Here is a 288358-nt window from a genome sequence, read left to right as displayed (position 1 = left end):
CTCTGAACCTCTTTAACGAAAATATGATCACAGCTTCCCGGTAAGTGGCCTTGAGCTTGCTACTTGGCATAAACTGAACTTCTAGGTTGTTTCTAGTTGAGAACAGAATTGGTGATGGTTCAGTTTTTCCCGAATTACTGCTTGAGTTTGTTTGGCTTATAAATCGCCTATGGATGCTTGAAAGCATCAGTTCTTTCCTAAATAACTGTTTGTTACTACAAAACCTAGTGTCCCGGTCTTTACTGTATCCAGTACAAAAACTCAAATCTCTCTTAGAACATTCTCTATCAAAAGTTTTTATTATTGTCATGAACATTGAACTTGATGGCTCTTTAAAATACTACCTCATTTTTTTTTTTTTTCCACTCTGGAGATAGAACTCAGGGAAATCAATGCCCTCTTCATCTCACAAATCCATTATTTTATGTGACTTTTAAAAATGCAGGATGGCAATTTAAGAGTCTAAGTAATGAGGTAGCCTTTACAGACCCTTCTGATACTTTTACTGTGAGCAGGTATAAAACACAAGAGTTACGCCTTTTATAACACAAGTTCACTGAAATGTCTAAGGCTGCCTCGTGTTTGATGCTACATCAATTTTTCATAGAAATATGATTTGCCTTGGACTCCTTTACAATAGTTTTGAGACTTCTCCCTGCACTTTGGTAGAAGCTTACTGCAATGATCAGGTGTTATTTCTGTTTCCTAGACACTTTTGAACATTACTTCCAAGCACACCTGTTTTGGGTAATGTCAGTGTGAAATGGAAAATTTGCTACCATGATTAGCTTTTGTTAAATTTATGTTCTTGCTGTCTGTCAGAAGCAAAGGGGTTATTGCAAGAAAAACATATCTTTCAAAAAATGGAAGGAGCCAAACTGAGAGTGTGGATCACTTCTAAACCGGCAGACAATGAATTTTGCCACGGAATGTAACAGAGCCTCCAAAACTGGAAGGAGGAGTTCTTAAGAATATATCAGAGGGATAAATTGATTAGAGATTAGATAGGAAGTATTGATTATGACACAAAAGGTAAACTCAGTGGTGCAAAGGAGATAGTGGACCAATAGAATTCATCTTCCTAGGCCTATTTTTAAAAGAGAATGTTAGAAAGATTACTACTCCCAAATGCCTCCCCGAAAGAAATGAGCTGAAATCACTGTAGCAAATATTGGATAACACCCACAATATTCTAGGCCAAACGGACAAAAAAGTAAATGCAGATAAATCACTGTGTTTGCAATAGCATGAAAGACATTCAAAGACCTAAATGATGATATTTGGAACTGGAGGCTATAATGTAGATCCTAGCATTAAAAAAGGCTGCTGGTCTGGCAGATTAGCAAAATACAAAAGTACCTTATTCAAAACAAGGGCTCAAAATGTTTGGCAGGAGATCATAGGCCTTATATCTCCCTTTTATGCCAAGTAAGCAAATGGAGTCTAAAATAAAGGATTGGTTCATTGAACACTGGTCAGCTGGGGCTCTGCTGACCTAAGCTGGGTTGTGCTGTACTGGGCAGCTCTGCTTCTCACTATAGGTGCGTGGGTTGGCTGGTAAACCTCTCTTCTATGTCCATTCATTCTGGTGCCTATGCTGCAAGGCAAGAGCTCTACACGGGGAGGACTTCTGGCGGCAAAAATGGTGAAGTCAGAAGAGGGCAATAGGAAATCTGTGAGGTGTCTTAAGGCCTAGTCTCAGAACTGGCTCAGTGTCCCATTTCTGGCCCATTCCACTGGCCAAAACAAATTTCATGGACAAGCCCAAAGTTTAGGTACAGGATACAAGACTCTACTCATAAACAGACTGTGGCAAGGGTGTGAATGAAGAGAAGAGGGAACACTTTCATAGTTCATACACTGGCACATTTTATCAGTGTCCATGTTTGCCATTGTGTCTTTCTTCCCATCCTTCCGTCTGGATTCAGATTTCTTCTTGCTGATAAAAGTATTCAAGAATACAAGAATTGATTGAGGCTTTAACATAATAAAATATATATGCCTTAGACCTAAAATCTATTATCTTATTTAATGGGGACACTCTAGAGGCATTCCTACTATGCCACTAAATAAAACAGGATATTTATGTAGCCTCAAAATATCTCCCCAGATAGCTGATAATAGGTATCAGTAAGGATACCTACTATCTCTACTACTATCCAACACTGTACTAGAGATGTTAGCTAATGCAATTCAACCAGAGAAGTCTATTAAAAGAAAGAAAAACTAGCAAAGAAGGAAGAATAGTCTCTATTTACCAATATAGAAATTTATATAGGCGTGTGAGTGTGGGCACATACAGATATGTCCTTGCTCTGCCTCCTAAGGATGCAGAGCATAGAAGCAATAAAAGCCCATTACCAATGAGCATATGTAGAATGAAAGCCTGGTTTCTAAGTACCATTCTTCAATAGACAGAATCAAATATCCTTAGAAAATGCCTGATTCTGGGGCTGAGAAGGGGAGAGTACAAGATGTGCCTGGAACATTTTGGGGCCAGTAAGTGAGAAAATGATGGTAACATGTCAGAAGGCTGCAGGACCCAGCTGGAGGAAGCTCTCAGGAGCCAAACCTGGGACAATTTGAACAACAAACCAAATAATGGTATGAATGAATTAAAACACATACAATACAGTAATAATTTAGGGGTTTGTACTAATATAAAAAAATAAATAAACGGGGGAGAGGAACAACTTCTCTTTACAAAAGAGTTCCAGCTAATAAATGAAGAAAGGACGATGGAAATGGAAACCAAGATGATGAGAAGCAGGAGATTTAGGTAGCCTCAAAGTATCTCCCCAGAAGATATGTATTAATTAAGTAGGGGGAGATAATATCTCTACAGTGGAGAGACCAAAAGATGCCACCTGACCTAGTGACTCCAGTTTACATCATCAGTAATTACACAAATGATACCACGTGCCTCCTATCGGGATGTACTGGGAACACAGCATCACTTCCGTGAGATCCTTGCCAAAAATGCATAACTGACGTTCATCATGAGGATGCATCAGGCAAAACCAAATAGAGGAATAGTCTACAAACAAACTGGCTAGTACTTTTCAAAAGTGTCAAGGTGGTGAAAGACAGACTGAGGCATGATTACCCATTAGAGGAGAAGGAGATAGGACCATGAATGCAACAGGTGATCATAGATTTGATCTTGGACCAGAGAAAGGATGTTAATGGGAAAATTGGTGAAATTTATATGAAGTTCAAAGATTAGATAATGATGTTGTATCAGTGTTAAGTTTCTGATTCTGATCATTGTAGGTATGTGAAATATTAGTATTAGAGGAAGCTGGATAAAGAGTATACAGAAATTCTTTGTACTCTTTTTACAACATTTTTGTAAATCTGGAATTATTTTAATATGAAGAGATAAATTTTTTTAAAGGGAAAAAGATAATGTACGAATGGAAAGTTAATATCAGATTTGTGCCAGGAGACCTATATTCACGTCTTTTGCCTCTTTAGCCTGAAAAGGGTCACGTGGACAGTCAGATTCTTCATTTGTAAAATGAGGAAGATAATTGGTTTGATCATTTTGAACATCAAATGGGGTAAAGTTAACAAAACACCCTATAATCTGTAAATTGCACAGATTGTTATTATTAATAAAATGATGATGTGGCCTTGTTCTGGATAAGATCAGAGTGAGTATGCAGGAATCAGATTGTTTTAGTAATATTTACAACTGCTCTGGAGAAGAAGTGCATAGCAAATTTTCAAGTTTTCTAGTGACACCCAACCGTGCTGGCTTGTAAATCTATGTGGATGTGAAGCCGATGGCAGCCAGGCCTTGAGGGCGGGCAATGCAAGATGCTGCAGCTGGAGAGAAACCAAACTCCTGCCACGTGCAGAAGGGAAAGGCTCAGTGTGCCCTGCAAACAATCCAGGAAAAGGGCCTGGGTCTTTTTAGAGAGGGACCCCATATTGGGGTCTTAATGTGGGAAACGATGGCAGATTACCACCTGGGAAAGCGTGTATAGGTGATCCACATCAGGATGGAGGGGGCCCGAGTGGTGGTAGTTATGCTGTGGGAAGGTAGCCCCAGGAATTCCCATCAGCAGTACAATGAAGAGAGCTTGAGTCTGAGATAGGGCAGGGCGGCCATGAAAGCGACGGCGGGAGAAATGATAGAAGAAAAGATCCATTGGTTTAAAAGACAAATGACCAAGTGGGAGAAGATATCTGTAAGAACTATGACAAATGGTTAATATGTGTAAAATATAAAAATACTTAACATCAATAAGAAAGCTTCAAAAGAACCACCAAATGGACAAAGAGGCCAATGACATGAACAAATACACACACACACACACACACACACACACACACACAATAAATGGGCAATAAGCATGTGCAGAAAACCCCATTTAACCCATCTGGACATTCAATAAATACAAATTAAAGTGATACTGGAAAAAAAAAGTGATACTGAAACACCATTCTCAGCCTGTCAGCTTGGCACAGATTCGTTACATATTCGGCATCAGGATGGGGAAGACCAGCATTCCGGTGTACGGCTGACAGCAAGCAGTAGAAATCGGTACAACCAAATTTGTTGTACCAATTTCAGAAAACAATTTGGCAAGCTGTTCCATGAGATGAAAAACTTTGTAATCTTCAACCAGTAATTCCCCTCCTGAAGAGAAAATGAGAGACGTGTTCATTGTATCTAGGTACCAGGCAAGTAAACAGCCTAATTTTTGCTGCTTCCCTGAGCTGAAGGTCGCCTAGCAAAGAACTCGGCTCTCGCTGGGGTTTGGGTGGGGGCACGGGCAGGGCCTTTCCAGCGCTCTTGGCAAAGAGCACATCCTTGATTCAGTACCATCCAGCATCCTCCCGGGTGTTCACTAAGGTCCTGGATTGTGCCCCAATACCTTGTTTGGTATTGGCCCAGGAGCCCAGTGGAAAACATTTGAACTCCTAATGCTATGTATTATGTATTATTTGAGAAGCTTTGCCTTTCTATGCCTCTGGTCTTAGGAAACGTTGATAAGATAATAACTATAAGATTAGTCATATTTAGTGAGCATTTACTCTGTACCAGGTAGAGTTCTAAGCATTTTGCATATATGAATTCGGTTAGTCTTCAAGCCACCCCAGTGAGTAGCAATCATTTTAGAAATGAGAAAACGTAGGGAGAGAGAGAGAGAGAGTGACAGGCCCAGGGCCACATAGCCAGGGAAATGGGGTCCCGGTTAAACCCAAGCAGCCTCTCCCCTGACCGTGCTATTTCTACATACATTGCTATGAGGATCAGGAGAGAAAAAAAAAAAAAAATAGCTAAAAGAGATTGTTTAAAATCATAAAGCAGGACTTATATGTAAGGCCTATTTATTGCTTAAAAAGTAATAATAAAGGACATAATTTGGAGCACTTTCCCTGGCAGGATTTGCTGATAATTCCACATTTAAAATTCAAATAAAGAAATCCTGACTAGATCTAAAAATGAGTATTGAAAATCTTTTTATTTTTTAAACCATAAGCCAGTTGAAAAGGGATACTTGCTAACTGAGAAAAACGGGGGAAGGTATGGTTTGGAGGAGCTTATTTTTCCAATTTTCTGAATGCACAATTTAATGCAGCCTGGAGAGTCTGTTTTTCAGCAAAGGCAGGTTTTCTGTGGCCTGGTTTGTCTGGCTCTGTTTCCAGCCTGCTTTTAGGTTGAAGAAGCTTAATTCAATTTGCTAGTAAGAAAAATGTTTTGCTTTCCCATGTTTTGTGATATATTAATGTATAAAAAGATTAATTACAAAGCACTTGAACTAAATAAACACTAATTATGATGAAAGCTGAACATAACCACTTCATTAGCAGAACAGGGAAAATGAAGATGGCAAGATGAAGAGATCATGAAGTTCCCAACCACGTGACAGGGGAGCCACGCGCAGAAGCCTGGGGGGCATATCCAGCTCGTGGACTGAGCCACGGGGCCACAACAGTCTTCCAGAGTCCAGGGTGGGTGCACTTGACCACCAAGATTCCCTGAGTTAGCAAAACTGTGTTTAGAGATGCTCCCAGGTATTTTGAAACACTGAGTTAGTGTCACTGCTGGACTTGGTCGGTGTTAGGGTGTTGATTTACCTCTTTCTTTCTGACAATTTCTTCTCACCCTCCTTGGAGGGCACCTCTTCTGTCCATTCCTGCAACATGACTTTCCTTCAGACGTCTAGCCCCAGCCTCATCTCTCTTGGCTCATGTGCCCATCTTTGTTTGTTGTATCCACTTCCATAGATTTAAGTACAAAATATATGCTGAATTCTTTCAAATCCTTATTTCTGGACTCTCTCTCATGAGTTCCCCTAGCTATGGTTCATCACCATCTTGATACTTAACAGGCACCTCAAACCAAAATGTCCGGAAAGGAGCTTGTCATCCTCCTGAATTTCCTGCCCTGATCTGCGGTGGCCCCATCTACCCAGCTCTGCAGGACAGAATCAGAGAATTTTTACCACTTGCTCTCATTCTAGCCTCATTGTTTTTCTTAAAAAAATATTTAAAAAAATTTTTTATTGAGGTGTAATTCATGTATCATAAATTCTCCCTTTTAAAGTGTACAATCCAATGGCTTTAGTATATCCACAGAGTTGTGCATTGATTACCACAATCAATTCTAGAACATTTTCATCATCCCACTTCACAAAGAGCACCCCCTAGCCATTCTCCCATTCTCTCCTCCTCCCAACCCCTGGCAACAACTAATCTACTTTCTACCTCTATATATTTGCCAATTCTGGACATTGCATATGAATGGCGTTATAGAGGATGTGGCCTGTTGTGATTGGCACCTGTCATTTAGCATAATGTTTTTAAGGTTCATCCATGTCGTAGCATTTGCCAGTATTTTGTTTCTTTTTATGACTAAATACGATTCCATTGTGCTCGTTATTTCTTCTCCGGACAATTGTATAAATTCCTAACTTGTTCCTTTGCCTCCAGTCTTATTCATGCCCCCATTCTCTGTATTGTTGCCCGAGGAATCTGTACGCATAAATCGGATTACAACTTGCTTAAAATCTTTTGGTGGCTCCCCACTCCTTGAGGGGGTCCAACCTCCTGGGCATGGCGTGTGAGTTCTAGGATGCTTCCATTGACCCCCCCAGCTCCTTTGCCACCCCTCTCCTCCTGTACCCTGAGCTCAGCCAGACGGGACCACCTGCCCCATCTGTTCTGTGTGGGATGACCCCTTCCTGTGTCTGTAGGTGCAGCTCTTCCGTCAGGAATGTCTCTCCTGCAGATGCTGCCTGGCATACTCCCGCGCATCCTACCCTATTTCTGTTTTTAAAATTATTTTATTTTATACATACATATATTTGAGAGAGAGCATGTGTGTGAGCGGGGGTGGGGGGGGCAAGAGGAGAGGGAGAGAGAGAATCTTAAGCAAGCTCCACAACCAGCACGGAGACTGACATGGGGCTTGATTTTCATGACCCCAAGATCATGACCTGAGCTGAAATCAAGAGTCCAATGCTTAACCGACTCATCCACCCAGGCGCCCTTCCTACTCTATTTCTATATCATCCCCTCTTCAATTTCCATAGGTCCTAGAAGGCAATTCTATTCCAGTATGTGTCACTTGCTATAATTATTTGTGAATATCATGAACTTGAATTCAGAAACTAATTTTTGCTCTCTCTCTCTATTCTCCAGGCCTGGCACAGAGCCTGGGATATAGGCAGAAATTGATAAATGTTTGTCAAATAAATAAATGCTTGGAGATAGAAATATATTTTTGATATTCCTGTCCATAGCTTACAAAATAATGAACAATGTGAATGTTTTTGTCTGGGCACATGTGTAATAACTGGAGTTACTAGATAACAGACTATTCTGTGAAAAAAGAAGCAAAGTTACTATTAAGAAGAGTAGAAATTTTATTGCCTGGGAATGGCTTAATTTATTTATCGAAGATTCTCTAGACATTTGCTGACCACTCTATTTTACTCTGACACTAATAGCACAAGGATCTCAGTAAATAGCTAGTTTGTAAAAGAGTCTATTTTTGGATTTGAATGTGCAAAGGGCCTTTCACCCATACACCATAAATTTTGATCGTGAAATTCTCGTAGAAATCTTGTAGGCATGATCACGAGGCGCCTGGGTGGCTCAGTCGTTAAAGCGTCTGCCTTCAGCTCAGGTCATGATCCCAGGGTCCTGGGATCAAGCCCCTAGTCGGGTTCGCTCCTCAGTGGACAGTCTGCTTCTCCCTCTCCCTCTGTTGCTCCCCCTGCTTGTGTGCTCTCTCTCTCTCTCTCTCTCAAATGAGGGATAGCTTGTGCTCTCGCGAGTTCTCTCTGTCAAATAAATAAATAAAATAAAATAAATAAAGGCATGATCACCATATGTAGGTATTTGTTTCCACACACTAAGTCTAAGAAGCCAAAATAGAATTTCTTCTTTTTAGGAAGTGAGTGACTGACTCATTGAACTGATCAGCAGTCTACATGGTGTTCTGCTACCAAAGCTAATTCCATGGTTTGTGTTTGATATTTTTGAGGAATTCAAAAAGATTTCAGTTTTATAGAGTTCTTGCTCTCTTTACTTCATAGCAACAGTAGGAGAATGTACTTTTAGAATTCTCAGTTGATGATGGAATTGTAAAAAGTTAATCGACTTGGCAAACAGATTCACAGGTATGTAACATTCAAAGGCAGATTACAGCCTTTGCGTGCCAGAGCCTAAGAAGTCTAGGTGAAGCAGTATTCTCAAACATCAGATATGTAAAAATTAAGATAGGTAAGCTACCCAAATATTTTTTCTTCTTTCCCTGTGCCTTTCTCCTTCTCTTGGTGGAAAATTACTTGAATTAGCTAGTTGTACTCTTGGAATTCAAATTCTGATTAGTAAAACACTACAAATTTCCCTCAATCCCTCTCCCCAGGGCAATCCTCAATTCTCCTAAATGTTTTTCTGGGTGAATCTATGGAATTTGAAGGCTCAGAGGCATAAAGAAGGATAATGCGTTTCTATGAAGGACTTAGTTTTCAGTCCTAGCCAGGGATGCTCTCATGTGCATTATCGAGATGATCGTTGCCTGACAATGTCCATCTCAAAATCCCAGTCCTCTGGCACCTGAACAATAGCAACGACACTCAGCTTCTGAAAAATCTGACCTTGTGCATGCTTGAAGCTAAACAGAATTTTCAAGGAAAGGATTTGGGGATGGCACACGACCTTAAATAAAAATATGTTTGATTAAATTCTTTTCTTCCCTGAACTGTTAAAGCATTGGTTGGTTTTATTACCCAGGTATAACTAAGCCATATGTTGCCCTTTTTATTTTCTAGTTGTCTCACGAGTGAATCTTTTCTTTCCAACTGGATTTTAAGAATACCGAGAGCAGAGTCTGGGATTTAGACTTTTCATTTTCTGGCAGTCTGGCAAATACAGTCAGTACTGGGCAAGACTGGGACTTGTTTTGGACTGACATTCCTACTGATTAAAATTATAAACTCAAAAAATGTCAAAAACAACTCCTGGTCTCAACCCAAATCCCAGCAAGTTATTTTGTGGGTATTGATAAAGTGATTCAAAGTTTATATGGAGAAGGAAAAGACCCAGAATAACCAACACAATATTGAAGGAGAAGAACAAAGTTGGAGGACCAACTACACGACTTCAAGACTTAGTATAAAGTGGGGTGCCTGGGTGGCTCAGTCAGTTAAGTGTCCAACTTTTGATTTTGGTTCAAGTCATGATCTCAGGGTTGGGCTCTGTGTTGGGTGTGGAACCTGCTTAAGATTCTCTCTCCCTCTCCCACTGCCCCTCCCCACTCTCTCCCTCTCTTAAAAAAAAAAAAAAAAGAAGACAGTGTAAAGCTATAGTAATCAAAACAGTGCAGTATTGGCAAAAGAATACACAAAGAGATCAGTGGAAGAGAATAGAGAGCCCTGAAATAGACCCACACAAAGATAGCCAACTTTGATCTTTGAGAAAGGAGCAAGGGCAATACCATGGAGAAAAGTCTTTTCAACAAATGGTGCTACAACTGGACATCCACATGCAAAAAAAAAAAAAAAAAAAAAAAAGAATCTAAACACAGACTTTACACTTTTCACAAAAATTAACTCAAAAGGAATAATAGATCTAAACATAAAATGCAAAACTGTAAAATTCCTAGGATATAACATAGGAGAAAATCTGGATGACCTTGGGTATGGCAGCGACTTTGAAATACAACCCAAGGCATGACTCATGGAAGAAAGACTTGATGGGCTGGCCTTCATTAAAATTGATAACTTCTACTCTCAAAAGACACTGTTGAGAAAATGAGAAGATTAGCTACAGACTAGGAGACTATATTTGCAGAAGACATACCTGATAAAGGACTATTACACTAAATATACAAAGAATACTTGAAACTTAACAACAAGAAAATGAACAACCTGATTAAAAAATGGCAAAAGACCTCAACAGACATTTCACCAAATAAGATATATGGATGTCATATAAGCATATGAAAAGATGTTCCATATCCTATGTCATAAGGGCATCGTACATTAAATCAATGATTAGATACTACCGTGCACCTCTCAGAATGGCTAAAATCCAAAACACTGACAACTACAAATGCTGGTGAAGATATGAAGCAACAGGAACTCTCATACATTGTTGGTGGAAATGAAAAATGGTACAGTCACTTTAGTAGATAATTTGATAGTTTCTTATAAAATCAAACATACTTTTATCATAAAATTCAGCAGTTGCATTTTTTGGTATTTACTTGAGTTGAAAAGTTATCTCCACACAAAAATCTACACATAGAGACTTATGGAAATTTATTTATAAATATCAATACTTGAAAGCAACCAAGATGTCCTATTGTAGGTAAATGGATAAACTGTGGTACATCCAGATAATGGAATATTATTCAGTGCTAAAAGGAGAAGAGAAAGTCTACATACTGTATAATTCCAACAATATGACATTCTGGAGGAGGCAAAGTTATGGAGACAGTAAAAAGTCAGGAGTCAGGGGAGAAGGAGGATGAGTAGGCGGAACACAGAAGAGTTTTAGGGCAGTGAAACTATTCTGTATGATACTCTTTGTCTTATAATATCAATTTCTCCTTTTCTGGAGCATTCTCATCAGCATACTAACATGCTCTAAAATCTTCTATCTTAAAAAATAGACAAAAAGTCATCTTTCTTCCATGGCTCAGTATTCCCATCTAGTTACTGCCTCAAAGTTTTGCTCTACTTCACATGCAAACTTCTTGAAAGTTGTCCATATTTACACTGCCCACTTTCTTATTCTCCACCCCCCCCCCACCTTTTCTAATGGGACTTTGGTCCTCACTACTCTTCTGAAACTGCTCCTGCCAAGGTCACCCGTTACCTCCACAAGGTCAAGTACAATGACCACTTTCTTGTTCACTCTTACTTGACCTTTCAGTGCATTTGACATGTCCTCTTTCTTGAAACACTCCTCTTCTTGCAGCTACCCTGAGAGCATGATGACACCCTTTCTGCTTTTGTCCCCACCTCATTACTACACCTCGCTACTGTCCCGCCTGACTACTCCTTCTCCATCTCCTTTGCTGGCATTTCCTTCTTCGCTTTCCCTCTACTTGTTGGTGTCCCCAGGGCTCAGTCCTAGGCCCTTTCCTCTATTTTATTCTCCTCCCAGGTGAATCATTGATTCTCATGGTTTTCTCTTCTCCCATATGCCAATAACCTCTTTTCTGCATGTGACGGTCTCTGACTCCAAGCTCTAGACTTCTGATATCAGCATCAGGGCAGGTGGTAGATGTAGAGTGTGTCTCTTCTCCTTTACCACAACAATGGCTATCCTGCCTGGTCAGCAAATTAAGAATCTGTCTTGAGACAAAAAAAAAATAATAAAGTAAAATTTATGATTTGGAAAGACTATTACTTATCATTAAAGAAGATTTCTTATGATAAATTGTTTTATGATTTCAGCATAAGAGAGTTCATTTCTTACCACAATAGCCAAATGCATTGCAGTTTGTTTTAGTTTCAGGCTTCCCGGCTCTAAACATAAAAGTGAACTCAAGTCAACCAGTGTGTGGCCCGCCTTCCCTCTTCCCCTAATTTTGTAGTTGGAAACACCTTAAAAGGAAAAATAACTACACTTCGGGCAAAGTGAAGCAAAAATGTAAACCACATCTTATGCTATCTTGAACAAATGTATGTTTCCCATCATTACATTTCGTGGTTGGGAGTAGGCTCTTGAGAGAAAATGGGGAAAAGCAATAGAAAAATATCAAAGCACATGCATAAAATCATAAAAATAGAAGAGATGGCTGTGTGAGAGCTTTAAAAAAAAGAAAGTAAACTGATCTATTTAGTTCTCATGCCAGCTGAATTTTTAGCATCTCTAAGAATAGGTTGGTAAGAATAAAAGATGGGCTTTCTCCATCAAGCTTCCCAGTCTCTGCTGAAAAGACTCTCTGTCTTTTCAGACAATTGATCCAAACCCTAATTCGGTCCTCCTGCCCAGAGGACTTATTCCTTCAGCAAAATTTCCCTTCATTCATCACAGTACAATCACCACTCTGCCTTCCCAAGCAAAGGAGATATTCTCTCTCCCTCCCCCCCCCCCCCCCCCGATCTGCCCAAATGCCTAGTTAATACCCTGGAAATTCCTGCAGAAGTGCCCACACATAGAAACTACAAACTTTAGTTTGTAGTAGAGCTGTAATTGTGAATCAATGTGGGGTTGCTAGTAGTTTTAGGAAGGAGAAGTAAAGGATATTGCTGTGGAAGTTAATACTGGGGACAAGTGGCTGTTTTCATGCTATCTTCTGGAAAATGTCTCCATTATGCCTTGTTCGCAATTGCAGAGGTAGGCTTGGAGGTGAAGAAGTGAAAGAGAGGGTGTTTTTAAAGTAAGATCCTACAATATGCATTTCATTGTCTCTGAAACAACTGTCCCTATCAGTTTATTGACAAATTTTGTATTTTACAGCCATAATCTGTGAGGTTATAACCTCTAAGCTATATGCAAAGGCACAAGAACACTCATGGAAAGATACAAACCTCCCTATCCTTGCTCTCAAAGACTTGTGCAAAGAGGCAGGTAGCATAAAGAAAAAGGTTGTTAAACAATGAAAGTCTAAGGAGCATGTAGTAAATTCTTCCACAGAGCAAATAGTCCATGATCAGAAAATAAGGTAGTGAATATGATTGAGACTGGGCAAATCAATGCTGAAGTCAACAGCAGGAAGAACAAAAAGAAGTTGGGGGAAAAGTTAGAGGGCACCGCACTCTTCATAAGCTCTGGGAATTGGGGGGAAAGTGTCAAACTCTTATTGAGCCAGAGAGAAATTTGGCTATGCCTAAGAATGGTAGTTACTGGAAGGTGGAGTTTAACAAGAAGAATGAGGCAAATAAGTTGGAGTTCAGATCACTTTTCCTTTCTCCTTTATTTTGAACAGCTTTATTGAGATGTAATTTATATACCATAAAGTTCACTTGCTTAACATGTATAATGGTTTTTACAGAGTTGTGCAATCACCAAAATCTAATTTTAGAACATTTTTATCATCCCCCAAAGAAACCCCAGTACCATTTAGCAGTCACTCCTGCTCCCCCCTCCCCCCAGCACCTGTCTCCATGGATTTGCCTATTCTGGCCATCTCACATAAATGGAATCATACAATATATTGTCTTTTGTGACTGGCTTCTTTCACTAGGAATCAGTCACATTTACAATGTTCATTCATGTAGTAACATATATAAATTCTTCATTTCTTTTGTGGACAAATAATAATCCATTGTATGGGTGGATATACCACATCTTGTTTATAATGTCATCAGTTGATAGATATTTGGATTGTTTCCACTTTGGGGCTATTATGAATAATGCTACTGTGAACATTCATGTACAAGTTTTTATGTGGACATTTTTTTTTTCATTTCCCCTGGGTAGATATCCAACAACAAAATTGCTGGGTCATTGGTAACTCTATGTTTAACATTTTGGGGAACTACCAAACTATTTTCCCAACTGAGTGCACTATTTTACATTTCCACCAGCAATGCATCAGAGTTTCAATTTCTCCACATCCTTGGCAACACTTGTTATTGTCTGTCTTTTGATGTTAGCCATCTGAGTGGGTGTGAGGTTTATCTTATTGTAGTTTTGATCGGCATTTCTATGATGACTAATGAAACTGAGCATTTTCTAACGTACTCATTGGCCATTTTCCTGTCTCTCTTGTCACTACACATTCATTCATTATTCCTCAATCTTCCATCCTCTCCTTTCTCTGGAGATCTGGCACAAAACCCGGCTACGCAGGACCTATATTTTCTGTGCTGGAGGTATCTTCCAAGGAAACTCAAGGACAAGTTCATTACTATTGATTCTGGACAATTGAAATTTCTAAATTTGGTTCAATTCAAGCCGACAGACTTTTATTAAGTGCTTTGGTGGCACTTGTGTTCAAACTACTGGAATATTAAACACTTACTGACTATAAGGCTTGAAATTTACTAGAAACGATGTTAAATCCATCAATAAGTATAAAATAAGGAAGAATTAAGTAAATATCACAAGAAAAGGACAAAAGTATGCTATCTATGAGTGAAGTGAAAACCTTCAAAATATACTTACCTTTGGTTCAACAATCCACTACTAAAAATCTACCCTAGGGAAACGATTGCATATTTCCGTAAATGGTTAGGTGTAGCGATGTTTGCTCGAGTGTAATTTCTAATTGTACAAAATCAAACAGTTTGATAGGTAGGTAAATAAATTATGATACATCCACAGAGTAATTACACATTTTTTTGAAATAATTTACAAATACGTTTATTCAAGAACATGCAGAAAGTAAGGGAAATCTCCAGTGGCCAGAAAAAAAGAAATGAAAACCAGAGCAGTAAACAGGAAAGCTGGTGCTGCGGCTGGCCTGGGGAGAAGGGGTGGGGGAGGGGCTGTTAGTTCGTTTTCTAGGGATTTGGGTTTTGTCACTCACATAGGGGCAGGAGACGAGAGCTAGGGTACCTGACTGCACAGCGTCTAGCCGACTCCTTGAAGGACTACAACCACAGGAGGGGGGGAAATCTGGGAAAACTCTGCTCAGCAGAAGTGACATGGAACTGTCTGGCTTGCTTAGTCTCTGGGTGGAAACAATAAATATATTTTGAAAATTTGTAATCATGGACCTGTGACTCCTGTAGGATTGGGGCCCAAATTATACTGCCTAAGTTCAAGAGGACCCCAAGGTAGGAAATTAAAAAAAAAAAAATGTCTTCTACACAGAGGCCCCAGGGCACCTGAAAGAAGACAAGAGACATGTGCTCTGAGGACACATGTCTGCAATGCAGAATGCACCAGGTCACCAGCCGATCAAGTTCAAGGAAGAAAAGCACATAATCTGCAATTCAAGGTCAGTTTCTTCTACTTCATAGATTTTTTTTTCTTACCAAATTCTTCATTTTTCAGAAGTCTGAAAAGAAGAACCAAACTCATTCTTATCACTTTCAACTTTAAATGTTCCTTCTTGTTTCTTTCTTTTTTTTTTTTTAAGATTTTATTTGACAGAGAGAGAGAGAGACAGCGAGAGAGGGAACACAAGCAGGGGGAGTGGGAGAGGGAGAAGCGGGCTTCCCACGGAGCAGGAGCCCGATGTGGGGCTCAATCTCAGGATCCTGGGATCATGACCTGAGCGGAAGGCAGCCACTTAACCGACTGAGCCAGCCAGGCGCCCCTGTTCCTTCTTGTTTCTTTCTGGCAGCCTGGAAACCCTGCCTTCATTAAAGTGTGAAATCATGACATGTCTGTGTCAGTGAGGATGATTTCGGAGTGGAACCAAATGGGCTCTTTAATTGGCTGAATAATAGCCTGCCAGAATTATCCATCAGATCGGGAACCAGTTTTCTGTTTTGTTTTTTAAATGTCCTTGCTTATGCTTTCTTATTTGTTGGCATTTTGTGATTACCCATTTGCGGTGGTAGGTGCTTCTATTTTGTATCCGCTTCTTTGAACCGTTGTCATCTATTTGATTCATTGCACTGCAATTTGGTTTTGCAGATCCCCGCCACTGTTTCTGCAATGCCTTGCTTTGCAACATCCACTCAGCTTTGTCCTGGCTGCCCCCCTGCTCTCAGTTTCTCCTTGGTGTTTACAACGAGTACACATTCTTCAGCTATCAGTACACATCCTGCTTCAGCCATCAGTATTCTTTTAGAGGAGTTAGTGAGATTTAATTCATGACTTGTAAAAAATATTATTATTCTTGTTCCACTACTTTGGAACATTCTGCTCTATGTTTCTGCTGACTTGGACTTCTTCAGCGATGGTGTAACATATTTGAACAGAAACTCCAGTTTTTTGAAGACTTGTTTGTTGCTTGAGAAATGCACCTGGTGTTTTAATTCCCGTTTTATGTTCTTGCAGATGATTTTACCTTTAAGATTTAGTTTAAGCTTCTCCCCACCTGTGCCCCCCTGGATTACAATGTGGACAGGGAGAAGCGGGGAAATGATGTCTTGTGAGGGTCTGCTTAAGGTCACGGAGATAATTCACCTGAAGAACAGAACACCCAGGGAAGTCACAGAGACTGTCCCCAAATATTGGGATAATGGGGGAGAGGGAGGAGTAATTAAGGAAGAAATTGTAGCTTTAATATGCAGAGGAAAATGGGAACCAGAACTGTACAACAACCACATGGATGACTTTGCGGATGAGAGTTTTTAACTAACAGTGGGGTTTGAAGGATCAGGCACAAGCTTCGAGCCCAGATGCGGGGCTTCACGCCCTTTTCCACCTGCACAATACACATTCCATAGTAGGAAGAAAAAAATAAGTGTGTGAATTATATACGCAGTTCTCTTAAAATTTAATTGATTTAATTATGAGATGAAGCTTGGAAATAGGGTGCCATTATATTTTATGCTTTTTTTTGTCTCTTACCTTTAGGGGAAGAGAATTTTGTGATGGCTCCAATATTCTTTTTATGATTTAAATGTCCTTAACCTTGGGGGATCATGTGGAAAAATAAGACAGCACTTTGGACAAGTAGCTTTTATTTTCTCTTTACTCTTTGGAATAATCATTAAAGTATACAAGTTAAGAAATATGAAGGGTATTTTGTTTCTAAGAAATATAAAGTCATCTAAACTATGTATATTAATGCACTCATGCATATGATCGGCTCCTTGCTTTTTCAACTCTCCAAGAAATCGAGATACAGTTTCTAAACTAGAGAAAGTTTCTCATATAAAGAGTAGCCCTTCCAAGAAAACAACACAAAACAAAGCAAAAAGAAAACTAGCCAAACTCTGAGTAGAAGTCATTTGTGTCATTGTTCCACAATGGGGCACTCTTGAGTTTTGCAAGTTGCCCTTTTAATTGGCAGAAAGGGAACCTTGATACAAGTGATTGATTAAAAGGTAATGCTTTAGTTTCCTACAATGAGTTATGTAATATGTATTTTTCTTAAGTGAGGATGAGAAGTCCTCACTAAAGAACTGAGTATATATTTGTATAATTTCCCTTCAAAACTGCTACAATCTCCTGTTGAATGGAACCAGTTGGGTCTGAATTCTCTGGAGATGCGAACAAGCATACAGAAATTGTTAAATTTGCAAGTGATGTGCTAGGTTAAAATTTTTCCTCTAGGCTTTGCATTTGTGAATATGGAAAGAGTTATTCAGTCATTAGACTATTAAGTATCCCAAAGGCCCTAAAGTCCCATTGACTTCTGGTCTTTTCAAAAATAATACTGTGGGGGCGCCTGGGTGGCTCAGTTGGTTAGGTGGCTGCCTTCTGCTCAGGTCATGATCCCAGGGTCCTGGGATCGAGCCCCACGTCCGGCTCCCTGCTCTTTGGAGAGCCTGCTTCTCCCTCTCTCTCTGCCTGCTGCTCTGCCTACTTGTGCTTTCTCTCTCTGTGTCAAATAAATAAATAAAATCTTTAAAAAAAAAACCAAAAATAATGCTGTGTACCAATATTAGGTTGAGGTGGTGTGACATAGAAATAACCTGTGAGTTCGAGTAATTCAGTGAAGTAGCAAACAGGTTGTTGGGCATTGTAGATGCAGACCGAATGATTAACTTATTGGTTCTATTTTCTTTAAAATGTTTTCTTTTGTCATCATTAATGAATATATGTAGGTATGTATTTTTTTTTACTAATGTTTTCGTTTCCTTTTGGATAAAATAGCTCTTGCATAAAAGAGCAATTTTGAAAAGAAAGGAGAAAAATGAATGTGTAATGGGAAACAAGTTTTTGTACCTATGTATTACTTCAGAGAGAGGAGACATGTACTCTGGGGGCATCTCGCTCTAGCCATCTTAGCCTGTTGGTCAAATCACTGACTCAGTGATGAACTCATTGGAGAAATACATGGTGCATTGAGGTAGGAGGAGAGAACAAATCGAAATCTACACTGAAACTTTCATAAGTTTCACTTGCTCTCAGTTGCCTCTTGTGAGTCTCCCAGTCCTTGCTGATCTCATAGAAGGATGGTATTTAGAGATGGGAGAAGTTTCAGAGGATACTCCATCCACATTTTCATCCAATGGGATCTTAAGTATCCCAGAAAGAAAGACATGTGGCTTTGGCTTACCTACACCAGGGAAAGATAACATTTTGCCTGCCAGGGCAATCTGTTCCAATGGTGAATCTGTAAAGATCTTATTCCTCTGGCCTTGGAAGGGTATGTCATTGTTATGTTATTTCAGATTTGCTAGCCTCTAAGTGACCTCATAGTTGCAATAGTTCTTACCATCTATCTCCCTTCCGTTATGTGACCTCCTGTAAGAGAGGACAGCTCCTTAGTCATTGTCATGTCCCTATCATGATGCCTGCAAAATTATAGCCATCGAAGAAATGTTGGTTGCTGTATTACAATTTCTGGGGACCGGAATGGTTTACGACTCCAGACTCTACATCACTGTTCTGTTACTATTCTCACCTGAGCATAATGGAACCAGTCCTTAAAGAATATCACACACATACAAGGGCACCTGGGTGGCTCAGTTGGTTAAGCATCTGCCTTCGGCTCAGGTCATGAGTCTGTAGTCCTGGGATCAAGTCTTGCATCGGGCTCCCTGCTCAGTGGGGACTCTGCTTCTCCCTCTGCCTCTGCCCCGCCCCCCAACTAGTACTTGCTCTTGCTCTCAAATAAATAAATAAAATCTTAAAAAAAAAAGAGTATCACATGCATGTACCAACTAGAGCTAATTTAATGGGTAGAAGGAGAGCCAGCAGTCTTCTTACATTTGCTACTTAATTTTTTTTCTGATCATAAGTAAAATTGGATCATTAGCAAGTATTTGTAAAATACAGAAGAGTACTGAGAACAAAATGAAACAATTTGTATTCCATCCCTCAGAGGATTCCACTTGGCATGCACGTGTATGTACACATGTGTGTGTCAGTTTGTGCGTGAGTGTGTGTATTTGCGTGTATAAGTCCTGAGAATATGCCTTGCATCTTTTCTTGCATGTGTGAACCTTTATCTTTGTCTTTGGGAGTCACAGAATGTGAGGCAACATAAAAGTCCCACTTAATATTTTATTTTCATAAAAATATGTTATAATCTATATTTAATATAATGGAATGATAATTTGAAATAGTAATTGATTTATTTTTTTCTCTCCATACTTCCTGCTACCCCTGTAATCTTTCCTCAGATTGGTCAGGAGACAGGAAGCCTCCTTTCAAGGGAAGCTTTTTAATTTCAAAAGCTATAATCCAGGCGTGACACCAATGGATCAGGGAAAAAATATATGATCAACTCTATTCTCCCCAGTACTTTTTCCCCTTTCCACTACAAATGTGAGGAAATATGACAAAAGTTATGTTAGGAAGGATAACAAAAGAAAGATCTCAATCCAACTGTAAAAATAACAAAAATATAAAAATTAGCTACGAAAGAAATGTACAAGACTAACATACAGAAAATTATTATAAAAATAAGTCTACTGAAGGTCTGGGAAGAAGACAGGAGTAAATGTAGAGACCTGTCTCATTTTTGATAGGAAGACTTAATATTACAAAAATATTAATCCTCCCAAAATTAATTTGTAAAGTTCATGCAATCCCAAAGATCAAGTGGAAGAATGAACATGCAGGAATATTTGGGAAATTCTGAGTTGGGAGGGATGGGAAAATGTGCTCCACCACAAATTAAAACGTAGTATGGAGCTGTAGAAATGTGTTCCTCCTGCGCCTGGTGTGGGGATGAGAAGTCAGATCAATGGAGCAGAATGGAGATCTGAAATAGAGCCCAAGGTATATGGGAGTTTTGCTTCCCCAAATGTATGGCAGTCATTTCCCAATTTTTTAAAAAAGATTTTATTTATTTGAGAGAGAAAGAGAGAGAAGGAGAGGGAGAAGCAGGCTTCCTGCTGAGCAGAGAGCCCCACGCAGGACTCGATCCCAGAACCCTGAGATCATGACCTGAGCGGAAGGCAGGTGCTCAACCGACTGAGCCACCTAGGTGCCCTTCCTAATTTTTCTTTATTGTGGTCCTCCTACTTCCTCTATTAGCCTTCTTCTATCCTTTCTCCTCCAAACATCTGGAGTCATTGCCTAAAAACATAATTGAGTTTATGTTTTTAGGCTCCTTCCACATGGGGTGCTTGTACCCTGGTTCTTTGCAAGGGGGACCCGATCTCATTCGTTGAACTCTGGCTTCAAGTCAACGGAACTTCCTTCAAGCAGTCTGTAGGAGGAAGCTGCCCTGCACTTGCACCCCATGTCCTCTCTCTGCACTGTATTTCTTCCTTTCTCAGCCCTTTGCAAGTCGCACTTGCTTGTCTGACCCTGCTTACTGTCTCCCCTCCACACCGTATGCTGCTCGGTCTGGCACTGTGTGGCCGGGACTGTGCTTGGCTTAGCACTGCGCTTCCAGCAGCTGCCCAGTACCTGGTGCGGTAGGCTTGCCATTGATATTTGTTGAGTGACAAAAGGAATGCATGCATAAAGGAATAATGAAGGTAGATCTTCAAATCAGTGGGCTATTGAAGAAATGGAGTTTGGGCCACAGGATAGCTCTTTGGAACCAAAAAATAGCAGGAACTCTTTATTTTCTTATAATTTCTTAAAAAGAAATTTAAGGTTGGTCAGATTTTTACATTTAAATTGTAAAACCATGACATCTTGTAAAGAAAATAGAATTGAATGTTTTCATGTATTTTGTGAGATAATACATGAGTATGATTCTTGGTGAAGACATGAATATGAGATATCCCAGTGAGGTCTAAGAAATTGCTTTTATCTTACATTAAAAAAAATTTTTTTTAAGATTTTATTCATTTGACAGAGACAGAGATAGCAAGAGCAGGAACACAAGCAGGGGGAGGGGCAGAGGGAGAAGCAGGCTTCCCGTGGAGCAGGGAGCCCGATGCGGGGCTCGATCCCAGGACCCTGGGATCATGACCTGAGCCGAAGGCAGATGCTTAACGACTGAGCCACCCAGGCGCCCCTTACATTAAAATTTTAACATTATTCTCTCTTATGTTAAAATATATGTTTTGCATTTATGTATATAAACCTATAAGCAACACCATTGTGTTGTAAGTTGTTGTGTAAGTTGCTGTAACAGAGACGACCCCAAAGGCGGTGGCTTAATCAAGAGAGGAGCTTATTTTGCTCTTAAAGAAGTTCCCAAGCTGGGCAGTTCAAGGTTGTGGGGTGACTCTGCAGTCTCAACCTGCACCTCCATCTCCTGGCCAATGGCAAGAAGGAAGGGTAAAGGGAAACACAGGTCATTTCATTCTATGGTCAACCTGGAAGTTAGTCACATGGACATGATGTGCATCTTTTTGGTGCATATCCCACTTACTGGAACCTGGTCGTGCCTAGCTGCAGTGGAGGCTGGGAAATGTAGTTTTTAGTTGGACAGCCTTCTTTCAAGCTCAAATTCAGAAGTATCAGGACCAAAAGACAGGGAGGATGATCACTGATGAATATCTTGGAGTTCTTGCCACAAGGAGGCACTTGACCACAATATCACCAAGCTTATTTTTCCCTTCTCACTCGTGTTTTGCCTTATATTAGTTTTTAAAATTAGTTTTATCTGGATTTTCCCCTTTCTGAAACTCAAAATTCAAAGTTTATGGGGAGGGTGATGTTCTTCTTGCCAGTTTCATTTCCCCCGGTCTTTGTAAAAGTTTTTCACTCCATCTTCTATTAAGAAACCCATTGCCCTTGTACTATGGACAGACTCAGAAAGCCAAATCAGATGTTTCAGCACATCCACGCTCAGCTCTGTGTTTTCAAGATTCTTTTCCTTCTCCCCAAATCATGTCCATTAACCTGATTTTGTAGAGCGGGGTCAGCAAATGTTTCCTGTAAAGGACCAGATAGCAAATGTTTTAGGCTTTGTGGGTAACATATGGTCTCTGGGGCATAGTTTTTTGTTTGTTTTGTAACTGTTTAAAATGTACAATTATTGTTAGCTTTCAGACTGTAAAAAAAAACAGACTGTTGGGCTGCTTTTGGTGCACATGCCAGAGTTTGCTGAGCCCTCTTCTAGAGCAATGAGTGGTAATGTGTGTCTGTATAGCTCTCTTGACCAGTGGGGGAGTGGCGCTTACAGTGTTGCTGCACCAGATGATACGTACCAAAGAACTACAAGGAACATCTTGCTACATCTGAGCAGTTACTGTATTGATATAGGTATGCTTGCTGCTGAACACTGAGTCTGGTGGCCAAAAATTATGATATAGTCAATATCATAAAGCTTTATGGTTTTTTTGAAGATTTTATTTATTTATTTTAGAGAGAGAGAGAGCATGAGCAGGGAGAGGGGGAGAGGGAGAAGGAGAGAGAAAATCCCAAGCTGACGGCAGACACTGTGTGGAGCCTGACACGGGGCCGGATCTCAGGACCCTGAGATCATGACCTGAGCCAAAATCAAGAGTTGGACGCTTAACTGACTGAGCCACCCAGGCCCCCCATAAACCTTGTGTTCTATTTATAGCATACTACCAGATGAAAGTCAGTTTTTCACATATATCCCAGTGCAGGTGTTATAAACATCAACCTTTCTGTACATATCTTTGTTAGAAATATGCTGATGATACCCTAATAGCTGACAACATATAGCTTAGAAATGATTTTCTAATTCCTAACTTAAGATACCTACAGACTGCGTTCTCTCTGAGTATACATTAAGCCATTCATTATTTGATTAATCCACAAGTGTTTATTGAACAGCTACAATATGGCAGGCACTATACTAGACCCTGGGACTGCAACAGCGAACAAATAAAGTCCCTACTCTCCAGTAGGGGGAGCTCACATTCTATAGAAGACACAGACAGTAAACATAAGCACATTCATTAAACATGTAGGATGCTGACAAGTGCTATGGAGAAAAATAAAATATGGAGGTAAGGATATGGGTACTGTTTGAAGGAGCTATCTTAGAGTGGTCAGGAATCTCTAAAATGAGGTGAGAGTTGAACTAATTTCAGAATGCAATCAGGGAGCAAGCTATCCAGGCTCCGAGGGACCATGCGCAAAAGCACTCAGGAGTGCTCAGGACCAGGAAGGGGCCAGCTTTCTGGAGTGGACAGAGTGAAAGGGAGGGTGTCATAAAGAAGGTCAGAGGGCTAATGAAGCCGGATAGCATAGGGCCTTGTAATATGGATTTTATTTTGAGTGAGATGGGAAGACTTTGGAGGGTTTTGAGCAAAGAAGGGTTTTGATCAGACTTAGGTTTTAAAAGGACCACTCCAGTTGTGTGGAGAGAGCAAAGGGCAAGAGAAGGAGCAGGGACAGTGGGTGGGAGGTTATTATAACTGTGCAGGTGAGAGATGACAGTGCTTGGGCTGGCTGGTGGGAGGAAATGTAACTGTTTTCAGGCAGCTCAGCACACATGAGGTAGGTTTATCTTTAATTGTGTATATTTCTAATCCTGGAGGAATCCAGTACCACGTAATTGTCTATCTCAGAATAGACGTTGGTAACCAAGGTCTCTTTCAATGGAAAACAGGCTAATTAAACTAGGATTTATTATGGTTTACTTATATCTCAAAATCTAGACAGTGCCATATTATTATTACTAATAAAGAATCCTGGCTATAAATTAGGATGACTTCATGAGGCAGTGCTTCCTTTAATATGGAAAGAGTTGATGGAACGCTATTTAGAGCTGAGTTATGTAGAACACTAATCTTTCAGCAATGGCTTGATTTTCAATCCTCTATTTACATCATTGCATTGCTTCGCAGCAATAAGGAACGAACACAAACAAATGTAACTCGATGCCTAACAATGCAAGGCAACAACTGCCTATAAACAAAGCTAAGCTCACCGTGGATCTTCAATTAATTGTTGTGAATGACAACCGAGTGATGAATTTTAGCATTTAAAAATTAACACATTCAAGGGCTGAGGACATCATAGTAAATTAGAGGACTCTGAATACCCTCCAAGTTAACATATTTTTCTTATTTACTGCCAGGAAGTAGTAGGTGCAGAGTAAATGGGAACTCCCATTCTCTGCCATTTTTTGGAGTTCACTTCAGTGATGAGTTTGGAATTTTTTTTTCCTGTCCAGCATTCCCCAAACTCACTTACTAGTTGATTTTTGGGTAAGTAGCCTCTCTTAAAAAACAAAAAGAGAGTATCCTTTTGTTAAGACTAATCTTTTATTTCTTGGACAGTTGCAGCTTCTATAAAGGCAAGTGTACAGATTTAAATATACTCTACAGCTTAATTAATTTTCATATATGTATACACTCAGATCTAGGTATAACATGTTTACAGCATCCCCAATAACACTGCATTTCCTACCAGTCAGTACTCCACCAGTGGAAATCGTATTCTGACCTCTAGCTCCATAGTTGTGCCTTTTTTTGAACTTTGTACAAATAAAATTATATAGTATGTATTCTTTTGTATCTGATTTCCTTTACTCAATACTATGTATGTAAAATTCATCCATGCTGTCACATTTAGCAGTTCTTTTTTTTACCACTCTTTTGTATTCCATTACGTAAATACACTACAATTTACTTATCCATTGTAGTGTTGATGGACTCTGGTAGTCTCCAGCTTGGGGCTAATATGAATAAAGCTGCTATGAATACTCTCATACATGTCTGATAAGGAATATACTTACTTATATATGTTGGCTCTCTACCTGGGGTAGAATGCTCTGTCAGAGGGTCTCTGCATTGCTGACTTGCATCAAACAATGTTTTATATTATTGGACAAAGAACAAATTATTGCCAGAGAGACAATAGTGTTCGGTGATTGTATGAAAAGAATTTGATAGAATGTTTAATTGGATTACTTGTAATTATTTACTTGGTTATTATTTTTCTTTTTACAAAAATAAAAAGTGAGGAAACACACTGAGATATCACCCCACAACCATTAGGATGGTCACGATCAAAAAAACAATAAATACTGCTGCAAGCAATTCTCATTCAACGTTATCTACATAGAGGACAGAAATTGGGATGTCTGATTAAAATCATAATAAGGGGCACCTGGGTGGCTCAGTCGGTTAAGTGTCCAACTCTTGACTTCATCTCAGGTCATGATCTCAGGGTTGTGAGATCAAGCCCCACGTCGGGCTCTGCGCTGCGGGTTCTCTTTCTCCCTCTGCCTCTCCCCTCCCCACCTCAAAAAATCATAACAAGGTTTATTTCTAATTGTTTTTTAAAAAACAGTAAATAACAAGTGTTGGCAAGGATATGGAGAAACTGGAACCCTTGTGCCCTGTTGGTAGGAATATAAAATGGTGCAGTTGCTATGAAAAACGATATGGAGGTTCATCAAAAAATTAAAAATAGAATTACCACGTGATCTAGCAATTCCACTTCTGGTTATAGTCCCCAAAGAATTGAAAATAGGATTTCAAAGAAATATTTACACACCATGTCATTGCAGCATCATTCACAATAGCCAAGAGGTGGAAGCAAATAAAATGTCCACTGAAAAATGCATGGATAAAGAAAATGTGGTATATATCTATACAATGGAATATTATTCAGCCTTTAAAAAGAAAGAAATTCTATGCCATGGATAGACCTTGAGGATATTATGCTAAGTGAAACAAGCCGGTTACAAAAAAACAAAGTATGATTCCACTGATATGAAGTAGTTGTGTATAGTCAAAATCACAGACACAGAAAGCAGAACAGTAGTTGCCAGGGGCTGGGGAGAGGGGAGAAAATGAACTATTGTTCGGTGGCTGTAGAGTTTCAGTTTTACGAGGTGAAAAAGTTCTAGAGACTTGTTGAACGACATGTATATAGTTCACATGACTACACTGGACACTTAAAAATGGTTCAGAGGGTGAACAAAAAAGCTAGATGTTAGAGTAACCTTATAGCTTGGATTGAAAAATATTCCTCCCTGCTTTCAAGCAAGCATGTCTTCAAAAAATGAGATGCAGACCCGTGTCTACTAGATTTCCATGGTTCATAAGCTATTGTGGATCATCAATGTATTTGCTCACATAGGGTTCTCTGCTCCCTTGTTACCGCATGGATAGCTTGGGGGGAAATAAGGTGCTCAATATTGAACAAAATTCAAAAAATAATTTTTTAGAAGGTAGCGAGGAGTTATGGCTCATTTCTAGAGATTAATAATTTACAAGTACAGAATAATTATTTTCGAGTTCTCTCTGATTAAATGAATCTATTTTTGTACTTCTGATCTTTGCCTGAAACAAAAAACTCTGAAGTTACAGCGACTCATAAATAACCTTAGTGAAGCATTCAGCCCATGACCTAGCAGGTTGCGGGTTGTCAGGAGACGTGATGGAGTGTGAAGGCCTCTGGACAACAGCTGTGCTGGTGCAAAGGCCCGGCCGAGGAGAAGAGACACGCCTCCACAGGGGGGCCTCTGTCTGCAACTCCGCTGGGTACCAGAGCCGTAGAGCAAAGCTGAGGCTTTAACGAGACATCATAGCTTTCCCAAAAGGGTCATGAATTTAGGTAAGCCAGAGAGCATCGTAGGCATGCAATTGTTGATGAGGGCAGGCTTTCCAGTCAAGAATATTATTGGCCCTTAATTGTCCTAGACTCAGCTTTCCGAGTTGATCTTACTTGAAAATAGAATGGGCTATTCAGATGCTCAGGAAAAGTCGCCACTTAGTGTTACGGAATTTGTGAGTCTGTTTTTGTCTCTCTTGGGGCATGAGCCTTTGGGTTTGTCTTGGTGCCCTCTTTGACCTTGGGCCACATGCTGCCTGCCTTACCGTTGCCATAGGGCCCAGGATCTAATTTCAGAGTTAAAGATTGGAATGCTGCCTCCATTTTACCACTTCCTAAATAGACCCAGATAATAACATTGTAATGGCTAAAATAAGCAGCATTATTTTTCTCATCGGTGCTGTAATTTTCCATAAAGCAGATAATCTACATTGTAAGATTATAATATTATACATTTTCAATGGGATGAAATAAAGTTATTTTTATTTAGAATTTTAAAAATATCATAAGCATTTTGCATTTTTTTCCCGAATTTATTTTTTTCCTTTCCTTTTCCTTCTTTCCTTCCTCTCTGTCTCTGTCTCTCTCTCTCTGTCTTTCCCTCCTCCCCCAACTTAGATACCAATCGGGTCAGTTTGGAACACAATTTGAGCCCCAGAATCAGACAATCCCAATGGGGCTTCTCCCTAGTTGTGTAAATCTTACCCCTCAAGCCAACTGTTTCTCCTCTTATATGATAAAGATGATAACAGTGTATCATTTAGAGTCACTCTGATGATCATGATGATCACATAGACATTTTGTGCCTGGCTTACAGTAAGAACTTGATCAATGTTAGCTACTGTATATTATTAACATGCTGGGACCATATAGTATATGCAACATCAAGAACATTGATCTGGAGTAAGAAAACAAAAAGGGAAAGCTCATAAGCTAAAAGCAAAGCTAAATGAAAAAGCTAAAATGATGGCAAAACTGTGGAGAGAGATCTTGAAACTGCAAATTAGATACACGGGAAACAAGTGAGAAGTAGGAAAAATACGTACTTTTAGTCAATGAAATAATAATAAGATCGTTGCGTTAAATGAACAAAAATTAGTTCAGGCCATAAGCTAAGCAAGAGGATTTTCCTAATCACGATCAGCATTTATATTGGTAAGAGTGGTTTAGGGGATGATATTTCTTTGAATTATATGGGACATGAAAAAAACTGAGCTTACAGATCTCTTGGTCCAACTCAATCTTTTCACAGGTCAAGAGACTAGGGTTCCAAGAGATTAAGCAGCTTGTCTAAGGTGACACATCTCCTGATGGCAGAGCTAGACCAGAACTTGGGTCCCCTGAATGGAGCCCAGGGGGATATCCTACTGGGGCACACAGGTTTCAAATTGTGACAATATCAAAAAACCCAGAGAACTTTCATGCTGGAATGAGGACAACTTTGCCTTCACATCAGGGATCATTTTTCACCCATGGAATTCGAAGCATTTTTTCATTATGTCATTATACCCATTTTCCATAGAATAGAAACAGAGATAGGCTCTTGGTTGACTGGCTCTGCAACCCAGCCTGAGGCACCATAAATAGACCCATCATGCCCATGGAAGCTGCTGTGTTAACCTGGGGTAAGTTCCTGTCCTGACTCTGGGCCATCTTACAGCTTGCTTTCTATTGTCTATAGTCCTTTGCCATTGTCTCCTTTCTACCAAATATAAGACTCCCAAAGGAGTACTTTTTGTTGTTCATAGATCTCCAACTTCTTGAACAGTGCCCAGCATGTATTAGACTATCAATGAGAGTCATGCCATTTCTCAAATGAATGAACAAAAAAATTGATGGTCTGGGTTCCTCTGTCTAGCCACTTGAATTGGAAGGTGAATTTTGGGCCATATGTGTAGGCTCTGATTTGGAGACCTCTACTATATATTGTCCAATTCCACGTTCTGCAACCCTGGGTCAAAGGTGCCTGCCCTTGGGTCATACCCTGGATTCCAGGATACAACATACTGAGCACATTCCATGCTCCACTCAAGACTGACAGGAAAGAAGATACGACAGGTATACTCTAGAAGACTGGACTTCTTTATTTCAGAGCTATAAAAGGGAATCCTCCAATTCTTGTGCATGGTGAGAACTTTGTTGACGCTTCCTTAGTGAGGTCAGTGAAGTCGCCCCTCTGAGACAAGGAATAAAACCCAACGCCCATGGGCACAAACCCAGTGAATCCAAACAGGGCTTCCCTCCAGTGGAATCAGCCAACCACCATTACCAAGGGTAACTCTGCCTTCAGACTGGGCGTACAAGGTTTCCTTTAGCCTAAAGTTGTACTTGATTTTCATTTGAAGCCTACCTCACCAGCATAAACAATCTGTTTAACCACTGACGTCAGAGTTGGACAACAAAGTAACTTCAGGCTTTTGCTTTGTTTCTTTAAGCAAAATAGCTTCAGTCTCCCTGGTGAAACAGTCCTCCATCAACATCTTCCAGTGTAAACAGAAAACCCTCCACACAGGCTGCCTTTATTGCAGAATCGTTACAATTCCTGAGTGCCAGATGTTGTCTATAGGATTCCCCAACAGGGTCTGAGGGTTCACACTACCTTAACTGAGGTGGTTGCTTTATTAGATGGCATATTTGCCCTCCAAGGCCCCTGAGGCTCACTCCTTTGGGAATTTCACGTCATGTCAAAGGTTGGCTGAGTATGACCTTCTCGCAACATAAGCCACAAGAAGATGATCCGATGATATGGTTCCTTGGGTGTTAGCAAACACACTGCTCATCATGAAAGCACCTCAGAGCAGATACTGTATTTTCCTATTTCTCACCCAGCAAAAGCAACCTTATCATCATCAACCACAGCTGAAATGGGCCGATCAGGATCTAAGAATTGACCATCTTCAGGCTGAGACAAACCACATGGGTCACATGCAGGTAACTGGTGGCAACATGCTGCTTCTGGAGAAAAGAAGAGACAAGCCATCCAATGGATCTTCAAGCTGGGCAAGCACTTCTAGGCTTTGGGGACATTTTCAATGTGCTCTGCTTCAGCTCTGATTGCTCCTGTTTTTATACTGTCCTGTGATCACCAATAAGATACAAGGTTTAGAAGGAAAGATGCTGATAAGTGAGTTGGAATGAGAAAAAACAGCATCTGCAACACAAGCTATTCCATGCACATACCTGACCAGGTCTTCTGACGGTCAGATTCTTGCTATCCAGGCCACTGGCAATACCTAGTGGGCAGACCCATCAAAATACCTTGTCAAATCCCTGGGAAAAAAGGACCTTAATTTCTGACCCCAAGACAAGATAATTATAAGGTTGAGAGAAGCCTTCTCCTAAAGCAATCCTGGACCCCTCTGCAGCTCTAAAGACGGTTGGAATAAGTGCACACAGCATTGAGTTACTATAATACCTATTGTCGAAGAAAACCATTTTATGGCCTCAGAGTATATATTTGTCCCTCATAAATATTGTCCTTCCAAAAAAGGAAGTAAAAAAAAAAAAAAAAGGAAGTAGAGGTGGTTTTTGTGGCTTTGATGAGGTTTCATCTCATATTCTATACCTGTTTCCCTGGTGAACCATTCTGCCATACACTTATTCTTACACTTGCTGGGAAGCCAGTGAGTGGGTCATTGATGGGTCTTTAAAGAAAAGACCAATATGAGTCTCCCTTCTTCTGCCTGGCCCCCTAGACTAACGTGGCAAAAATTCAGATTATTCTACAGGTCATTAGGCTGTAGGCTTAAGACAGGAAGTCTCAAGAATTGTTTTTGCAAATGGCTTATTATCAGAGGAAATGTCAGCTGAGTCAGGAACATTATTCTTCAAATGGACCTGGGTGTTGAGGGATTTAATTGGGGTGAATAGTTGAACGAGACAAAGATGGTTTTTCCTTGGGGACCCATGTACTCTATAAAAGGGTCAAAATAGAAATGCTTACGCAATGACTTTCTTCCTAAAAATTCAGAGCACTTCAGAAATGTCCATTAATTGTATTCTCAGCTCAACTCTGAAGGTTAGTAAACTTATGATGCAAATAGGCTTTCTGGGAAGTTACATATATGACCATAACTCCTTGTATGGCAATGTATAGTTGTTAAAGAAACCGACAATTTATCGAGTACCGTCACCAAATACCATCAAGGGCTGCAAATATAAACCTTGTGAGAGGAGAGTTTTGAGATATTTGGAGGGCTTCAAGAATAATCAGCCCACCAAATCTTCCTACAACTTCTATTTTTCAATTTCAATGTTTAAGCACTGGGTATTTTCACTTGTTTTGTCTTGTATGGAGAAATTTGATGTTAAAGTCTGTTATTATAGCGGGTTTGCATCTTTCCATCTTTTCTGCTTTAGGAAAGTAGATGCTGTATTATTTGGTGTGTAGATGTTTATGATGGTCACATCTTGGAATCTTTAACATTATAAAGCAGCACAACCCAAAGCACATTCTGTGACATCCAGTCACTTTCTGTGGTATCCAATAGAACTTTTGTGATGATGGACAGGGTTTCTGCACTATTTAAATTAATTAATTAAATAAAATAAAAAAATTCAGGTTTTCGGTCACATTACCCACGCTTCGAACGCTCGGTAACTATTATTATCAGCTACTACTAATTGGACAGCATGGTTATATAGTACCTTCTTTGTCTTGCCTGAAACTTTTTAGCTTGAATTTTATCTTGCCTGTTATCAAAGCCTCGACCCCTGCTTTCTTTTTGTTTGGTTTTGACTGGCACGATTTGGCTAACATTTCATTTTTAACCTTTCTGGATTGCTTTGTTTTAGGCAAGTCTCTTGTACAGAGCACAGAGTTGAATTCTGTTTTTAATCTCAGGTTGAGTCCATTTGCATTTATTGATATAACCTCTGTGGTTGATCTGATTTCTTTCATTGTATACATATTATAAATACTAGTAATGCCATCTCTTTTTAGTTAATGTGTACTGGCTTCATGCTCTGAGCTAACTAAAATTAGCTTGCATCCTCTTTCTTCTCTCATCTCTCATCCGCTTTCCAATTTTAGTCAATAATATTATCTTTCTTAGTGTTTACCTTTATAGTCTTAGGCTTCTACAATTCAGTTTGTCAGCATTAAATGATATTCTATGACTTCCTCCAACTGCTCAAGATGCAATGAACATTCTACTTACCACATTCTCTGTCCTCTTTTTTCCTCCAACATTTTATTATGAAAATTTCCAAACTGACAGTGAAGTTGAAAGAATTTTTACAGTGAACACCGATATACCCACTGGCCAGATGCTATCATTAACGTTTTACTATATTTACTTTATCAGTATGTGTCCATCCATCCATCCTTCTGTCCATCGGTCAATCCATCTCATTCTTTTATGCACTTCAAAGTAAATTAGTACATTGACCCTTAAATAACTCAGCCTACATATCACTAACTGGAGTTTAAATATTTATTTAAGGTATTTTCCTTTTGGTGTAAAATGTGCATGTTTTACAGCACCTAAATCTTATGTATATCTTTGCTAGTTTTAAAAATTGCATACATCTGTGTAACCTGACCCCCTAACAAGATATAGAACATTGCCATTGTCCCCAGAACATTCCCTAGTGCTCCTTTCAAGTTAATCCCCACTCATCAATCAGAGGCAAACTTCTGATTTTTTTTCTACCATAAATTAGTTTTACCTGTTTTAGAACGTCACAGAAATAGAATCAGACAGTATGTACTCTTTTGGGTAAGGCTTCTTTCACTCAGCATAATGCCTTTGAGATTTGCTCAAGTGATTGAGTCCTATTTATTGCTCAGAAGTATTTTATTGTAAGAACATATGGTGTTTTGTATGTTCTCTTAATGCACACTTTGTTTCCATTTTGGGGCTATTATGAGGAAAGCTTCTATGAACATTTTTTTAAATGATTTTATTTATTTATTTGAGAGAGAGAGAGAGAGCAGGAGAAGGGGGGGGGCAGAGAGAGAGTGAGGAGAGGGAGAAGTAGACTCTCCACTGAGCAGGGAGCCCAATGTAGGGCTCGATTCCAGGACCTTGGCATCACGACCTGAGCCAAAGGCAGCTACTTAACCAACTGAGCTACCCAGGCGCCCCAAGCTTCTATGAACATTTTTGTACAAGTGTTTTTGTTAGCTTTTTAAATTTCTCTTTGGTTGATAGCTACAAGTAGAATTACTGGGTCATATAGTATGACATAGGTGTACGTTACTTTATTAGAAACTTGGGAATATTTCCCAACCAGTTTATATCCACACCAAGCATGCTGTTTTCCTCATATCTTCACCAGTATTTGCTGTTGTTAATCTTTTTAAATTTAACCATTCTGGTGAGTATATACTGGTATCTTATTGTGGTTTTAATTTTCATTTCCTTGATGACTAATAACATCAAGCACTTCATTTGTTTACAGACCATTTGTATATTTTGTTTTATGAACATGTATTAAAATATTTTGCCCATCTTACAATTGGGTTGTTTGCCTTTTTGTTATTGAATTGTAGGTTTATTTGTTCTAACATGCCGGATACCTGTTATTTGTCAGATATATATTTTGTGAATATTTTCTTCTATCTGTGGCTTGCTTATTCATTTTCATAACAGTATCTTTTGATAAGGACATGTTTTTGGTTTAATGACATTTAACTTTTTATTTCAAGAATTGTATAGTTACTGCTCCCAGCGACCTGTCTAGGAAGCTTTTGTCTACTCCAAGTTACTGAGACATTTTCTTATGCTGTCTTCTAAATGCTCTATTGTTTTAGCTTTTACACCTTGGTCTCTGATCTGTTTTCTCTCCCTTTTCCTCCCATATTTTGTTAAATGTGCTAGTGCTATAATATCAGAATGCATAACATTTGCATATTATTTTTCCACCCTTATTTTCAAATTTATTTTAGTCCTATTTCTAACGATTTTTATGCCCCCCCCCCACCTGACCCTTTGCCAGTATTTCTCCAGTCATCCTGCAGTTGGGTGAAGCTTGTCCTCTAGTAAGTCTCTAAAGAAGTGTGCATGGGTACAATATTCTCTGATTCTTAGCCTCCATACTCAAGGGAGAGTTGGGATTGATAAAACATCTTTGGTTCATACTTTCTTGCTTTGATCAGTATTTTAAATATGAGTTATTTTCCATTGTTTATTATTCTTCCAAAGGAATTTCAAGTATATAGACACTGGATGAGAAATCCATTTATTTTAGACTATTTTCTGAAGATCTATATATAGCCATTTCACCTCAACCTTGTCTTCTGGGCCATGTAGAGGGCTGCCTTGTGAATTTCCTTGGTACTGATGGTCAGTATGGATTTCTCCTTTGTAACATTGGGTTTCTGTGAGTTTTGAATTTGTGTGTACCTATGAAAGCATATAGTAAATGTAAGGTTTTAAGTAAATATATGCAACAATAATAATAATACCACTCCACTATTTTTATAGCGAGAGGTTTATATCTAAGAAAGTAGAGGTTTCCCTTAAACAAGACTAGAATTTTAAGCCTAGAAATACTAAAAATAATTTATGAGGTTGATAACCCAAAGTCTAGATAATTTAGTTTCTTATATAAACTTGGGACTCAGATGTCAATTAAATCCCAATTACTGACTCTCAGGAAAATTTTGAGTCATTACAAGTTGGGTAAAAAAGCTGAATTCATGAGGTATGCATTTTTTTCCCCAATTAAATTTTTCTAAAATTGTTCCTTCCTTACTTAGCAAGTCCATATAGGAGTATATGAGGAATGAGGAATCCATTATCTCAAAATACAAGAAAGATTTTAAAAAATCTCTCAGAAATAAGCAAGCACCAAACACTAGCATCTGATCTAAATGTGTCAATGTGAGATAATCCATAGAATTCAATATCTTTCTCTATTTATGTAATATAAATATCACAATATGGTTTTCAAACACACATCATTCTGTTTAACAAGATTATGTAATAAGACAGAAGAAAGTAAAAAATGATTAGGTAATTTATAATATGCTGGAATTATTATTTACTTGTATAAAAAAGATTAAATTCATATAGCACCATGTTGGCAACAGACAAGCAAAGACTAATAATAAGGGATTTTTGCACCTTTCATACAAGGACAAGGCTTTTCATGAAGACAGTAAATCTCTGTTCACTAAGGTAAAAAATAATTAAATCAAATCTTTGCCTTCCATGGAAATTTTAATTTCAAAATGGAAGTGTTTTTTCTTATAAAGGTTATGCATGCTTCTAAAATGTAAAAAATACAATTGCATATAAAATAGAAAGTGAAAGCATTCTATCACTTCTATGGCTGCTGCCATTACTGATCTTATGCCACAGAAAAATCACTAATATTGGTAACTTAGCATTTCAGACATTATATAAATATATGTTATGTATTATAAACTTACAAATTGTGTAATTTATAAATATACTTTTTTTGCCTGAATGGAATCTGTAATCTTATCTTCTTTCATTCAACACTATATCTTGGACACGTTTCATGTTAGTTCATATAGATCTACCTTCTCCTTTTAAATAGATTTATCATATATATATTATATGAAGGTGCCTTAATTGAGTTAATGAATCTCCTGCTGATGGATGAATAGTCAAATTGTCCCCAGCTTTTCGATACTATAAACTGCATTGTGGTGAACATTCTTATACACGTTTATCTACTAGGGGGATTTATTATATTTTTTAGAAGTGAAATTTTGAGATGAAAAGGAATGGCCATTTTCAATGTTCATACATGATGCTAGATTATACTTTTGGGTTATTATAGACCTCGGGACTTTGCTTGGCTTGGAAGATGACCAGTAATAGAATAATAGAAATGTAAGATATTGAGACCACATTATAATTAATACCTATTATTTTTGTTATGAAAAAGATAAGAGGATTGATAAGAGGATTCAAGGTATTGGTCCATGATTGTACTACATGCAGGGGTAACGCAATGGAAGGGATACGCTTACCATTTTATAAAATGGCAATAAGGGTAACGAACCTTATAGGTTTATTGTGATGATTTAAGGAGATAATGGTTGTAAAACTCCTACCCTAGTACTGGCACAAAGTAGGTGTTCAGTAAAAGAGTATTGATATTTCTATAAAGAGAATTTATTCTCATGACAGAGCCCTCTTTTAGCTTTCATGATCACATTTTAAATAACTCTTGTTGGCTTCTGGTTTCATCAAGTATGAGACATTGGTAAATACTTAGTACAATTTAGTGTGAACAAGAAAAAGTTGTGGAGTTTTTAAAAATGAGTGATCAACGTTTATGATACAAGACATGGGATGTTAGGGGTTACTAGTCAAGGCCAAAACTTAGGGCCAAGAATATCTGCCATATGCCAAAGGTCAGTGCCTGCAGGGTGAGGGGTACCAACATAAGCTCAGATGTCAGGAAGTGAAAGCAGGCTGAGAGTCAACAAGCAAGATGATTCACAGGTAATAGGACACCCAAATGTCGGGAGTCATAAGAAGCCAGGAGCCTGGCTCTTCAACCACAGAAAGGCTCAAGCTCATAGCAGACTCAGGCCAATGCACAATCTGACGTTTTAAAGTTCAAGGTAGGCAGCCAGGGGCCCAAGGGGACCAAAGCATACTTCTGTGCCAAAGAGACTTGGCTGATAGCTGTTTCTAGGTTCTTCCAGACTTGTATGGGTCAGAAGTCAATCACAGAAGTCCTGGTCTAGGTCCTCCAGGATAAGTAGGTGAATCGGACAACAGAAAGTTAGATCACATATAGGAAGAAAGAAGAAAAAAATTTTCTATGATAGTTGCAACACACTGTGCTAAAACCCTCTCATAGCAAAGCATTGGAAAAGCTATACATGCTTACGTTAGCAAGCCATACATCTGCTATCATCTCTTGGGAAATGGAGTGTTGCTGTGTTCTTTCCTTTGTGTTTCTCAAACAATTAAGTATCTAACATTCTTATAGCTCTGCCAAGATTGAAGCTACTATGGCACTAAAACTAAATTGTAGGTTCCGTCTCTGTGTTACGCTCACCTGTTTCTTCCTGGAAGAGGTCAAGTGTGATGTTGGAGGGACACATTACTATGTGCTGCTAAGAGGTAGATGGAGCCAGGCACAAGTCAACTATCGTAGAAGCCTCATTCTTAGACTCGAACCACAAGATATCTAGGCATGTGTAAATAACTGTCTTAGGCCAATTTTCTAGAAATCAGTACCTGAGGCTAAACCTTAAAATGCTTTATTGGGAAGTGCAATCCCATGAAGCAGGAGGCAAAGGAGGAAGCAGAGTAACTAGGAAAGAGCTAGTTATGAAGCTGGTGACGGCTTGATTATAAGTGCCATCGATTTCTTGTTCTTGCAGGATGTCTGCGGAGAGATGGTATGAAGCTATTACATCTTGGTGCTGGGGGCGGCGGAGGGGGGGAATTATCCTCTGGCTTCCATTTCCAGTGGATCAAAGTTTGCTCTGCGGGGCGTTACCCCCCACGCTTCCAGGTTGTACCCCCTTGTCCCTCCATCAGGGCTGGGGAGGGTAGATCCAAGAGAGCAATTGTGGCATCTGCAGCATGAGCCACTTTCCTCTGTGCAAGCCACGGTGTAGGCGCGAGTCACTGGCATGTCCCACACCACTGCCTGGAGAAGGCAACCTCACAGGTTCCACTGGGTGGGTGCTCAGTGGGTTCTGAAGCATCATTTAACTCAAAGCCCAAGAGCAAGAGGGAAGTCCAGGGGAGGCACTGGCTGGTCATGCCCCCAAGTGATGCCCTGGCCACAGGAACAACACAAGCCTCTGATCAAAATGCAAAACGTGTGTCCAGATCAGGGGTGACTCATCAACCGAGCCCAGTACTATGACACTGACATGTTTCTGATCACACAATAACTATCACCATGGAGCGCTTGCGGTCCAAAGCACTTAATATATAATCAAATGTATGAATCCCATTTAATAGATATTGTTTTATGTCCTATTTTTTCCATTTAATTTTCTGTGGTGAAGATTTCCTCATCTCATTCGATATTCTTCAAAAACATTTTTCATTGGCAACAGCATATTCCATAATATGGATATATAGTAATGTATTTCACTTTCCCGTATCATTGAACACATCCGTTGTTTGTAATTCTCTGCTTTCGTAAGTCATTCAATGTGTGCAAGCCAGATTTGTCCAGCCTATGTTGTTAAAACAAACAACTCTTAAATCTTGGTGGCTTAAAATAACAGAGATTTATTTTTTACTCACGTATGGGGTTAGCAAGGGATCTTTGCACATCATAGTCACGTAGACAACAAGGCTAACAGAAAAGCATCATCTCGAATGTCGTTGGTCACTGTGCCAGAAGGAAAAGATAATTCTGGAGAGATTCATGTTGGCAATTAAATGCATCCTGAAAGTGACACATGCCACTTCTGAACTCATAGGTCAAATCTATTTGCAAGGCCGCACCCAATCACAAAGGAGCCGGAGGGGAAAAAGAACAAGACATGGCAAGTATTACTCAGTGTGACATCATTACAGATGTCCTTGTACCTAAATCTTTTTGTGTTTTGCTACTTATTGTTGCTACTTATTGTGTTTTGCTACAAATTGTTGTAAGAGACAGTGTAAACATTTTTATGTTATTGATGCATGCCCTGGAGTTTTGTGTTTTATACTCTCCTCTGTACAGGGGTGTAGGGGCCTGCAAACTACATTTCCCAGATTCCTTTGCCTGCTGGGTAGAAGCCTTTTTTTTTTTGCGTTTGCCTCCATCAGCAGTCATGAGAGCCAACTACAAGTGATTGCAGTCTCCAGGAGCAAGCCCAGAAACACCAACAGGATGTCAGCTTTCTGCTTGGGGTTGTTGGTGGTCTTGTGGACTCTGGGTAATACTCACCCTCTCCCTTTTGCTTCTCCAGGCCATGAAGGAGAGTTAGCTTCCTGCAATTATGTATTACCTCTAGGTACCATCATCTTCCCCCTTTGGTTCTTCCAGTTCTGCTAACAATTTTCTAACCAACTCCTGTGTTAGATTTCCTCCACCTAAGATGCCTGACTGGACACCTACTGATATACCATATGTGCCAAATTGCCCCCAGAGAGTTTGTGTCGATTTATACCCAGTGCCTAAGCATCTGAAAATACCTATTCCCTTTAACCTTCACCATAAAAAAATGTTTTATATTTTCAATTAAAAATTACCTTCTGATTTTATAGGCCCTGAATATTTTGTTGTTTTAATTTGTATTTCCTTGTTAGCTGTTGAGACTGAATTTTTAACTTGTTTGTTAACCATTTGTCTTTTCACAAATTGATCACTCATGATCTTTATCTCTTTCAGGGCTATCTCTACTTTCCATTGCTTTGCAAAAGACCTTTATATGTTAAGGACTTTCATCTTTTCTCTCTTATTTATGTTTCAAATATAATCCCAGTTTGTCATTTGCTTTTTAATTCTGTTTATGGTGTTTTATAACGTGAAGAAATTAATTTAAAAAATTAAATCAGTTCTACTAATTTTACTATATGATTGCTGCCTCAAGATTGGGTTTTGAAGACCTAATTAAGGTTTTAAAATTTCCTTCATAAAATATAGTTTTAACTGATTATCTGTTAGAGTTTAACAGATAATAAAATTAGAGATGCATGGCTTCTTAAACTGGTTTGATTTTTCCTTCTTCCTACCTCTTCTTATCCAAATCACAGAGGGCTGCACAAAGGGTAGAGAGGATGGTTCAGAGCCACAGTGAAGTGAGATTCTCTGCACGGAATCAGAGTAGCTATGCTCTCACTGGCCAATGAGCCCTACCCACAATTCCAATGGAAAGTGGTCCATGAAATGGCTCTCCTGTGGGTGTCGCTGTGATGTGACAAGTAATGGCCAGAAGCCCAGACCTCCAGTCCCAGCTGTCTTCCTCCTCCTTCACCAGGGCAGCCACTTCCCTCATCTCGATATTCTGGGCTCCTGTCTTGAAAAGTGGTTTTTGATTAGTATACAGAGACTCCTCTGGGAACTACCTCAGACCCAAATCATGCTCAACATTTTTATCTAATACCTTCTCTGTTGTCCTTGCAGGTGGTTTAAGGAGCTGAAATTATGTGTTGGATGGATATGTATCAATAATTTATAAAAATTTCTACTCAGTATTTCACTGAAGGATGTCATTTTTTTTCTCTATTGGTTTTTGCCTTTGGTTTTATGCTTAGAAAACATTTTTCCATCTCCAGATCAGAAAACCATTGATCTTTCTTTTCTGTTTGTTTGGAGATAGTAGAGTAATTTACCCTGAACAGTAAACAGCGGTTGGGCCCTAGAAAAATCTTACAGCAAAGAGCACTAGCTGGTATGCAAAAGTTAGTATTTGCCTTTTCTTTTTTTTCTAAAGAATTTTTTTCCATTATGAAAAGCATAATTTTCCAATAGTCTGTTTCACTTCATTTCTTTCCTAGAGATTGTTCTATAGTCTCAGGAAGAAAAAGGAGTGCTGGACAGGATGCCCATGATTTCACACTTCTCAGTAGCAAATTCTGCCCCTTCCTCATTAGGGTAGTAGCCTCACAGCCCAATCCCTCTAGTCTAGGGGTTGGCATACTTCACCTGTAAAAGGCAGATAGTAAATCTTTGAGGCTTTGCCAGTCTGTGGAAACTACTCCATTCTGCTTTGTGGTGTGAAGCAGTCTTAGGCAATGTGTAAACTAATGAGCGTGTTCCAGTAAAACCTCACAGGAACTAAAAGCTGTCGACTCCTTGCCTCCATGCTATGGAAGAGGGGTAACCTGGTAGGTGTGATTAATGGACCTTCAACTTTTGTTACTTTTGTGTTAGTCAGGAATGCCCACCAATTTCAATCTCACAAGTTTGTTTAGTTTGGATGTTAGTTAATGCCATTAGGTGAGACTGTTGTGACCGGTGTGGTTTCTGTGGCTGTGAATTAACTGCAGTACCATTTTGTCTTGGAGGTGAAGTGGGGAGCAATCATGAGGTAGGTCAAAGGTCTGGCCTGAGAAGTGGCTGATGGCTTCAGCCCCCAAAAGTCTGTTCATTAGCACAGGTTGAAGCTGTTAGGCTTCGATGACTCGTCAATGTATCTGTTCTCCCTGATGTCCCTGATCTTTGGGAAAGCACCAGCGAAATCCTGACAGGCTGCTGCAGCCTGCCCCCCTTCTAAGTACTGTACACTCACCATCTCGGTTTTCACAAAAGAAAGAAATTGCTTAATTTTGCCTTTTGTATCCATTGTTCAGAGCAAATTCTAGGAGTCTGTATTCTTCTATACTTTTGAGCAGCTTCAGTCTTCACATTTTTAATACACATATACTTGAGAGGAAGAATACATAGGATATAAGAAAGCAAAGTTTTTTTAAAAAAAATCATTTTAAAGCACCAGAATGGGCCTCAGATCTATGTCACATAAATTAAGCTTAAATCTTGTATTTATGGGTTTGGATATAGGCTAGCGGTATCTGTTACAGATATCTTCTTATATGCCTTTAATAAAATCTCCCTCCAAGACACATGTATAGACTGAAGGACAGCCCAGCCACTTGCAGTTTTAACTAACGCTTTAAAAATTATGTATTCATGCATATTTAGCTGCTTGCAAATAATGGTAGGCGTCAGGCCATACCTGTCTCATTCAACCCAGCTCATTAGCAGAGGCCGCTTGATTAAGGGCTGATCCAGATTTTGTGCACTCTGAAGCTTACATAACTCTATAACTAAAAAAAAAGACAAAATTAGCTATCAAAGTAAATATTTAGAATGAAGAAAATTTAAAACAAATAGTTTATTTTCTAAAAAGGTGACAAATAACACAAACATTATAAAATCCAGAAAAATAACAACATTTTAATATAATTAACTTTCTAACATGTCTCTATAATACCTGTCCCTTACATTTTGGCTGTTACACCATGAGATTGCAATTTTGTAACATCGTTTTTCATAAACAATAGAAATAAAAGTTAGTCACTTCTCTAACATAGTTCTTCAAAATACTCTTCTTTATTATTGATAGTTTAGAGAAGTTTCAGGTTCATGACTTGTAAGTAATACCGTCAGGTAAATGTGTCAGATTATAGTCAAATTTAGAAAAACTTTTCTCAAGTTTCTTATATGAGTTCTAAGATTTCAGGGCAATGCAAATGTTTTGTGCAGTGAGTCATCTTTAATACTGCGTGAACTGACAGCATTCTTTGCTTTGTTAGGGCCTCTCCCAGGGTCTTGGAAGGGTCTTGTGCAGGTGGAAGGAGGGTCCTGAAGCTCAAGGTTCCTTAGCCTCATGGTAAATTCATTCCTGAACCAGATCCTACAGGAAGGTTCAATATTTCTTCATTTTTTTTTAGACCAGTCATGACTTGGAGAGGCTGGCTAGTTGCCAGAGGACTACCCTAAAACTAACCTTTTTTCTGCCCACCTGAGTCTCTAGATATTGCCTATTCCTGGATCCCTCACCACTGTGCTTTGCTCAGTTGGGAGGAGAGAGGGCCCGGTGAACCTGATCTAGGTTGTTATAGAATCCATCACTGTTTTGTGAACACTTTGCCCTGCTAATAACCTGGATGTAACCCCTGCCCAGGCTAACCCAGTTCCAGTGGCTGGCGTAGCTGCAGGCTGGCCACCCTCCCAGCGTGCCCTTCCTGTTAGTGTCCAGCCTGATCATTGGATATGACCATGAGAGGACAGTAGGGGGATAACAGGTGGTTTATTCATCCGGTAGGAGTAGGCTGGGGTTAGCCAGAAAAAGCTACGTGGATAGGAGTTATAGATGTCTTTCTGAATGACAAGGAAAATACTGGAGTAGCTGGAGAATATATTCACATGTTCTTAACATATGAGTGGCTTGAGTCCAAGTCTCATGAAAAAGATTTGCAGGAGAGAGAAAGTCAGTGGGGACAAATGAAGAGAATGAAAGGATGGAAGAATAAATGGGAAATTAAAAAGTGATTAAAACAATTGGAGATAGGGAAGGAGACAAATGGAGTAGAAAAATGTGAAGGAATAGAAAAATGTGAAGGAATGGGGATGAAATAAGGTATGTATGTAGGGGGTTTGGGTAAAAATGATATTTGAAGGCAGTGGTTGAGCTGAATGAATGAGTACATGGATTTAAAAATCATGTAACAGCATCTGGTGGCATGTCTTACCCACCATTTATTTTATTTTATTTATTTATTTATAAAAGATTATTTACTTATTTATAGAAGATTTATTTATTTATTTGCGAGAGAGAGAGAAAAGAGAGAGAGAGGAAAGGGAGCAGAGAGAGAGGGAGAAGCAGACTCCCTGCTTAGCAGGGCTTGATCCCATGACCCTGAGATCATGACGTTTAACTGACTGAGCCACCCAGGTGCCCATATTTATTTTTTTTTTAGAGAGAGAGAGAGTGAGAGAGAGAATGAGAGCCAGGGGATGGGGGCAGAGGGAGAGGGAGAGAGAGAATCTTAAGCAGGCGCCATGCCCAGGGCAGAGCCTGATGCGGAGCTCTGTCTCACAACGCTGAGATCATGACCTGAGCCAAAATCAAGAGTAGGATGCTTAGGGGCACCTGAGTGGCTCAGTCATTGAGCATCTGTCTTTGGCTCAGGTCATGGTCCTAGGGTCCTGGGATCGAGCCCCACATCGGGCTCCCTGCTCGGCGGGAAGCCTGCTTCTCCCTCTCCCACTCCCCCTGCTTGTGTTCCTTCTCTCGCTGTGTTTCTCCCTGTCAAATAAATAAACAAAATCTTAAAAATAAAAAGAGTTGGACGCTTAACTGGCTGAGCCACCCTGGTGCCCCATATTTTAAAACCAGGTATTTCCAAATTATTAAAATGAGCAATATGATAACACAATTATAAAGCATGAGAAAGAACTTTCTGGATTCAAAGAACTTCAAAGCCTAATTAAAAGTTCCAAGGATAACTTTTTTCAAAGAAATGGAACAAATAATCCTAAAATTTGTTTGGAACCAGAAAAGATCCCGAATAGCCAGAGGAATGTTGAAAAAGAAAAGCAAAGCTGGCGGCATCACAATTCCGGACTTCCAGCTCTGTTACAAAGCTGTCATCATCAAGACAGTATGGTACTGGCACAAAAACAGACACATAGATCAATGGAACAGAATAGAGAGCCCAGAAATGGACCCTCAACTCTATGGTCAACTAATCTTTGACAAAGCAGGAAAGAATGTCCAATGGAAAAAAGACAGTCTCTTCAACAAATGGTGTTGGGAAAATTGGACAGCCACATGCAGAAGAATGAAACCGGACCATTTCCTTACACCACACACAAAAATAGACTCAAAATGGTTGAAAGACCTAAATGTGAGACAGGAGTCTATCAAAATCCTAGAGGAGAACACAGGCAGCAACCTCTTCGACCTCAGCCGCAGCAACTTCTTCCTAGAAACATTGCCAAAGGCAAGGGAAGCAAGGGCAAAAATGAACTATTGGGAGTTCATCAAGATAAAAAGCTTTTGCACAGCAAAGGAAACAGTCAACAAAACCAAAAGACAACCGACAGAATGGGAGAAGATATTTGCAAATGACATATCAGATAAAGGGCTAGTATCCAAAAATCTATAAAGAACTTATCAAACTCAACACCCAAAGAACAAAGAATCCAATCAAGAAATGGGCAGAAGACATGAACAGACATTTTCCCAAAGAAGACATCCAAGTGGCCAACAGACACATGAAAAAGTGCTCAACATCGCTCGGCATCAGGGAAATCCAAATCAAAACCTCAATGAGATACCACCTCACACCAGTCAGAATGGCTAAAATTAACAAGTCAGGAAATGACAAATGTTGGCGGGGATGCGGAGAAAGGGGAACCCTCCTACATTGTTGGTGGGAATGCAAGCTGGTGCAGCCACTCTGGAAAACAGTATGGAGGTTCCTCAAAAAGTTGAAAATAGAGCTACCATACGATCCAGCAATTGCACTACTGGGTATTTACCCCAAAGATACAAATGTAGGGATCCGAAGGGGTATGTGCACCCCGATGTTTATAGCAGCAATGTCCACAATAGCCAAACTGTGGAAAGAGCCAAGATGTCCATCGACAGATGAATGGATAAAGAAGAAGTGGTATATATATACAATGGAATATTATGCAGCCATCAAAAGGAATGAGATCTTGCCATTTGCAATGACGTGGATGGAACTGGAGGATATTATGCTAAGCGAAATAAGTCAAACAGAGAAAGACATGTATCATATGACCTCACTGATATGAGGAATTCTTAATCTCAGGAAACAAACTGAGGGTTGCTGGAGTGGGGGGTGGGGTGGGAGGGATGGGGTGACTGGGTGATAGACACTGGGGAGGGTATGTGCTCTGGTAAGCGCTGTGAATTGTGCAAGACTGTTGAATCTCAGATCTGTACCTCTGAAACAAATAATACAATATATGTTAAGAAAAAAAAAGAGGAAGATAGCAGGAGGGGAAGAATGAAGGGGGGGAAATCGGAGGGGGAGACGAACCATGAGAGACGATGGACTCAAAAACAAACTGAGGGTTCTAGAGGGGAGGGGGGTGGGAGGATGGGTTAGCCTGGTGATGGGTATTAAAGAGGGCACGTTCTGCATGGAGCACTGGGTGTTATGCACAAACAATAAATCATGGAACACTACATCTAAAACTAATGATGTAATGTATGGTGATTAACGTAACAATAAAAAATTAAAAAAAAAAAGTTCCGAGGATATAAATGAAAATACTACTATTCTATGAAACCAATTACAAGTGTTTTATTTTTCAAAAATAGTTTGATGCACGTATAAACATCATTATTTGCAAACAAAATATGTAGAAGAAGCTAGTAATTTGGTGATCCTTCTTTACCCTTCTGACATTTTTGGGATATGTTAAGTGCCATATTTCCTTATAAGAGATCTTCAATTAAAGAATTTAATTTCAAAGAACTAAATATTGTTTATTTTATTAGACGCTGGAAATGAATCCCTGCTCCAGGGTCATTTAACATTGATTATTAAACACAGATCAAATCAATGCCTGCTTCAGGGAGTATTAAAAACAAAGTCTTTAGCTTGTGTCACCCTTTGCCTATGGGAAACTTTATTTTAATATTGCTTTGAGATATAGAACAAACTTAGAAACAAATCAATCTTCAAAACAATTCATAGAACTTCCACTTTATAAATTATTCATAGGTAGGACACTGCCCATAATAAGAGAGGCTTATCAGTCTCTCCTTTGTTCTCTGAATCTATGCTATTGTCTTTCTATGAATTTTACTAGGAACATGGGAGGGATATTTTTCAGTTCTCTGTAACCTAAAATATTTCTTGGGTGCTAATGACAGAGGAGATGGTGTTTGCTGCCTCTTAAATTTTGGCTGTTTTTATTCCATTAGTGCAAGACTATTGAACAAAGGAATGAAATCCTATCAGGAGTGAGAGGCTTTAGAATCTTCTGACCTGTTGTTTTTTCCTTTTTATCAGTATGTTCCGTGAAAGTGCACAGAGGCATCCCTGTCTGGAGGGCTGGGAAGTTGAGGCTTGTGACAAAGCAAACTTGAATAACAAAGGAGAAAAAAATGAATCACGCTTAAAATTTTGACAAATAAAAAATGAGGATGTATTAACATTAAGCTGGCTAGTTGGCAAAGGAGAAAGGGCCTTTATGGGTCAAATACCAAAGCCCTAAGTTTTAAGTTAGGGATGTCTGCTGCCTGTGCTGACCCATATCAAAGCATCTCACAGCGAAAGGTGACATTGTCACTTTGACCTGAACTGTACTTTCTTTCAAATTCCTTTATTCCATACAGCTGGCGTCTTTGGTCCCCTGTGATTTCCAGTAGTTAATACCCTCCATCTATCCCTCTTTCATGATCTTGTATGGACCAGAGATTTGGTGGGTTTTCCCCTTGATCTGTGACCTACTGAGGCAACTGCACTGCATCCTTCTTGCAGCCTGGACTTTGGGAGAACTATTCATTAGAGGGTCCTCAGCTGTACTTTCATCTTCTAGTACCTATTTCTCCTTGGTATTGTCTTTATTTGGTGGTTTGAATATAGAGTAATTACTGCTATAGGGGTGACAGGTGATCTCAGTCAAGGTCGAGTCTGATTGCATTGGGGTAGCAAAGTCCTTAAGCATTTATATTTGCATGAGTTGATATCTATTGGGGTGTTGTTTGTTGTTGTTAAAAGAAAATGAGAGGGCTTTGTGCAATTGGAAAGGCAGGGAGTGGGAACCGGCAGGAGAGAGGAGAATAGAGGGCTGGCATGGTGTCTGTCTAAGGTGCTTAGAGCTACAGTGGGTGAGCCGCCATATTGAATCGGTTGAATTCGGGTAAGTACAACATGGAAAATATTTCCTTACCCCTCCACCCCCCGGCCCCATCTCAGCCTGCAAACATGTTCTGTCCAGTTTCCCATCACCTCTTCTGGCTGGCATGTTGGCCAGATTCCTTAGCTTTTCAGTCACTTTCACAAATCAGAACAGTCTGATTTTCAGGTACAAAGAAGTCTGACTCAATGTAAATAACAACTTCCATGTCATACTCACGTCAAAACTTCTCCCCTCCCCTGCACAAGCTGAGATGGGAGGTAGCAGAGGAGGGGCTTTCGCTTGCCCGTTCACACCTCCATCAAAACCCCTGTTGCTCTGTGTCCCCTCCTCCTCCTAGGCTGAGGTGGTCTCCTGCTAGGGCTCCTCAACCCTGCTCACATTTTTTGGTGGGACCCTTTCAAGATGACTGGAGTCTAGCTTCCCTCTGGCAGGCCCCTTGTTCCCAGGGCAAAATCATAACCCTTGCCCCAGCAAACCGTGGGGTGCCCCCTCCGCTGCCTTCTCTCTTGGCCCTGACATCACAGGCAGATCCTCTATCCTCCTCCCTTCAGAATTCTCTAGGTAAGAGGAAGCCCTAGTTCTTAAGTTCACATATACCCCTGAGCTCCAGGGGACATACATCAGGTTCTCCTAAGAACTTGCTCATGGTGCCCAACCCTGGGCCCATGGGGTTCTGGGGTCTAAGTCCTGCATCTCAGTAACCATCTTGCTGGAGGGAAAGACACTTGTCACCTTTTGTGCAAGCTCTGGCCACTCTCTGGTTCTTGGGAAGCCCTCTCTCTTGGCTTGAGTCAGGGTACCCCAGCCCCTATGGATCTGGCTGGCAGCTCTTTGTCTCCATGACTGCTAAGCCATCTTTATAATTTCTAGTCTCGTCTCCTGTAGCTGGTTAATAGGGTCCAGGGAAAGTCCTGGTTTTGTTCTCAATTAGTGAGTCACCCATTTAACATCTTGTTATTGTTATTTCTAGGAAAGACCAATACTCAAGGGTGACAAGGAAGCCAGAAAAAGGAACAGAATTGTGTCAGTCCTGAGCTCAAGTGAGGTGCCCTGTGGGGACTCCCAGAAACCACTGAGGTGACTTTGGGAGACATGTTAGTTTATGAGGACTGCCATAACAAAATACCATAGCCCAGGTGACTTCAAACAACAGAACTTTATTTCCTCACAGTTCTGAAGGCTGGAAGGCAAAGGTCAAAGGGTCAGCAGGGTTGGTTTCTTTTGAGGCCTCTCTCCTTGGCTTGCAGATGGCTGCCCTCTTGCTGTGTCCTCACATGGTCTTTATGTTGTGTGGACATGCCCCAGGATCTCCTTCTCTTCTTATAAGGATACCATCAGATTGGATTAGGGCTGCACCCTAATGGCCTCATTTTAATTTAATCACCTCTTTAAACACCTTATCTCTAAATATAGTCAGATTCTGAGGTACTGGGGGTTAGGACATCAACATAGGAATGTTGAGGGAACCCTATTCAGTCCATAACAGGAGGAGAAGCCTGAGGCTGGGGTTTTCTGGCCCCTAGATGCAACCCTGCGGGTGCTGGCCCCCTCCAGCACACCCTCACCCAGTGACCTTTGGTGTGGCAGTGCCTAGAGTCTGGCAGGCAGACCACAGGGGGTGACCGAGCTCCTGACATTTAGGCACTGATGCTAATTCAGTCCATTGGAATTCTCAGTCTTCCAAAGGGCAAATCAGTCCTTCAGAGTTAACGATTACTTTCTACAACATTTAATTAAAGTAACATTTCTTTCTTTAAAAAATAACAAAGAATTCCCAAGACAACTAGTCTTAACCATCTAATATCAGATTAGAAATAATTCACTTCTGTGTCTACCCTAGTCAAGTGGAAAATTGAGCAATTAAGTGTGTGTTTGCTTAAATTATGCAAACAATTATCTTAATAGGCCACATTGTTTTGTTTTTGTAGATCCAACCTTTATTTGACTTAAGTGGTTTATTTATTTAGATCCATAGCTTTTTAAAAAATTTTTATTGTTTTTAATTTTAATTCCAGTATAGTTAACATAGTGTTATACTAGTTTCAGGTCTACGATATAGTGATTCAACAGTTCTATACATTACTCAGTGCTCATCATGATAAATGTACTCTTAATCCCCTTCACCTATTTCACCTATTCCCCCCCGCCCCCCCTCTGATAACCATCAGTTTGTTCTCTGTAATTAAGAGTCTGCTTCTTGGTTTGTCTCTCTTTTTCCTTTTTTCGTTTGTTTTGTTTTTTAAATTGCACATATGAGTGAAATCATATGGTATTTGTCTTTCTCTGATGGATCTATTTCACTTAGCATTATACTCTCTAGTTACATCCATGTTGTTGCAAATGGTAAGATTTCATTCTTTTTTATTATGGAATAATATTCCATTGTATATATACCACATCTTCTTTATCCATTCATCTATCAATGGATACTTGGGCTGCTTCCATAATTTGCTTATTGTAAATAATACTGCAATAAACATAGGGGTGCATATATCCTTTTGAATTAGTGTTTTTGTATTTTGGGGGTAAATACCCAGTAGTGTCATTACTGGATCATAGGGTAGTTCTATTTTTAATTTTTTGCGGAGCCTCCACACTGTTTTCCACAGTGGCTGTATCCATTTGCATTCCCACCAACAGTGCATGAAGTTTCCTTTTTCTCCACATCCTTGCCCACACTTGTTATTTCTTGTGTTTTTGATTTTAGCCATTCTGACAGGTGTGAAGTGATATTAGATCCGTAACTTTTTGATGAGGCTATTTTGATGCAGCAATTTTGGTGCAGCTCTTTTGATGACAAGAAATTTTGACTGCTCTTAAAAAAACAAAGAAAGAAAATCCTGTTATACTTACAGCTTTCAAAATATAATACTACGTGTAGAACAGGCATCCCCACTCCTAGTCTCAGCCATCACAACCCCACTCACAAAATTTTCCTTCTCCAAAGATAGCAAAAGAAATTTTAAAGATTTTATTTATTTGAGAGAGAGAGAGCACACAAGCAGGGGGAAGGGCTTTTTTTTTTTTTTTTTTTTAAGATTTTATTTATTTATAGCAAAGAAATTTTAACATCTCTGGAAATAAAACCTTGGAGGGAGAAGAACAAAAAAAAGAAGGACCTGAGAAAATACAACTCCAAAGAAGTAGGGCACTTCAATTTTAATGCTCATTCTTGTAGCACCCTCATCTTTGCAAATTTTGGGGGACTCTGGTTGATTTTGTGGAATATTTCTGGATGCTATGTTTCCCTTGTCCTAACACTCTCGAGACTATGGAAAATTTGGGACCAATACCTTTATAAGAAATTTATATTAATAAGTATACCGGAACATAGAATGTAATGCATATGGGCAACATTAAATATGTAACAGGTGGATCCAGGAATCAGACAAAAAGTAAAATCACTTACAGAACCAGTTTATCTCATCCAAATGTGACCCAAGCCACCTGGTTTCTCTTTGCAAACTCCCCTGAATTGTCTGCGTCTATTCCTTTCTATAGACTGGTGGAACCTCTTGACGCCATCTGGTCTCCTGAATGCACGCTGTCGGTCTTCCCTGGTGTCACCTTCTGACAGTGTGTCATTGTGCTCAACAGAGCTTTCTTAACTTTTATTTTTTCATTCATTTTCCTCCCAATTCAATAGGAAGTGGACTTAGTGTTCTTGAAGGTTGGCACCTTTTTCTCTTTCCTTCACATTTTTTCCTGTATGGGCCAGAGAGATTTCCCATCTCCACTGAATTTCTTCTCCTCAGAATGAGTCCCTCCGACTTAAGTGTTCAAATTAACAGTCTATTTTATTAATCTTGGATTACTTTGAAGTGAAGTTAATTGACATAATTGCATAAAATCCAGTTTCAATCAAACGGTAAAGTGGAAGAGATGATCAATAAGTTAGCAATTATTCAATAATTACCGTGGACAATGCATGAACTAATTTTAAATGTCTGATTTGGATCCACTTTTAAGGAGATGAGATGTTAAATAAACAAGGCACATCTGTACAGGGCAGTTCTAACAAGTGATTTAATAAAGCCACGCCTTTTTAGAAAAAAATTGTGGTTAAATACACATAGCATAAAAATGAGCATTTTAACAGATTTTAAGTATACTGTGGCATTAAGTACATTCATGTGCAACTATCACCACCATCCAAGTCCAGAATTTTTTACCATCCCAAAATGAAACTCTGTACCCATGAAACACTAACTCCTCATTTCCCCCTCCCCCAGCCCCTGGCAACTCCATTCTACTTTCTGTCTCTGATTTTGACTACCTCATACAAGTGGAATTATACTGCATCTGTCCTTTGGTCTCTGGCTTCACTTAGCATAATGTTTACAAAGTTCATCCCAGTTTGTTGGTTTGCAACACTCTTGGGAGCTTCCCTGATGTAATCTGAAATCAGCCTCCTTAAGGGGAGGGCAGGGAAAGAGCTAAGAAAGAGGGGGCCACTCCAAGTTGGTAGACAGCAGTTTTAATAAGCAAAGGGAACTTACATACATAGGAGGCTTGCCTTTGGTGACAGCAAGACAAATAGATCCCCACACCCACCTGCCAAATCTTAAAAGTTTATTAAGAGGCCCTAACTGGGTTCATTCATGGTATACTCTGCCAGTGTTCTCAACATACCATCTGAAGGCTATGTCCTTGGAGCAGCCTCTGGGAGAAGGAAAGGCAAGTGGAACTCCCATTCCAAGGAGAGGGGCGGGGGTGAAGAGACTTCCAGTGCCTGGGTCGAGCTCAGGGGTCAACTGGCAGTTACATCTTTTCAGTTACCTTCCCCAACGCTGTTCCAAGTGCTTTGCAAATATTAATTTACATAATTATTCATCTTTGTATGTTCCCGAGGGTCTAGAAGGTGCTTTGCGTGTTTTAGATATAAAATATTTGTGGAACGAATTTCGGTAGGACTTAAGCATTTCCAAGTGATTCTGCTTGCTCTTCTGGTTGCAAAGTTACAAAAGGATCCGGTTTCTCCCGGGGGGCATAATTTGACACTAGGTTGCAAGTTTAAAGAAGCCCTTTATTTTAGACACATTTAGGCCAGTTTCCCACTAAGGGAAGCCATTCCTGAGTGACAAACTGTAGAAAGTGCCTCAACGTAAATAAAGTTTTTCATTCTAAGGAGACCGCAATCACCTGTGAGAAGACTCAGGAAAAGGGAAGACCCCGAGGCTGCGCGGCTGGGGCAGATCCACGTGGTAGGTGGACGGAGGAGGCGGGGCCCGAGGCGGGGCGGGGCCTGAGGGGCCTGCGGGGCGGGGCCTCTGGCGGGGCGGGGCGCGCTACTGCGCCGGGCGGCGATGGCGGCGGACGGGGACTGGCAGGATTTCTATGAGTTCCAGGAACCGGCCCGGAGCCTCCAGGACGAGGAGAACTGTAACGCGAGCCCCGAGGCCGGCGCAGGGCCGGGCGGGGGAGGCGACGGCTTCCCGGCGCTGGCCTGCAGCTTGGAGGAGAAGCTGAGCCTGTGTTTCCGCCCCTCGGGTCCGGGCGCCGAGCCCCCGAGGGCGGCCGTGCGGCCCATCACCGAGTGCAGCCTCCTGCAGGGGGACGAGTGAGTGCGGGCCCGGCCGGGAGCGGGCGGGAGCCTCCCCTGCCCTCGCGCGGCCCTCGTCCTGCCCTCTGGCCCTCTGTCTGCAGCCTCGGCGGGACTCCGGCCCCAGGCTCCTCCCCGCGCCCTCCTTCCGCCTCCTCCGACTGGCGAGTCCCCGCCCTCTCTGCGCCCCCGCGGCGCTCCCTGGGGTTTTCGGCCTCTGGGCGCTCAGCGATTTAAATCCCCCAGCTCCCCTGCGCTCCACGCTCCCTCACCCTCCGCCACTGCCCTCCTCCTCCTGCTCCCTAGAAACCGACCCAGGTTGGGTTCAGAGGGGAACCTCCTTCCACGGACCAGGTAGTTAGATATTGAACCTCCTCGGGCACGTGTGTAGCCACTCATTCATTCAACTAGCATTTATTTAAGCGCTAAGTGCCGGAGGCTGCTTCGCGTTGGGAATACCACGGTGACTGAACACACCCCTCTCACGTAGGGCACAACTTAGGAGGGGGGCTGGATTTGTAAACAAATAATTTGTATGGGTGTAACAAATGCTCTCCTGGACATACGTGCGAAATATAGGAGATTTAAAAGGGTGTGTGGGAGAGCCAGCAAAGGCTTCACAGGGAAAGAAATGTGCAAACTGGATCCTGATGGATGAGTGGGAGTTTGCCTGGCAGATGAAGAAAGGTCTAGCATTGCAGCTCGCCGATGTAGCACGTGCAAAGGTACCAACGCTGAAGCAGCATTTATGCCACAGGAATTTATTGGCTCCATCTGAGAGCCCAGGTGGAGTGCATATCCCCACAGAGGCCAAAAACAAAACAAAACAAAACAGAAAAACCACAAAAAAACGAAAGAAAGGCTGTGGTTATTAATAGCAAGTATTTCCTAGTCTGGTGGGACAACGCATGTACGAACAGGTAGTTATTACAGAATCATCTAAGTGCAGTGATAGGACATTCATACGGAATTGTGCGAGCTGGGTAAGGGAGAGGCAGAGTTCCGGGGGGGGGGCACTTTATTTGACTATCATGAACCCCAGTTATAATTTGGCTAAATAAGGGTTGTAATTATGTACCAGGGTGTCACCCCCAAAGGATAGTAAAAGGAATGGTGAAAGTGAGGGAGCCGAGCATATTGTATAGGTCTGGGGAAAGGAGCCGTGGAGAAGCTGCGGGTACAAGGAGCGAAACACTGTGGCCGTGGGTAGGGGATGGGTTTTTAGAGCCCTGATGGAATGCAGAGGTTAGAGGTTAGGAAAGGATTCTTGCGAGATAGAGAAGGATCCATAGGCATAGAAAGGGCTTTCCAGCCTGATGGTCTCCTTTCCTCTGTGAACAAGGTAGGAAGCTTGAGAAGAGGGATTTGTGAATGAGGGCCATGGCTTAGCAGTGGTTCAGACCTAGCTATTTTGGGGACCATATTGTCTCATTGGCACCCGTCTGCAGTGTTCTGCCCAGTGTGGAGGAAGAGTTTATGATTGGATTTTGTATACCCATGTATGTAGCTGGTAGCAAAAGATGACATTTTTGAACATCTATTCCTAGAGAAGATAGTCATATATATATATATATACATATATATATATATATATATTCAGAGATTTATATACTCTGAATCATTGGGACTCAGGACAAATTCTGGATTAAAAAATGATCATTACAATGCATTTGGGTTTGGCAAGAGTAACTTCTCAGACTAGATTAGTGGTTTGTACACTAATGTTAAGGTTTTCCCTATTTTTGCTTTGCCTGTACTATCTAGAAAGTAGTTTATTTTAGTCTTCGCCTAAGTCCTAGGTTGATGTAAAACTTAAAAAAATATTTTGTTACTCTTGATAATGGTTTTTAGTAGATGATATGTTGGTAGTAATGCATGATTCTTGATTTGGGAATGCATAACAAATCTCTTTCTCTCTTTTCAGGGGCCAGGGCTGGTCACTGCTCACTGTCCCTTTTCTGTTGCATACATCTCTCCATTGCTTGGTAGAGTCCATCCCTGCTCCTCTCAGTAGAGAGAGTTGAGAATTCTTTCACTCAGATATTGCATTGGCTTAGGGCACTTTATTTAACTTCTGTGAGCCCCACTTTTAGTTTTGGTTAAATATGGATTGCACTTATTTGCTATGGTTTTGCTTTAGAAGGGTATCACATGGGATTCAATGTCACAGGACTTTGGCCTCTTTGGAAATAAGCTTTCCTGCTGGTTGTTTATGACTGCTTGTAATACTTTATGATAAAGATAAAGGCAATTCATGTATTGACTGGAGAATTCTAGAAATCTTTCACTTAATTCAGCCCTGTGTCCTTCCAACTATAATTGTTCTGACCTTGGTGGAGCTAGAGAACTGTTAATTGTCCTTCACTTTTTTGGAAGATCAAATTCACCCACAGTCTCTCCTACTGGGTGAAGTATGCCACTCGTCTTCTTCTTCCAGCCTCATTTAAGAAGAAGCAAACAAGCAGTCCCTAAAACCCTGTACTGTCTTCACCTACTAGAATATCCTACTCAAGTTCCTAACCAGGGTTAGGTATATAGTCAGTTATTCAGTATCTGAAAGTCTTTTACCCAGGAAGGCGTGGGTCAGAAACTCAGCAAGCTTAGCAGTCAGAGTTGTTGCCTCCATTTGGAGTGTTTTGGCATTGGAGAAGGTTGTGATTCTAACAGAGAGGAGAATAGGAATGAACTATGCATATGGGAGATGTGCTGGGTAAACGAGCCAGTTTCCTAGAGCTTTTTGGGTTCACATTTTCATTGAGGCTAATGTGCATTCCAAAGCCAAACATCATTTTGGGATTTTATGTTTTTGGCAGTTATGGTCCCATTGCTTCTTCTCTTTAGCACCAAATCCCAAATTCATTAAATCAAGTATATTGCTTCTTTATTTTTAAGTTTGCAATCTTATTTTTTTTTACCTCCAGTGGTCTTGTTTTTGTCTCTTAGTGGCTTACACATTTGGAAAAAAAAAAATCCACTCAGTTATTTAATGGCTTATTCATGATTAGATATCTGCCATATATTTTAGTTTTTTTTTTCTTATGACATCTGTGTATCTCTGCCCATTTAGTAGCTTATATATGTAGTGTTTAACTTACCCCAATTAAATTTCATCTCATTTATATCTCTGAAGTCATTTTTTAATACAATGTCATGTTTTATTATGCTCTTATTACTTGGGTACTAAATCTGAATTTTGGTCATGAAGTTGGAGTTTGCTGTCCTTATCCAGTGTGGCTTGGGACTTTTCTCAAAACAGCTCATTTGAAATAATGCTTAAGAGTAATAGAGCTGGAAGGAATGTCTGTTACTCAAGCCTCGCATTTTATAGAAGGGCAGCTCTTACCTAGAGTGGTTAAGGAACATGGCCAAAGACTCAGTGTTTGAAGAAGAAAGGAAACGAGAGTCTGTGTTTCCTGAATTTAGTCAAGCACCCTTTCATTTTACTCTGTTGCTTCCCCAAAATGCTGTTTGACAATAAGGAAGGGTGATTGCATTGGCTATAACCTTTGTGCATTTTATTGTGAACTCCCCTTTCTTTCCTCCTTCATTTTATCTGTCTTAGTGCTTAGCCTATTATATTACAAAATAGATATTAAACCCCAGTCTCATATTGAGACTGAATTCTTTCTCCAGGAAGGATAACACATTTTGGGTTAGAGAAAGATTATTCACCCTATGAAATGATCAATAAATAAGTGTAAAACGCAGCATATGTACTACCCACGTGGCTCTGGAAACATTACAGAAGCTCCTTGTATTTTAGTTTCCTCCTCTGTGAAATGGGGATAATAATGGCTCTTCATAATAATTGTTTTTGAGGATTAAATGAGTTAATGTATGTAAATTGCTTAGGACAGTGCCTGGCACCTAGTATTGTGGAAATGTGAGCTGTTGACTTTGAGAGAGTTTTTTATACCACTGCATTTTCCTCAGCACTTCTTGTCAGCCCAATGATCTGATTGTTGTTCAGTCTTCTTCAGGGGGCTCTTCTTTGTTGGTATTTTTCTGGAAAACAGGAGGCCTTCCATTGTTTTGCTTTGACATTTTTTGTTCTTTCACAATAGTTTTGGTATTTGTTTAACAAAAGACATGTGGGATGTTAACTTTCATTGATTGTAGTTTTCTTCTTTTCAAGGATTTGGAATGCCCTGACAGATAATTATGGAAATGTAATGCCTGTGGACTGGAAATCATCCCATACCAGGACCTTGCATTTGCTTACACTGAACCTCTCAGAAAAAGGGGTAAGTTAGGAATTGAGCGAATAGTTTCCGAATAACTGATTCTGATAATAGGACTAAAAAATAACCTTTCTATTTAACACAGATTCATTGGGTTGCCTTTTCTTTCCAAGTTTATAGCCATTGGTGTGGCCCTCTCTTGCCATCTTGGCCCTACTGCCGTCAACTTGCTAGAACTTTCCTCCAGTTCTCCCCAAGCACACACTTGCTTGTGTATGTTTAACCAAATCTTCATCACCTGTATATGAACACCAAGGATCAGCTTTTTTTTTTTTTTTTTGAGCTTAACTAGCACAATTTTGGTGTGCTGAGAAAACTGGGTAATATATTGAGCGTCTGGAAAAACAGCATCGAGTTAACTTTCTGATGAATTTAAGGACGTGCTGGACATGACATGTTTTCTGAAGACTGTGTGTTCCTGTGAGTATTGGAGAACCTTTAAAAGACCTTAGAGTTCTTGGCTACCTGTTCGAGGCTGCTGGGGATTCCTTGGGATTGTAAAATGAAGGTGCCTTGGGTTAGAAGTGTGAGCACAGGTGATGGGACAGCCGGGGTGGGGGTGGGGAGGAAATAGAAGAGGGAAGGTCATTGTTTTAAGTGGAAAAGCAGTGTTAGGTTTATCTAAAGGTGACAAGAAACAGCCAAGTTATGTAAGTTTCAGGGGCTGTTTAAGTTCTTTATCATATAACAATGTAAACTCATGCCAGACCTTTTGGCATGCTCCCTGTTTCATTAAGTGTATTTGTGTAATTGAGAGTATAATGCATTGGGGCTGTCAGTATGTTAAATAGTATTGTTAATGTTTTATGAAAACGATTTTCTCAAATATATGACTCAGGACAGCCTGCTGCCTATTTCTAGTAAAATACAGAGTTCTGTCTGTATTTCCTAGTATTCGAGTAGACAGAGAAATCTTACTGTATATAATTATTATTACAGTATTATTAACCCCACTAAGCTATTCTGCTGACTGACCTGGCATACGTTTCGTGAAAAGGAATAAAACAACATATGTTATGCTCTGTCTTCTGTTTATTTAGACCCTAGCTATCATTTTGGGCTTGGTTCAAGTTTCCCTTCCTCTCTGAAGCTTCCTATTACCGTTTTAGCCTTTGCTGATCTCATGGAATTATACAATTTTAGAGTTGGAAGCGACTTTAAAGGACACTTAATCCAGCCTCTCACTTGGGGGGAATCCCCATCTGCAGCCTCTCTGACAGATGGCCATGTAGCCATGGCCTCAATCCCTGTGTGGCAGGAAAATGCAGCTCTCTTTGTGGGAGTCGGTTACACTGGTGGAGGTGTGAAAATCTTCAAGGACTTATCTGTCCCACAGAATTTAGTCCTGTTGTCTCCGGGGTACTGGTCCCCACAGCACTTTGTCCATGTCTCAAACCATTACTTTGTTCTCTTACTAATCCTATGTTTCAGGGTCTGTCATTAGATTGTAGTTGGCTGGTAGCAACTCTTTTTAGTCTTTTTAGTAACTGCCACTGTGCCTGGCACGTAGTGAGTACTAAGACAAATGTTTGTTGAGTGAATGAATGAATAATCTTGTCATTGAGACCCTAAGGTTAGAGAATATGATGGAAAGTTCTTTTTTAAAAAATAGTATTTTCTGTATTATTTAACATAGTGCTAAATCCATGATAGCCAGTCAGTGAGTATGTTTTTTGTCTGACATATTAAAAAATAGCATAGAAGAGATCCTTTCATGGTTTCAAATTGAAGTGCATTAGCAACATGAATGGGACACTGTAATTTAGTTTCATTGAATAAAATGTATATCTTTTATTGTTCTTAGATTGCATCTTGGGAAGTCCCTCCCTTTTTCTGCCTTCTGATTGTTGTTTTCAATGCTAGAGTAATGGTATAGCCAAGGGTAGTGATTAGTAATGACTTGGAGTTTAGTACTAGTAACTGATCTTAATTATAAAAGCCTTATCTGGAAAACTCAGCAGATTAAAGTGGACAAGTGATCATCCATCTGTCATCTACCTATCGTGACACAACTACCCAGGTGATGAGTAAGAACTGAAATTAGAACTCTATTCCTCAGGAAGGAGTAACTGCACATTAAGTTCCTGAAGAACAAGGAACTGTGTAAGAAGTGACCTTCTCATTCTACTAGCATATTATTACATTTTTTTAAACCTGAGTTATTTTATTTAGCATTGCCTATTCTGTGCTCTATGCTTTCCATAACTGAATTATGTTGAATTTGCCTTTGAAAGCATCCTTTAGGTTATTCCATCTGTAAAATAAGATCTATAGGAACTTTTTTCTTTTTTTTTTTAAGATTTTATTTATTTTTTGACAGAGAGAGCACAAGCAGGGGGAGTGGCAGGGAGAGGGAGAAGCAGGCTCCCCACTGAGCAGGGAGCCTGATGCGGGGCTCGATCCCAGGACTCCGGGATCATGACCTGAGTTGAAGGCAGCTGCTTAACCGACTGAGCCACCCAGGCGCCCTTGGAAATTTTTTTCTTGATGAAGGGAGAAAACATTTCTTTTGCATTAGGATGAGAAAAACATTCAGGAAAACCACCATTTGCCACATTTCAGCTTTTAATTTTTCTTTCATTGAGGTTCAAGATGGCACACTTCTAAATTTGATGAGTCTTTCTACAGTAAGGCAACTAGTACATTCCAGATTCTTACATAGGCACATTTTTTCCATTTGAAGCAGCTTCAGTTTCAGACAGGTCAATAGAACCACCGGCTCTTTATCTAACCTGGCACAGGAAGGAGTGATGGGAATGCTTGGTAAAGAGAAGACACATTGGTGCCGAAATGGGAGAGTGAATGATGATACCCATGACAGCCAAGGTTAGTTTTCAAAGCCGAAAGGGATTCCAGCCCTTAACATATGCCATCTCTGTGGGGAATGGACTTGGCTCAGTCCCTGGAAAGATGATCTGGGGTCATTATTTTTGTTGTTATGGAAATTTATTCTAATGGTTTACTGGTATCACTCATGTGTTTTGGCCATAGCTATAAAAACTATTCTAAATCCAGTGCCATTTTTGAATATGCTCATATAGTAGAAGCCTTGTAAATCATATTGTCTTAGGAACATCTCCTGTGCCGACTCCTTCCTCCTACCATGAGCGTTTTTTCAAGGACAGGGACTTTGTTTTATGCACCTTTTTATCTTTTAAGAGCAGAGGCAGGAAGAAGATAATATCTTCCTTAGGAGTCATTTTAAAATGAAAACTTTGATTTGTCTGTAAGGGGGAAAATAAATCTATGGTCCTCAATTATAATGAAGATAGATTTTAGGAAGTGTTAAAATTTAAGGATCTGTGAAGATAATTGCTAGGTCTATCCCCATCATCTATACACCCTTATAACTAGATTTTGGCACTTTTCATCTCCACTTCTATAATCTTGAAGTCAAACATTCTCTCTCACCAAGAGCCTAAGCTCTTGATCTTTCACATTCCTTATTAAAAGGATAACTGCATTGGTTTAAAAAGTACTAGGACTAGTATAGGACTTAGCATGAAAAAGCAGCCTCTGCCCTCCTTACCCCATTCTTTCCACTGCTTTCCATTTACCAGAGGCAGCCACTTTCAACTCCTTGAACTGTTTCTTCTGACAGGTAACATGCTCTCATCATTTTACTTAATTTTTTTTTCAACTTTAGACTTTATCCATTTGCTTTCCACCCAGAGGGTGAGGTTTAGGTCTCTCTCAGTCCTCCTTCCAACCCTCAACAGCATAACCCTCACGAAAACTTTCCCTTCCCTTGTCTTCCCAAAATAATTATATAAAAATATTTGTTTAAATTAATTTTCATCATTTATATTGACTGTTTAAATGTTCACAGTTGACCCATTTCGGTACATCATGAGTAAATTTCCTCTTGTAATTTTTTTTTTTTTCTTAGGGTAATAATCATTGCCTTTTTGTGGTTCATTTAAGCTATCACTAACTCATAAATTCAGCCTCCACAGAGCCATAAAACTCATTTTAGTAAGTGACATGTACCAGAGAATCTGTTAGTGTCTCTGCCTCTGTTTCTCGGGTGCTTTTCTCGAAAAGTTTAATACTTTTCGTGCAGTAACAGTGGTCATCTGAACTGTTTACTCTCCAGGTGAGCTTCACAGCCATCATTGTGGGATCTTTACTTCACCATCGTTATAAGAATTCCCCCACTTCTTTCCTGTATTAGATCCCAGGCCTGCTTCCTTTCTGGTTTTCCTCCTGGTTTTAATGGAACTTATTCTGCAGTAGCTTTCTGAGAAAGGGTTTGTGAGGTTAAGTACTTTGAGATAGGATTCTAGGCTGAAATTTATTGAAACATGGAAAAACATTGATTTTTCTTCTCACCTCTTTTGTTGCTGTAGAGAGTTCAAAAGACATTTTGATTCTTGATCCTTTTAATGTGATGGTTTTTTTCTCTCTGGAAGCTTTTAGATTGTTTTTTTCACACAGTGTTCTGAAAGTTCAGAATGATACACTAAGGCCATGTCCAGGCCTTTCCTAGGCTGATGGCGCGGTGAAGACTAGACTGAGGAGGTGTGTCATCCCTGAGTTACAACATGGATGCATGTTGTGGTAGGAGCCCTGATGTGGCTCCCCTCCCAGCCTGACATTCTGAAAGGCATCACGCCAGTGGTCCCTTGCCCTTCTCACTCTGTGGGTTGTATTCACCGTTACACTTCAGGTGCTCCTGCATGAGGAACTAGGGAGGCAGTAGGGACCTACATCCCCTCAATTGTGTCTTCAATTTTACGTATATCCTCTGCACTGGCAAGTAAAATAATTTTTTCAGGTAAAATATTATTCTTTAGATTATATACTACCTCAGAGAAATGCATGGTTGCCCTTTACCTAGCTCCTTGTTGCCCATTTATTCTTCAGGAACTCCGTGAGTGGTACTCCTTTCTGAAGACAAGAGCTTTAGTTTTAGTTCTGTTCATCATCTGAATCGTCATGTCATGGTAGATAGATGATAGGTAGATGATCACTTGTCCATTTTCATCTGCTGTGTTTTTCAGATACGGCTTTGCAATTAGGACGAGTACTAAATTCTTGGTCATGATTATCGGTGTGGGCAGGTTAAGGGACACCAGCTAGGTAGGCATGGTGTGATAACCCAGGGCTGGCAACAAGCAAGCAATAGCACCCCTGGGCACGAAGAGGTAAGGAGAGGAAGAAGTTACCAGAACCTAGACAGAGTAGCTGTGGGGGAGAGGTCTGCTTGACAAGATCTGCTGCTTTTTGGTAGTCTGGCCGGGAGGGAGACAGTGGAATGACTGTCCGGCTCTCACCCTCCCACCTTCCAGTGTCCTGCTAGTGTCTGCCAGTGGTTTTTAACCCAACTGGAAGCCAGAAGTCAAGGGCATCCTTTGATTTAGTCCATAAAGTTCAGCCTCCTGAGGCCCAGAGCAGGGTGGAAAATGGCAGTGAGGCAAATGGAAACCTCCAGCACAGTTAGGTTGAAAGATGTTCTTGGAACCTGCAGAGATTTTATTTTTGGAAGAAGAGATGTTCTCCCGTAAGGCAAAGTATTACTGTCGTGGACAGTGCCAGGGAGTCGACTCCTAAGCTTTTATCCTGAATATTAGAAGTTAGTTTGGAAGTAACTAACTTTATGTTATCTGTGGAATTTAACATATACCAATCTTACTATTAGATTGTGAACTAAATAACATTTGCTGCTAAACCCGCCCATTACCTCCCTCCCCCATCTCCTATAATTCCTTATGACTTCCTAACCAATACTATATATATGACACTCTTCCCCAGGGAAAAGCAGCTAAGTGTGTGTCGGTATTGGGCATTAGGGGATGCGTGCGGCACCTCAGCAATTTCCTATTTATTTTCCATTCCCCCCCCCCCCCCCCCCCCCGCCTCACCCTCAGACCTATCACGCCCTCCCCACCCCCCCCGCCCCGGAGTGATCGTAATCACTTCTCCCTTCCGAGGGAAGACCTTTCTTTACCCAGACACTGTGACTTCGTTGTGATCAGAATGTCCTGCTTTTAACAGTGGGTTATTTTGCTTTTAGATAAGTGACAGTTTGCTCTTTGATACATCAGACGATGAGGAGCTGAGAGAACAGCTGGATATGCATTCAATCATCGTCTCCTGCGTTAATGAAGAGCCCCTCTTCACTGCGGATCAGGTATAGAGGAGACATTGGTCCAGGAAAGAAAAAGGGAACCTCGAGCTGAAACACAGTTTCTTACTGCAGCAATAAGTGACGGGTTATTGGAATTTACTTATTTTTCCTGCATTTTCTGTTTATGTAGGCTTATCAGTTAACTCCTCCACTGAGAAAAAAAGAAGGTATATGTAATCTGAAGCAGACGGGATTATGTTAGTTGGGAAGATTTTTCAATATAGGCACTTTCCCAGTATAGGCCTTGTTAAAACAGTAACAGCAAGTTACTAAGGGAGGGTTACTGCTTCAACTGAAATCATAAAAAATACTGTGAATTTTGTACGTCTTTTTAGAGTTAGCAAGACATGTCAAACTATACTGTATCTGTGCGGGAATTACCTACTCTCTCTAAAAGCTTGTGTAAAAATTATTAGCACTTATTAGAAGTACATATTATGCGCCCAGAAAGAAGTGAGCTTTATTCCTGTGGAATGCTCTAATAATGTCAGCCCTGTATCCATTTAAACCACTTGAATCAGCTTTCTCATTGTCTGAATACTCTTCCCACTTGTGTTGTGTTGTCAAAATGCGGTGCAAGAACTTCTTCCTGAAATAACATGCTCCGTGGCTACTCTGACTGTGAACATTCCCACATTAAATTTTTAGGCTGGAAGGATGAGGTCAGTAAAGAGATAAGTTATGGCAAGGTTGGGAGGAGTCTATTAAACATGTGCCATGTTGATGCTCCTTCGTCATATTTGTGGTTGGATTATTCCAGGCCTGGAAAGAGTGCAGTGCTTAAAATGCCAGATAATGGGGTAGAGGGCTGTGGGAGGTAGAGCATGATATCCCAGGGAAATACGTGACCCTGAGATCCGTTGTCTCCTTAGTGATCTATCTGCCTGAATGCCGTAAGCCGTTCCTGCTCCCAAGACTTAGTGAAGTAGACTCTGCTTCTTCTCCAGTGTTTCATTGTGCTTTTTTACAATGCCCATTTGAGAAAATCTGCTTACTAATTAACATAATCCCCGCCTCCCTCAGATTTACTCTTCTTTTTCCTCAGTACAAGTATTACATCTTAAGCTTGCTGATTCATCCTGTATTTTTTCTAATAGTTTTTTTTTTTTAACTCTTAGATCTCTTTTTTCTAACTGTTGAGTAATTTTTCTAGTTTTAAGTTCTCACTGACTTCTGTATCCTTCTCAACTTTTTAATGTGGAGCAGGACAAGATACTATCATAAGATTCGAGCAGTGTTGCACACGACAGTAGATCATTGGTTGAAAGACAGAGACTTCTGAAATTTTCCTGCTTCTGTGCAGCTTTTTTTTTTTCTCTTTTAAGCTTCTACACGTCAAGTAATTTTTGAGTATTTCTTAATCTTCCATTGATTAATATGTGAAATTCTTTTTCTGCTGTTAAAGGAAAATTTTGCTGCCGTAGAGGTAATTTTTTGCTTTACGTACCAATTTTTTATACTGTTCTGTTTTTTAAATTTTATGTCAGTTTGATGAAGTGCTTTAGATTGAGCCCTGGCATGTGGCATATGGTATATTTTCTGTCATTTGCTTTCTTTTGACTATATGATCTGGTTCTAACACTCTGAAGTAAATTATATGTGTGTTTTTGTACCGTTTCTCAGACATTGCAAGATCTGATAGGGCTTACTGAATCATGATGGACATTAAATCATACTCTGTTTAATTTTGTGCTTAGCATATTGTAAATTTTTTTTTTTTAATAAACCATGTTCACTCTTGCAAGCAAAATTTTGATTATTCGGAACACCAGCTCCTCCTGCACACCGCTGGTTAGTGGAGAATTTAGTGCATTTCTACTCTGGTTGCTTCAGGGGAGCACCGTGCGCAGATAGATTGTTTTCCCAAGTGCCTCTGAGTAACAGTGGTATGTACATTTTGGAAGGTTATCGAAGAAATTGAAGAAATGATGCAGGAATCTCCAGACCCAGAAGATGATGAAACGCCCACCCAGTCAGATCGGCTGTCAATGCTGTCCCAGGAAATCCAGACTCTTCAGAGGTCCAGCACAAGCCGTTATGAAGAGAGTAAGACACGCTCCTTAAATCCATGCTCTTCATACTTCCTGTGTATCTCAGACCATCTCCAGAAAGCTCTGACTCTCATAGGCTGTGATACACACCCTTCTTCAGCCCTCCAACAATGCTCGGGCGTGTTTTTATCATTGCTCAGGGACTTTGTCACTTTCACCTTTGAATCCTGTATTAGATGGCTTGGGCTGCTCTAACAAAGTCCCACATGTCCAGGGCTTAAACAACAGGAATTTATTGTCTCAGGGGTCTGGAGGCTAGAAGTTCAAGATCAAGGTGTGGGCAGGTTTGGTTTCCTCTGGGGCCTCTCTCCTTAGCTTGTAGATGGGGGGCTTCTCTGTCGTCACATGGCCTTTGCTCTGTGTGTGTCTCTGCCCTAATCTTGTCATTTTGTAAGACACCACTCATACTGGGGGAGGGCTTCAGTGATGTCCTAGCCTCACTCACGTGAGAAGTGCTGAGAAAACACTGAAAGCAGGTTTCAGGGAATAGTCTTTCCTTTCATCTTCCCAGTCTTCAAAAAAAATTCACACATCGGGGCACATGTGATCAAGTATGTATTTAATTTTTTCAATTCAACTTCTATCTTCTGAAGTGTGCTAGAACCCTGCTAAATTGCGTGCAGTTTCTTGTCAGCAGGTAGTTTCTGTACTCTCCCTTGGCTTTTGTGTTTGTTCTTTTCCTTGTACGAGCTTTTTTCTGTCTTGACTGGAGTGCTGTTCGTGGGATGATTGAGTTAGACAAGTAAAGAATGTTGTTACACTCCTCAGCCTTTTGAGAAGTAAGTTGCCCACCTACCTCTGCTCAGACCTGCCCACCAGAAGTTTTAGGATTACAAGAAGATCTCCCACAGTTTAATTGTTTAGAATATGATCTTCGCTCTTTTGGCGTAAAACACCACTCTCTTGAAACACTTTTCATCTTAGTATCTGCTGTGCTTTGCTTTTGGTCACAGGAGTAAAAAGGCTCTCAGTCTCTGAATTAAATGAGCTACTGGAAGAAATTGAGACCGCCATCAAGGAATTCTCTGAAGAGCTGGTGCAGCAGTTGGCCCTGCGAGACGAACTGGAGTTTGAAAAGGAAGTGAAAAATAGCTTTATTTCTGTTCTCATTGAAGTGCAAAACAAACAGAAAGAGCACAAAGAAACAGCCAAGAAGAAAAAGAAACTCAAGAACGGCAGCTCTCAGAATGGGAAGAATGAGAGAAGTCACATGCCCGGCACAGTAAGTGGTGTTTGCGGGAGTCCTGGAGTGCCTGGAGCCGCTCCCGTGGTGGTCCCAGGGCCCCAGGCCAGCGGCAGGCCCCAGCTCCCAGCGCCTGCGTGTGCGGGCGGGCTTCTCGTGCTTCTCCCGGGAGCACACATGGGGCTCTGCTCAAGGAGAGCCCTGTGCTCAGCTCTTGCAGAAAGGTGTTTTCTTGGTGAGCATATAATGGTTTTCCAAGTAATTCGATACTGAGATGTTTAGGAGGGAAGTCAGTGGAAGGAAGGCCGGGGAATAAAGAAGGAGGGTATCTTAAAGGTGACGGTTTCAATACAGCAAAGTGTTAATAGTGGTTATTTATGTTTGGTTGGTGGGCTTACGAATGGTATTATTTTCTTGTTTTTGCTTCTCTTGTATAATAAAAAATTAAAAGGGGGTGCATTTAAAGGTAGCCGAACTGTGCTGAGCCTACAGTCACAGACTGATTTGTAATCACCTTCCTCCTGATTTATCAACCAAGTTGGAATATGAAGGCGTTCGAGGCCGTTATGTGATATCAGCCATTTGCCCTTGTATTTGGCAGATTAGAATATTTCTAACTGGTGAAAAAAAGTTTAGAATATGTGAATCTTTGACTCTTCACATGAGATTTCTTGTTTTCTACCTTTTCATTTTTCTTAAGTGGCCCTATTTCGTGTGATTAAACTCTATCATAAACATTAACTAATTATACGAGATGTATTTATTTATGGGTTTTAGAGCCATTTCATTTTTCTTTGATCAGTTGAGACCTTCTATATTGCCACCTTCATTTTGTTTGTATGTGAAGAAATGTTGATTTTATTTTTTTGGAGTATAATCATTGGGCAAAGGGATCCATTTTTCTAAAAGGAATGTCCCTTTTTCATTCATGATTTTGATAACATGGTAATACAAATTACCACAAACTAGCTATTATGGTTTGTAATAATGTAAGTTCTGTCTTTGATTAAGTCTCAATTTATTTTTTCTAAGGAATACTTATCAGAGAAATGGTTCTTATTAACCAGACTCTGCTGGAACCCAGGGAAGAGAATGCAGTTCTAGGTTGCTGGGTCACCAATGAGCAGTTGATACAAACAAAAAGAATCTCCCCATTTAGCCTATACATTGTCTGCTTTGGCCTGTGAGTAAATGGACATTTTCTTAGTATAAAGTCCATTTGTTTGTTGAAAGGACATAGTTCATAAACTGATTTTGAGAAAGTTCTCAGATATGTGGTACAAAATATTTTTGAGAAATGGCAGTATTGATTGAAGAGGTGTTAATTAGTCGCTTCTAGTGACTACTCTGGAAAAGCAAAAAAAAAAACCCCAAACATCCAAAAACATTTGTTTGAATATACAGTGCTAGAAAGTTTGCTTTAAATTTCTGGAGCAAAATTTGTATGTTGTATTTTTTTTAAAAATTGCACCTTTTAAATTGCCCTGTTATTCAAGGGTGATTAAACAAAATGCCTAGTTAAAAAGTCATAGCATGGTTGGTAATTTCTATCTGTCCGCTTTTAAGAATTACATGTAAACCCTCCATTTATTAGTGTTAACACTTGGCTGAGGGAAATGAATTTATCCCGAGAGGGGTATAAAGCCTCCTTTTTGTAACTCCCATATAAAAAGTGTTAGAGTGGATTTGTGGTGAAATGGTACATGGCATTTATATTGAGAAATGGATTTGGCAAGGCAACATTTAGATCTTACTCAAACCTTTATGAGTCTTGAAATAGATTCATAGTCAATTTTTTCACAGTATATGGACCTGTGAAGTTGCTTCTTGAGTCCTGATCTACTATTAGTAACAAAACCTTTACTCAGGTTACTAATGGCATCGCTAAGCACGTGGTACTTGTTCCCTCTATAAGCTGGAAAAGGACCATCCCATCTGTGACACAAGGAGTCTGAAATCTGTGATTCTGAAAAGGGTGGTAGGTGGCTCAAAAGAACCCTAAAGGGAAACGGCCAATTGGATAAACAGCTTGCAAAAGATAATACCTTGTTAGACATTTTATGTAACTTGCGGTTTGGGCAAGTCCTGTCTCTCTGAGTTAGCTATCATCAGTGATACAAATGTCTAAAAATTGGTGACCTTCTTACAGAGATCATGCTTTATCTGTTTTCTAATAACATTAGTCACTTTTTTCTTTTTACCTTGGATATTTTTGTTTTACTAGCAGGACTTGGTTTTCTTTCCTTAAGCATGGAATAGCTTCCTTCCATTTTTCCTTAAACATGTTTCATTGAAACAAAACATCCATTTGTAGTTGGTGTAACACTTTATCCATATTTGCTAGCTCTTCTCTTTGGTCCAAAGACACTAAAGAAATACCTGGGTGGGAATAGAACAGAGTTAAACTCTTTAGGTGTTAAATTTGGAGACTTTTTGTTTCAAACATTTTCTGTAGTGAAAAAAAGAATTGGGGGCTTAGGGATGCTATTTAGAGCATTAGATGGTTTTGGGGGGCATGGAAATACTATTAAATATTAAAGAAAGTATTGAGTATCTTATACAAGTGAAATGTTACCTTGATTTGTTTTAATTTTTAAAATCTGCTACACGTTGGCTAAGATAAAGCAATACACATTCATTCCGCAGATATTGCAGGGTGTGTCTTCTTGTGCCGGGCACTGTTGAAGATACAGTGGCAAATAAAGCAGACAAGGCCCAGGGCCTCTTGGGGTTTATATTATAATGAGGGAGACAGGCAATAAACAAAGAAAGAATGACTGGACAGTGTCATTTTTGATAGTAATAAATGCCACCAAGACAATAAAAGCCTGGGTAAGGCGGTTGATAGCCATGCTGTTGGGGAGCTGTTTTTGTTGGAGTGGTCACTATGTCACTGCTCCTTCTGATGAGCAAGGTAGTCTGTCCTGTCTTTTTCCAGTTCTCTGGAGGGGAGGTTAGAGGAGTAGATCTTCTCTTTGGGAAATGAGACTCAAGAGAGCAGAAAACTTTTTATCTCTTCTGTCCTGTTGTGCAGCATCAGGAGAAAGAGGGGTGGGAGTGGAGTTTGGAATGGCTGACGGGTACTGTCTGTTAATCACTGTGGGGATCTGCGTGCATTTTTTTGAACTGACCATGCTGTTCTGGGCCTTGGTGCTTTTATATATGCCACTCCCTTTTCTGGGGTGGCCCTCTGTTCCTATTTTTCCCAGTGCACTTGGGAGATTTTTTTCATTTTTTAATTTGACCTTTGAAATCCTGGACAGGCATTGTCTTCCTTCCTCGATGATTCTTCTTCCAATGCAGAACTGACTACTCTCTCCTTCTTTTGGGGTTAGTATTATTCCTCTTGACTATTTCTGTTGGCACTGTCACACTGTATTGTAGTTTTTTGTTTTCATGTCTGTCTGTCATGGGTCTCTAAGGATAGGAAATGTCACTTTATCTTTATATCCTTAGGTGTAACATTAGGTACTAACAAATTTCTACTAATAAATGTGTGAAAGAAATAAACTTGCAAATCTGTATTTCTACCTAGGGTCTTTCTGTCAGGTGCCAGGCCCTTGGAGACCGAGGAGCCTATTGATTAAGAATTTTGGGTTAAGGGGCGCCTGGGTGGCTCAGTCGTTAAGCGTCTGCCTTCGGCTCAGGTCATGATCCCAGGGTCCTGGGATCGAGCCCCACATCGGGCTCTCTGCTCAGCGGGGAGCCTGCTTCTCCCTCTCCCCCTCCCCATGCTTGTGTTCCCTCTCTTGCTGTGTTTCTCTCTGTCAAATAAATAAATAAAAAAAAAAAAAAAGAATTTTGGGTTAAGAGCTGTATTTGAGTCCTGCGCCTGCCTCTGGGTACATCTCCCTTTGAGTTTTGGGAGGATTAAATGAAATAATGTATGGAAGACTAGTATATATCCTGAGTAAATGCTAGTTATATATCCAACTGCCTACTAGTTATTTCTCTCTGAAATTTATCAAACTAAAGTTACCGTTTTCCTAAAGTTGAATTTATTTCTTACATATTTTTCTTTTGGTTAGTTGAACAGTCTACTCATTCACTGAAATCAGTGCAATTTCTAAGTCAGAGGATATGCAGTTTTGGAGGGTTTTAAACAACCATCTTTTCATGTGGTTCTACAGAAATGAAACCCAGTAATTGCATAAGTGAGCGACCATTTCCCCACACCTCCAACCAACAATGGGTATTGTTAGCCTTTTGATATATACTGACCTGAAAGGCAAATAATGGTTTGATCTGTTGACTTCTGTATTCTTTTGTGAGTTGCCTATTAAGTCACATTTTAGATGTTTTTTGTATTTATTTATGAGGGTACACATACTTCTAATCTCATAGTATCGTACTCTGTCATCATTGGATTAAATCTCACCTGGGAAGGAGTGCAACCTTCCCAAAAGCTCATTCACATTGTTTTGTTGTTTAGCATCTCACCTAATTTTTGTTTTTTTTTACACATCACTTAATGCCTGTTTGTTGAATTGAAACTTCACTATAAAGGAGATAGAATCCCAAAGGATTTGGTTTGTCCTATTTGAATTGTTGTTCTATCAGGGATTTTTGTTGTTGTTGCCAGTCTTCTATTTATGTTGTATAGAGTCACAGACCGTTGGACTTCAGTGGCAGTTCACATGAGTACAAGAACAAGTCAGAGTATACCAGGTGTGTTTTAATTTAGCAGTGGTTGTCACCTAGAATTATCTGAAGTTGTAAAGACATGAGTGTTTACTTGCTTGGCATCATACCTCAGTATATGGATGAAATGGACATACTTCTTCCTTTAGGATCCAGTAATGTTTTCAAATTAAAAGTCGCATGTAAGGTTGTGTTTTCTAAGTCTAGGGTTGAGAAGATAGGAATCTGTAGTGTCTTTTCTGTTTGCCGTAATCACTTGGAGCTTTCAAGAGAGAGTTCTCATGTGTGGGACTTAACACCAGCAATAATGAACAGTTGCCTCAGTCTAACCTGAAGAAGTTAATTTTGAAACTTTTGGGGTATTAGGAATCAGTAACTCTGTTTTAAAAAGAATTGTATTGCCCTGTTGCTTTTGGGGGTTGGGGAGATAACTGCCTAATGATGGGGACAGGTAGGCCTTGGCTGATACTCTTTCTTATATATTTCTTTCACAGATGCACTGCTCTGTATTTATGACTCACTTAGCTCATATTATGACGAATAGTCAAATCTATTTTCTCTTTTACATGCAAAAATGCCCCAGTAATAGTTTTTCATTTAATCTTCACCAAAGCTGACTTTAAGAGAAATTTATTTTCATTTAGATAGCTCTAATGATTAGATTGTTCTGAAGTTATTCCAGTTTGTTCCAGCTCCTAGCTTAGAAGGATCTGTTTTGACACAACTACTTGAATTTGGAGCTTTTGTTTAAAATAAGATGGACCTAGTTTTTTTCTTCCCTTCTTTTTAATTTGGAATTTTCAAATTTCACATTTGTTAAGATGATTTAGACTGAGGATTGACAAGGCAAACTACTGCCTGAGGGCCAAATTGGCCCTCTGCCTATTTTATAAATAAAGTTTTATTGGAACATAGCCATGTCCATTTATTTCCATATGGTCTATGGCTGCTTTGGTGTTACAAGGACAGAATTGAATAATTGTGACAAACTGTGTGGACTGCAATCTAAAATATTAACTCTCTGGCCCTTTATAGGAAAAGTTTTCCAACCCCTGATTTAGACTAAAATTTAATAAAATTAAAAAAATTTGAAGAAAAAAAAAAGATTCAAACTCCATTTAAAGTGAATTTGTATAAAAAGATCACTATATTGTGACTAAAATTTATTATAAAATGTAGCCTTGTTTTATCTAAGAGTGTATTGAATTGTTCTTTTCTTCAGGGCCCCATCCAGCAGCCTGAATTATGCCTATAGGTGGTGATACCTTGGCCAGTCCATCTCCAGGCCACTTGCCTAAGGCACTCTGCCTAGCAATAGACCTTTGTGCTCTGTGTGTCAGATTCCCAGTAGCTAAGTGAAGACAGCCAGCAGGTAGACCAGTTGTCTCTAGATTTGGGGCCAAATGAAAAACTTAAAAATGTTGGCAGTCCTCTGGGTACACTGTATTTATAGACAGTAATAAAAAGTAGTTTAAAGAAGGTAGAGGAGAAGTAGAAAAGGAGCTGATCCCCCTCCACCACTTTTTCTAAGTAGTGGTACTCAAGAGGATAAAGTCTGCCTATATATGTGAATAAATATTAATACATTTTCAACAGTAATTTGTTGGCTATATTTGATAGCATTTCTCTGTTTTCTCTCTTTTTTTTCCTTATAGTTGACACACAATGTTACATTAGTTTCAGGTGTATAGCATAGTGATTTGGCAACTTTACGTTATACTATACTCACCACAGGTGTAGCTACCATCACCATACAACGCTATTACGGTAACATGCTGCACCTTTCATCCAGTGACTTATTCCATAACTGGAAGCCTGTGCCTCCCATTCACCTTCACCCATTTGTACCTCCCTTCCTCCGGCAACCACCAGCTTGTTCTCTATATTTATGGGTCTGTTTCTGGTGTTTGTTTATTTGTTCATTTATTTTTTAGATTCCACACATAAGTGAAATCCTGTGGTATATGTATGACTTATTCACTTAGCATAATACCCTCTAGGCCCATTCATGTTGTTGCAAATGGGAAGAATTCATTCTTTTTTATGGCTGAGTAATATTCCACCACATTTTCTTTATCCATTTATCTATCGATGGGCGTATTTTGACTATTGTAAATAATGCTGCAGTAAATACAGGCAGTGAATATATCTTTTCGAATTGGTGTTTTTGTTTTCCTTGGGTAAATATCCAGTAGTGGACCATATGGTATTTCTATTTTTCATTTTTTGAGGAGTCTTCATGTTGTTTTCCACAGTGGTTCAATTTACATTCCCACTAACAGTACATGAGGATTCCCTTTTCTCCACATCCTCACCAACACTTGTTACTTCTTGGTTTTTTGATACTAGCCACTCTGACAAGTAAGAGATGATATCTCATTGGGGTTTTGATTTGTTATTTCCCTGATGGTTAGTGATGTTGAACATCTTTTCATATTTCTGTTGGCCTTTTATGTGTCTTCTTTGGAAAAATGTTTCTTCAGGTCCTCTGCCCATTTTTACTTGGATTATTTGTTATTTTGGTGTTGAGTTGTATAACTTATATATTTTTCATATTAACCCCTTATCAGATATATCATTTGCAAATATCTTCTTCCATTCAGTGGGTTGCCTTTTTGTTTTGTTGATGGCTTCTTTTGCTGTGCAGAAGTTGTGTGTGTGTGTGTGTGTGTGTGTGTGTGTGTGTGTGTGTAGTCCCAGTAGTTTATTTTTGCTTTTGTTTCCCTTGCCCAAGGCCACATATATAGAAAAATGTTGCTAAGGCTGATGTCCAAGAGATTACTGCCTTTGTTTTCTTTAAGGAATTTTATGGTTTCTGGTCTCACATTTAGGTCTTTCTTTTTTTAAGATTTTATTTATTTGAGAGAGAGAGAGAGATAGAGAGAGCATGAGCAGGGGGTGGGGAGAGGGAGAGGGAGAAGCAGGCTTCCCGCTGAGCAGGGAGCCCGATGTGGGGCTCGATCACAGGACGCTGAGATCATGACCTGAGCCGAAGGCAGATACTTAACCAACTGAGCCACCCAGGCGCCCCTCACATTTACGTCTTTAATCCATTTTGAATTTATTTTTGTATATGGTATCAGAAAGTGGTCTAGTTTCATTCTTTTGCATGTAGCTGTCCAGTTTTTTCAGCACCATTTATTGAAGAGACTGTATATTGTATATTTTTTGTATATTCTTGTCTCTTTCCCCATTGTATATTCTTATCTCTTTTGTTGTAGATTAATTCACTGTATAAGCTTAGGTTTATTTCTGGGCTTTCTATCCTGTTCTGTTGATCTGTATGACTATTTTTGTGCCAGTACCATACTATTTTATTGCTACAGTTTTGTAGTATATCTTGCAATCTGGGATTGTGATACCTCCAGCTTTTTTCTTCTTTCTCAAGATTGCTTTGACTATTCGGGTCTTTTGTGATTCCATACAAATTTTAGGATTACTTGTTCTAGTTCTAAGAAAAATACTATTGGTATTTTGATAGGGATTGTGTTGAGTCTGTAGATTGCTTTGGGTAGTATGGACATTTTAGCAATATTTGTTCTTCCAGTCCATGAGCATGGTATATCTTTCCATTTGTGTTGTCTTCAATTTCTTTCATCAGGGTTTTATAAAAGTTCTCAGAGTACAGGTCTTTTACCTCCTTGGTTAAGTTTACTACTTTGTTATTAGTGTATAGAAACACAACAGGTTTCTGTATATTAATTTTGTATCCTGCAATGTTACTGCACTCATTTATTAGTTCTAGTATTCTGTAGAGTCTTTAGAGTTTTCTATTTTTAGTAACATGTCATCTGCAAATAGTGACAGTTTAACTTTTTTCTTATCTATGTGGACGCCTTTTATTTCTTGTCTGATTGCTGTGGTGAGGATTTCCAGTACTGTGTTGAATAAAAGTGGGAGAGAGGACCTTGTCATGTTCCTAAAAGCTTTTCCTCATTGAATGTTGTGTTAGCTGTCAGTTTGTCATATATGGCCTTTATTATCTTAAGGTATATTCCTTCTAAACCCACTTTATTGAGAGTTCTTATCATGAACAGATGTTGAGTTTTGTCAAATGCTTTTTCCTGCATCTATTGAGATGATCATATGGTTTTTATCTTTCATTTTGTTAATGTGATATATCACATTGATTGATTTGTGGATATTGAACCATCCTTGCGTCCGAGGAATAAATCCCACTTAATTGAGGTGAATGATTCTTTTAGTGTATTGTTGAATTCGGTCTGCTAATATTGTATTGAGAATTTTTGTAGATATACTCATTAGGGATATTGCCTGTAGTTTTTTTGTAATGTCTTTGTCTGGCTTTGGTTTTGGAGTAATAATGCTGGCCTCATAGTATGAATTTGGAAGCTTTCCTTCCTCTTCCAGTTTTTGGAATTATTTGGAGAGAATAGGTATCAACTCTTAATATTTGGCACAATTCGCCTGTAAATCCATTTGGTCATGGACTTTTGTTTGTTTAGAATTTTTTTTTTTTTAATTTTTATTTATTTGACAGAGACAGCAAGAGAGGGAACACAAGCAGGGGGAGTGGGAGAGGGAGAAGCAGGCTTCCCGCGGAGCAGGGAGCCTGATGCGGGGCTCGATCCCAGGACCTTGGGATCATGACCTGAGCCGAAGGCAGACGCTTAACCACTGAGCCACCCAGGCGCCCCTGTTTAGAATTTTTGATTACCGATTCAGTTTTGTTGCTAGTAATCAGTCTGTTCAGATTTTCTGTTTCTTCATGATTCAGTTTTGGAAGATAGTATGTTTCTAGGAATGTATCCATCTCTTCTAGATTTTCCAGTGTGTTGGCATATAATTTTTTATAGTGGTCTCTTACAATCCTTCATATTTTTCTTTATTGTAATGGGCATTCCTAAAAGTTAGTGTTAGGGCCATAGAATGGAAGGTCATTGTAGGGCAGAGAGAAACTTGGATGTGTAATATTTATTTTAATAATTCACACCTATGAATTATGAATTAGTTTAGACGTAGAACAGTTTTATTTTATGAAAGATAGTATTGCCTAGAGAAATATATGTCACCGCCAGTTTTTGTTTACCATTATCTACTGTTTGTTTTCTGCAATTGTCTTTTGGTAACAGACTGGTAATAGTGAGCTTTCATGACCCAATAGTTAAAAATCAGGAGTCTGTTCTTGACTCTTTATGCTTTGGAGAGGTTTGTTAATTGTTTGTTAATATAACACAAATTCACATAAAAGCCACAATATGCCAGGAAATTGTATTCTTATTATATACTGAGAGTATTCATAAGTATCAGGAAATAATTCATAAAATTACCAGGGTTAATTATTTTACTCTAATTTTAATAGCTTTGAAAATGTTTGCCAACACTAATTTAATTACATTAATATTAAATTACATAAAGATTTTAAAAAATGTTCAAATACAAAAAAAATTAAATTGATAATATTCCATTTAACTCCTAACCTTGAAAATCTTCATACCACATCTTCCTGTTCTGAGAGCAAAATTCCAAAATAGTTTAATATTCAAGACATATTCAAATATTTATCTACTTTGGTATAATTCATACTTGGATCTGGTTATTTTTTTCTGCAGAAACTATTTTTCAGTAGAATTTGCATTTATAACTGCTTTATAATTCACATTAAAAGTATTTGATTTGAAGAAGTGTCAAACAGACTCAAATTTTACATCTTAGGTAATACTTACTTGAATATTTTTGCTTTGTAATTTTTTTACATTTATTGCTTTCAATTCTGTTTTTCTTGTATTTTGTGTTTCGATTATTTTAAGAATTTAAAAATTAAAAGTACTGTTCTGTCAGTATTTGAAAATCATGTCATTCAAACTATTGCAAATGATGTGATTTATGAGGAACCATAATTATGTTTGAATTTCACTTTCTTTTGAATCTCTTGAGTGTAAAGAATATTTATGGAGTCAAAGCATAAATTAGGATACGAGTCAGAAATAGATGAAAAGCATTTCTTAATTGCTTTTCCTAACCTTTTTTCTGACACTGAGCTTTGAATTTGGGATTTTTAAAAGATTTCCTGGCTTGTTAGAGATCTGTGCCCGTGGGTCTCAGATAAGGCTAAGAGAAAAGTCTGGTAGCAGGAATAGTCTGAATTTCCTGACCTCCTGGTTAGTTTGGCCTTCCCTGTGCTGGATCCTTCTTTCTGTGAAATTAGTTAAGCTGGTGAATGTTCTGTGCAGAGAATGATTTGATATGTTTAGGACTCCAGAAAAGAATTAACAGATCACATCGCTGTATCTGATTCTTGTTGCTTTTCACTTTACACAGTGTTTGTGTTTACTAGCTCTTTTCTTTCTCTTGTTCAGAAAGACCTTGAATTAGCTGCAAGTGTTAACTTGTTTTCAGTTTAAGCTTTTTGGCTGAGTTGTGTATGTAGTCACGGACAGTAGTTTCTTTTCTTCATGTTGTCTTCAGCTCCTTAGGCTAGAGACTATCTGTAGTCAGGAGTGTATTATTTCTCAGTTTTTGTTTTATTTATATGAGAACTAAAACTACTCATTACTTGTTCTGGAGAAAAGTAGAAAGATGTGGTTACTTCTTTTTGGGAGCTATGTCCCCCCAAATGTTTTTCTAGCCTTTCTAGAGAAATGTTTTGAATATTTTTGGATATCAGTATTTGCTGAACGCTTTGCTAAGTGATTCCCATGGACTACTTCATTTCATCCTCACAGCAACCCTACAGATTTTATTAATATTCCTGCCATTTCATAAATGGGTAGACAGAAGCTCAGCAGAGGCCTTAGCTCACAGAACCTGTACACACTGGCACGAGGATGTAACACAGAGGTGTGTGCAAGGGACCCTTGGCTCTGCGTTTCTCCTGGTAAGCTGTGCAGGTGTTTTGTCTGTGGCCTTGGAGATCTTGGCTCCTTTCCCTCTTCTTTCAGATTTTTCTAATTTTTGTTTTTAATCTCCTGTATCTTGTTTATACTTTGCTCCTGGTTTTGTATGGGAAAAGATTCTAGAGAATGGCTGATTTTGAGACTTAAATACCTACTCACGCCAGGGAAGGAAATGGTCCTGAGGTAGCTGTGAGTATTCTCATCGTAAATCATGCGACTGGAGCCCCGGATTGACTAAACTTCTTCCCCCATCCTCACTGTTACTTTGGCACTTTGTCAGCAGTGGGGGAAACAATAAAGTAAATACTGTAATGCTTAATCATTTTCCTGCTTATAAATGGGCTCATATCAAAAATTCCATTCTGAGAAGGGCATTTTACAGAGCTATTAACTCCTTTGTAAAGATACGGTGGAAAACAGACGGATAGATTACAAAATAATTTTAGACCCCCAGAATCTTTACTAGCTCTTCACTTTGCATTTGAACATTTGGATCCTTCAAATTTAGAAATGGTAGATTAAATGGAGGCAGGATTAGGTTTTCTGACGTACTTAATATTGCAGTTGTTTATTTTAATTAAGCTAAATTAAAGTAAGAAATCCTTAATATCCTTTATTTCATCGAGCATTCCTAACCGCGAGACTTCTGAAAGTGCTTTGACAGGTCTGTAGTATTTTTACCGTGAGAAATGTTCAACAAAGAAATGCTTCTCTTCTTCTCTTCCTCCTCCCTCTGCCCCCTGAATAAAATTTAAGCATAGACAACATCTTCCCTCTGGCCCAGTTCAGTACCAGAAGCACCTAATCACACCATGTCTGCTCTCAAGGTCATAAATGTAGTGTTTCTAAATGAGCTGACGTTTACTGAAAAGTAAATTTAATCTGTCTCTGAGGTTTTATCTTTTTAAAGTTCATTTTGCCTTCCAGAAGGGGTATTGTTTTATGGAATTTATAGGGGCGTTGTGAAACCACCTATTGTGTGCTCTTGGAGCTCTTTTCCTATTTCTTCCTTGTCCTGCCTGGTCTTTCCTTTCCTTGATCCTTCTAGTTCATTGATCTTCTGCGTGCTACTCTTTTGTTATCCTAGAGGTTTTGTATTTCTTAGTCACTCCATTGTTTTACAAACATTGTCAACAAGATTATTTATCTTACTTTATTAATTTCACACTGACTTCCTAGACCGGGTTCTTCAGCGGTCTTTTTCAGAACTTCATCATTGACTTCTTTGACAAATAACTTTGTATCTTGTCATGTCATCTGTCTTCTGTTCACCTTCAGATTATTTTTGCTTTTTAGCTCTTTAAAAAAAAAAATTTCTTTCCTAAACAAGTCAGAGAAAAAATTTGTCTCTTCTCAATATGGTTACCCCAGGTGCTAACACTCTTGGGCTCTGGTCTTATAAGTGTTAAACTGTGGCTTAGCAGACATCTATAAATGCCATTGGGGTAGATAACTCTGAATGTGTCATTTGGCTGTGCAGTTTTGTCCTTCTAGAGCACTTACATTATAACCTTATGTGACCTCGCAGTCCCATACTGGTGTGTGTGTGTGTGTGTGTGTGTGTTTTGATTTGCCTTCTTAAAGAAACCATGGATAATATCGGTTGAGATAGTTCATAGATTCATACGCTTTACTAATAAGAGACCTTTACAAATGATATCACTTCATCCCCTGTTTCACTGGTGTGGAAACAGGCATGTGTGGGTTTAGTGACTGCTCCCTAGTCAGACGTTGGTGGCAAGGCTGGGAGAGAGCTCGGAGCCCTGCTTTCTATTTCAGTATTTTTCTATCCCAGTTGACTCTTGGAAAATTTTCTGATTCCAAATACTTCTGACTAAGGTGTGATTCCTAGTTCCATCGCCAAATCTGAAAGTATTTCACTGGTATGGGTAATAATTGCTACAGAATTTTCTAATTTCAGCCAGCGACTATCCATCGAATGCCTCCTGCGTGCTGAGGATGGGTTTGTGCTTTGTTGGCACACGAAAGAAGTGTCTGACATTATTTCTTCCCTTAACGATTGTGAGAACTTAGTTAAATTTATTAAAAAATTAACCCAAACTGGGGCACCTGGGTGGCTCAGTTGGTTAAGTGTCCTACTCTTGATTTTGGCTTAGGTCATGATCTCAGGGTTGTGAGATCGAGCCTCTTGTCATGCTCTGTGCTGGGTGTGGAACCTGCTTGAGATTCTCTCTTTCCCTCTTACTTTGCTCCCCCTACCCACCGCCCCAGCTCTCTCTCTCCCTAAAAAAAAAAAATTTAACCCAAACTTTCTTTTTTCTTTCTCTGCTGTTTTTCTTTAGATATTGTGCCTCATCCCCACTTTTAAAAAAATCTGGATTATCTTTTTTTTTTTTTACTATTATGAGATAGACATATGTTGATCTCTAATTACGTGTCAGGCATGAGTATTAAGGATGCAGAGTAAATCCCAGCGTGCGGGGTGTGCTACGTGGGGGTCCAGCTGACAAACCATGCAGTGTACTTTATGCAGTGATTCTCAGCCAGGCCAGTTTTGCCCCCCCGTATGATTTTAGGCAATGTCCAAACACATTTGTCCTTGTCACAAGTGGATGAGGTGTTGGGCAGGGCTAGCGGCATTCCCAGGAGAGGCCAGTGATGCCGTTCAGCACACCACACGGCACGGGCCTGCCCCCACAACAAACAGCCGTCTGACTGCACATGGCAGTACTGTCGAGGTCGAGAAAACTAGGTGCACAGTGATAATTGCTGTATTCAAAGCAGCTCCCATGTGCTTGGTGTGTTCTGTGCCTGGCTCCGTCTCGTGATGGAGGTGTGGATAAGTTGCTATTGCCCCTAGTTTGGTTTAGGGGTCTGGGAAGGCTGAGTTGAATCTGGAGGACAAGAAGAAGAAGGGACAGGCCTACCAAGCAGAGGGCATGGTGGGGGCAGCCATCTGGAGGTGACAGGCGCATCTGGGGCCCTGTAGGTGGTTCACTATGCCTAGAAGTTGAGAGACAAGCTGAAGGCGAGAGAGAAAGTCACTCAAGAAGAGGGTGAGGAAGTAGCAGAGTAGAAGCTGGGAAGTGGGTAGCTTTGTATGCCATGCTAAGGCGTTTGGTCGTTACGTAAAGGCTGTAGGAAACCAAAAAAGAGGTTTTAAGTGGATCATTACCTGGGCAGATTTGTCTTTTGGGAGGATAAATTCAGTGTTTCAAGGAGAACTAATTGGAAGGGGGCAACTAGAGAGACGTTGACTCAGAGGCACTCATTCAGGTAAGAAATGAGCCACAAAGTTACAGTAGGGCCGGGAAAATGGTTGAATTTCAGAGTTATGAAAGAGGTGGAATCTCTTGGTAGGGCAGCAGGGAAGAGAAGATGAAGGGTCCGGTCACTGATTCCTGACTTGGGCAAGCATAGGTAGAACACATGTGCCCCCTCCCCAAAGGGAGATGCACAGGTCTTGTTAACAGCAACCGCGTGGAGCCTCCAGCCCGGCATCTTTGGGGGGTTACCTGCTTTTCCCGTCCGCTCTGGATGTAGCCTCTATGATGCCAAGGTTAAGCCTGCCATGTTAGCACATCCGCCCACCAGGGTGGAGCAAGAACATCCTTGCTCCGCCGCAGTAAAAACTGCTTATGGGAAGGAGGGGAGAGTGGGACTGCTCGGCAGCTCCTGTTTCACCACCGCCGGGGAGGCCAACAGGACCCCTGCGCACTGGCTGCGGACGGAACTCCTGGGTTGGCCGGTTTGGCTGCTTTTGGTTTTGCTCTCTGAGGGGATCTCTCTTGTCCATGGTCCTTTGTAGCTCATCGGGGAGGGTGTTTACTTCGTGTTGCAGCTCAGATGTCACCTCCTCAGAGAGCTTTTCTCTGACCTCCCGATACAAAATAGGCGTCCCGATTTTTATTGCCGTGTTGCAGCTATCAGCTGGGGCGTTACTTGTTTGACTCTTGGCCCCGCTTCTGCTGGAATGTCAGGGCATCAGGGGAGGAGGGGCTTGGCTGGTGTGCTCGCTCGGAGTCGCTAAGACCTGTGATATCTGGCTCCTGTTTTTTGAAAGAGTGGATACATGCATGAGAAAGGTAGAGAGTGCTCAAGAGGAATAGGATTAAAAAAGAAACAAAACTTTTATTTCTGCTGGGAGAGAGGAAGATGAGTTCAGGTTTGGATATGATGAGTTTTAGCAATATTCAGGTGCAGATGGCCGAGAGGCCATTGAACACGCAAGTGACACTCAGGGGGTCGGTGCAGTAAAGCTGGCTGACGTGTCCTGGGCCCTTCCTCAGTGCCAGGCTCGGTTCTCAGCCCTTTCCTGATCTTAGCAAAGTGGAGCTGTACATTGGTGGCAGCAGAAGAGAAAGACGGCGGGGTGGGACCGTTCAGAGAGCGTGCATGAGAAAAACAGTAGGGACAGACCCCCCCGGGGGACACCGGTATATGAGAGGCGAGCAGAGAAAGGGGCACCTCTGGGAAGGGGCAGCCCGAGGGGCAGGCGGAAGCCAGGGCCAGGGGCACAGGTGGAGCGCTTACCGGGGGTCTCAGCGGGATCTGAAAAGTGTCCCTGGACCTCAGCATCAGAGAAGTGACCCGGGAAGAGCTGTTTGAGGAAACCCTGGGGAAAGGAACTTGGTTGAGGGCTGGAGAATTTAAAGTTGCCCCTGAGACAGAGCGGGCCGGAGGAAGACTTTGAAAATGCAGCGAGGGCAGGACAGGGCGGCGCTGTGATTCCTGGCTGGCGGTGGGGATTGATGGCCGCCGGGGCGCTGGGGGAGGGATGGGCTCCGACGTCTCTCTGTGAACCTTGAGATTTTGCTGTGCTGTCCTTTTCCCGCTGGGGCGGGAGGCAGTAGCACGGTGCCAGCCACCTTGCTTCCCTGCCCAGGCCGCCGCGGGGGCCACCGGCCCCCGCTCCGGGCTCAGCCCCTCTCAGCCCCCCTCAGCCCCCCTCAGCCCCCCTCAGCCCCGGGGCACGGCTCTAGGGAGAGTTCCTTTACTTGTCTCGCTGGGATCAGCTCCTAGCCGTGTGCTTTGTGCTTTTCCGGGTTGCTGTGGCTTCACCTGGCCGTGCTTCCACCTCCTTCCAGCCCGCCTGGCGCTGTGGTTGCGGGACAGCCATCTTTCAGGAGTCGTCGGGCGACCAGCGCTGTGGCGGCTCAGCAGAGCCACGGCTGCACGTTTCATAACGAGCCCTAGGTTACAGCCGGACCCAGGAGTTTAAGAATGTGCATCTGTCTTCTTCTTTATGTTTTTGCCGTGACAGACATTAGGTTTCGAACTGGGGAGGTACAGCTAGTGTTTTTAAGAACGTGCTGCCCAGATGTAAAGGATCCCTCAGTCTCCTGATGCATGGATGCTAAAACTCTTCACCTTGTTTGACAGTGTCTAGCTTCAATGTGCCTGGAGATAATGGAGTCAGGTGACATAGAGAATGAAGTGTTTTTCTCTTTGTTGCTTTTGAGAGGAAGTACGTTTGGTAGAGTTTAAAAAATGGCTCTAGCCTCTGGTGCCTAAGTTCATCTCTTGATAGTCTGCTTAGAAATGTGAACAAATTATGTGATAGCATATGAAAAAGCCACAAAGTACAAAAATCTACAGAATACTTATGTGTAGGTTTTCCTTTAAAACTAGCCTGCTCCATCAAAGGGAATATGGTTATGCTGTCAGCCCAAGTGAAGCATATTCAGTCAAGGTGACCAGACCAGACATTTCATTCTTGCCAGAACAAAATGGCATGCAGTCTGGGAAGGGCTCTGTGGGGAGGGACCATTTAGGAGGAGAGGCGTGGTTGTATATGTTCTCCAAAGATGGTAACATTTGGTACTCAGATTTTCGATAATACCACTGAGTACATGACTGATAAAGAGGCATTTAGCTCCTTCAAAGATGAAACTTCTTGGTGTTTCTCAGCTTTTTGTTGTTAGGACTTCTTTACACTCTTAAAATTCATTGAAGACCCCAAAGAACTTTTGTTTACATAAGTCATATTGATGGATAATTACTCCATTATAGGATAAAATTTTTAAAAATTTACTAATTCATTTAAAAATACCAATAAGAAATTCATTAATGTTTACACAAATAGCATATTTTTACGAAAAATAACTCTAATTTCAAAAATTCAGTGAGAAACAGTGGCATTCCTGTGCATTTTTGTTAATCTTGTTAATACCTGGCTTAATTCAAGAGAGCTAGAGTCTCAAATCTGCTTCTACATTCAGCCTGGCATTTGGAATATTTCACTATAAGTCATGAAAGAATGAAAGTGAAAAAGACAAATCATGCCTTCGTATTTCTGAGAAAATAATTTTGAGCTCATGAACCCTAAGAGTGTCTCAGGGACCTCCTGGCGGGGGGTTCCTGGGCCACACTTTGAGAACCACTGGGCTAAACCATACGTTCTTGAAAGCAGAGACCATTGCCTTGCTTTCCTCTTCTGTTCCATGGGGCCTGGTAAATACTCGTTATATTGACTCCTCAGATGTGTTTACTGTTTCAACTTTCCTCTGTAAAATCCAGAGAGAGGACCCATCTGGTCAATGGGGACTGAACTCCCGTTCCGGGATGCCTTCCTCCTTAATTAGTCACGCCCTAAGAATCCATCTCCGGCCTTTGACTCAGCAGCCAGAGGGGTGCCGCTGGCCTCTTTTCCCCAGTCTGACGGCATTGCAGACTGGGTACAAATCAAGATAAGTAGTTGAGGGAAAAACTATTCCCTTTAGAGTACAGTGAGTTCTCGGAAGCCTTAGAGGTTGCTGGGGGAAGAAGCTAGAATTGTTTCCTAGAAACAGCGGGAAAGTCTCTGCAGAAGTGTGCGGGGCCTGCTGGCACATGGGATCCACTGTGCTCTCCAGGAAGCATATGTGCTCTTGCAGTTCGAGTTTTCTGCACCAAGGCACGTGGCAGGTGGCCCGCAGAGCGAGTGGGAAGCCGTCCTCAGCTCTCCAAGGAACAGCATTCGCATTTGCCAAATGTTATGTTCATGTTTCTCCAAACTTGCGGTAGAAATATGCACACTTAGGCTGAAAATATGCATACTGTTAGTATTAAGTTTTCAGACTTTTGATACAATGTAGGTAAACAATATCAAGAGGTATCTTAAAAGTTACGCGGTAAATTTTGCCTAAGACAAAGATGTGTACAACTTAGGATATTTACATTAGAGCAAATTTATTTATCAGCCAAGGTGAGGAAAGTCTTCATGAATATAGTAGCGTAAAAGCAATTGTTTTTGCATTTGACTTGCAAGGGAATGGAAGCAAAAACTGTTTAAAAACAGCATGATTTTGTCTGCTTTATCTGAATGAGTAGTGGCATTTTCTAACTGCTTGTTTCTTGGGCACATAAATCATGGTGGTGCATTCTTACTAATAGTCTTTGAACTTCTTTCTCTGTCCTTTTCTTCCGGGCCGTATATTGCTGCCTTTAGCGCTTCAGCATGGAAGGGATCTCAAATGTCATTCAGAATGGCCTCCGCCACACCTTTGGAAATTCAGGTGGAGAGAAACAGGTGCTGGGTTATCCTTATTTTCCTCATTCTCTGCTTTTTCATTTCCTGTGTAAGTGAAGGTCCTGTGAAAGCTGGCAGTTTTACTAATTTACTAAGACTGTTGCTTAAAAGAGAGAAGTGAAAGTTCATCATTTTTATAGTCTCGATAATGCATACAATTCCCTTTAGGCAAAAGCATTTTTCAAATTGAACAAAAGACTAAATGCATTCTTAATACATGTTTTAGAACTCCATTTTCTACTACCTTTAAACAAATTGCACTGACATAATGAGTTGCATGTATAGAATATATAACTAAACTAGAATATACTATGCTAATTCTAAAAGTTTGAGAAACAAGATATTTTGCGGGGGGAAGAAAGCTGATGTCGGTGTCTTTTTGACAGGAGTTCTAGGTCAAACATGTCAGTAAGAGTATATATATCTTACCTCCTTTTAAATGAAATTCAAGTGTTTTTAAGGTGTATCATGTAGTTAGCCAACTCACTCTCTGCCAAGTGAGGCATGCGACATGATTTATATAAAATTATACATGGATAGAAGTACACAGTCAAATGTGTAGTAATTTGTTTTATATTAACATTTTTGTATAGTGATTTAAGGAGGATCATGAACACAGGAAACACATCTACATTAATGAGTGTGCTTAAAATTACTTTTCACAATTTGAAATTTTCACTTCACAAAGAAAACTTTTCAGTATAGCTCTTAAGACTTAGAAAGTGTGCAGAATGTAGCTTTTGGCAGTTTATCAAAAGAAAGCATTTGAGCGTAGAAGGGCAAGAAGGGCAAGAATCAATATTAAATAATCCTTCACACAGACATTTCCAGCTCCATGAAGGGATGGTCTAATTTTTTTTTTTTTTTATTCTGGCACCTCTACCTCTCTCAAACTCACAGGATGGCATAATGGCTTCCGGACTGACCCACACATACCAGTGGGCCAGAGAGCGTAGCTGGCTAGTGCGCTGGGGGTGGGGTGGGGCTGGCGCTGCTTCCTGATGCTCTCAGAGGCCAGCTTGCCTGCCGCTCACGCTGTTGTGAAGCCCCAGGGGGCTTGTTTCCGGCTTCCTTCACAGAGAAACATTCAGTGCTACAATTGGGTATCACCTTGGAGAAGTCTACACCAAAAAGATGGTGGGAATTGTTTCTTACACATGGAATAATTCACTTTTCCTACTTTTCTGTACCTAAGGAGCCAGTTCCTGTTAAACCATTTTACCTTGTCTTTTGATTATGAGGTCACCCAAGGGTGAAATCACTCACGGAGGGTTAGGAATAGAGCAGAGATTTAGAGCAAGGACTAAGTAATGGGTGGGTCTTAAAAGATTCTGAGTAGAAGACAGTAGATCTCCAGATGAGCACATGCAAACCACACTGAACTAGGTAGTTGTTGGTGGAGTGGTCAGAATAGGAACATCTGGACAATAATTTTTAGATTCTGCTTTCATGGGACATACTTAATAGGCCATAAATCTGATACTTGTGAGCCTTTACAGTGGTGAACGAGACTGTTTGTCTCAGTATCAGATGTGAATTTTTATTATTCACTAGGCCATTCTCTCCTTTCACTTTTCTCTTTTCCCTTAATGCCTTTGAACGTCCTAAATAATTTAAAATAATAATAATAATACACCTCTAAAATTGGTACGTGTGTCTAAGATAGCTTCTGGAAGAAGCTGGTATGTGTTTTTAAAGTTGTCAAGTTATCCATGTGACCATTTTGTTCAACCAGAAAAAAATGGTCTGAAACAGAATTATTTGGCTGTTGGGAATGATTTGGTTTATGCAGAACTGTTACAACTACGTTTTTAGTTTTAAATTACTATTTCCAAAATATGTTGAAAATATACAAGGAGAATGCTAGATAAGACTTTAATAATGAACAAATTGAATAGATCACCCTCAGACCTACTTTTGTGAAATTTTCAATAACTGAAAGATGAAAAAATGGATATTTATGTTAACATTGGGCTTGAATGAAGCAGATAGAGGTGGGCAAAAAAATGAGCTCCAGCTGAGATAGTAAGATACCTCATGTTTCATGTTATAAAATAGACCTTTAGTAACTGTATCAAAATTTTGCAGATAAGGTCATTCTGAGTTAAGTGACTTTTTTTTTTTTTTTTTTTTGACTTGGCAGTACTTGACCACAGTCATTCCTTATGAGAAAAAAAACGGACCACCATCTGTTGAAGATCTTCAAATATTAACAAAAAGTGAGCAAAGATGAAATTAAACTCTTATCGTATTTACTTTTGCTGATTCAAAATACTGATTTTGGTTGGTTGTTGCTGTTTTGCTTTGTCAATTTAGGGTAGTAAATGATGGATGATGTCATCATTTATTGAGAATGAAACCATGGATGGCTTATAACATCAAACATGACACTAAATCCAGAGTTGATTTGTATTTTTTGTGCTTTTTCTTTTTGAAATATTTACAAGCTGAACTTTTGAGGAAAAAAAGTGTAACTTGATTCTCCATCATCTCTTGGATGTTTAAGAACATATCATTTATCAATAAATAAGGTCCTTCATGGATCTTCTATAAATATGATTGTCAGTAACTCAATAGGAAAGATTTAGAATGCGGCCTAAAACACTCTCCTTTCTTGGGAATGTAGAACCCTGAATCCAAGGTAGTAGTCACAGGTAGAATTTGAATTGGTAGTACTATTTTAAGAAGAGTCACTCAGCAAATATTAAAAAGGCCTATTCTGTGCCAGGCTGCGTTCTGGACATTGAGATACTTTAGTGAACAAAGCAGACAAAAATACTCCACCTTCAGGAGGCTTGCATTTTAAAATAATTTGTTAGACTTAAATATACATTCCATTGACTGTCTCTTATGAGAGCCATAAATGAGCCATGAATTCTGGTTCTATCCCCGTTATTTACAGTGATATCCTTGGATGTTACTTACTTTCTCATGGTCACAATGAAAAACAAGGATAAAAGTATTTGCTACGTTTCCCTTATAGTAAATAAATTAACATAAGTTTGATTTGGGGTAAGTCAGCTTTGTCTTCCTTGAAGGGACTGGATTTGCTGACCTGTTAGGTTCTTTCTACTGTAAATATTTGTAATAACTGCTGATTAAAGAGGGAGCCAAGTGAGAGGGAATCACAGGAATGGATACTGGTGACGAGAGCTCTTTTGGAATTTAGGGATATGGAGGCATGGATGGGATGAGCGCAAGGGAGGTGCCTGCCTGCTACCTGGAGTTGTTATTCCTTCCTTTGGTGAACAATACTTTCAAAGCCTTTTATACCAAAATATGGATAAATCAAGTGATGCTAGCCAGTCTAAAATAGAGAATGAGGAGATTAACTGGCTGGCCAGCCTTCTGATTTTCCAGAGGAACTCATGACGTTAGAGTGTCCAAGATCACACAGGGGAATGGTTAATTACAGGCCTGGGTCTCTTAGTTCCCACTCCACTGTACTTTTTAATAATGCTAGCTTATGGCATGTGATTTTATGTAGAACTGGAAACAAATCTAAAACATCATGGGAAGCAGAAATACTGAACAGAGTAGCCCTTTCAGAAGGGGACATAAATATTGCCTTGGAAGCCAGGAATTACTGAAAAACCTCGGCTTCTCAGATCAAGGACAAACATACTTGGCCAAACCAAAGTCATCATAATTCCCACATCAAAATGTCCTCAGGCTGATTCTTAGATGAAGACGGCCATCATTTGGAATCTCTGGGTGAGTGAACGTGTGTAGGGGGTGTGAATGAATGTCCAAGTTAGTATGAGTTTCACTTTGAAAGTAAGAAGTGGTTATCTCCTAAAAACCTGGGGGAGAACTGGAGCCTCTGCGGCCACCACCTTGGAGATGTTGGTCACAGGAGACGTCCTGGGGGGAGGGGTAGCGTTTCTGGTTATGTAGCCTTCCTCATAAAAGCTATTGGAAGCACACAGCAATAGTAGTAAGAATTAGAATAATGTTAGTTGTGTTCATAAATACGGCTAATGCTTACATAGCCTATATTCTGTGTGGGGCACTGTTCTAAGCCCTTCACATCCGAATTAGTAACTTGGTAATCATAACAAGCCTGAGACTGGTCTGATGATGGTTCTCATCTTACAAATGAGGAACTTGGTGTACTGGGCGGTTAAGGAACTAGCTCGAAGTCCCACAACGAGGAAGTGGGAAAGACAGGGTTTAAGCCCAGGTTTATTGACTTGCCAGTTACACCATGTTGTTTTGTCCTATGTCTGGGGGAAAAGAGTGTGGCATTTTCCCCGGTATGCTCTGGGGAGAATAGTGTGCAAGTGTAGCGTTTATTCATGTGTTTATGTGTACCTGGGTGGCCTAGAGTTTTAACCACTCTAATAGCTGATTTTTCTATTCGTCTTTGCTTAGAGATGAAATTGTCAAAGATTTCCTTTAGGATGAGGCTAATTCGCCAAGGTTCCTTCATAGTCTAGAAGGAGGCAGCCTGGCTGGGTGTTGCTCTGTGAGGTCTGTTCTTTGTGTTGGTCTTTTACCCATTTCTAAGAAGGCTGACAGACATGCTCCTTGGAGAGTGTAGCTAACTAGTCATTTATCTAAGACTTTCTCCAGCTTGTGAGATCTGCCGACTGAGGCTATCCTGCTCCCCGGGGCCTACGGAAGTGCTCACGATGGGACCTCGCTCTCCAGTATTTATGATGACAGACCTGAGGCTCTGTGTAAATAACCTGATGCCTCTTTCCTGATTCCACTGTTTGGAAGTTTTAAATCAGGGAGATGAGTCTCGGGCAATAGGAATGTTCTCATCTGAGTAAGGACTTAACCACAGTACGTTCTTGAGCATTTGTGGGTGTATTTCCATATCCAGAAAATAATAATTTGCATGGATGGGTTATACCATATAATTAATTAATGCTACAGTGTAAATGAGATCTTCGATGGGAATTTGAAATTGTTGCCTTGTCTTTCTCACCTTTATTTTTCAGTTCTTCGTGCCATGAAAGAGGACAGTGAAAAGGTCCCGAGCTTGTTAACCGATTATATACTGAAAGGTGAGTGTTAGGATGTGGTGTGCGCGATGGTTGGAAAGATTTGATGAGTCGATGAATGCATCATCTTGCTAAGAGATAAGAAAATAATTCCCAAACGCACTTTAATCAATGTCATTTGTGTAGAGTGAGGATAGATGCATGGCTTACTTATGCTATGCATGTTACAAATTATGGTATATAAAATTCAACTCTTATTTGGGGTCTTGAGCTGGTGGAAATACGTTGCACAACTCAGCTGTAAGCATGGAGGCAGGCAGTGGGGGAAATATTATGGAGACATTCCCACAACTATGTGAGTCTGAGGTGTTGACTGACACTGGGAGGGGTTGAGTAGGGTGGTCTCTGCCATCTTGGGGACAATGGAAAGGGAAGGACAGATCGTGAGGATGGATGAAAGAAAGAATAGTCAAATCAGTGAAGAGTCCCAAAGGGAATATGAGAGGGATTGTTGTAAGGGACAGGCAGGGGAGGGAGAAAAAGAATGGATTTTCATCAACTAGGACAATAAAAAATGAGCCATAAATCTTAGCAAGATCAGTATCACAGGTTGGGAACAGGGATGAGGCAAAGGAAGGTCATTTGAGAAGTTAATGAGGAAAGATCAAAATTTGGATGATAAAGAGGGAACTGATGAACTTATTTAATTATAGGCAAAACTAATACTAAACTAAAACTAATACTAATACAGTGAAATTATTTTCTGTAAGGCAGCAGTTATCCAGGTGATGGATTTTCCAAGCATCACAAAATGCATCCTGTAGGGTGTGATCCAATATTGAGAGCAATCCTCTTCTGCTAACATTTTCCTTTGGGTTCTCTCTCTTCTCCGTCAAGAGTTGCTGGCTGAACTATAGGAAGTTTGGGATTTCTGATATGTTAGGTAACTCAGATGAGACCTTTCTTTAATCATAGCTTCATAAAAGGGAACCTCAGAATGTACTGGGAGCTCCAAGTGAGTGATATATTAAGTATCACCTGTAAGAGACTTGGAGTGGAGCCAGTCATTAGTAGGTTAGGGGTAGGGGTAGGGGTTTGAAAAGAATAAATTGAAATTTTAAATAAGTTGTGTTCTTCTGATGGAGGGCTTTTTCTTCCTATTACATTCTGAATTTTCTTTTTTAATACCTGACACCTTTGTTTGCTTTTATGTTGTGCTAGCATTGGTATGAAAGCTGGATTGTTCTGAGGTTTGTTCCTACAGATGTGAAACAGGAATGAGATGAACATAAAGAACATGTCTTAATTTTTAATTATAGCGGGTCCCTAGGGCACTACCATGAACGCCAGAAATAGAATGAGCTTCTGAAACATTCTCTGGCTATTTTATCATTTGACTGCATGGAAGAATTTTATGACCCAGAGAACAGAGTGCTCCGGGGGCAAATGACGTTGCAGTTTTTCCTCTGAAAACCCAGGCCTGTAACTGAACCTCTACCACGTGCCTTCGGGAAGCAGCGCTTACCTAATTCTGCGCTCCCCGCTCCAGCCTGTGAGCCGGGCCAGGCCGGAGCTGCGTCTCACGGGCTGCCTGTGTGCGTGTGTTGTGGCTTTGTCGCAGCTTTGTGAGGCCTGGGTGGAAAAGCAGCTAGGGTTCAGAGCCAGGGGGTGACTGTGCGGCCCGAGCATGTGAGTGGGCCCGTGGGTGACGCTCAGAGGTGTTCAGTCGCGTGGGCACGTATGGACGGCGGTTATGCACACGGGGTGACTGAAAATGCGCTCTTCCACCCATCTGGCTCTTCCACAGCCAGTCAGCGATTCCTCTACCTTGGGGGGTGGGTCCCCAGCCCACTAGAAGGTTCGCCTGGCGGGGGGGTCCTGCTCAAGGGAAAATTCTCCTTCTGCTTTCTTGGTGGGACTTCCTCATGGTTGTGTAACAACAAAGACCATGGCTTGGCTGCTAAGTGTTCATTTTAATGCGAAGGTATGAAATGAAAGAAGGTAGAAGAGTGGCCTCATTTGGCCTGAGAAGGGTGGGATGGATGCGGTACGGGCTCCTTAAGCTTTTTCTCGCACGTGCTGAACGACCCTGCCGTGGCCTCCAGGTTGCACCGAAGGCCGGCAGTGTAGACAGGGTTGCTGCTGTGTGTGTGTGTAGACTTGCACTCTCCTTTCACTTCCTGGGGAGCTTCTTGCCTGTGTTACAAGCCTGACGGTATAGGGCTAACGTTATGGGTTCTTACCTCTTAAGTGGTATCCTAAGAGACATGGCCTTTTGGTATCTCATTTCTGGGCAATTGTAATAAATGTGTCTTGAGAGAACTTTTCACTGTTGGGTGTAGCCTTTTCAAACCTTCTTTAAAAAGTTGCTACTGTAGATCCTTGCATTGTTTGTTCTCATGATTTAATAGTATGTTTTTCTATACATATGTATGTACATCTTGTGTAAATATATACAAAATCTGTATTTCTATTTAAAAGTTTTTCTTCTTCCTCTAGTTCTGTGCCCTACATAGGGCAGCTTCGTGTCAGGAGCAGCTTTCTTTCGCGGACTCCAAGCTAGATTTCGTACAGCATTGTTCTGAAAGCTGGCTACCATTCCCTTCCTGCCATTGGGAACTCTGCACACTTGAACTTGGGTTTGTGATTCAGTATTACTAGATCATGCTTTCACTAATTCTTTGTATTATGAACCAAGAGAAGTATGGCACTGTTCTGAATTCTAGAGGTGTTTTGTGTTAAATACTAACAATTATGAGCTCTTCTCTCCAACTTTGCAGAGGAAGAGGGAAGTCATGTTTGTGCATGCGCAGTTATATTTTTCCTGAGCTGACAGTATGCCCAGTTGAGTTCTTATGGCTTTCTAGATCTGAACTGCACTGAAGAACTAGATTAAAGCATTGAGAGATTTATATTGTAGCTATTCTTCGGTGGTGGCGAGAACCGACGCTGATCTTTATAAGGCGACTGTCAGGATAAATATTACCTACCAGTGTTGTCCAGGGAGACTGAAACGGAAACGCGGGCTGTTCTTGGAAGAAGTGGAAGCCGAATGTGCGCTCTCCCTGGTGGGGAGCGGGCTGATGTTGGAGGTTGCTGCGGGTTTCACCACTGTTCAGATGTTAACCATTAAGTTGCCATTCACTTTCAGAACTTTGTATTGTTGAACTTTGGATGTTTATATGTCTGCGAAGAAGTGTCCTTTACAAGGAGTTCGTGTCCCCTGAGGTGCTTTTGTGTCTGCGCAGCCGCGCCCCGCCCCCACTCCTGGTCTGTGTCCTTTGTGCGGGGGCGTCCTCCCCAAGTGCTACTCCGGGGAGCAGCTACTCATCCATCCAGCACTGGTCCTGAAACACTTTTCTGCCAGTTCCAGTCAAGTCATTGCCATTTAATAAATGTTGGAAAAAAGGGTAATATATGTTGGAGAGATTTTTTTTTGAGAGTTTTTGTTGTAGTTCTTAAGACTTTTCTTCCCTTGCAGTGCTAGATTCTTCCCTTTACCATTCTACATGTTATCTGTCACTGCCGTGTGTAAGCTGGTGAACCCTGATTAGCTTCATGATGGTCAGGAGGGGAGAGAGAGACTTTTCCAGGTTGCCCTGGGTTGCTGTGGAATGACCGAAGTCCTGCTCTTTTCCTGGGTCTGTGAGACATTCCCGACAGCTACGGCATTCCCTCCCTCAGACCATGGGAGTGTGGGAAGTTACAGAGGACCTGTCAGGGCTTTAAAATGCCCCTTCAACATCTGTGAGCACACAGGCCCAGCCCTAGTCCTCATTCCACTGGGCACGTGGCACACCAGGGCTGCGAAGCAGCAGCTCAGGTTGGAGCTGGAGACCGGCTTGGCAGCTCCGCGGTCACCTGGGGCTGTGTGGAGCTCGAGCTAGTTTCCTGTTTGATTAGTGCCTTATATGATAGTGACCGTGTGGGCTTAACTCGCTCCTTGCCCCCCAATTGATGAAGATGCATACTTACACAATTAATAACTTCAACTAAATTGATCCAAATTTGTAAAAATTTTGCCTATACTAAGGAAATAGCACTTTAGAAGGCATACGAGAGAGTCAAAAGTCCTTGAGGATAGGTTTTTAGGGAAGAGATTCAACAGTGTTCTGTTTATAGTTCATTCTTAAGTTGGTGCTTCTGGAGTGTATGAAAAAGTATTTTTTTTCCTTTCAACTCCCAGTCCCCTAATTCATAATGAGATTTCTCTGATTTTGTTTGATAAACTTGCTTCCCCAGTGGTAAACTACCAGTGTTTCCCACCTTGACCCTTCTCGCACACATGATGGATGGATTTTGATACCAGTGAGGAGAGGATGAGCAGGTTTCTGATTTGTGACTGACCACAGGTAGGTTTTAAGTCTCCCTAAGAGCAGCATCAAAGTGCCACCTACCCCGAGACGGGATTTTGTACAAGGGTTTGCAGGGCGAGGCCTGCCCTCTGAGAGCAGCCCTGGAGCTGCTGGGCGGGGGTGCTGGAGGGTCAGACTGACAACCTTAACACACAAGGCCTGTTAGTCCTTTTTGTGATGAGATTCAAAGTCCCAAGAACCCAGTTGCAAATAATTCCCTCATGGCTTCGTGGTTTGAGGAAAACAAAACAAACCGTAGACCCCCAGTGCACTCCAAGTGCCATATATCTATTTTATTCTTCAGGAAATTATATTTGTTTTTCTTTTACAAGAGCACAACAGGAACCAAAGTAAAAGAGTAATAGATACAGCACTCAGGATAAATCATATCTTTAAAATAATAATAAAAAAATTTACACCTCGTCCTATATCCTGTTAGTATTTTCATAATACGGCCATGATTGAAAAAAACAAAAAGCAAGCATTTACAATTTTTTTGATAGAGATTTTTTTTATGCCAGCAATGGATTAATTGTCGACAAAATTTTATACTAATCAGGCTGATGTAAATCTATTTTGGTAACATCGTATCATTAACAAATTTATTTTGGAAACAGATAAAAATATTGCCCCTTGATAATAAATCTTTTTTTTTCCTTTGAATGCAAACAGCTAGAACACCTTTTTCTTTTCCTTTTGATATTCTAAGACAAAAAAAAATGGTTAATCTTCAGATTAATAAATTAGGTCATTATAATAATAAATTAATTTTTTTTAAAGTTCAGCAACCTCTGTCCAAGTATTTACAACAATACTTGAAAGTTCCTTTACAAAACAGAACACATTTTCTTTTCACATTAAGCATACTGGGTATCTGTGTCTTTCACAACAAGCATTTTAAAAAGAAAAATCAATGCACAAATGGGTAATTAGTATAAAAGTGCTAAGAGCTGTTTGAAAAGTTAACACTATAGTATACAGTCAGTTATATTTGAGGCAAACTACAACAAACTTCCAGCTTATTATGGACAATATTCCAGTAGTTGTTTCAAACAGTTGTTTGAAGAAAAAAAAAAAAATCCAGGAGCTGATTAGTGATGCAGATAAACTGCCATCAATGTTTCTGGCCAGTGAGCAAATTGAAAACCAACAGAGAGCATATCCAAATGAGAAAGAAGATTTTAATAAAGGAATACCTTCTCCACAGCAGGTGTGATGCTGATGCACAAGGCGTGAGCAGACACACCCTCACACGCTCACACACTCACCACACACATCTTTCTTCCCAATTAAACTGCAGGTAGAATGAAATTTTGTCTTCTTAAAAATTTGTAAGTGATCAAAAGCATTGATATGGAATGCCTGTTTGTCTTTGTTCTGGTTAAAATCTCATAAAAATACATTCAACAGGAAAACATAAATTGTATGTGTATAAATATATATGCATATATATTATATACACACGCACACAAATACTTTTGTTTTTTTGAAGCATAAGATAGTTACATAAATATTCCTATAATTGCTAAAGTTTAAGGAGGCATATTTTTTTTTGAGCTTCAACAAAGGTGCTTGAATAATATACAATTAAAATGAAGTAGTTTCTATTTTGTAGAATCAGTATAGAATAAGGAAAAAAAAATCCCCAAACAGTCCTTTTTTAAAAAAGTTTCTTCTTAAGCTAGAGCTTCAACAAAAACTATGAACACCCAACAAGAGAACAAAGCCACGACAGACAATGAAGTACAGCCCCTGGAAATACCTGGTGTCTTTCGCCCTCTGCCTCCTTCCTGCCACGTGGTGGTAAGAAAAACTCCAGTGCTCACATCAAGAAATGACTTAGGTCTTGTTCACCTGCTGACTCTGCTAGGAACTGGCTGATTGGCTTGGAAGAGAACAAAAGCAGCAAAAAGTATAACTGTCTATCTCCTTAACAACCCGCGTTGGAGAAATGCCGCAGCGCATCTCTCCTGCTTCCTCACCGCCCACCGCAGCGGGACCGTATAGACAAGAAACTCGTGGCTTTAGCCCGGGGATGGCTAGCGCCAGGTGCTGGTGCGCTCGTCTGCAGTCCTAAGGTGGCTATGGCAGCCGGGTCGCAAGGCCTTTGTTTTCCCGCTCACTCGGGCCCGAGCTTTGAAGCAACCAGTGCAGTCTTCAAGGAAAAAAAGCTCCTCTGGGCCACTCAACTGCTTTTATTTTAACAGGATTTCTCCCCCATCCCCGAGCCCAGCTGACCAATTTGCCTTCCCAACACCACCCTCCCAACCCATCTCCCCAACCAAACTCAACTGTCCCCGCCCCCAAGTATCTCTACAGCTATATTACAAGCAAATATATCTTAGCAACTTTAAAAACTTTGGTTCTAAGAAAACACTTGGTCAGTTATCTTGAGGAAAGTGGGAATGCTTGTTCTGCACACTGCTGTAGACAGAGCCCATCCCGGTAAGTTCTCAGCGCTGTACATCAAGTCACAATCCAAAACGATCCACTAAGCAAGTGCACAAATTCTAGTTTACTTTTAAAAGCAGATTTAGTCGTTTTCTGTCTTTCAAAACCTCATCGACGTCGCCTTTCTTCACACTGTCTGGTAGAAGTTATCTGCCTGTAGGTGGCTCTGTTTTGGCATGCTGTAGAAGCCACTGAATCTCGCGTCCGGCTCGGCAATTCTTAGCATTCTCTGCGAACTGTCCACGGGGACTCTGCTTCCTTTCTTGCAGTCCACAGACACCAGCTGATTATTTAAGGAAGAAGGCTATTTAATGAGAGGAGGAAAAACCACAAAGAATTAGCTGTTTTATGTATCCTAAGTTAACAAATTTAGTCCCGACTCAAGTGAGGTGATTGGATGTGGAGTCCACACCCTGTTCTAGCACCAGCGGTAGTTTCGTAAGCGATCCTGCCTGACAAAACGGCTTAAAAGTGAACTGTCAATAAATTATGTCAGATGGAGTGGATGAAGGAACTGAGAAAAGAGAATGGTGAAACCACGGAACTATTTTCAAATCGTTGACATGCAGGCTGGCACTTACAAGGGCTGAAGGAGTGGGAGTCACCAGACGGCAGATTTTAAGAGAAACAATGTTAAATCACAGAGCCAGCCCGTCTGTAGCCAGCCACTCCATGCACGTTATGAACTGGTCTCTTTTCCCAGCTTTTCGCTGTGGGGACTGGGTCTTGCCCAGCCCCGTGTCCTGAGCCCGCAGGTGCCCAAACTGTATTTCTTAAAAGAAAATCAGAGGCCGGATAAGCATCTGACAGAAATTTTATATAGAAGAGTTATCTAGGTGGTAAACTGGATTAAAATAATTATTCAAGCTGTTTTCAAATTCTTAAGGGTATATGATTTTTTCTTAAAGAAAAAAGACTAAATGTAAAAAGTAGACTCAGGGTTGGAAAAAGTCATGACTTTTCCCTTTAATGAAAATGAATTTTCTTGGCTTTTAAGATAGGCTGATTTGACAACAAATACATATTCTTCCTTTCTCAGTATGCAATGTGCCCCTTTCTGCCTGGTCTAGTGTTACTTTACAGTCTCTTCAGGATCTTCTGCCACCTGTCCCCCGGTGCTTGCCCTGGATACGTCTCCCTGTCCTTTGGAGTTCTGTATATGCTCAGGACGCTCGAGCGGTCTTGTGGCTCTCACCCGAGTGCTGGCGCCCTCTTTCTAGGTTTCTTTCCCAATTCTAAGCTGATAGATCACTGAGAAATTCAGGTTTTAATTTCTAATATAAACAATGAATCCAGAAGTATTTTTTTTTTGAAAACTTTAAATCCAGGACATTGGCTGTGTGGAAGGTCAGGATTCATTAACCAGTGGGTGATGGGTAGTTCGTCCACTGATTGCTCCGGCCCCGGGCAAGTCCTCTGTAGTGGATGGGCCCAGCTTGCTGTGCATTTGAGCCCGGGAAGACCAAAGCAAAATTTTCACTGGCTAATATAAAAGACATCAAGCAATTTAAGGAAATGTAAGCACGCAAGCTTTCCTAGTTCGGTCACTCAAGAGACAAACTTTTTCAGGACAATACCTTAGTTGGTGTTCGATACCAGCAAAGCAGTGGTATCCACTGTTTCTTCTGATTGATGAACAGGAATGCTATTATAATAGAGAGGCCGATTATTATGGGAACCACAACCGAGGCAATGGAGTCCAGTGAAGAATCTTCGCCCGGATGCAGCCTGTTGTTATCTCTGTAATCTACCTGCAGGTGACCCATGTCTAGGAGAAAAACAGTTAACAAGCATTTATTACCTAAACAAGAATTTTTAAGGATTATTTTAGTTACACTGCAAATGCAAATCAATGACTTGGTTTCATTTCTTCCCAGTGCTTTCAGGCTAAACATGATTCAAATGTAAAGATCCAGAGGGCTCTTACGAGAGGGCAGAGCTCTTAGGGATGGATGTGAGACAGGAAATATGAGGGTGAGAAGGTTAACAACTGGGCAAGATGAAGCTGCTTCTTGCTTCATCCTTATAAATTGACTAAACTAGATTACTGAAAGTATTTTGATTAACATTAACCTATATGGTCTTCTCTAAGATTCGGAAACAGAAACATTAGCTTACCTCCCCGCTTACCAGCAAATAGGAGACTAGAACAAAGTATCTTCTTGGACTTACCATACTAACAGCCAAGACTAATTACTAATGTAACAGTAAAAACTACACCAGCTCAAGAGTTTGGTCTTTTGGTTGATACTGAGCTCTAAGCAAAAATGCCTCCCTCTTCATAAAATTGTTGAAAACTCACTAGGCCTAATAGATCATTTTCCTGCCTTAGTTAATATACTGCACAGGAGACAACATTTAATTTTGTTCTTATGAATGGAGGTCTTTCTGTTCCTTTAAGTCATCATTCTTGCCATAAATATTGCAGAGATCACTAGGTTAACTCTATATCAATCAGGAGCACTCCCTGGAAGTTTCCTTACTTTTATTTTCTTTCAAATAAACTACTGTGTTCAGATTGTCTAAATGCATCAAAGACCAGGTTAGTGAATGATGCAGGAATTACACAATCAAAAAGAGTTGCTCTTAAATTGTTCTGGAAACTGAGCTCATCATAGCACAGCTTTGTGATATTAAGACTGTCTACAGTTTAAAAACCAGATTTTTATTAATAAGCTTCTTCCTCTGTGTGTGTGTGTGTGGGGGGGGCTTGCGGGGATGGAAAGAAGAGGACCTTCCTAGTCATTCTATCCAGTGTAGATGGTAATACTTTACAGGAAGTTGAAAAAACCCTCATTATTTATCAGCATCAAGATAAATACCAAAGGTCAAAATAACATCTTATTGATGAATTCAGGTTTTAAATACACAATGAATAAAGGAATGAACTTTTGCCTTACCACACTCCAAATGATATAGCAAATGGTTTTAGGAATATATGTCATACAAGGAAATTGAAAAGTTAAGGAAAATTTAGTGAAAGGAAAAGGAAGCTTCAAGTCTATTTATAAAATTCAGTCCAGTGCTTAAGTTCTGTTTTGATGCAAAAAGCAGGCCATAAAATTGAGCTTTGGGCTTCCTAGCAGCAAAAGCAAAAGAGGAAACAAATACCATCAACAAGATTACAATGTCATCAACATTAAAAAATAATCTTGCTGGGTGCCTGGGTGGCTCAGGCGTTAAGCGTCTGCCTTCAGCTCAGGTCATGATCCCAGGTCCTGGGATCGAGCCCCGCATCGGGCTCCCTGCTCAACGGGAAGTCTGCTTTTCCCTCTCCCACTCCCCCTGCTTATGTTCCCTCTCTCGCTGTCTGTCAAATAAATAAATAAAATCTTAAAAAAAAAAAATCTTGCTTAGGAGAAGTACAAATTTTCCTGCTACTGACACATGAGGAAATATCCTCCTCAGGGACTTTGTAACAGAGATGCTAAGTAATGCACAGGTCCTCAATATACTGCAGTAAATAAGGCTGTTCTTATGACCAAAGCCCAGCATGCAGAACAGTGTGTGGCACAGAGTAGGCACGAATATTTATTGATTGAATGAATTTAAACGTAATGATAAAGCACAATTCAGTCATAGCAATTATATAAGTAGCCAAAACGCTGGGTCCAGGAGTTTGGCTCCCTGGTTATCTGGCTTGATCTAAAGAAGCATAACCTGCAGACTATCTAGAGTAACAACAGACCATTAATCTCTCAAGCAATAAATATTGCTTCTCCCAAAAGATATAAAAATTGCCTAGCAGTGATTTTGAGAATGTCCTTGGAGTAGACAGGAGGCGGTGTTGAGTCATGGCTAAGAGGAAGTTTATACTCTTGATCAAGAGGTCTACTTTTAGAGAGCGCAATATTGACAGGAACCCTGCCTTGCTTTGTCACTTAACTACTGAGAGACAGAATAATGTGCCTGTTACACAACTGAAAAGGACAGAGCTGGGGGAAAAAAAGCAAGGAATAAACCTGATGAGTGGAAAAATCAGCACATACAATAAACTGAACTCTCATGGAGTAAGAACAACCTAGAAGCAGAGGGTAACCTAATGCACAATTGCTTAGTCCAGAATCCACAGGGACTGAATAACGTATTATTCTTCTGCTCACATACGTACAAATAGGAGAGCTGGCTTTGAAATTCCAGATACCAGGCTCTTAGGACAAAGAACATCTTTCTTTCCATCATCACTAAGTCTCTCAGCATGTGGGGCCAGAAGGAGGCATATTATCCAGTTACCTGCAGACTTACTTAATCATTCTGGGTTAAATATGTTACAGCCAAGCAGGTCTTCCCTGGAGTCCTTATTTGAACTTACTTGGGCTTGCCATTTAAAAAGATACGCAAAGGAAGTTAAAATAAAAAAAAAGGTAGACCACATGTAAGATTACAGAGATCTCATTCGACTTCAGCACTTACCTCTGGGGAGATGGATAATGTCATTTTCACTGGGTGTCGGCCACAAGGGAACCTCTAGGTCAATCTCTCCACGGTGATTCGTTTTCTCAATGGGTATATTGGTTGGTTCTGGGACATACATTTCTAAAAGAAAAGGACATTTTTCATAAGAGATGATGGAGGAGCTACTTACTCTTGACTCTTGTTTCCTCAATCCAAATGGATGGTGCATTCAATCAGTACAATACGTCCTGGGACATGAAAGATCCTGTTTCTGCATTTCTATCACCTACTGCTAGAGAGTCACTACCTTTGCAAGCGCGGGAAACAGGTCTTATGACCATGTAAAAAAGGGAGAGAAAGTTTTCTCCCGCACCAGGGAGAAAGCTCTGCTTTTTCATGTCAAATGGTGTTGGCCCTGTAGTTTTGTGCAAGCTGATAGGGACTGGCTGAATTGGAAGGATTTCTTTTACTTCCCATCAGCTAAATACTATACCTTAATAACGGTTTCTCTTTAATCCATGGATGTTGAATCATTTATATAAAATATATCGCAGGAAGTGAAAAAGTAAAAGCATCTTTCACTCTTTATGCATTTCTTAGGCATTTCCCCTCCAGTCACTTCCCCTAAATGGGAACAGACTGTAGGCAGACCTGACGAGGTGTGGCCTGGCTCAAGTATAAAATGTCTGCTTTGTTACCATTGGAACCATGTGGACTAAAAGAGGATCTTCAGTAAATACAGTTCCATGATCTAACTTGATCACGTAGGCACTCTGATCAATAAGATTCTACAACATGAAACAAGGCCATCTAAGAAGAACAATATTCTTTGTCCCAAATATCAGGGTTTTTTCCCTTTTTTTCTTTTTAAAGCTAAGTTCTAAAAGGGACCAGTTTAAAAAGTTCAGAGTTTTCTTTGGCTCCTAACAAATATATTTATATATCCTTTCTTCATCTGGTTAACATTTTAAATAAATAGTTCTTGAGAACCCCTATTTTCAAAAGGTGACACAAAAGTCTGCATCAGCCATATAGCTCCTTTTGGCCAGATCCTGCCGTATTATTAAACTCATTTTTATAAGGTTACTCAACATTGGTAATACTAAATATTCACTAGTAGCCCAATTGAGTCCAAAATAAAATATATAAAGTACAAGTGATAGAAGTTAAAATAGAACTAACAATCCCCTGCTCACAGTGACTGCCGTCTATCCTGTAGTTACCTGCCTTTCAAGAAGTAAACCGTAAGATGAAGTAGAGAGAAGGGGAAATGACAGGAAGAGAGTGTTTGCTCTGCTTCCGCTGTCTGTTAATGGAGTTCCTGCCTGGGAAGGACGTCGGAGAGGTTAAGTGAATTGCCCAAGATGATGCGTCCAGGAACTGGTAGAGGTGGGATTCAAATCCGGTTCTGTGACGCCACGGCCCGGGTCTTCTGGTGCCCCAGGAATAAAGTTATTTTGGCCTTTGTCCCCGAGTCTTCTGCTTTCTTTCTTAAATACAGCTGACCTTGAACAACTCGGGTCTGAACTGCATGGGTCTACTTATAAGTGGGCTTTATCAGTACAGTACTGTAATTGTACTTTTCCTTATGATTTTCTTACTATTCTCTTTTCTCTAGCTTATCCTAAGACTATAACACCTATAACATACAAAGTATGTGTTAATCGACTCTTTATGATATTGGTAAGGCTCCTGGTCAACAGAAGGCTATTAGTAGTTAAGTTTTGGGGGAGTCATAAAAGTTATATGGGGACTTTCGAGTGCTTGGGGTTTGGCACCTCAGACACGGCAAGGCCTAGACACTTACAGTTTCAAAAAGATACCTAAAAACTCTAGAATTAAAAAGAGAATTTACTGACGGTGTTATTTAGAGAAGCAGGGGCCGCTGGAGTGAAACCAATGACTCTCAAACTTTTCTGTCCTCTCTGAGTCACCTGAAGGGCTTATAAAATGTGCTGATTCTCACAGGTCGTGATTCTGTAGGCCTATGGTGGGTGATTCTGGGGTGGGTGCGTAGGGCATGGTGTTTAGTTCACCCACTGAGAAACCCTGATTACGTGATAGGAATATCCTGGAAGAGTCTGGAAAGAAAAGTGGCCTTGACATTTAGGTGACATCTTTCGACGCCACAGCACCTCTGAGTGCCTCCCCTAAGGGTCCACACAGCACTGAACCTTCCCGTCACAACAGCTCCCCCCGCCCCCCCCCAGTGTCAGGGAACTCAGCAGAAAAGGCCAAAGTGAGATCTATCCACCAGACCTAGCAGTGTAGACGGCTAAGCAGCCAAAGCCCCCACGGAGGTCCCCAGAGCTGGGATCGGTTCTGCTTCACCTCAGGGTCTTCCTGGGTGAGAGCAGCAGAGAAGCAGGCTTGAAATCCTCGCACCGCCTATCTGCACATGCATAGATTGCAACGGAAAGCCCACACACGGCACACCGGACAGGTGAGTCCTCCTCCCCCAGGTGCTTAGGAAGGCTCTGCTTGGCAGCAGTGGGGGAGGTACAAGGGTGCGCCCTGGGTCAGGGAGGGGGTCTCACACGGTGATTAATTATATCACCCCTGTCCACAAATACTTCCTGAGCGCGTCGCTGGTCCACGTGTTGGGGAGGCAGCCATGAGCAAGACCAGTCCTGCCCTTGTGGGCCCCTCCCCGCTGAGCGGCTCACAGCCTGCCCTGGGTACGGGTCTGCTCCACTGACCTCAGTACGGCTCGGACTGAAGTCCAGCTACACCTCCTTCTTCATCACAAAATACTCAGAGCTCTAGTTTGGAGCCCTCACGCCCAAGGGTCATTTCCCTTTAACGTGAACTTACAAGGGACACTGTCTCTGAGCAGTTTTGCCAAAAAGGATACATCTTTTGGCAAAACAAAAACAAAAACAACGATTTGGACAAACAAAAAGAAGTGTGGGAGCTACGCTCTTTCCATGCCTAGACCCAGGGCCTCCACGGCCAAGGCCTGTGTCTGACCCCAACTCTCACATACAGCCCTTCTGGCATTTACTGTCACAGCCCTTCACAGCTGCTGGCATCGCAGACACAAAACTACATCTGGCCAGGCCACGTGGATCACGGGCACGTGTCACAATGAAGACTTACTCCTGTGGTCAAATATGTTCTGAACTTCAGAGGCACCCAAGACCCCTTACTGGGGAAATATTTTACTTTCAGAGGCACCTGGCCAGTTGTAAGAGCCACCTTCCCTGAAATGTCCTCTCCTGGAATATGGGGGGGGGGGGCAGGATGCTTGGGGCTCACAAGCTGAGGCACCATTTTTGGGGAGATGGAACCTGCAGTCAACTGAGGACCAGAAAGCCCAAGTCTGCCAACTAGTGGCATGACCTCGGAGAATCCACTTAACTTCCCCGAGCCTCGGTTTCTTCTGTTAAAATGGGACAAGTACGAACCAGCTCACGGGTTTTATCCTCATATCCTAAGACAGCAGAGGGGGAAAGTGCTTTGTAAGGGGTGAGACTGGCCAGACCGGCAGTCGGTATGTACAGGGGGCAACGCGAGGTGGCAGGAACTATCGAGATGAGAAATGGAAGCCTGGCACTTCGGTGAAGATCCCGGGCTAAGATCACACAGTGAGCCAGTGAGAACAGGGCGGGGACCCACCTTCCTTGGAAGGACACAATCAAATGCAAGGTGGCAAAGCGTGACTGATTGCAAAGTTTGCTTATAGAGAACATGGAGAAATGATTCATTAATAGTACATCAGATGCAGAAAGGAGATTTACAGAAATTAAATTTCAATCCAACAGTAAGTCCTAACTGAGAAGTCCCTGGAGAAATCTTTCATAATGAACAAGGATGTTATATATATATGCACTCTCTCCTTTCTTAAAGTCACAAACCAAGGACAGTGTCTCTTCACCTCTATTCCTAGCACCGTCACCTGGATTTGGGGGCCTTGTTGTCACACACCTGGGACGTCTGCCATGTGGGTTACGGCTGTCCCAGCCTCTGGTCTCCCCCTGCTTTAGTCCCTCCTACACATCCCCTATGAATCCTCCCAAAGCACCTATGTGACCATGTCCTTCACCTGCTCAAAAATGAGCCTCCCCACCCGAAAAAAGGATGGCATCTACGCTCTTCATTTCACTCCAGTCAAGAGAGCCCACCTGTCCTGCAAGGTCTAGCTCGAATCCTGGGGAAGCCTGCAAGACCACTCCCCCTGACAGCAGTCTCACTTGTGAACCGTGTAACAGGGCTGATAACTAGCGTCTCCAATTCACCCTCCCCTTCTCTTTTGAAACCACTCTCATTAGACTTAGCCTCCACACCACTGTGCCGAAATGGCTCTGGTCAGGGCAATTAGGACAAGGCTAAACGACAACGGTTAGTTTGCATGTCTCCTGCGAGGACCTAACGGCACCCCCGGCCCAGGTCCCCCTGGCTTCTGGGTCACAGCTCCCGGGCTCCTTCCACGTCGCTGTGGCTCCTTCTCTGTTTCCTCTGCTAGGCCCTCCTCCCCTGCTTGGTCTCCCAAAGTTGGAGGGTTTCTGGGCTCAGTCATGGCGGCCCTTCTCCACCACACTCACTCCCTGGGGGATCTCGTCACCCAATCCCAAGGCTTACAAACCACTAAATCCTACTGATTGTCCCCTCACAACAGAATCCGAGCCCGGCCACTCCTCCTGCCTCCAGAGCCACGACTGGCGGCCACCTGCATTACTGGGAAAGCCTCCGACTACTCTTTGCCTCCACATCCCACAGTCTATGTTCAACCCAGCACCAGAGACATCCCTTGAAAGGGGAAGTCAGCTTCCCTCCTTTGCTTAAGACCCTCCGATGTTTCTCTCCCACTCAGTAAAATCCTGCCCCCGCCGAGAGACCACAGGTTTCAGCTCCCGGCGGCCTCTCCGCTCGCCTGACCCTCCTGCTCCCGGGGCCCGTCCACACAGGCCTCCGGGCTGTCCTTCAACAGGCACTGTGTGTTCCCAGCCCAGGGCTCTGCCCTGTCTATACCCAGAGGGTTCTGCCTCTTCCCTCGGAGTCCTCCATTCTTCTGGGTCTCCTAAATGACACCTGTTCAAACAAAACCACCGGTTGCTTCTCCTTTGCCCCCTGACTGGCTATGCTTTGCGCCATAGTCCTTGGCCTCACCCTGGGTGCTGTCTCTTTCTTGTTTCTTGTTTGCTACCTGTCCTTCCCCACGAAAACGTGAGCTCCGTGTGGACGGTGTTGAGTTCTCTGCGGTGCCCCCATTGCCTCGGACAGGCTGGTGCACAGCAGGCACTAAGCGAGTCTCTGCTGAATACCAAAGGTCAAGTCTCCCCATTTGTACGTCAGAAGCATCTTACTGGGAAGTTGGGTATGGAGCTTGTGAGACAGGTGGTGCGGAGCAAACCAGCTCCCATGAGAAATACACGGTTTTCCTCGTTCTTCTTTGGGTGACCCTCAGGGATTTCATTTTCCGCCGGGTGCAGTGATAAACCAGCAGAGTGAACATGACTCTCCGTCTGGGCCTTATACTACGCCCACGAGACAAGCAGGAAGAGCACCCAAGTGAAGGCTCAGCCTCCTGAGCGGGCACAACATCCCAGCCTTTACAGGGTCTTGAGAAGTGGACATTTTCAGCAAAAGGTCAATGAGTGCAGACAATGCGACGCCTGGGGCTTAACTGACTGTCCCATTTACGACTGCACGGTGTAGAAGCACGGCTGGCAGGACTCCGAGCTTCCTGCATCGCAGGACACAAGACTCTCTAACATAATGCAGCAAGGTGAAGATGGAAAGGATCCTGACTCACTGCTAGAGTGCAGGCGCTCTGCGGTCTGGACTGCTGCTGGAGTCTGTGTGTTTAGGGCTGGGGGGTCTGGATTGCGGCCCAGGCCGTGCTGCGGAGGGCTCAGGCCCTGCATTTCTGGGACGAGGGGCAGAGGACTAGGGCATGAGACATAGGGAAGGAAGAGGAAGGCCTGGGGCAGGGGGGGATCTGGGCAGCAGTCGGGGGGGGGCTGAGGTTTGAGACTTGGAGGCGGGCTGCTGAGCGGACATGAAGGGTGGATGTGGGGGGAGGCGCAGGCGTGGGGTTCCACGGCTGCCGGCTGGGGTCTCCATGGGAAGACACGGTGTTGGCCAGAGGGCTTGGGGGCAGGCAGCCCGGGACAACCTGGGTACTGCTGGGACTGCTGAACTGAACCCAGACTGAACAGAGCTGTATTCTTCAAACGCAGCTGTTCCATTCTGGCTCTGGTGTACAGTCCCCCACCGTGTCCGATCTCGGGCTAGTCCAGCACGCACGGACACCGTGCCACCCACACAGCACAGGTGTGCTCAAGAGTCCGGTACGGCCATCAGGCTCGTGCTGCCACCAGTATTTAGAGAATGCAAATGGGAAGCAGCAGAGCAATTCTAGCGGGGCCCACAGTCAGGCACTCACCCGGGTGTCACTCTCTCAAGCTCCCCCCGCGCCCCCGCCCCCCATCTCTGCACGGGGAGACCCCGGCTGGGCCCACGCACTGCATGGGCCCCACGAGCCGGCGGAACCGGCTCGGAGCTGCGCCGGCTCCACACGCCATCCGCGCCACCAGCGGGGTACCTGGGCACATTGGGCAGCAGCTTCCTTCCACGTTGATGGGCTCGACGCAGGGCAGAGGGGGGCAGCTGACGGTGGAGCAGAGCGTCTGGCCCTGCAGGCAGTAGCAGTGCGTGCAGCTGTCTATGTCCCACCGCTCCTCGTCGGCGTACGCCTTCCCGCTGAAGTGGCACACCGCCTTCCTCGGGGTCGTGTCTTCTAGGGGACAGAAGAGCACAGGGTGGAGTCGCGGGACGGGACCGAGGGCCGTGGAGACTAACACAGGGCAGGGACGGGTACGGCCAGGGGGAATGGGACCCACCGGGCAGGTGTCACTAGATTGTCACTGCAAAAAGCGCAAATTCGTTCACACTGGGTGGCCGGGGAACACACGACACGAGAAAAACCCAAATACAAATAGGTAGAGACACGTTCAGAGGTTTTACGTGGAAGGGGATAAAAAGTCCAGCTGAGTATATTTACAGAGACATTTCATGAAATTCCTACTTTCAGTTAATCTTTTCGTAAGTGGTTCAGGGGAGTAGTAAGGAATGACCGTGGCGCGTCACCGGGAATGAGGGGGCATCAGCGGCGACACGACCACTTCCTTCAGTCTTCAGTGATGCTCGGTGCGTTTCCCCCTTGTCAACAAAGGCATTTCTACTTTAGAAACTACCTCATTTCAGTTCAATCCATTTTTCCAGCCAACTATGGTTTTTGACTAAATATATATATATATTTATACATATATATATATATATATATATATATATATATATATATACATTATTTTTTTTTTTAAGATTTTATTTATTTTAGAGACAGACTGAGAGCGCGAGTGGGAGGAGGAGGGGAGGGAAGCAGAGACTCTGAAACAGATTTTGTGCTGAGCGCGGAGCCTGACACTGAGCGGGGCTTGATCTCAGACCGAGAGATCGTGACCTGGGCCGAAACCAAGAGTTGGGACTCTTAACCGACTGAGCCACCCAGGTGCCCCTGACAACAATATATTTTTAGGAGTTACTGTTGTAAGAATTTACAGTTTAAAACCCTCTGCTCTTCTTTCTTCTCCAGTCTCTCTTGCCATCATTTCCTCCCATCCCCAACTTTTTTCTAGAAAGTTTCTTTCTTCTCTTGGACTCAATGCCGCCTCCTGGTTTTACCTGAACTTACTTATGAGTGGTCACAATTTACAGCCAGTCTTTCTCTCCAGACCTCAAGAACGGTGGCTCAAAGAGAGGCCCCAGTGCCCCGCAGAGATGGGGCAGACCAACGGGGACATGGGGGTCAGCACTTCCTCGTCACTGGACAGGCCAATAACTGGATGACTCCTACCAACCTGGGGAAATTTTATGCTCAGATTCTAAAGGCAGCTCTACTGACCACTGGTCACCAATAATTAAAAAGCTATAAAGGAATCTGGAAGGAAAGTTCCTTAGGAAAGGAGTGATGTTAGGGGCTCAGGGTTCTTCCTTCTGGAAGGCACTTGGGAAGCTCTAATGGAGGCAGTGTTTATTGCCCAGACACAGAGGACGGAGCCCAGGACGCCTGCAGGAGTGAGGAAAAACGTGTGGGCATCAGGTGCCACGTTCTCTGAGCAACCCCAACCTGCAGCCACCTGCTCTAAGGTGGCCGGAATCTGCTGTCTGCGGAGACCCAGCTCAAAGCTTCCTGCTGAACTTTTCCAGAGGAGGCTCACCAAAGACAGAAATGTTCTTATCTGTTTTTGGTGTCCATGTCCTCTTCTTAACCAATTACTCAAGCATATGCACCTTACTGAATGGCACTGAGAATGTCCTATTACTCTAGTATGTTGTATTTCCATAGCCGCGTCTCAGTCCACTGCAGACTTCTATAAGCAGGTCAAGTGTCAGAATGCACAATCTCTCTGTTTCTCAACATTTCTTCATGGTTTCTCTCAGTACTGCTGCCTGAGCTCAACAAGGGATACCGAGTAATCACAGGAAGTTCCAGTTGTGAACAGAAATGCTTTCTCATTATCTATGAAAAAATGTACCTCACTTTCTCAACGTTCCACAGAAAGTTTTCTGGTGCACTGACGGTTAAGCTTAAAAACGTAACTGGAGGCTTTCGAACCAAACCCCTGATAGACGTTTCTGCCTAGCCTAGTCCTCAGGGGAGGCAACTTCATTAAGATATCTCAAATGCACATGTCAAATGGCTCAGTAGAATCATTTAATGAACCCAATTCAAGTAATATTCTGACCTCCAGCCAACTTTTCATTGAGGACATTAGATTTGCCATCAAATCTAGAGTCTATTATGCAGAGACTTCTTTATGAAAGGAAGTAGCTCTTCATAAAGCAATATCACTGATTATATTTTCCATAAACCTTGTAACAGCTCCTCTGATGGACCAATATCATGGCATAAAATTTGAATAACGGATTACCGTGCAAGGACCTTAGAAGAGAGAAGGTTAAACTCCTCGCCCATCCTGTCCAGCACTTTCTGCTGTGCTTTTCCTCCCAAAGGCATCTTGGCCAGTCCTCTCAGAGAAAAGGAGCGAGGGAATGAACTGTAGGCATGAACTCAGGAAGGATGGGGACTTCATAAAAAGGGGTTCGAGTCAAGGCCAAGCACTGGTTTGTATTTTCTCAGGATCTAGGCAAAGACACATCTTAAGATACTTAATTAATTAATGCTACTCCTACTTATGAGGCTAAAATTATCTGTGAAAAATTGCACTGATACTAAGAATAATCATGATATGTTGAACATTACAAAGACATTCATTCGTTGATTCTACAAACTCTTCTCATCAGTGGGAAAGAAGGCATGACCACGACCCTGACCCAGAGGACTGCAGAGACGTGGTGGAACAGGCTTGGGGAACTGGACACCTCACCACAGAACACAGAAACCACTGCTCCTGTGAGTTTAACACGGAGGGCAAAGCAACTAACTGCCGGGGGGCTGGGGAAGGCATGACTCAGGACTCGGTGTTCACATTTCACTTGGAGGGACGAGCAGAAGACAAAGCTGTGGGGAGGGCATTCCAAGCAGAAGACAGTGTGTCCAACAGCTTGACACACTGGAAGGGCAGTGAGAGCGTCAGAATGGGGAGAGAGAGAGAGAGAGAGAGAGTGTGTGTGTGTGCACGTGCACACGCATGTGCACACACACACGCACCATGGCTGGAGGTGAAGCTGGGGTCAGATGGTAAGGGGCCTTGAGTAACAACGGACGTATTGAGATTTCTTCCTGTAGAAGACAGGAGGGACCTTAGCAGCTTTAATGGTCGGAAGAGAGCTCTAGAAAAGGGCAACATGGAGGACAAGATGGGGAAAGGAAGTTGAGGATACTGGTCACAGGGATGTGATGTGGGCTCGGTCAGGGCAGCGTGGATGGAGGCGGACAGGCAAGGCGAGATTTGAGAGATTTCTGAGAGACAGATGTCAGGATATGGATGCTGAGGAAGGACAACCCTTCCTGCACAGGAGGCTGGGCAGAGGTAATTCCAATAGATGAGTCATTTCACTGCTTTAAGCAATAAACGGGGAATTTGTGAGGGACCTGGTCAGGCCTTATCGAACTCCTCCAGATATTCCAATGGATTAGTAATTGATTATTAATGCAGTGATCGATCCTCCAACTCTTAGGCCTCTCTGCATGAACACAACCAGGAAGCCGCCGCTAGGACAGAGCCAATTTGGGGTGCAACAAGGTAAGAGAGGACAAATTTCAGTCACTGGGAGCTTCGGGTAGGAAAACAGTGGATTGTGTGGGGTCATCAGTAGAACTGGCGGTTCCCTTCCTGTGACTCTAGAGTTTATATACCATTGAGCCAATAATCCTTCTAGGAATCTATCCCAAGGAAATCAGAAAAGTCCTGAAGTAAGTGTTTTCTGGTGGATGTTCATCACAATATTATTTATAACAACAAGAAGTTAGGGAAATAAATCTGTGTCTAACAATAAGAGAATGTTTAAATGATTCAATGAAATCATATGAGAGAATACTGGGCAGTTATTAAAATGCATCACGTATAGGACAAGCTCCATCACGTAAAGAGGAAAATTAAAAACTGTCTAGAGAGAAATGAAAATGTTAATAGTAACTTATGTTAGAATTGGTGAGTTTTTCTCTTCACCTTTTTTTGACAATGAATGTCAGTTACTTTTGATAAGTAGACAGCAATATATAAAATGGAAATCTTGAACACACACACACGAGCATGCATTATCTACCTGACCCCTCCCAACCCCCAAACACACACACACGAGGATACTGAGGGGGAAGAGCTTAATCGGAGCCCGGTTCTAGAGCACCTGGCTATGTGGTATGGTGCTCTCTGAATGCTAGCGGCTCAACTCTGAAGAATCTGAGTAGACTGTAAGAAAACTAAACCATGGAAGAAACACCCAACGATCAAATGCTGAGCTACAGCATAATACAGTGTTCATGTAACTGCTGACTCAGCAACTAAAGGAGACCATTTCTCAAAGAATATTTATAAAATGATCTAAGAAAGTAACTACTCTGAATGACTTGGAGGTGATGGGTTGAACCAAGAACTCTGACTATATGTTGGGTGAAAATGAAATTCCTTATTTGATTTTGTTACAAAAATAGACATTTTCCTAAATTCAATGAAGATTAAGAATTCAAAGTGGCCATGTGATGGCAAGGAAGACTGAGATGCATTCTCCTGGGAGTCCCCTAGAGAGGACTGCAGCAGGCTCCACGCAGTCACTCAGAGGGCGAGCCAGATGGGTCCATGTCCAGGGGCTTCCGTGGTCACAATAAAGCCATTCCCCTCAGGGAGTGGGCTGACATGGACTGAATTTCCAGGAATTTCTACCGGTTTATCTCTATTCCATTTAAGCTCTGCTCATCACAGATTATCTCGGAAGCATCTTGCCTTCAAGATTATTTTCAACTAATTCCAACTTGAGATCAGGAAGATTTAAAAAACCAGGCGTGCCATGTTCATGGCAGCATTATTTACAACAGCCCAGACATGGAAACAACCTAAATATCCATTGATGGATGAATGGTCAAAGAAGTTGTGTTATATATATACAATAGAATATTATTCAGCCATAAAAATGAAAAAAAATCCTACCATTTGTGACAATATGGATGGACCTTGAAGGTATTAGGCCAAGTGAAATAAAGACAAACACTACACGATCTCATTGAAATGTGGACTCTAAAAAAACAAACAAAACACAAAACTCATAGAAAAAGAGATCAGACTTGTGGTTACCAGAGGTGGGGGGGGGGGTGACAGGAAGGGAACTGGAGAAAGGTGGTCAAAAGGTACAAATTTCCAGTTGTAAGATGAATAAGCACTAGGGATGTGATGTACGACATGAGGACTACAGCTAACACTGCTATGGGATAGACAGCAAAGTTGTTAAGAGAATAAATTCTAAGACTTCTCATCACAAGGAGAAATTTTCTTTCTTTTAATTGCACCCATATGAGATGACAGATGTTAACTACACCTATGGTGGTGATCATTTCACAATACATGCAACTCAAACCATCATGCTGTATACCTTAAACTTATAATGGCACTTGGTTGCAGGACTGAGGGACCTCAAGGTCTGCACAAAACTCTAAGCCAATGTTGAAGTTCACGGTGCAGAGCTCAGGGAGGCCACAAGATCTAAGAACTGAATGACACTGAACAGCATTCTAGCATTCTCATAGCTGCCCTTCTTAAAGACTGGAGATGAGAAGAAACAAACGGTAGAGATAAGAGAAACACCAGATGGTTCTGAAAGAGGAATCTAGGTGTCAAATATTGAAGAACCGAAAGTGCATCTACTGAGCATCCATGGCGCCCAGGTACCGTGCTCAAGAACTCACTGCCATTCAGCTTCACAGGCACCCTAAGAAGGAGGGCAGTCTATTCTCTTGAGGAGACTCAGGTTTACAGAGGGGAAGCAACTTGATGTAACCAAACCACTACGTGGCAGAGCCCACATAATCCCCTGGCTCTGTCTGACTACAAGGCTCAGGTTCTCTACGCTGAGCTCAACTCAGTGGCTCCTTTCCTTCCATCCCAGGAACGCACAGAACCCTCTTCATGTGGTCTCCAATGTTCCAGGGCCTCCCTGGGAAGGACACAACACCGTCAGGGGAGGGCCAAGCTGGTTCCAACGTGCTGCTGTGGGGAGAGCCACGGCTAGCTTTAGGTGTGTTAAGTCAGGACAGGTGGGCTTGAGGACGCGGCCTTCAGTCCAAGAGGAGATCCGTTTCAGAGACCGTGACAGAGCAATGCTTCCCCTCCACTGCTTAGAGGGAGTGTTTTCTACGGGATCTTCACATCTGATCAGTTTGAACCACGGTATCAGTACGTTTCATAATGATCAAGTGCGTTTCTTCAAAGGTGCTTTAAAACAAAGCCACATGTAAGACTCTACTGAATTTCCATGTGAAATAAATGGAGGATTCTTGGTTTTTGGAAAGCCCTGACTAATCCTTTCCAGGGTGGCTGCTATGTGGCCCAGATTCATTCATTAGAGTTTGGTTAATGAGGCTTTATAAAAATATTTCTACTTTTGACTAAATTTTACCTGAAGGGCAAAGATCTAAACAGAGGCCTTGAAACCATGGAGTCACTTGGGCTGACTGATGGATTTCGGTGTCCCCTAGTTCTCACAGGCTCTTTCTGCTCCTGGTTAAGCCACCGCCTTCCATGGCACAGTTGGGTTAATTTGAGAAAGCTGTCAGAGAGTTTTAGAAACAACTTCGTCTACAGGGAGACATGGCGGCCATTCTATTCAATGTGAGGTTCTACATAATAAAGTCTCTGTAGTCTTCTGTGGGAAGGAGCACAGTCTGACTAGAAGTACATGTAAAAGCATTTTAAGCACTCTGGCTGAAGGATGTAGAAATGGAGACATGGGAACATCCAACTAAAAGTGGTCTAGGCGGTTTATATTTGGCTACAGAGTGGGTTGTGCCGTTTGTTCTATTTATCACTCCAACTGGTTTGTTTACACTGACAATGACATTATTTTTATTTGTTGATACCTAATAATAGGAGCTCCCACTTGCTGAACGCCTACTACGTACCGGCTACTGTGCTAAGTGATTTATAGGAGTCGTTCCATTCGATCTCCACAGCCCAATGGGACAGGGTATTACCCCAATTCCACAGGAAACCGAGGCATGGGGAGATTACGTGACTTGCCCAAGACGCACGGCTAGCAAGTGGCAAGGCCAGGATGGGAACCAAGGTGGGTGTGGCTCCACAGTCTCCACACACCTTCTGCCCACCTGTACCCAGCAGGGTAACCTCAGGGAGGGCCACTTCCTGTGCCACACAAACGAACGCGGTGATTACTCACTAACTCTAAAAAAAAATGGGCACCAGAATTCCTGCCCTTCACCTTTGCTGGGGGTTAAGGTCTTCGTCTTCAAAGGTAATTTACCCTTCAACTAACTGCATCATATGTCCGGCACAATCCTATGAAGGAACATAGATAATGAAGTGGTTATTGAGGACTCACGGTCTTTCTTAGGCAAATCTCTCTTTAACATGTCTCTCGGAAGAAGAGGATTAGAGGAGAATGTTCCAAGAAAAACATGAGGTATGACACTAATATAATAAGGTTTATTTTTCGGACAAACACATCAAGAGTTATATATCCAAACAAATGTGATCCCCTTCTAAGCAGTCACTGTAGAGGGCTATAAATGTATTCCAACGATACTGCCCTTGCTTCACATGGCTTTGGAATTTTCCTTTTGCAGAGGCATCCAGAGCCAAATTTTGACACATGCAATGAAGATAGTTACTATTTTATGGCCACTCCTTGGTTTAGATCAGCTTTGGTATTTGGTTTCCTCAGCTCGGGCCTCTCTCATCCATCAGACCAGGCTTGAAGTGACTTTTGGCCTCCTTCAGAAACAAAGTCCCTGCTGTAGGATGGATGGAGATCTGCTTCTGCAGTCATCCCCAACACCGGTGTCGGAGGCCCAGGGCACTCATGTGCGGTGGCTCCTGCTGTGGGGCCATCTAGCTCAGGGAGTGCACAGACACGTCTTATCGTCTTTGGATTCAAATATAAGCAATGTTATATGGCATCATGTAGGACTAAAGTATGCCATGTCTTTCAGTGGTGGAATTTGGAGAACTCGGTGTTTTTGTTTTTATTTTCGTTTTCCCTGATTCTGGTTCATAAAAAGGGGAGGAAGAAGTGCAAGGCCTTGAAATATTAACTCCTTTCAAGGTGACTTTTCCAACTGTTCAAACTTGGCCATCTTACTTCAAGAGAAGATGTCTTAAGAGGCTATTAAAGTTGGACTTTGCTTTTACTCATGAGCTATTTTTTACTAATTATACCATAAAGCTAATTAACTGCTAGGGAAACCCTAGACCCCACAGCTGTGGTGGTTTCTTCCTCTATAAAGATCCAATTCAGTGTTTCAGAATCACTGATGTGGTAGCTCAGGTCTTGCTCTGAATCGGACCATGATGAGGGATGTACATTAGCCTCTGAAAAGGAAGCATCTCCAGACTTTTGCCCCTCTGTCCTCCGTGGAAGGATCTGAAAATGAAGATCCCCTTGAACCTATGCCGTAGCTGCACTCTTCAATGGCTGCCAGGAGACAACCTTCATGTACAGATGCTTCAGGTTCTAAATCTGGCTGTGGTGGTCATGAAGTCAGAGTGGTGGTGTGGGAGTCACTTCCTGGGAGGAAGATAGGCAGCTTTAGAAACAGCATCAGTTCTTTCAAAGCTCCAGTGTACTATTTAGAGTTCTGAGAAGTAATCTAGTCTGGGATCCCAGAGGACAAGAAATTAAATGCAGCTCTTATTCTCGGAATAAGTCCCGCTGCAAAATAATCCACCGCAGGAGTGTAGAGGGGTGCTTCTCCTTCCTACGCAGCGCTGTGACAGCTCAGTCCTGAATGCTGGAGACGCAGTAGTGCCCGAGGCGGGTGAGGTCTCCACCCCTGGGGAGATGCTCCTGGATTGGGAGATCTCACCAGCCCTATAGGACTTCAGGTCCAGGCAGACATGCTAAAGGTTTTGGAAAGCTGTTGTGTAAACTGCAGGCCCTGCTAACAATGTTCTGCTTCGATTTGGTTTCCTAACTTGGAGGTCCGAGGGACTTACAGAAGCATTAGTGAGAGATCACTCAGGCAGATGTGAGAAGGTACGAGGTACACTACGGGTGATGGGGGATTCAGAAAAGGGGGTGAAAAAGGCAGCCAAGAATCACCAGTGAAGCAGCTCACTCTAGGAAGTGTAGGGAAAGTACCTTCAAAAATTTTTGCTTATAAATTTAACACTGCACTGCAGTGATCTTTCTCTAACTGCCACAAAGGAATAAGATGCTACTATTATATTTTATCTTCTTTTAACGGATAAAATATTCAAGTCCCTGGCCTGTGATCTCATCCTCATTTCTGTATCCCAAAGTTGGGCACGTGCTGGGTACAAACTACGTTTAGAGAAGAAATCGAATGTGTGTGCCTCTTATTTGAGAAACCAGCTTTACTTCTGTTTACATAAAGAGGAGACAAACAGAAACCACAACGAGGAAGGAATCTGAGCAAACAATTCGCAGGTCACCAAGAGGCGCACAGACTCGTAGGCACTGATGAAGACTGATTTTCAACAGGCTGGTGCACTGGACCTGTCTTGACTGGAGAAGAATGGAAAAGCGGAACTCGACGAAGTCTTGCTGAAATCGGATGCAGGTGGCACAGACAATTTCAATGAGGCACAGGTCTAATACACAGTAATTCTGTTAGCACATGATTAAAGGTTTTTGGCTAAAAATTCAAGAAATATTTATTGATTTAACTCAAAACCTGAGTCCCTAATAACTTCTAGCTTCTAATAAATAAAACATCTACTCTTAATTCATTTTTATAAAAAGAGAAAACTGAGACACGTACTGCCACGTAGGCCAACCCCTGCCTCTATATAATGTCTCAAATACTTTGAAAGCAGATCTGACCACCATTTTAAGACCTTTCTTGGCAGTCCATTTATGCTTTACTTTATTCTATTTCTTGGGGTGGGAGTCTAAGGTATATTTTAATAAAGGCCGAAAGAACCTTTCAGGTTTCTTCAACATACTGGAAAAAATAGGTAATAAGGTCACTAAAAAAAATTATAAACTTTCCTGAGCTCCAGGAATAGAAATCTCACCAAACTGGTAACTACAATGACTTCTGGCTGATTCCCACTGCACGCAAAGAGGACATTATTTCTCACTGATAGGACTTAATCTGTGCATTAACCATCTGTTATGGGTCAAGTAAGCACTTCATGGATGAAAGTTCAGGGAAATATTCCATTTTCAACTTTAACTGAGGTCCCATCTCTTACAAGGCCGACAATCCTTCATGGAGATTATACATGGAAACCATTATGGAAATACATAATGTAGTCTAAAAGGCAGGCAGGAAAATTGAAAGATGAAGGTGGCCTAAATAAGGAAAATAGCACGCTTCCCTTAGGACATAAGGGAAGCCATCTATGTGAAAGAGTACAGAATCTTATTAAGAAAACCCTGAAGTGGAAACCACTGGACTTCCCAGAGAAAGTTCCTGTCGTCACAGCCTGCGTGTGGCCGAGAGTATCCCATCAGGGTCTGCCAGCTGACATCAGGTCTGATTACAAGCCCTCATCAGAAATGTAACCCTCCTGTAGAGGGGCCTTTCCCCCAACCATTAGAGAGTCCAAAATCAGGGTTGGTCTCCTGGATGGAAATAAGAGGTGAAAGGCATGTGCTTGTGGATCTGTGCAAGAGACCTCTTTCAAATAAGACTGTGTGCTGAAGCCCAGGTAAGGACGACACCACTCAGAGGCTTACTGGAATTTCCGTTTACACAGCTAAGGCCTGGAAAGGACACAAGCAGCCAACAGAAAGCAGCATATGGAGTGAGCAGGATGAGGTGCTTCCCAGGGTGCAGGGTAAGACCTAAACAGACTGAAATCAAACACTGTTTATTTCTGTTGCATCAACTTGAGACCCATTCCAAAGTTAGTAGAGTGCATGACAACCAGAGTGTTTGTAGTCTTCTACCCTTTAAAAAGCACACAGAAAAGCATCTTGCTCCCCTTCCCGTCCGCTTAAATCACTTCAGCACTATCTGGGACCACCTGGTTGCAGTGTGGGGACCTCAAGAACCCAGAGCTCTGAAGAATGTTCAGGAAGCATACCTCGGCTCTTCCTGATGACAGTGGCCACGTGCTCTCTAGGAATCATGGTGGATCATGCACTGTAAGTTCACAGACTCCTCAAATGGGACCAGCCTCTCAAAGTAAACAAAAACTAAAAGAGCTCCATTCTCTCTCCCACAGCAACATCCAGAGGCATGAAAGGACAGTGAAGCTCTGAAGTTTGTGGGCAGGGCGCTGCCCCAACCCAGCTGCACTACAGAGCCTTGGAAAGCATGCCACCTCCACCTGGATCACAGTACGGTGACTAAAGCAGTGGTGGGCTGTTTTAAGCTAAGTGTGTGCAGGACGAGGTACACCATGGAAGCATTACCTAAAATATTCTTGTCCTTCAATAGCTCATCATTGGGATGCTATATCCAGGCCTTTCTCTTGCAGAGAGGTAGGTGCTATATTTGAAGTGCGATACCAGAATCCATTTGGCACATTACCCAGATCAGCTGCACTCCGTGTTGGAAGAGCTGTCACTGAACTGAGCCGAGCGTTCACATTGTGTTGACTAAGCACATTCACATGTGTGCATTATGTCACTTTTTTCACAGCACTTTAGCGAAGCAGAGAACAACATTACCGTCCCCATCTCAGAGATGGGGAAACTGAGCTAGGGTTAGATCCTAGCACTGAGACATAAAGCTGGCATGTGCCAGAGGTGGGATCGTAACTCTTCGGCTCCAAAGTAAGTTCTCTTTCCAAAACACCTAAGTGTTTAAGAAAACACACTGGAGAAATAGCTGTGAAAAATGTTGCAACAGAGATACCAGCCTCATAACATTATGGCTTAAAAAGGTACAACCTTTAATTCTATGGGTTGTATGTCTTAGAGATGCGGAATTAAATATTTGCTATGTTTGATTCCTGGGCTGAGTTAAATACTCAATGATCAACAGATGTTCCACAGAGATACTATTTATATTTGTAATCTCTAAGAAAAGATACCTAAACGAATTAGCATAATCATACACATACATCTAAACAAAAATGAATGATGTATAATAGACTGACTTGACAGAAATTGTAGACACCGCCCTCCTAAGGACATATATTACTGATCATTTTCTAGCTGAAGATCACAAAAGAGAGGAAACAGAATCGTACTATCACAACCAACAGAGTGTGCCAAGCCAGCCTGACTCCACATGAAAGCTCTACCTTAAATATTAAGATATATATAATAAATATAAAAAATAGCTAACCTCTAATCAGTAAGATGTATGATCAGGTGCCACCCATAACAGAACTCATTTTTACAGAACCTTGAAGATAGGGATACTTAAAGACACTTAAAAGATACTGAACTGAGAGACATGTAATGAGATTATCTTAACTTTGTTCACATCACACATACAGATTTTATAACCTGTATATATATACTTTCATAACATGTAAGTACATCATTTCGTATCTCTCATATATAAACACACACAGACAGACACAAACAACTGACTAGCATCCAAAAAGAACTCACCTTTGGCAAAAGTTTTTTAAGTGAGAAAGATGCACTGACTCAGAGATTTCCAACCAACAAACAGATAGGACTTTAAATATCTGACCTCAAATATTTTCTAAAGTAACACACTAACGGTTACAAATAAATAAATACTTGCCAAATTCCAAGTTTCAAAACAATATTCTATGCACTGAGTAACAGGACTTGGCCGACACAGGAGCTGCTTACTCAGGACCAGTCCTGTTCAATTAGACTGGCTCGATCATCGGGCACACCTGAGTATCTTCATTTCCAAAGTCAACAGCAGGTATGAGGCAGCAGCAATATGGGCTTGAGGACCCCATAAGCTAAATTAAGAAAGGTCTTTATGATCAATGTAATGCTCTTTCTTTACAATATTTGTCCAGGAATGACTAAGCCCCTGGACAAAGTGAAGGTCCACTGGGATGCTGATGGTGGTGCCCCTCAGAGAAGCTGCTAGAATCTGGTCCTTGGCAGAAGCATCACCAACACAACAGAGCAAGGGTGACGTGGTCAGGGCCAGCATCCCCATAGGCACCTACTAGGTAAGGGTTGCTTGCTGAATTGTTTACTGTCATCTGAGAGTGATGGAATAAAGACCTCACTGAAATCATTTTTGCTCTAGAAAGGTTCTAGGAAGGCACATAGGATGTTGTCAGTGAGAAGGCTATGACACTATTTTGCACAGTGAAGTGTGTCACACTGAAGGCACCTGTTTACAAGGAACCACATATCCAATCTGCCATCACACATTAGAATTCCCACCAGACCTTTTACCTTCACCTGACTTATGTGCTCAAGTCATCTTTTGATTCTTGCTCCCCATTCTTTAAGCCATCATTACAGTCAAAAAGCCTATGAAAATAAAATCTAAATTTGTATTTGCTTAGAAAACTGGAATACAAAAAATTAGGGAATCAGGAAGTGTTCCATTAGAATGATTGGGTAATTACTACTTAGTTTCCTTCTAGTACAAGGATGAATTCCCAAATGAGGGGTATTATAATTAATGAGACAAAGCTGTTCACTTTTCAAAATTAATCATTAATCCTATTAATTATGTCTGTATTACACATTCTATTAAATTAGCACACATAATATGAGGCCTTCACACATCAAAAGAAAAGCATTATCATGGCACATTAGTGACTTGATAATTTAGCTGAAAGGAATACAAATATTCATAATTATACTACTTTTCGTAGGATCACCACTTTTCAATTCTCTTATGGTAAGAAAAAAGGATACTTCACAAGGTGAAAAAAGCATGCTTTTGTTTAGGGGTTTTATCACTAAAAAAAAAGAAGTCAGATTAAAGGCTGGTTTGAGGTTTTTAGAAGTCTGTATTTGAGAGATCTAATTAGGGAGAATATTCATTCAGGGACCCACAGCCATGGTGAGGTCAGCACTGCAGGCGGGGGTGAGGCATGTATGATCCTGGGAACAGACAATCTAGGTTAAGAAGGAGCTGGTTTCAAACCGAGAGAGCCTAAAACTGGAGAGAGACAGTGCAATCACTGGTCCTCTGGGCCAACTGGAGAAATCATCGGGTGCTTTAGGGCAGGCAAAATGATGGCCTGTTTCTTTGCTAGGCGGTCTCTGTATGGGGACGCAGGCTTTGCCGCTGCCCGGGCTTGGAGCCCTTACAGAGGGCCGGGCTGACGGGAAGCTGATAAGAGAACTAGCCTGAAGAGGCCAAGGGAGCTAACTGGAGAGTCCGATAGGGAATCCTCATGTCACAGTCATGGACTGAACTTGACGTCGTATGCTTGCACATAAGGGGGAGAAAGGATGAAGGCCAATCTAACAAGGCTACTTGCAAAATACATATGATGTATATTGAAGGGGCTCAGTGACTCTTTGAAAAATAAAACAACATATATGAAGCGCTAAGATGAAAGAGTAACAGCATACAGTATTACTCATCAAATGTTAAGTCTCCCCAATATGTTACCCTGAAGATAAGCCCTAGATTTATATGATACAATTATACCTGCATCTTTGTGTGTGTATTTGGGGGGGGGGATAACAACCGAAACATAATTTCCGCTATACTAGTATGAGCTTGACGAACCAAAATTTGGTGAAAGTGCTTGCCAACTAAAAGTCAAAGTAAAAAATTTGGACCGAATTGGTATTTCTCTCTCCACACTAAAGAAGAACATATAGTCTAAATCACGAAGGAACTGGAATAGGAAAGAGAAAGGCCCAAAACAAGCCAACAAAAAACCCCAAAACAACAACAAAATACGAGAAAGACACAGACTACCGATTTGCAGGTTTCTGTCCATGAGATTACATTTGTTAAATTGGTTTTGAAAAAGAAGTGATTTACTATTTATCATATGGAAACAAACTTACTAGATGAATAATTTACTAATTATAAATCTACTGATTAAGCAGCAAAACACAAGAACTCTTTTATCTGAACAAAATAATCCATGAATTTTCAACATGAGAGAGATTCACCGCCAGATTTTTCCTCTGAAGGTAATGTGGAATTCACAGCCTCCTGGGCCCCGGTTTCTAAGTATGATCTAAGCACCCCTGATTGATTCATAAACTGCACAGAAGTTCTGATATTTAAATATGGTAGTCCTGGTTGTACATCTCTCCTCTCTGCCAATCCCCTGGCCTGAAATAGTGGCCAGCTTATACCGTTTATTTAGGTCTCACCAAAGGCAGTTACATTTTCTGTATAAATACTGGTCAGCTCTTTGAGAAATGAAGTAGCACTCAGTTGGATGTATGTATGCATTGATACTTTTTTTTGGGCTCCATTTTGGAGCTACGAAGCTTATGGGTATTAGAGTAGAACCCAATATTGCTGGTCACTAAAAAGTAGGGCAGCCATATGTCCTGATTTGCTTGGGACACTCCTGGTACAGAGCTATTGCCCCATCCTGATTAATAGCCCCCATTTCTCTCTCAAAAATCATGGTTTGAAGAATAAATTCCAAAGTTGGTCACTCTGTTAAAAGAAGAGAATTCAGCTTTCAAACATACATTTAAATACTCTCTGGCCATTACACTGAGAAAAATCTAGCTCTGTAAAATTCTCGAGAGCAGAAACTGTATTTTGAGAATCTTTCCATCTCTCTCTATACCAACATAGAGAATAAGACTCAGAGGACGTGATCTCCCATCTAGTGGCCAGAGGTCGAACAGTCAAGGAGAAGGAGCTGTCTTGATAAGCTTGAGTTATGGCCGACATGTACCCGAGCGCCATTCATCAGTTCATCTATAGGAACTGCTACAAAGCACCGTGGCCTGAAGATCTCTCCTTTTCCTCAAGTATCACCCCAAATATGTGTAATTACTTGTATCTAGAAAGCATGCAAAAAACTCCAGCAGTAAATACACAATACCTGCCATTAATATAGCTTGTCTAATTTTTTTTTTTAAAGATCTTTTTTTTTTTTAAAGATTTTATTTATTTATTTGACAGAGAGAGAGACAGTGAAAGAGGGAACACAAGCAGGGGGGGAGTGGGAGAGGGAGAAGCAGGCTTCCCGCCAAGCAGGGAGCCCGATGTGGGACTCGATCCCAGGACCCTGGGATCATGACCTGAGCTGAAGGCAGACGCTTAACGACTGAGCCACCCAGGCGCCCCCTAATTTTTTACCTGCTACTCTGATTGTAGGTTCACTACTGGATTGAGATGTATCATTGTCTTTCACTTGACTTCATGAGCTTTACTCAATACAAAAGCAATAAAAGAGAGTGAGAGCCTTGGGAGCGGGGACTGTGCCTTTATGAGAGCAGCCAGCTGTCTTGAGCCTTGCCTTCTGGACTCCAGAGCAGCATCTGGCTTCTGTCCCCAGGACCAGCCTCAGTACAGACGTCCGGGGCAAACATACGGACGTCTTCTGTTGACAGGCTCTATCCCCCTGGGTCACAAGAAGGAGCGGGCTCTGTCGGTTTCTCAGGCCTGCCTCACTTTGTGTCCCTAGGCCCTCAACAAGGACAACTGACTGCATGGTCGAAATGGAATCAATTAGGTGTCAGCAGACAAGAGGAATTACTGGGACATTAAATCGGTATTTCGTATTTAGTGGATCTCAAGGCAGCAGCGAGCTTTATGCGCTCAGTGTACCTTAATATGTGTTTGTATACAGACAAAAGGACCAATGTAAAAAACTGGGTGGAGAAAGAGGGTTCAATACTGAAAATCCTGAAACAGCAAAGGAGCCCACTAGAAGAGGACAGCTCGAGAACATCACAGCATTCTGAGAGCCTCTCCTCATTCCTCACAGGTTGTATCTCGTGAACACATCTTTCGCATCACTCTCCTGCCTCATACCACTCCTTTGGGTCCGTGTAACAGGTCACAAACATGAACTGACCTAGGCCAATGGCTGTCAGTGTAGATTTAACAGCCACTGGTAGAAACAACGGATTTTTTTTCTTGGTCTTACCTATGCAGTAGGGACAACACTGGCCTTTCCTCAAAACAGGTCTTTCACAGGACACCGATGGACAAGATTCAGAGTAACAGCTGATGACGCTGTCCATGCACACGCAGCTGGTACAAACGTCAGGCTTCCAGGACTCGGCTGCCAGGAAGATATCCCCTTCGTCGTTTTTGCAGTAACTAGGCACGCTCTCATTATGGGATGAGGAAGGCTGAGGAGGTTCATCTGGAAAAATTGAACGTAAGGTCAGCTGGGAAAAGGAGATGCCACCGGCCAGCAACTGTGCCACAGAGTGAGTTTCACTCCGTCTTATAAAGAGCACACTCGGTCACTGGGGCTCTGTGTGCCTCCCGTAAAAATGACTCCGAAACAAAACAGCAAGCCTGATTTGTGCAGGGTCTTACATTTTAAAAGCAGAACAATAAAGACCACAAAAGACCTGTTACAGAGATTCTGTTAAGTAGTTTGTACAACATTCACTCTACTCTTGCTCTGGAGCTTAACAAAACCCTGGAGGGAGGGGTGGGTGGTTGAGGATTTGGACCACATTAGGTGTAAGTCAGGTGCCCTGCTTTTCCAGGTGGCCATGTCACCTGGTTGTGGCTAAATGAGCGGGTTTCTGGGAAAGCACCTTTCTTGATAGAAGGCAGATGTGGTCTTCCTCCCAGACTCTTCCTGCCTTGAATCCAAGTGTGCTGCCTGAAGCTGTAATATCCTTATCATACGTGTAGGAGAAGGACCTTGATATCGCTAAGATACCAACTCATCTGCCTCCAAGCTTCTTGTAATGAATGGAAAAGAAACTTTTTGTTAAAAAACTGTTGCTGGGTTTTCTATGACTTGTACCTATGTGCCATCCTAACCAATCAATACCCAAACTTTCATTGCACCTACTGAACCCCTATGTGTTGTATCCTGATGTTCAGGCTGAAAGATGATGGGAAATCTACTCGTAAGGATGTACGCACAGAGAAATCACCAAGTCATTTGTGTCTTTGCTATTTAAAGACTTTGACCAGAGGGCTCCCAGATACAGTTACAACTCGAAACAGAAAGGAGTATTACCAGAAAACCCAGAGATCTCTGGGTCTTGGCATTCAATGAAATTACATAAAAAGCTGTACCCTCACGCAGAAACCTGACTGGAATATAACAAAGAAAAACATGATAGTGAGGTCCCTAGGTTAGAAAGTCACCGGGCTACTGATAAGAGAAAGCACGATCAACCACCTTCACCACTCCAGAGATCAGAAACAGCCATGATGTCCTCCCTAGCAAACCTCTGCATTTTCTCAAGGGCCACACAGTCAAAAGGATGATCAGATGCTCCTCCTAAAATCAATTTCAGGAAGTCTGCTATTTTCAGCCACACAACCGACCTAACTGGGATAGACAGGTAGTCATCCCCGTGATATGGAAGCTCTAATGGTCACCTTCTCCTTCTATCCACCTCAGGAGTACATCTGACAGCCACGAAGTTGGATTTGACAAGAGCCTCTCTGAGAAGCGAGGCAGCTGCTCTGTTCTGGGCTCTTTCTGAGGAACAGAGGGCAGTTGGCAAAATGGACTGGGCCCATGCCCTCTCCTCAAAATCATGGAAACCTATTTTCTACTGCCAGTCCCAAAGGCAGTCCCAAGGGGAAGAGAGACACTGTTCCACTGCTCCCAATGTGCTCTGGGTCTAATTTTAGGCACGGTTCCACAGAAGACATCTATATGGGTTAAAGATGGTGAGAGAGGATTACTTTCAAAGTGACCTTTTCGGGGTCATCCACGTCCAGGGATAATTTTGCCACCAGGTTCCTCTGGGCTATGACAGCTTCGCCCTTGCAAGCAGTGTCCAGTCTCACATCTAAACATTTAGAAGAGGAAGCAGGGACAGCAGTGATGGAGCTATGAAATAGGTGAAATGAATACCCTAGAGTCTGGAGGCCTCCTGTTAAGGCCTAGAAAAGGCCCCAGGGGACACGGGAACTTGTGGTCAGTGCTACAAGGGAGCCGAAGCTGAGATGCAGGCGACCCCTAACCCAATCCTGGCTGAAAAGGTCATCTGGACTCTTGCCCACGGTATCTTCCTTCTTTGGGCCTCTCCTGCTATTGTCTTCCTGCCCCAGGGACCCCGTCTTTATACTTCCGATTCCAACGACTAACTCTTGTTTTGTTTTTACCCATCCCTTCACTGGTGTCCCTTCATTCTTTTTATTTCTATTCTATCTCCCTCTCTCTTCTATGCTATGCTTCTTTCCAACTCTAAATAATAAAGAATGAAAGAAATTTAATAAATCTTTAAAAAGAAAGAAGTATTATTCTATTCTCTCCCTTTTTCTACTTTGGTGAAGTATCACCACCCAAGGGATGCTCGATCTTTCTTTGTGAACCCATTTCCACTTCCAGACCTTGCACTAAACCAGCTCAGAGGCGAGGGGAAGTGGAAGGACAGAGGGAATGATAACAGGGCACCCTAGGGGAAACAATCACCAAGAGGGACACAACTCTTCCAATTGCACATATATCTCGTTTCTGGACTACGTTAGAATGCAAGTATCCTAAGATTAGAGATGGTCTTTTTCCAGATGTGAAATACACCATTTATCAATGCTACTGTTGAAATTTACTGTGAAGAAAATGTTTTGCTTTTTAAGACTTTTTAATATTGCTGTGACACAACTATGAATGGAAAGTTCAGAAAGATCAATTCAGGGGCAGGTGACTTACTTTAAAATAAGAGCATTCCAGAAATGCTCTTATTCACAGATGTAAGAGTAACCTTTGGAATACTGACATATAAAGCAGTAAGTCCTAATGTTTAAGATGAAGGCCAGCACTTAAGTATCTCTCGAGTTATACATAAAGAAAGGACGAGCCACCCAGGCTTAAGTTAATAAACTCAACACCAGGTGTTCAGGGGTGTCTGTTCCCCTTAGGAACCGAACAGAAAAACATTACAAGGGTTCGCAAATGAATGGAAGAGTGATAAAAAATTATGTATATGTTTTACTGAGCAGAAATACTCTAAGGATAGACACTGAGAAGGTAAATGGTTATTGATTTAAGTTGAAAAGACCAAAGATTAAGCAACAACAAAATAAAACTAGTTGTGTTGTCAACTTGGTGATGTTACATATACAAAGTACCTTCTGGAAAAAAGGAATATATTCCGGTGTTAATTACAAGTGCTACTTTAGTTACAGAACCAGGAATTTAGGTTTAAAATCCTGACACAATTTTGTCTTATATGTATCATGACCATAAGTTTACCAGCCAGGAACAGATTACCTGAGTAGTAAAAAGAAAACAATACTCTCTCTACATTTGCAGTGCTCGTCAAATTAATACTTTTGGATCTTAATTTATTAATCACTCCAGGTTTGAGGGGTTGAGTATTATGCATATTTTAGCAATTTCCTGTTCAACATTCTCAAAAGTATCTTTGCCATCCTTATATATTTCAAAGAATTTTATTCACATGACTTATCAACAGCCGCTTCTCACATCTGTGAAAGACAAAGACGACTTTTCACCTTTGCAAAATCATCTGGAATAATCTGGTGCAGCAGGACGGTCTCTTGACGTGCAAGGTTAAGGGGGAAAAAAATGGAAGAAAAAGAGACAATCTTTCTCCCCCCCGCCCAAGGCACCTCAGATGCAAGGCACATTCACTACATAAATCTGTGGCTGATGGAAGGGAATGAATTTCGGAAGCAGGCTGCCGGCTCCTGGGCTCTGCACGCCGCCCTGCGTGGCTCCACGAGGCCCGCGGCGCTCCTGCCCAACGACAGCGCCTGCGCGGCCGCGGGTCCCGCCCAACAACAGCGCCTGCGCAGCAGCCTCCGCCACCCCTCCCCCACCCGGGGCGCCGCAGCGCGCGGCGCAGTCACCTGTGCACTGCGGGCAGCAGGAGTCCTGGGTGCGTGAGGGGTTCTGGCAGAGCAGCGGCGGGCACACCTCCGTCTCGCACAGCACCCGCCCGCTGTGGCAGGTGCACTGTGTACACGAGTCGATGTTCCACGTTTCTCCTTCCACAAAGTACTCTCCTCCCGGGGCGTGGCAAATGGAGGGGGTGCTGAGCTCTGGCTTTTGCACCACAAAGTCATCTGGGAAATGACAGAGAATGAAGACACAAGAGATTATTCAGTTGCAGCCTCACCAACTCTTGAAGAACCTGGTGTTGTCTGCTCGAAGGGACAGAGAAGAAGTGGCCGTGGAGGAGCTCCCTCCACTCCTATCAAGACAAGAGTGAGGGGACGGTCCCTGCGCAGAAACAGAAGGCAACAGCAGAAGCGCTGGTTTCAAGAAGGGAGGTTCAAGTGGTTCCAGTCTGTCAGCAGTAATGACAGAATTCAATAAGGGAGCTCAATTACCTCGAGAGGACTCTTCCTGTGGAGAAGAGAACAGGGCCTCTCAGGGCAGCTCTGAATGTGCGGAAGTGTCTAGAATAACAACCTCTCACTTACTGAATGCGGACTGTGGTCCGGTTTCCATGCGAAGTGCTCTATCTTATTTACTCCTTACGCCGACCTTAGACCTTGTGAGGTAGGTGCTAGGATCCTATTTTACATGAGGAACGGAGGTTTCAGTATTAAGGGCAGACAAGGAATCTAAACCCAAGACTATGTTCATTTGGGTCATGGCTATGCCTCCAGATTAAACACGGCTTCCAAGTGATCTGTGCCCCATCCACTTCATTATCTCTAGGATCCCGAGGACGGTGATACTTGGAAGTACATCCGGCTGCTGAGCAGGCCACAGCCCAACCGAGAGCAGCCGTGAGCAAACGGAGCAGGAATGCTCTTTCAGAATCAACAGTCTGGAAACCCTCACCTGAGACTACACATCTGCTTGGCGATGTCATCATCAGGACAGGTCAATGCCCAGAGACCATGATAACTATATTTTCTCTCCCCAGAGGAGAGGCGATTTTGGTGTCTCGGTGAGATGATAATGATAGAGAGGGAACTGAATGTTTAGCCTGTCTGCAGAGATGCTGGGAGGGGCCCCGAGGCTGTGCCGGGGAAAGGAGCAGTATGAGGACATTTAGCATATTTGGGTAATCCAAATACAACAAGCGTTTCAAGAAGGCGTTGACAGTGGTGAACCCTGCCGAGGAGCAGTCTGGAGACACCCAGGCCCGCTCATGCTTGGAGCTCGGTGGTAACTGGGCCCCAGGACAGCTACCCTGTCTGTGCAGGTATGCTCAGAACCGGAATCTCTGAGGAGCCCCGCTGCGGTGACGTTCAAAGTGGTGGTTAGCACGAGAGTTAAGCACTGACGAGATGCAGCGGGGTGGGCTGATTTCCAGCTCAGAAGGGAACTGTGCCCACAGCTTTGTCTCAAGGGAACGCGTAGAGACTGGCACTTTGACTGAGTGGACACATCACAGGGAACAGACACTAGCCAGGGCTCATGTGCATACGCCACCCGAGCAAACTCTGCAGTTCTGAGCAAAGGGGAGAGGATGGAAATCAGAACGAAAGTGAGCTGGGACCAGATGGTTTACCGAGAAGACAAAAACTGTTCGAAAGAGCAGCAATGAACTAATGTTGGAAAAGGCTCCCTTACTGCCTTTTCCCTTCACCAAGGACTGAGAGAGGCTCCCAAATACTGCCCTTCTACACGCAGACACGGAGGGAAGTGGTCAGAAGAAAGCGATGCGTGTTTGCGGGCGTCTTCTCTTGCTCACCTCTCTGCCATAGCCCGCGCCTCATGGCAAACCCGCGAGCGGCAGGAGAGACAGAGACGAGAGACAAACAGAGAGAGAGAAAACACCTGAGTAACAGTATCATTTGGTGAATCTTCTATCAGGAGAGTTTAGGAACTGCTCACCTATCCCAGAAAGGAAAACAGCTGATCCTTGAATGCAAGAGGAGAGAAAATGTTTAATGTAGGAATCCCTGAATGCAACAGCTCTGGGGTCTCTCATGAGAAGAATGTAAATGATAATCCACTAAACGTTTTTGGAAAAAAATATATCTACATATCCATATATGTGTGTTTATACATATATATTCACCACCCACAATACATCAATAATCCTGTGTGTGTTTATATGACAATTTCCTCTATCTCTATAACAAAGAAAACTCATTTTGGTTCCACTGACTTCCAGCTTGTTAAGTCCATCATCTGTTCTTAGTAACGTCTCTGCATTTGAACCAGTCTGGCTGAGACTTCTTCACTGAGTACAAGTTTAGCAAAGACCCAGGTGCCGTCCACACTCCATACACTCATGCCTAAAATTAAAGCATGGGGTCTTCATTGCAACAAATGATTTTTCCTTCCCCAAAGAGTCAACACAGAGTTGTTTCATTAAACTGCTCATTTATCTTCTGTGTCAATGGACACTAGCAGTTTTTCATATTTAATAGCAAAACATGTGAAAAAGGAAACTTTCAGTGTGGGACTCATAGGACTGCACTATGGGGAAAACAAAACAAACATGATAATCTGGTCCTCTACAGGGGTATGGGGGCTGCCTGTCACTTTGATACCTTAGTTACTGAGGGGTGTCGATGCTCAGAGCTAACAGGGACTTCAAGTGTCCCTCTCCTCACCCTGGCCATGGCTGGCAAGGCCACCTCCCCTCTCAGGCCGGGCCTGCCTTGCTGGAGAAAGACAGGTCTCAGGTTCCTGACGGCACCCATTGCATAGGTGGATCCGTTCACAGGGAGACGTGGGACAGGACTGACCAGAGGAGAAGTAATGAGGACTCTGAAATCCGACAGTACATCCATTCCAACTTTAAAAGAGATGTGGTGCAAGAATCAGGAGACTTCACCTCTCCCTGGCCTTCTGACATATTATTTGACTTTGGGTAAGAGAGCTAGTATTTCTGAGTCTGTTTTTCAAATGAAAAACTGCCTAAGCACATTTTCCCCTAACTCAAGTGGCCCGCAGAGAGGAAGAAATAATAAATGCAGGACTATATTGAGCTCTTTGGATGAAAGGCACTAGATGAGGTATTATGGTAATAATTACTGTTATTGACAACTATAATTCAGACCCCCATGAATTATATAATCTGGTCTGTTCTTCTAGCAACTTCTCTTGATTACCATCATTAGGATTTGAAATGTTTGGGATGTGTGGTCACTCTAAATATCTCCATTTGGCAAGAGCACCACATGGCCATTAATTTAAAAAGGGGCAACAGCCACAGACTTTGATAATTCTCTCCCTCTCAAATATTCCCTTATAAATAATAAGCTTTTACGGAATAAAGTTAGCATCAATCCCTTCCGATTAACTAAAACACTCAGCCTTAATACACCATCTGTAAAACGGAGAGCTGGAGCTTAAGTACACTAGGTCCGCAATCCTTTACAAAAACACCGTCCGAAGACCCATATCATTGAGTAAACTATCAAAAAACGAGGAGAGTCGTTTTAGGGTTTGAGCATTTCCTCTGGTCCTCGGCCAATCATTGACAGCCCCTGGCTGATTCTGTGGCCGTCGGTGACAAAAGCCACGGAGAGCTGGAATGTGCTCCAGGGGGTCGTCCCCTGCACGTCCCCCAGAGTCACAGATGTGATGAGGCCCTGCAAGGCAGAAGTCATTTGCTTAGGGAGCGCACAAGATGGCAGCCAGCTTTTACCTGAACATGACGGGCAGCACTGTCCCGGATGAATGGTGGGGTTGCCACAGGCAGGCACCGGGCAGGTGATCAGAGCACACATTTCCCGTCCATTGTGACAGTAGCATTCCCGGCACCCATCATGCCAGCTCTCCTCATTTTTATGATGATGGCCATCCATGGACAGACATGTGCCTGACAGGACAGGTGGCCCGGCTGAAGCAGGGACCTCTGGACAGACAGAAGGCAGCCTGGTAAAGAAGCAGCTACTGCACAGGATAAATAGCCTGTAGTGTCCTCACAGGTAATGCGACCCAGCCACCAAAAATCACGGGTACAAAAGGACAGTTCATGACACGGGAAAGGCTCATGAAAATAATTTAAGTTAACAGGCTCTCACTTTTGAAAAAAGAAAAATAGGAGAAAAAAAAAAAAAACCCTGCAAATATGTTTCTCTCCTACTAACGGGATTATAGTTGATTTCTACCCCCTTCCCTCCACTTCCTCATATTTTCTACAGTAAACAAGCACTGATTTCATAGCAAATAGTACATACATGTTTAATATATGCGGAATAATCACTCTAGAAGTCACCCAGTGGGGAAAGTCTGGGCCTCTTGAAACTAACAGATTTTTGTTCAGTGCAACAATCGAAGCAGTGACTAGATTTTTGTTTACTCTGACCCCTTGAAGACACTGTTAAGGGTGATAACTGCCTAACTTTGAAAACACACCACAGGGGTGCCTGGGTGGCTCAGTCGTTAAACGTCTGCCTTCAGCTCAGGTCATGATCCCAGGGTCCTGGGATCGAGCCCCACATCGGGCTCCCTGCTCCGCGGGAAGCCTGCTTCTCTCTCTCCCACTCCTGCTGCTTGTGTTTCCTCTCTCGCTGTGTCTCTCTCTCTGTCAAATAAATAAATTAAAAAAAAAAAAAAAAGAAAACACACCACAAACTTGAGGGATCTTTTACTGCTGAATCTGTGGGTCATGCTGACAAGTAAAGCACACTGGGTGGGGTGGGTGGCCAGGCTGGAGCTGGGGTACGGGCAGAAATGGCAGTTGGGGTGCATGCTCCCGTGGCTGCAGGGACGTCCCGAACAGGGAAGTCCCAGACAAAATGCATGCCCAGGATTCGTGCGTATGTAGAGACTGAGGCTGGTGTTTGCTGATTCAGAAGTTTAAATTCTCATAGAAAACTGTGTTCCCAGAAAATAGATAAGCAGGCTGCTTAGCCACGCCCACCCTCACAGGCTCCGAAAAGGGCTCTCTGCTGCATCACTGTTATCAAGCCGCTGCCCGACAGAAGCAGACTCTACCGAGGTCAAGGTAAAGGTGCTCTAGGCTAACGTTCCTAAGATGGGTAAAACTGAAGAGCTGAGAAGTCATTCGTTTGGTCAAATGTGCTTGTCCGTCATATGCTTACTTTAAATTCTATTCTGAGCTCTTATTCCAATGAGACGGAAGGAAAAGGGATGGACCCATAGAGAGTGACATTTGTGTCTGAATAGACAACCGTCACTGAAACTGTTTCAATTACATGATGTCCTCCTGTTCTCTGGTTCTGAGCCCTGGCTGTTCTGAAGGGGGGAAGAAGGGTCATGGGTTCGCACTTACCTCTGCACTTGCAGAGAAGACAGCCGTGACTGTCCTGCTGGAAACCCAGGGGGCAGATTTTACTGCATGGGAGCTCCGGGCATTTCTTACAGCGACAGATGTCACAGCCGTGCTTATTCTTCCTGGGTAATTAAAATTTTGTCAGAGGTCAGAAAATCCAAAAGTCTCAAATGATGTCCAAGCACTCAGACCAAGGGTCATTGAAGGGATACTACTCTTAAGCAGAATAACTTGACTTATGCTCTCAAAAACTCGTGGAGTGATGTCTAAGTAGCTCTCTGTGGCCGCGACCACCACTTACCCATGGCCAAGGTTTGGAATTGCCCAAGGACTAATGTGCTTCTGGGATGTGACTGTCAGAACCCCAATGACATGACTGTTTTAATTAGGAAAAGTAGTACCGTAATATAAAAAAGATGAACGTGTAATTCCATGAATGGGATGGTAAAGGGTATATTGTTGGTCAATGCTGGAGGCCAGCATTGGGGCAAAAGTCCTCCTTTTGTCAGGGTAAACCTTCCTCACATGACCACAATCTTTGAGAAATTTCAGACACTAGTAGAAATATTTTTTTAAAAGATTTAAAAATATATTTATTGGGGGGGGAGAGAGTGAGCACGAGTGGGGGGCGAGGGGCAGAGGCAAAAGCAGATCCCCACTGAGTGCGAAGCCTGATACAGGGTTCTGTCCCAGGACCCCGAGATCATGACCTGAGCTGAAATCAGATACTTAACCGATTGAGCCACCCAGGCGCCCCACTAGTAGTAACATTAATGAGCATCTTACTGAACTTAGAGCAGACAGAAGGAGAACCTAAGACTCCACAGACGTGGGAAGGCTGGACCAAGATTGATAAAGAATAAAAGCTTTGAGAAGCCCTGCAATCAAGGTCCACTCATGATTTCACTAGCGAGGAAAGAATATCAACTGAACAATGCTCCATACACGGGGTATAAAGAAGCATGCGGGATACAGGAAAAAGGCTGCACTTTAATAAACTAGAGTGCCTAAATTTTGTGATTGGAAAGATGATGTTAAATAAATAAATATGTGTTTACGAAATACATCACAGTAATTTATTTATTTATTTATTTATTTATTTTTAAAAAGATTTTATTTTATTTATTTGACAGAGAGACACACAGCGAGAGAGGGAACACAAGCAGGGGGAATGGGAGAGGGATAAGCAGGCTTCCTGTGGAGCAGGGAGCCCAATGCGGGGCTCGATCCCAGGACCCTGGGATCATGACCTGAGCCGAAGGCAGACGCTTAACGACTGAGCCACCCAGGCGCCCCACATCACAGTAATTTAAGTGAAAGTTTTTTTGGAAAAAAAAAAATTCTTAACAAACATTCCTTATTTTCTCTAAAAGGAGAATGTTACGGTCTGGTACAGAGGAGCTCCCTCTGTGTCCCGTCCACAGGCCACAGGACCGAGTCTTCTCCTAGGCTCCACATTTGCTCTGCAGGCTTTGCCCTAGCTGGCTTACTGGGCCTCAGACAAGGAGGAGTTACTCTATCTACCCTCAGGTTTCACCCCAAGTAGCCCTAAGTGGCAACAGTGGTGTTCAATAACACAAACACACACAAAAAATTCCTGTTCTTTTTCATCTTGGATAAATTAAGGGACTCTGAGAGGAGACAGCTCTATGGGGAACCCTTGGTATACCCCTGCCCAAGTGACAATTAAACCACAATCTGCTAAGTGAAATGAGAACTGAGTGCTGGGGTCTACATATTTATGTCAACATGATGAGAAGAACGAATTAAATGAATTATTCATACTCATGCCAGAACACATGTCATTTTTAAGCTCTATCAAGGCTTTACCTGATTTGTTCATTCATTTAGATATCCGTCCACCTGTCCACCGACCCCTTCTGTAAGCCTTTGCTGCACACAGAGAGGAACAGTCTACTCAGCAGGTATGGATAAGGGGCATGGAAGGCTGCCTTCATCCCAGTACTCCCATATGGTGTCTGGCCAACATTTCTCCTTCAGAGGCTGCCCTTGAAACCACATTTTCTAGCTGGTAAAGTACTCATTTGTCTACGGTGATCTGCTTGGTCCTCCCTGAATGTGCTTACTGATAGGAACATGCCATGGACTCCACAGTCCTCTAAGGGCTTTCTCTCCAAGGTGAAGGTTGGACTTGAACCTCGATTCTGAGCTGTCATTACACTGCAGCAGGTGTTTGTAGTTATTATTATGATAATAATACTTCATTGGACATTAGGAGTGGGGCTAAGAAATAATTATACTTTCACTGGTATAAACGTCCTATTTTAGGATTAAGAACGATGACGGTTTATTAATTTGGGGACGTTTTAAGGATAGTGAGTGTTCTCAATTTATCCTAAAATTAGAATTAAGATTCCCCTATCCCTGCTAAACTAGAATTCCTAAGAGGAACCATAAAAATGGTAACTTTAAGATGGCAGGCAAGAGATGATGAATCCAAGTCCTTTATAATTACTAGTACTATACAAATATATTAAAAATTGGAAAGGCAGATGGGGCGCCTAGGTGGCTCCGTCGGTTAAGTGGCTGACTCTTGATTTCGGCTCGGGTCATGATCTCAGGATTGTGAGATGGAGCCCCACGTCAGGCTCTGCATTCAGCGGGGAGTCTGCTTGAGGATTCTCCCTCTCCCTCTCCCCCTGCCCGCGTGCGTGCGTCTCTCTCTCTCTCTCTCTCTCAAATAAATAAATCTTTAAGGAATAAAAATGATAAAGCAAGATTAGGGAAGGTAATCTTTTAGGGAACCAGCTTAATACAAAGGCAGAAATAGATGTTAGTACAGACACTAAACAAATGTGAAGTGCCTTTTCCCCTGGGATAATCTAGATTTTCTGGGGGTTTGGCTCAACAAAGAATTTTTGAAAATCTAAGTCATGGTTCTTATCTCTAAGGGAATTCATAAAAGATATTGCTACATGGAGAAAAAGATGTTATAAACTACAGACCAGCACCAAGGTAAGACAGGGAGGCGTGGCAAATAATCATGCTCCACGTGGCCAATGAGTGGCCGTCCACTGATCTTAAAGTACACATTATTAAATAAATTATCACCAAATAGTCACTGGGACAGTTGTGAAAAGTTGTGGCATGTCCAATACTGGGCTCTCATGACAACTCCATTCCAGTGTGCAAAGGCCTTTGCTATGAGGAAGCCTCACAGAAGAGGCCCAAAGGACAGTGGCAGAACGAGGCTCTGGCCCCTCTTCATCAAAGAGTTAAGAGTAAAACCCCCCTTTTGCTGCTCTCCGATTCACTTAACAAAGCAAGCACAGATATTCTGGATTCAGTGCATCACTGATCCATTCACATACATATGAGACAGTTAACAAAAGTAAGTATGGACGTTTCATTAAGTTACAGATGATTAAGAAGAGATCTTCTGATTTAAGAAATACTTACAGGTATCCAAATGGACAATACTTGTCACAGATTATGGGTCTGCACTTCTTGGGCCGTGGGCGGCACTGACAGATCTCACAGTTGTGGGCATCAGTCAGGAAACCGAAGGGGCAGTCCAAAGTACAGCCTCGCTTGAGGCCCGAGCACAGCTCCTCCCCTGTGAAGAGAGGCAGAGAGCGTGAGGTGCTGATGAACACACGGACACTTCCAGACCTGCCCCTAATATCTGCCGGTCCTCTTCCACAGATGTAAATACTATACCATATTATACTATAGCATTAGGAATGGTTAAAAATTATAGAGCCACCATTCCTTGGTTATCTCAACATAACTCCACATCTTGGTACTAATCGAGAAAAGAAGCCCCAAAAAACAGATTTCTGAAGTGTATTCCAATCTGGTGCTAAAGAGCAGGCTGTGACTACTATTTGAGGTGTGGATGAAACGGAGTGCTATTTTTTCATGAAATTTGTTCTTATGAGTTCCTCAAACTACTGATTACCATTTAATGTTTAAGTGTGAGAATGAGACACTTAAACCCCAAACTACATTATATCTTTTGCTCCAACTAAATGCTTATGATAACACACATTCTTCAATGTTCACACAATGTTTTCTCTTAGGAGCTTTAGACACAATCCTATAACACTGCATATTATATGCAGTCTAAAGGATTTCTTACCCTTTCTTTAAAAAGAAACAAGCCTAATAACACGTTATAAAGTGAAATAGTATTTCAATTTAGGTATTTTTTCCCGACCACTGACAGACAGCCACGTCTTTGGATAAGTCTAACTGACTAAAAAGTGTATGTGACAAAAACGTCTACATTAATGTTTATCCACTATCTGAAATGTTTGAACTCTCCTCTGTTAGCAGAATTTGGAATGATGTTTTAGCTGTCCTCTATTAGTCAGTTATAACATTATTTTAGAATAAAAAAAAAAAGGGGTGCAGGGAAGAAGCTATGGTGGCGGGCAAAAGGAACTACCAGAGAGATCAGCTTCGGAAAAGTCTTCTAGAAAGATTTCAAAAGGTGTGAGGTAGGGCTTCGCAGGGTAATGTACGGAATACAAGCATTCAGGTAAGAAAAGCATGCTTGGTGGTGTGTTGAAGCAACTCAAGGCCTGTCTGCATTGAATGCAGAGTCTGAAAGTCAATCAAATGTAACAAGGTTGACACAGTGACGGCAAGAGTGCGGCAATGCTTGATTACTGCTCTGCAGGGGAGGGCAAGGTGGGAAGCAGACGCTGTTTTTGTCGGAATAACAAATGAATCTGTATTTTATTTGGACACGCTTAAAGCACAAGTATTATAAATAATGCGTATGATACTAAGAAAAACAGAATGCATGGGTTCCCCCCTCCACACGCAAACCTTATCATCTAAAATTAAATCTTGAACTACAATTAATAGGTGAGATGGGTTCAGGTTTTACACAAATATTTTAAGAGAGCATCTTTTTGTGAATCTTAGCTGGCAATACACGAACATTTAATTTGCTATCTTTTAGAGAGGAAAATGTGATTTATGGTATAATTTTCTACTTTGTCCTGATCATAAACCTTTCATTACACATATTTAATATAGCCCTGTGGGTCTATATCACACTGCGAGGCAACTGATTACTAATTTGCATCCTTTTTAAAAGTGAAATTCTAAATGGCTCATTTAAAAATTTGTAATTATAGGACTTGAAAGGTCATCAGTTTTCCTCTCTTTCCATCATTAAGGGATGATGAAGGAGGGAGAAGACATTCACAGCCACCTTTCTTTCTCTTACACTGAAATCGAAGTTGTAAACCCATTTCTCTATTCCATGAATTTTTAAGTTGCAACACTGTGGACCGGGCCTGTCTCTGTTCTCCTCCCTATCAGAAGGGGGCTCTGGGGTAGGGCCTTATTTTCTTTCTTTATACAGCCTAGGTTACATCATGGTGTTTAGCATGGAGTGAATGTTCAATAAACATTTGCTGAATGAACAAATCGATCAATGTTCTTGCTATTTACTCCTCCACTCTCAAGGCTGCCATATTAAGAGAAAAATAACAAGATGGAAAAACTTACTCTGCTAGTATTTAAAATCTTCGAAAATAGTGGCACTTACTAAACATGTCAAAATACCATCTTCTAGCTCAGAAAGGAAGAATATTAAAGACTATAAGGTGGTGGTCCTAGATCCATGTATCAATTACGGACTTTTCTTACTATAAATGTATCGACAAGGCAAACCTTTACATAAAGAGCAGAACCAAGTAGAAATATCTTATTTATAGGTGGGTGGGGGTTTATAAGTTTGTCTGAAAAGCTTTAGTACATCACTTGAGGCAGCATGAAAGAAAGAACGGTGGCCTTATACTCATAATTTTTCAGCATTATGACTTTACTGCGATCTAAAAATGCTTTCTAATCTATAGGGGAGAATTACCATTGAAAAGAAAGTGATAAATAATGGCAAAGTACAGCATCTGTGCATCACAGCTGGTTGATAACAGCTACGAAGTAAACTGTTTACTCTGGAGAAAAAGTGCTGTTTGCTCCCGGGGCCAAAATATGACACAACTGTATCGGTCCCTCAGGCTAAGTGAGTACCACGTAACTGCATTTGGAACCCAATGTGATTGTGTCCCTTCTCTGTTGCAGCCCCCCACACTCCTGGACACTGGCAATTCCCACTAACCGGTCAGTTAAGAACACCACGAAGGTCCTGAGATGATTAAATAAAGAAATGCAACATTACAAATGCTTGTCCCAATCTTGACTCTGGGTTTTAGTTATTACTTTAGTTCTGAGTTATAATGAAATGAAAGCATGGAGCCTGCCTCTTTGTATTTGTTGCTGCAACCTTCTTTAGATGCTTGATTCGGATATATGTATTTCATGAAAAGTAGGAAGGCTTTTTCTTCTGGCTACCATTAATTTTCTATGCCTGCATCAGCTTCTAAATAAAAGCATTTTTACTTCCTAGAATTACAGAATGTTAAAACTGGAAGAGAAGTTAAAAATAATCCAGTCAAATCCACTTGATTTAAAGATGTAGAAAATAAGATGCCAAAAGATGGATGGCATTTAATTCATACAGATGTCATTTACTACATATAGCTCATATAGTAAGCTGAAGTGTAGCGTGTCTATTTGGTTAAAAAGTAATGTTATTAACAGCTTATACCGACAAAGTATTAGGTTACTAACAGCATACCTAAATGATTTTAGTTTTAACTTTTGTAGCTATCGTACTTGAACATCTTCTACCGTATTTCTTTTCTTTATTCTAAATATGGGAAAATGAGTCAGGGATAATTTAAATTCTCTGTATGCCTTTGATGCATTACTTTGCTGAGCAGTGTTAAAGAATGTTATTTGTTACAGGTTAAAGTAGCAAAGCTACGGTATGTTTACACAAAAGAATATTTTGTCCTATACCTTCCATGTATTTTTTGAAGGAGTCGCACTGGGTTTTGATTTCAATCTGAAAGTGGTTGTGTATGATATGCTTGGTTATAGTGCAATATCATTACAGCCTATTGGCATGCTACTAATAAGGATGAAGTCCATTTTTATCTTTTTCGTATCCCTAGTGCGTGGCATATGGTAGGCAGTCAACAAATGCTAGATGAAAAAAGAACGAATGAACAACAAAGCAATGAACAGGGGAGAAATATTTATTGGGCACTGGTCTTATTTTAAGCATCTTGATGCCAGTGGTCTATATAAACAAGGTCTAATCCCTAACAGAAAACTGATGGGCTTTGGCTGGATGCAAAAAAAAAAAAAGAAAAAGAAAAAGAAATAATGTAGGGGAGAAATTTAGACAAAATCAGTATTTATCAAGTAGCTGCAATGGGAAAGAGAACATACTAATGCCATCTTTTAGTGCAAGGAAGTTTCCTTTTGTAAAACCAGGTGAAAGAGAATGAGAATATTTGACGGTTAAAGTTAAAAGGTAAAGGGAAAGTTGTTTGTGTGCGTGTCCTCAGAGGACAGGAAGAACCAGAGGCAGGTCTGTATTGGAACAAAGGAGGGGAAGCTGGGGGCTTTCCACATCAGCCAGCTTGCGCTGACTCATAAGTGGATGTGTTATAAAACATCTCTCATTTTCTGTAAACAGAGTAACAATTACCATATGTCGGCTAGTAAAGCTAGCTTTGCATTCATTCATTTACTTAGTCCTCAGAATAACTCATTAGTTAGGTATTATTATTTGCCCTTTACAGAAGAGGACAAGAGGCCCAGAGAAGTAAAGTGACTTGCCGTGATCGGCTAGATGCAGGTCAATCTGCTGCCAGAGCCGGGGAGGAGAGCGAGGGACATACAGTAACAGTGGTCTGACAACTAAGGACTGGTCAATTTGGTTTACTCTGATTCACCTCCTAAAGGTGTGGCTTCCAGAGGTGTCAGGATCGCTAACGGGACGGAAGTGAGAGAATACTCTATGACCAGACTTCTGTATGATACAGACAAACCGACAAATGCCACTTGGTGTTTAATTATGTTCTTAGTTATCCAGTGGCAGCAAGTAAGATGGCTAAAGACTAACCCAGGTCAAGAATCTCAGTGTGATAAAATGGATACGTGGTCAGAATTACAAGACCACAGAAGGGGATCTTAAACAAGAATGATGTCCAATGGCATCCCCAATTCTGATGGTGCCCTGCATGGCCCTGGGAGATGGGTCAGTTCCTTCCCGGTTCTTCTTTAGGACCAAAGCTTCCTTTTAATAGGAGCTGTAAGTTACAGAATTTGACTTAAAGTGGTGATATTTCATTAGTGTACTGGTTACAGGAGATTTTTTCCTTAGGGGAGGTCTTGTATTCATGTTTGTGGCATAAATACCTAGTACAGTACCTAGAACTCGGCAGGTGCTCTATTATATGAGGCAAAAGAAGAAAGGAGGGAGGAGGGAAGGAAGAAAGACCAGAGATCCCTGCAAATAAATAAAATTTGCACATAATGAACAGCCAATAAAGATTTATATTAAAAAACATCATTGACACGAATTGCGACAGTCTCCTGTCCCTATCTCTTTCGATGTGTCAATGAACTGGAGGTACCCGGCAGGCAGAATGCATGCGTGTTCCTGTTACAAAGCCGGAAGGCAACATGACAGCAAAGACAGGCAGAGCAGAATTTTCCTAATAGCCTCACTCTGCAAAAAGCCAGTGATCCCTTTTCTACTTGCTTCAATGACAACTGGAGGAAAGTTGTTTCTTTGGACTTAACTACAAAGGGCTCCTTGTGAAGTGCCAGGGGTCTTATATAAGCATAACCATGTGGTAAAAAAGTTCCTAACAGAAAGCTCAGGTGAAGGCGGTAGGTGGGGAGATCAGGCACGATGAAATCTCTATTTTTAGACTTCAGACAGTTCAGAAAAAAATTTAGGTACGCTCCCATGATCAGAGAGGCGTGTAGCTCAAGAGAGTTGAGAAGTATTAAAATATAAACTCTTCACAATACAATACCAATTATCTTGGTGTCAAAAAAACGAAGTTGGCCAGTTAAGTGAACACACGTGGATGCCAAGGCAGCTCCCTAATGAACTCAGCTTCTCAAACAGGACAGCCCCGATGCATGGAGGCTGCTAGGACATTTAAAGATGGTAACCACCAGAGTCCCAACAACAGTTTTGTAAACTCTGTTTTAGCACCAACTCCGGCAGGCAAGCAGAGTGATGGGGACATGTAATTGAAAACGACTGAATTATTCAACTCCTGTTTTGTGTCTGTCCACACGTGGAATGTGACCACCTCTGTGCAGGTGACCGCCTTGTCACTGAATGACCCGAGCAACGGTGTTAGAGAGAGCCGACTGGGTGGTTGGAAAGAGTATGTCCTCCAAAGCCTGGGGGGCTGCCCCATGATGCAACTGGACAGTGAGGAGTATCTGAATACAATGAAGGTGAAAACCAGAATAAAGAAGCACCTCTTTTCCCCCAAATGACTGTGTATCTGTGTGTGTTAAGTACAAATTTTCTTTTCTTCTTTCAGGCTGTTAAGGGAATGTCATCAATAGGAATGAAAAAGATATTCCATCACATAATATGCTTTGACAGTATCCTATTAGGCCCAGAAAAAAAGTGCAATCTTCTGTATACTTACTATGTTTGCACTGACAGGTTCGACAACCATTGTGATCAAGTTTGAAACCATAAACGCAGTCCTTCTCTGTCAGCGTACAGTTTGATAAGTCCCCACATGCAGGTGGATCAATTGTGATGTAGGTTGGTTCTAATAATAAAAAGAGAAAAAAAAATCAATGAAACATATGATTACCTCTTAGACGCTATTCAATCTTTGAAATCCCACACTACAGTAAGTTGCAAAAAAAAAAAAAAATCAGTAATTTTCATCAAACCCTAAACTTGTATACTTTCCTAATGCTTTTAACCCCTGAAACAGAAAGATTTTTATTTAGATTTTTGAAAATCCAAAAATTCTTTTTCTTTACATTTGAGCAATTTATGTATTTCTTAGTACCCTCCCATAATACTTCCCCCGATGGTCACCACTAAGGAAGCAGACAGGAGAGGTTAAATCAACTCCATGTAAATTGTTAACTATTCTTCTATTTCCTCTTGATGTTTTCTGCATTTATTCTCTGTAAAAATCAGGACATAGCTTCCAACTGTCAATTACCTCTCCATTTTGCAACTCTTCTGAAATCTGGATTTCCTATCTTTTTTTTTTTTTAAAGATTTTATTTATTTATTTGACAGAGAGAGACACAGCGAGAGAGGGAACACAAGCAGGGGGAGTGGGAGAGGGAGAAGCAGGCTTCCCAAGGAGCAGGGAGCCCGATGCGGGGCTCGATCCCAGGACCCCGGGATCATGACCTGAGCCGAAGGCAGACGTTTAACGACTGAGCCACCCAGGCGCCCCTGGATTTCCTATCTTTTATGTGACACTACTTCAATTATTACAGATGGTATGATGGATAATAGTGACTAAGAGCTTATCCCCAGGGCCCAGGGCTTATGGGGGTGGCAGGGTCAGACACAAGCAGTCAGCAGGAAGAGCGAGCGGCCGTTCTGGGAAGAAAAGCCTAGAAGACACCCAGTGCCAAAGGTGATATTTTACTTTACTATCATGTTAATAATGAAGATTTGTCCTGGGCAATAAAAATAATTACACACTTATGTAAAGTGCATTACGGGTCTGTATGTTTGCAGTGCTCTTTATAAACGCCTTCAAGCTTCATCCCACTCCAGGGAGATGAGTGCTCTCATTTTCCTCATTTTATGGATGAGGAAATATAGGATTGCTCACCTGTCCCAGATCACAGAGTTAGTAAATGGTGGACCCAAGACTCAAACTCAGGCATTCTGGCTCCAGGGTCACAATCTTGGTTTCCATGCAGTACAAAACCCATTGTAATGGTCCTTGTTTTGTAGCACTGATAAGCGACAACCTACATAACGTAAGACTGTGGCCAGGGTGTCATCAAAAGGAACAGGGCCACTGACACATTTATGTAGCTTCTTTTTAACCAAAAGATACTATGAACTTCTTCAGAGTAAGCTGGTTACAGTATCTTTGTGAAAAGCTTCCTACCGAATGTCTCTACCTATGTTTCCACAGATGGAAAACATGAGGTGCAGAGAGGGTGATTGGCTTATCTAAGTTTACATAGCAACCCAGTAGCAGGCTGGGAATAGAACAGAACAGAGGTTCCTGACCTCCCGTCCAACACTCTATCCATTAGTTCACACTGTCTTCTCCAGTTTCGTTTCCTGTTACCATGGAAGAGAGACTAAAATAAGTGTTTTCGCTGCCACTGCTAAGATCAAGAGTTCTAAATTTTTATCCATCTCCTAAAAGAGGCCAATGATTCAGCTCTTCACAGGTAGCAGGCAACTCTGACTTACTCAAGAGATGCTTTGATCAGCACTCTCCGTGTAAAAATATGTATGAAGAGGGTATAGCACATTCTCTATTTTTATTGCAACACAGTGTGAGGAACGTCGCCTGAGATTTTTATGTGAACTTTCCACTGCTGTAAAATTTCTAATTTCCTTCAATCACTAAAGTATCCTTTCTGACAGGTAACTGTAAACATCCAAAAGCAGTTTAAGTTTAGGCAAGTTTTAAGATGCCGTGAATTAAATACAGCTGTGCTGCTTTCTGACATTCTTTTAAAATTTACTGTAAACATCTTTGGTTTTCGAACCTATATGGTTTTTCTTTTATCACTACTGTTATTAGTCACCCAAAATACTGATTCCATTTCAGCCTTCAGCCACAAGACAGCCAATGTTTTGTCAACATTATTCTAACCACAAACGTCAGAGAATAGAGGACCTGTATCACCTTTAAGTAAACACACTATAGATTATCCCACAGAGAAAGGAGCTAGGTCTACGGTCTGGAGTTATGAGAGCAAAAATCAGGGCTGGATTCTGAACTCTCTATGTCCATGCTTTAGGGAATGGCTTATGGGTAAAGAAGAGTTTTGAGCACCTTTCATGGACCAAAACCTTGTTTTGTTTTTTTTTTTTTTTAAAGATTTTATTTATTTATTTGACAGAGAGAGACACAGTGAGAGAGGGAACACAAGCAGTGGGAGTGGGAGAGGGAGAAGCAGGCTTCCTGCCAAGCAGGGAGCCTGATGTGGGGCTCGAACCCAGGATCCTGGGATCATGACCTGAGCCGAAGGTAGACACTTAACGACTGAGGCACCCAGGCGCCCCAAAACCTTGTATTCTTAACTGACATTTAAGTTCATGAATGACTTTTGCCTTCAGAAAATGTATTATGGAAAAATGTATTTGGGCAGATTATACCGATCCTGGAAATGCATAATAATCATAGGGTAGTACGTAATTTTACTTTTGGTGAATTTTAGGGATTTGTTAAGAGGATAGTGCTGCATATGCTATTTTTGATACTTATTTCATTTAACGCACAAAATCAGAACTGTGATCTCCGGCTAGAAAGTCAAAGGAAAAAGAAATGGCGTGGCTTGAGAATCAGAACCACAGCACTGACTTGAATGGTCCCACACTTATCCAAACAGCTTCATCAGCTAGGTCGACAGTCACAGACGTCCATCAAGCACACAACACATTTCTCCAGGAGAGGAGATACACTGAGCCTGTTTTCCCACAATATTCAGGATGATACCTTTTGCTTAGTGTAACAAATGAAAAGAAAATGCATAGAAGCGCTATTTACTAGGTGCTGGTAAATATTTCAGATAAAACAAGTCTTACTGGATATCTTCCAAGTCTCAGATAATATGGTAGAAGGCAAGAAACAAAAAATTATTTTGTACCTTTAAAATCGTATTTCCCCTTCATTTATGATTAGATGGGAGAAATTGGAAGTGTATACATTTCAAATTATGTCTCCCTCAATATTTAATATTAAAACACAGAAAAATTCAATAAAACCATTTGCTCACGAGAATTGTCAATTTACTCTAGAACTATTCAATTTCCCCTCAATAGGTTGGCTGACTACAAAACTTTCACTGTGATATATTCAATATAGAAATCTAAATTTTTTTTTTTTAAAGATTTTATTTATTTATTTGAGAGAGAGAGTGAGAGACAGAGAGCATGAGAGGGAGGAGGGTGAGAGGGAGAAGCAGACTCCCCGCTGAGCAGGGAGCCCGATGCAGGACTCGATCCCAGGACTCCAGGATCATGACCTGAGCTGAAGGCAGTCGCTTAACCAACTGAGACACCCAGGCGCCCAGAAATCTAAATGTTTTTAAGAAGTATTTTAACACTTGTCCTCTCATTTTATGACATTTAACAAACAAGTATTGTTTGTCTTTACGAGTACAAACTGAACAAATTTTAAAAGCCTTTTGATGGTGGTGGTAACGCACGATTTGGGGGGGGGGTACTTACTGCCATTGTCCTAGGTCGCTGGAGGAAATGTTGATCTGTAAGAGACACATCTGTAGACAACTAGCTGCCTAATATTTCATCTGAAGTCATGCATTACATTCTATTCCCTTCCAACATTCTCTCAACATTGTAGTGCTCGGTGTCCTGCCCTGTGAGGTCCTCTCTGTATTATAGCTAGATTTCTCTAAAAACAATATGACAGCAGGAATATGCAACTATGAATTATCTAGCAAAAGATCTGATATTATCATAAACAGATAGGAGAGTTTGCTCTCAGTCCAAAACATTCACATGTAATCTCAGAAGTGGTCCTCTTACTAACATCAGAGCAGTGTTTGGGGAAAGAAAGACCACTGCAATTCAATTTCTTATTCCTAATAATGAACTTCAAAGCGAGACACATTTGATACCATCCTGAATTGGAGCATTTAAAATCAACGTTACATTCAGAGTCCTTACAGAGTAACGACCAAAAGTTAGACTGTTTGCAAAGTTTCTATCCCAGGAAGTTCTTGGGGTAGGTAGAGGTATTTTAAAGAATCTAGAATCGTGGTATCATAATATGATTACTTCTAAGCCATACACATAAAGAAGCTCGAGGAAGTGTTGGCGACATGTGAGAAATGTGTGAGCTATTTGTTAGAGTACCCTGAGCTGTGTGTGTCGGGGACTGTGACTAGCTCACACTTGGTCTGGGCAATGGTGTTCTGAACATGGAGAATATCCTGATGAGTCTTGGCCTGAAGACCAGAAGATGCGCATGTAAATCCTGCATTTCTATGCTCTTATATTACAAAGGATACTGAGATGATAGGCCAGAAAATACATGCCTTTCTAGAAGGATGATGGTGATGCTATGCCCTTGGCAGGTTTGGGGATTATCAGTTGAATAGAGGTCCTGCTAAGACTTTTGGAGACAATGATGCATCATGGTATACGATGCCTGTTGCTTGGAGCAAAGAAAACTGTCCCCCTTCAAACTGGCCGGGCAGAGACATGTTAGTGGGCCCTTTTCAAAGGAGAGGTCTCAGGTCTCCTCATTTAGGAGAGCGAGCAAATATTTGCACACAGGTGGGTATTTGGCGAGGGGAAGTTCACTGAGGTAGTGCTTACAAGATCAGCCTGAAATTCCATCTCATCTTGTATTGAATCAGCTGAGGAATTAAAGAAATACCTTAATGTCCTCCAAAGGAAGAAGGCTTGAAACAGCAGGAATTCATTGTCTTTGGCTACAACTATCTCTAAAGGGAACCCTGGAACAGCTTCTTTGTGGAGAAGAATTCTAGAAATATTTTCTGAGCCTAGAAGCAATAAAGAACAAAAATGGGTGTTTGTTACGTCTACATCCAGCAGTTTGCTTGCTGTTTCCTACCCCGCATCTGAGTGGGGATTGCTGCTCTCCTCAGCCCGCTGTCTTCGTGAATGATTTTTAAAGGCTCTCTGAGCACCTGCCGCTGTCCAGAAGAGCTATTTCTACAAGAACCCTTGGGATTGGGTCAGGAGTGCAGATGTTCAGCCACTGATTCTTATCCTAAGCCTTAGAGAACAAAATGCTGGAAGGAGACCTATTATAACATGCAATAACATAAACACATATTAATTTTTTATTTTACATTTATTTAAAATTTAGGGATAACTATTTTTCATATCGTAGAAAGCCCAACAAAGCCCTTCCCAGTAAAAATATTTCCAGGAAAACATTCATATTTTTCAAGATTTAGAGAGCCTCAGAAACTAAGTTTCTGAGGAACACCACCGGTATTTTACATTGATGTTCAAGTATTTCCTAGGAGCAATTGTACCTACTCAATGGAGATGGTCAGGCCCTATGGTCACAGTTAATTTGATCAGGAGTACAAAGTTAAAATAAAAGCATTATTTTAACTCCAAGGCCACAGCACTAGACCATAAAATAACATATATTTGATTATTCAGGAGATATAAATGTGTTAAGCAAATCTAAACTCTCTACTTTCTTGCTTGTTATTTTACAGAAAATTCTCCAAAAAGAAAGGGAAGAAGTTGAAACTCAAATTTAACCTTTTTAAGATGCTGATTTAAAGTTTTAATATCAGTCCTATCATCATATCAGATAGCTTAACACATTTGGGACAACAACAGAACGAAAAAGAATATATTTTGATCTTCAGTTATTTTAAAGTGTGTAATAATATTGTGAATTTGGTCCTGAAATAATTTATAGAATCACCAGTTTTTATATTTCAAGGGGCTATAGCTTAAATGAACATGCTAATAGATGCTTTTAACTTGGTGTCTAATCTGTATCACTCCACTGAACTTCTGGTTTTGAAATAATGCATACAAAGTTTTTCTCATTACCTTGATTACTATGAACTGTTTATCTCCCACAAATAATACTATAATTATCTCCATTGAGAAAGGTGTGAAGCACTCTTTCTGATTAGCAACCCTGGGAAGGCTGACAGCCAATTAGTAGCTCTTGAGTATGGGTGGGTGATTCTGGAAAAGCACTCGTGGAAGACATCCAGAGCCATCCCTCCTGGGTCTGTCTAAAGCACCACCTCCGACAGGGGGGTAATTAGCTCTAGTTCCAGATTTCGATTATCTCTAGGAGTGCTGCTTCACCCTGCTGAGGCCTGGGTGCACGGCAGGGCTGGAGGGCCTGGCTGTGGGCAGCGGCTGTCTACCAGCACCCCTGATTCCTACCAGCATACCTGCGTGCAAACATGTGCGTGCATGCACACACACACTAAGAGAAGTCTTTCTGGAAAAACCTTATTATAGGCAAATTTCTAGAAAAAGTAGTTTTTTTTTTTTTAAGGCAGATACATTCTTACATTTCTTTCATAAGTTAAAAAAAATTTCAAGTACAAGTAACAAGATACATGAAATTTACTATCTGTCTCTGATGTACCCCTCCTTTTGGACTTCAATAATGGTTTGCATAATGTTACATGGCTCTTGTCTGTAAATTCACAAGCCTGCTTATTGGATTGTTGAGAGACAGAGATGAACAATTATGTTCTCTTTTCAGTCCTAATTCAGGCATTCTCTTTCTTAAGATTTTTAAAAAATTATTTATTTATTTATTTATTTGGGAGCTGGTTTTGGTTAAGCCATGTGAATAGCTAATGAGTGGGAAAATTCCAAAGTTTCACTCACTTTCTAAGGCTAAATCTATCAGGTCCCCAAAGCCTACCAGTTACTGTGCGCCTGGCCGGGGGCCATAAAACTGGAGATAAAGTTGGACAAGACAGAACCAAAGGAGATAGCTTATCTGCTTTACTGTGTCTTCATATGTCATTCTGTTACCACAGTGGCTTTTCATATGTGACCAGAACTAGTCAGAAAACCATTCCAATAAATCACCAAATTGTCAACATAATTACAGCCTGGGAAGAGAAGTACTATAAAGATGAAATTTTCCCAAATGAAGCTAGAGGGGAAACTATTCATGTAGATGATGAGAAGAGAGAGACTGAGGATGCAAAACTCCCCTAATCTGGAAGGTGGGGATTTCCATGGGGTATGGATGTGTATGTACAAAAGTCTCATGAAGTCATGGAAAAAAATCTACAGCTGGAGTTTTCAAATTCTTTCAGCCACTACACACTTAGTGATCCTTTTTTCCTTTGTATATATTTCTCATAACAACACCTACATCCTTGTAATTTTTAAAGTACTTATCACAGAGCAGTTTCTTTATTTTATTTTAAAAGATGAATGGTGTGAAAATGTCCCCAAGATCTGTATTATTTTATGGTCAGATAGAGAAGTGACCATATATTTACTTTAGACCTATTTATTAACTTTGTATGCTTTTTCCAAGGAACTTGGCTGCTGGAGATATTTTTCTTCCTTTATCAACCTCATATTTAATAGGAAAAGACAGTAGTAGGATTCTGAGATTATTATTAAAAGACCACAAAAGAAAAATTGAATTTTTTTATAGAGAGGATATCTTTTTCCAAGAATTCAGCTTGAGAGAGCTCACAAAATGACTGGATTCCAAGAATAATTTGGATCTTAAACTTGTCTTATATTTTGTTACATTATTTTTATTGTTCATTTTCCTAGAGGATGGAACCAGAAATAATGGGTCACATTTATAAATACATTTGTATGTATTGTGTATGCATACACACATTTTAATAGCTATCTTGAACTGGGGTGTGTCAGGTGGTCAGAATTTTGGTATCTCAACCCAACCCTCTGGAAAATGGCTGAGGACCAGAGAGGAAAGGTCCCTGCATTAGGAACAATGGTTTATTCATGGTTTATAACCTTAGCACTAAGCCTAGTACTTGGCCCACAGTCGTGCTAAATGAATGAATAAAGAAGAACAAAGACGCCTGAACATGGAAAGTCAGGGCACACTTTTTGATGAAGAAGGGCTCCCATTCAGTATTGTCCTTAACAGGATGAATCTCTAATTTCCTACCTTTTGGAGGACTGGACATTAAGTTCCTTAGGATTCTCATTGCTGCAGCAGTCCCTTACACATAGTGGGTACTCAATAAATGAGCTTCTCTCGAGCAGCAAGCTAGTTCAGAAGGCTGCTGTGAACCGGACTCTCTAATAATAGCACAAACTGAGCGAAAATGCCCAAACCCAAGCAGTCTCCGTGAGAAACCCACTGATGATACTCAACTGCCTAAAGTCGGTGAAATTATGATCTGTATCTCTGGCTTGAGAAGGCAGGCAAGTATGTAAAGCATTGTAGGTCTCCCTCAAGATTCTTAACGTAAAATCTGATACCCCAAATTTCAATTATCTGGGGAATTCACTTCTAGGACTATCTCAATACACTGATGGTGCCAAATGAATAAAGTGTTATTAAAATAGTCCTGAAAAGAGCTGGGCACACACTCAATTCAGCAACACAACTAGCAGGGGACGAAGAATGGGCACTTTTGCCGAGGGCTCAGCAAATTTACCTTGTAATGGAAACAAAGACCGGCAAGAGTCAGAAGGAGAAAAGGGATGAGTCGAAACAGGAATGCAAACGAGAACACTGATGATGTCATCTCAGTGCCCGGCACCTGGAGCCCATTTATTTTCCTCAGTGGGGACATGAGTGCCACTGGTCAGGGCCCAGGGCCTGGAGAGGATGAGGCTGGGCAGAGAGCGAGTGTGAGCACAGAGACAACTGGGGAGAGCGACTCACATGCCCTCGAGTGGGGCCCGTATCCCTGGGCAGCCGCAACGGGCTTTCCCGGAGGTCAAACAGCAAGGTCCAAATTCCTGAGCCAGACAGAGGCTCAGGAAAACTAACAGGATCAAAGGCCAGGCCATAAAAAGGTCAGAATAATGGTAACTGGGTCTCAGCACTGAGAATAGAGCCAGGAGCAAGAATGGCTTCTGAATCTGAGTCACGATGGTCAAGTACTTTCATTATTGACCAACCTAACTTTCCTCACCCTCTCCCTTCTCACGATGGGAGTCTAAAGGGAAGCAATGCCAAGGACATGGATTTGGGGTCAGGAGATTTAGCTTGAGTCCCTATTCCCTCATGATCTCACATGTGGTGCTGAACCTCTTCGGGCTTCTATAAAATGGGAATATCCACTATTCCAACCTCGCAATATCACTGAGAGGCTCAAATCAGATCAGAAAGAGGGGACGACAAACTCTAGGTGTTACGTGGATATGACTTGTTGCTAAAATTACCGTTGTCATGACTATCCTGCCTGCTTGGAGCTCGACCTGGTCTCAGAGGATGGCTGAGTAAATGAATTATGTGCCCTTTTGCAGGCCTTCAATGTTCAGCTGATAAATGGTACGACAACTGCTTTGGCATTCTGAACCCCGTGCATTGTAACCTAAGCATCCTTTTCTATCTCCAGTGATAACATGAAAAGCATCTGGGATGTGGGTCGGTCCACAACATCCTTTCATATGGTCTGGTAAGCTTTGGAGCGTGTTAGTGACCAGCCGCTGGCGCCTTTCACATTTGCTGAGTGGCAGTCTGCTATCATTGTTCCGCATTTTGACTGTGCCCGTGGTGTCTCGAAGAGAACAGAAATCTCTTCATAATCAGCTTATCCAGTGTGAGTTGAAACAATGGTTCTGTGTGCCTGGCTGACCCCGTTCTTCCTCTCTCATGATGGGGGCCTTGCTGGATCTTTGGGGAGGAGGGCAAACTCATTACATTCATATATAGAATATTTTGGTAGCTTTGCCAGTAGTCCTGCCACTCTCAAGTTGCAAGAGGATACAGAAGACCCATCTCTAAAAGCTGTCTTTGATGAGCAGATCCTAGTTTCAGACGTGGGACCAGGTAAGACTTATGTCAACAGTAAGAGACAGTTCAACCAGTACTTTCTTAGCAACAATACTGGGGGCATCTCACTCAAATAATAATGTGCTCAGTGTCTGTCACAGGACTGTAGAGCATCTCTACTGAATTAATCTGGCCTAAAATCTCCATGGAATCTTCCTAAACCTTGGTTCCCAGAAAGCATGAAAGAGTCATGGTCTTGAAAAGATCTGAACGTGTCATTCCCTCTCAATCTGCTTATTATCATTGCTAAGCATTTTTTCAGATGAAATTTTTAATAAAATAGTCCCTAAATTGTTTTAGAAAGTGAGCTGATGTGCAGGGCAATAGCTTTCTAATTAAGGTGAAAAAGAATACCATCCCTTGTCTTCCTACTGATGGCCGAAGTAATGGTGCCAGGACCAAATACAACGGCACACGCATAAGCAAATGGTAGGTACTGAATACCTCAATAAGCATTAAATATACCTTGCTTGATTCCAAAGCAGATCCAAAGCAGCCTCAAATTATATCATGCATGTATACTTTTTTAAAGTGAGGAAAAGAGGACCAAGGTAAATTTTAAGTAGAAAAGAATTCACTGCAGCCAGGGATGAGGTCAGCACCCAGAGTGCATGCTGTGAGGTCCTGGCTGGTTGGGGACGTGGCTCACAGACTCTGCTCTCAGTCTGCTCCAGCAGCCAAGGTGAAAAGTCAAACCTAGAGGGCCCAGGGACCAACTACTTGTTGGCCTTCGAACTTTCTTGGGGATTCCTGATTGTGCTTCACGGTGGTGTTGCAAAGTAAGAGCTAGAGTCTTGCCCTGAATCTTATTTTCGATTGGTGACCAGCATTAAATTCTGTGGTTTCCAGTGGTCTGGTCACCTGAATTGGGCTCTGTTTCAAGCAAACATGATACATTCAGCTAATCTCTCAGGTGTGAAAGTACAATTCACTTGATGTGTAAAGACGTATTCTGTAGATATAAGTGGTAAGTACAAATATGGTCGAATCGCTAATAATTCAACTTGAATTAAAAAAAAAAAATGTGTGAAATGCCAAGGCATCACCATCACCTCGTGTTTCTGACAAATTTCAAAAAAGCACTCAATGTTCATTATCCCTTATTACCTATTGAATTTCGATCAAACTGATGGTAGGACCCCCGGACCAAGACGTGGCAGTGCTGAGCCCCCCGTAACAGATGTCCCAGTGTGCATGCTGATGGACACAGGGAACATCTTGGAGTCTCAGACTGAGATGAGGACATGTGAGTGTGATCCAGTTCCCTGCCCCCTCAGCAGCTAACTCCAATGGAAGAGCCACAGATGGCCAAGGGACACTCTTCAGCAGACATTTTCATTCCTGCAGGGTTTGGTTTTGTTTTGTTTTGTTTTTTACAATAATACTGCAGCAGACATTTTACACACTTGAGTGACATTTTATCTTCAATAATCAGACAGACACAGCACAGAATATACTTCTAAAGAGGGCCTCTAAAACAATTCACTGGGTTACAATCTCTGAAGCTAACCCTCATGTGTTAAATAATGGGAAATCGTTTTGTTCTTATAAGATAAACTGAAGACCATACACTGAAACAGTTTAAAATGGTACCACCAGAAGTGGAGTTAGAGAGCTAGGATATTAAAAATAAATCACGTAGGAATCACCACCCCTCTTAAAAGAGTTATTTCTATAGGGAAATTATTTTAGCCTAATTTATTTGAAAACATGTTTGAATCGAGCACCTGTAACTTCACGAAATGTTGTAATACATGACCATTTAAATAAATGCTTCTAGGCCCTAGAAGTCATAAAAAACACTATGTTGTAAGTGAATTGATTTTTTTTTTTTTTTTTAATAAAAAAAACACCAGGAGTTATACTTACAAATAAGTGTTATGGCTAAAAGCACTCACTCTCAGAGGCTATATGCTTGTGCGGAAATGCTATTCATGTTAAAATTCTCTTTGAAACTTCTCTTTGGAGTTGCTTTTCAAAGCAAATTACTATGTCATAGAAGATAAAGTGCCTTTATTTTACCGTCCCCCTTTTTGCTTCCTCTGAATGATTTTACTGAACTAGATCATCCACTTTTTTCACCAGACTTAGATGTGAATGACTCTATTTCCTAGAGTCTGATAAACCTTGGAAGTCAGGGGTCTGAGAAGCTAAGGGCATTCAAAAGGATGGGCCACCAGCTCCGATGTCCGTTTCAACAGAGAAGTACCAAAAATATTCTGAATGACTCTATTTCTGCAGGAGCTGTGCAGTTTTCCCATAGAACTATTTTGAAAGGAAAAACACTTCACTTGGATATGTATATCTTGGTAGGTTTAAAAATAATCTCGCTACTTTATCACTGGACCTTGTATGGGTATCAACAAACAAGCTTCCTATGAAAAGGCTGTCAGGTGCTTTAAGACAGATGTGTTGAGACCAATCCATTCACTAGAACGGAGGTCAACAGTGGAAGGAGATGAAGACGAGGATTCTAAAATAAGATGGTCTAACAGAGTCACAGTTAGGTAAAGCAGACAATCTCTGAAAAGCTAGACAATGTGATTATTAGTTAAAATGCTGAATTCTATCAAGCTGACAAAAGCTAAAAGAAAACCAATTCGGCTACTTCTGGGTTGATGGCTGTACCATAAAGAAAACGGAATCTTTCGCTTTTAAAAGTCCATGAGCCTTTTCTGAAGGGCATGTTTCTTAATAACCTTCATTAACTTCTGTTTGGTTGCCTAAGAGTTGTCTCTTATCCAAAAAAAGTTTAACACAGTCTCAGTAGAGATTGTGTTTATTTAAGCTTGTTGGAAAAACATTCCTATCATTTCAAGAATGACTAAATATTTTTCATTCACATAGTTAGCATTCCAGACTATGTTTTCCTGCCTCTGTTGATTAGATGAAAATTAGCAGGCCCAAGTCTGAACTATGAGATTCAATTATTATCTACGTAGGAAAATTAGGAGACACCTAGCAATAATGCTCTTTTAGGTATGGGAAGTGGGCAGCAGGAGAAATAAAGAGCAACCTGCCCCTCGCAGGCCACATCCACGGGAAATTGTTTAATAGCCGGGACTGCTGGAAGCTGTAACATCAGAGGCAGAGGTTTTTCTAATCATGTGTTTCACAAGACGCTCTCAACAATAACATTCTAATGTTATTTGAAATATCTAAAGCTATTTTAAGCGACCAGAGAAAATAAAAATATTATGAAATTCATCCAAGAAAAATTTTTGATGCTTTAGGTTAAACACCTACCTAAGTTAACACACAGTCCTCTGCTATGCGTTTGTTACCCCAACATAGGACCTTATTTGGACAAGCTAAAAAACAGACCGTGCTATATTTTAATTCCCATTTATGGAACGGGTTTCCAGGACACTTAGAGTTAAAGGATGAAACAGCATGCCTAACAGTCTTTGAGATATTACGAGTATTTTATTATTCTTGGCTGACTAATAATAGCACTGTAGATGGCACTGAAACAATACCATCCATAAACTGATTTTTGATCCCTGTTTGATGTACCAGAATGTTGATATCATGTGACCCTGCGGCATCTTTGACTTCTCTGCCTCTTGGGTCAGCCAAACTATGTTTGACTCCTTGCCACAGAAGCAGTAGCTTAATCATTTGAGATACTGTTCAGTGAGGAAGTATTATGGGCAGGGCTGGAAACATTTTTTCTTGTTTTAAGGAATTCCCACCCAGATATGTGCCTGGTACAGACTTTTCTGGCAGCCTAGTAGAAATTTCATTTGAAGGGCAGCTTGATTCAACCGATATCATCGGCATTTATGGGAAAGAATAGGGTGTTCCTAGGAGGACTGAGGAGGAGGACAGTATGTTTGACAGCTGACAGCCCTCCAGCCCTCCAGAGGTACTCAGCACGCACTCTACTCCGTGAGCTGATGGTGAAGTGGCTGAATCAAGTCACACAGATCAAGAAAAGCCTCATGCTCTTCAACACTGTCCCAAGTAGGACCAGGATTACCCAAGTAAGAGATCCAAGAAGGCAAGATGCCGGGAAGAAAGATGGTTGATTGTCTGGTTCAATCACATTCTATCCTAAAGTCCACAGAATTAGGAAGAATCAATGCACAGGGAAGAGCTGGTTTACTCCAGGTTAGCAGAATTATTAGACTGGTCTGAAACTCCGTTCAGTTTCACATAATAACTCTGTGAATAGCACACATTTTAAGTTTTTATTATGGAAATTAAAAAAAAATACCGAAGTAGATAGAATAATATGACAGACCTTTAAATACCCATTATCTAGCTTTGATAAGCTACAGATAACTCTTTGATTTCCTGTCTGAGATGGGAAACAGATTTGCTTTTGTTTCAGAGAAACAGAACTCGTAGAAAGAAACTAGCCAGTTGCCCAGCCACAAACACGGAATTTACTTACTGGCAACCTAAGTCGTGATGCTGAATATTACCTTATAAAATATTACCCATGTGGTTCCTAATTTTTGATAGGTGATACTCTTGGTGTTGGCTCCGAAATCCCCCAGGTCATCAGACAAACAAATCCTCCCGGCAGGAGACTGTACACACTGGGCCTGATGAACACTCAGGTCACAGCGGCCACCTGGGGGGGGTCCAGCCACAGCCCAAGATGAGCAGGCTTGACATCAAGACTTCGAAGTGACGATGAAATTCTTATCTCTTGCATCAGGTGTAGCAGCCAAGCTGGCCTCATACTTGTTCACATTTCTTGCATTTTTCTTATTGAGTCATCCAGGGCATGTCATAGCCACCTCAGAGCCAAAATTTCCCTCCCCTACACCTTATCTTACCTTTAATTATACAACGGGTTTTTTTTTTTTTTTTAATAGAAAGTAGTACTGTGTCCTTAGGGTCTCTCTGACATTAAGAATCAGCATAGGCAGCATTTATATCTGATGTTATTGGGAAAAAATTCAAGTATTTTCAATACTGAATTGTGACATTAAAAAAAATTCTAGCTGAAATGACAAGGTTGCAGCACCTATATACTTGCTGAAAGGTCTTAAAAGCAGTACATTAGTTTGACAGCAGGCATTAGCCTTGTAGGGTCTGCGGAAGCCCCACTTAAACTCTGCGATTCTGGACACAGGGGCTGAACTGCAGAGAGAATAAGCCACAGTTTACAAACCAGTCTTGGAGGGCCCCGTGGCTGCCCTGCGAAGGAGTCGAGAGCTCAGTGCTCATCAGGAGGCTGAGCGGTACTTGAAGCTAATTAGTCCAACTCGCCTATAGACATCTGGGCCCACCGTGTGCCAAACACACTCCATCTAACACTCTGCTTTCTATTCTCAGAGTGTACTTTCAAATATAAGCATTCTAACATTATTCCTTCTTCATCTGATCAGGGTCAGCATTTGAGACTCTGGTTAAGGAAATCTTTATCAGGGTATGCCACTTTTCTCAGCTAAGACGGAGATCTGTAAGAGACAGAGATCTGTAAGAGGAGATTGCTTGATTTCCTACTCCAGGCTTTCCCTCACTCCCTAACTTACTCGCTCATCATTTATTCATTAACAACTTCTTCCATGTCAGGTGCTGTTTTATGGATTCAAAAGTATATGGTAAGTTCCTAGCTCATGGTGGAGTAGCCTTGTTCAGGCTACTGGTAAACCTGGAGTGCAGTGCAGGGTCTGTCTCAGAGGCAGTACACCTGCAGGGTCCAGAGCCAAGGCTCTGGGAACACACTGCTCTGCATTTTTGAGCTGTATGACCTTGGGCAAGTTACATGACCTCTAAACTTTGGGTTCTTTGATGATGAATTAAGATGGTGCTACCAGAGGAAAGTTGTGAGGTTCAAATGAGCTGTTGGTCTTAAAGCACTCAGGCTGGCTCAGTCAGTGTGCAAGAAATGTTAACTACTGTCATTAAGGGCTATAAATAAGATGATACAAATGGTGCTAGATGCCGAGGAAGACCTCATTCTGCTGCCTTCCTTTTCTGTTTTTAGACTTTTTTAAGATTTATTTATTTGAGAGAGAGAGAGAGAGCATGAGTGGGAGGGGCAGAGGGAGAGAGAGAGAGAGTCTCAAGCGGACTCCATGCAAGCACGGAGCTTGAAGCGGGGCTCGATCCTACGACCCTGAGATCATGACCTGAGCCGAAACCAAGAGTCGGATGTTCAGCCTACTGCATCACCCAGGCGCCTCTCTGTTTTCAGTTTTTAAAGAGATAAGGACATATCTTCCATCTGTACACTTAAATTGCAAACTTTATATACTATTCCATTCTTTTCCATCCTAGCTCTTTAAAAAGGGCCAGAAAATTTAAATCATGCTATTGAAGAAGAAGAAATGAAGAGAAAAGCCAGCAGAACAAAACCCAAGAATACAATCAGTTACAGACTTATAAAATGGGATGGCTTATCTGTATACCTGAATTAGGTGTTGACAATAACTTGGTAAGACTCAATCATGAGAGTACTTAAGTGCCAATTTAAAAAGCACTTAGGTACTTGTGAATCAAGTTAGCTGTCAAGTAATAGCCAAGTCTTGAAGGGGCCCCAGGTTCCAGTCCCGTCCTCCAGGAGTAACCAAACACACAGTGTTGTCACTTGGAAGTATACGGAGCTCCAGGAACAACAGTGGTCACAACAAGGTGACCAGTCGTCCCTGCAGGTCCTAACATGCCATATTTGGTAATACATAATTTATTTAGAAAGAATCTCAAACCACAGTCTTTGTGTGGGCTCTTTCATCTCATTTCAGGCTCTGACTATACACCCTGGGACTGTAGCTAATAGGGTGAGGGCCAGCATTTGTCATGCAATTGTGTGCAGAGGAATTTACTGTGTACAAACTGCATAAACACCAGTGTTCCTGATTTTCTCCAAATAATTGCGGCTGATTATTTATTACACATTAGCACCTTGCTTTTTTTCTTATTTCATCTAATCTTTTCGCTATTCTGAGATCACCTGAAATTCTACTTAAATATGCTGCTGAAAAAGTATTTTCGAATAGTTCCAGAGACTTTCTTGGGTCCTATAAACTAAGCAATAAGATTCATTCGCCTTGTATTATTTTATAAGTTTATTATTATTAATAAGTAACCTTTTAGGATTCACTCTTAAGCTGGGCACTGTTTTTTGATCCCATACCAAAAGAATCTTTCCGTCTTTCTATTACATCTTAAAATGGGAGTTACTGGACAGCAAGCACAATCTTATATGAAACTCACTACTTAAGAGCAAAAACAAGAAATTCAAGATAATCTAGTTCTCTGAGGACTAGAAAATGGACTGTCCTGAAGGCTGGATGAAGAAGGAGAGAAGGGGAACAGAGACCAGCAGAAGCTTACAGCTTGAAATCAAGACGCTGAGTTCTGGCGAGGAGACGGTCCCGACACGAGGCTTGGGAAGGAAGTCTGTGATGGGTCTCTTCAAAGGCATCGGTCCTCCTCAAACTGCCACCCCGCTCCTGTCCCACTCCCCACCCCCCCCCCACCCCCGACACAAGACCAAGAGCCAGAGATGAAGAGTGATGAATAAGGAAACTGGAAATAGGGGTATGAGCAAACAGATGACATCTGGGAGCGCAGGAAACAGACAGAACGTAGCTGAATCTGACAAGACGTCCGTGTATCCCATCATGGCTACTTAACGGCCACTGACCTTGGAGGAAATTACCCTCGTCTCTTTCAACCTTACTTTTTTCATCTTTAAATGGGATGACAAAGCCTGCAGCACCGTTATCGAGAGGATTCAATAACATCAGGTACAAACACAAAGCACTTAACCCCACAGTACCTAAATACGGGCATGCCTTTTCTCCTGGTTTAATTTAAAACAGCCTAAAATATTTTCTCTGACTTTAACAAGGAGCTGTCCCTTATTTATCTTTGTGTCCAGTGCTGTATTTGGACAATCAGAAGTTCTTAATAAATTTTTTGGAATTAACAGCTGACCAAAACGATCATTCCTTTCTCAAACAGTGGAAGATTAGATTATGACTCCACGTAGATGCTGTGAGACCGAACTCTTAAGTAATCACACTAACATTCACTCCCTATCCAAACATCTACACGATGCACGAATCCATCAGTCTGTCTCACACACACACACATTCCTCGTCCCTGACGGTCTCCCTGCTCTATCACAGCAGTGGTGGGTATGCTGGTGCTGCAAAAGGGCTTGCCTTCCCTTCATTTACTGTCAGAGGGAAGGCCTTATTACTTTTTATATAAGCTTTTGAGTCTTATTATCAATTTATAATTCAAGACTCATGAAGTTAAAGGATTAGTGTTTGATGGTTAATACACTTAGGCTTTAAATTTCTCTTGAAGTTATCATGCACATATGCGAATGTAAGTATTTCAAGTTGACAGCGGACTGGCCCCAGGTCTCAGGGAATGATATTTCCACCTCTGTTTCGGCAAGACGCCCTTTCTCATAAAGCTGACCGTATACCATCATACGTATTTCCGTCCGCTCCTTTTTCCGGCGCTGAAGCACTGCCTTTAGGGGATGGGAGGAGTATACGTGTGAGGGATGATGGGTGATTTCCACAAAACTGGTCCTCTGGAAGCTATAAACTTTGGAGGTGGGCAGCTGCACTCTGAGCAGAGTAATGGTGAGGGAACTGGCGATGTCAATAGACCTAGAGTCCTCCAGCTTACATTTTTATATGATTTTTAAGTTCTTTAGAGTTCTAAGCCCTCAGAGGTTAATGAAGCTAGTCAGGCAAACTCTGAAGTCTGAGTTTCTTAATATTTTAGGTAGAAGCAAAAGACTCCTGATACAGGATTTAGTCAACTGAATTTTCTTTCTTTTTTTTTTTAAAGATTTTATTTATTTATTTGAGAGCGAGAGAGCAGTGGGGAGCGGCAGAGCGAGAGGGAGAAAGAGTCTCAAGCAGACTCTGCGCTGAGCAAAGCGTCAGGGTTGATCCAAGGACCCTGACATCATGACCTGAGGAGATACCAAGAGCCGGATGCAGAGTCAGCCACTCAACCAGCTAGGCCACCCAGGCGCCCCCAGCCGATGGAATTTCTGCAAAGACCTGTCAGTTCCTTAATAGCTGTTTTAAAAAATTCTACAAGGATCCATCTTCAACATGATCCGCTGTAGTTCATTTTACTATGCAAATGTGCTTCTTAATGATGGATACTCTCTATTGGATCTGTCAGTATAACTATTCACTCTCTTGTCTGTACGAACAGGCACAGAGGATTAAGGCTGACTTAAGTGTGCAAAGAAGCTTCCCACGATGAGGGAAATGGGCTGGAATAGGGCTTGGGAAAGGCTAATCTAGGAAGCCTTGGGCTCCTCTCCATTAAACAGGAAGAGAGGTAGTGAATGCAGGCAACCAAGACCTAAGGAAAAGCCTCAGGACAGCAGAAGGGGTGCTGAGTGAAGGCGGTGGGGACAGCAAACTGCCTTTTGATGGTTGCAGGCTTTCCTCCAGCCATCAGGACTCCTGGGCTCATGGAAACATCATAAACATGCCATGCTTGAGTCAAGGGTCTTATTTCCCATTCTATTTCACTGCGTTGACCTTTGGATGCTAATTAGGCTTGAAGTGAACGGAACTGAAATGTATATATTCTTATACTGTAAAGTATCGAGATAAGCATATTGGCGGCAGTAAAAATAAAGATCACACGGTTCTCATTGCAAATTTGCAACATTTGCCCCAAACGATTAGTTTTGGCCCTATAATAAATTCATCTGCAACTGGTAACAGCATGAAGCAGACATTATGCCCGAGGAAATAAAAAACAAACAAGCACACACTGGTAGAAGCTCATCCAACATGAGACATTCGCCGGGGACTCATTAGTCTCAACAAGGCTTACCTTCACACACAGGGCAGCACTCGCCAGGCACTTTGACGGGGTTCATGCAGCTCTGTCCGCAGGCCGTTGCCACGCAGTGGGGCTCTCCGTTGATGCACTGGCAGAACGTGCAGTCGTCTTCCCGCCACCGGTCCCCGTGGGCGCGGATCTGCCCATTGGCATAGCAGCCAGCAGGGTTATTAAAAGGATACACTGGATCTAGATTAAAAAGGTGAGTTCCAAGTAAGATGGAGGGCATTCTAAGTCTTAGCTCTGCCTGCACCTGGAGACATTTTTTTCCCAGGTTCTGGTCATCGGCAGTTCTTTTCCAGCTGTGATCAGCAGAAGCTCGGGTTGCATCAAGTGTCTCCCGGGGGACATGCAAAAGCAGTTGTCATCCTGAATTTGTGTCCACCCATCCTCACCCTGCAGACGGGGCAGGGGATCTGTGGCATAAAAACCAACGGGCAGGTGTTAACACTTCATAAAGTAGCAAAACTCTGTGGACAGAGTTGTGGGCTGGTAATTACAAGATGCAGGTCCATTTTAGGCTCTTGACAAGGTCTTCTGAGTTGTCAATTTTAATGTTTATTATACTTCAATTTCACCACCTATAAGGTGGAAAAATAATGCCCCCATCCAACTCAGGGGGATACTGTGGCTTCTTGGATAACTGAACTCTATCTCAGGGTGCCTGGAGATCCACGTGGACAGCACGTGGACACGGGTGAGATGTACTGCAGGCACTTGCTGTGGCCTTGTTTACGACAAAGGCTGGTCTAGACATACCGTGGGTCAGGGCTTGTGCCCTGGAGGGAAGGCTGGGAACCCAGGCCATTTTTCTCCCCGTGAGCTGGGGATCAAAAGTAGCCAAGGCTACTGTAAACAACAAAAAACGTTTTCTGACATTACTGACCAGGACATAAATACTGCATACAAAATCCCCAACTACCATTATGATGAGAGCCACCAGAGAAACCACTCAACTTTCTTTTTCAGAAACACATAAAATCTGGCTTCAAAAAGGGCTGCTGAGCTAGGAGGAAAGTCCAGGCGGTTACGAGTTTGGTCCTCTCTAGTCTAAAGAAGTAATGGCATTATATGAAAGTCAGAACGCCAAAAGTTAAAATAATGCAGTCACAGCTTTAGAAAGTCAGTCCGCCAGAAATGGAAGCAGCCAAAAGACCTGAGCTAGATAAGACTTTGTAAATTTCTTTATAAAAAATATTACACTGCATACTTCATTTCTATCCTGAGCCTGGATCTGAATTCCAGGAAGTGAGACAACCGGATCCGTGCCCAGACAACTCATTATGTTTATTACACAGAGGTTCCTATCTATGTTTTTACACCACCAACTGCTACATAGTTTCAGTGACTATTACAAACTGGGGCCAGCTAGGCAACACATCTTTTGGGAAGGTTAAAAGTTTGATGTGACTTTTAAAAAAAATTAATCCCCAACGACACCTAAAAAGTGAACCACCTTTCCCCCATGTTGGCTAAAATAACTGCTAACATGGGAAAGAATTTCCCTGTTATAAACAGTTGTTTAATGTCAGGAATGTAGTTTGTATACTTTAAACATTTTCAGATCTTCAGTATTATGTGGTAAATATAGCTCGGACATTGAACAGGATTTTAGGAAAACAGAAAAAGGTATGGAACGTGGCATGACATTTTGTCCTCCTGTTTCCTGGGAGCAGATAAAGGCAGGGTGAACATCAGACACAAGAGTGACATGTCTGATTCCAGACAGAAGGTCTATGACCCAGTCAGTCAGGACCAAGAAGGCTCACATGACCCTCCTTTCTGGGGAACCAGTGTGATGTGGTCACAGGAGAGATATAGTCAGGTGTGGGGGTATCATTCCTGGTTTCATTATAAACTCAGACAAATGCTTCTACTTTTCTGAACTCCCGTTTCCTAAGCCTTAAAATGGGTGGGTTGTAGTGAATGGATATCCAGAATTATTATTCTGAAATGTTTATTATTTACAAATATCAGAGATGGGAGGATAAAGCCTGTTGGAGGAACAGGAAACTCTTAGTTCCTGGAGGGGTGAGGGGATATAGAGAAAGCAGGCTGCTGAGAACCTTCAACCCAGGACCACACCTAACACTTGGCTGGGCCATACGTCACCACCATGCCACACAGCCCACCCTTGCCAACACATGTTTTCAGAGTGGGGAGGGCAGTGAGTCCTTATCCTCCCTGGAGGGGTTTGGGTGTGGAAAGGAGGCAGGACAAGCTCCTCTCTGAGCTGCCTGGCTGAGATGGTCAGTGATTAGGGCTGGCTTGTTCTAGCCAAGCAATCTGAAGAAAGCAGGGGGTGAACTCTGACGTCAGGGTGAAGAGAACTTCCCCAGAACTTACTGAGGAACTGCTAGAACCACAGGGGAGTAACCGACATCACTTGCAGGAACTCTCACGTTGACCTGTGTAAACAGGTGGCTCACTTTCTACACCCAGGGCATAACTTCCCTTGGGGAGAGGTTTTCACACAGCCTTCCTGGCATTATCGAAGTCCTAAAAGATGGATCACGAATGTCATAAAAAGGGAACTTCTTCAATATTCCACTATTTTTGGATGAGACTGCTTTGGGTGGATTCTGATATTAAAACTCTGAGCCATGTATATGCTTATTAATCTTTTAATCAGCACCTTTTCTTACCTTCACACACGGGGCAGCACTCCCCTTCGGGCACATAGTACCTCTCACAGTTCAGCTCTCCGCACTGGGCAGTGAAGCAGATGGAAACACCACCTTGGCATCGACAGAACCGACAGTTGTCCATTCGAAACATATCCCCATCATTATATTCCACGTTGTTGAATACACAGGCTGGCTTTGTTTCTGAAAGGAGTTAAAAGCAAACAAGGCACATTCAAAGTCATTTCTGAGTGGTGTCCTTTTGTGTTTCCAACAGCCTCAAGAAAATTCTGACAGCAGAAGGTCAAAATTTGATAGAAATGTACTAAACTCAATATAATTTTTTTAAATAATAGAAGCAATAAGGCAATGCAAAATAAAGTAAAATTTAAAAAGTCACATAGCTCTCCTCTTTGCCCCAAGAAACTGAAATTCTCCTTAACAAAGCCTACCCTGCTTTACCCCTCTCCAAACAAAGGTAACCCTTCGACCATTAAGCTCACATATCTGAAATGTGATTTAAAGAGATTACATTTGTTTTGTTAGAGAATGTTCTGCCTTAAATAAATGATCTTGCCTCCACATTAGGTTTTGTTCTGCCTCAAAAAAATTATTTAGGTCTTTTTGGAGATGATATTTTTGTGTTCTTCCAGTGTTCTTTCCTAAATTATTTTTTCTATCTGGCTTAATAATCTATAATTCTAATAGTACTTGGACTTCAACAAAACACCATTCCACTTCTTGGAAACAACCTAAATGTCTATGAACTGATGTTAAGGACAAAATGTGGTATATCCATATAACGAAATACTTCTTGGCCATAAATGGATGAAGTTCTGATATATGCTATAACATTAATGAACCTTGAAAACATTATGCTAATTAAAGGAAGCCAAACAAAAAACCCAGGTTATTATATGATTCTATTTACATGAAATGCCCATAATAGGCACATCTATAGAGGCAAAAATTAGATTAGTTGTTGCTTAAGACTGGGGGCTTTGGGGGCAAATGGAGAGTGACTGCTAATGAGTTGGGAACTTTTGTGGGGATTCATGAGCGTTCTAAAATTGACTGTGATGATTACACAACCCTGTGAATATACTAAAAACTGCTGAATTGTACAACTTAACTTGGTGAATTGCATGATATGTGTCTCAATAAAGCTAGCAACATAAAAATACTCCCAAGTTGAAGAAAGTTCTCCTGAGCTGATGTACCCTGTTTAATAAGGTGGGGAAAACTGGATTATGATACATGCATCTCTCATGGGCTTCTCTATCCCAACATCATTTAATATGTCACCTTGCATGTTCACAATTTTTAAAGAGACTTTCACTGCATTTTAATTTGAATATATTTGCACTTGATCTGTATTTAAGGACAATGACTTTCTCTTTTGATTTTTATAACAGTCCAGTGGAGAAGACAGAGCAAGTGTTACTATCCATTTCTTGCACGCTCTGCAGTGAGGTAAAGCAGTGCACTCTAACGAAATGCTGAGCACCCGCTCAAAGTGAAGGAAAAAATGTATAAACCCATCAATATTAATTACTTGGTTGCATTAATCAGCCACATCTACCATCCGCGTGAAGCTACAAATCTCAATGCAAGATCTGAAGAGGTGAGGAGGGAAAAGTCTGGTTATGAATAACGCTGCTTCAGATGAACCTGTCTTTATCGGGGGGGTGTGCAGACGCTTAAGCGGGAGGGGACAGGGTGAATGAAGGACTTGGCAGTTAGATTTCACTAGCTAATACACAGAGAGCAAGGGCGTGGAATGTAGAGGGATGAGGAGTCCCCAAAAACCCAGCCTAGAAAACATAATCAGCTCTTTAGGATAACAATAATTTAAAAAACCCCACATAACATAATGAAATCCCTGTTTGATATTGAGAGAAATTTATAGAGGCTCTTCAGGAAAATACATGATAAGAAGGATGGCATTGGTCTTTGGGGAGCAATGACCAGTTACTTCCCTGCCTGCAGGGGATAGATGTGAATCTCAGAACAGTGTGGAGATGACCACTACCTCTCTAAGAGGACAACTTAAGTGGTTATGGAAAAGAAAAATATTACAAAGAAATAATCTATGTAATTTGTACTTCTCAATACAGAGATGCATGAAAGTGTCTTTTTAGTGATTTTTGTGTATGTTTTGTGTCTGCCCAATTAAATTTTATATTTCTAAGTTCTGGAATCTTCTCTTCCCTCTTTAATAAAGTCCAGAATTCCTGAAAAAGAACCTTGAAGTATAGATGGTTAATAACCTTTACTGCCTGCCAAATTACACTGATTGGCAGATGTGATAGGTATATTATTTTAGTGAAGGAAAAGACTAAAACATAGAACTTTATGTCAAATGTGAAAGTGGAAGAATAATCTAAACAGATACACTTCTGTTGCTTTTTCTCTTCAATCTCTCAGTAGGAAAAGGCCAATACCTTGCCTCTGGTCTCATTTTACTGTGGGTGAGCTGTGTAGGAAGCCCAGTGGTTAGACAGCATAAGCCAAAAGAGAGAAACTACACGTCAGATGGGAAAGATCTGAAAAGTTCTCCCTATGTCAACAGCAAACAGATGGATCACAAAAACAGCGTACATGCAATTCTAAATACCTGAAGAGGAAAAAGCCCTTGTCCATGGGGGGAAGAGGTGTGTGCGCTAGAGTGCACCCAACAGATCTATTTAGGGAACAACCCTTATAAAGGATTGCAAAAAGTGGTATCACTCTTAAGTAAGATCAGCTTGATAAGGCCCCAGGAACACAACGGGTGCTCAATAAGTGCACAATGAGGAATATTTCTTTCAAAGCGCAGTATTCTCTTCATTACTGTAGAAGTAAATATTATGTCTCTAGAAACATTACTGAGCATTATTGCTATACAAAGGGCTCTCAGTAGATGTTTTTGCACTAATTTCCGTATTAGAAGACTGCAGGTAAGTTTTCTGTGCCAAAATTTTACACAAAGAGCAAGCCAACCTCGGGTATGGCTCTCCCATGACTGATGAATTTCCCATGCTGAAAGAGTCAGTTATTGGCTATGACACTCGAACCAAGATGTTCTGCTTTACTCAGATGTTTGTACATATACATACACAACTGATCACGTATCTAAAGCAACCAAATGATCACTTCCATATTCTATGCTTGAGATTTCAAATCTAAACTCCTCCAGGAATGAGAAGGGTAGGCTCGCATAAGGGTGTATTAGAGCAAAATGGAGAACATGTGCCCATCTAAAAGTAAAGGCCATTGCTCAGTTCCAGCTGACGGATGATGAAACTTTTGTTTGTGGGCCCAAACAGACACAGTACTGAAGGGGACTCCAGACTGCTTCACCACTGCTGTGGAGGTCATACCTCCAGCTGATGACCTTGATGACAGAATTCTTAAGTTTCCATAAAAGGAGCTCAATCATACCACCTGTTCCTTTGGTTTCTAAACAGCCCTGTCCTTCAGCCAATACCTCATAGGTCCTCCTTTTGGCTCTCATCAGAGAATGCAGTCACAAACTGCCTCGATCTGGTCTGCAACTCTGCAGTCCCACCACCAAAACCAAACCAAACCAAACCAAACCGAAAAGAGAATAATATTTATGGAGAATATTCTACCTATTCCTCCAGGCTAATGTTTTCAAAACTCAGGGGTTCTCAAATTCTCTGTGAACATTTTTCATCTTGTGTTTTCATTTTAATGCTTGTTTTAAAACACACACACACACACGCACACACACACCACCTCAATGGCAGCTTAGGAACTGAGTGCTAGCCTGCTATCTCCATTTCTACATGTGAGGTTAGTTATGTTAACATTCAACCCACTGTCTCCTGAAGGGGAGGGGGGCTTCTAGAGCTATTCCTGCATTTTTGGGAGTTTTCAAAATCCAAGAGACAATGCTCTAGTCATCTAGGTTCTGTGTGTCACTCTGATCTCTGAGAACTACTTTCATGGAGTTGCATTTTAATATTTTGCTTCTGCTTTCTGTTGAGACAGGAAACCTGTGTCTGGACTGGTGGCATGAAAGTAACTCAGGACAGAACGACTGCATCATCTAGAGCTTTTCAAATTTCCAGGTGAGAAGAGAGCTGCCCCCTCCAAGGAGGTTTCTTTCCCCTAAAAATAATCATTGCGTATCTGACTGTATCTTCTTTTTTCGCTTTGATGGCCAGGAGGTCGGGGGCCTGGCTAACGTTCAGCCTTGGCAATTACGCAGACAGACACCTACAGCCTACGTACCTGTGGGCGCTTTCTTTCTGGTTTTCACTTTCAACTTTTACGTACCACTCTATGGTTCCCTCTTTTCTCATTAATATTTCAGCATTCTGTTACTTGTTTTTGCTATAAAGTTACCTGAAATCTCTTGTGGATAAGCAGAGCTTTATAAATATACAGACCTCTGCCTTTCTAAGTGATAACAATGAGTTTTTGATATGTAATACCCTCTAACGATGACCTTACGACAATAGTAAGATTTTCCCAGGCACACAGATGTGTGTGTGTGTGCATATGTGACTGTATGTATGTATATCTCAAAAGAAATAAAATATAGACTTGGAGATAGAATGTCTTTAAACATTATTGTTATTCCTTGATTACGAATCTTCACAGCATTAACGTTTCTAGTCTCGTCTACAACTCAATGACTAAGATAGTAATAGAGACACTAAATAGGACAATAAATAAAGCAAAGATGACCCAAGTTTGTGGTGTCAAGAAAGAGGCACCCCCAGAAACAGTGCGAGTATCAGCTCTGTCATCTCTGCATTTTCTCATGGCAGATGGCAAGTCCTATTCCTGGACTCAGAGCTCTATAAAAAGTGAGGCTATAAACGGGAGCAGGCCCCAAAGATTCATCTGAGGCCCCTGCGGTGGGGTGCAGTCCTTAGCTGTCTGAATTACACCACACCGGGGTGAGATGTAAAGTTAATGTCCTGATAAGAAGGGCATGACAATGAATTTCTATAATCGAGATGCAAGGAAAGAAGAAACGCACTCCTCTTCCTCACCCAGAGGACACAACAGCAAATTGTATTACTAGCGGTGGTATTTCCAGGGGACAAATGACTTTCAAGATTAATGTTTCAGGAAGGGCAGTAAAAGATGGAGGATTCCCACAAAGTAACCCCTCTGTGGGCTGGGATTTAATAGCCACCTCTAGAGGGAACTAAGATGACATGAATCTGCTCACTCACTCCCCCAAGAAAACCTGGGTGCCTTCTGTGAGGCAGACAACATGTTCCTACCCACAGACACAAGGACAGACTCTCTGCCCTCTGGCGGTTCAGATGTGAGAATCAGACACAGACATGAGAGCACCTGGCAGAGTAAGGGATCCTGGAAGGAAGCGCATCTGAGATGCGGGGAGCACGGGGGACGCAGCGACTATTGGTCTCAAGCGGTAGGAGTTAAATACCCACAGAATGTCACCCACAAATACACCTATGCAGCGGTACCAGAGAAAAAGCTGGGCCATTTGCTGGTGTTTAACACACACGACTATAGGTGAGGAGAAGCACTGAGCACAGACTTCTGCCCTTTGCCTTGTATCCGTGAGGTCTGAGTCAGGAAGCTCATCTCACCTTCTCTATCCCCTCGGAAATATCCAGAACCGTGTTTGTGGATGTGAACAGGAGGTGGGTGCCCCAAAATAAAGACCATTTGCTCTTGAGGCACCACGGTAACTGCTTCCCATATAAAACCTCATCTAAGTGACTGTTATTCACTCCATTTGACAGATGTGGAAACTGAGGCCCCGGGAGACCAAGAGGCACCCGAAGTTACACAGCTGGTAAGCAGAGGAACCAATTCTCAAAGCGAGATCGTTCGGTTCCAGTCTATGTTCTCTCGACCCCGAAGCCATACCACAAGTGTTTCCTCCAAGCAAAACAAAAGGACAGGCGGCCATTGCACTCAAAACTACGGGATGCAATGGAACAGGACTCAATCTGAATTTTCTTGGGGAAGAGGGCAGGCTTGAGAGAGGGCAGAAATTCTTCTGAACCCTGGTGTCTTAGAGGTAGCAGTTACTATGGGGGTTTCTGCACGTGCGATTTTGTTGGATTTGTCCAAATGCATCTTCATTTTCCTTGTGTCTAGGTATTGACTCAACAGGGCTAGAATTATTGACATTTCACTTGCTTGACTTTTATCCTTTGTTTTCCTTCTGAAAATTCTGAGGGAGGGACAGGTCTTAGGTTCTTCTCCCTTCTAGCATCTAAATTCGATCGGCCCCATGTCTCCAAACACCGAGCCCTCTTGTGAAAGGTGAAAGGGAGGGGCAGGCGGATTCTCTTTGAAGGGATCTTGTGACTGAAGAATGCTTTTTCTGGGCCACAAGGGTCAAGCCGAAAGCAGGCCAATATGAAGGACCCAGCACTGGTCAAAGACGTGCTAAGTAGGAAAATACTCCGCTAGACGAGCAATGCCTCTCCTGTCTCAGGCTGTGGTAGCTTCGGTGTGGTGTTCGTTCTACAGACTGGCTCCTGACAGCAGCAGCAGGATGATTACAGGCTCCACGATCCTTTTCGTGAAATCCTAACATTTTTGCACTACTGAAACACAGCAGAATATGACAGCTACATGAAATCCGGGCCTCCACCTCCGAAATCCTCTTTCCGATGGATGGAACCAGGGTCCCCTTTCCTCACTGCCTTTGCTGCACTGTGGGATCTCAAGCAAATCTTTCTTGAGGGAGTTGCTGTGAGCCCCTGAGTATATGCCCTGCCTTACAAAAGGCAGAAGTGGCCAGATGGAACCCTCCCCTCCTCCTGCACGAATGTACACTCTCTGAGAACAAGAGAAACCCCACGTACCATTAACACATTCAAAGACATCACAGCACTTTCCAGGTGTTCCATCTCCACGAGAGACTATGCGAGGAGTGGATCCCACCTCACACACGGGGAAACCACATAAGCCAGAGAGACACTCGCATCTGAAACCAAAGAAAAGGGAAGGAAAACCCCATGAATAAACAACAACATAGAAGTCGGGAGCCCACAAGGTGGCAGGGGCTGTGGCACGAGCTTGTCTGTAGGACGCTGCCCTGGGCATCTGGGGTCACGGGGAAATGGGGAGTGGGTGCTAACATTAATTTGCATTCCCAATAACTGAGGCTCATCTCCTTAATATCCACCTGTATTTTTAATTTTAACCATTTTCACAGAAATATTCCTAAAATGCATTATGTCATTTCTTACTTAATCAGACCAGCATAACCTGCATTCTCTTGATGATGCGGGGCCGTGTTTACGTGCATACATTATGGTGTTATCCATAAACCAGTGATGCTCGCACGGGCTCACGTGGAAGGGGTGCTCTGTGTTGCTGCTTTGTTGCTGTTGACCTTTTGGTGCTTTTCAGACTTTCTTCTGACCCTTCTTTCAGCTACTAAGTAAGTATCTTTTGAGTCCCTATTTGCCAGTGTGACTGTGTCTGGGAGGACCCTCATCTTTAGCCACCTTAATTTATAATTGTGTATCACAGAAGAAACAGACTCTGATGGAAGACTGAGAAGCTCTTTATCAAGGGCACAATCTTCGGTCAGTGGACTTTGTGACAGCTACGTGAAAGCTGAAAGTCTTAATCTGGGGCATCTTCTAAGCTACTACATGTCCATTTATCTCTACATGCATGAACGAGGTGTTCCTTGAACTGCAAGCTCGCTCTGCTGGCTCTCACCCTTCCTTAACTTCAACTCTGCTGGGAAACCAGCCTAAACAGAGAAAAGTCAGAGTGGTGGGTATTCGTGAGAGGAGAACAAAATGTGTCAACTGCCTGCTGATGATCTGTGACAAGGAACTAGGCAGGAAATGAGAAGCTCAGGGCAGCAGGGTGTCAGGATATAAATGAAATAAAAGGAAGGAGCAGCTAGACTCCAGCCCCGGGGCGGGCTGGAAGTGGGGATCAGAGGGCGGAGAGGATGACTCAAGGAGTTCCTGGGTTGACAGGAGTGAAAGCAAGGCATCCTAAAAAGAGACATCCTTTTGCAGGAAGTATGTGGGTATTTGGGTACAGTGCAGGTCAAGATCAGGGGAGGGTAACATTCCCAGCAGGGAAGAACTGGTAACACACTCATTAATTTTGGTTTTGTTCCCCATTCCCTTAATTGTTTTGTTCTCCTATTGTTCTTTGGGTGTTTAACAAAATATGCATGTAGTCCACAAGTACCTCAATAATCAGGCCCAGAGATCTAGTTACATTTATAGTTAAGCATACAATAAAAAAGGAAACAAACTTCAATTAAAATTTGCACCAAAGACCATGCAAGCCACTGGAAAGGCGTGAACAACCCCTCTCGAGGTGGGCCCTTTCAGCCTTCTTCCCAGTGGGGCGACGGTTATGCTGGGCACCTGGGAGAAGAGCGGGTTAGATAATTAAGGTTTTGCTGCAACCGGTGTTTCTTCCTATGGTTTAAGATAAACATTTGCCTTTTCTATGTGGGCAGATCTGTATTCCCATAAGACAATCACCTTACAGGGCTGGGTAAAGATGAACTGGGTTTTTAGTTCCTGCAAAGGTTATCCCATAGTCTTTCCTTTGTATGTGCCTTGTCACTGCAGTTTTAAGCAGATAATCCTATCCCTGTGATGTTACAGTAATGATATATCAAGTGTATTCTTGATCCTTTGTACAACTTCAACTCTTCGGTCTCTACAGATCAATGGGGCTAGGGGATTGAGAGGCCACGCCCTGATCCTGATATCTGCATGTGATTATAATGAAAGCAGCCCGCAAGAAGAGCTGACTAACCTTTTCTTCCACATCTTCTGGGATCCACCTTCCTCCCTGTTTCAGTGAATAATTCTAACTCAAACACCAGTGAGTATACAATGAACCAAAAAAATACCTCTTCAGATATCCTTCAGCCCTTCAGTGACCCGTCCTGGACACGTATGGGCACTTATGTGCCAGGCTATCTGCTAGGCTGTCAGAAATCCCACCAAGCTGAAAACTGTAGCGGAGTCTGCCGTATGGCTTCTTTTTTCTCCTTTTACATCTGACCTGTTTCTCAACATTTAGATCTCTCCCTTGCTTTTGTAGAGATTCACAAAGGTTGTCTACGGTATGTTACAGAAGGTCTGAAACTGCGCACAACTGCCTAGTAACCCACTTAGCAAAGGAAAACCCTTGATGCAGAATTTTTGCTTCTAAACCCAGAATGACTACATGTTCAAGTTCCGAGGATTCAGGTGTCCCTGTTTTTGCTGGGTGGTTGGCTCCCAGCTCCCTTCCCCTTCTGGACTAGCCCCTTGGCAACCCTTCCTCACTTCTTGCTGTCTTTTGTCTTCTCACAGCTTCCCCTGAACCGAAGATGAACAGGTGTTAAAGACCATTAGCACCTTAATAAAGAAGGAACTTACTAAGAAACCAGAAAGGGCGAAAACCTGGGCTCACATCAGGTATCTATCAAGCAGCTACCTATTAGGTTGAAACTTTAGGGAAACCGTCATTTTCTTGTAGGTCAAAAATAGTCAAAGAGCAATTTCCTATAGTTCCACATAATACAACTCACATGGATTATGTTTTGACAGGTGGGTTTACACTCACTCTCTCACGAACGGGGGACTCACCGGGACCCTTATCTGCCACGGAAATTTATTATGTCTACAAATTATGTGAGTCCAGTGTAGTTTTAAAAAATTCTTTAATAAGATTACTGTAGATTCCCTGGTTTACCTACACTGGAGATAGCTATTCTTCCCTTTTACAGATGGGAACAGTGAGGCACACAGACTCCACAAGTGACCTGAAAATAAATAAGGTTTCCTACCCTGTATTTTCCACTAGCAGAGACTAGATTCTCTTCTAGCGAATCATGAAGAGGAAATGCTGAATTACAAAACAACTGAAACATGCAAACTGTTCTTCTGTCCTTACTACCTTTTCTCTTCATTTTTATTCTTTCTCTGTCCCTTCTCCCCAGTCTTCCCCCTGCCCTTTACCCCAGTGCCTAGAGAAAGAGCAAACAAGAAAATGGAGAAAACATGTGGAGCAGCAGCAGAGGAAACAGACTGACATACGAGAAAGAGATGCTCATGACATCGATGTCAACACGTACCCTCACTTCTAAATCGACCCCCCCCCACCAATTTCCATGTTCTCACCTGGCCTCCCCTCCCCTGGGTCTCTCCTTGCCCCTCACACCCATCCTATGGCCCAGTTCCTGTATTTCCGACATCAAAAGTCTTCAGCTGCTCCTCATTTAACTGATGAGGTGCTCAGCCTAGGAGTCAACAGTCAAGTCCACGTGCCTCTTCCCCCCCAATTCTACTCTGTGCTCTTTCTCTTCATTTTCCTTCCGCTCGGGTCACTCCTCTGTTCTCCACATAAGCTCTCACCCTGGCTGCCTTTGCACCACTCACCCCTGCTCCCTCCTGAACACTCCTTATCCAGCTGTCTGTCCAGATACCATCCGTCCTCGTGGGCCAACCTCAGATCACGGCTTCTCTAGGAGCCGCCAGATCCCATACTTCCCTTAAGGTTCCTCTCACTGTGCTTGTGGTGACGTGAGCGCGAATCTTACCGCAAGCTCTCCTTGCATCTACTATGCGTAGTCATTAATGAATATTTCTTAAATTCAACAGAACTGGAAATGAATAAAAGAGGGATAATAGTAACTAAACAAAAATACAGAAGAGAAAGGGAGAAGCAAAACACTGAGATTTCTATACCATGAACTCAAAAAGGCTACTTCAGGCAGAGCTATTTGCAGGATACCTACAGCAGAAGGGCTAAGGGCTTTTTTTTTTTTTTAAATAAATAAATAAAATAACACCTTTATTGAGATAATTAGCATACCATAAAATTCACTCCTTTAAAGTGCAATTCAGTGGTTTTTATATTCATGGGGTTGTGCAACCATACTATCTAATTTTAGAACATTTTTATCACCTCAAAAAGAAGCCCTGTACTCCCCATTTCCTCCCCCCTGGACCCTGCAACCACGAATCTCTGTTCTGTCTCTGTGGATCAGCCTATTCTGGACAGTTCATAGAACAGAATCATACAATACGTGGGCTAAGGGCTTTGTAACTTCAAACAAGAAGCAACCTGTAGGTGCAATTTGCAGGAAAAATCAAGCTTCTAATGTTATCCTCAGTATTAAGATAACAATCAATCAAGGCACCACATTAATAAATCCTTGCATAATGTAATCACAGCTGCAGCCAGGTGGGTTGCTGAAGCTGTCTTTTTTTCTCTCGAGTAGGTATGGATTCAGCTTAGTGGGCATCTGAGCGCCTGAGTAACAATGATGGAACAGCGCTCAGAAATCATCTAAGCCCCTAGAGGGCACTGCCCTCCTTAGGAGACCCAGGCTGGCTGGTTGCGTTGGCTGAAAGGCAATATATACCGATGCTTTCCCTTCATGTCCTTTGCTTCCCGGACGACACAGAGTCCCAGGCAGGCCAGAGTCCTAGCACAGCCCCTAAAGTGCTTGCAAGTCGAGTCTCTACTTATCTTTTTGAGCTTCCATGTTCTACGGGTTCCCCCACCTGCTGCACTTGAGCAACAAGGGCAATCTGCCATTCACCGAGTCTACTCACCCAACCAACCCCTCTCCCCCAGCGCCACAGCTCCGAGGCGCACTCCGCCTCAACTCTTTTGCCGCTGGTGAATTCCACACAACCTTAAGACCACCCACCCTACAAGGCCTTCTCTGATCAAAAAGCAACCAGGATTACACTATATGTTAACAACTAACTAGAACCTAAATAAAAACTTGAAACATTAAAAAAAAAATAGGCAACCAGGATTGATTAATTTTCTCTCCTCTGACCTTCAATAGTACACGTGGGTACCGGACTCTTGGGGCTGAACATGCTCATCCTATGAAATCAAAATCTTAACTGCCTCTCCCGTGAATTCCTCTAGTGCAGGGCAGGTCTTATTTGTCTCGTAAATGAAAAAAAAAAAATGAGGATAAAGCCAGAGAGTCAGAGATTAAACCATGCATTGCTTTTACAGGTATAAATTTCAGACTGAGAGCTAATAGGTACAGCACTTTTCAAAATAATTGCGTGTGGAGGGAAAGACGATGGAGCCTGTCTAGAATGCAGGTTCCAAGGTGCCACCCTCGGGGACTGTTCCTCTGCAAGCCTGGCGCAGGGCTCAGAATCTGCCTGCATCTCGAGCCCTCCAGGAGATTCCACTCACGGGAACCCGTCCCCACGTTCTGAGCAACTTGCTCGCAGAGATGCAGGCTCTCAGCTGCCATGGCTTCATTTCCACTTCCCAGTAGAAAAAGCCACGTCCGACGAGTTCTGTCATGTTAATAAGAATGATGATTCGTAGCACTTGCTCTCAGTCATTTACAAAACCTCCTTCCTGCCCCAATACGGTTGCTTAGGAGTGAGAGACGCGTGGCGTGAAGACAGGCACCACAGTGACTGTGTCATGCTATCGTCTGCCAGGAAACGTGTCACCCCTGGCCAGCCACACTGGGAGGCAGGTTTCTCGTCATAAAAATGAGATGGCTGGAGCGGAATGAGCTTTTTTCTCACTCGAAAATCCCACGCTTCTGTTACTGCCGTTCGCCTTCCCTTCACTGCAGCAGTCCGATCCTGGCTCGTGCCTTTCCCTGCGCCTCCCGGCGTCCACCCTGTCCTCGGAGCACATCACACGCCTGCATGCCCGCGCTGCCGGCTCCTCGTCCTCCTCCCCCACCCCCTTCTCCTTGCCGGCCCTCCACCGTCAGGCCCAGCTCATGGTGGGCCTTCTCTCCGAAGAAGCTTTCTGGACTTTTTTTTTTTTCGAGAAGGAGCATACGTACCCATCTACAACTCTCTCTGTTTCCTACTAAAGAGGACTAAGCAACGCAGGAGAAGAAACGATAGGCCTGATGCTGCTGTCTCCAGGCTCCTGGGCATGTCCTCAGAACTGAAGTTAGGGCTTCACAATTTAGCTGAAGAATCAATAGTGTGCTTCACTAGAGCGACTAGAGACACCGTAAAGGAGACAAAGCCAGAGGGGGGCCAGAAGAGGCCGCAGGAGAGGAGTCCTCCTTGCTACTCCCACTGCTATTCAGCAAAGCCCCGGAGTGCCCTGCGGTGGGCGCCGTGCAGAGCGGAGGCCAAATGTTATTCTAACATTCCCCTGCAATAAACTCCTGCAGAGGAGGAAATGTGGAAGCAACAAACCACCGAGGCCTCATCTTCCCCGGGCAGACCCGTATCCCGGCCCACATCCTGGAGGGAAAACCACTCCATGAGGCTCTCTGCAAACAGTCCCTCCCAAACCTGCATGTACTCCGCACCTGACTGGATGCAGGAGCCCTTCAAAACGCGAGAAGCACCATCTGTAAATAAAAAACTACTACTTATAGGCGGGGGGAGGGAGGGAGAGATCTCCCTTTAGTTAGGAAACAAGGAGAAATGTGGAAATAAAAGGGCAAAAAGCACTTGTACTACTAGGATTCCATTCAGTGTATTAATGAAATAACTGTCAGGAATGGAAATTATGATGACACATAAAACCTAGTTCTGTAAAAAGTAGCTTCAAGTTTAATTAAATTCGATACACTATTTTTGTACTGATTAAATTTTTTACCTCTTTCCAGGAATTCAGAAGTTAAAAAAAAGAGAGAGGGAGGGAGAGAGATACTGTAAATAAAACATCCTAAAATAAATGGGTTTCCCTCCTGAGGGTCTAACTATCCTTATGGAGAACTGCACTCTTTCCTCAGGGAGTTTCTTAGGATCCCAATTTTTCTCATGGCTCACCATAAGAGATTTGCTACTCACTCAGTAACAAACCCTTAGTCACCCTTTCTCAAGCTAATTCTTGCACGATGTCCCTGCATTTCCACCCACCAGGCAGTTACACACGTGCGTTAGTTAAGCTGCACAAGCACCTGGCCCAGCTCTGAGGATCAGGCGCTTCCTTCCAACAGCTGTCCCCTCTCGATTTCACAACCAGAAACTGCAAATTCTTCACCACTTGCCCTTTCAGAGACAACAGTAAAATCAGTCTGCATTGTTGTTACGGTTATGTCTTGTTTTTTCCTGCGGGGAGCAATCAAAGGATATGCTCCAATACACAGAAGATATAAATTGAGGGCAATGAGGTAAAATATTCCTTTACATTTCTAGTATCAGTCATAATGACAAAGTCTACTGTAGACCTTAATAAAGTCGTCACTGTAGCCCTTCTCTTCTGCTGTTCTCAAGGGGCAGATGATTACAGCGCCCTCAAGGTTGGCATGTGGCTCAGGAATCTTATCTTACAGTGCCAAGTTGAAAGAAAAGTGGTAGAAATGGTAGGAAAATGGAATCGATAAGCCCACACGGTTCCTCTAAGATTGGCAGTCACGTGCTAGAACCGGGCTCCACGGTAAGCAGGCGGGTTGAGGAGGAAATGGCTCTTCACACACGTCACCAGCTCAACGTGATGGCTAAAGAAGAGTCGGGACAGTTCCAGAGGGATTCAGTCCTGGCAGCCGAGGAACCAGAGTACGTGCCCAGCTGGAAAGACTCCCCTGTGGGCCTGGGCCCCTGTTGAAACAGGAGAGCTGGGACCTGGCGGGCATCCTGAACCACCCTCCGTGTGTAGCCCAACAGTCTGACAACGACCGAGTCCCAGGAACGGAAGGCTTTCTGCCTTCGTGTCCTCAGGTCTGGGGGAAAGACGCTGGCATTTGCTCTTCGTGGTCGGCAGGATGGGCTCGGAGAGTAAAAGGGCAGGAGTGAGAGATGCACGGAGAACCGGTGAGCAAGAAGAGGAAGAAAGAAGGGAAACCGGCGCGGCGCGCTCCGGGAAGGAGGACTGGGATCGGATGTGGAGAGGAAGTCTGCACAAGCAACATAAGGTAATCCCATCTCAGAGCTGGGATCATGGACTACATCAGAACCGGGTGCCGTGGAACACGGAATCAGCTGATGTATGAACATACAATTGTTTCCGAATGATCTGCTGGGTGAGTACAAGCAGGGGCACTCAGCTGGGTGGGGCCGGGGATGCAAAGGCTTCTGGCTCTCAGTTCAGGGAGTTTAGTTTAGGAAGGAGTGGGATATATGATCACAAATGAGAACACAGTGGGATGTGAACTTTTCCATTTCCTCTCCGCAGCACATGAAGAACAAACACCAGAGATGTCAGGACTAACCTTCTATCTGAGAACCTGAACAGCCGGGGTGGCTGACATGCCTTGGAGCCCCCAAGGCCCCCCGGGGCCTGAGCTGCTGCTGACCCAGCGTGCATCGTGAAGCATGTGTCCACTTGGACCCGTGTGGGCTGTCAATTCCCAGACCTCTCATCCTTGTCATCAGTGCAAAGTGCAAGATCCTCTGGTTTCCTGTCCTCAAGAGCACTGCTCTGCTTCTTGGGGACTCATTCTTCCATTCCAACCTCTCTGCTTTCCCCAACCTTCCCCTTGCAGACAAACTCTCAACATCTGAACATCACTGCAAAGCGTGCTACTCAAATCAGTTTTGACACTTACCTGGCTTGCCCCCAGATGGTATTTCCTTACAGCTGTCTTTAGTGAGACAGTGACTTCCCCCACACTCACTTATTCACCTGGGCTGGAAGGGAGGTCAACTGCCTCCGAGCTGACCACATCCTCCATGCTGTCACTTTCCTCCCTCATGCAGGCCCTCCCTCTCTGTGGCTCTGTCTCCCCTCCATTTCCTAAGGGGGGGGGAGGTCAGAGAATACACTTGGACATGAGGACAACCTTAGGTTTGAGTTCTCGCCATAAGGAGCTTATGACCTTGGGCAAGTTATAGCATCTCTCTTAGCCTCACCTGTGCTTTATGTAAGATAGGGATGATTAAAGTACTCCTATCTCCTGGAACTGCTCTGTGAACTAAATAAACTGATATATGAAAAGCACCTAGGACAGTACCTGGAACAGAGAAGCGCTCACCACCTCTTAGCTATTTTATATAGTAATTTGGAAGGCCTCCATGTCTATGTGGACGAAGCACTTTCAACCCCCCGATCTCGCCTCATCTTTTGGAATCTGCATCTTGCACACCAGCTCCTCGCTCCTGAGGCCACAGCACTCTAAAATCTCTGAAGCCGAACACCTTACTCACTGATCACAACAGTTCATGCTCCTGGTCCTCCCATGCCCATGCTCCCACCACCTGACTCTCAGCCTCCCTGAGACCGCTGTGCCCCAGAAATCTTTCCCTCTTTGCCCCAGCCTGGGCCTCATCCTGACTGTAACTCCTGAGCAACACAAGCCCAAACCCAGCGTTTCACCTGAGCCCTTATCTTCATGATGTCTTTAAACTTTTTGCCCCTTTAACCTCCATCCACATCTGGTCCCTCGACACCAACCCCAAGTTAGCTAAACCCAGAGAGGCCAAACCTGAATGTCTTTAGGAGTCAGGCAGGAATCCTGAAAGAGTAGAGGGCTATTGTGTAGACAACTCAAGAAGGTCTGTTCACTATTCATTCCATGATGAAATGCACAGTCCATGTTGCTACACCTCCCCATTGCTCAAAAGAAGCCATATTTTTACGTGAAGCATGCCAGTTTTAAAATGTAAATAATTAAAGATGAGGGGGGAAAAAGTGAAGCAAAGAAAACATGTCTTGGGGTCAAATTCAACCCCAAGCCTGCCAAGGGGCCAAGTGCAAACTGTGATACCAACCAACCACCTCCCTGTCTGTGTGGAGACCCCAACTATCGGTGGCTGCTGGAGGAAAGCCCAGTTGGGGCAGGGAGCTGTTCAACATCTTCAACACTGAAGTCCCTCCTGGGCCTAACAGTCCTCCATTCCCTCCGAGAGTCACTTCCTCCATGATGCCTTCTCTGAGGAGAGGCCCGAAGATAAATGCCTGGAGCTGTGTGTATGTGTGTGTGAAGGGAGGCTGTGAGTGGCTATCAGGCATGGGGGCAGTGGGGGTGCAGGTAAGGACATTCCAGGAACAGGAAGAACTTACTCAAATTTGCGGAGGCAAGAAAGAATATAGTGTATTTAGGTTAGAGCAAAGGGCTCAGCCCACCAGGAGCATGTTACGTGTTGGGGTGGGGATTGGGAGATATACTGTAGGGGGACTTACGGGGGGGGAGCGGAGGGGAAAGACTAGTGAAGTAGCCCAGGGCTGGGTAAGAAGGGGCCGTGTGCACCACACTGTGACGCATCTTTAATTGAAAACAATAGTAAAGTAATAAACCATCTTAAACAAGTGATGCAGTCCTGAAAAGGGGTGGTTATTATCAGAGCGGGGGGGAAAAAAATCAACATTGTCACGAATTCCATTTTTCTTGAATCATAAAGATAGATGGGATTAGTGATACTGTTTTAAGCTGGAAGTCACATGAAAAGTTTAAAACTCAATGACCACAACAGCCTAGAATGCCCTTTCCTCTTTCTCCAGCTGGTGAACTCTGACTCATTCTTAAAGACTCAGCTCAAAAGTCAAATCCAACAGTTTTCCAAATCAGAATTAGTATCTCTTTGCTCTATGAGCTGTTTTTTTTTTTTTTTGCACACTTCTGCTAAAGCATGTAGTACTTTAAACTGTAACGATTTATATGTGTTTGCCTTCCCTTTAGACTGTAAGCTCCTTAAATCAGTGTCTACATCTTATTCCCACCAGGTAACACAATGTCCAGGACTCGATAAATACTCAGTCATTCCCTGAACAGACCAAAAACACAAAGGGGTTTTGATGCTAGGACTCGATGCAAATCCACTATCTATTAACTTAATTAAAAGCAATTATTGAGTATTTATTTACCTGTGCTCAGCACTAATGAGAGAGAGACATATTAAGGTGCATCCTTGCCCTCAAAAATACACAATCTAATGTCTCAAGAAGTATCATTAAGAGTCTTCAGGAATCCATGACCTAGTTACGGTAATCAAAGTACTTGATCATATAAGAGCCATGACATACAACTTCTTTCCTTTTAAAAAAAAAAAAAAGGCAAAGTCAGGAAAGGGCAATTTAAGATGCACTTGTCTGTGTGATATATTCACAGATTAAGTGAGCATCAAGTTCAAGAGAAACAAGCTGTCTTCACCTTCACCTTATTTGCAGTTAAGCAGTTAAATGTCTATTGGGCAAATATAACCCTGAACTCTCTGCAAACTGTGTCTACACAACAATGAAGAGCCCTGTCACTTACATCCAATGTACAGGTGCAAATGAACAGTAAAATACAATCCATGAAATTTGCGGTTGCTTCGGGCATTTCCAGAGGAAGGAGGATTTCTAACATTTTAGATTTGCTTATTAGTCACGTGAATAGCTTCACAAAACCTTTTTGCCAAACTGTCTGGAGCTGATGTATTTGCCTGTGTCATGATGATGATAATATCAAATGAGGGTGGGTGGGGAAAGTCCTCTGAGGTTCAATATTATCCATGCAGTGCAGTCTGCTTTCCAAGTCCTATGAACTGGAGTTGAATTACTTTCTTTCAGTGAGTGTCAGAGGGCCAGGTATTCAATGTCTGGTGATGACCAGGCCAAACTGTAAGCCACTCAAAGAGAGCCTTCCGCTTTGTTTCAGGACTTAAATACAAAAGAAGACTGGATAGTGGTCATTTTCATGGTGAAATGCAACAGGCGTAAAGCACTAGTATAGGAAGAACAGGGCTTACACATCTGAAGTGAATTATTGACAAATTAAACTCTCTACTAGGGAGATAGTTCATCTCCATGGACAAGGGCTTTACTTCTAGGAAAGCATATTTTCTTCCATCTGGGGATAAGTCCAATAACAACATGGAATTCCTAAAATTATTTTGTTTTAAAAACATCAGAGTTTAATATAGACTCTGGCTTTTTTAGTTATGAGTTGACTTGCTCTTTTGGGCCAAACATTACTGTGGCAGAGGGCAACAGAATAGATGTTCTTTTCTTAGTTGAGAAAGAAGGACTTCAAATAGATTTCCAAATTTTTTTCTGGATGTGTTTAAAAACAGAGGGAATGCTACCATGATAGCATGTCAAGAATCAGGAATGTTTTAGATCTGAGCTATGCTAATGCATATTTTACATATTGTATAATTTAATTTTACAACAGTCCCAAAAAGCAGCTGGATAAACTATCCAAATTCAAGAGAACATCCAAAAAGTGAACTGAATTAGAGAAATCTGTCCTAACAGACTAATCTCACAAAAAAAAAAAAGTTATTAAGTGCCATCTTCTTTGAGACAATGTGTTGGGAACAGATGGATATGATAATTAATTATAAGACTCTTAATTTGATGAAGTCCTTTTGAAAATGCCTATTTGGGGACAATTTCCACTGGCTAGCTTGTGTAGGCGTGATACAAGCAACTTAATTACCTAGCACAATGTTAAAAGCATACACATCTATAATAAATATCATTTGATGACCTAAAGAACTTAACACTGTCTCAGAGAAGAGCTAAGAGTGCTCTCTGAGCTCTGAGAAGGGACCTATCGGTTCCAAGCCACCCTCAGGAAGTTTCTGGCTTTGACACATGTGTCTGGTTGGGCTGATGTGTCCTGTGTTGAGAGTCTTGCCCTCTGTGTTCCTGGCCTTGCATAATCCTCCCACCCACCACTCCCACCCCTCCAACACCATCCTCGAGGCTTTGACTAGCAGAACAATAGACGGAGGCTCTGGAGATAGTTGGCTGAGGAGCTCTGGAAAGTTCAACCACCCACGTGTATGTACATTAGCAAACAGGAAACTAAAGGACTCCTAATACAGTCACTCCAAAACTACTACCCAGAAGGGGACAGACGAGTAAGAAAATCCACTGGGTTCCCAATGACATGGGACCTGTATGATCCCAAGATTAAAAACTACACGCAAAGAGGGAGGGATGTGGAAAATTATAATCAGCTTTTCTGTATGTGTGCGTTTTGAAGTCCTTGATCTGAGTTTGGAGCTACAGATGGCAAATTACTTTACAGCTTTTTCTTAAATTCAGTTCCATTATTTGGTAGAAAGCCAGTCTGTTAATCGATTCTTTTCTTGAAGGCAGATCACTCTCTGTGTGTTCCCGTCTTATTACCTTCCAAAAAGTCCGGAACTTTCTTGAAGCTGGCAGAGCTGATGTCTGTAAGGTGTTGAGCTCCTTCAAGCCTCAGCCACATCTTATTCACCACCGTGCCCCACACCAAACCAAGCCCAGTGTTCTCTGTCTTCCCTGAGGCCCTCAAGGAGTCTCTGATATTTTCAAAGCTGCACCTTGTTTTTACTCACCGTAGCTTTGAGGTTAAATTAATTTTTATTTAACTCAAGGGCTTCTCTGAACGGAAGGGACAACCTGCCAAAGACTTCATTCTGACAGCCTCATCTGGTAGAGTCAATGTCAGGCTGTGAATTCTGGAACCCCAGAAAAGAAAGCTCCTTCTCTAAAGATCTCTATGCATCTCTTCATAAGAAACAGTGTGACGGTAACCTACTAAGAGTCTATTATCATAATACAATGTAGCACCAACAAGACGGGATTTTTCTTGAGAGCATGGGGAAACCAAGATTGAGGAATGGGAACGAAGCATCCTAGATTCTCAACCCAAAGCAGTTGAATATAAACATCTAGATGTTACAGTGAAAGTAAAGGAAATTTATGACTTTTATTCTGGTCATGGGCTATGTGTCTGATGTATCCTTCAGAGACAATGGGGTTGGCATCCTTCCTTTTATCTTATTTCTCTTCCTGGAATCGCAGTGTTTCAAGCTGTTATGATATGACAGGGTATGAGTGGGAAATTGTCTTCTAAGGTCAACATCTTAGAGGAATAAAACTGAGGATCAAACAAAGAGAAGGGGAACTTAATTCAGTAGATCTTTTTTTATTTTAACAGTCATAGAAAGAAACGGTCCTCTCATAATAGAGAATCTAACGCTCCTGTACCCATATAATGCTGGGTATGGGTGTCTGTGTGTGTACACAAGTTAGAGTAAAACACAGAAAAACCCAGTAAGAATATGGAGGAGCTGAATAAAGAGGGATAGGGAGAACAGACGAAGATAAAACCTCAGCGAAAGTCAAGGAGCAAGAGCTGGGGAGAAGCAAGTACAAACATGGTCCGGGAGCCAGTGAGCAGCCATGAGCAGGCTGCAGTTCACACCCATGAGCGTGCGGGGCTAGCAGGGTGCGACGCACATCACATCCTCCCCCAACACACCCAGCAAGGCAGGCTGACAGGCAGAGATGTCCACCTTCTACTAGAAAGCAATTTAAGAGAGTAAACCCTTTTTTTATGGATTCAGCCTTTGACCAGATATTCTCCAATCCTGCTATATAAGGGACTCTCTATTTACAGATGTAAAAAAAAGAAGCAACTAGCAATATTCCATTAGCCACGGACCAGCAGGTCATCTACTTAACTGGATTATCACCTGGCTTTCACAATTCAACCAGTCTGATTACCCTGATTTAAGTCACTGGTCTTATAAGTTTATTTCATTTTGCCTTTCCTAAGTTGTTTTTTTTTTTTTTTAAAGAAAATGAAAAAAAAGTAAATATAATTGTTTTATGACTTCATTTAGACTTTCTTCCCTTCCTATTACTATGCAAACCATATATCTCTCCCATTATCTTGTGAGTCCTGGAATTTTCTAAAATGTTCCTTCTTTCTCACCCAGGAGTTTCCTAGCACCAGGGGCTTGGGTTCTTTCCCCTTTCAAGGGCTTGGGAAAGTCAAAGAACTTAAAGGTAGAAGTTACTTCTGAGATCATCAAATCCCTCTTCCCCTTTTTCTCTCTCAGAGAAGAAAACAGACACAGACAATATGAGAGCCTTGTCCAAATTCATGCAGAAGTGGGCCTAGATTCCTGCACACAACCTTTGGGTGCGTGCGCTCTCTGCATGGCACCAGGTGACGTGTGGAGGAACATTCCTTTGCTGCTGAACAGTTTTCTCCCGTGCACACATTTGCTCACGGACTACAGTAACAAAGGGAAGTATAGCACATGGCATGTTAGGTTAAGTGGTGGGGCCAGGCACAGGTGGGTGGGGAGTGAGCTCAAGGCCACAGGGGACAGTGAGCCTAGTGGCTTGTGCTCACACACCCTGCCTCTACCACTCACCGGGCAGGACCCCTTTCCCGGTTCACCAAGCTCCATCTCTGAAACAGGAGAGCCATATAACCTGCCACCCAAGGAGGAGCACTATGATTTGGGTTTGTCTACATTTCCAGAGGAGCCGTACCTGGAATGTAATGTGCTCAAGATATTCTATTATACTTTTTGGTAAAGACCAAAGTCACATATTAGTCAACATTTTCGCTAACAGATAATCTAAAACTTTTAAATGACTTCGGATAAGGAAAAAAAAAAAAGTTAAAAATGCTTCTAAAATCTTGATTTAAAAATAAAACAGGTTTTTCAGTGTAGTGTCTCAGAAAGCAAGAGATATAAATGTTCCAGATATAGGTTCTGGAAGAGAATCAAACCTGTTAGTCAGAAAGAGGCTGGAGCCAGGAGGGAGCTTGGGAACCTGGCTGGCTGCACTATGTACAACCCAGGGAAAACCCTATTTTAAGTCTGAACATCATAAACAGTGACTTCATTGATTGCCACCTCAAAATAACCAGATTGGATTTTTCTCAATAACTTTTAAGGAATGCATATTTACAGACAGAAACTGATCACAGAATGGTTTCAGAACAAAAAGTTTGGGACAAATCTCATTAAAATAAATTTTAAAGGGGTGACTGTAACATATTCCATTCATTCATCTTCTTAATAAAAATACGGAAGTCATTAAATAACAAGTCAAAAGGCATAAGGGTATTGAAAAACTCATTTGACTGACAGTGAGAGGAAATAAGGTAGAGGTATTACGGTCTAGATTTTTAACTAGTTAATGTCTGCCCTATCAGCCCGTATCTAAAAAGGCATGAAAAATTAGAGAGGCAATGGGAAGCCCCTGTAAAATTAGGCACATAACCCTAGATATAGCAAAGAGGGAGGAGTGTAAAGAAAAAAAACTGTGATCTAGGAGCCATCTTCTTGAGAAGCAGCCCAACTGCGTGGAGGTCTGGACTAGCTGACACAGGGGAACTGGATCTATCCTCCGGCTACATGTAGTGGGTCCATTTCTCTCAGGAAACCATGACATAACCAACCATTATAGAGGAGAATTTCTATGCAACATCTCTGCACATTTGGTGTTTGTTTTTAATATTGACCTGGTTTCACCAGGCACATCTTGTGGCATCCAAAAATGACATTCCCTGTTAAACCAAGTTTGCCTAGGCAGTCACAACTTTAAGGAGAGGAGCTAAAAATAATGGTCAGCTAAATGATGCCCAACCTAGATTGGTGCTCAGAGGTTCCTCCATCATGGGTCTACTCCCAGGTGAACTGCCCACTCCCACTGGCAGGCCAAGAGAGCAGCCAAGAGGTCACTGCTGATGGGAAAGCAGCTTGGCTACAGGACACCTGAATTACACCTGAGGACACAGAGCCCCAGGCTCGGAAGGACGTTAGTCTTTGGAAAAGAATCCCGTAGTTGCAGCAAGCACTCCAGCAAATTTCTAGAATCAGAGAATGAAATCTAAAGGGCACCTATTTGGTCAAATGTATGTTACGGTGGGTTAAAAAGGGCCACAAATTCATTGCAGCTTCTCCCATCAAGAGGTGGAATCTACTGCCAACTCTTTGAATCAGGGGTCACCCTACAACTTGCTCGGAACAACAGAATGTGGCGGAAGGGAGGCTGTGTGACTTCCAAGTCCCGTCTCTTAAGGCTTTGCTACTTGCTCTCTCGCTTCTGCCATCGCGGGAGAAGCCCAGGATGAAAGACCCCACAGGGGGTGACAGGCCCTTCCAGCCATCCCGGCTGAGTTCCCAGACATGGGAGTGACGCCACCTTCGACCATCCAGCCCTACACAACCTGCCAGTGGACGATGGAAGAACCTCCCAGTTCACACACAGAGCCACAAGAAATAACAAACATCTATTGTTCTAAGCTACTACTTTAGCGGGTGGTTTGCTACACAACAATGAATAACCGACACCTATGCATATTGTGTTAATATGTATGATGCTGAAATAAACACATACGCTGGTGAAATATAAATTCATAATCACTGATACATTTCCTGGGCTTAAAAAAAAAACCCAGCAAAAGACTTATTAAAAAAAAAAAAAAAACTGCAGTGGAGAGGACAAGGCTTCGGATCAAAGAACCTGGGTTGAAGACTCGGCCCCCTGTTCTGATCCTTATACCAAAGAACACTTATGATTTTGCATAAGTCACTTGTTCTCTCAGCCTCTGTTTTCATATCTCTAAATTCCTCATGGAATCAGAAATGATGATGAGATGAGAACAACAAAAGTGGAAAAGCTTTGTAAACAGCAGGGCACATTACACAGTTAAGCTGTCCTCGTTATTGCTACCTTCACGTTACTTAAATACTTTGTCCCTCGCTGCAAAGATACCATTTGGATCACTGTACCTGATACGACTTCCTCTGTTGTAAGTTTCCTTTTACATGGAGGTGTTTGTATGCACACAGAGCCTTCCAAAGACCACAGGTGTCGTGAACCCCCTGGACAGTCCTGGTTTTCCTTTCTGCCGTCATACAGCATTTAGGCCCCTGGCCACTAACTCTCATTTCTTTTCACTGTCTCCTGAAAGGTGTGATGAACTCACATCCTATTCCAGGGCCAAGAGAAGAGAGAAGGGTGAAAAGAATTGGCAGGGTGCTTGGAAACCTAAAACCTAGCTGAGGAAAGAAGAATTAAAAATGGTTAGGAGGTAATTATATCACATGTAAGAATGATGTCAAAATGGGATGAAGTTCAGGAAAAGACAGCAAAAGAGGGGAAAATGAAGGCTGGGCCATTAAGAAAAAGCAGAGATGCAGCAAGCAAAGAAGGGATAAACTGTATGTAGAAAGGGCAGAGGTAAGGTGGGAAAACCAGGGTTTGTCAGGAACAGAAGAGGAAAGAGAGATCCATGCACAATAACAACATCTAGAGGGTATTGTCTGTCACTTCTAAGAGCCCAATTTATGCTTGATGAACGAATGAGTAACTGAAAACAGACAACTCAAAAGAAAATTCACAAACTGCACAAGGATTCACCCAGAAATAGGACAGTTAGGGGCTTGAATGGGTAAAACAGTCTCACTGGGAATGAAAGGGAGGAATTTGTTCTTTAAGGTGAGGGAGAGAAAGTCCACAAGCCCCTTTCCTTGTCTCTGGAAGTCCAATAAATCCTTACAAAACAGGTAAAGCTCTACTGATATTTTATCTTCACCATAACTGTAAAGGGCTGTCCCCCTGAATTCTCCACATCATTGGTTTTTGATATGAAATGGCTCTAAGTTCTTAATAATGCTCTTTGTAAACACGCTGGCAAATATCAAACAATTGTAACAGAATTTTACATATTCCAAAATGCTCTTCTTTTTATCTAAACATCATGCTCTTAAAGACATAAATCACACAAAAGAATAAAGTTATGAAGTTTTTTTCTCTTAAAATAGTGTGATTATTCCATATTAGGCTCTCTTGTTTTTATTTCCATTTTCACATGGATTGTTTGGGTTTTTATTCTCTTGCCAAAGTATGACCTATCATCCTCCTTAGTAAGTGGGAACCCACTTAATATGCTAAACTAGGTTTAGCCATGGTCTGAGCATATTCTGCATTTACTGATTCATTCAGTACTAAGGCATATACAGAGGAAAAGAAAGAAGACACAATTCCTGACCTCTAGAAATGTCCTTAGTTGGTGAGACAAGACTATGCATGTAACAGTTAAACAACAATGCAAGAAAATATGTGATTAATTGGCAACACAGAAAAGAATATGTTAGGAGTTCCTAGGGAGTAGGATGGGTGTTGGTTGAAGCACGAAGACCTTTTGGATAAAATGGAATTTAATTGGAGTCCTGCCAGGTGAACAATATTAGAAAAGGTGGAAGGAAGAGATAAAGGCTTTGAGAGGTGACCTTGGTGCTTGGAATGAAGAGTTTCTGTAGTCCTGAGAAGTGGGCCATAAAGAAAGGTGTTGGGGAAAAAGCACAGGCTTTTAAAGTGAGACAAGGAGTAAGTAGTATTACCACCCAACAGGAGGATAACAGGAGACTAAAAATATTCACTTTTCTCTTCAACAAATCAATCAACATGGCTTGGAGTGGGCCTACTCATTCATTCATTCATTCATTCATCAACAAATGTAAGTTGACACATTATAGCAATTCCTATTCTAGGTACTAAAGGCTGTAAAATACTCCCTTCCCTTGAAAAATCACAGAGTAGGAAATATTGACAAAAAAAAAAATCAATGATTTCAATTTGATATAAAAAGTGCTTAAAGAGATACATGGGGATTTGTTTATAAGCAGCAGAGGGTACCTAAGTCATCCTCAGGGCTGAAGACTGAAAACACTTCAAAGAGAAGGAAATGCAAGTCCTGAAAGGAGGACAGGCAAAAGTTGTAGGAGGGCAGAAGTTGTAGAAGGCTCTCAGGAAAGTCAACTGAGCCTGCGTGAGCGAGCATGAGTGTGAACAAGCATAAGCGTGAACGAGCATGAGTCTGCATGCATGTGAGCCTGCGTGAGTGTGAACGAGCATGAGCCTGCGTGAGCGAGCGCAGGGAGGGGTCTCATCCAGGTGGGAACACAGGATGGATGTGGAGAAGGGGCAGGGAGTGCGCAGGGGTCACTGACTATCTAAAATACAGGAAACTAAAGGCTGTGAGAACTTACCCCTTCCCTGCAAATAATTTACAGTGGGATTTTGAACGACTTCCTTCTCTGTTTTCAATTTCTTCCTTAGAGGCACCTTTAGCTGACTGACCATTCTTTAGTCCTGAATGCCAATGTCAAAATTATGTCAACACAATAATAACCATCCTAAGGTTTATGTTTACAAGACTCACAGAAGCTTGGAGATAAAACGGAAGACATCTAAGTTCAACCTCCTTTCCAATGTAACATTTCTTCTAAGCATTGCTGGCAGGTGGCCATCCAGACGGAAAGAAATCTCTCCAGCTCCGGGGAGCTCAGGAAGCAGCCCAATTCATCACTGTACATCATTAGTTGTGAGAAAATTTTTTTCCTTAAACTGAGATTAAATATGTCTTCCAGTAGCTTTGACCCACTTTGACCCCCTAGAGGGACTGAAAAATCACCTACTGTGCCTCCTACATGCAGATGGTATAATGTTAACATTTATAAGAGTGACTTGAGAATTGTCCCTTTTCCTCACTGAAGGACTTGTTAATTAACAACTGGCTTAGTTTTGATTAATTAGGTTCTGTAATGTAATGTGCCACCTTCCTTTTCATGAAGACCTTGAAGGGACATCTGTTACTGTTAGTAGCGCTCCCTCATCCTCCATTACTGATTGGTAATACCTTATATTTGCACAGTGCTTCACCGTTTCCAAGCATCTTCAGATACATTTTCACATCATAATAAGAAGGGGCTGCACCACTGTTGGTAGGTTACCCTCACAAAAACCTTTGTATCTCCTTTATGATACAGTATGAAGGATAGGACAAGTGGTGTAAAATATATCTGAGAGACTCCTAGAGCTTCTTTTTTTTTTTTTTAAATATTTTTTTATTAATTTTGAGAGAGAGAGAGAGAGGGAAAGAGAGAAAGCACAAGCAGGAGGAGCGACAGAGGCAGAGGGAGAAGCAGTCTCCCCACTAAGCAGGGAGCCCGATGTGGGGCTTGATCCCAGGACCCCGGGATCATGACCTGAGCCGAAGGCAGACGCTTAACCGACTGAGCCACCCAGGCACCCCACTCCTAGAGCTTCTGACAGGACAAAGGGTAGGGGAAAACTAATGTATTTTAAGAGAAGAAAAGAAGAGTAATTATCAGAACACACTCTGGATGTCTACACTCCATAACTGGCACTTAGGGACCATATATATTCCTATCTTATCAGGCCATTTGTAAAAGCACAACTGCTCCTACAACAAACACAGATGGGAAGTGCCTGCCACTGGACTGGGATTGGGACAGACAGAGGTTAGAAAGGGAGCAAAAGAAGGCACCCTTTCAACCGTGGATATTAAATGTAGAGCAGAGTAGAAAGAAATGAATTGACTTAGTCAAAACGATGCCTTAGCAGCCGGGAAAGATGGAGGAGAGGTCACGGCAGGGAAGAGGGGAGGGCATCTCAGCAGGAGAAACAGAATATAAACTCCATGTTTCCAAGCATAGGCTTCCCCAAAGCCAAGCACAAAGGGCCAGCTCCACGTTGGTGCTCTGAAGACTATCTAGGACAAGACCTGGAGACGTCATGCTCTGGAGTGAGCCTCACCCTGTAGGGCTAAGTGGATGTCCTGCTACTAGGACTAAAACGACAGCAACTTTTTCCCCAGCAAGCCAAAGAGAGCTGTGTCTGTTCCTAGAAGGCATCAAAAGAATTCAGACTCCTCTCTGCCTCAGCAAGTAACAGGTCTGGGTAGATGTGTGACTGCAAACGGTAAGGATCCGTGGGGAGCAGTTCCGTGAGGCAGGCAGCGTTTCATCCCATTGGACACAATGGTGAAGTACCTGTAAAATTCACTGCGGAGGATCAAATGACATGCCTACTCTGATCCACACGTTGCTGCCTCCCTGAGTGCATCCTGCTGAGGGACATACTTGCCTGGACAGTTCCCAGCCTGCGAAAGTGCACAGGTACCCCGATACTGAAGAATCCAGAAGGCTTAGTGACTTAACCTGATGACAGCTGGCTTTGATCCAAGGAACAATACATGTAAACACCAAGTCACAGTCACAGTTCCGATTTCTCCCCACAAACAGGAGAATTTTAGGTTTCCCTGATACTTAGGGGAAACAAACTGCATGCCTGAATCCGTGCTAACGCACAAGACCGAGGAGAAAACCGATGACAAACCAACCTTGTGGGCAGGGTGCAGCAACCGTCCGCTGTGAGTCGGACTTGAGTCTCGTAGCTGTCCAGAGGGCACACGGCCTGCTGAACGGAGGGGCACTCCACGGTGCTGCAGTCCACGCTGAAAACTGAGAGGGGCAAACAGAAGCACCATTTACTGTTACATTTACTTGCATTTTGAGTCCCAGCACGAAACTCTGGCCCTTCGCAAAGGGCTGCAGGTTCCTTGCATCCCAGAACCCTCTCCTAGCAATGACATTTTTATTTCAGCCAACAGTAGAGAACTGCAATGTGTCCCTTATCAGTGCCAGGAAGGCAGGGTACAAGACCTCTAAGAGTGAGGATGAAGATGTAGGGGGAGAATGAGAATGGCACCAGTGGTGGTTACGTGGCTGGAGAGAGCCAGCCAGCCAGAGGCGCTTCTCGTGGAACACGGCAAGAGACGGACAAGGGATTGTTTGGCTTCAGGCATTTATCTAGCAGTAGGGGAAAAAAAAACAAAGAAAAACCTCTGACCAACAGTTAGAAACTTGCAAACAGGAAAATCACTATCGTCTAGACCTGTTCACAGACCATATTAGAAATGCCACAAGAACAAGGATGTTAGAAATAATAATAAAGCAAGAAATAGCTGTGAAAGGACAACAAATCAAATGTAGCAAAGAAGGTGAGTGAATAGTCTAAGAAGTCTCAGCACATGCCATCAAGTCAGCGGAGGGACGGTGGGGGCTGGCAGGGAGAAAGACTGGGGCGGAGAATTTCATGACAACACATCTGGCGTTCTGATGCGTATATTTATCTAAACATAACTTGCTGTTTACATATGATGATTGTCTTTATGTGTAATAAGGTGATCAATACATCTACAAGTGAGGGCTCTGATCTTCTCTGGGGGAGTGAAGCACGGAGCTAGAGGACCATAAATTTCAACCCCGCTTCCCCCGTCAAGCATACTTAGAAGGAAAAGAAAAAGAAGAGAAGAAACAAAGACGGTCCCTATCTATCTGCAGGTGCTTCCGTACCAGTGGATGATCACTCTGGCTCTCTGACTGGAAGGCCAGACATCAGGCTGCCATGACCCAAAGTGGCAGGTGTGCCCATCTTCCCGAGGGGAGGGGGGAGGCGGCAGCGGCAGAGGGGGCTGCGACCCTGCGACCCGGTGACGCAAAGCAGCAAGGCTGCTGAGGCGATGCCCGCGCGTACCTGGTTTGCACTCATAGAGGTCACAACACTCTCCCGGCTTCCCTGAGGCTTTGGACACCAGTATGTTCAGGTATCCCGGCTGGCAGACTTTGCGCAGGCAGCCGGCAGGGTCGCACACGCAGCGGCTGGGTAAGGGGCAGCACTCCCCGGGGGGAGCGTAGCCCTCGATCAGAACGGAATCTTCAGGACACCGTGGAGAGAACTGGACTTCACAGCGGGCCTTGGAGCAATCTGGCTTCTCTTCTAAATGGGAGAGAAAGAATTTAGCACATGCCCGGGGGCAGCGTGGGGCACTGGCGTAGGAAGCACGGGCAGTCCTGAGGATCTATTCATGGACCGAAGAGAAGGGGAGAGAAAGAACTCTGGCGGAAACCGTCACACTCAGCTTAGCCGGCCGTGAAAATCTCCCCTGAGATCCGCTCACGACACGGGGGGTGTGAGGCTTCAGTGGCCTTCTCCACCTTCCCGCTCACCTGTGCTGAATAATCGATGTCCAGCTCACGGACTAAAATCAAGAGTGGTGCAGGCAGGTGCCTGCATGACGTGCAGACTCTGGGAACTGGACTTCATCACTGACTGACCAGAAGATCTTTGAATTTAAAAGGAGATTTAAGGGCTGCTCTCTGAAAACAGTGTATGTTTAAAACCCTGAAACAGACCCAGGAATAAATCCTGGCTACTTCAGGGACTGGGGATAAGGTATGTGATAATCAGCATGAAGAACTCCATCTCTGAGCCCTGAATTCTGAAGAGATGAACTTATTCAGATCCTAGGATTCTATGATGTGGAAGCTCAGCAAGATGGAGAATGAGCTATGTTCCCATGTAATTTCCCCAAACGCCATCTGGCGTTATCTATCCCTAGCAGAGATCCATCAAATGCCCCTCTCTCCTTTCTCTGGTATTATGTACTGACCACTGACGCACCTCCACTTTAAAAGATAAGAAATATAAGTCAAGCAAAGCCTTAGCCTCTGGAGCCCCAGTCCATAGCGGTGTCTCTTGGTTTAAGCTTTTAAGAAACCTGCACCAACATCATGTCCTTGAGGAAAAGGCTGAAACAAACCCAAAGCACATCATCAAAGTCCCATGATCTCTGGGGCAGATGAGGGAAGTTCAGAAAATATTGGGTGAAAATGATGCCATGTGGAATGGTGGTACGTTATCATTAGCTCTGTCTTTCCTACAGTAAAACCCATACAGAATCACAGAAGCAGGGTCAGATCCAGATCACCTAGTTTAGTCTTCTAAACAAAAAATTATAGTCTGTTTTGTAGGTAGACCATTTCCAAAACCAAGTGTTCCTCATGTCATTCCTACCTTGATTGCTGTATCATTCATTTCACTGACCCTCTTCCTTGTCTACTTCCTGGCTAATCAAAGAACACTGTAGGAAAGCCTTCATACTCACAGTTCTAGTAAATTCATTAAAAAATTATTAAGCACCTGCTGTTCTAGCACCTTGGGATGCATCATAAAGAGAACAAGCATAGATTCCTGCCCTCATATAGTTTATAGCACAGTGGAGAGAAATAACAAAATAAAGAACAAACATCATAAATGAGCCAACTGTGTAGTAGCAGAGGGTGTCAGCACCATGGGGAAAAGAAAATGGAACCGAGCAAGGGGGAATCTGAATGCATGGAAGTGGGGGACAGCTGCAATTTGGTCAGAACAGGCATCACTGAGAAGCCAATGTTTGAACAAAGACTTGAAGGAGGGAGAGGGAGGGCCATGGAGCTATCTGGGAGAAGAGCGTCCCAGCAGAGGAAACAGCTAATGCCCAAGAAGAGAAAGGAGGCCAGTGTGGCTGCAGTAGGATATACGGAGAATGCATATATCCTGTTTTCCTATGATAACCCCAAGCAACTGTCTTTAGAAGAGAACACAAGAGGAATCCCACTCTTGGATACCCATCAGTGTGGACAGAACAAATCAAAGTGCCGAGGAGGAGAAAGTGAATCTTGATTGCATGGGGACTGATGGAGATGGAGTCTGTGAAGTACATTCAGTGGATGGTTCATCTGGCAAACACACTGTCTCCTAAGAAGAGCTCTGTGACATTAATTGCAAATAGCACTTAATTCCTACTCTTGTTAATGTGCTGCAGTTAACTTATTCTGTATCACATTCTATTACATTCTCATCCTGCAAAATATGTGGTATGTATAATCAGACTTTTAAAATACATGCTTCAATAGAACACGCTTTCATCATAACCCAACATATTAGATCTTCCTAGTTACTCCGCTCTTTATGTTTCACGGTCTCAACGTTGTCACCTACTGATGTGTTTTGCAGTTCAAACCTTGAGAGATTTATTTACTTCCTAAGAACTACCTTTGTAATACAAATGGGATAAGGTATATAGACAGAGTCTGAACCACTGTCCGAAGGGATTTAGGAATGTTAAAAATGAGGATTAGATCTTATTAAGTGCTTTTTCAACTTCTCTCAAGATGATCATATTGACTTTCCCTTTAATTAATTATATAATCAATTAGCAGATTTAAAATTATCCTTGTTTTCTTAAAGCCTCTTTCTAAAGATCCAGCTGGATCTTAACATGAAGATTTTTAAATTGATAAGCTTGAATAATACTCACCTGTAGCTCTTTGGTGTGCGCGTGGGTGTGTGTGTGCACTGCCCTCATCCAGTCTTAGTTCCCACGTTACACTAAATTGTTCAATGAGCTGTTTCTCATTCTACCTTACTCTGCTGTAAAACATTTTAAATAACATAGGAATTATGCATTTGTTGAATTTTTTATACAACCCAATTGTGAAACTATCAGAACTCAGTTTTTTTTTTTTTTTTAAAGGAAGAAGAGACAGTTTTGATTATTAGATTTCAGGCATTCTACCTCTTTTAGAATCATCTGTACAGACACTGCTGAGTGTCTAATTTATCTAGATCTAATTTATCTAGATTTTCAAATTCATTTCAGGTCTTATGACCAAGCATTCTGTCTTTGTAGTTTATGTGTTCATCAGTTCTGTTAGTTTTTGAATCTCTTCCTTCTTCGTCTTCCAGATTATTTCACTGATTTTTCTCTAGTGCTTAGTTCTCTTCTATTGCCTCTATTTTCTTAGAAATGCAAATAATTTCAATTGTGATTTTAATACTTTAGGCCAAATATTGCTTTAGTTATATTCTGATTTTTTGATATGCATTACTCTCAATGTAAACTCATTTCTTAAATAATCTATAATTCAACTTTGATTCCCTCAACTGAAGACTTTATAGAAGAATGCTATTACATTTCTGCATAAGTATTTTTGGCTTTCCTCTTGATTTTAATTTTTATAATTTTATTGTTTTGTTGCAGAGAATGTAGGCTGTACAATTTTCTACTTCTGTTAATTTCTTGAATTTGTGTTTGTGTGTATGTATGTGTTTTGGCACAAGCGTGTACACATGTGGTCTGAGGTCAACTTTAAAATATATGGGTATTTGAAAAGAACATGTATTCTCTGTTTATTGGATGTAAACTTGCAAATCTACAAAATCAAGCTTAATTATGACATTCAGATCACTTACATCTCCTCTTTTTTAATTTCCAAGAAGGATCAATTAAGATCATCCACTATGAACCAGTAACTTCTTGTATTTCCAACCGTTTTTACTTTAAAGCTTTAAGGTTGTGTTAACTCCATGACTAGCAGGCATAAGATTCAAGCCCATTATACTGACTTGGCAAGTTGTAAAATGATGCTTTCGAAGAATCTAGGTTTCTAAGATCTGTATCTTTTTTTAAATTGTTAACATTCTTGGCTTTCCTCTTCTTCCAACCCTCTGTTCATGTCTCGATGGATTATCCAGAACCCCTATTCACCAGCACCTTCTCCAACCAGTCGTCACCTGTGGCTTCCCAACTACGGTTACCATAGCCTCAGGAAGTGCCTTTCTGATACTCCTTTTCTCAGCCCCATTTCTAAATTAATTCATCCTGTAGATTTCATTTATTCATCTATGCCTCCGTTCCATCTCTCTTCCATGAAGAAAATAAGGAGAACACTACAGCCACACATGTATTTTCCCTCATTTAGAAGGTTTTTCTGGTATTACCTCTGAATTTTAAATTTCATCCACTTGAAAAGAAGCCTCTCCTGACTCTTTCCCTATGGTGTCTAACAAATCTATATATTATAATTAAGTTAATTAACAAGCTTTTCAGTCTGGTTGCCTTGGCAACGCTTTGCAACCGGCATCTTTAAAAAAAAAAAGAACAAAAACTGCCCCCGGTACAGAAAGATTAAAGTGAAAGTATCACTTGTAACAGAGGTCACCAAGAGAAAATAGCTTCTTTCATCATATTAATTATCTTCCTTTAAGAGGTTAGCCCTTAAAATATTGACAGGGTCAACCATATTAGAATGATTTTACAATAAAGTATATATCAATCTTAGTCACTTGAACCTGTGTGACCATGTTGGCTAGTTGTAGATCTTCTCCAGGTCCACAGGTCAACAGGGAAATTACAATCATGATCTACAAGTAGCAATCACATTCAAGATTTTCTGCTTAAACACAGATTTAAATAAAACCAAAGCCAAAACAAAAACTACTAGATGGGAGGAGAAAAAAAAAAAGAGAGAGAAACATTATATTGCCAGATTCTCATCCTATCTGATTTTTGCAGAGTCCCACACATCTGACACTGAAGCCTTCCTCCTCTTTCAAAATCCCTTAAAATGTCCCTTAAAATGCTGCACACTTGTTCATGGAAAACAGGCAGCATGAAACAGACTGAAATTTAGACAGTCAACCGACTACAAAGTCAACACTGCTGAGTGTTCCCTCCGTCCTTTTCCTGAAATCTATCCTGATTCTCACACACACAAACGCACTCAGGCAGCACATGGTCTTTCTGACACAATCCTTGGGAGTTCCAACCACAGAGATATTTCAAGGGATGCCAAGTTTGGCTCAGACTTGATAATCACAGAATTGAGTAGGTAGAGCACAGAGTAAGGAGGGGAGGAGCCTGGGACTGCTGTTTTCCCTACATCTCACGCTGGTAATCTCCCTCCTCACACCCTTCTCTCACTCATTCATCTGACAAATATTTACTGAAGGACTTCAATGTGCCAGGGGTTCTTGGGCACAGAGCTTCGAGATGAGAATAAAACCAAGTCCTTGCCCTCCTAGGTTCACAATTCCGGAGCAAGACACTACTCAAAGAGCTACACAGTGTGCTGTCAGGTGGTGATAAATGTCCCGAAGCAGAATCAGCAAAGCGGGTGTACCAGGTGGGCGAGGGCAGGTCTCACTGAGGCTGGCACCTGCACAGAGGCCTGAACGAAAGAAAGGAGAAGGCATGCAAACAGCAGGGTGGGAGTGTCTCAGATGCAGGGACCAGCAAGAATCAAGGTGCTAAGGCAAGAACTCTCCAAACAGAAAATACACCTCAAAATTATTAAGAAGAAATCTAAACTGGTGTAATTCACAGGGAGAAAATACCAATAAAGACTTACAAGAAAAGTATTTTGACAGGTGTTTCTTATGAAGGATTCAATTCTCAGGACTGGGCTAAAGACATGAAAGCGATCTTTATTAATGGGTCACCTTCTATGTGTGAGGCACCGTGCCTCCCCTTTTCTTACCCCCATGTGAACAGAGATAACATCTTCATGTCTACCTGGCAGATGAGGAGCCAGGCACAGAGAGGTTAAGAAGCTTGGCTAAGGTCACAAAGCAGGTGGCAGAGGCTCCAAAGCCTACAATCTTCCCACTGGTCCACAATGCCAAAAGCAAAAGAAACTTCACCTTTCCTCATCAACTTTCCTGGTACTTGTATATTTAGTCAATGGCTACACTTTTGCTCACATATAGAAATGCAAAATTAATTTGCAAAGATAGAGAGGTTCAGGGTCTTCGGTATTGTCCTCAACACTTTCTGGTCAGCTGTCCTCCCAAACTCATTTGCTCCTTGGCCTTGCAGACATCACCCAATAAAAGGTGGAGCTTTTCGTATCCAGCATTATTTTGTTCCGAAAACTTCTATTACAAATATAAGACATATGTCATCCCTACATTTTTAAATTTAGAGACTGACTCCTTTAAAGTTACACTGTGAATTCTCTTCATTCACATTCCATGATTTTATCATAACCTTTTTTGGCAAGCTTCGCGGTGAAGACTTGTTCCACACAATCATAACCCCAAGGGGAAAAAAATTAGGCTTGTTGATACAGTCCCAGAAATATTTCATATTTCAGCTTGTTCAGAAACACCAGCTGTACTTTCCCAGCACTCTCTTTTACTCTGAATTTAGGACTTAACAGTGAGGGAATCTACATATGCCCTTTTCTTGGCAGTTTCTTGAAAGTTCCAAATTAAATTGTTTTCATTACCTAATAAAGTTAGTTTGCATCACAGTAGAATATAAATTAGCCAAATATAAAGAAAAAAATTATCTGTAAAACTGCAACATGAGATACACTTTAGTGGTTCTCATGTTAGCTGTCCATTAGAATCACTTCCCAAGCTTTTAAGAATACCACTGTCTAGATGCCACCTTACATCAATTAAATCAGAATTTCTAGGGGAGGGGCCTAGGAATTAAAATACTTATTTTAATAGCTCCCTCGGTGATTCTATTGTGTGATTAGAGCTGAGAATTACTGTGTTACTCCTCCAAGCAAACTGGGAATCTTTACAATGAAGTTCCCTATTGACAAGGGCATGTTTAAACATCCTGTCCAACGGCAGCTGGCCAAATGCCAAAGAAGCACTGAGCCCTCCAGATTTCTGTCTGCCACCAAATGGCCCAAGCTCTATGCTGAGCCCCATGGTACCTCCAGGAATCTCCCAGACCACACATCTTTTCTAAGCAAGATCTTACTGAATTGGGTTGAAAATAATGCTTTAGATTAGAGCTTTGCTACTCAAAGGGTGGGCCCTGGACCAGCACCATCAACATCACTTGGGAGCTTGTTGAGGCTGCACAGACTTAGACCCTTGGGCCAGACCAGAAACTGCATTGTAGCAAGATTTCCAGGTGATTCAGCTGTCTGAAGTAATGGTTCTCAAACCATGGGCCATGGACAGGCACATCGACCTCTCCTGGGGATATGCTAGAAACGCAAATTCTAAGGCTCCACAGACCTTAGACCTACAGAATTAGAAACTCTGGGAGAGGGGCCCGGCAATCTATCTGAGCAAACCCTCCATGCAATTCTCATACACACTGCAGTCTGAGAACCACAGCGCTAGAACAGTGATTCTCCACCCTGGCAGCACACGAGAATCTCTGGGGAGCTTTAACAATCCAGAAGCTCAAGACTACGACCCAGACCAATTCAACCAGAATTACTGGAAGTGGGCCACTGGTATCAGGATTTTGTAAAGTCCCCCAACTTTTCTAAAGTTGATCCACTGTTCTAGGCATCTCTCCCCACCAATACTTCACACTCCCAGGGGATTCAAGGTTGCTTTAATTCTTAGGAAACCTGAATCAACAGGTTCTCTGAAGTCTTCTTGGAAAAGATCAGAGCTCCCTGGGAAGAGTGAAAATAGCCGAAGTGGTAGGGAGTAAAGAGCTAGATCCCAAACATGGCCTGTGTACGTTCTACTGAATTTTAAATCACAGTTTACCAAAGGTTATTAGAATTCTGAGTCCAGAGACATTTTATTTCATCATCTGTTAATTCACACCAGGAACATGTATTCAATTTACTTCCAGAGGGATTTGCCATTCATATAATTAAATTTATATATTCATACACAGCAACACATTTTCAAAACGTAACAATGAATTTATTTTTAAAAATCTGGCAATAAAGAAAGGCCTCAGGATGGTTTGGATAAATGTATAACGAATTGAAGATGGCTTTCAAAAAGACTAATTTTGCCTAATAAACTTCTCTGAATACCTCGTCCCCTTTTTGCCATAAACAGAAGCCCACAAAAAAGAAATGAAAATTATCAGAGAATGGGAAAATGACTAATGAGGAAAACTTAAATGAACTAAATTTGTGTAGTTGGTTCAGCAACATCTTGAGAGGAATCTTCATAACAGTTTGAAAATGTCATAGAGGCATAAACATAAGAAATGAAGAACTCCCCAGGGTGGTGTTTAAATGGAAGGCAACATCCATTACAGAATACAAACAAAGCCTCTATTTTGTGGAGTGGTTCTGACCTTGGGTAGGCTGCTTTCTATACTTCAAGTTTTCCTCCACTGAGGAAGGGATGCTGCAAAGTAGGCTCTTCTTTTGTGTAATCATGAGACAGATTTGGAAAAATAAAACGTCAGATTTTAAAGATGAGAGAAGGAAGGGTCTGGTGTTCCTCATCTGTGAAATGGGGGGCTGGCCCTGTAGGTGGTCCTCTGTGGATGGCCCCCAGGCAGGAGTTCTGCGAGCCCTTCCTACGGAACCAGGGACTCTGGGTCTCTGCTCCTTTAAGGAGGACCAACAATTGTTACTGAATTAGAGGAGCCAGTCCTTTTCTTTAAAACTCCAGGATTTGTGAACAATGTAGAGTTTTAGTAGTATAGTAGATCATGCGATCTTATGAGACTAAGAAACCAGGAACAGAAAACCAAAGGTATTGTCGGTAATATTGTCAATAAATTCCTGAGTCCCAGAGGTGGTATATGGATTTCAAAAGTCTTTAGAAGGACTCCAAAGAATATTATGTGCCAATCGGAGGTCTTCGGAAGTTCCCAAAAGTTACTATACTTAACGTGAACAAAACAATGTATCAAGAGGGGTGCCTGGGTGACTCCGGCAGTTACGCATCCAACTCGATTTCAGCTGGGGTCATGATCTCAGGGTGGTGGGATGGAGCCGTGCATCAAGCCCCACACTGGGTGTGCAGCCTGCTTGAGATTTTCTCTCTCCCTCTGCCCCTCCGCCCCGCCCCGCCCAACTCACGCATGCTCTCTCTCTTAAAAAAAAAAAAAAAATGTATCAAGAGTAAGGGGGGGCACAGAGCAGCGTGAATAAAGGACGGGCACACAGCCCTGCAGAATACTGCTGTTTTGTCTGACAACAGTGGCTAGGGATAAAGAACAGCAGGCTACTGAACTGTTCAGGTGGTAGTTCTCACGAGGGTTTGCACATTCTTGGGAAAAAAAAAATCACAACCCATGTAGCTAAAAATGTAGAAGTAGATTTTTGAAAAAATTATTTCAGCCATTTATTTCCTCTTTCTCTTCCTCCCTTCATTACTTAAGATAAAATAACTTGTTTGTACCACTTGCTTGCCACTGAACAGAGGTTACTTTTTAGATACTTTTTTACCTTTCTTATATGGGAATCAGTCTACCTACTGGCTTACTACCAAGATTTGAGAGCCAGAAAAAAAACTATGTTCACATCTTGGCTCTTCCACAACTGGCTGTGTGATCTTGGACAAGTTTCCCGGCACCTGTCTGTGTCAAAGTTTCCTTATAAAAGGATTGTTAGGAGATTTAAGCGAGATAATATATGTTGCAAATAGTCCTCTGCCTGGCACGTCTAAGTGTCCAAAAGAGAATCGCTCTTATCATCATCATCCTCCTCAATTATTACAAAAAGTCTAGGCTTTGAGTCAGACTGACCTCAGAATACTCAGTATACTTATGTGTTCAATGGGGCATAAAAATACTCATTCTATGAGACTGTTTTGGAGATTAAAAGAATATACACATTCTTTTATATTACATAAGTATGTAATATATATGCTATGTAAATATAAAAAATATTTCATGTTAAACGTATACATGTGATGTGTGTGTATACATGGATCCACACATACACACACATGGGAATGCCCCAGGCCCTCAATGTTGGCTCACTTCTCTCAAATTTGTTTTAAACCTAATGCCCCACACAATGCCTGGGACAGGGATGTGATCATCACATGAGTGCTCTTTTTGATAAAGGTGAAGCCGATTCTCACACACACACACACACACACACCCCATCTATATCCCCACACGCACACATCCTTAGCATGCTCCACACACAGTCATCTTAGCATGCTGAAAGTTTTACTCAAGTCCTGGTTCTCTGTCAGCTTCTATTACTTTCTTTATTAATTCCTTTTTTTTAAAAAGGCCACTTTTTTGAGAAAACAGTCTCTGCTCTGTCTGGAGAGAAGGAAGGAAGCTGCCTTGTATAGGTAGGTTTCCCTGGAGATTCTTCCCCAGCTATCTGTGCATTCAAGATGTGCTGATGGGCCTGGCTTACCAAGTTGTCAAATTGACAAGATGGAATTTAATGGTCATGACTGCCTCCCCAAAACAAACATACAGAGCCCTCCTCCCCCCGTCCCCAACATTTATACCCACACCATTAAAGGCCCTCCCTGGTGAGAAAGTGCTTCATCCTTGCAGACCACCTCTGGTGGTCAGCGCCTCTCAGAACAGCCTCATTCCCTTCCCACAACTCTTTCTCTGAAGGCCTGCCCACCCTTCTGACCGTTCCTTCGGCTCCAGCAGACAGCTTCCTAATCAGCCTTGTGCTGGGCCAAGCCCCTGAAAGGGCCCCACGTTTCTATGCCGTCTTTGTATTCTTTGTGTACCCACGGCGTAAACCCTCATCTACCACGACCGCCAAGAGGGCACGCAGAGACTACAAATATGTGACCTGCAGCTGAGCAAAGGGACGTGTTTACTTTCCATCCCGCACGACAACTTGACCTGCAGCAAAAACAAAAATACTGCAATGTGTATTTTTTCCCAGAAATGATAATTATAGTACTCCAAACATTTTTCAAACTTCAACTACCAAAATGGAAAAAGCATTTCAAAAAATAATTTATTAAATAGGCACTTATATTCTTGGTAGCCCTTACATGGAAATTCTACTTTTTTTTTCTTCATAGCCATTAAAGGGCTTGGCTCCTGGCTCAAAACCCTCTTCCAGGGCAAGGGGAGGTTCAGCCTGCCGAGCTGACTGATAGGTCGTTGAAGAGCCCTCCTTATTCGTCGTAGTCAGCATGGGTTTATGGCACCTTTTCCACTCAAAAATACCAGCGATTTAAGAATCACAGTCTGTGCATGGAGCAATACAAAGGCAATCTTCCACCTCTGGCTCATGAAATGCCTGAACCAAGAAGCAGAGGCCAGACAGGCTCCAGGTACCAAACACAGGAAGGAGTACAGGATTTAGACTCCTCTCAGGAGCATGATGTGAACCCCGCCTAGTCTTACTCCTCTCTCTGAAGAGTGTGCTTCCTCACTTCATTCCCCACCTGGTTGTTTTCCTCTAGCGAAAGTTTTTCTAGACTCTGTACTCCCATCAGGATATGGCCATTGTAACTACCACTCTCCGGCTTTCTGACATTCTTTTGAACAGGGGTTCTCACTTGAGCGTGCCAGACAGCTTTTTAAAGCATGAGGACTGTGAACCTTGCCTCCCGGGTTACTGAGTTAGTTGGTCTCAGCTGAAGCCTGAGAATGTACATTGCTAACAAATTCACAGGTTACTGATGCTGCTGACCAGGGACCATGATTTGAGAACTGCTGCTTTAGACCATGTCTATTTGAAAATTTGTCATTTATAAGCTCTACCACCATCTCTCCTCCCCCCCCCCAGGCACAGCTGCTGCTGCTCTCTCTCTCTCTCTCTCTCTGTAGATAGGTACTAGAGCTGGCTCTGGGTATAAAAGGATAGTGACATGCTTGATGAACTCGATGGGTCTGAACAACAGAGGTCCCAGCCAATCTCATCCTCTTCTACATTTGTTCGTTTTTTTTCCCCCCAAGAGAGTGCTCGCTTGTGTGTGTGCAAGTGGGGGTAGGGAGGGCAGAGGGAGAGAGAGAAAATCTTAAGCAGGCTCCGCATCCAGTGTGGAGCCTGACGCCCAGCTCAATGGGGGCTCCACGTGGGGCTTGACCTCATGACCCTGAGATCATGGCCTGAGCCGAATCAAGAGTTGGAAGCTTCACCGACTAAACCACCTAGGGCCCTCCCCCACCATCTTATACATTAGATAGCAGCCCCCGGGGAACTACCATCTCAGACCTGAGATAAAATTCAGAGAGGTGCTCCAGGAGAAAGCAGCCACACAGTTCAGACCTCTATGTTAGATGACATGGAGAGGTTAGGGCTGTTGCCACTGAACATAGTGCTTAGTGCAGCCACTCCCACATTTCAGGGGTATAGCATAGTTCCAAATATTTTCAAATACGTCAAAGTACATATTGACTCCATAAATTAAGTCTAACCAGAATGAATTAAAGGGACCAAAATAGTACATGATGAATCAACTCTCACAAATTCACACTCCAATAATTGGGAATTTGTGATAATTTGGAATAAGAGTCTCATGAAATTTAACTTTGTGTGTCTTATGTGTGGGGCACTAGACCCCACAGAGTTGCTAGGGATCTAAGTTCCTTTCATTTTTTTGCTCCTCAATACCTACTTCTATAGCCCTTGTCCATCTAGTCTTCCAACCAGTGGAAAGAGAGGAAAATGCAAGGGGAAGGGCACAACTCTAAGTTGTATATTGTGTGAAGTTGCATTATGGCTTCTGCCCCCTTCACATGGCCTGGACTTTGTCACATGGCCACGTCTACCTGCAAGGGAGCCTGGGAAATGCAGTCTTTATTCTCGGTGGCCATATCTGTAGCCACAATTTTGTATCTAGCAAAGAAGAGGAGAATGGTTATAGGCACGCAGGGACTAGAAACCTCTACAATAATTTTTCTAAGAAAATAAACTGTGTAAACAGGGAAGTACACGTCCCTTCAAAGAATAAAAGTAAATACAGCATTCTGAAGAATCACTTGAGAAACACTCAAATAAGCAATACAGGCAGGTGTAAGGACCTGTCTGTATTGCTTATTTGTGTTAAAAGTACCTGGAAGATTCTTATTTATTCATCAACTCCATAAATAAGTAATAATCAAATACCATGTAAGAGACATTGTAATAAGTTGTATATTTTAATAATTAAGCAAGGCTATATAGAGAGAACCCTTAGTCATCAGGAAGCCTAGATTTCTATGCATGCAAACTTTAAGCAGAAAGCCTAGGCTTCTTTTGAAATGTTCTAATTTCAACAAATCAATCTAATCCTTCCTATAATTAAAGTATAAAATAAAGGTGGATTGAAGATTTGAGGATTTAATTACAAGAAAGTAGAGGAATTAATATGCCTGTCCTTGCATAAAAATGTGGGAATGGTTCTATCTACAGGACGTGTACTTGTCAAAGGAAAAGAAAATTTTTCTTAGCCAGAAATTCTTATATGTAAGTGGAAAAAATGGTGGTCTAGCAAAACCAAATGATTTGCCCAAGGGGTCATTTGGCTAACGGCTAACGAATGGCATGGCAGGGCCAGAAGCCAGGTCTCCTGGGGAATTTTACATTGGTTCCACCAAGACATATGGTCATACAAACATTCTTGCCCTTTGGTCTGTAGTCTGCACCTTTCCCTGACAGTTATTCATCTTTTCTGCAATACTTAAAATTGCTCAGAATGTAGCTTAAAATTTTGATTACAAAGCTCCTTTATTATGAAATCAGTTAAATATACAAACCAAACCAAACCAAAAGTAACCCTTTCTAAGTAGAGTGCGTAAGAAAGGTCAGAAGAGCAACCTCTGGTCATAGGGTAGCTGTGGTGCTGTCCACCACACAGGTGCTGATAGGCTACTTGGCCATACAGGCAGAGAACCTCGTCCTCTCAGACACAGGTAACAAATACGCTGGGAATGGGAGGAATGGCAGGCTCACCAAGACGGAATCTCTGGGCACACCAAGGGACTTGGGACTGGCGACCTGGAAGGAGACAGCTCCCATGTGGAGCACCACAGGGCTTCATAAGACAGGGTTCCTCTGTAACAACCCAATCCCCAGGAAGTTTATTTAGACCTCTGGCAATTTCCCCCAGTTCATTCAGAAAATGAAAGCGAGTCATAGAAAAGTAGAAATTCTAAGACCAGAGCAGCTGGTAATAAATACCAGACAGTGTCTCTCAGCATTCAAGATGGAAGAAAGCCTCATGTGGAAGCTGAGTATCTGCTTTCAGAATCTTGACTTGGTGTAGCCTCTTTAACTCAGAATTAAGTTCTGGAAAGCCCTCTGTCTGTAAAACCCTTCATGCTGCCATGGCTTCCTCACATGTTAACCAGTGCTTCTGTGCTCTTCTCCTCGGTTTTGCAGTGGACACAACTTATCTGGATATCTGCACCTGGTGATGGCTGAAATCCTACTAATACGTGTGACCTATGATATTCAGACTCTGTCCCCATACTGAGTGTAGGCTTCTGCCGGTCCAGTCTTTCCAAGGAACTGCGGATCCCTTCTGCAGCCAATGAGGAGAACGTCTGCCTTCTCTATTCCTTCTCCATTTCCCCCACTTCCTTTTCTTACTATTTTCCTGTTGTGAAGTCATAGCTATGTTCAGAAAAGCCACTTTTTAGAATTTAGGGTTTTTGTTAATACTATCCTTTGCCCATATTACACCTGAGAGTATAAAAAATTGCCTTGGAAGGGGGAAAGGGAGCCTCAAAGGAGGTCAGGTATAAACAAGGGAGAGCAGTAATCCCACAGGTTTTCTCTAGCGATTCTGGAGCTTATTGGTTGGTTATACGTGAATTTCTATTCTACAGTGTTTTGATGTTGTTCTTGTTAAGAAACAAAAACAGACTCTTGGGGCACCTGGGTGGCTCAGCTGGTTAAGCATCCAACTCTTGATTTAGGCTCAAGTCATGATCTCAGGGTTGTGAGACTGAGCCCCATGTCGCCCCGCGCTGGGCATGGAGCCTGCTTAAGATTCTCATTCTCTTTCTGCCTCTCCTGCTCCTCCTCCCTCCCTTTCTAAAAAAGAAAGAAAGAAAAAAAAAAAAAAAGAAGAAAGATGGGGCATCTGGGTGGCACAGTCAGTTAAGCATCTGCCTTTGGCTTGGGTCATGATCCCAGAGTCCCGGGACTGAGCCCCAAATCAGGCTCCCTGCTCAGAGGGGAGTCTGCTTCTCCCTCTCCCTCTACTCCTCCCCCCTGCTCATGCTCTTTCTCTCTCTCAGATAAATAAAATCTTAAAAAAAAAAAAAAAGAAAAAGAAAGAAATAAAAAACAATATTTGATACAAGTGGCTATGGATATATGCTAGGAATTCTACCTGATCTTAAAGCCTTAAGCAACAGGAGATTTGAGACATCTCAACTGATCTGCAAGATTAATGGTGCAATTTAAGGCTATTCCGTCACACTGGGCCTCCAAAAAAACCCCAAAAAACAAAAAAGGCATGGAAATACAGACTCAGGATTTCCATAAGAGATAATTCTCGAGGTCTCTGCACACACTAATTGGTGCATGGTGCCACAGCTGCTCCAGAAAATGCAGTAACACACCAGCCGGAACACGTACGGAAGCATTTCTAGGAACTGCTCTTCCCTGTTTTTGTATTTCAGAGATTCAATCTACTGCCAAATACAGCACACCAGCTTTTTAATTTGTCCCAGATTTCTGTTTTCTGGTAAGGAACCATTACTTTCTAGGACTTCTTTACTCCTCTTCCTCCTGGTTTTCTTTTAGAAAGAAAGAAGTTTTGACCAGTTCACAACTTCCTACACACGTGGCAATGAGCTAAAAACCTACTGGGTATTTGGTTTGTTACCAGCCAAGCGATTTGCTCCTGGCACAGGTACTTCACGGCACACCTGATTCAAATGACAAATTACTACATGTCACGGATCTTCTGGGTCACTGTTTCATGAATAACTGAATTTGTGAATGTTAAATCAATGAATCACAAGGGTCTACTGTGTTGGTTTCTCTGTAATGAATCCTGTAGAAGTCATGGCTATTCCTATTTAGCAATAACCTCATACCTAACTCTTTCACTCACTTCCCACTTAAGAATGCATTTAGAAGGCTCCACCTCAGCTGAATCTCTGATAAGAATGTTGGGGACAGCAGAGTTTGTCACCAGTAAGCCTCCTTTTGAGTCAGAGAAGGATTTTTCACTTAGCAATTCCAAGGGCACTGCGGGATCTAATCTCCATCCTTAATTATGTCACTGTGAAGCAAAAATTATTAAATTAAGAAAACTATTTTTTTATATTGGAAAATAACTTAGACTAACTTCTAATCACAACTTAAAAATAAGCAACCTAAGTTTAAACTGTCAGAAATATATAAAGCTGACTGAGTTGTTCAAGTGAGTTTTAAACAATGAATCAACTGGCCATCTTTAACAGTAGTCCTGGTAAAATTAACAGGAAAACTATCCAGTAGTTGCTCTTCTGATATTATTTCTGAACAAACATTATCTAATGCTGAGGTCTTACTCTTATCCCCCAGATGTTATTTTATAAGTTGGGAACCACATTATCTTTACATCAGTCAGAGAGCCCAAGTGGCATTCATTCTTTCATTGACAAATGTCTCTGGGCACCTACTTGGTCCACACTAAGTGTGATACACGGTTCCTCGCCTCCACAAACTTACTATCGAGTTCAGGAGAAAGCAGAGTACCCAGATAGCATGGATCAGGCTCTGGGGGTAGACTCAGTCTAACTGCTTATCTGATCTGTACAATTCTTTTCAACTCTTTGAGCTTCCAGTTCCTCTTTATCAATGGGAAGGTTAGCAGATGATTTCTGAGATTCTTTTCACAATAAGAATTGGAGAACAACACAGGAAAATTTAAACAACAACAGATAATAATTAAAGAGGTGACCTAAGACAACAGGTTATTAAGTGGCAAATGAGTGGCAGAGACAAAGAGTGCTGGGACTCCGGAGAAAGGAGAGAGTACCTGCATGGCAGTTGCTGGGAAAGCTCCATGGAGGAAGTGTGGTTTTCACCAAGGCCTTGAAATAAGGGTAGGATTCAAAGCAGGTGTTCTGAGGAAGTTGGGAGTAGGGACTATTCCCACCAGGGGATGCGGTCCAAGTGAAAGGATGACAGTCACAATCCCAAACATGCCACTTCCCAATGACACACCCACAGTCCTATCTCAGAAGAGATAATTCCATGCTTTCAATGGGGCAAGGGGTGGAGGAAGCAGGGCATCTCCTCCAATGCTCTTCCCCCACATCTGCTTCGCTGGCCAGACTGCCCCATTTATCTGTCCAACATTTACTGAGCATTCATTACCTCCCGGCGCTTTGCTAGGGATCTGGAGACACAAAGTTGGAAACACATGGTCTTTGTCCTCGAAGAGCATTCTAGTTGTGTTCAAACAAAAGTCATCTCCTCTGTGAAATATCCCTTCACCTCAGTCTCCTTCACAAGTCTGATTCCTTCCTCTAGTCTATTTTTATAGACTTCATACATAAATCAATTTTATAGAATGTTCACATTGCATCATTAATTACTTATATTTTGACATTCCATGACCAAATGTGGTTTCCATGAGGGCTGGACTAGAGTCTTGTGTTTGTTTCCTCACTGCCCAACAAAATGCCTAGACCATAGCAGGCAGCCAGTGAACTATTATCTCTCTCACTAATATCCCCTTACTGATCTTAACATCTCTACTTTTTCCTATCTGTCTACCTGTCTATCTAGTTACCTACCCACTTACCTATCTAAGTTCTACCACTTACTACTAGTGTATGACCCTGGGTAACTTCTCCTAGCTCAGTTTCCTCACCTGTATAATAAAAGTCTCCACCTCACTGGTTTGTTGAGAGCTTTAAGTAATACATGTCACGTGCTTACACTAATATCTGGCACGTAAGTAAGCAGCTCTTGTTAACTCTGATTATCATTAACTGCTGACCTTAAAACACTTACAAAAGGTTCTTAGATCTTTTTATAAGTCACAGAATCAAATCAACAACGTAAAGTCAAAGAATCATATGATACAAGGGCAATGGACTAAATAACTTAGGACAATTGTCAGGGAGCACCAACCCAAAGTATGCAAAAATGTACCAAGTTCCCAAAGCCTCCCTATCTTAATGATACAAGAGCAAAAAGTCCTGAACTTTTTAACAACTGTGTAGTTACTACTATCATCTTACTTTATAAATAAATGCCTGCACACAATGAACTGTGTACTACTATAATATTGTAGTTCAACCACGTTGGTTTTAACAAAGGAACCCTGTAATATTGATACAGTGTTTAAGCAGCTGAGCAGAGGGTGTGTCTCATGGTGTAATTAACTTTATGGACTTTTCAAAGGTCTCCAGATCAGCAAGGTAATTACTTTAAAGTTAAAAACATGCTCTATCAAAAGCCTTCTGTGGGCGTGTGGTTCAATGAATCTTGACGGACTCTGGCTCAGGACTCCAGTATGACACCGGTTACCTTATGAAGTACAATGAAATTCTCCAAGTCAGTTCTCAAAAAAAACCCACCTCAACTTATTTGTAATTTTTAAAGGTCTATAGTGTACTGAAATGAATTCTAAAGTACGCAAGAATCTCTGATTTAGAAAATGAAGAGATCCCATTGTCAAAGTTGTATAATACTCTAGCATGAAAGCAACTCCTTTCTTACCCAGTGCTCTAAATATTGTTTCTATAATATGTATTATTTATATGCTTAAATGCTCACTTGCAAGAAAATAAAAAAAGGCTTAGGTTGGATAATGCACTGCAATATTTCTGTAACCAGTCCTTGGGGCGGATATATTCAATCAGGCAGCTGAGAAAATATCACAAAGAAAGACAATGGACAAGCATCCAGAGAACAAATTTTAGTCGGAGACCCATCACTAACTCACAGCAGTAACAGGGCAGATCCTGGAGAGAACAACCATTTCCAAAGTATCTAACAGAGCACTTAGGGAGTTGCAGGGAGAAAATCACAAGAATAAAAATGGCATCATTAATTTTGGGGGGAGGAACCAAGAGAGAAGCAGTAGATAATTCATGAAGCTGACTTACACTGCCTTATTTAAAATATTTTGCCTCAGGTGTCACATCATAGGTAATGTCACTAACAAACCAAACCTTTCGTATCATAATGGCCTCAAGAACAGAGCTTTCCCCTTTCCTCAAGAGTAAATTACTACTTAAGGGTGAATCAGAGGAGGAATAGTAGCGAATAGAATAAACTCTCGCAATTACTGAGAGCAAAGCTTCTCAGACTGCACAGTTACCAAAATCCAACAATCTTGTAGATATTCAGAATTTCAAATGGCACTTACAACCATTCATTTATGCTTAGGAAAAAAAGTTTACCCTGACACCTTCTATTTACTGGGTCCCCTATTAACAGGTACATCTTCACATATCCAGTAATATACGAACTAATGTTCAAATTAAAAACAGAGCTGTTAATGCAGCTTAAAGTCCTTTTTGAATTAAAAAATATTAACTATATTTAATGCATAAAATATGACAGCAAATTAAAGGGACAAAGCCCCCAAGAAACAAAATAACAGGACTTACTACATTCAAATCATGTTGTTCTGCACAGAAAGTCACCTCAGGAAGTTATAGTTATTCCAATTCTTTCATTTCTCAACACGTTTCTGTAATGTCCCTTTTGATGTTTTCTTTAAAAGCAGTTCATGAGATACACAATAAAAATCAGCCTCAGTGCCTAATAGTTCTAGCATATAATCTTAGCAAAAACAGAATTCCCCAAAGTGCTCACCTGTTACATTAATAAGCTAGGACTCCATAGGCCTTCTGGTTATTTCCCAAAATAAAATCCAACTTCAAAAAATCAAAGTTTGTTATTACCAAAGGCATTCAAAAGAAAAGTGCTATAAACACTGAAGGCAATTAAAAACAAAAAAAGGAAGGACAGAGGAATGAAGGGAGGGAGGGAGGGAGGAAGAAAGGAACGTGAATAACATCCATCCGCTGTTCAAGGGCGGCCTCACCAGGACAAGTGCCTGGACTGCCAGGCTATTGCTGAAAGCAGAACATCTTCTAGATTTTAAAACCCACTTGATTTTGTTTTAAATAGTCCCCACCTAAGAAACTCAATGGGAGGTATACCTTACCATATTCTATTCTATGATTTTTGCCAGTTTGCTAATTCCCTTTCTGTGAGTAAGCAAGGGCAATATATTTGCAATCTGACTGAAATGTTCATAACTTACTGATTGTTTTTCTGACTGAAAGTAGGAAAGAATGGGCTTAAAATGAAAAAAAAAAATAATTGGGTCCATATCTAGTCACCTTGTTAACACCAGAAAAATGACTAATAAAAATGGGTTTTTGAAAAAAAAACAAACAAAAAAAGCCATTAAGAAAGATGCTGCTTGCTTTTTGAAGGTTAATTTTAAACAGTAATTAACAGAAGTTAATAAACATTTTAAATCACACTGATTACAGCTTGTCAACAATATCCCAATACTTCTTCATAACATCACTTAAATGTGCAATTTCTCAAAAAAAGAAAAAATTTAATTAGGAGAAACAAACCCTAACTTTTAATCTTACATAAAAACTTTTACATTTAATCTTACATACATTTAATCTTACATAAAAGCTTCTTTGGAAAATATCTCTGTATTAATCTTACAAGTTAAGAACATAAGAACTGGGGCACCTGGGTGGCTCAGTCGTTGAGTGTCTGCCTTGGGCTCGGGTCATGATCCTGGGATCGAGCCCCACATCGGGTTCCCTGCCTGGCGGGAGGCCTGCTTCTCCCTCTCCCACTCCCCCTGCTTGTGTTCCTACTCCCGCTCTCTCTGTCAAATAAATAAATAAAATCTTAAAAAAAAAAAAAAAAAAAAAAACGTAAGAATTGAAATTAGGTTTCTGTTTATAGCTTTGGATTTAATTTCATAGTAGTTGTGGAGGACAAAGGATCAAAAGATTGCATGAAAACACTAGTTTTTACAATGCCACAGCAATAAACTGTCCCCTCAGCTGATCTCAGCTGCTGACGTCAGACGCCATGGAGCTCCTAGGATCTCCAGTGGCTTCCATAGAACGAGGCAACACCGGCAGGAGACATTCAAGAAGGAAAACTTGGCATGGCGGTACCAGCTTCCTAATGACTGAAGAAGAAAGTCCAAACTCTTTATCATGGCACTTGAAGCTCTTGGCATCTGGGCATGACCAACCCCATGCCTCATCGCCACCTCCTGCCCCCTTCTCCACTATTGTAGGACCCATGCTTGCTCCAGTTACAATGAGATTCACTGCGCCCTCAACGTCCCATCCTCTCCTCTCTCATGTTTCTATGCCTTCTCTTCCTTCCTAGTTGGCAAACTCTTAATTACCCTTCAAACCTCAGCTCCGCAGAGGTGAAGACTTCGACACCGTCAGACATAGGTATAATGGAAGTACCCACACAAACCTCGCACATGACACTTAGGGTCCCGTACTGCAAGAGGAAGGAAGGGTCTCTGCTACAGTTCTAGTGTCTGTGTGTCTAGCATGATGTCTTGACCTCACCGGTGATCATTAAACCTCGACGGGCTGAACAGCTGAGGCAATGAAGTAAGAGTCAGCTAAGAACATGGAACCATCTGGGTTCCGGTCTTCGCTCTACCTGGCTGTGTGACCCTGGGCAACTTATTTCATGAGGTTCTCAGGACTTACCAAAAAAAAAATAATTCATATGAAGTGCCTGGTGACATCTGGTACCTGGCAAGCATGCTATAAATGTTAGTTATTATTACATCCTATTTTCCCACATAATTCCCAATTTCAGGAATGAGAGATCTGTTTTTAGGCAAATGAATTAAACTAATATAGTTTGCTGATGGGCAAGAGAACATTTTAAGCAGGGAAGATCTGCAAGACAAGATAGGAGAAGAAGAAAGAGGACAGGAAGTTGGAGAGAGAATAAGGCTGCGTGTGAGTTAAGCCTCAAGCAAACACAAAGACAGGAAACAATAAGACTAAGAGGAAATAAGAATCAGAAGTTAAGTGAAGTTTTTAAAATAAGCAGAGAACCGAACGGAACTTTAACGTTGTAGGTCAGGGGAACAAAGAAATCAATCAGCTCAATGGGCTCTAATGCCACCACTTTGGTATAAATTAAGATTATTTATGAGCTGCCACCATCTCTTGGTCTCACCAGTGAAGAGGACCACTGTACAGGACTGCGGCGTTCCGGGCATTTCAGATGTGCTGCCCAGAGCAGCCGTGTCAGAATATCACCAAAAGTCCTTCTTCGATTTATTTCCTCATGCATGTCTCATCTTTCAATAACTGGCTCCAAAGAAAAGAAAATGAAACCGTATGCTCAGATTCTAACATCAGCTTCAGGGATATGGAAAGCAATGTTAGAAAAGCTGGCTCCCCTGGCAAAGACCTCCTGAAAAATCAGTGCATTCCGTCTCTGCAACATGATAAATAAGGTATGTGCACCAAGCACTTGGCACATTACAAAGAATGTGGAATGCGAATGGCCCGGGTGCAGCCTTAACCAGTATCGAAACTATCTATTCTGGGATGCCAGTGAATCCATTTCAAGTGGCAATAATGCAAATAGGAGACTATAATATTAACATAAGTACCTCAAGAACCATGTGCTCATCCTGACATCAAACCCAATTTTTCAAAGAGAGACGAAATGCAAATCAAAAGGACAAAGTTACTAATGAAACCAACAAAGCATATATGCCTTTTAACGTTGCAGAGGAGGTCCTCCCTCGACAAAATAACCATGTCATCCAAATAGTTAACAAACGTATAGATGACCAGAACCTTAATTTTAAACTTTAGGATACCTTCTTCTTGGACATGAAAGCCTATAAACCACTCAGCTTCTTACTGAATCATAAGAAAATTTCTTTAAATATGTTAGTGTTGAAATAGCAATATCCACTTATATTTATTGCAGGGCTAGCATCAGGATAAGTCAGGTTAAGAACCAGAGCAGGAGAGAGGAAGGGAAGTGTGGGGAAGAGAGGAGACGGAAAGGACAGAGCCTGGATGTGACTCCACCTTCAAATAGTGCAGCACAGCAGCCTAGGACGCGGTCCAGGGTCACCATCTTGTTTTAACAGATAAGGCAAGGAAGGCTCCGAGAGGTTGAATGATTTACCCAAAGTCACAACAGAAATGGGAACCCAACAGAAACAAACTTTCAAACCAGACAGACCTCAGTTCTCTGAACTCTACCAACACAGTTGTGGGAAGTTGTAGATGTGATTTCCTATTGAGTGAAGGCAACTTTACCTCATTTCTGGGGCTGATTCCTTGGGGTAGCAGCTTCAAAACATTTCTGTGCTGCGCGGTAAAGGGAGGCTGGACAGGGCAGACGAAGAGCTGACACATGAAAGGTCTAGAAGTTAGGAACCAAAGGAAAGTCTATGGTGCTGTCTGGGGCCTTGCACTCTTGCGTTGTATCTTGGAACTTCTTGCTCTCTGCTAGTCCTTTCCCTTCTGTTTTATAAATATGCTCAAGTCCCTGACACGTCACAGGTAAACAACACTCTCCCTTTAGATCTTACAGTAGCTGCAGGCTACAATTTAACCTATCCTGTTCCTTTGGCTGCAACATTTTAGAAAGTGGAGTCAGTCCTCTCTTCTGTGCAGTGTGCACACCACTCCAAGCCATGCCAGCATCTGTGCATTCCCCCCTGCACACACGGCTCTTCTCCACCCCCACCACCTCCTCCTTGGTCTCAAGATCCCTTTGTCCTTCTTCTCCATCTACTGAAATCCTGTCCAACCTTCAAGGCTTCAATAAAATGCCACCTTCACTGGGAGGGAACATTATCCCTGACTTTCCCAGTCAGAATATCACTTCTCTCTCAGCACTCTTACAGACTTCCTGTACCTCTAAATTATAAAAGTACTTATTTTGTCCTACCTTCTATTTTGGTAAATTGTTTTCATGCCTGGCTCCCCAAGAAAACTGGAAATATCCTGAGCTAGGACTATACATTATTCATTGTTGTATATGTGAATGTTTATTGCACTAAAATCTCCTTAGGTAAGAGTTGAACTGTGAAATTTTTTTCTGCATCTTCCTATTACTGTTTTTAAGGTATTATAGATGCAGTGGAGATAGTTCTGTGCTCTGAAGACCCTACAAGGATTCCACACTCTACTCAGATAACAGGCCCCTGAAATAAAATAGACGGAGTCCAGAATAAGGAAAATGAGAGAGAAAGGTAGATTAAATATACGGCCTGTTGCAATAGTATTTTGTTATTTATGCCGCCATAAAGTGCACTGAGTTTGTTAAATTGGTTAATACTTTAGGTTGGTGTAAAAAAAAAAAAAGGGGGTGTGTTAATATTGCTGGAAATAGGCTGACATACAAGGCTATTTCAGAGTAAAGGAGGGGGAAACACAATGGTGGGATGACGGAAGACAAACAGAAATCAGAAGAGGTGTGGAGGAAGAGATGATAGGAGAGCCAGAGGAAGGGTGAAGAAAAGGATGTCAGGAAAAGTTCCAGAGCAAATTAATCACTACAGACATAGGAGCTAAGTGGCCTGGACAGAAATCAAGAACGAAAGAATGAAGGAAGAATTGCAACATATTCAGAGGAGAACTGCGTACTTCTGAAGGGGACACAGTGTCCGGTGTGAGTGAAGGGCTTCTGACTGGAGGGTGCTGGGTCTCTGTTCTCAGCGGAAACGTCTAAATTGACTTGGATGCTCTCCCCGCCTCTGTGCTCTCTGACCACCGCATCCGACTTGTGGAGGGTGGGATCAGAGACGGAGCCCTGGCAGGGGCTTTCACTGTGCAGCTGGCCATGTGCTGAAGCCAGGACAGACTGGGCTCGGGAAAGCAGCTTTCAACTGCAGAACAGATTCTCCCATTAATCAGGAATGGTCATGGGAGGGAGAATCGGAGCCAGTCAGCTACTGGTCTGGATATTGCTAATAATTTCTCTCTTTGGTTTCTGGAGGATCTGTGCCAGGGTTTCTTCCAACTGCATACAGCAACTATGATTTTGTCTTTGTTTTTGGAAAAATGGGCAAGCAATAATACCGAAATAAAGTATGACTAGAGCCGAAAGGGTAAGCTTGAGTGAAATTAGGCCCACGTAAAATCAAAGACAGGTCAAAAAATACTAAATTTAGTATGTCTCTTCCTTTCAGAGGACAAATAGAGAGTATTACAGTGTGAGTGACTGTCCTGGTTTCTATCATCTAGAAATCTCCAATAAGGACACACTTCTCTCCTTATCAGGTCAATGATAATTAACATTCATCATCATGACCTGAAGTATTTCCAAATTCTGAATGTGTTTTATACTTAAGGATACTTTCTGATGACCAATCTATTTAGAGCATCTCCTTATTACATTCTATTCTGACCCCCTCTGATTACGAGCCTGCAGTGGACCTTCAATGGCTACAAGTTAAAGCCCAATTTTTCGTATTTCATGAGTGATCTCTTATAATTTACTCTTAATCCATCATGTTTTCAGTCATGAGACATTTATTACCTTCAAGGGGCCAAGCCCTGTCTTTGCCTTCAGGGGAAACAGGCAGGCATGCAGGAGAGTAAAATATGGTGTTAAGTACACATCCACAGAGGTCCCACCACATCCAAACAGAGGTCTTTTGGTTAGGAGGTGGGAGAAGGAATTTAACAGAATGGGGTTTCCTCACGGAAAGCTCAGGAGCACGCCTGAGAAGTGATGCGTGTACTCGCAATTCCCTCTGCTGGCCTGGGATTCTAGGGTGTGAATAATCATGCTCAAGAGAGGAGATACATGTTGTCATAAACTTAAAAAAAAGAATCTGTGAACAATTTTAAAAGGAAGCTAAGCAGATTGGGGTGTGGGTTTTGTTGACATCCCTGGGAAAGAAGAAACAGAAGCATTCACCAAAGTCAAAGAGAAAAACACAGCCTCAAATGGAAGAGATAAAGGATTAGATAAACCAGTCCCCGGAAGACCAAGCTGAATAATGGCCACCAAGAGCCACCAAGTTGGAATCTTTGGAATTTTGCTCATGTGTTCCAGACAGTGTAAGACTTTAACGACTTAATTTCCAAATGTCATCACTATATAGAGAGAAGAACTCAAAATCACCTCTACCCCCTGGTATACTTTGATGCATTTTGAAGGCTAATTTTGATTCCACCCAGTTTTTGCTCAGTCTTCTCCATCTCAGGAAATGATACCAGCTGTTCAAGGCAGTAGCCTGGGGTCCAACATGGAATCCTCCTCCTAATGTGACCCCCAAATTCAATCAAGTTGAGACTTTGTAACTGTACCTCCAAAAGACACATGGAATCCCCTCCCTTCTCTCCAACTCTTCTTGGCAGATCCCTGGTCTGGCTGCATATCACCCTCCTGGCTCTCCTTCTTCAGTGCCCTAACCAGTCCCCTGGTTCCACTCCAACCTCCTCCTATAAGACATTTTCCACAGAGCAGCCCAAGCTGATCTTAAAAAGGGCATCCTATCATCTCTGTCTGAAGCTTAAAACCTTCCAATGGCTTCTGATTATACTTAGAATAAAATCCAAACTCCTGCCCTTATAAGTCTATTTGATTTCGTCCCTCCCTACCTCTCTAACGTCCCCTTGGGTGGCTCTTCCCACCCTCACTCACTACCTACAGCCCACTAAGACCCTTAGCCTCCCAGCTCACAAAGCTCCTTCCCACACCGGGTTGCTGAATATGCGGTTCACTCTGCCTGGAATGTTCTTCCCCAGGCTCCTTGCACAGCTCGCTCCTTCTTAACTTTCAGTCCAACTTAAACATCATCTCTTCAGAGAGATTTTCTCAAACCATCCTACCTTGGTCTTGGCATTCTGTTGTTATCGAACTGCACTTATATACTTTGATTTATGGCTTTTATTTATTTTCCCCATAAGACTGAAAGCTCAAGGGGACGGGGACCTTGTCTGTCTCGTTCACTCTGTATGTAGCACCATGTCTGACACAGAGCAGGTGCTCAATAAGTATTTGTTAAAGGAATGAATGAATGCAGGAATTAGGGGAAACTACACAGGCATTAGCTAAGGGCAGACGATTATCCCCTTCAACGTGAGTTTATAGGATAAATACATTCCATCTACAAACTTTGGACAAAACACAGCTTTGTGAGTCTGATGGCTTTTGGGAACTACTTTTAAAGCTACTTTTAAGTCTGTTAAATCTGTGCATAATAGTATTGTTTCCTTTTTCATGTCAGAACCCCACAAATGACCCACGGGCATTGGTGACACTGAAGCCTGCGGACTGCAGCATGGAGCGGCTAAGGTAACCACCAGCAAGAGAGGCTACCAAACTCAACTTCTACAAGAAAAGAACATCTAGGGGATGCTGTTTCATATTATTAAAAATCTCAGGAAAAGCTTATTGGATGTAAAGCTGAGAAAACATGGAAATGTGAAAATGTCCCCAGCTTACTGTTTTGATAGGAGTATTTAAGTTAATGGGATGGCAGATGTCACTGCTCCATTCCCCAAAGTTTTCAGTGAGCTCTCACTGGTGAGAAGTGACAAATATGGCTGCAACAGAGCCGAAATAAAGCACCCATGTCGAAATACATGCACTTTATAGGTACTTTAATTAAACTATGTTCTCGGCTCCGCCACAGAAGACACTCTTGAAGAAACATCTTCAAGCAGCTGAAAAACCAGGTGAAGATCCCAAACCACATACAGATGATATAACATGAATACAGTGCTAAAGACTCGAGAAGTTTAAAATACTAGGGCACCGAATGCATTAAGTCGTGAGTGCATCTATTTGTATGTGCATGTAGGTACCCAATGCTATATGACATTTGTTCTTGTGTGGGACTCTGTCTGCTTTCTGGTTCGAGGTTTCCTCTGAAACAGCAAGCCATTCAGGGAGGCCCTGCCTCGGAGCACAGCGCAGAAACCCATTGCTCTTGGCCTCACGACTGTCCTTTCCAGCTTATGTGAGAAGGCCGTGTTGACTGTGATTGTGAAAAAAAACTAAAGGAAAGAAAAGCCCTACTGTTGTAACCGTGCCAAAAAAGTATAAAGAAACAAACCCAGATGCTAGAATTTAAGGCATTTCCTCTGTTTCGTGACTATGTCCTTTAACTGAAGGTCAAAAGAACATTAAAGGATTTAAATATCTGAAAGCCCGGAGTGGATATTTTTGTGACCCCTCTCCGTTTACGTGCGCCGGAGACGTATATTTAGTTGACATTTCACACGCAGCATTCATTCAGCTGCATTCAAGGAAAATCCTGGTCTTGCTTTCAAACAGGATTGATTTAAATTTCTAGTGCTGTATATTACTACAGATTGGTTCATTTCCCTGACAGCCTGAGTCCTTCCACAAAGCCGGTAAGAAAATAAAGTCACTTGTAAGCCCACCGCACATTTACTACCCCCTAATCCCTCCGTATGTCTGGGCTGTCATTTTAGAACTACTTTTTTGTGGGGACATTCACTTATTTTTGATGCTACGGATAACAGTCAATGATGTGAGACATAATCGTTTTATTTCTCTTCTCTTCCAGGAGGTACTTGACGTAAGATTTATAAAAGACCTCAAACATGTTTTCCGGTAATAGAAAACAGTATGTCAGCCCATGGGACATATAGCAAAAGCAATCATGTTACATTATGTTCAGAAAATGTCTGTCAAATGGGCCACCCCATTTGGTGGCATGACTCCTATCACAAAGGAGTTCTTTGAAGAGATGGCCAAACTCTTGACAGAGAGGTTAATGTGACTAAAGAGCAGATGACACGAAATCATAGAGCATCAAGTTAGTATGTGCTTTAACTAAAAATCCCTTTGAATTGAAGAGTGATACAACTAAGAGATATTATCAAGATCTCACATCAGCCGAGAGAGCAGTAATACACAGCAAAGAACTCCCACTGCAGGGCTCCAAATGGCCAAATACGGCGACTCCTTAAAAACAAACAAACAAAAAAAACCCCACCATTTCACTTAGGCTGGTCCAGAATAGCTTCATTTCAGAAATTTGAGCACCTTCATCCTACATTGATTCTAACCTTCTTCCCCAGTATTCTCCTTCTCCATATATAGAAAATTGAAACACAGTTTGTAAGTTAACAACCACTCCGTTTTTGTTTACCAGAATTCTGGGTTATTTACTGGAATGTTTTAAATAATTCTGTTGGGAGTCATCACGGTTACTAAAGGACATACCATCTAATCATGACCCGTAGCAGCTCTTGTCTACCCAGAGGAAGAAAAGCTTTCTGACTTGTTGCTCTAGAAATGTCAACAAAAGACAGTTTTAACTTTATCTCTCATATTTCCCCTGCTACTCAAACGGGTCCGCTTTACCAGCATGTGGGAAGCAGATAGACAACACAGTTTAATAGCGAAGTTGGGTGTGGTTGTTATGGTGATAAGGGAAATGAAACTGGAAGAAGTTGGAATAATATTTATTTGAAGACTCTTGCCTTATCTTCCATAAGCTATTCACAGAGTGCACAATATTACACCAGTTCTTACAAAGCACTGCAGAACATATAGCTGGGGGATACATTCTAGGACTAACTTCTACCATCCAAGAAGAGCAAAATTTCCAGGAAACTCTTAATCATAGAATGTTAACACTACTGTCAGCACTGTCATATTTAATGACTTATAGGTAAATGCAGACACAGACATATCAGGTAGGATAAAAATTATCCTATGGTTGTACTTATTTCCATGTATTAATATCACCATCTATGTATGTGTCTACACACATCTAGCTATAGAGTCATACATGTACAAGGAACATGTGTGTATACAAGGTACTTCTGGTACAGAAAATATACAAATGCATGTGACAGGATTTTTTTTTTTTTAACAGGAAAAAAAAAAGTTTCCTAACACACATGGGCACACACGATTAGAGATCCACATGGGATACACTCTCCAGATTCGATGTTTGCTTAGTTACTGAAATACCCAAAGGACCCCCAAGGAAGACATTATAATAAGCCTTGAATTTAGGCCGACACAAAGCCAGGCCAGGAGGCATGCAAAAACACATAGGTAACATTTTTGGGAAGTTCCATGTCCCACTGAGGTGTAACACCATGGCCTAATTTCCTTTGAAAAATTCCTGACAGAACAGAAACAAATTGGCTCTCAGTCAGAAAGCATTCAGAAGGTTCCCCTGTGATTAGCAATGAGAATGCCAAAAGGCACCGAGAACATATAAACGCAGTAATATTAGATCTTCTTTTTTACTACCACAGAGATAAATATCACTTTAAACGTTACAGGCAAGGTAGTTAGTATGAAGATCTCACTAACTGTCCAGATCTGGGTCAGGCACAACCAAGCAACCGAGACTATTTTTTTTTTAAGATTTTATTTATTTATTTGCAGAGAGAGACAAAGCGAGAGAAGGAACACAAGCAGGGGGAGTGGGAGAGGGAGAAGCAGGCTTCCCGCCGAGCAGGGAGCCCGATGTGGGACTCGATCCCAGGACCCTGGGATCATGACCTGAGCCGAAGGCAGACGCTTAACGACTGAGCCACCCAGGCGCCCCAGCAACTGAGACTATCAGATTTTGTTTCATGCCTTAGAGAGTAAGCAAGCAGGGTGCCCTGGGGCCACAGCAGGACCACCATGGGACAGGTCACCAGGGCCCTTGCTCAACCTAGTTTCAAGGATACTTGCAGAAGCCACTTTAAATGCACCTCTGCCACGAGCTCAAACTGCATCAGAACACTGAAACAGGCATCCCTTCATGTTGCAAAACCACACCCCTGATATTTATAAAAGCTCCGTGAGGCAGACTGGACTTTCTTCTTGTCAAAGCAACAGGAATAGTAAGTAACAGTCTTTTATATAAATAAACGGCGACTGATAAATAAACAAGATCAGAATGTATTCTAGATACACCCCCTCTCCCTTCTGTTAAGGGGACAACGAGTGGTCTTACCTATCTTTCTCATTTCCAGGACCTTTACTCTCAATGACAGAACACGGGAACAGATTTTGAAGAGGAAAAAAAATTTTTTTTTACATTTTCCAAACCGGGTAAAAGGGAGAAAAAACAACAACAACTTGAGAAGAACATGATAAAATATGAGCTCATGTTACTGACACATAGCTTTTTCTCTGTCTATAAAACTTGGATTTTATCTACAAATATATGGATATATTAAGAAGAAGAAGCATCAGTTTTTTAACAGTATTAAATTCTTGTATTGTTCTTTTGTTATTGGAACAGGAAAAGAAAGGCTACTGATAAGGAGAAAGCACTTTACTTGCTTTTCGGGAAATTAAAAAAAAAATTCCAGGGACAGAGAAAAGAATAATGAAGGGTAGGAAAACTAGGAAGTTGTCAGCCAGGAACAAAGAACACATCCATGATTTAAAGGGACATTCCAGTCTCCTACAAATTCATACAAATATTAATTCATCACGTGTTAATGTCTTCCCTCTTCCAGCTTCACAGGCACTGCTTATAGCTGTTACTTCCTCCCGATGCAAAAAACATTTAGCAACAGAGACTGCAAATCAAAAGCAGGAAGGCACCCAATAAGAGTATATCCCCAGCTTCAGACGTATCAACAACCAATGTGAATCCATTATTCTTATCTTAGAGAGCATGCACTATTAAAAGAATGGTCTCATAGGTTTCAAAATTATTCAAATGCTCAGAACAGCATGCTTTGTGGTTGGTATGAACTAGGGAAGGAGTCACATTTTATTTTTATTGGAATATTTCTTTAAAAAGCCTCAAATATTGTTTTAGTGCTCTTAAATACCTTTCTTGAGAAAGTTCTGTATTTCACAAAGAAGACGGACGCACCAGTTCTAGGAGTAAATATAATATGCCTATGAATCATAAAATAGCTTTTAAATGAATTAAAGTGAGCTGTGATTTATTTTTTTCTCAGTATCTTCTAGAAGGCCTCCCATGCGCAACCCTATTCAGACTGGGAAGGGCCACTGAGTTATTACAGCTGTCTTCTCAGGGCAAGATCCTTTCCATATCACCTCAAATGCAACCATGCAGCTGGGCTGGCCCCCGGCCCACGCTCCCCAGGTGTGGGGACACGCTCTTGGGAAGGGGCAGGACTGACTTCCGGGATCCCTGATCCATCCTAAAGAGCTTTCCTACGTCTGGACTGAAGGCCTCTCATAGGAATTCCACAATTAGAAAGGATTAAAATGCAAGCGCTGGTTGAGGTAACCTTCTAGAGTGTAATCAATCAACGAGAGTAAATAATTCAACATTTTGCCTAGATTACAGGAGCTGAGGGTAAAGAGAGAAAGATGATGCCGGGCTTCTGAGGTGGGAAAAAAAACTGAAAGAACAGAATGGGGCGGCCACCGAGGAAAAAAGACAAACTGGCAATCTTGACCATTTTCACTTAAGGTTGGCTCCATTAACCTTCACTAAGAAGTGGAAGAAATTGTAGCGTTGACTCAAAGTCTATCTTTATGTGTGACTCCATGCATTCAGCCCTGTCTCCTTACATTAATAAGTGTCTCTGCTGTTTTAAAAATTAAAACCTTCTTTATTCAAAAAAGTGTGTGTGTGTGTGTGCGTGAGGATCACTTAATCAAGGTAGTAGTAACTATGTAATACTGGCAAGGCTGGAAAAAGGTTAAAAGCTCAGTATCTACCAGAGAATCCTTACCTATACTGATACAACTGTAAGGACATCTGAAATGATCACTTTTTGATGGACTGCAAATTAAAACCACCAACTTTGTCTGAGTTGTCCAAGATCCCAGATTATGGTTTTGGAATACTAATTACACTAACTCATTAGTTGTACCCAGAATGTACAACTCCAACTCCTCTATGGGGAGTGGTCAGCCTCCCTTCGGAGCAGCTCAGTAAGGCCAGGATTCCAGATCCTTTGCTCATGTCAGGAAAAACCCTTGTGGGGGCCAGGATTTAGCAGGACACAGCTGGGCAAAGCCGCAACTCAACAGCTCTTCACGAGACAGCACACGCCAAGCCCTGGGAATAACTGAAAGGTCACCTACAATCAAGTCAGAAATCACAAATATGCAAGGGCCTGCTCAGGGTTACCCAGAAGCTGAAACGCTCACCTGCTAAAGGCAAGCCTCAGACCAACGTTTCTTAAGCATCTTTGGTAGATGGAAATAGAAGAGTCCTAAGCTTGGCCCACAAAGAATACCGTTTTTCTGACTGAAAGCGTCAGGTTCTTTTTCGTCCTTTTAACAGTAAGTGTGCTTTAAAAAATATATACTAAGTACGTGGCATTTAATCTTGAAACAAGCATACACTTGCAGTAAAAATCGTTTACCTACAACTTCTGGTACTCCCATACCAACCTGGGAGCAGGTATAGATAGGAAGAGGACAGACAGACAGTCTGGGCTATACCCAATTTGGACAGAAGAGAGGGCTGGAGAGCACAGAGAATGAGTTAAAGCAAAGAAGGGGGGGGCATCAGTAAGTGGAACAGAGCATTATTGACTATTTACATGTAACTGCATAGAAAGCATCATTCTAAGGGTCAGAATGAAGATTTGTTTTTTTTACACCATTTCCTGAAGCCCCAATGTGGCTGAATAAAACACTCCTCTGCACAGACATAGACAGACAAACACACACACACTGCCCTCCTAAGCACTAGGATATAAAATATTTAATCATGACAGTTTTTGTTTTTTTTTTGCTGGGCACAAGAAATCACAACAACCAGAAGGTCACTATATGACTTCCAACAGTTAAAATGCAGGTATAATTATTCAAGCAACTGTTCCTCTCCAACTGGTCTCATGCCAAGTTCCTTGAGTTTCCTGTTTTGATTTCCCAGATATTTGAAACTGGTTTCCGCCTTTTGGTAGCCCTTTATTCCCCCCGTACCAGTTATCAAGACATCAAAACAACAATTTGTACCTATAACATAAAATTCTAAAACACTGATTTAGTTGTCAACCTAAATAAAAAAAGTCACTTTATGTGGTCAAAAAAAAAAAAGATCACATTACTGATTTCTGATTGTTTTTACAAAGAGGGGGGACAGCAATAGAGATTTAATGTTGCAAAAAAGCCTACTATCTTCATTAAGCATGCATCTTCCATGACACTTGGACAGCTAGAGGAAAAATCAAAATCAGGAGCACCTGGATGGTAACGAGGACCCTCAGCTACCTGGAAAGTAGGGTTAAATGGCTTTTTCTCTTTGGTCGAGGGAAGCGTTAGTGTCTCCATACTTGAAAAGCACTGTAAACTGAATTCCTTGAAGATAATTTTTTAAAATTATTTAGATGAGCTAAAGCAATCCATTCATAAACATAATACTGGTTTCAGGTACAACTTCCCTAAGAAAAACAATCTGCAATGTGTAATTTTAATGAAGCGCGTGACTAACTTAAAAATTATGAATTGGTGGAAGTTCTGGAGCAGAGAAGTCACAGCCCCTGCAACACAACACACTTGGCTCCCCAAGAAGGAAGAGGCAGAGCTCTGTTTATGCATAGTTATTATTTTGTCGTTAAGTACATATATTCCATTATCAAGGATTACCTAAAGGCCAAGTACTCCCCAAAGGTTCTTCCCCTAAAATGTTCTATCTTCACCCCATTTCAATCCTCCCTTCAACCAAATAATTACGGTACTGATAAGCTGTAAGGACTTTATAAATTTAACTCTGCTATATTATAATCTTACAGTCATATTTTGGGGAAACATATGATTTGACTTTCAGTACCTCCGATCCTGTGAATTAATGATTACACCGGATCATTTTTACTACAGTCAATATTATATATATAGTAGGAAAGATTTGGGGATAATGACATTTAAAACCATGTAGATCGATATAATCAAAAAAATCCACAGACCTAAGGTCTGAGATATTTTTCTAGTGCTTAGCAAAGATCAAATAGGTAAACTTCTAGAAAGAATCACCTCTACTAAAAGCAATTTCCTCAGCATCCAAGTCTTGAGATTTGTTTAGTTCTTCATCATGTGATCCTATGTGTGTACTATGAAATACCTCAACTGGGTTTTAATTTCTTTTAATATTTACTTGGAAAAAAAAGTTTTAAAAATCATATGATACAACCATTACTATGTATTACTATTTGAAGGCAGGCTTTAGAACAGATGCTTTGTATTTAAAAACAATGAAAATAGCAGAACTCAAGAGTAAGTCCAACGATCACTTTAAGATAAGACATTCTCTCCTCCGGAGGCAGATTCGCATCAACCCTCTATGACTGCTGGTTGGGGTAGTGAAGAACTCGCAGCACAGCCTCTCCTGGGGGCTCACCAGAAATGCAGACTCCCCAGTCCTAGTCCAGTCCCTGTAAATCAAAATCTCAGTGTGTCCGTTAAGCTCTCTCAAGTCTAAGGAACCGAGGAAACTCCCTGTGCGCATGACGCCCAGTCCTCCCCCACACCGACTGCGAGCCCCACGTGGGAACATGGGTCGGGGCAGAGCTGGGTGCCTCTGTCATCCCCGCACGTATATTACGGGCAGCAGACGTCCTGCTACAGCTGAAAGTGTCTCCATCCCACACAGTTCCAGTGCCCAGAGGGTCAAGAAGGAATTCGATTGCACTACCCCAAAGACAGAACGGACGTTAAATAATGTGCCCATCTCCACTTGATCACATTTCCGTGGGTGTTTTTTCTGAGAGCGTCGTCCCTACTCCCAGCACAAAATGTCTGAGAAAAAAGTTGCGTGGATTAAAGCGTTCAGTATCGGATTTCTTTCTACATACTAATTAAATTTTTGTCTACTGGCAAGTGTTACAGATGGCATCGCAAAGCAGTCTATCTGATGAGGCCACACACAGCACAGGTTGTATTGTGGGCTACAGACTGAGAAAAAGAGAAGCAAGAATAAAATGTAGCACTTACACTTGTGTGAAAAAAAAATAAGGGAAATGTAAAACACTAAAAATGGAATAATAAGCCCATATAATATTAACATTTCCTCAGGTACAACTGAAAGAGTAAATTTAGAGCATAATTAATAAAAATTAAGGCTCTGAATTGACTGTTATTTAGGTTTTTAAAAACTGAAAGGAAAAATTCTATAAAACAAGTTATTTGTCTATGTTAAAATTAGTTTAGCGTCAGAAGATACAGCCATATAATGTAAAATCAATCTTCCTTTTCTTTTAAGCAGAAGAGAAAAAATACAGGTATCTAACTAGCTACATAAATTCTCTCATCTTTTTTTTTTTTTAAGATTTTTTATTTATTTACTTGACACTGAGAGAGAGACAGAGAAAGAATGCACAAGCAGGAGGAGTGGCAGACAGAGGGAGAGGGAGAAGCAGACTCCCCGCTGAGCAGAGAGCCCCACACAGGGCTCGATCCCGGGACACCAGGATCATGACCTGAGCCGAAGGCAGACGCTTAACCAACTGAGCCACCCAGTCGCCCCTCTCATCTTTTTTCTAACCTTTAATTTCTGCCTCAGCATATATATTCCATGCAACATAAGTTTACAGAACAGATAAATGCTTGAAAATATCATTTAAGACATTTAGAAAATATCTTTAAAAAAATCAAAAGCAAGCTCCCACAGCGTATCTAAAATGTGATTCTATTTATGCATCTGCTCCTTTAGGGTCATTTAGAAAATGGCCCCCCAGTTAAGTGCAAAACAAAGTCAAACCGGTAGACTCAGCTGTAGTGAGAGTATGTGCTCAATACTTAGTTTTTGAATTAATAAATGACTAGAGAATGAAGATGAATGAAGAAAGAAAGCAGCTGTGAAGCAAAAGGAGCAGCCTCAGAAAGTTATAGACAACGTTGAGAGGATTCTTCTGGACCGAAAGAGTCTACCACTACAGTGCTGTTTCTCTACCTTCCCACCCAACTGTTCACTGGCCTTAGCGTCCCACCCTGGATGGCTCTAATCTCAGGTAGGGGGGGTCTGACCAGCTCCTGTACTCTCAACACTTTTAAAGGCTTTTTTGAATAAGGAAGGGAGTACAGATCAGTCAATCCATCAATAATTAGTCATTAAAATGATATACTCCATTTTATACCTCCCACTCTCAGGGGGCAGCGACACTTGTGTTTGAGGCTGACTGTGGGCTGGCCGCCAGTGACAGTCCCTAGGCTTTCTCTCCCCGGGCTGGGGGAAGGCTTCCTGCACCGCCATCACTGCACTCGCGGTGTGCTAACATGCCCAGCCACGTGTCCTCCACAGAGCACATTATTGTCACATTACGCTTCCTAAAAACACTCATACTCCTCACATCGCTTACATACTCATTAACAGCACCACGCTCTCCCTGGGAAGATGACTCACGATCCTTATCTCTAGCCCAGATCTCTGAGTTCCAGACTCCTAGGTCCTGTCTTCCCCTTGATCTCCATAGACACCTCAAACACAACAAAACAAACTCAATATCCACCTCATCCAACCTCCCATAGAGCTGCTCTCCTTGTGGTCCACATTCTAATAAATAACACCACTAAACAGCCTGACCTTCACGACCCCTTAACGTCTATCTTGACAATCACCCGCTCTTCCCCAAATTTGGCCATCTTCAATTTCCTCATGCTCCAAAGTCAATCAGCCACTAAAGCCCACAGCCTTGACCACTGTAATTTCCATCTGCACCCTTCTGTCCATCCTCTCTTTTCTATCTCCAAGCCTGTCTTACACTCTCTCCTTCTCCTTCGGTTGAGCCACCCAACATACATCTCAGAGTTGAACTCGGTTGAGCAGTTCTTACTTGGCTACTCGATATAAGACAATGATGTAAAGTATCACATGCCAGCTTCTGATTATCTTTTCTCTAAAATATCTTGTAGAGAAAAAGTAATTAAATGTGGGGTGACCTGCAGGTCATTCCCTTTATCAGACTTCCTCGTCTTTGGAGAAACACAGAGGATCTGACAAGCCTTCCGCACAGCCCCTGTTGCCTCTACAGTTGTGACCAACTGATCTTACGGTGATGTGTTCATGTATTTTAGGAAAGAAAACATCTGGTAAAATCCAGGACCAACCCTCCCCTTTTAAAAGGATGTAAGTAATACACAGGAACTTGTTTAGTACCCAGAAATCATGAGTATTCTTCATAAATCTGTAAATATGATATTAAAATTCCCTGCAATGACTTCCACACATTTTTTTTAAATGTTGCTCTGGTTATGTTTAGAACTCATGCTCAGAATTTACTCCCAAAGCATAGAAATGAGGACACGTGCTTTCTCATTACGCTCTGGTAAGAATACTGCTCCTTCTGCCCCACTCCTGACCCTGCACACCTAAACGCTAGAAACTGCCCAGAAGAATGGACCTACAAAGAGGGCTTTAACTAGAACCAACTGTTCATCTTCCCACAAAAGAACATCAAGAACCAAGTCTAATCTACCAGGTCACTCATCGTTACTGGACTCTTACCCTCCTGGGCTCTGCAAAATCATCCATGCCCTGCACAACCCTCCCTCCCAAATCCTTCTCCTGTGCCTTCTAGAACTCATGGTCTGTCATCACCACCATCCCCTCTGCCATCATTCTCCCCTCACTTCTGTGTTTTAACGGAAACCTGGGTACTCCCTAGCTCTTCTGTCCCTCGAAGTCCTCTCGTGTAGGGACGGCTTCCTTTCCCACACTCTGTAAACCTGAGGGTGGGGCGGTGTCCCCTCTGTTCTCACTGCCGCTTTCAGATCACGCTTCCCTTTCCCCCTTAAAAAATGAAACCTCGTTCACATGAAGCACATGCAATAGGGGACTGTGGATGTGCTGCGTGGAGCTGCGTCTTCCCTGATCACTGCCCCTGTCCTTCCTGGCACAGGTCACGCACTACCACTGGGAAGATTCCTGCATGACCCTCTGCCCTTCTCTTCCTCTCAGACGTACCAGGAAAAATCCCAATCGTGGTCAGATGCAGCTCTCCACCTACACCGCGTCTGCACAGAAGCTGGAGGAAACACAAGACTGTGTCGGCTGGTGGCCTTCAAGTGTAGAACTGGGAGCCTCCACTGAGCTGCCAGTGCTAGCGTATGAGCGGAACCCACTGCCCTGGCTACCGCTCGCCCCCTCTCCGAGACATCTGGTTTACCTCCTCGGAACCCACTGCCCTGGCTACCACTCACCCCCTCTCCGAGACGTCTGGTTTACCTCCTCGGAACCCGCTGCCCTGGCTACCACTCGCCCCCTCTCCGAGACGTCTGGTTTACCTCCTCGGAACCCACTGCCCTGGCTACCGCTCGCCCCCTCTCTGAGACGTCTGGTTTACCTCCTTCTCCTCCTCTTCCTCCTCCTCCTCCTCAGGATTTCACACCTCTTCTCCCACCTCAGTGTCAGCTGACAACCTTGTTTTACCGTGTCTGAGAAAAAGAAATAATTTTGCTCCTCTCTCAAACGCTTGGCTCCTGCAATCATGCTCCTTCTTACATTAAGTGCTTTCTTGCTTTTCACTAGATCATTCTTGTCATCATTCAAACATGCTGTAATATCCTCATATTTTTAAAGCCCCTCTTGACCCTCTATGTCCCTAAAACAAACATCCCATTCTCCAGTTCCACTTTCCAAACATCTCAAAAGCACAAACATCTCAAAAGTGTCCCTACTTCCGTGTGACTTGTACTATCATTCTTGTGCTATTTCGGGGGGGGGGACCCTAGAATCATCTTTGTGCATTTTTGTCCCTGCTACAGGATCTGTTAGCAGATACTGTAGGTTCTTTCAGCAAAATGGTGTGTATCCATCTCTTCCTTGCTGTTTCCCTGCTAGCCCCCAGTCCAGTCTCTAGTGGCACCACATCTAAATAACTGAAACAGCTCTCCAGGGAGCCTCCAGACCGCAGTATCTCCCCTGCTAACCCACTCCGCATCCCCCCACAACCCCCACCTGCCGATCGAGGGCTTCGCCAGGCTCTGATTCTCTCTGCTCATAAACCTGCAATGGTTCCTGATAGCTCCTCTTACCAGGCTGAAGCTCCCTCTGAGATGCGAAGACACTCTGTCATCTAGTCCCAGGCTGCTCCCCATCTTTATTTCCTCTAACCTATCAACAGAGGTTGATAGCAACATAGATTGATCTTTTACTTATTTTTTTTTTTAAAGATTTTATTTATTTATTTGACAGGGAGACAGAGAGAGAGAGAGAGAGCACAAGTAGGCAGAACGGCAGGCACAGGGAGAGGGAGAAGCAGGCTCTCGCTGAGCAGGGAGCCTGACATGGGGCTCGATCCCAGGACCCTGGGATCATGACCTGAGCCGAAGGCAGACACTTAACTGACTGAGCCACCCAGGTGCCCCAAAACCTTGCTCTTTTAGACCACGGTCCCCAGTGTCTTACATAAGTCATGTAAATCCTGCTTCTATGTTTCATTCTTTTGTCCACATTGTTCTCCTTCCTAGAACCCATCACTACTCAAATTCCAAATTGTTCAGACTCTACCTCCTCCATGACACTTTATCCTACAATTCCAGGTCACACTTTTCTGGCCTTAAATCCCTAGAAGCATTCGAAGTCTTCATTCCTATTAACAACTCCTTTGTACACAGTACCATACCATCACCAATTTTTTCATATGCACTTGAATATAGGCAGGGCTTTCTCCCTCAAACTTGTTTCTCAGAAGAGGGAAATCCCTCATACTGACTTATAAGATCTTGAATATTGCAGGGTGCTTTATTTTGAAAAAACAAAGTGCTCTTTGTAGAGGACACATTAATTTTAAATGAGCTCAACCAGTTCTACTTTTGGATTATACAGAGGTCATCTGACAGAATCTGTTTTAAAAAAAAAAAAAGTAAAGTAATTTAATCAGCTACAGTAATTATTCCTGAGGGAATGCTCTCAAAATTGGAAGTGCTGGATCTTATAAACAGCCTTCTTAGAATCACTTTAAAAATCAATGCCATTAATCTCCACATTGTAAAGATCATAAATATACACCTAACTAATTAAAAATGCAACTGTCCCATTTTTATGTGAAAAGACACTGAGTTCTGACAAAACTTCTTGTGATAACTTAGATTCACAACCTGCTTCTTGTGATAACTTAGATTCACAACTTGCTGCCTGTTAGACCATTCAGATGGCAGTGAAGAGAGACTGCTGGGAAACAGGGGGTTAAATGACTTGGAAGGTTGCCTGAACAAAGACAGTGGCAGGGACAGTGATACATCTGAAACGTTTGGGGGGGAAAAAAAGTTTTGTGAAACGTAAGAATGGCAAAAATCATCTAAATTGCTGTATTGTTTTAGATCATGTGATTTTCAGTATGTGTAACTAAATTAATTATTTCAATAGATATTTGACCACTCCATCTATATCCCTGCAAGTTTATATGCTAAAATTGGCAAAATACTGTCTTTTGGAAGCAATGGGGTAGGGACAGGGGTGAGCAAAGAGCCACAAGATGATAAATACGAGTTAGGTAACATGTCCAATATCATGATGCAGTTGGAAGAATACTTTACATGGTTAGTCCCAGGCTTGTTACTGAGAAGTTGCATGCAGCTCAGTTTTCCAATTTTCCAATTTAAGGGCCAGACTAAATATTACCTAAGACTCTCTGTAGTTCTAAAACTTTATTTCTATCGTTTCCTACTATAATCTCTTTTAATGATTTAGCAGCATTGGTAAATACGAAGATAAAAGCTATTTTAGAGGCAATTATAAATTTCTTATTCTTTATTACCATTTAATATGAGTTGGAAACTTAACACAATTCAACAACTTCAGTCCTGCTGTACTGCCCTTATGAGATCTCACAAATCCTTGGTATTCCAAACCATATTACCAAACTCTCCATCTAAGAATGACATCATTTTAGAGATAACAGGTATACTTAAGAATGTCTGGCTTGGCTCTTTTTGTTCCTCAAGAGGAACACGGAGCTAGGAAAGAGTCTCATGCTGGTCTGTGGCCTTATCCTTTGTTAATCCTGGTTTCGAGCCACGGTACCAAGCTCTGGCTATGCCACTCGCAATTACTGAAGCTAGGAATCATACTTCCACATCTCCAATCTTTTGTCTAGGTTTTATGCAGGAATGTACAGAAGTTATGGGTTATATTAGTACAATTTTGTTATTTTAATGTAATTTCTGACTTCATTCCACAGGCGAAGCACCCAATGACCCATCCACACCTATGTGGTTTTGCCCCACGGCAAAACCCACCTGAGCCTTCAACCATCACTGTGCAATTCTCCCATCTCTGTTAGAGACATAGTTCCTTGCCAGATGAGCTGCATTTCTAATTAGCACTCTCCTCATGGAGCACCATGCTACGGTAAATCAAGCGGAATGGACCTGGTGACAACAGATGCCAATTTCAAGCACACCACTTGTGAAATCATCCAGTATGCAGAGGTGACCTAAGCAAGCTGGCACAAACTACCCTGCTCATGAGACCACAGCATTACCAAATCCATGACCTCCAGAAAACACAGATGTACATGGTGCACACACATCATCATGTCAGTACTCAGTCAACTTTATGCATCTTGTTTGGGATTATAAAAGGTACCAATCTCTGTAAGCATGTCTTTGCCTCTTCCAGCTCAAATATGACACAGCACTAAGCCTGACAATTGTTGAGAATCAGTACTTACCTTCAATCCTCTTCAAAGCTGAAAGGCACATATCTTTCCTTGGAAACTCAAAGGGATTGTTACAGGTGCGAATGGTGTCACATTCACATTTCCCATTGATTATATTGCAGCCAGAGACAAGGTTTTCATTGCAGGGTTCAAAACCAAGCAGCTGGTCATCGTCCCAGTTCTCATCTGTAAAACAATTAACAACCACAGAATATTTGCTTGCGGCTTCATTCAAAGGCCCGTTTGAAAGCAAAAATGTGCAAAACTGTCAAGATTAACACCTGATATCCACACCTCGATTTACAAAAGGTGGTTTTGGCTGCAATTTGACAAATGAATGAAATCCAACCTCCAAATAAGTGAGAAAAAGGAAACAGAGCCATACATGTAGACACTAAATAACCATACATACAAATGTGTGGGATCAAAAACCACCACTTCTCTTACATGTTATTTTAAACAAAGATTCCTGGATTTTCCTACTTTCAATAAAATTACAGGAGACACTTCAGTCAACCTACAAAATGATTCAAAAATACCCACAGTTTTTTGTTTTGTTTTTTTTCAGTCCATCTGGTAGAGACGAGCTTTGGGTTTAAAATAGCCGGCAATTTAATACATCAAGACAGCTAATCAACATAAAGCCTCAGACACCACCAAAAGAAGGAAGAATGGATACAGCAGTGGAGATTCCACCAACGCATTTCAGTTCAGATGCTAATGTCCACCCAAAACCAAAGCCAGAGAGGACAACAAAACTGAGGGCGACCGCTTAGTGAGAGGCTAAGGAAGTCATACTCTGAAGCTGAGACCAAATCACTATCCTGGTCATGCAATCATAGGAGTAGACTATAAGAAACAAAGCAGATTTCAAAACTATGTTCATGGGCTCCAGCTCAGACAAATGAAACATGACACAAGCATGACAGAACCATCGGCCGACTAAATCCGTAATGCTATTCCTCACAGCTGAAACACCTCTTACAGGAAATCAGGCTATTTCTCTATGAATCTCTGGGGCACTTTATGAGTTTTCCCCCCCTCTCAACATTATCTTTCATAGACACTTCATCGTACCTTAACTAGGTACTACCTGTTAAATAGTAAACTTGTTTCTGATAACCATATCTGGAGAGAATTTTTTTAAAGTGCTTGAATTTAAGATACCTTAAACCTGTTGCTCAAACGAAGGCAGGTATAAAGCCATCTTGAGAATGTGTTTTCATAGAAGACAGTGTAAACAGATGGCTGTAATTTTTTTTTTACAGCTAAATTTTACTTCCGGTGACATCACTAACTTACTGCAAAAGGCTACTCTCCCTCGCTGAAATAATTTTCTTGTCAAAGGGTCTTTAGAAAGATATCATTTACAATATAAAGAGCTTCACAGCAATTCTTTGAAAACCTCTTCTGTTCTGGTTTCAGGCTCACTTACTTGATCAAAGTCTCAGCTCTTAGTAAAATGATTTTACAAGTTTAAACAAAAACATAATTTACCTGTTTTAAGATGTTTCGCCTGTATTTGGTTTTTAGAAATAACATGTAAACACACACAGGTACATTCCTACCTTCAAGACAACAGTGAAATTACTAAATTATCCTGAAAGGAAAACCAGAAAAGAACATAATGAAACAACTCGACATGGAAAAGTTGTTGATAAGTCTTCAGTTATAATACATAATACATGGGACACATGAATGATTTCCCATCTCTACATTTATTTTTTGAACAAGCTCTTAGTACCACTTTCCTAATCCAGTTCAGCGAAGTTTGTCATGGAGGAATTTTTGTGACTTTATATTCAAATTTGTAACTCAGTTAGTCAACCCTAGGAACTTAAAAACTTTTAAGAAATCAAGTAACATTTGAACCCCTGGAAAACTAGTCTCTTCTATTTCTCCTTTATCTATTTCTCCTTTCCCCATCATATTCTGAGAAGAAATATTTATTACTATTTTTATAAATATGTACAGTTAATCCATCACCAAATTGAATGGATTCTGATGATCTTTTCCCACAGTAAACCTCCTTTCCCTCCATTAGAACTAGAACTCCCTGAAGACCTCATTCTCCTGAAGGACTGCAACATCCTCTCCCCAGTCTCCCTGCCATTATCCTCTTGTCCCTCCACTACTCCTTTCCCCAGCATGGGGGAATCATCGTCCTCAAAAAACAAACCTGCTCAGTGGTTCTCTCTTGCCAACAAGAAAAAGCCCAACATTCTTACTGTAGAATAAAAGGTTCCTCATGATATGGCTTGTACTGCTACGGACCCATCTTTCACCAATCCCTCACACATCCTAATGTTCTAAGCACCCTGAGAGTCTCACTACAAACGCTTAATAACTGCTTCCCCACCTCTGCTCATGGAGTATCATCTACCTAGAACACCCCCCTCCCTTCTTCCCACAGTAATTCCTCTTCATCCATCAAGACCCAGTTCAAATGTGACCTCTTTGGGGAAGTCTTCTCCACTATGAACGGTTCCATTTTCCATGCTCCCTGAGGCAGGTGCACAGACCTCTGGTCCCCTGTGGTAATGGCTTTATGTAAGTCAAACTTCCCCACTAGGTACAGTCCTTGTGTGTAGGAGCCTCATCTTATCCAACTTTGAACCCCCTTAACCCCAGTGTCCATTAACTTTATGTACTGTAATATATAATAGTACTATACATCTAGCCATGTATTTCATCACTGGTATGGTCAATGCTGCTGTCCATGTGTTTTCCAGGAAGACCATTCTCTTTGAACGTGGAATCCGAATTAAAAGGCAATTGCCGTTGATGCTCTCCCCAATACCTTACTGATTCCTGCTTTGTTCCCAGTAAAAGTCTGTTGGCAGCAGTGACAGGCTGCATGGGAAGATGCACAGGTAAGCCTGACTGTACCCTCAAAAAAATGGCATGGCCACCATGTCCAGTTAGGAAGCTGTGGACTCTGAATCCCAAAATGTCTTATATGCCTTTATTTTCTTTTTTGAGAGGAAATCTTTTTAATTCCATGCCCCCGCCCCCAATCAATACTTTGTTTTTCTTGGCAAATAGTTCCCTTAGCAACCATTGCTTTATAGGAATCAAGTACAACATGCTTCTGAGACAAATGCTTTTATGTTTTTCTATTACATAACATTATATTTTAAAATAATTTTACAGCCAATCAACAGGGACTCAAAGCAAAAATTTAGTGAGGTTTGATTACAGAAATCAAATCTGAGCCCAACAGTTCTGCGGACAGTGGTTGGCAAATGTGATGTTTTTAAATCTCTCTTAAGTAAATGCATATATACAATGCAAGGATGAAGGCTCTGATTCTCGGATTCCTGATTTCTCCTTGGACTGGTCAAGGTGGAGGGGGAAGGAGTTAAAAGCAGGAGTACTGCCTTTTAAATATTTATTTCAAGTAGTCTTTTTTCCTGGTACTCTCTAGACAAGATGTAGTCTCCAGTCAGAAAAGACAACTGAGATACCTCTGTGAGTGTATTTTTAAGTTTGTAACTTCTGCAAGACACCAAATCGGGACGTTGAAGTATTTTCTCTCAATATAAGATGAGAGAAATCTAATACTTTCACGTACGAATTAAAATTGATGTATGTTCGGATATGTCCAAATATGTTAAGTAGCTCAGTGAAGAGACGGTCACATAGAACTGCTAACCTGACATCTCCACTCGGATACTTAGAAGACATCTCAAGACGTGATGCTTTCCTTTGAGACAAGCACGGTACTTCAGCATGAGACAGAATTAGTTCACACACATTTCCCATCTCATCCCCCAGAATGGTAACACGAGATGTAAGAAGATGGGTAAGAAGGGCCAGCAGACAAATGCCATGACTGGCAGTCGGTACCACCCCCTCTCTTCGCGCTACGAAGCCAGCAGTTTGACCACCACTGCCCTTGTGGCCCCAGAGCAAAGGATGACACACAGAATAGAAGTAACATTTTAATATTGCCATGGAAATAGTCTGGACCTCGTATACTCCCTGAAAAGGTCTTGGGATTCCCCACCCCACCCCGGCGTTGCTCTTCTAAAGAGCGTGTCTTGCTGACATACCTGGGCCAAGGCAGCATAGGATCCAGGTCTGAGAAATAACAAAGGTTACAGGGGACCTCTTCTCCTAATGGTTACCCTAAACCGTCAACAGACATGTGTCTTCAGTGGGAAGATGAAGTCAATAAAATGCAAACGTTGTGTTGATTCATACATGACTTTTCTCAGCACATTAATGTTATGACAAGATCAAGAGCAAGTTCTCTCACAAAGAAAGGAAAAGTCTCAGCAATAACGAACACCTTAAGAAAAGGCTGATAGATAATCTTGTTTAAATTCCTTCCTCTAGCGCGAGAAATGACGGCTGTAGTGAATGAACTTTCCATGACATTAAACTACCCAGGACGTTGCAAATGCAAATGAAAAAACTAGAGATATTTCCCCCTGTATTTAAATATCATGATGAAGAAACTCCCCTTGGGTTTTAGGTGTAATTCTGATGAACCTGGTCTCCATTAGAAGTGAGTGTCTTCAAGGCGCCACGCCCGGAAGGAAGGAGTAGGAGCCCAGGGGTAAGGCTGCAAAGGATGCGCTGTCCAGGCTCCAGGTGCCAATGCTATGGGTGGCTTACCTGTGTCCGTGTTTTCATTTAGATTCTCATTGTCTAGATCTACCTTCTCTGTATACAGTTCCGTAGGTTTTGAGTGACCCTAACCCTATCTTTCCCAACACCTCTCTCATTTTTAGTGTAGTAAATGATTTTGCAGAAGGTTGGTTTTTGTTTTAAGAGCACACATGTAGTGCCAAAGCAAAAACACCTGTCCTTCCAACGGCCACATTCAGTCTCACCCTGCACAAGGCACCTTCTAGTATTCTCAGTGATGCCTGAAATTCCTTCCTTCCGCGTGTGACACAGAAGATTTTTAAATGCAAGGGCTAGTTAGGAGTCTCAATCCTGGGGGTAGGAAAGAGAGCACTGGGGAGGAGGATGTGGGGGCAGAGGGGTCCTAGAAGATGGAAGGAGACATCCGACTCCAGACCTGGGAAGAAGCAGCAGCTCCAGGAACCAGCCATGGCAACTCCGGCCTCCCTGATCCTGGATTCCACCTCTCGGCCCTTCAAAATATCTTTCCATCTGCATGCCGGTGTCTGAAATTCCACTAATATGGAATAAAACGTTTCAGGTGTGACTGCACTTACTGGACACATTACTGTGTATTCATCTAAAACCTCTGACTTCTGGAGGTACAGGCATTTGTATACTCAAAGGCTTACCTTTCCTACCCTGTATCAGCTTAGGCGAATGGAGTTTCCTCCAAACCAAGATAGAGCTGCACCCCATTATGTGCCAATCCACTTACCCAGAAATATGCTATAGCAGATATTAAAAGGCAAGAAACAAATTCACAGTACACACTCAGAAGCTCACAGTAATGGAATTCGGTTGGCAGAGGAGAAGCTTCTGGGAATATATATCAAATTAATTCTCCAGCTGCTCACATATCCCTGTGGCTACAGTAAGATGCAAATAGCTAATACTGGCATCTCTTTCCATGCCAGCCTAGAAACTCCAGTGTAATGTAAAATTGCGGCTCTTAACTCCCCCAGCTCCTGGCTGGCTGTTATCAGGCATTCATTCGGCTCGAGGAATCTAATGCTGTGAGCTTTCATTCTCTCTGCTTCAAGCTTAAGGCGGATGTTCCAAAAGCCAGCGGGCTTCCCTCTCCCTCTCTTCCTGGTGCTGTAATCAGTGCAAAGCAGGAAGGGCAAAATTATGGTTATCAGTAGAAATGATTCATGTTACAAAAATCTGTTTTACAGGCATTTCCACAAAGTGAAACTATGTTAAGCATATGTAACTGTGGACCAGAGTGGACAATGGAAATGCTAAAATATGCTCACAGATATTTTTTGAAGACTAACTTCTTAAACTGATGCAGATCTCTAAATATAGAGCAAACAAACATGACCACTGATTCATATTATGTCCAAGTAGGGAATTCTCTGAAAAACAAACAGGACTGATCCAATTTACTCAATCAATTTATGGTAAGTGTATGTTACACTGCTCTAATTTTTGTCAGACGCCTTAGCAATACATCTAACAGAAGCGGTCCAGAGATGAACTACAGAATGCAAATTCATCCAGCCAGCTGTCCACCCATCCATCCTCCTTCCCTCCCCCCCTCCCTCCCTTCCTTCTTTCCTTCCAATCATCTGTTCCTCAGATAGTGGTATCTATTATACATCAAGAACTGAGCAAGGTACTAGGGATTCAAGATGCTAGGAAGGCGTTTACAGTACAATTTTCTGCCATTCTAACCAAAATCATACCAAGTGTATGAATAAAATAATAATAATTTCCTTTTTGATAGCAGGAAGCTAACAGGAAGAGAGAGGAGCTTAAGAGAAGGCAAGAAGTGTCTCTAGAAGCAAGGAATTCATGAAACAAGAGGAGAGCAGAGCCTGGGACTACAGAACACAGTTCCCCTATTTCACACTTCTGCCTAAATTAGGAACTATCTGTCTTAAATTGCATATAGAAAAACAGCCCAGACATCTGTTCTCCTCATGGACAGTGCCTGACCCAGGAGACCACAACTCTAGTTCTGTCATTAGTTAGCAGAGCAACTTCGAACAAGGCAGTTAGCCCCCTCAAGGCTTCAATTTTTTTCATTACTAAAAAGGAGGTGGAGTGGACAATTCATGAGGTCCCTTTAGACTTCATGCTCATGTTTCCTTGATTCTGCCATCTTGGACGAAATTGTCCAATGCCAACAATTTTTTGGGAACAGTGTCAGAGAATCACCTGCTTGTAGTGATCACAATTTAAATTTAAAATAGTTTCTCACTTATCCAGTCTGAGGTTTGGAAAACTGTCACTAGGCATAAGACCAGTCTGAGGTTTGGAAACCTGTCACTAGGCATAAGAAGGCAAGCGAAGGGTGCTTTTACTATAACAAAGATCACCTGGCAAGACCTTTCTAACACCTCAGTCCTAGAGGATTTACTAGCTGAGGTCTCAATGTATTAAAACGGATTGGCCATGAATTTATTTATAACCTTCGAAGTTCTGTGTCATTATACAATTGTCTCTACTTCTATATAGATTTAGGAATTTCTATGACAAAAAGGTTTTTTTTAATGGGAGGGGATTACAGGTAAATTAACCAAATACTTAAAAATGAAGAACAATAGAAATACTATGTCAACATTGCTGGGAAACAGGGAAGGCAGTGTTTAAAGGGAAATTTCACAGGAAATGAGGTTTAAAAAAAAAAGAGAGAAGAGCATTCAGTTGAAGAAATTAGAAAGAGAGCAACAGAGCAAGTCCAAAGAAACAAGAAGGGTGGAAATCATAAATATGTGAGGGAAGTTGAAGTTACGGAGATAAAAGCAACAGAGGCCATTAATTAAAAACTGGATCTTCAGAAAGATTATTAAGACATCTCATAAATGGCTTATGATTAACAGTACCGTATAGCATGTCAACTCATCCAGGTACTGTGATGTATAAATATATATATTTTTAAAAAGATTTTTTATTTATTCATTTGAGAGTGAGAGAGAAAGAGCAGGGCGGAGGGGCAGAGGCAGAGGGAGAAGCAGACTCCCGGCTGAGCAGAGAGCCCCATGTGGGGCTCCATCCCAGGACCCTGGGATCAAGACCTGAGCTGAAGGCAGACGCTTAACTGACTGAGCCACCCAGGTGCCCCTATAAATATATTTTTTAAATCAGTTTCTCTTTGGTGATTTTACCAGGAAGTTACTCAAAGTTGGACGTTAAATGGTTACATTTTGGAAATTTTTTAAAATAATGAAGGTATTTGATTGCTCATGGAAACATTTCCTGAGCTACCATTATTTTGTACCCTATGGTGTGAAACTCAATTCCCTTACACTTCCCCTGCTTTGAGCCTAGATCCTAATATTTTTTAAGGAAAATCTCAGGCCTTCTCGCCTGGCCCATGTTTGGGCAGTGCTGAGCTGGCCTTCCATTCAGGCACATGTCATTACTGAGCAACACAGTGTTCTCTGAGCTTGAATGTCTATTAAAACATGTAACTCCATGTTTCACCAAGCTTCAAAGAATACTGGTTTTCAGCTATCAAATGTACTGCTGCTTAAAAATTAATACATCTTGGTCGAGGGAAAAAATATCTTGGAGAAGTGCCTAATTGTGTCACATTTCCTTTCTTCACCTAGATACTCTAAAAGCCATCCTCGGATTAAGCCCAGCAATCAGCCATCTCTAGGCTCACAGTGATCTGTTCTACAGAGGTGCATTAGTATAAAAAAACACAGAGGGGATGTTGTAGAATAGCCCTGTTGAACTTCTTAAGGATATGGAGTTGGGAAGCAAGGTCTCCAAAATAAAGTCCAACATCTGGCCAGCCAACTCTTGGGCATGGAAGACCAAGCCTGCTTAGATTTGACCCCAACCCACTTCTTCAACCTCACCTCTTCCATTCCTCCCCACTTACTCCACAATACTCACACTACTTAATGACTACGTGCTCCCGTGCTCCTTAAATGACCCAGGCTGTTTGTTTCCTGACTCCCTCCCTGGCTGTGCACAAACTGTTCTCTCCGCCTAGAAAGCTGCTTCTCCTTACTTGCTTTGAAAGTTTCTATTCAGTTATTAATGCTTTCTCCAGGCATCATCCACTCCATAGGGACCAAATTAAGCGTTTTCCCCCCTGTGGGACTTCTACTGTATACTTATTAAAATTATTTCACTACGGCAGCATCATGAAATTGCTCATCTAATCTCCTCCACCAGAATGTGGGTTCTTTGAAGCTAAAGATCTAGTTTTTCTCTCCTTTTCTTTTTATCATTGGGTGACTGTAGGACTTGGCAAATAGGAGCTTAACAAAATAAGTATCTGCAGAGGGAATCAACAGGAATGGGTTAGAGGACAAGAGTAATCTGAATCTTCCAGTGCCAAACTTTTCCTGGAAAGTCAGTTTGGTGGTAGGGGAAGAAAGAAACATCTTTGGATGCCAGTCTTCCCACTTGTAAATTTTCAAATTTTCTTTTAACCTCAACATTACATTAACCAAAACTTCCACATACCAATAAATATTTATGACATGTTGAGTGAATGAATATACCTCAACTATGTTAGGTAAATAAATAATAACTTAAATAATAAACTCTATTATCTCCCTTTCTACTACTTCTGTCTATCATAACCATAATGAGATAATGTGACACAAATTAATGCTTCTTGCCAGAAAGGTACTTGTGGGTATGAATAATGCACAGTCCCATTTTATAAATATTAATGTATGCTCCAACCTAAAATCTGTTAGTCAAATGACCGAGAGCAAAACAGAAGACTAGATATGGGAATGCCTTTTTTCTTGATTGCACTCATCCAAAAGTGTGAACCACTAGAATGAAAAGAAGAAATGTGACCAGAATCTCAAACAAGAGCAACAAAATGAACACAGCGTTCTGAAAATAAGCACTCTGAAGGATATACATTTTTCATTATACTAGCTGAATAGTTAGCACAGGTAACGAAGCATACTTCACCACCCCCCACACACTCCCCAGAGATAAATCTTCTGATAACAACTAACATTTATTGAGCCACATTTTTACGTGCCAGGGACCAGACTAGGCACTTAATTCTCAGACGAACACATTTAGCTGAGGACAGAAGCTCAGCAACCGAGGCCTGAATTCTGCATAGACTATCATAAAGCAGGGAAATAATGGAACTATGAATTGAGGTGGTCAAACAGCTGGGCAAAATTTCAAGTTCAAGTGAATTCAGAAGACCTGAGAGCATCAGGGAAAAGGAAGGAGGGAACACTCCTACACTTCCCATGTCACTCTGGTGAAGCCCATCTCCAGTGCATATGGCCCAGAGACCAACGGCTGGTGTCAATACCCATTGGACAGGCAGAGGCCTCACAATGACACCTTCTAAGTCAACAGGAGTAGAGTTGCCAGAGGACCCTTGGAAACATCAGAACAGAAAACCCAACAACGTAAACATGTCTCAACTACACGATCATCCCGGAAACAAGGGTTTCTTTGTTAAGACAACAGTGCCCTCATATACAGCAATACTCCTGAGGCTCAAATGGTGATTTTTAAAAGGTGTAATGATCTGTAAGTAGCATTAAGGAATCTTTTAGGATAATAATTTTGTGAAATCGGTTAGCAATCACTTCGTAAGGAATATTTTTATAAATCAACCTGAGCACTGCTGTGAACTTTACCTTAATAATTTATCTGAATTCTTGAAAGTAAACCAAGTGGAAGATAAATGATCAAGATTAATTCCAATGACTTTATTTCTCTTCCTTATCACTAACTCAAGTACTGGTCATCAAAGAAATATCATCCCTAAATATTGTGCCCAAAAGCCCAAACCTTTAAGTTCTTTCATAAAGCAAGTTTATCTCTATATTTGATCTTATTTTTATTCCTACACATGCCAAGAATCTCCTGCTACCTGGTCCTGGCAACAAAGCACAATTTGCCAGCAATATTCAATGAACACTGTTTTGCGTGCATGGTTTACAATTTCCTACTATTACCCGGTTTCATCATAAGTGAAAGTTTGATGTATATGTCTAGATCTTTTTTTCTTAGAACATCATTAGAATCCACATTGCTACAATATGTGTATGTGGGAAGTAGGGCTATAAATTAGAAATGAAAATCAGAGAGACAACTGTGGCCTATAAGAAACCTCACGCAACACAGGGCCTGTTACACTGATTTCTGAAGGCACCAAGTCCTTGAAATCCATCCTAGAACTCTCTATCTAAAAGCAAATGTACATTAGGGGACAATGAAAAGCAGGACTCTTGGGTAGGTCAGGAAATGAACATTAATATCTTGGGAGTTATGATGATTTACAGAGCCATGATTTAATCCCCAAGATTCATGTGAAATAGACCATATAAAGTATATATAACAAGACCACAGAAAGATGAAGAAACTTTAAGAATGTGTTTGAAAATATATTTGCACATTTCTGATAAAACTGAAGTTTCCTTGGTGTAGTAATTGGACCCCTACGCCTAACAGGCACCAAGCTCTGAGAGACTGGGTACTTGGGTTTGGGAATCTCAGTGATGACAACAGTAATGACTACCAACACTATCCAAAAACTTTTTTTTTTTTTAAGATTTTATTTATTTAAGAGAGAAAGAACGAGCTAGGGGAGGGGCAGAGGGACAAGCAGACTTCCTGAGCAGGGAGGCGACACGGGGTTCCATCCCAGGACCCCGGGATCATGACCTGGGCTGAAGGCAGATGCTTCACCGACTGAACTACCCGGTGCCCAACGCTATCCAAAAATCTTTACTGGCTCCCACCTGCCCACAGTCTCAAGTAGGACCCCTCCCACCGATAAACCAGGCCTGTGCCTGGCCCCAGCTAACCCTCCAGGTTACTTCCCACTGTGCAGACTGCACCTCTTCCCTTCCCGGGCCAAGGAAGCCTTGGGGCCTGGGCACTCATGTCCCTTCCAACCTGGAACACACCCCTCTCCCCCGGCGGCTTTGTGCACAGCTCCCCCCCCACCCCCAAGCTCAGGTCTCTGATCACACTCCTTTCTCGGCGAGACTTTCCGTGACCACTCTCTTTAAAACTGAAAACCAAACGCGTCACACGGTCCTTGTTCTCTTTCTCTGCCTTATTTTTCTGCACAGCACTTATCTTCTTCTGACATGGTATAAGTTTTATGACTAATTTTGCTCATCTTTTCTCCCTAGATCAGAAAGCTCCAGGCTGCTTAGGGATTTGTCTGTCTTATTCACATCTGGATTGTCCACACCTGGAACAGGGCTTACCACATAGTAGGTCCTCCACAAATGTTTACTGAATCCGTCAGTTCTCTCCATACACCGTGTAAGTCCACTTGGGTGGGCCTTTGGCTGATTCTGTTTCCTCTGAGAAGGCACCATCTTTCTTTCCCCATTCACCTGGAAACCTGCTATTCACTTACCGTGCCCAACTAATGTCTTCTCCTCAGAGTTTACTTGGTTTTCTCCTACCCACAACCCTTCACTTATCCCAAGGCACTGCGGCGGGTTGCCCACAGCTAGATTCTGAGTTTCCAGGGGGCAGAAACTGCGCCTTCCTCATTTCCACAGTCACTCCCTGCTGAGATGAATGGATGGCTCACAGCAGGTCCCAAGCCCCCCTTGCTGAATGGAGAAATGAATGGCAAGCTGGAGTAGGTGCACGAGGGGACATTCTCTACTAACAACGTCATGGGAAGGAAGAGACATTCTGTGGGTAGCTAAGATTCTGGTTTGCTTAAGTTTGTCAATACTTATGCATTTATCTGTAACATTTATATTTAAAAAATCTTTCTGGAATGGTTGAGGTGCAAAAAAAAAAAAAGAAAAAGAAACAAACTGTACAATAATTCATGCCTACCAGGGACTTAGGAAGCAGGTACCTTTTGGGTCTTTTAAAACATTGCAGTGTCAAAGTTAAAGAAGAAAGTTGATATATTTCTACATTTTAAAGTAAAACACATGCATGCATAAACACACCTAGAGAATTACTTGCTTCCAAAAGGAAACATAAATAAAACCCATGTGAATCACCCAGTCCTTTTTCTACACGCTTACAGCAACACGTACTCCCATACCCAGTAAGGCAGGTGGATCACAATTCTGCAATGTTATTCTATTTAGTCCTTACTGTGTTAAGTCATGAAAAACTGCTCAAATGACCTGTTTGTGGAAATACATCTACCTTAACTCCTGCCCGAAAGGTTAAAAATTATTGTCTATTAACTTCAATATACGTTTCAAAAGCTAATGGTTTTTAGGATATAAAAGGAAATACCAAATGCAGACAATTCCCAAAGGATGCTGTGATGAAATCCATACCCTATTTAACTAACAGTAAGAATCACCAATTTTCAAAGGATCAGAATATACAGAAATAAGGAGCTTTAAACTTACATATAAGCATTTAACGTACCCTTTAATAATTCAGTTGTTTTAAACATCCAGATTTATGGAAGACCGGTAGGCTCTCAGGGCAGTCCCTAAGACGCACACCTCTGGGAGTGAAATGCTGACTTGCCGACCTGCCGACCTGCCTGCAGCATCCCACTGGACCTCACCTGGTGGCTTTTGGTATTATTTGGAGAGAGGAAGGGGTATCACAGACCGCGGTTTACAGGCCCAATGAATGAGTCAAATAACCACGACATTTCTACTAGTACCAGGGCCCCTCTTCCTAGGGCTCTGTACCATGTCATGTGAGAAAAGAGGAGAGGAGATTGGCACCCTCCCTTCAGACCGGATGTGGCGGGACCATGGAACTCTAATTAAGGCTCAAGACAACCCTGGGCACGGGAAGAGTCAAGAGACTCAGCACGGGGAAGATTCCGGAAGCAAAGGAAACCCAACCCCTTCAGGTACGGCTGCAGCTGCAATTTCTCTCCTCTTAAAAAGGTGTTTCAGAAACACTCTGCCACCTGTCACTCCTGTTCCCTTCCCAGAAGCACAGAATTTAATTTTAGACACTCAACAAACAGCTGGCTTGCCACCCTGACGAACCTCACAGGCGGCGGGGCAAGGTGTGATCTGCTCACGGCTGCCCAGGGGCTCCATGAGGCGGTCCCCACCCTTGCTCTGCACCCGAGTTCTGCACAGGCTTTAACTGGGAAGGAGCTGAGGAAGAAGCAAGGTTCCTTTACCCTGGAAAGGGGCAGAGAGAGGGTGGAGAGCCACCTGGCTGAGCCTCAGGGTTTTTAAAAATCTCTTCAAGGGAATGTAACCGGCTAACCGTCTGAGGGTCGTCAAGGGTGGGGTGTCCTCACCGGCAGAAGACAGAAAGGGACAGCTAAGTGTCAAGAGCCTCACACCTGAATGTGCAGCCACCCTCCCTACTAACCCTGCTTTGCCAGGGTAAGCATGTTAAAAAGCCCGCAGTCTCGAAGCAGGGTGGAAGCTTCTTTAAGGCAGTCTTTCCCGTCTCCTAACATTTGGTTTCTGAAGTGAGAAATGCATCCAGTCTGCACAGTGGCTGGACATTCCTTCTTTCCATCCACCACCTTCACCTTCATCACCTCCTGTTACAATGACTTCCTCTGCATTCTGGTCTGCTCCTCTCAAACCCTTTCCTCTTCACCCCAATTCCCCCAGCAGCTCACCTCCTGGGGCTCAGCACTGCCAGAGGCCCCCACCCATGGGCCTGGCCTGAGGAAAACCTGCCTGTTCAGTCTGCCAGCCCAACGCCCGCGCCGGCCTCCCATGTGGTGAGAGTCAGCTGGGCCTACTCGGGGAGGTCACACTTCCCCGCACTTTCTTTCCTTCCGTCCCACCCCAGGGCCATGAGGCACTGTTCCCGCCCCCCCTCCCCTGAGTCCTTCCAGTTTCCCAGGCCAGGTCCATCCAGGACAATCAAGGCCAGGGGACAGAGTGCTACATTCCAGTGGCTTCACATGCAAGGAGGGTTCTGGACTCCTTCACGGGGGGTGGGGGTGCGGCAAGAAGGCAGGCAGGGAGGGAAAAGTTCAGCAGAGGAGGATTCGGCCTACTGCGCCCACTACTCAGGGCCCAGGGTCATGGGCAGTGAGGGCAACAGGGGCCCCAAGAGGTCCCTCCAGACCAGGCAAGCAGCAGCCACTCAACCTGCTCAGGTTCGAAGAAGAGGCTCATTGCAGACACACCAGAAACTGTAAAAAGCGTAAGAGAGCACAACAGACTTCCACGGGCCTCGGTTCCTCAATCTGTAAAACGAGGGGGCTGGCCCAGAGATGCCTTTCTGAGGACCCTTCCAACTCCGTAATTCTCTGATTCCCGGGTTAGCAACAGTTCTCTGACCTCAGTCATTCTCAAGGCCTGAGGTCATTCTGACTAGCAAATAGGAGGCCACTTCCACTCAGAAGGCAACCAAGCTTCTTTCACCTCCCAAAGCAAAACTGTCCTCTTGCAAAATCAGATTCCTTTGCCTCTGACTCAGTGTCTCCCAGAAGAGTCTGGGAGGCTTTCATGTGATCTCTGTGTCCTTCGGGTTTTAACTCTGTAGAGGGCTGGGCTCAAACCCTCAGGCTCTGGCCTCTCAAGGGCCTCCCAACTTGTCCTGCTTGCAGGGCCCCAAGGCTCACAAAATCAGGCTCCAGGACATATGTCTCTTCAAGGTCACCCTCTGGAGCTGAGGACTGCAGCATGATGGGACTTAACACCTGGACCCACGGGGGGCAGCGAGGAGGACCACGACACAGTGCCCATCACGGAACTCCTCAAATACAGAAGTTCCAGTCCGCTGGAACCCGGGAAGGGGAGGCTGGGGGGGACTGAGGAGTTGGGAGCCCAACTGGTCCCTGTGTAAGCAGGTAAATAAGCCAACTTCAGCCTGGGTGCAGGACCTCCTACTCCCTCCCAAGACAGTCAAGGTGACTGTCCTCTCTTGGAAGATGGGCAGTGAGGGCCCGTGGCTGGACTGGCATCCCACCCTACTGGGGACAGGGGTTGGCTTGCTCTTCAACCACCTGATGACTGATGGGAATAGAATCTGAGAGAGAAGGAAGAGAGAAATGATGCTAGGGAGACCGGGGAGAGGGGATAAATGAAGAGGAACTGCCATTCATGGGTTAGACAAAGTCATAAGAAGCATCTGTCAGCCAGGTTCGACCTCTATAAGATGCTCCACAGAGAAAACAACACCCTCGAGTGGTCAAATCTGCCAACTGTACTTCAAACTGAATATCTATCTTTCCCTTTTTTTAAAAAACCAACAATTGTTTCTAATAAGTCTCTGTGAGTAAAGGCTGTCTGACAACAGCGAAGATTAATTCTGTATAAAAGATAAAAACGATCCCATGAAAAGGTATCCTGATGTAGAGTCATCTCATTTTAAGTAATCCCTTTTATTGAAAACAAACAAAATAGAATCCCTGATCAATTACCACCTCCTTCCTGTCAGACCGGGATTCAACACAGAATACTCCTTTATTTACTAAGACCCAAACACTAGCGAGAGAATATGCCTTCCATGTGGTGAATCATCTGGAACTAACCGCAATTTGGACTCCCCCCCCACCCCAACACGTACACACTACCCTTCATAAGAAAGCAGTCCAGTGTCCCGTTGGGTAAAACGTGCATGTTCCCATCACGTGTTGTCCCTCCTGTCAACAGACTGCTCCTTTGTGGCGGCTGATTCCTGCACATGAGCACGGTGTGCGCCCAGAGCAGACATGGGCAGGTGGCCCATGAAGACTGCCCCACAACAGCTCTTCTGTGATAAAGGCCAGGTTTTCAATGGGCCACTTTAATCTGGGTGAGAGAAATGTGAGAAAGTGGAAAGGCAGTTTTACACTCTTTTTATAAAATTCGATGAATCCTTCAAACCACCTATGAAATAATCTCACCACGGAAGAAACACACAGCACTCATTCGCATTGAAATAAATTTATTTTTTTAAAGTTGGGTAACAAGGGAGAACCTTAATGGTTGAAAGAAAAAAATTCTGGTATGCACCAAGACCTAAAAAAAGAAAAAAGAAAAGAAACATTATTAAAATGACACCAGACAACAAAAATGTCATTTGAAAAGGCAGGGCAAACGGTTTTCTTTGAATGAGTATGTATGTGTGTTAGTTTGAAGTTCCTCCAATTTCTCCATAAAGAAAAAGAATTCTAACTATTGTTGCAATCCTGTCACATATATCATTTTTCTGAATCAATAAATATTTTTAGAATGAAAAGAAGCACTTATAAACCACTGACAAAGGACTTCAGCTTCATGTTCTTGTCGCCTTTGTGGACATGATCACTTTTTTAAAACCATCTTTTCCAAATTGTAATCTCCAGGTCCGGGGTCAAATACCCTTACTGTTCGGATCACTGTCCCTACCAAGAGAACACAAGGATATATCTTCTTCAGTCCTTGCCACATGAAATAGTAGCAGCATAAACCTTTAAACTTTCTTAACTTAGAAAACAATGACTTACCTCTTCCCGTTAGAGCTGTGATCTTCATCGTGAGTATGGCTCAGATACCTCATCAGCGATGAGTGGTGGTGCTCCTTCCTGCACCATCGATCTGGACCCCTTGGGGACCATTTGTTCTTCTTATAGTAGATGAGCAGGAATTCTGACAGCGGTCCTCAAATTCAATACTCTATCACCCAACAGCAAGAGACCATCATCTTAGGGCACGCCTGCCTGGAGGAAAATCATGAACAAGACCTCCTCACAGGTACCTTCAAGCCATCAGTGTGATGTAATGTGAAGAAAAACGTACCATCAATTTACTAATTAACTTAAAATATTATTTGCTGAGTAACTACTTCTTTGTTGGCACCACGCTAGGCACTGAGTTGGCTACAAAGCAGCAGGAACCTATTCAATTAAAGAGCATCTTTCTACCCATCTTCCGCCTTAAAAGCAAACATAAGTTAGAACACGGTGAACCCATGAAGGGCAGAGCCTGTTTTAATATAGCCATCAAATATGCTGGAATTTGAAATGTTCCAATAACAATGCTTACTGGAAATAAATCACTATTAAGCTGTTTTGTCCTTTCAAAATTATCTTGGGAGCCAGTAAACATTATTCAAACTACTGACAGACTGGGTGTGTTAGGTCTGATGAAGAAATCACGGCACACTGTTACTGATAATTAATTTGGAACATCCTCCTACCCTGCCTCCAACCAGGGGGCAAGTATCTTCATGTGGACAATGTCTTATTGCAACCAAATATTACTTTTATTTTATGGTAAGAGAAGGGGAAGTCATTTTCTTTCCACCTTCAGAATATTACATTTAGTCAACAAGACATTTAATGAACACCTGCTACGTACAAGCCACAGTGTTCAAAGCTGAGGGACAAAAAGATACAATGACAGCTAACATCAACCACCTGCTTACTATGTACAGGTTACTATTCCAATGCTGTACACAAATGAGTTAACTTAGGTATGGCCCATAACAACCTGAAGGAGGTAGATCCTATTACTATTCCCATTTTACGGATGGAAACCATGCACAGAAGTCAAGCAGCTTGGCAGGGTAAGGCACCAGGCAAGTCACTAGGATGGACTATGAACTGACCTCAGAGCTTGAACCCCTGCTAGCACATAATATTGCCTCTACTGATAAATGTGCTTTCTCCTGAGGAAGTCATTTCCTCTGGGCAGGTTTTCCTGAGACAGCATCCTCAGTGCTCCCCGGCAAATGAAGGAACACAAGCTAGTCCTATGGGTGGGTAAAATGTCCCAAGGCTGTGGTGACTGCTCATCCGGGAAGCAAGCAGCAGGACTAAGGAGGCAGCACCCGCGCTAGGAGTGAGGCCAGAGGCACCGCTGAGGAGGGCAGTGGGCGGGCTGGCTGGGCGGTGTCCCCAAACTGCTAACGGCAGAGGGTACCCGCGTGCAGAGCTGGGGCTCGAGTGAGGGCAGCGGCTGGAAGCGGGGCTTCCTCAACAAGGGTGGGTACAAGAGAAAGGGATTCAGAATCTGCACAGGGGAAATCAGTGACCAACCCATTAAGGGAAAAAGACTCGGGGGGTTTGGGGGCTCCAGACTGGGGTGTGTCTGCCTGCCTCTCGCTCTTAGCGTGCTAGAGCTGGTGATGCACGGAGCCACCAACCGCTACCTCCCGCAACTCCAGCCCCAAATGCTACAGGCATTTAGTATTCACCTAACTGCCCTTCTCCAAGATGCATGGTGTTTTGTTTGTAAAAATCAAGTCTCACGGCAGGTCAGGAAGTTAGTTATTTGACTACAAATTCAGAAAGAAAGGGAACAGAGTGCTACGGTTGGACTATGGCTAGGAGAGACTTCCGAGACACCCACCACACTAGATCCAGACGTTGTGCCTCACCCCTTGGAAGCAACCAAGTCTGAGAGGTAAAAGTGTGAAGCCGCGATAAAAAATCCATCCCGCATTTACCCGTGGCATGAACCTTTGAGCCTGCGACCTCCCTCAAACTATATGCCTTCTCCCACTGTCTCACATCTGAACAGCCAGAAATAAACCCAGGGCTCTCAAACTTGAACCTTTCCTCCTCCCCCTCATTGAAGCTGGCCAAGTTCCAGGGCTCTGTAAGCAAAAAAAAAGCAGCTCAGGGACACCGTACTAGCCCTCGCCGACTGCTGAAATGTTCTCCAAAAGCCAGAAGCTTTACGTTCTACCATATGACAAGGAACACAGGAATCGATTTCATTATCCATTGATTTAAACATTTATAACCACATTGTTAAGGAGCATTTGTGATGAAAACACAAGTGGTTTTGGTTGATAATGAAAATCAGCTGATTAATGATTAACCGTTTAGTACTGGAGATAATCTACTGATGAAAAGACTTAAATAAATGTTTATAAGTTTGTTACAAAAGGAACTACAGGCCTTAGGTAGGGCCAAACCTTAGGGGAGTCCCATACTCCTTCCCCCCTGACAAACCTTTTCCCTAAAAGTTGTCAGCTTTTCCACACCTTTTCATTCACCCTAAAGACCCAATGTCAGCGCACATATTTTGGAGATGGTGGTGGGTGTCAAATATTTGCTTTAGTACTGCTGAATATAAATATCTATTAATATCCCTTTGTGCTTTAATTTTTAAAAAGATTTTAACAAATTTTTAAAAGATTTTATACACTTGACTTTAATGAATGCTATTGTCCCATAATATTACCTAAAATTCCAAAAATATCCAAGGTTAAACTATTAAATCCAATGTGATTTCACCTTCAAATTACTTTTTCAGTACAAAGTGTGCTTATTTTAAATAAATATGTTGACCCAAAAAGTGTTAAAATCCAGCTGTGCACATGCATTACTTAGCTATATTGCTGTGGTTTAGTGACATGTACATGGGTCCTCTCTCCAACCAAGAAGCAGCCAGGTAAATGCCCAGTATTTTCTAGACTGGAAATGTTGATTGGTAGAGATCACATGCATGAATTATAAATTTTCAAAGATTTAGAATAATTCAGAAACAGTCATTTAATTTAAAGAGGTAATCAAAATGTTTGTCTTCCTTCTGATAATCCAAAAAGCACTTCAAATTTATATAAAATATATCTGAAGCCTGGCAATTTGGTTTTGCTTCCTGTTTGTATAACCGGTTTTGAGTGAGAAATGTTTAAACAAAGACTACACAAATGAATCTGAAATATTACAACAGATGCTATCTATACCTTTTGAATAGGAAACCAGTACCTGAGTTGTAAAAACTATTTATTAATGTATCAGCCAATAATAATACAAGGGAAAAAAAGTCTGTTTCCCTGATTTCAACAAACTCAATTCCACAAGTGATCCGAGTTTTTCCAAATTTTATACATGTGCCTCGCGGGATAACTTCCAGGCCTCCAGTTTTCATTTATAAATTGGTGGAAGTGGAAACCTTAAATTCTCAGATAAAATCTTTGGTAACAAGAGCCTATGTCTCATGCATACAAAGCACAAAGTTTGCAAATTCATCTTGAAGTTAGTATCTAGTATTTAGGGTGTAGTTAATTATATCCATCTTTCACTCTAAATAAATATTTGCAATCCAATAATTCACTACAAAAAAAAAGCAATAGAATAAAAATGTCCCTACCCAGGGGGCTGGCTATTTGCACAAAGCCAACAAATCATCACTTAACAGAGGAAAAGGTTAAAAAAAGCTTCAACGTCCTCAGAGTCAACATGGTCCTGGTGGTAGCAGGGCCAAATGACAAAACAGCGAAGGGCCCCCCATCTTCATGCCACAGTCCTAGACACAGAGGGCCACAGGCACAGGTAGCGAGTGGTCAAATCCTCAGTGAGGGGAGAGAAGACAATGATTTTCATCTGCTTGGAGAGCCTAGGCACTCCTGGAAACAAATTAAGACTACAAAGAATTTTGCCTTAAGATCACCGCAAATGACTTCCCCCGCCCCCTTTTCACCTTTTATATAGTCCTGAGAAGAAAGAAGTTAGGAAAATGAAGTAGAAGATACAGTCAGCACATCTTGCTTAATAAGCTTAAATTATAGTAATGGAGACTATGTAGCAACATAGGAAAGTTCATTTGATATAATTTTAATGGAAAGAAGCAATATATGGATGTGTGATTTTAAAAAGGTATGTACATAGAGGAAGGCTAGACAGGGTATACACATACACAGTAACATGAAACTAGTTCTTGGGTTTGGAACAAAAGCATTTTGGATCATTGTTTCTCTTCTCTATTTCCCAAGCTGCCTCATAAAGTTATGTTGTCTTTATAAGGCAGTGGACCCAATATTTGGCCACAGCACATACAGCTAATTAAGGAAAATAAGATGTTGAAGAAATAAAACTACAGAAAAGGAATTTAGAGAACACCTTTCTAAGTGACTATTCAAGAGACCTGGGCTTTTTTTTTTTTTTTTTTTTTTAACAAGGTAAGACCCTTTCCCACATGCAATAAGCTCCAAGAATTTCTGAGTATAAAAAGTTCTAAGAAATTTCTGTATCAGTCCTTTTTGATGGTCTCCTTTTCTCGAAACATGGCATGAGCAGGACATCAGCAATTCTAAACCTGAAAAAGTATCTTACTAACTACAGAAGAAACAACACAGGAATGAGATGCCCAGAGCTTTATGTAAGCCTCTTAGGAGACAATCTACATGTCTTTATTTATATAAATTAAGGATGGCCACAGACAGAATTTTTTTTTTTTGTTGGAATGAACAGAGTCCAACAGCTCCACTTAGAAAAAAACGCTATCGTGGTAGAAAAACGGACACAAAGAGACGATCAGGGCAAGACTGTGGCCCCGTAAGGAATTCTGTGTGTGCGCACGTGTCGCGTATGTGGATGTGTGTAAGTACATGCACACATCACATCATTGGCAATGTGTGTGCAGCTGTCCATTGTAATGACACAGTTTTCCACTGTAACAAAAGACAGAAAGAAAACGTCTCTGTTTCCATTAACTCTAACATCACGCACACTCAGGGATGCCTTCCCACTGCATTCTGCCAGTCCACGGGCTCCCCTGAAAAGTTTTCCCTCAGTTACTGGCGACTTCATCTCTACCCCTCAGAGAATCGCATCTGTTTGTTTTCTCCCCCAGCCCTGGCCCTGGGTCCGGCTGTAGGCCCATGAAAGGCCAGTTCAGGAAACTGATTTCCCCTAAATACCTCTGAGAGGTTCTTTTTTGGGACTCGGGGCAACTTGGCTATCTCCGTAGCTGAAAATGGTACTTGCTGGTTGCACTTGACACCTACTTCTCTGGTTCTCACCTTCCTGATAGTCTACTTTTCAGTTACAGAACTGTTTACTTTGGCTTACAACAAGAGGGGCCCCTCCCTCCTTCAAGTGTGTTTCCCCATTCTCTGCCTCCATTCATTTATTTTATTAAAGACTGAGAGTAAATATGCTCTTCTAGCAGCAAGAACAGTTCTCGGTCCTTCACCTTCTACCTCAAATTAACAGGAGAGCCACAGGTTTTGTGATACACCCACCTCTAATGTGGGCAGTATCCACCATCAAGTTAAATACTCTCTCTGCCGATAAAGTCTTAGAGAAGGCCAACACTTGAAGGAGAACAACTTCCCAATGTCTGGAAGCTGACTTTTAAAACTTTAACAGTAATGAAGCCACCTAAAAGTAATAAATTATATTTTTAAAGAGTTACAGGAAAATCATCAGTGGACGCTCAAAAAAATTACCTTGCTTAAAATCTTGAACCTTTCATCACCAGACAAGAATCATGGAAAACTAGAGCTCTACTCCTAAACCTTACTTAGCGATCAGTTCCAGCTTGCCCTCCTCCCCCTTCCCAAAGCCTTTAGGACAACTGGTGCTCTCAAGTGGGTTACTGCAAAGCCGCCAGCCATGTCACTAATATTATAAACAATTACAATCACATGTGGGATGAGCATCTTAAACACGGGAAAGTCGAAGGCACATGCCGTACCAGAGACATCAAAATTAAAACTGCACTGAGGGAATGGGGCTCCCTGGGCACACTAAAGTCACAGAAGGTTACAGATGCCTGACTTATACCAGGATAATTCTGTATATGTGTCTATGACCCTGTATCCTTATTTTGGCCAAATCTCTCCTTTTTTAGCAGTTGAAAACTTTAATACCAAATATATCACCCAAAGGTTATAATTTACTGTTGTGTCCTTAAGTGTCTAATGCCTTAGTGTCTTAATTTGTAAACCACTTTAAGACTTTCAGGAAAATAAACAAACAAACAAAGAGTTCATGACTGGTGCTAAAGGAAAAACAATTCCACCCGGCTTAATAACAAGTTGGGACTCCAGCCACGAGTCATCAAGAATTCCTCAGTCCCTGAAGTCATAGGGTTTGGAGAAAATCCAAAAGGAATTTTGCTTTTTTAAATTCCTTATATTGCATTCTTATGGACTTCCTGTTCAAACCCTTGTGAGGCATTTTTATTATTCACAGTCACACACTTCCACCCTCATGTTGTTAGCTTCAGAGTTCCTTCCCCAAAGAAGGTGCACAGTTAAATTCCTGATGACATTTGGAGATCACTTGCAGCAGTAAATAGGTTGTGTCATTCACTGGCATAACGCTCACAGATGGAAAGTTCTATGCATGTTTGTTAACTTAAACTCCCTCCTGATTAGTCCACATACATGCTTCAGACACAATCCTAGATTTGCAGAAAATACAGACGTTTATTATCAATTATTCATATGGTCACATATCTGAAGCATGTCTATATAATAATTCATAATTGTTTATCAGTTATAGTTTACAAATAGCTGATCACTGTAGCATTTCAACTGCTTATTGTCCCAGATCCCTGGTGGTAAAGAGGTTACAAGCTGCCACCCACAAGGAAAATTCTTACAAGCTGATGAAAGGCTGGTGAATGAAAGGTAACACCTTTATGGCAAACTGGCAAAGAAAGAAAAGTCCTCACAAATAAAAATTACCTTTAAATATTAGCCAAAATAATTACAGCTGAAACTAACCTATCACAACAAAATTTAAAAACTTAATTCTAAGAAGGGGTGGGGGGGGGGGGGGGGGAGTGGGGGTAGAGGTGTGACAGGAGAGAGGACCTGGTTAACCAGTTCTAAGCTTCCTTCTGCAATGATGAGACTTCTCACTGGGATTCTCTCAACACTTTCCACAGTGCAAACCAAACAGTTCAGACGGAAAAGTTTTTGTATAATATCTTGGATGACCTTGAGTCTAGATTTAGTCAACAAATGCTCATTGAGTTCTTCCTGTGTGCCAAGCGCTAGAACAACACACAATCCTGGCACTCGAATGGATCACAATGAGAGGCAGAGAGACAGAAATGTGAACTCTAACACAGTGTGAAAAATGTTATAACAGGGGAAGGAGAAAGTGCTATTTATGGGCACTGGGGGTGGGGGGATGGCATTGCTTTTTCCTGGGCAGGGCAGGAAGTCCTCACAAAGGAAGCAGCATAAAATGGCAGGGTTTGAAGGACAAGAACACATTCTGAAGGATGTAGACAATTTGGGGGAATCTGAAAGCGGACACCACACCCTTTTTCCAGTTGCCGGCTTTGCCCCCAAACCTCTAGTTGCGACAGATACTAGGAAGCATGTGTGTCGAACAGATCTCCTAATTTTCTGCATTCTCAAAGGGTCTTTGCCCAACATAAACTTGAAACAACGTTAGCAAGCCAACACCTTGAGAATAGTCAGGTACTGAATTTAGGAGTCTAATTTTCCCTTACCTGTGGGCTTTTGGTAATGACATGCAAATTACTAAGGCTCTATGGGAAGTTAAATGCTTATTATACTAAGATTATTAAAAAAAAAAAAGTAAAGTTGGAATCATTATGCACATGAAATATATCCCCTCCAAAGGAAAAACAATTCACTGTTCCTCCTTTACTACTAGTCATCCTCTATGTTTTCTCCCTCTTTGTGGCTCCTCATACCTTCTACTTTTCCATTCTCTCAAGAAATGGTATCAGCCAAGCATTTCTGACTCCAGGGCACATGCTTACACATTCACACACAGTTTAAAAAATATAATACATGACTATTTTCAGTGCCAAATGTAGCTGTAACTATATATTTCTTTTGGACATGTTTTATGTTATAAAGCATGTAAATACTTTTTCTCCCTCAAGTTTTCCAGAACTCTATTGGCAGAGTCTTTTTCCAAAGCATTGAGTACAATTTCCTGAATAGATAGTCAATAAACTTGGTTGCTGAGAGCTCACTCACCTTCTCCCAACATAGTCTTTGAAAATAATTTCATCTCCTTCCAACCAAAAACACCTCTGGCTTCTTTTATGTGCTTATTTCCCTATAGAGGTATTCCATTTCTCACCCTAAATTTTTGCTTTTCCTTTCTGTTATCACATCTAAAATTCCTGTGTAAGGCCAAAAACTATGTTTAGTGATAACCTACTATAAATCATCCCACAATTGTCCTTTGGATAATAAATCTTTTGTCCCAATCAGCAAGAAATAAAGTCAGTAATCTTCCTGAGTTCCACTTGCCCATGTATAGATATCCCAATTAACTAGATAGTTTAAAAGCCAAAGCACTTTAATTAGAATTGTTTTTTTCAAGTGTAATAAAACAATGCGCAATCTTTACTTGTTAAGAAGTCATTTTCAGTTTGCTGATCTACAGAGTAGACAGTATATTTAATTTGCTTCAACTATGCAAGTTGTTTTCAGCACATACTCAACACAATGCAAAGTATTCTTTATATTGTGCTCTCAGCAGCTGTATACACACACACACACACACACACACACACACACACACACACACACACAGTCACTCTCTATCCAAAGATATGAAGTTACCTACATCCTGAAAGAAAGAATTATCACAGCTTCTTGTCTTTCTAAGTCACATCTGTAAGCATACCAGGAGCCCAGCTGCTGATGCCACAGATATTTTACCATCCTGGGCACACCTTTTTAGGCCAGCAAGTCCACCACAACCGTGTGAAGAACCTTGTATTATGAACTTTTATCACTTGCTGGCCCCTATTATCATATTGCACAGAATCAAATGAATCTCACGTACTGGCGAACACATCCCCTCCAAACATTTCTACAGAACTCCTCTCTGCTATCCTGTTAGTGCAGACACCGTTACTGGAAGAGGTCCTCGCAGAGGATTTGATGCTTGGCACCAACTTCACTTACTAGTTGGGTTACCAGTAGCTGGAGAGCTGCATTCAACCATGCTGGGAAGAATGTGGAGGCAAATGGAAAGAATTCTGGAAAGCATGCCTTTCAGGGTGCTTGAGATACAGCTTACCTTGGGTCATGGCAGGGATTCACGGGGGAAGGAGGGCCAAGGCACAGCACAAAGTCATGGGCATGAGAAGTACCAAATGGACCTTCTAGCACGGACTCTGGTGGCAGCAAACACACACTGAACACCCTGGCCACTTCCAAGACAGAAGTGTTCTAGAGAGAAGGCCCTAGGCATTCAGACCATCATTACTGCCCCCCACCCCAGTTCAAAAGTTCTTAAGTTCTCAAGCTAATATGCACCAACCAAGCAGGAAGAAAACCAAATAAAGACCTATTGATATACCAAAGTAGAGTAGAATAGAACCTAGTTTTTCAGCAAAAGCTCCGATTAGTAAATGAACACCAGCCACCCCTCAATGGCTATTTCAGACACCACCATTAATTAGCTATCCAGAAATCTACCCTGGAAGGACATATAGGATAAGATCCAGAACAGGATTTAACTAGAAAGAAAGACAAGAAAGAAAGACAAGAAAGACAAGAAAGAAAGAAAGACAGAAAGACAGAAAGAAAGAAAGAAAGAAAAAACACAAAAAACAGAGCAAGCCACAGTACTCCACAACCCAGAAAGGTTTTCTGTTAAACAACATAAAATGTCTATCCAGTTATTAGTAATCTCATAGCAGTTAAAAAAAAAAAAAAACTTTCGGAGCAAAAAGCAAAATATCACAGAAAACTAAAAATTAAATAAGTTCACATTGCTAAGGATTGGTGGCTTAGGTAATTGAACTGAAAGTGAGAATCACAGAAGAGATCTACATAATAATTAGCTGCTGAGTTTTCTCCAGTCGCATACTCCCAAATGGAGTATTTAGCATTCAGCAGACTTATTAACGAATAAATGCCCGACTGGAATTAACTAGCACCTCATTCTGGAAGGCTGCTCTTGGCAAAAATGTAATATCCACAAGGCAAAGCAAGCTGATTGCTGGTGTACACTGCAGGCTGGGCTGGGCGTCCCATTCTTTGGAATAATTCACATTATATCATGTTTCAGAGCCACACACGGGTCCACCCACCTGGACAATATGCAAAGGATGGGTGGGGTTTCTAGACCCCAAGAGACAACTTCCTGAGCTTCACAGCTGGCCTGTTCTTGAAATACAGTCAGGGTAGACTTGCTGTCTCACAGACACGCAGGGCTTCCTGCTCCCGGGGCTCGTGGCACACAGAGGTAACAAGGGGGGCTGGCACGGGGTGCAGCACGTCCCTTTGCAGAGACTACTCAGCTCATCCTCCCGGTGTGAGGCGCCCAAGGGCCACGTGGGCCAGTACCCCGGCCACCCCCACCCAACCCTCACGTGCAAGGACTGCTATGTTTCTTTAAATCCAGCCTGCTCCTGAAGGAAACTCCCTGGCAAGTGAAAACAGCCGCAAAGGTAAAAGAATGCTGGGAATTTGGCTGCCGCCTGCAGTATTAGGAAGAACAGCAATTACTCAACTCTCTCCTAGTGTCAGAGGCAGAAAGGAGCATGTGAATTTGGGCAAGTTTCGGCCTGTCTTTGCTCAAGCTTCTCGAACCCTTGTGGTAGCTGTCACCTACCTACCTCACAGTCATCGTAATTAATGAAGTAAAGGAGGGAAACGGAGAAAGAGTGGAGGCAGCAGGCCAGCCCATTCACAAAAGAGAGGCATAAATTCTACCCTGAATCCTGGCTGGGCCAACACTCACCATGGCTTAAAGATTGCCAGCATCTAAAGATGTCAATAACGTCCCGATCACTGTGTTTTGCCCTCTCCACCACCTCGCAATAAACAGAACTATGTGAGAACGCTTGATCTTTTCCTACAAGCCCTTCCGCCGACAGCCCTTGGCAAAGAGTCCTGTAGACACGACCACTTCTCCCTTCCTTGGCTCCGCAAACACAAGGTAATATTTGACTCCTGTGCCCCACTTCTAGGTCGTAAAAAACATAGATCTTATGACCAGAAGGGCCTTAAGATATCATCAGTTCAGTTCCTCTGCCTTCAGGTAGGCAACTACCTAATTCCCTTTAGATAAATTAAGGCAACATCAAGGAAGTTGAGAAGGTTTTATTTGAGTTACTGAGCTACTAAGGGATGAAAGGAGATCTGAAAGCATGGCTACTTTGTCTCCTGCATCACGGTATACTCTCACATGCAAGAATGTTGCACGATTTATCTCTCTAAGCAGCCTTAAATCCTTCCTGTCACAAACTGGTATATATATGAACCCATTCATTCTTTTGATAAAAACATGGAAATTTGGGGCACCTGGGTGGCTCAGTCGTTAAGTGTCTGCCTTCGGCTCAGGTCATGATCCCAGGGTCCTGGGATGGAGCCCCGGGTCGGGCTCCTTGCTCAGCGGGAAGGCTGCTTCTCTCTCTCCCACTCCCCCTGCTTGTGTTCCCTCTCTTGCTGTCTCTCTGTCAAATAAATAAATAAAATCTAAAAAAATAAAAATAAAAATAAAACATGGAAATTTATTTGGTCTTTCATTTTTATGTCATAGACAGTGGTAATAAATTTTCCTGAGATCTGTCTGAAATAGAAGAACTCAGTAGTTCTGAAAAACACACACAGTCTTCCTCAAACCATTGAAACATCTCTCTACTTTGGTTTTCAGAGACAGCACTATTTATCCCTTTTTCTTCATGCAGAATGTTAATGTCCGTGTCTTTAAAAAAGCAAATGTGCCAACTATGGAAAGTGAGGAGAAAGGGGAAACCATGTGAAGGTTTTCCAGATCTACATCCGACCAATGATGGAATGTTCTCTCTCTGCAGAATTATAAACATACACTGAGGGTACTGAGCACCTACATCCCGTATGTATGGTTCCTCACATGTGATGGGTCTGAAGTGGTCCAACTAATCCTTAAGATGAAAAGCCTAGCTCAGGTCAAACTTCCTTATGGTAGCTTTACCTTATTTTGGCAGGTCTTTTAGAGTCTTGAAAAAGAAGTATCACAACTCTCCAATGTTGACATGCCTTTTGTTTTATCACAGCTGTGAACCGTTTTGCTTGCGGCCTTTGGATAAGAAGCTAAATAAGTTACCTCTTGTAGACCCAGGACTTTGCAGGCTCAGGTTTCATTCTGCCCTGCCAGAAATTCCTTTCTGTTTTGAATCTGAGATGTTTGTTTATGGTTTTTGTTTTGAAATGCTAAATAAGACAGGCAGAGTCTCTTGTTACAGCCTATACCTCTTTTTTTTTTTTTCCCCACCTTGCTATAGCCAGAGTGGCTCCTTGTTAAGGACAAAGCACTTCCCTAAAATTTCCAAAGAGCAGATTCTTCAAATTATCTTCTCAGGAACTTGAAACATAAAATAACACCTTAAAATATAATTAACACTTAATTTTTGTTCTTAAATGTTCATAAGACAAATGTTCCCAGGTGATTTCAAATTAGGGCGTTATTTTTGGATTTGACAAGCACATACTTAAAACCTTGAAATTTCAAAGTTTATCTCACCTTGCTTGTAAGTTACATATTTGAATACCAGCACTCTTGATGAAAGAGGCACTGCAATGATAGCTACTAAAAGAGTTCATGGAAGAAAATTCAATTTCCATTGTGTGATAATAAGGTTTGGTTGTCAAGAAGAAAATAAAAAAGAGTTGTAAACTATTGATTGCAAGGATTATATCTTCATCAAGTTCTTTCTCCTTGTTCCCTAAGAGCCAGTATAAAGCATTTGCTTTGTGAGTCCTCAGCCCATATTTACTGGGTAAAAATGACACCCATTTGCAGGCATGAAGACAGTGCAGCAGTTCTGTCTTCCTAAAGTGGGGGCCGCACCTACCCCAGGAACTAAAGAGACAAGAACTCAGGTATTTTAATTCTAGGCATTCTTTCCCAGCCTTCCGCTGTAATGCAAAGATGCTGCAGAGAAACCACAAGGCAAGTCCACGGGAAAGCCGTTGTATTAGTCCACAGGAAGGATGGATGGAACCCATAGGATCAAGAAAAGCAACGCAGATGTCTGCCCAACACCATCTCCTGCTCATTCTTAACCTGCCCTTGTCTTCGGGCCGGCTGGGATGGCGGCTCCATCCTTCCTTCCTTTTGTAACTGCAGTGATCCCACCCTTGCCCTGGTGACACTCCTGGGGTCTCCCATGTCTCCAGGGATGCTCTGAAACCCACAGAAAACTTCTAACAATAAAAGGAAATTTAATTTGCTTCCATTAAACCACAGGCCATCAATATTAAGATAGGTCACCTTTTAAAAAGTCTTAGTTTGAAATAGCTCTCTGGTACTAGGAACACGAACCACAAAATCAAGCAAATGTCCACATTCTGTTGAAACAGCAAAGAGGTTAGGAACTACAGCAGTACTGGACTCGAATGTGAAGGAGCTGTGTGTCACAAAGTGCATTTTTTTTAACTTCTATATAAAGCTAACAAAGAAGAAAATGAAAAAGGATAACAGAATGAAAATTAGAATTAACATTTTTTTTAAATCTATTTGTTACTAGGAATTATACTCTACACACACCAACACACACATTATCTATGTAATTTCATATATATATATATGTATTCCAACCCTCACTACATCTACTTCACAGAAAGCTGTAAGTATTCCATTTTTACAGACGAGGAACCCGAAGCCCAAAACAACGAAGCAAGTTGGTTGTTCAGTTAAAAAATAAGAGCTGAGGTTTGAACATAGGTTTGTCTAGTATCAAGACCTATTTTCTTTTTCCTAAAACATCCTGCACAGAGGAGTGGGAAGCAGGAAGGAAGAGAGCACACCCTCAGACCTTGCTTGGTGCCACACTAAATCCTTCCTGGTGGTTAGAGTTAGAGCCCCTCTTAGTTGCTCTTGAGATGCTCAGCACTTTTCTCAGGGCTTTACAGCTGTAAATAACTCTTGGATATAAGCGTCTCTGCTATCTGCCATTAGACCATGGCCTCTGTGAAAGCGGGGTCCCTATTTTATTTATTTTGGCTGAAAAATAACTAAAATAGCAGGTAACATTATCAGGTCTCATAGGCCATGCTCTGTTCTATGGACTAGCTTTTTGCTCCTTAAAGTGTGGTCCCAGGATCAGGAGCTTTGGCATCACCAGGGAGTTTATTAGAAATGCAGAAACCCAAGCCCCACCCAGACCTACTGAATCAGGACCTCCATGCTCAATGAGATCCCCAGGTGATTTATGTGCACATTAAAGTTTCAGCACAGTTTTATCTCATTTAAGCCTCACAACAAACACACATGCTACCTATTACTATTTCCCAAGAGGGAAACTGAGGCTTAGAAAGGCAGCATCATTATAGTGTAGCACAAAGACCAGACCCATAGCAGCTGCTCAGTAAATACTTGCAGACGGAAGGACAGCAGGGAAACAGGTAGGAAGGAAAGGACTGGGTAAACGTCTGACCTCTAGTTCTGTCTAGTTTGTACCAACTGCAGCAGCAGGTGGGCCTGGGGTCCCAAAGCAGGCGAGCTGCAGCAACACAAGCTACCTCCTTAGCTCAAGTCAGGTCAAATCCTGTGGACACCAGCAGTGTGAACACTCCAGGAGCTGGGGGCAAACTCTTCCTCCAGAATATAACGTGAAGGAAAATGGACAGTCCTAATTGCAGTGAGCTTAGGTGCCCTCCTCTTCCCTAAACGAAATATGAGCCCACAGATAAATGGTAACATTTATAACTCCCATGACGTAATGCAAAAAATTTCAGGTTCCTCCCTCTTTATTTTTACCCAAAATATACAAATGATTTAGACAGAGTTTAACAAATGGGCATCTGAAGAAAGGCAGCAAATAGCTTTAGAGGCCCTTAAATAAGTTTTTCACTCAATGCACTTATGGTGTTGGGGTAGAAGAAAAGAGGGGACCTGAGCTTGATAATCTGCTCCTTTTCTAAGAGCCCAAACTCCTTAACTACTGATAATCATTACTCAGGTAGATGAGGATTAAGCAGAACAACAGAATGCACCCATATCAAGTTGTTTTACTTATACTGGTTGGTACCTTTGTTGTTATTAAGTGTCACTGCCAGTCACTCTTCCAAGTGCTTCATAGCAATTCCCTGAGTCCTTACAGCAACCCTATTATTAACCCACTACACAGACAGAAAACTGAGGCACAGAAGTAGATGTACAGATCTGACCTCAGAAACCAAGTTTTCAACCATGACACTTTTATCAAGGTGTACGTCTTCTGCACGGGGAATTAACTGGGGCTGGGGAAGGGAGGTAAGGAATTGAAATCTGTTCGCTTTGTAAAAGAAAAAAGGATCTTTTAACTTTTTTTTTTCACGTAGTAATAGTAATAGGTAGCTTGTATGTTTGTTGTGAGGCCCAACACGAACACTTAGAAATGTTAATTTGGAGGGCTTTCTTAAATTTAAATCTATACAACCACTCCTCTGACCGGAAGACCGAGGAGGTCTTGCCGAAGCACAGACCAGGTTAACTGGCCAAGACAAGCAGCAGGGAGTGGGTGAGACGGAAAGATGCTTGATATAAAGGGACACCTCTCAGCTCACTGCCCACGCTCATCTGCCTAGTGGAACAAGCTAGAACACGGAGAAAATCACTCTGGGAAGGAAACTTGCCGTTCTAAACCACAGCTAGTAAAGCATTAAGAATGCAGCCTCATTCTCAGATGTTGAGAAACACTCTGATGTATGTTGCACAGCCTCTAAGAAGAATGGGTAGGATCCCATCCCCCAGCAAAAAAAAAGAGCTCCTATTCATACTTTTAAACCTAGTTTGAATTCAAATTCTCCTTTTCAGCTTTGCCACCAGACCCTGAAAAGATCATCTCAGATGCTGCGATTCCTAGAACAAATTTTAACCACCTACTTCACTCAACAACTAATCATATACACACTTGCAAAATCATTTCTACTTGGCTTGAACTTGTATTATTATGTAGACTTTTTAAGGTCTTGCTGCCTTATTCTTTACTGAGATGAAAAGAGTGTAGAGGAGGGGCGCCTGGGTGTCTCAGTCCATTAAGCGTCTGCCTTCGGCTCAGGTCATGATCCCGGGGTCCTGGGATCGAGTGCTGAGTGGTATGGCTCCCTGAGAGCCTGCTTCTCCCTCTCCCTCTGTCATTCCCCCCACTTGTGCTCTCTGGCTCACTCTATCTCTCTGTCAAATAAATAAATAAAATCTTTAAAAGAGGAAGGGAGGAAGGGAGGGAGGAAAGGGAAGGAGGAAGGAAAAGAGTGTAGAGAGTAGGGAACACATCTGAGAGGTCCCCAAGCTCCCCAGCTGCCCTCTGCCTCAGCAGAAGGCCTGGTACAGAGCAGGAAATCAATGAATGAGTGATTGATTTCTATGCAAAGACAAGTCAGATCTCTGAAAATTCAGCTTTGGAAAAGTCAACCGCTGAGGAGGCAGGCTTTCAGTTTGTTACTCATGCATGCTTGGCTAGTCCAGTTTCCTCTTCAAATAATTAATTGAGCTGTACCGGGGTGTCTCGAGGATCCTGACACCACCTGTGCCACACACGGAACACAGTGTTACAGGAAGCTGCTTCACCAAACACACCTGACCTTCCAGCCATCATACCATGGCTCATCTGACGGTGTCCACATGCTAAAGCAGCACTGCCATCCTGCCATGTTCCTGCCGTCGCCTGAAAGATGTTAAACACACCCACATTTTTTTCAAGAATTTCACAATTAATGTCTGGAATGCATTTTGGATTATTCTTCAAAGGATGACACAGTTGCCCTAAGATGAATTCAGTATTTTTCCTTTCTCCCATTTGTCATTCTTTGGTCCTCCCACTCCCTTATCTTTTTAGGGTCATCTACTTACTCCTCCCAACTTCATAATGCCTGTCCCCAGCACCCCCAAGCTGTTCCCTTGTTTATCCAAGTCATCGCTTCTAACCAAGCCGCACAGAACACAGAAACCTGCATGCACCATTTCACTAAATACCTCTTATCGCTAGACACAATGCCCACAGTTTAAGGATTCTTCAAACAGTTTTCTTCATAAATTAGCCTGTTCACAACTGCATTGCCAACATACTTGCATGTGGATTCTGCTGGTCACTGTTAAGCATGAATTAATGGCAGCAAATATCTCCAGACGTGCTATTTTTGTCTTTCTGGTACTATGCAATTCATTTGCCCTTTGCCAAGTGTTTTATGTGACTGGATTCCTGAATAACAGGATTCTGTAAGCTTGAGAGTCAAAGCGAAGGTCACCAAGTCCTGTCATTTGTGCGGTGAATAGTCTCTCCATATTTTGTCAATATTTACTTCTGGGAGGAACTAATTATTTCCTTGTTTACTTGCATTGGTTTCTCTTCCCATACCCTAGTATCGTAATTTTATAGGCCCTCTGCTGGCTTTCTCTAGGAGCTCACTCCACCTGAAGACTTTTGAGATGGAAAGCAAAACACATTCCTCAAAAACAAGGAGTCCTGGGTGTGTCAAGTTTTCAAATGCCAATATAGGAGTATTAACTTGGCCCCTCCCCTCTTCTTTTTAATTAGTAAAATTAAAATCCATGGACTCTTGACTCCAAGTCCTACATTTCAGAGCAATGAGAGGAGATCCGTGTGGCTTGTGCATTAACCAAATGGTTTGGTTTGGGAAACAAACCTGCCTCCTGCACCCTGACCTCAGATCCTCCATACATTCTTTTCCAAAGAGCCATCATCTCTATCCCTGACTCAGTTTTCCAGGGTTTTGAAAAGAAACTATAACCTTCTAAAGGCAACGAGTTCAGAATCCAACATTCTGTTTGCTGTAAGCACCCACCACATAACCACAGTATGGTTTTCCTCCTCACTGTCCCCATGAAAACTAGGTGGAAGGAAAAGTTAAAATACCTGGGAGAAATAAAAGGACTGTGTTTTGAAGGAGATAGTTTGGGAGATGCCATGATAAAACACATGGAAAGTTCCATAAAGATGAAGCTACTGAGTAAACATGCACTGGGAAAAAAAAAAAAAGTTGGTTCTTGTCTAGGACAGCGATCACCTGGCTCCAGTACAACGAAGTTCTCGGGGCCGAGCCACTCAGTAATGTCTGCCAGGTTCCAAATCACTGTCCTCACAAACTGTCAAACTCAAGCCATCATGTGCCTTTTTACTATGTAGAGAGAGAAGGCTGCTCATGCCCCGCCCCCCTTGCCCCGACCCCTCACAAGAGAAGCATCATGTACTATTCCACATAAGAGGGAAAATGGTCCTCACCCCCATCTCAAAATAGAATCCTCATGGTACAATCAAAACCTTCTTCCTAGAAAATCCCGCTTTGGTAATTTTTCAAAACTCTGTCTTTGATCTCCCATCCAGTCTTCTTCCTCAGGAGTTCAGAATTCAAACTTGTTTCTCTGGCTTCTAGGCGATTTACCTGGAGGCAGGCAGCCCAGCCGAGGGACAGGCTGCTTGGGAAGTCAGAAACGGCCACAGGGACTCACCTAATGAGTGGAAACAGTAAAGAGACTTGTGCCCTCCTGGGGGCCAAAAAGCACTTTTTAGACTGCGAGAGAGCAGAAAAAAACTTTAGGTACTTGGCTCTATGGCTCTCGATTTTTAAAATGCACTTAAACCAAAAATGTATTTTTTTTTAAAAAAGAATGATTTGGTTGATAACAATCTAAACAACGCTGAAAAGACCAAGTGTACATGTATGTCACGTGACTCACAGGGCACAACTCTTCACATTATTTCATCTTTCAGAAAATATTTTTTCTTCACTATTCTTTCTATGGAGAAGACTGTTCATCCATTTGCTCAATACACATTTATTGAGAGCCTACTATGGGCTGGCATGCTTTCAAAACCTAAGACAGTAAGCCACAGGTTGGAAGGGGTCCACTTTTGCTTCTGATTTATCTAACTCATTATGTGAACCACAGTTTAAAAACATGATTTTTTTTTTTCACCACAAAGCCAGAATGGAGAGTAACACAAATAAAAACTACTGCAATTTGGCAAACGGAACAATGTAACTGGTATTTAATTTATGTCCTCGAAAGCCGGTAGATTAGTAATGATAATATATCTATAACATGCAATAAGATTTCTCAGTGTAGGCAATTAAATAAGTTTTCAAAAACAGTTTTCATTAACAGATACAACCAGTAGGGGTCATTTTAGTGCAAAAATTGCAACGAAAGAGACTTCAACATGATTAAAATTTATCAGTTCCTAGTCACGTCAGTTATAATAATCGTGCTTCAGTGTGTGAATTTCTCAATAAAAATGGAAACTGAGGGAAAGACTAGCCATTGAGAAGTTTCTTGCAAACTAACAAAAAAGAGTCCGCACCTTCTAGGTAATTACTGACATTTAAAGACTCCTCTAATTTTATAAAAAGAAAAAAAAAAAGGTTATTTATCCTACGTTTTCCATTAATTTTGTAGCCAAGTGAAAATACTTGAAATTTCAGACAGACGATTGACAGTATCTGTGTAAATCCAAACACTGTATCATGCCAGGTAGCCCCTGTTCTTACTCTGGTTTAATGGATTTAGAATACAACTTGAAGGCTGCTTTTAGAATTCTAAAGATTAGATAAAAAGAAATGCTGAGCGCCCAGTTTTGGCAACTGAAAACAGTCCTGCTAAATGAAAAGTGCTGCTAGAGAACGCTAATTGAGATATAATCACGGAAACAAGTACTTCCAAGCATCTTCGAGGCTAATACCAAGTGCACGGGGTGTTACCAGAAGAAATCAAACTAAGAGGGATCGCATCATTTCAGAGGAATGAAAAGCTCACGACAAACTGCCAAAATAACTCTATACCATGATACTGGAAGATTGGTGCCAAAACACTCCATTCCCGTGCAAGCCCCCAGGCTCCACATTTCCTTTACCAGCAGTACATCGAGAAGAAACAAAACAAGGGTCAGAATCGTTAAAACCTCCAAAAGTCCTTCTCAGAGCATAGCAGTTTCCACTGCAGTTAGCCTTCTTTCATGTTGCTTGTTCTTTTTAGATTTATGGGAGGCTGGCTTAAGTAAATTATACACTCCAAGAGGCAGGGTTCAAAGATGCATCTTTGAGTCCAACTCATTCAGAATTCCCCAAATCAAACACATAAAATTGTATCAGAAGTTAATCTCCTGGCCATTTCTTCCTGATGTGAGAAATAAAAACACATGTATTAACATGGGACTTGACACCAGTTCAGAGGCTTTTGTGTTTCAGGCAAATAAACTCTTCTCGCCCAATGTCCTAAGGGTGCAGCAGGGCAGGGCCCCTTCCCTTTGAGAAGAGTTCCCTTCACTCCATACTGCCCACTAGCTTCCAAAACAGAAAAGCCTCCTTGATTTTCCAGAACTGTCCAAACTCTAAAAGGTGTAAATAAATGTGTGTGTATTTAAAGAAAATCACAGAATTGAAGTCTTTTAATAGACCCATTTTATCCTTCAGATTGCCACCTTCTTTTTCAGTACCTCGGCACGATAAACAAACACATGCACACAGAAGGATGCCTCAGAAGAAACCCGTCCCTGGTGTGCTGGGTCTGGCTGTGAGTGGTAAGGAAGGGCCCAGGTCAGAGAGCGACAGGTCGCTCCTCCTCGCCGCTTCTCCAGAAGGCAGCTGCTCTGCACCAGGATGCCCCGGAACAGCATCATCACCCCGACGTCAGCCCGAGCAGGGATCCCGCATCTAACTGGTGCTCACCGAGTCCTGCCCAACAGCCAAATAAAAAGAACTCACTGCCCCTCTTTCTAGTCCCCAAACCTGACCAAGCACCCGGAGGCCGAGGCAGGCAGGCAGGGCTCAGGGCCGACACCCGCTCACAGGGGTCCACCCAACCAGCGGAGGCTCACTGCTCTAATCGCTTTCTCCCTCCGTCAGTCTCCACACCCAGGTGCACAATGCTTCGTGGAGAAAACAGGAGTACAGCCTTCGCTGTCAAACAAACAGAAGGAACCGGCAACACGATAGGAAACACGCGGATATCTGATCTTAAAAAGCAGCCACGAATAGTCAGCAACAACTTTTCACTCCTAGGTGCAACACCCCCCACCCCACCCCCCCGCCCCCATTCAGAAGAGCAAGCCTTTGACTGTTTTCAATAGGCAAATAAATGAGTAACCACCGTATGTAACTTCCCCTGGGCTGACATATTCCGGAGCTGAAACTGATTTACATGCGAAAGAGGAGGAAGGGGGTGAAGGAAGAGAGCAAGGAAAAAATAATAAAAGAGTCACACAGGGAGCGTGAGCTGAAGACACGTCTCCTCGCCAACAGAAAAGGGACTTTCGAGATCGGTGTGCAGCACTCGGTAGCACACTGCGCTTGTGCGGGGAGGGCGGCAGGGGCCGGACTCCCCGAAGGGCTCGCGACAGCCTCCGCAGTGCCCCCTGCCCGCGGCGCCCCCACCTCGGGGCGCGGGGCCCGCCCCACCCCCCGCAGTCCCAGCCCGAACAGCCACACGTGTGCGGGTCTGGCGCGGCCACCCCCACCCGCCCGCCCCCACCCACGAAATCCACCCTCGCCCGAGGCCGGCCCAGCGTCCGGGGAAGCGGGCGAGCGGGAACCAGGGGACGGGGGGGCCCTCTCCCGGGGGCGGCGGCCCCCTCCTCCCGCGGAGCCCTCTCTTCTCGGGAAAGTCTCCGCCAAACTTTGTTCGGCGCAGCCAGGTGGGAGGGGGCCCGCGGCGGGCGGCCGTACCTTCGCATACGCCCACTTCATACTCGGTGATGGAGTCGCCATTGAGCGGGGGGCGGATGACACAGCGCAGCCCCCGGTCGCAGGCTCCGTGGAGCCCGTAGGCGCCGCCGCAGCTCTCGTTCCTCTGGCGGGCGCACATGTAGCAGCAGCCGCAGACGCCCTGCACGATGCTCCCGGGGCAGCTCCTGGGCTCTTCGCACTTGGACTCGTCGCAGGGCAGGCAGACCAGCGCCCGGGTGCCGGAGCGCGCCAGCAGCAGCAGCAGCCCCAGCAGCCAGACCAGGAGGTGCCCGCAGCCGGCCAGCCCCCTGCCCCCCGCCACCAAGTACATCCTCCTGCGCCGCCGCCGCCTCCTCCTCGCAGCCGGGCCGGGAGCGGGGCGGGCGTCCTCCCCTGCGCGGGGCACACGCGCCGCCGCCGCCGCACCCGCAGCCCGCGGTCCTCGCCGCCCCCCTCGGGGCCCCCGGGGCGCGCCTCCCCTCGCGGGGCGAGGCCCCCGCCCCCCGCTGCGGGCCGCGCCGACCCCGAGCCCACTAGCGTTGGCGCCAGCGGTGGCTTCCCCTCCTCCTCCTCCTCCCGGGAGGGAGGGGGAAAAAAGAAAAAAAGTTTCCTCCCGGCAGCTCCGGTTCAACCCAAACTTCTGGCGGCGGCGGCGGCGGCGGCTGCGCTGGGCTCCAGCCCCGGCTGGCGGCGCCTCTTCCCTCTCCTCCTCCGGGTCGGCCGGCCCCGCGGCGGTGGTGGCGGCGGCGCAGCCTCCGGGCCGGTCCCCGCCTCCCGAGCCGCCGAGTGGGGGCGGTGGCGCAGCAGAAGGTCCGCGGCGTCCGCTCCGCGCGCCCCGCTCGCCTCACTCCTGCGCGGCTCCTCCGGGCGCTTGTTTATGGCTCGAGCCTCCGCCGCTCGGGCTGCGCCCTCCCCCATCCTACCCCCCCCCCCCGCCCCCCCCCCCCCCCCCCCGCGCGCCGCTCATTGGCTGCCCCCCCACCCCTCCCGGCCCGGCCGGCCCCCTCCCCCGCCCTCCCTCGCGGGCTGCCGGGCCCTTCCTCCCTCACACGCCTCCTCCTCCTCCTCCTCCGCCTCCTCTTCCTCCTCCCCCTCCGGCTCCTCCGGCTGGAGCCCGGCGAGCCGAGCCGGCCCTGCGGCCGAGCCTTCGCGCGCCTCCCTCGCCGGGGCTCCGCGGGCGCGCTGCGGCTCGGGCTCGGGGCGCACACGGCGGGCAGCGAGAGGCGCGGCGTGCCGGGCGCCCGCAGGCTCCGCGGCCACCGTGGCTGTGGCCTGGGCGCCCCGAGGGCGAGCCGGCTGCCCCTCCTGGGCCGGCTTTGAGTTCGGAGTGTGGCGGGGACCGCCGAAGCTCGGGGCCGAGGGGGTTGCTGCAGCCTTGGCTGGGGCACCCGCCGGATCCAAAGGGAAGCGAATGCACGGAAGCCTCCGCAAATGGATGAGAATCCATCTTCCACTCGAGCTGGGGATAGACTTTGTGAAAGATACTATGTAATGGAGTCTCGGGAAGCTCGAGACGCCTCCAGCGAAGCTAGTGGTGAATTAATTAAGTGCTTTAAACGGTCTAGGTAAATATTCCGCAGGGGGTGGGGAGGACGGTTGAGGATTGCTGTAGCTCGAGTTGAATTTTAACTGTCCACATCCTGTGTGGCTGGTCGCTCTGCCGTCTGTGCCAAGGTGCTATGTTATGGGAGGGGGTGAATGGAAAGTAGCAGAGCTGAATTTCTCTCCCTTGAGTAAGGCCAAATACTGGATTACTACAAGTCTTGACATGATTGGACCCGTGTTTCTCATGCATCATTAATGTCATCTGACATTGCCCTGTTCTTTCCCAAGCTCCTGGACAGAAGTGATGGGTTTCCTTCTTTCCCCCCCCCCCCGTTTACTTGTTTATTGTAAATATATTAATAAAGAAGATGCGTGACAAATGTTATTTGTGAAAACCCTAGTGAAGAAGTAAGTGAAGTGATGCAAAATGCGTTGTGCGGAGATTGTTTCTCTTCTGTGACTGTCAGAAAACGTTCTGGAAATGACAGGCTCTGTAATGACCCACCATTCACAGGATATGTACCAAGGTCAATAAAATTCGTGAATTAACAAAAGGTGACTTGCATCCGTGTGTGGGGGGGGTGTGTGTGAAAGAATCAAGTCCTGTGGCAGGTGTGAGGTGGGAATGGGCAGCGGACCTTCTGATCCAGAAGAGTCTGGCTCCAGAAAGGTGGCAGCCAAGTGGATCCTGAAAATCGTGACTAATGAACCAAAAGTTAATAGCACAGAATTGTAAGGAGAAAGAAAACAAAGATGCCTTTGAAATCCTCTGTTTTTGGAACAAATTTATACTTACCATAAATATTTTGGATTTAACCACTCCAATTCTGAACCAAAAAGCCAGAGTTATGACTGGAATATTCCCCAGTCACTGGCATCAGAAAACTAAATGTTTCTCCAATCGTATTTCTTTGTCCTGAGGAGAGGAAGAGACTCATTAACTATAACTGATTATCAGTGGGTGACAGAAGATTTTCAACAATAGAAAGGGGGAATGAGCATCCCATTTTCTAGAAGGGTCTAAAGAGCTGTTGGGATGACTAGTTTCCAAAGATGTTGTAGAGACAATTCCTGTAGTTGTGTAGGTCAGGTTAGATGCCCTCTGAAAAGACCTCATATCCTGAGGTTCTGCAATTACAACTATTAGTGAAACTGTTTGAAATATGCTCGATTTTCTGTTAGCAGAATTCAAGAAAGATAAAAACACACCACACTGTTAAACATGACTGTTGCTTGTATCCCAACAAGGCACCAGCACTTTGCTGTGGGATTTGCCAACAAACTGTCATCATTGTGCTGTGTTAAAAGGCCTTTGCCACTCTTGCAGAGAGGTTATCTATATTTCTGTTCAAATGCAAGTATAAAGACATTATTAAAATGTAGCAGATAACATTGTAGGACTCAACAGGAAAAGCCAAGGTCAGGTGGTGGAAAAAAAATGCAGGAGTGAGAAAGCCACTGTCAATTGAAAAAATAAGAATAATCATTCTCATGGTCCTACTTTTGTGTTTGCGTTTTTTATTTTTTTAAGGCAATATATTAAGGGTTAGGGAAAGCTAGAGATTGAACACAGGCAAGGAACAATATGGAGGTCACCATCCATCTTTCCTGGGATTCCGGTGGAAGGTAGACAAACGCAAGGCGATAAAGGCTGACTTCTCATGGGAATTCAAGTTAACCTTAGAAAGGACGGGAGAGATTCCTAAGACTAAGATGGATATATCAACTTAGAAAATTCAACTTATATAGGGTCCTGGGCTGTAGAATTCATAGAGAAGCAAAGGAGAAAACAGGAAGAGTTACATGAGGCCTCTAACTAGTAATAAATAAGCAGCCAGCAAGGGCCTGGCAACTTATCTGAAGCCAGTGTGTGAACTAGGAGCTCAGTTATGAAATAGCAGTTTCTTCCCTGGGATCCAGGAGGGACTCTTAGGTGGCCAGAAGCCAAGGCTGAGATTGAGGCTCAAACAAAAGGATTCCCTGATCTTTAGAGACCAGAGTAAAGATACAGAAGAAAGGATAGGTGGGCCCAACATGGTGACAATTGGGGGTCAAGGGAGAAAGTAGACTGAGGGATAACATAGACCCTGGAAGTTCTATACAAATGAAAGAGATAGAGTCATACATGGAATATGGTCTAATGCCTTCTCTGGGAAGTCTCTTGAGCTTATTCCCTGATCTATTCTATAGCATTTTGTAACTACCTCTGCTTGTAGCATTCATCATGATATGTTATAAAACTTTCTCTAAATAGGTCTGGACTCCATTAAATTGTCAGCTTATTGGGGGGGAGGGCACATGACTCGTAAGAATGTACGCACGCCTGAATGAGTTGATAAAGAGAGGGAAGAATTATAGGTAAAAAGATATATGAACATTCTTGTCTGCAGCCTTTCTCTCTTGGTTTTAGTAAATGCCTCTAAAATAAGCCTTTGAAAGGGTGGTTGGACACGAAGGAGTCTTCCAAATTGGGGAGGGGGGCTAGTGCACGAAACCAAATCCCACAGGTCTAAAAGGAAAGGGAGTTAGACTATACTTCTGATGGAGGTCTGGAAGAAGAGACAGTCCGCCCTCTATTGGCCATTGGGGGGGTTGGATGGGAGGGGTTTGCTAAATTGTTGAAAATGTCTAAAAATCAAATGCTCAGCTGGGGACCTAGCAGAAAGTGGAAATAAGAGAGCAATAGACAGACCAGTGGTATTAGAGCCCTCCTCCTTGGTACGGTGCCTAGTCCAACCTCTCCACTCTAGTCACACTCTGAGATGTTTGTGTTTTCCGGAAACGAAAAGAAAAATGTAGGAGTTGCCTTTTGAGTCTGAAAAACACACTCTTAAAACTGAATTGCACCAGAGAAAAAGTCTCATTGTTTTCTAAAGATGTTGCATACCTAGTAGAAAGATCTATGAAGAAACCAGGACAAGAAAAATGCTCTTTTCCCCTCTTCCCTCCCATGGCTCTTGCCAATCTCAGCTGGGCTCACCTTGGGCTTGGACCCTGTCAGTGGCAGGGAAACCCCCGGTTTGGAGGTTCAGCCATCTGATCTTGGGCTCAGGATCTGGTAGTTGGGCTAGATTATCACCACCTAGTACCTAATTTTACTGAGGCAGTTCCTGTCTTATCTACCCTGCTTGTGTACGGCAGCTACTCTGGACGTATTAGAACACAGGAAGGCACATGCACAACACAGGTTCTCTCTCTCGCTGTTTACATATGTTTGAACAAGGTATTTATCCTTTCTGAATCGGTTTCTCCGTTGTAAGATGGAGACAAATTTGAATACCAACCACACAGGGTATAATATGGATAAAATGGTTGTTCTCCTTTTATATTATTTTTGGAGTCCTTCTCATTGTCTATTGTTATTTTTGGAGTCCTTCTCATTGAGTGTCTCCTCAAGTTTTAGGCTGGAGCGAGAATCCCTGCTATGTGATATCCCAGTACCTCTTGCTGTGCAGCATCTACCTGACCAGGCATTCACCTTCCCCCCGCCCTTCTTATGGATCTTTCTGTTGGTCCCACTTTGGCAGTCTGTCTAGCCCTGGGGTTGTAGCCTTTGTAATATTTTCTTGGACCTATTCCAGTCTTATTTTAAAGGTTAGTTCATTAATAATATTTCAAAGGGTATATCATTAATAATAATGATAATAATAGTAATAGCTAACCTTTGTAGAGTGCCTGCTAATAAGCTCTTCACAAGGGTTATTTTAATTAATGTACAGAATAGCCTTATATTACCTCCAGTGCCTAAATGCTGTCTCCACTTTATAGTTAAGGAATCTGAGGCACAGAAGGCTGTGTGGCTTGCGAGGTCTTAGAACTCTGTGGATGCCTATTGAGTCTGGAAACCAGTCCTATTATACCATCGGAGCCTGCGTATATCACTGTCTCGGGCAGGAAGTTGGGAAGGGTAAATTGCTTTTCTTTTCAGTTTTATTGTTTTTTGTGGACCCACCTTAAAATTAACATCTACCACAAGATCTTGCCTTCTTTGTTAATTTGCATATGAAAAGTTAAAATAGCCATTAGTGCTTTTCTCAGAATAGAAATAGCTTCATTGTTTTCCTAATTATTGAATAAGAAATATTTATGAAGTATTTACAGTGTGTATATTTGCTTATTACCTGAGTATATTATCATGACTAGTCTTCACTAGAGCCTGTTGAAATAGGTACACAATTACCTGCATTTTATAGGTGGGGAACCAGAGACACAGAAAGGTTAAATAATATGCCCAATGTCACACCTATTTGAAAGGAAAATTTGGGATTCAAACACAGGCAGTATGGCTCCAGAATCCATGTTATACACTACTACTTCTTTTTTTTTTTAAATATTCTCCACAAATACATGCTCATGGGGGTTGGGGCGACATGAGAAAATACAAGCAAGTTAAAAAAAAAAAAAAGAAATAAAATATCACCTATAATTCCATCATTGAAATATTAACCATTAATGACATTTCTTATACATCCTTGAAGGCTTATTTTCCCCTTTAAAGTATGAAATATAAAATGGGATACGCATCGTAGTTTATAAATGCTTTTTCACTTATATCTATACATGGCATATTGATCTTTAGGATAAAAACTACATCCTTTTTATTACTACTGAATATTATTACATTGCATGGGTATACCATATTATATTTAATAATGCCATATTAATATATCTTTAAGGGTTTTTTGTTTGCTTTATATTTTCACTGTCATAAACAAAGCTGCAGTACATTCCCATTTAGCAAAATCTTCAAACACCTGTCCATTGACTTCCTTTAGTAAATTCCTAAAGTGGAATTGCTAATTGTGGGTCAAAAGTATGCCTATTTTTGACACTGCCAGATTGCCTTCCAGAAATTTTATCTGCACACTCCCTCAAACACTTAGTGAAAGTGCTCAAATCATTCCTATAATGTTTACTTTGGAATTGCCTTGTGTAGTCCCATGGGAAAATATGCTTCATTGTTTAACCATCATATATGATTCGACATATTATAACTCAAGTAGATTACCTTCTTCATTCACCAGACTTGGCTCGAAATTAATTTTTATTAATCTCTAGCAAATTCATCCTCAAAGGATGGATATTTGTTGGGAATATTTAAAAGAACCAACACATGTTCCAGAAAAAATATGTTCTAAAAAAGTTTAAAAAATGGTGCTCATTTCACAATATATACAAATATCAAATCATTATTTTATACCTCTGAAACTAATAAATGTTATATGTCAATTATATCTCAATAAAAAAGATGGTAGGCATTGGTGGTTTCCATGAAACCAGCATTCAGCTTTTCCAAGAAACTGCTGACAAGGAGACATCATTTATTTGAATTGTAAATTCTGACATGATAATGTTCATCAGAATACTGGTATTTTTATATTCATATCCTATATATCATACAGATGTTTTGTCATTGAAATAGAATTTATTACCTGTTTTCTGGGGGAAATGGTAGTGCTTACCAATTTCTATGTTCCTTCTTTTCATTCTTTTTTTTTTTTTTTTAAGATTTTATTTATTTATTTGAGAGAGAGAGAATGAGAGAGAGCGAGTACATGAGAGGGGGAAGGGTCAGAGGGAGAAGCAGACTCCCTGCCAAGCAGGGAGCCCGATGCGGGACTCGATCCAGGGACTCCAGGATCATGACCTGAGCCGAAGGCAGTCGCTTAACCAACTGAGCCACCCAGGCACCCCCTTCTTTTTATTCTGGACACAAAACTGGGCAACACTTACCATCTTCCTTGAGGTTAGATGGGGCCATGGAATGTGGATGAAAATGTGGATGAGGATCTTGTCTAGGCTGGCCTCTAAAACTCTCCACAATCCTGCATATTTCTTTTATTCTCTCTCTGTTGGCTGGCTGCAAAGCATACCATGGAGGACCTGAGGCACTAGACGAATTTGGAACCACTAAATGGACAGAACCTGGATCCCTCAATGGCTATCTGAAGCTGACCTCCTACATACAGACACATTCACATACATAGACCTCACTGAAGTCTCAGTGGATGGTGATGTTAGGGAGAAATGAATATTTACTGTGAGAAGTCACTGAGATTTGGGGCTTGTTTGTTACAGCGGTCAGCTCATCCTAACATATTTTAGCCTAAACAGAAATAACATTAATTGTTTATTCAGGCCCCAGGTATTATTATATGTTCTCAGACCAAATGCCATTTTGACATCACCTATAAACAACAAGCATTTGTTTGTTTGACCATGGAATGTTGTGAAATGATTATGTTACCAATTCTAGCATTTACATTTTTTTAATTATCATAATGTTCTTAGAAGATCTTAACAACATTTTGTTAGCACTGACTAGTGGCAATTAAAATAAGTAATATCAAAACTTTCCACTTACTCAAATGAGAAGGTAGCCACCTCCATTCTGCTCCCCAGTGAGAGTGAGCTTCCACACGCTCACACTGTCCCAGCCCATAGATTTATTGGGGGATTACCAAGGTCCTATGCACTCAAAAGATAATGAAACTCTTCAAACCCCCATTCTTCTCCTTTTTCTGCATCTGTCAGAATATATGACTTCCTCTCCAAGCCTTCTTTGCAATACTGCCCATATATGCTGCCCTTTGAAGCCTTCCCCCCACAAGTATTACCCTCATCACATTGACATCCATAAATTTACTATGGACTTTAAATTGGCACCTCCTTCTATTTATCATTTGAACTTAAAGACTATTCTAATATTTTGGTATTGGATTCTAAGGCCATCCTATTCATATTCTTTTTCACTAATTAACTGATAGCTTAATGTGTCTTGATCATCTTATTGGCTACATTGGTTGTTCTTCACAAACTTTTTCAAGCTCAAACTAAAGTTCATGCAACAAAACACGTTCATTGACCAAGTGCTAGCTGCCCGCAAGCTGTGACCATGTAGATTAGCAAGAAAACTGGAAGATGGGGATCATAGGGCATGAAACCATATAGGAGAGATTCCAAGAGTCTGAATCATCGGCTGATGATTGTCAAAGACCATATCATGTTTCTTGTTTAGATTTGCCAAGGAGAAGAACCAACCAGCAATGCCAATCACAGGTATTTAAAGAAGAGGACTATTCAATTTTTTCCTTGACAAATTACTGACTAAATGAAAAATGTCCTCAGTGATGATGAGGCATTGGGCTATAAAGTACTCTAATGGAAAGAACATGATCTTGGGAATTGAATTGACCTGGGATGAAATTCTGACTGTGTTTATTACTGTCCATGTAACTTTGAATAAGTTAATTAATAAGAGTTTCTCATCAGTCACTTAGGAAATTAGCACCTACAGGATTCTGAGCATATAAGAGATACTTAATAAGTCTTCTAGCATTTTTAATGATGGGATTTTTTAAACCTATAATAGGTTCAGATATTCACTAAATCTTTGCTACTTTCAAAGCTTTTGAAATGCAGTCTAGTGTATGGTTCTAGAACATAGGAGTACTTCTGACCTGTGTGAGGATCAAACCCAAGAGCTTCACCTCACAGTGATTTTACTCCTTACAGTCTGTCCTTCCCCTAAAGTCTGTACTTTTCATGTCTGTCTCGCCACTTAGGATGCATGATTCCCTATAAGGCAGGATAGGGCCTTTGAAGCCAGCAAGCTGGATCCTACATCTCTAATCACTACTCTAGTTACAAAAATCAATGTCTTTCCTTGTGTTTGGGGGGCCACTTTCTAGCATGGGCAACTGGTAAGTCAACAGTTTCAATATAGTGTAATAGAAGTTGACAAAATCAAGTCTACATGAGAAAATTGGATACAGTTAAAACTTTTTCATGAATGAGAAGAGAGTTGGGCTGAATCTTGAAGGAAGAATAGACACCAGGTTTAGGGGGAAAGAGGTGAAGAGATTCCAAGCAAAGAAAACAGCAGAGTGCCTAGAACAGAGCTTGGTACACAGCAGCCGTTTAATAAATGTTGTTGAAAGAAGGAAGATAACATGTGCTTTTGCTGTGGGGGAAAAAAATGAGGTCTGAGGAGACTGGATGCCTGGCAGCAAATGTCAGGAGACAAGGCCAGTAAGGTTGGGCTGGACGATAGAGGCCTAAAATCCACAGCAAAGAGTTTAGACTTCATCCTGGAGGGGAAGGTTTGGAGCTTTTAGAGACAAGTGACCTCATCAGATTCATATTTTATAAAGATAACATATTTTATTGACTTTGAGACACACTTTTAAAATATTTTAACAGCTCTGAATGGGGGATGCATCCCACAATTGATGGCATGTCATGGTTTAATTGACAGTTTATTTTCTGTCTCGGTGGTATATAAAATCATGTTGCTTACTAGTAATGGCATCTTATATGTGCTAAAAAGTTGAAATTATGGCAGCAGAGTAACAGAGGGACAATGAACGGAAGCAAGAAGGCTAATTGGGAGACTTACCAAAGACAATGAGCTGCAAGATAAAGCCAAACATGCCACAGTAGATTTTGAAAATCCAAAATAGGTGAGGAGTTCCTGAGTTTCACGGGTTCACCTCACCTTTTGGTTTTCCATCTTGTGCTTTGCCACACAGTTAGAACCTGAGAAAAGCTTTTAGCTTTTCATTAAAACCATATTTTCTCAGGTGAACAACTTAAGTATACAGAGTATTACTTAGCATGTATAAGACATCAGCATTTTGAGAGCAAAGTACTCGCCGAGACTGGAGACCTCTTTAGTACTATCCCCAGGGGTGTCTGCTTTGTGCCCAGAGATTTCTTATAGACAGAAAAATATATTTTTTTTAAGTATCGGAAGAGGCTTCAGATATGTTCAGGTTCAATTCCTTCGTTTTATAGATGAGGAAAGTGAGGTCCTTCCGTGCTGATTACCTTCCATTTGCTGACTCTGAGCAGCCTCACACATGGTACACGCGGTGGGTGCAGCACGCAGCCCCCCTCCGCCCTCCTCAGTATCAGCAAGTTAGTTGTTGGTCTACCTCCGGATTAGTTCTGACTCCAGTTCCGCTCCTGAGCCCGTAGTACAAAAGGATCTTTTGCCTTCAATTGCCACAATTTAGCATGAATACATTTGGTATTAGCTTCCCTCTCTTCTTTCTGACTCATTCTATCGCTGGAATGGTATTCTCTTTGCCTGGACACCTAGTTGTCTGCATCCTGGGCTGATTAGTAGCGATGTGGCTCGGGTTGCACTCTGTTGTCTGGACAACTGCTGCTTGAGTTCCGATGGGTACCACCTGTCTTCCTGTGCCCCAGCTTCTACCGTAGCACCCGGAGACACTTCACCTGGCCCCAGAGTAGTCTCTAGAAACCAGACCTCCCCTCTGTTTTTTCCCTCCATCTAACTCTAGACTGTTTATATGGTATGCTAGGTCAGGTTCTTTCTCCAAGCCCCAAACTCTGGAACGTTTATTCACTATGAAAACCCCTTTCTTATCTCTCAGAAACACTACATACCAGTAGGATGTGCGGGGCTGCATCCCTTGTTATTGGTTGAGTCAACTTTTCCATTCATTGGGATTCCTTCTAATTGGCTTCACTGGTCAGGCATTAGTTCTGATTAACCAGTGACCATGCAGTTTAGTTCTTAAATGTTTTAAATGTCTCCTCTGCTTCCCAGTAACCATTGGTTGAGCACATGGAACCACATACATGCTAAATGCTTTGCATATATTAATTCTTTTAATCCTCATCATAGGGTATGATCAGACGTATTTTTAAAGAAGGGGAACTGAGGCTCAGAGAAATTATATT

At 42.2% G+C, this 288358-nt stretch overlaps 2 protein-coding genes across 7 annotated transcripts; one reads left to right on the top strand and one right to left on the bottom strand.

Annotated features, from left to right (window-relative positions):
- The first annotated feature begins 52421 nt into the window (after positions 1–52421).
- On the top strand, positions 52422–95635 carry FEZ2 (fasciculation and elongation protein zeta 2). Of its 2 annotated transcripts, XM_032410286.1 has the most exons (9): positions 52422–52693; positions 56811–56919; positions 62933–63049; positions 64951–65092; positions 66051–66319; positions 85169–85249; positions 87393–87468; positions 90199–90264; positions 92701–95635. In XM_032410286.1, the coding sequence occupies exons 1-9, from the start codon at positions 52440–52442 to the stop codon at positions 92715–92717; spliced, it is 1131 nt and encodes a 376-aa protein (XP_032266177.1). In that variant the 5' UTR covers positions 52422–52439; the 3' UTR covers positions 92718–95635. The 2 variants fall into 2 exon arrangements, with proteins under 2 accessions (XP_032266177.1, XP_032266179.1); XM_032410288.1 differs by lacking the exon at positions 85169–85249.
- CRIM1 (cysteine rich transmembrane BMP regulator 1) lies at positions 94824–277498 on the bottom strand. 5 transcript variants are annotated; one of them, XM_032410281.1, is made up of 17 exons: positions 277103–277498; positions 238337–238510; positions 196102–196344; positions 194906–195026; positions 172950–173071; positions 166156–166338; positions 163502–163699; positions 143690–143818; positions 137595–137751; positions 134175–134296; positions 132582–132791; positions 128869–129084; positions 124994–125215; positions 107950–108144; positions 101421–101543; positions 98585–98775; positions 94824–97311 (listed from the first exon to the last, which is right to left on the bottom strand). In XM_032410281.1, the coding sequence occupies exons 1-17, from the start codon at positions 277431–277433 to the stop codon at positions 97135–97137; spliced, it is 3114 nt and encodes a 1037-aa protein (XP_032266172.1). In that variant the 5' UTR covers positions 277434–277498; the 3' UTR covers positions 94824–97134. The 5 variants fall into 5 exon arrangements, with proteins under 5 accessions (XP_032266172.1, XP_032266173.1, XP_032266174.1 ...); XM_032410282.1 differs by having other exon boundaries at positions 107950–108141; XM_032410283.1 differs by lacking the exon at positions 132582–132791.
- Between the last annotated feature and the right edge of the window lie 10860 nt (positions 277499–288358).

The sequence above is a fragment of the Phoca vitulina genome, unplaced genomic scaffold, assembly GCF_004348235.1.
Source record: "Phoca vitulina isolate PV1807 unplaced genomic scaffold, GSC_HSeal_1.0 scaffold12, whole genome shotgun sequence".
In the NCBI taxonomy this organism is placed as follows: Eukaryota; Metazoa; Chordata; class Mammalia; order Carnivora; family Phocidae; genus Phoca; species Phoca vitulina.
This window is presented reverse-complemented; position numbering and strand designations above follow the sequence as displayed.

Excerpts from the sequence above, each read along its gene's own strand:
- FEZ2 (XM_032410286.1), top strand. The coding sequence starts at position 52,440 with ATGGCGGCGGACGGGGACTGGCAGGATTTCTATGAGTTCCAGGAACCG. Across the intron at positions 63,050-64,950 it reads CCCTCTTCACTGCGGATCAG|GTTATCGAAGAAATTGAAGA; the intron begins GTATAGAGGAGA and ends ACATTTTGGAAG. Across the intron at positions 65,093-66,050 it reads CACAAGCCGTTATGAAGAGA|GAGTAAAAAGGCTCTCAGTC; the intron begins GTAAGACACGCT and ends TTTTGGTCACAG.
- CRIM1 (XM_032410281.1), bottom strand. The coding sequence starts at position 277,433 with ATGTACTTGGTGGCGGGGGGCAGGGGGCTGGCCGGCTGCGGGCACCTC. Across the intron at positions 137,752-143,689 it reads AACCTGTCAGTGCAAACATA|GGGAGGAGCTGTGCTCGGGC; the intron begins GTAAGTATACAG and ends CTCTCTTCACAG. Across the intron at positions 108,145-124,993 it reads GTGTTGTCCCTACTGCATAG|AAGACACGACCCCGAGGAAG; the intron begins GTAAGACCAAGA and ends TCTGTCCCCTAG.